The 204,474-nt window shown below is 47.2% G+C and overlaps 6 protein-coding genes and 1 non-coding gene across 14 annotated transcripts; 2 read left to right on the plus strand and 5 right to left on the minus strand.

The window, feature by feature from the left end:
- Window positions 1–5,016: 5,016 nt before the first annotated feature.
- On the minus strand, window positions 5,017–13,234 carry C5ar1 (complement C5a receptor 1). Its single transcript, XM_076838567.1, has 2 exons — window positions 13,200–13,234; window positions 5,017–7,118 (listed from the first exon to the last, which is right to left on the minus strand). Exons 1-2 carry the CDS (start codon window positions 13,200–13,202, stop codon window positions 6,066–6,068), a joined length of 1,056 nt encoding a protein of 351 aa, XP_076694682.1. The 5' UTR covers window positions 13,203–13,234; the 3' UTR covers window positions 5,017–6,065.
- Window positions 13,235–39,117: 25,883 nt separating this feature from the next.
- Inafm1 (InaF motif containing 1) lies at window positions 39,118–39,898 on the minus strand. Its single transcript, XM_076838128.1, has one exon. The coding sequence runs from the start codon at window positions 39,866–39,868 to the stop codon at window positions 39,449–39,451; it is 420 nt and encodes a 139-aa protein (XP_076694243.1). The 5' UTR covers window positions 39,869–39,898; the 3' UTR covers window positions 39,118–39,448.
- A 1,193-nt stretch (window positions 39,899–41,091) lies between these two features.
- Window positions 41,092–53,888, minus strand: Ccdc9 (coiled-coil domain containing 9). Of its 3 annotated transcripts, none has more exons than XM_076838127.2 (14): window positions 53,345–53,408; window positions 52,018–52,083; window positions 51,756–51,860; window positions 50,123–50,224; window positions 49,693–49,941; window positions 48,063–48,146; window positions 47,814–47,987; window positions 46,001–46,182; window positions 43,835–43,881; window positions 43,587–43,722; window positions 43,152–43,245; window positions 42,726–43,083; window positions 42,241–42,333; window positions 41,092–41,234 (listed from the first exon to the last, which is right to left on the minus strand). In XM_076838127.2, exons 2-14 carry the CDS (start codon window positions 52,018–52,020, stop codon window positions 41,131–41,133), a joined length of 1,731 nt encoding a protein of 576 aa, XP_076694242.2. In that variant the 5' UTR covers window positions 52,021–52,083; window positions 53,345–53,408; the 3' UTR covers window positions 41,092–41,130. The 3 variants fall into 3 exon arrangements, with proteins under 3 accessions (XP_076694242.2, XP_076694241.2, XP_076694240.2); XM_076838126.2 differs by lacking the exon at window positions 53,345–53,408 and adding an exon at window positions 53,800–53,888 and having other exon boundaries at window positions 41,099–41,234; XM_076838125.2 differs by lacking the exon at window positions 53,345–53,408 and adding an exon at window positions 52,303–52,609 and having other exon boundaries at window positions 41,104–41,234.
- Window positions 53,889–69,281: 15,393 nt separating this feature from the next.
- On the plus strand, window positions 69,282–76,098 carry Bbc3 (BCL2 binding component 3). The gene is made up of 4 exons (XM_076838702.1): window positions 69,282–69,528; window positions 71,890–72,178; window positions 73,535–73,725; window positions 75,882–76,098. Exons 2-4 carry the CDS (start codon window positions 71,905–71,907, stop codon window positions 75,996–75,998), a joined length of 582 nt encoding a protein of 193 aa, XP_076694817.1. The 5' UTR covers window positions 69,282–69,528; window positions 71,890–71,904; the 3' UTR covers window positions 75,999–76,098.
- Window positions 76,099–86,161: 10,063 nt separating this feature from the next.
- Window positions 86,162–148,536, minus strand: Sae1 (SUMO1 activating enzyme subunit 1). The gene is made up of 9 exons (XM_076837826.1): window positions 148,353–148,536; window positions 141,409–141,520; window positions 134,739–134,912; window positions 132,011–132,153; window positions 130,256–130,355; window positions 119,690–119,795; window positions 98,079–98,223; window positions 92,289–92,358; window positions 86,162–87,342 (listed from the first exon to the last, which is right to left on the minus strand). The coding sequence occupies exons 1-9, from the start codon at window positions 148,448–148,450 to the stop codon at window positions 87,250–87,252; spliced, it is 1,041 nt and encodes a 346-aa protein (XP_076693941.1). The 5' UTR covers window positions 148,451–148,536; the 3' UTR covers window positions 86,162–87,249.
- On the minus strand, window positions 135,116–135,225 carry LOC143384596 (small nucleolar RNA U6-53/MBII-28). Its single transcript, XR_013089389.1, has one exon. It is a non-coding gene; the product is annotated as a small nucleolar RNA U6-53/MBII-28 (small nucleolar RNA).
- A 14,320-nt stretch (window positions 148,537–162,856) lies between the features above and the next one.
- On the plus strand, window positions 162,857–204,188 carry Zc3h4 (zinc finger CCCH-type containing 4). 6 transcript variants are annotated; one of them, XM_077105781.1, is made up of 15 exons: window positions 162,857–162,910; window positions 164,054–164,219; window positions 180,975–181,194; window positions 181,454–181,564; window positions 183,801–184,023; window positions 185,242–185,393; window positions 186,066–186,162; window positions 186,265–186,404; window positions 187,288–187,398; window positions 189,532–189,643; window positions 190,141–190,250; window positions 195,824–196,188; window positions 196,348–196,691; window positions 199,136–199,387; window positions 200,535–204,188. In XM_077105781.1, the coding sequence occupies exons 2-15, from the start codon at window positions 164,059–164,061 to the stop codon at window positions 202,049–202,051; spliced, it is 3,915 nt and encodes a 1,304-aa protein (XP_076961896.1). In that variant the 5' UTR covers window positions 162,857–162,910; window positions 164,054–164,058; the 3' UTR covers window positions 202,052–204,188. The 6 variants fall into 6 exon arrangements, with proteins under 6 accessions (XP_076961896.1, XP_076961901.1, XP_076961897.1 ...); XM_077105782.1 differs by lacking the exon at window positions 162,857–162,910 and adding an exon at window positions 163,525–163,929; XM_077105786.1 differs by lacking the exon at window positions 199,136–199,387.
- The last annotated feature ends 286 nt before the right edge of the window (window positions 204,189–204,474 follow it).

Raw genomic sequence — 204,474 nt, forward strand, 5'->3', positions numbered from 1 at the left:
GGCAAGAGGCCCAGAGTTCCAGGTGTTAGACGTTAGGAATTCGTGGATGCTGCCAGGTACACAGTGGTGCACGCCTGTAATCCCAGAGGCTCAGGAGGCTGAGGCAGGAGGATCACAGATTCGAAGCCAGCCTCAGCAACTTAGCAAGGCCCAAGCAACTCAGTGAGACCCTGTCTCAAGACAAAAATTAAAACAACAGGCTGGGGGTGTGGCTCAGCTGGGTTCAATCCCTGGTAAAGAAAGAAAGAAAACGGGGGGGGGGGGGGGGGGGGGCAGAAAGGAGGGAGGGAGGGAAGGAGGGGAGGGAAAAGGAAAAGAAGAAAGAGAGGGAGGGAGGGAGAGATGTGTAGATGTCCTGAATGTTAGCCAAGAAAATCTCTCCCCGAGGGTCTCAGACTGTAGCCACTGGCCGCAGGAGACTGCTGAGCACTTCAATGAGGCAGATCCGTGGTAGGAGGTACTTTGAGTATAAAATTCACATCAGATTTCAGAGATTTAGTACATTAAAAAGAGAGAGAGAGAGACCATTGAGTTGTCTGTGTGCCGCACTAGACCCCAGGGCAGACCCCAGGGCGTGGCACAGGCTAGGGACGCCACGTGCAGCCCCAGGATGTGTTTCTGTCCACATGTTATCTCACGTGTGGAAATGACATTATCTTAAATATATCGAGTTCAATAAAATGTACTCCCCAAGTTAACTTTACCGGATCATTTGGTTCTTTGGACGTGCCCCTGCCTGACTGCAGGAAGTGAGGGTCTCCTCCTGACTCACATTACCTTGCTGGTGGGTGGTTCTGGTCCAGAGGGACAAGCTCCCGGCCCCTAGTCATGCGAGGTGCAGACGTCAGTCACATGGCACTGATGGGGGTGGCTCTGGCCCCTGGCCTGGGGGACCCAGGTTCAAAGAGCAGCCCAGTGAGTGAGAACCAAGGGTCCTAGAGGCTGGGGCTCGGGGAGTGTGGCAGGGAGGACAAGCCCATTGTCCACTTCCTTTCCCCGCCACTTCCCCTTTCCAAACCTGTTGACCCAGCAGATTCCCCAGGCCGCACATTGAGCAATCCTCTGGCCTTCCAGCCCACTTCCCTCTCAGGCTGGGCTGGTCAACCCCAGGCAGATCCCACTTCCAGCCTCCGACTGTTGCAGAAAACCATGGCAAGCCTGGATTTGGGGATGGATCTGCTTCCTGAATGGGGGAGGGAGCCTCGCTGGGTCCCACTATTCCTCAGGTCAGGAGAGCTAGAAGGTGGCCAGGGCAGAGAAGGAATGAAGAGGAGTATGAACAGGTACACAGGAAGTGAGGGAGCAGGGGGTGCAGGGTGGCACTCCGAAGGAAGGCAGAGAGGGGGCAGGATGGCCTCAGAGAGACAGGCTGAGCATTCCGGAGAAAGGGGCAGGGGCCAAGCAGGGACCAGGTGGCAGAGGGTGGGAGGCTCGGACCAGACAGGCAGGACGTGGGAAGAAGAGGAGGGTCAGGATGGGTCCCAGGCTCAGGCCCAGTGGCCAAGTGAACAACAGGGTTGTCTCCAAGATGAGGAAGCAAGAGAAGAAGAGGTTTGGAGGATGCTGAGGTCAGTTTTGGTGTGGGGAGTGGGAGGGGAGGTCAGATGTAGAAAGAGAGATGTCAATGATAGGAGGTGAAGTCACAAGAACTAGTGAGAGGAGAAGTCATGAAGAGTGAGCTCAGCTGGGTGTGGTGGTGCACACCTGTGGCCCCAGCTACTTGGGAGGCTGAGGCAAGAGGAGTGCAAGTTCGAGGCCAGCCTCCACAACCTAGTAAGACCCTGTCTCAAAATAAAACATATAAAGGGCTGAGGGCAGGGGTGGGTGCTCAGTGGTAGAGTGCTTGCCTCGCATGGGTGAGACCCTGAGTTCCATCCTCAATGCAACATACACAAAGTATAAATAAATAAAAACAAAGAGAGTGAGGTCCAGAGAGCTGGTGTTGAAGAGCAGATCTGCAAGTCAGCTTTTGTCATATAACCATACCAAACACTCCCTCACTGTGACAGAATACCCAAGAAAATCAACTTACAAGGAGGAAACGCAGAGGTTTTGATTCATGTTTACTTGGCCTCATTGCTTTGGGCCTGTATTGAAGCAGCATGTCACACCCAGGAACATGAGGTACAGCAGAATCTCCTGCCTATGGTGGTGAGTAAGCAAGGAGATAAGGGGGTTTAGGGTTCCCACAGCCTGTTCAAAGTCACACTCCCATGACCCAATTTTTTCCCCCAGGCCTCACTTCCTGAAGGTTCCACCACCTCCCAAGAGCATCATGCTCTGTCTGGCTCACAGTTTTGGGGGTTCTGATTGGTTGGCCCCAGTCCTCTGTGGTGAGGCAGCCCATCATGGCGGAGCACACCATGAAGCAAAGCCGCTCACCTCAGGCCAGGAGGCAAGAGAGTGCAGAGGGGGCTAGGTCCCATGATTCCCTCCAAGGCCACGCCCCCAATGACCTAAAGGCCTCCCACTAGGCCCCACCTCCTAAAGCTCTCAACACTGCACCCAGTGCCACCCTGGCCAAAGCCTTTAAGGGCCTCTGGGGAGCATTAGCAACCAAACCACAGGAGCAGAGAGAGAGACAGGGGAAATGAAGCTGGGAGGTAGAGGACACCAGCCAGATCAGCAGCCATCCAGTGAGGAGGAGGTAGAAGGGCCATTCAGGATTAGGAGGGACTTGGGGAGAAGGATCTGCACCCCCTCCCTAAAAACTAGGGGTGCCTGGAGCTCAGGTATCCTCCAGCGGCCTGGTCCCAAGAGGTGGGCATAAGTGAACACAAGTCTCAGAGCACATCTTGTCCCAGGTACACCAACATTCACTATCAAGCAGGCACAAACATCACACGCAGTACTTGGAAGCCTGAGGTAGGAGGATCGCAAGTTTGAGGCCAGCCTCAGAAATTTAGTGAGGCCCTAAGCAACTTAGTGTGACCCTGTCTCAAAATTTAAAAATCCAAAGGGCTGGGGATGTGGCTCAGTGGTTAAGTACCCTTGGGTTCAATCCCCAGTAACAACAATAACTAATAATAATAATAATAATAATTGCACAAAGCCTTTTCTGGAAGCTCGACACAAATGCTCCCTGTTGCACCAAGATGCTCAGACAGTGTCTTTAAGAGTCGTCCCCAAGGCAGCCACGAGGATGCTATTGCAAGAGCATGCTACCCTGTCTGTCAGGATCAGGCCCCGCTCAGCCAGCTCTGGCAGAGAGGGAGGGGACTCCGCACATGTGCCCGTTGCTGGAGCAGCCACCAGCCCTGCAAGGCGACTGAGCACTTGAAAAGGGTGAGGCCCATTCAGACAGGCTCTGGGTGCCAGTACACAGACGGGTTCAAAGACTGAGTACCAAAGGAAAGAAAGACAAAGAGAAAGAAAGAACGAAGGAAGGGGAAGGAGGGAGGAACAGGTTCCTTCAATAATATTTTTACATTGATTACAATGACGTTGAAATACTAATACTTTGGATGAGTTGGATTAAGTAAGATATATGATTGCTTAGATTGCTGTCATTTTACATATTAGGTTTCATAGAGAGTAACACAGTTTAAATGTATTGTAAATATATTAATACATACAGATCTCTGTACTTACAATAAGGTTCCATCTGTATGTAAGTTAAAAATATCTTACATTGGAAATGCATTTAACACACCTCACCTAGCCTAGTCTACCTAAGAGCACTCAGACCACTGTGTAGGCCTGTGACTGGGCCATCATCTGACACAACCTACTGAACACTAAAGTGTTGAATATAGCATGCAATTTACTGAATATTGTGCTGAACCTGGAAAAACAGAATGATAGTATGAAAAATCATAAGCCAAACCATTATAAGATGGAGACCACCTGTATATATTATACATATTAACATATTATGTGATCTATATTTCATCTTTTATGTATCTATATTTTTTTAAAGAGAGAGAGAGGGAGAGAAATTTTAATATTTTTTTTTAGTTTTCGGCGGACACAACATCTTTGTTTGTATGTGGTGCTGAGGATCGAACCCAGGCTGCAGGCATGCCAGGCAAGCGCACTACCGCTTGAGCCACATCCCCAGCCCTATGTATCTATACTTTTTTGGTATATACATATATATATATATACACACATACATATACATACATATATATATATACACTATTCACAAAGTACAAATATATCACCAATATCATTGTTTATATGACATACAATTATAGTAGATTATTAAATATGTATTAGTCATTACCATAATGAAATACCTGAAACAGGCTACCTATGGAGAAAAGAAGTTTATTTATTTTACTTTGTGTGTGTGTGTGTGTGTGTGTGAGAGAGAGAGAGAGAGAGAGAGAGAGAGAGAAAGGGGGAGAGAGAGAGAGAGGGAGGGAGGGAGGAGGCGGGAGACGCTGGGGATTGAACCCAGGGGTGCTATACCACTGAGCCATATTCCCAGCCCTTTGTGCTTTTTATTTTGAGACAAGAGTCCCACTAAGTTGCCGAGGCTGACCTCAAACTTGTGATCCTCCTGCCTCAGCCTCCTGAGATGCTTGGATTACAGACGTGCACCACCATGCCCAGGCTGAAAAAGAGATTTATTTAGGCCACCATTTAGGAGGTTCAAGGGCATGACCTGCATTGGTTCTGGTGAGGGCTGGATTTTAATAATGGTGATGGAGACTGGCCATGGCAGGAACCTGAGTCAGAGCAAGTGTTCATATCTCCCGTAGGAAACAGGACTGCGTGAGCCAACCCTCCCGTGAGACCCACCCAGGAGTCTCCAAGAGCTTCCTTCAGAAGACCCCCCCCCCCCCGCCCCACCACCTAAGGACCTCCCGCTGAGCCCCACCTCCCAAGGATTCCCCAGGCTCCCAAGAGCACCACGCTGCAGATCAAGCCTTCAATCACAACAGACCCTTGGGGACATCCAACCACCCAAACCATGGCACATCTATGACAATGACCATTGCATCACTTTTTAATGTGCCCCTGCTTTACACAATCACACTTCTCATGTTGCCTGTACTTCTTTTCTAGCTAATCCACGCCCACACACTATTTCCATATCCATTCTTTATTTGATCACACAAGTCATGCAGGCTGCTTTCAACAAGCTTGCAGGGTTAGACAGAGTAGGATTCTATTGAAAAGGGTTCTTGAAATGACAAGATGGCAGGCATGGAGGGTGGACTGGCTGTTGTCTGGGGTTAGGACAAGGCTGGGGATGGGGAAGTGGGTGGGCACGACCATTGAAGGGTTCCCAGTGGTGATGGGGATGTCCCTGGACCCTTGGCTGTGTCAAGCTCGACATTCCGATGTGAAGAACCACAGGCTCCCTCCCTCCTATTTCTTATAACATTGAATCTGCAATAAAAAGTCCACAGAAGGGGCTGGGGTTGTGGGTCAGGAGTAGAGCACTTGCCTAGCATGTGTGAGGCACTGGGTTCGAATCTCAGCACCACATATAAATATATGAGTAAAATAAAGGTCCATCAACACCTAAAAAACAGAAGTCAACAGAAAAAGAAAGTGTAGGGCTGGAGGTGTGGCTCAGTGGAGAACACCTGCCTAGTATACACAAGGCCTTGGGTTCCATGCCCAACACCCGCCCCCCACCAAAAAAAAAAAAAAAAAAAAACAGCAGGTTTTAAAGCAAAAAAGTCACATTCTTCTATTACCCCACTTCCGGGAGATAACCACTGGAGGTGTGTTTGCCCATCTCAGTCTTCCTCCTCCATTTCCCCATAACCACATGACATCTTTTCACTTACTACTTTTTAAAAGTGCTCCAATTATATAGCAGGTTAACTTAAAGCTTTTATTTAAGTGAACTTGCAAATTTCCAGCAGCTCAGGAGGCTGAGGCACGAGGGTCTCAAGTTCCAGGCCAGCCTCAGCAACTCAGGGAGGCCCTAAGCCACTTAGCGAGATCCTGTGTCAAAATAAAAAAATAAAAAGGACTGGGGGTGGGGCTCAGTGGTAGAGTGTCCCTGGGTTCAATCCCTGGTACCAAAAGAAAAGCAGAAAAATAATGGCTGTCAAGGAAGAGGGACCCTGGGGGTGCGTAGTGGCCGAGGAAGCCCCCCCTTACACCGCTTGGGTCTTCTGGGACGGGGTGTCCATGGTGGAGCGCGTGAAAGACTTGCTCTCCCGGCACTGGGATTCCTCGGCCAAGGCGTTGCGGAGAATGCTGGGGAGGGACCTGCGCAGGCGGCCCTGGAAGCCCCTGCCGGCCACCACATAAATGATGGGGTTGATACAGCAGTTAAGGTAGGCGACAGACACGCACAGGGAGTCCAGCTTGCGCACCCGCAGGAAGACAGACGAGGAACTGGGGTACAAAGCCATTATCATCCCTGTCACCTGGTAGGGCAGCCAGAAGATGAAGAAGCTGGTCACCACAGCCACCACCACCTTGAGCGTCTTGGTGGAGCGCGTGGCCCTGCGTCTCCACGTGCGGATCAGGAGGAAGGTGTAGCAGATATTGAGGGTGAAGAGCGGCCACAGAAAGCCCACCACCAGGCGCACGATGGCCACGGCCCTCTCCTTGCGCCGGCCGTCGTTCCCGTAGTCCACGCCACATATGATCTTGCGTGGGAAATACTCCTCGTGCACCTTGCGGTACAGAAAGGAGGGAATGGTCAGGAGCAGGGCCAAGCCCCAGGCCACGCCACAGGCGATCCAGGCCAAGCCCGCCCCGCGGAAGTTCTGGCACCAGATGGGATTGAACACCAGCAAGAAGCGATCTGCGCTGATGGTGGCCAGGAGCAGGATGCTGGCGTACATGTTGAGCAGGATAAGGGAGGGCAGGATCCGGCAGGCCGCCTCCCCAAAGTACCAGTTGCTTTGCAATACGACAGATGCAAACAAGACGGGCAGTGCCAGGCAGGAGAGGAGGTCAGCCACTGCCAAGTTCAGAAACCAGATGGCGTTGATGGTTCGCTTGGCCTCGAATGCTGTCACCCAGACCACCAGGGCATTGCCCGGCACACCCACTAGGAAGACCATCAAAAAGATGACCAAAGCTATGATGTCCGTGGCTCGCAGGTTATAGGAAGTGTTGTCCACAGGTGTGTCAGGGTCCAGGGTTCCATGCGGGTAGTCGTAGGGGTAATCAAAGGTGCTGTTATCCATGAAGGCCTGTGTGGAATCGGGGAGGCAGAGAGGGTCTGAGTTGGCAGACCTGGGTTGGGAGGGGGTTGGCACAGTCCTGAGTTTCTGCCGACTTCCCACCTCTCCCAGCCTCCCTCCTCTTGGGCAGTGGGAATGCTGAGGCCTGAGAGGGAGCTGGGACCTGTGCCACTTATGCTTCCATCCTGACAGGTCTGCCTGCTCCCCTGCCACCTCCCCCTGGAGCCTGTGGACCGGGATTTCCTCATGACCCAGAAACCAGTTAAACCCTAGCCTGGCTGCTAAGCTAGAGCCACTGGCCATCCTGCTCAGTCAATGCTCCTGACAAGCGGCTTGTTGGAGAATTTTAATATCCCTAAATACTCAGATGTTGTTATCGGATAGCTTTCCCCACACATGTCACCACCAAAAGCCCTTTTCCTGGCTTCTGTCCACGGAGGTCCATGACTGGTTCAATGGTTCAATGCCCTTGGAGGGGCTTCCAGGAGAAGGCAGTGGTTTGGCAGTGCCTCACTTACCGTGGGCACAAAATTTAGGCAGTACCCAAAAGATCCAGTCATCAAGATAAATGTTTTTTACTTATTATTATTATCATTATTATTAATTTTGTGGTTCTGAAGATCAAACCCAGGACCTTGTGTATGCCAGGCAAATACTTTACCACTGAGCCACATCCCCAGCCCAAGATAAATCATCTTTTAATGCAATATTTTATTCATTTATTTACTGTACTGGAGATTTAACCCAGAAGTGCTTTACCACTGAACCACATCCCCAGCCCCACCCCTTTTTTTAAACTTTTATTTATTTATTTATTTATTTTTTAATTTAATTTTTTTTTTTTTTTTTTTTTTTTTTGAGACAGGGTCTCACCAAGTTGCTTAGGATCTCGCTTAGTTGCTGAGGCTGGTTTTGAACTTGCGATCCTCCTGCCTCAGCCTCCAAAGACAGTGGTATTACAGTTGTACCCACTGCTCCCGGCCAAACATTGAATTTCTGACATTAGTTACTGCCATGCTCATGGAGGTGAATGTCCTCCATCATGAGAAATGACACTGAAATTTTGTAGCATAAAAGGGCAGGATGCCTGCACCTTACTCGAAAAAATAAAAATAAGAAAGACACCAGATGAGAGAAAGAGAGAAAGGATGTCTGGATGGTTGGATGATGAACAGATAGAAAGACGGATGGAAAGACCAATGGAAGATAGAAGATGAAATGGGTGACGGATGCATAAATAGATAATGGGTAGGTAAGTTTGGAAAATCCGGATAAAAATTACGAGACTTCTTGCACTGTTCTTGTAATTTTTCTATAACTTTGAAAATATTTCTAAAGAGAAAGTTAAAATGTTTAAAATATTTCCTTTGGTAAATATCCCCTGCCCTGGGCCTACACGGCGCCCCGCTTCCAATTCGCTACTGTGAGACACGCCCCCTCCTGGGGGGCGTGCCCAGGTTTCCACAGGGTCCCACATGGCTCAGCTGCAGCCCACCCCCACGCTCTCTCCCAGGAGGTTCTGCATGGTAGCAGGTTGTCAGACATTTTGCATGTCCCCTTTGGATGTGACATATGAAGCTAACCCTGCTTCTGCTGACTTCACAAGCTCTCAGCAAACCTTGGCTGCGGAATGAGTCAGACCCCGTGGCTGCGGAATGACTCAGACCCCGAAAGTAAGGCTTCCCGATCCTGGCTCCCCAGTTGCGCCATCATCCCCTCCTCAGCCCACAAAACTCCTTTCCTGCATGATGTCACTCTGTCCTTTCTTCTTGCTGACCTCATGAGGACAGAACACTCTGATTTCCAGAATCTTCTCCATGCCAACAGCTCACAAAGTTTTGGTCATGGCAGTATCCCTTACAAAGTTTGGAAATAACTGAAGTGCTCAGCAAGGGGGGATTGGCTGAGTTAATTGGGCAGCAAGAAGGGACTGGTTAAATAAATGGTGGCGTATCTGGGCAAAAGAACTCGCAAAAAGAATGAGGAAGTTGTTGAGGTAAAGATGTAAAAATATTTCCAAGATAAAGCAGAAAAGATGCTCAGTGGGCAAAACATATTGCCTACAAAACTGGAAATGCGCTCGTGTATGTGTGTGTGTACTTATGTGTACGCAGGCTAGCTCTGGAAACTTGCCACAGTGTTTACCCCCTGGGGAGGGAGGGGGGCTGGGGGAACAGAAATTAGAAGGCACTTATTCACTATATATACTTTTGTTCTTGGATATAGAACTATGCAGTGCATTGCTGATTCCAAAACCTGAATATCATAAAAGATACATTTGACCTTTCACATGCATAGGCATGGTTCTGCACCCGTGGATCCAACCAAACACAGATCGAAAATATTTGAAAAGAATAATTGTGTCGGTACTGAAAATTACAGAGCCATAGTTGTACAATTAAATAACTATGTACACGGAATTTAGATGGTATAGGTATCATAAGTCATCTAGAAATGATTTAAAGTATAAGGAGCCTGGTGGGCAGCACACATCTGTAATCCCAGCGGATCAGGAGTCCAAAGCAGGAAGACTGCAAGTTCAAAGCCAGCCTCAGCAACTTAGTGAGGCCCTGTCTCAAAATAACAAAAAGGGTTGGGGTGTGGTTTAGTGGCTAAGCATCCCTGGGTTCAATCTCTAATATAAATAAATAGCATATAGGGAAGAACGTGCACAGGTTAAATGTGCAAAAATGGAGCCATTGAATACAAAGGACTTGTGCATCTTGGACTTGGGTACTTCTGGAGTCCCGGAACCAATTCTCTGTGGATGCCGAAGGAGTGGGTATCCCAGAACCCATGATTCTACAATTCAAGGAGTCTAAGATAAAGATCCTGGGTGCATTCCTTCTTTAGGTAAATATTCACTGGCCGGAGGACATACCAGACATACTGTATTCACTGGCCAGGGGACATAGCAGGCATACCTGGCCTCTGCCCTTCAAGAGGTCTACAGGGAGGGAGCGTCAAGTGCTGCCATTAGAATTGTGGCTGTCCCCGAGCCCAGGCTGGTGTAGGGCTTGGAAAAAGACTGCCGCTGTCCAGTAGAACTCTCCCTGGTGACAGAGGTCGGCCTGCCATCTGGGAGGCTCAAGATGGCAGTGCCCGAGCACATGTGGCCACTGAGAACGTGAAATGAGGCCATTTCTCTGGGGAATTAAACTTTTAATTGTATGTCATTTTAATTAACTTTAGATGGCCCCATGGGGCTAGTCGCTACCACAGGGGACAGTGCCAGGCACTGTGGAGGTGCTTCCCAGGCATCGGCTCCTTAATTACCTAATCACAGTGTCTAAGGGCCGGGATGGAGCTCAGTGGTAGAGCAGCAGCCCTGGGCTCCTCCCCAGCAGTAAAACAGTATCTAGCCGGGCGCGGTGGTGCATGCCTATAATCCCAGCAACTCGGGAGGCTGAGGCAGGAGGATGGTGAGTTCAAAGCCAGCCTCAGCAATTTAGCAAGGCCCTACGCAACTCAGTGAGACCCTTCTCTAAATAAAATACAGAAAAGGGCTGGGGATGTGGCTCAGTTGTTAGCACCCCCAGGTTAATCCCCAGTACCAAAAAAAAAAAACAACCCAAACCAGTATCTATGTTGCAGCAACACAGAGGACAAGGTACTGTTATTGCTTCTGAGCTCATGCGCTCATTTTGACAAGAGCTCTTCTCTGTTGCATGGAGAAAGATTGAGAGCAGACACTGGGAAGAATAGAAGAGTGGAACGATCCAGGTGAGGCAGGGGACAGTGGTGGCTTAGATCACAGGGTTGGTAGTAAGGAGCCGTGAGTTCTCAGAGGAGAACAGGGCGAAGGAGAAGACACTGTACTTACAAGAACAGCAGAAATATTGCTATCTCTGTTCTAAGCCCTTTTCACATATCATCTCATTTAATCCACATGACAACTCTTGTTGTTCGCTGTTGTAAAACCTACTTTACAGATGAGAAAAGTGAGCTTCAGAGAGGTTAGGGGAAAGCTTTCTAACTGCTCAGTCAGCAAGAACAGAGACGGGAGGTGACTCCCTGGAGTCAAACTCTAGAACCCTCTCTTTGAGTGGACACCAAAGAAAGAACTGCATTCTAGGTAGAGGGACCCAGGGCAAGAAGGAGGGCATGTGCTACCCTCCAGGAAATGAAAGAAGGTCCGTGGCTGACAGGGTCTAAGACGAGGTTGGAAAGGCCCAGGTGCCATGTTAATGAACTTGGATTTTATCCTGGGGTAATGGGGAGCCATGGGTGGTCTAGGAGCTGGGGTACTACATTAGAGTTTAGGGTTAGAACAATCCCTCCAGCCACTCTGAGGAAGTTAAGCCAGAGGCAGGGGGATCAGAGAGGAGCAGGGGCAGGGATTCAGGCCAGTGAGGCTAGGGGCCTGCAGGAGGCTGATGGCGGAAGCAAGGACAAAACGTGGGATCACAGAGAAGAGACTTGTCCACAGCTGAGCAGCTGACTCTTGGGACCAGCAGCTGGTCCTCGCCTCCCCTCCCCCTTCCTCACTGCACTTGGGTTTCCCTGTGCTTCCAACAGGGAAAGTCCTACCGCCTGTCCCCCTGTGAAAGCAAGACAGCAGACCCAGGGATTTGAACCCAGATATAGATAGATAGATAGATAGATAGATAGATAGAAAGAGATAAATGGCAGGGGATGTGGTTCAGCAGTTAAGTACCTCTGGTTTAAACCCCTGATATCAAAAAACAAACAAATACCAGAAACGACCTAAATCTTCATTGACAGGGAATGAAATTTCCTGCTGGAATATTATTTGACTGATAAAAAGGGAGTCTCAGCTGGGAATCTGGTACCTTCTTTATAGGTTAAAATGAAATGTGGGATGTAAAGTGCTTAGCATGATCCCTGGCATGCAGTTAGCGCTCAATTAAAGCTGGTTAATAATATATGTTAGCTGGATATGATGGCACGTGCTTGTGATACCAGCGACTCAGGAGGCTGAGGCAGGAGGATCACAAATACAGCCATCAGTGAGACTCTCAGCAATTTAGCAAGACCCTGTCTCAAAATAAAAATAAAATAAAATAAAAAGAACAGGGGATAGACCTCAGCGATAAAGCACCACTAGGTTCAATCCCCAGTGCCATAAATAAATAATAAATAAATACCAGATTCTATTCATGAAAAAACAAGATATGAAATAACGTATAAAACACACGGCTATTTGCAAGGGGAGGGAGGGGAGGCACATTGTCTGGGGCCAGGGGAGCCGCGGCCGCGGGTTGGTGGCGTTCTGAGGTCCTGTCTGCTCAAGTGGCCCCCGAAGGGTGGGATGAGGTGAGGCAACGTGGAGCCCCTTCCTGTCCCAGCAGCAGCCTTCCGTTTCCTCCCGCGCGGGTGAGGCAAGGCCTGGCGCAGTGCCCGGATGCAGGTAGAGCAGGGGGACCCCAGGTCAGCTGGAGGACGGGCTCCTCCTGAGACTCACAGAGTCCGTCGGGCAACCTGGGTCAGCCGCCCACCACGGAGGGACCCAGGAATGCTGGTCCTGCCTGGGCGCCCGCCCTCCCATTCTCCCATCTCTATAATTCACAGCATCTGCGACACCTGCGACACCTGCGTGAATCTTGACCACTCTTCCAAACCGGCTCTTTCCAGCCGGCCAACCTTGACCTTGCCTGATCCTGGCCTATGGGACCTTTCCTGGATTTCTCCACCTGTGGAACCTTTCCCCCCTTCGCTGGGGATTGAACCCAGGCCTCACTCATGCCCTGCAGGTGCTCCACCGCTGAGCCACATCCCAGCCCTTTTTATTGGTTCATGGAGAGACAGGGCCTCCCTAAATTGTCGAGGCTGGCTTTGAACTCACGATCCTCCTGCCTCAGCCTCCCAGGCAGCTGGGATCCCATGCGCTGTGCCACCACACCTGGCTGCTCTGTGGAATTCTTAATCATCTTATGAGACCCAACTTGAGGTTTTCCTGCCCTGGGCAAACTTTTATCTGTGAAGTGGTGGCTACCCACGGCATACCATGACAATCTTATTCCTTAGCCACATCCCATTCCTAGAGCGTGAGAGCCTGGGAGGGGGAGAAGAGGGGACTTTGAGGACACGGGGAGGTTGTGGCAAGAGGAGAGCAAGGGGCCCACTCACCATGTCCTGTGCTCCAGGGCGCTGTGGTGGCTGAGCTCCCTCCTGCCCGTCTGGGCTGCGGTTTTTAAAGCCCCAAGGGACCCAGCAGCTAGCAAGGAGGAAATGACCGTCCTTCCTCCCGGGGGCTCCTATTGGCCTGTGCCCTGGGCACCCTGCCTGGGCTCCCTCCATGGGCACACTACCCAGCGCACCCTACACCTTCTCCCTGGTAGGGGAGAGAGAGCCCGGGGCTTGGAAAACTGAGGGAGTTCCTGGCCCCAAGAAGAGAGAAAGCCAGCTGAAATGACTGCTCCTGTCGCGGCTCAGGCCTCGGTTTCCCCATTTGAAGACTTTGAGAGCACCTGCCCGCGTGTGCTTGCGCCCACCCATGCCCCCCTCACCCCAGGTTTCTGGGGAAAAGCTCTGGGGTCCGGTTGGCTTAACAAGCCCCTGGAAGTCAGGGATTGTGATTCCCCCCCGCCTCGCACAGGTTGCTTTGAGGTCTAGAAAGGACATACGGGTAGGTAGAGGTGGCCCAGCACTGGGGACATTGTGCCAACAGGGTTTTGAAGTTGGGTGAAGTAGCCCACAAGCTGCAGCCGCAGTAGCTCCACATCTCGTCACTCCTCCCCTCCCTCCTCCCCTCCCTCCCTCCCTCTTTCTTTCTCCCTTTTTCTCTTTTATTCTGGGTTCCCTGAGAGATGCTAGAACCCGGGAAGGACCCTCTTTTACCGATCCCTGACTTCAGAGGCTCCACTTAGGATTTTTTAACGTTAAGCTAATGGGGAAGTGACACTCATTTGAATTTTGAATCGGATCTCTTCCCAAACTAGAGACATATGGTTCTCTACTCTCGGGATGGCAGGCACCCGCAGCTCTCACAGGCCCCACGATCACAGGGGCCACAACCAACTCTCTCCATTGTCCCTGGTGTCCCGTGTTGTTCAGCTCTGATGTTCGGCAGGTTGAGTGGATTCAATGCATTTGGGACTCAGGAGATTTTCAGTTAACGATGGGCTTGTGTTAGGGGGCATCCATGTTACATTTCTGTGGCTACTATAACAAACTGCCACGAAACAGGTAGCTTAAAGCAACAGAAATCTATCCTCCCACAATTCGCAGGGCCAGATGTCACTAGGGCCAGGTGTAGGGGTGCACACCTTGTAATCCCAGGAACTCAGGAGGCTGAGGCAGGAGGATCTCAAGTTTGAGGCCAGTCTGAGCAACTTAGCAAAACTGTCTCAAAATAAAATAAAAAGGTCTGGGATGTGGCTCTGTGGCACAGTGCTCCTGGGTTCACTCCCCCGACCCCCATACTGCCATCAGGACCATGTTCACTCCAGTCTCCAGGGAGAAGTGCTCCTGGCCTCTTCTAACTCCTGACAGGTACCTGGCCTGTGGCCGCCTCTCTCCTATCCTACCTCTGTGTCCTCTTCACCTCCTCCTCTACAGGGTGCCTGACATATCCCTCCGAGGAGGACTCCTGTGACCACACAAAGCCCACCTAGATAAAGCAGGACAGTATCCCCATCTCAAGATCCTCAACTTAACCCCGATGGCAAAGCGCCTTTTACCACATCAGAGCCACTGTTCCCGGATGCTGGGGTTAGGATGTGGGCCTGGCTGGGAGCCTTTTTCAAACTCCCAAGTGAGTGTGGTTTTGCTGATACAGAAACAGGCTCAATCCCCCGGACTGTTCCGCAACTCTACAGTATATCACCCACATCTTTCCCTACGGTATTTTTCCTACAGAAACCTTCAATCTTTAAAAATCAAGTTTTCTGAGCTGGGCACAGTGTCACCTGATTGTAATCCCAGCTGCTCAGGAGGCTGAGGCAGGAGGATCACTTGATCCCAAAATTTTGAGGCCTGTGCAGTATAGTAAGACCCTGTCTCAAAAAAAAAAAAAGAAAGAAAGACAGAAATCAAGATTTCTTTCCATTGCAAAGGTAATGTCTTTGCATTTGCACATTCTCAAACAATCTTTTTTTTAATATTTATTTTTTAGTTTTTGGCAGACACAACAACATCTTTATTTGTATGTGGTGCTGAGGATCGAACCCGGGCCGCACGCATGCCAGGCGAGCGCACTACCGCTTGAGCCACATCCCCAGGCCTCAAACAATCTTTTGTTTTTTTTCCTTCTGCTATCACTGAGCCCCCAGTTTCCCTGCTGCATTTCTGAATTCACAGTTTGGAGGGGAGGCACCTACACTTTCTCAAGTGTGGCTTTTGTGCTTGATGTTCAGCTACATTACCTGGCAAGGATTTTGAAGAGGGATTTGTGGGGATTCTGGGTTTTGTAGTAATGCAGTGTTATTCTGACCCAGACCTGGAGGGGGCGGCAGAGAGGAGAGACTTAGGCAGCCAGGACATATCCACTTGACCTACATTTTCTGGGCCCTGGACCTTTGATAAGGCTTTTGTTTTGCTATCAGGGATTGAACCCAGGGTTGCTTAACCACTGAGCCTCATCATCAGCCCATTTTGTTTTTTTTTAACTTAGAGACAGGGTCTCACTGAGTTGCTCAGGGCCTCACTAAGTTGCTGAGGCTGGCTTTGAACTTGTGATCCTCCTGCCTCAGCCTGCCGAGCCACTGGAATTACAGGCTTGTACCACTGTGCCCAGCTGGAGTCATGGTTTTTATAAATACATTTTTAGAACACCGTGTTTGTCTTGCCAGCCTCAGTCCTTTGTTAGTGAAAACTTTTTGTTCAATCACTTCCCTATTGGTAGAATTTTAGGTGGTTTCCATGTTTTGTATATACCAGGCCCTCCAGTATCAGCATTCATACTTATTGCGGATGATTCTCTAGAACTGAAATTGCAGTGTGTGTGCACCATTCTCTGTGTGTCCGCTTCATAAGAATCCCCTGGATTCTTCAAAATCCATACCTGCACTGCCCAATACAGCAGGCATCGGCCTGGTGGCCCCTGAGCCCTTAGCCCTTGAAAACAACAGTCTGAATTGTGATGGCTGTGACTATAACACACACGGGGTTTCAAGAGACAGGATTGTAAAAGATTCAATAATTTTATACTGATTACATGTTAATATTTTGGATAAACTGAATTAAGCAAAATCATTATTAATTCATATATGATGGCATAATATAAATAATATCATTACAGTGCCTATAACATATTGTTTCACTACTATCATTGCTATAAATATAACATCAGCCAGGCTCAGTAGCTTGGGAGGCTGAGGCAGGAAGTTCACAAGTTCAAAGACAGCCTCAGCAAATTATTTATTTATTATTATTATTTTTTTTTTTTTAAAGAGAGAGTGAGAGAGGAGAGAGAGAGAGAGAGAGAGAGAGAGAGAGAGAGAGAGAGAATTTTTTAATATTTATTTTTTAGTTCTCGGCGGACACAACATCTTTGTTTGTACGTGGTGCTGAGAATCCAACCCGGGCCGCACGCATGCCAGGCAAGCGGGCTACCACTTGAGCCACATCCCCAGCCCCTTATTATTTTTTTAATATTTATTATTTTTAGGTTTTTTTTAAGAGAGAGAGAGAATTTTAATATTTATTTTTTTTAGTTTTCGGCAGACACAACATCTTTGTTTGTATGTGGTGCTGAGGATCGAACCTGGGCTGCACGCATGCCAGGTGAGCATGCTACCGCTTGAGCCACATCCCCAGCCCAGCCTCAGCAATTTAGAGAGGTCCTTAGCAACACAGTGAGACCCAATCTCTAAATAAAATATCAAAAGGGCTGGGGATGTTGCTCAGTGGTAAAGCACCCCTGACTTCTATTTATATAAATGTCACTGTTGTCACTTCATCTGTTCCTTTGTATATTTTTTAACATGGCCACTAAAAATTTTTAAATAACACAGGAAAGGGCTGGGGTTGTGGCTCAGAGATAGAGCGCTTGCCTACCCTGCGTGAGGCACTGGGTTTGATCTTTAGCACCATATAAAAATAAAATAAAGACATTGTGTCCACCTATAAGTAAAAAATAAATATTAAAAAAAAAACACAGGAAGCTAGCATTTAGGACTTTAACTTTTTTTTTTTTTTTTTTTTTTTTTTTTGGTACTGGGCATTGAACTTGGGGCACTCCACCACTGAGTTACAGCCCAAGCCCATTTTTGTATTTTATTTAGAGACAGAGTCTCACTGAGTTGCTTAGTGCCTCCCTTTCCGGGTTTCTGTTCTCGTGACTAAAAGGCTCAGGGGTCACTCCAGTTGAACTGGAGCCCGCGCTGACCCCTTTTATTGAGGAGAAGACATTCAAATGAGGCCAGGGGTCAGGTTTCAGGGGGCTGAGTATCTTCATGATGTCCACTGTCAGCAGATTGACTGACACCTGGGTGGGCCACACCCAAGGGCACAGTAAGAGAAGGGGACACACACAAGGCACTTCCATGGAAGATTCTACCTAAACAGGGCAAGGGGTTATATTACAAAGGAACAGGTGAGCATAGCTCCACCCACGGGGCTGTAGGAAGACTCACCCTCGAGCCCAAGAAGGGTGGGGAAAGCTCTGTCACATTTCTTCGACTGAGCACCTCAGCACCCAGCCGGGGAGTGTGACTCAGTCACGTGCAAGGTTGGTCTCCCACACTCCCTAAGTTGCTGAGGCTGGCTTTGAACTTGCAATCCTCCTGCCTCAGCTTTCTTACAGGCGTGCACCACCGGGCCCGGCACTTACACCATATTTTATAGGGCAGCCCTGCTGGAGATCCAGCGTCAGCCCACCAGGAGCCTCTGCATGGAATAGGAAGAGGTGGCCTTTCCAGTCACTCAGACACACACCAGGACTCACACGTGATTTCACGGACAGCCACTCCCTTAAGTTCAATTCTCCCTCACAGACCATCCCATGTACAACCTGTGGCTGTCCTTTGGGGTCAAAGATAACTGGGTTCTCCCCAATTCCCAACAGGAAGGGAAAGGATTGTGGGGAGCGGTGGCCAATCCATTCAAGAGTGAGCCTCAGAGTGGCGCACATGACTTTCTGCTTGAAGCCCACTGGCTGGGACATAGTCACTTGGCCACACCTAGCTGCAAGGGAGGCTGGGAAATCCAATCTGGGTAGCCACTGGGTGTGGTTTGCACACCTGTAATCTCAGCTATTCGGGAGGCTGAGACATGAGGATCACAAGTTCAAAGCCAGCCTCAGCAGTGGCAAGGTACTGAACAACTCAGTGAGACCCTATCTCTAAATAAAATACAAAATAGGGCTGGGGATGTGGCTCAGTGTTGAGTGCCCCTGAGTTCAAGCCCAAGTACCCCCCCCCAAAAAAAAAAAGACTAAAAACACAAAACAAAAGCTCAGTTTCAGGCAGGATGGAGATGTAGCTCAGGGTTAGAGCACTTGTCTAATGTGCATGAGGAATTGGGTTCCATCCAGCTCTGCCAAAGAAGAAATAACTATTCTGGTAGACAGATGATAGCGTATATACTGAGAACAATTAAAATTCTGTTGCAAACAGCAACAGAAAGGTCACTGCTCATTTAAATAACACAATTGTGTTTATTAAGACTTAAGAAATCCAGCAAAGGAAAACGCATGACAGCTAGATATGGGTGCATGCCCATGATCCTAGCAACTCAAGAGGCCAAGGTAGGAGGATGGCAAGTTTAAGGCCGGGACTATGACTGTAACTCAGTAGTAGAGCATTTGCCTCCTATGTGAGAAGCTCCGAGTTCGACCCTCGTACTGCAAAAACAAACAAGGTTGAGGCCAGTCTCAGCAAATTAGGGAGACTCTGTCTCAATTTTAAAAACTGAAAGTGGCTATGCCTGTAATCCCAGCTGCTCCGGAGGCTGAGGCAGGAGGATCTGGAGTTCAAAGCCAGCTTCACCAAAAAGTGAGGCCCTAAGCAACTTCCAGGGTATGGAAACTTTTTCCCTCTCTCTGAGTGTTGGTTACACGGGATGAAAATTAACCAAGTGCGTCCTTCTGGTCCCTGAACCCTTCAGTCTGGGTTTAGAGCGTGTGTGATTTTTAAAGCTGAAGAGTTCAAAATGGACAGAACGGAAGAGGACGAGGAGCTCGCATTGCGATCCCTGGCCCCGGGCACCCGCGCCCCCTTGGAAGGGAAGAAGCTGGGCGCCGGCCGCGGACGAGAAGCCTCCGCGCGTTGCCACAGCGGCCGCCGAGCGCCACCCTCCGTGGCGCCTGGACCCCGCCAGCTGTGGCCGCGACGGCCCCAGGGGCAGGATGTGGTGGCCGAGGCCAGCGCTGCTCGGTCCTGGGCCACCTTCCCACCCGCCTGAGCCGCCCACCAGGAATCCCAGCAGGTCCAGGGCTGAGGGTCAGTGGAGCTGGAACCAACCCAGCGGGGACACGGGAGGGACACGGGCGCCCAGGCCAGCCCTGCATCACCCCAGGGCGCAGAGCAGGCACTTATGTTGTCGTTACTCTGACATTTCTAGAAGGTTCTCATTCTAAAGTGCATGAGTGTGATTGAAAGATGTCAATTCCTAGATCGTCTGATTTTCTTTTTCTTTTCTTTTTTTTTTTTTTTTTTTTGGTACCGCGGATTGAACCCAGAGGTGCTCGACCACTCAGCCCGTCCCCAGCCCTGTGTTATATTTTATTTAGAGACAGGGCCTCACTGAGTTGCTTAGGGCCTCACTAAGTTGCTGAGGCTGGCTTTGCACTGGCAATCCTCCTGCCTCAGCCTCCCCAGTCCCTGGGATGACAGGTGTATGCTACCTTACCAGCTTACCAGGCTAAGATCGTCTGATTTTATACATATATATATTTGTAGATGAACAGCATGCCTTTATTTTATGTATTTATTTATTTATATGTGGTGCTGAGAATCAAACCCATGCCTCACCCATGCCAGGAAAGCGCTGCACCCCTGAGCCCCAGCCCCAGCCCCAACTCTTTTGATTTTTGCTGGTGAGTAGATCTAGGCATTTCAACAAAGGAGCAGTCAGTCGTTCAAGCACCACTGCAAATAAGACACAGAACAGACGTCACCCGGGAAATTCTCTCAGGCCACTCCTTTTAGTTGACCTCTCTCCCACCTCCTCAACCGCCCCCCACAGCTTCTGGCAACCAGTTCTTCTCTGTATCACTGCAGCTTTGCCTTTTCCAGAGCATCATTTAGTGGAATTATATAATATGTAGTTTTTTTTTTTCCAGTACTGAGGCTTAAATACAGGGGTGATCTACCACTGAGGTACATCCCCAGCCCCTTTTTAAATTTTATTTTGGGACAGGGTCTCCCTAGGTGGCTGAGGCTGGCCTTGAACCTGAGATCCTTGTGCCTCAGCCTCCTGAGCCGCTGGGATTGCACTACTCACCACCACACCCAGCTGGAGCCTTTTGATTTAGCCTCTTTCACTCAGCATGACACCCTTAAAATCCCCCCCTGTTGCCAGGAGAGGTGGTGCCTACCTGTGGCCCCAGCTTCCTAGAGTTTGGACCTGGAGTGAACCCCAAGGCCATGCAAGTCTGCAACCTCAGTGCTCTCAGAAAGGGGTGGAGAGTTTAAGGGTAGGGCCTCCTTGGAGAAGTTAGGTCACCGGGAAGAAGCCCTTCAAGGGGGTATGGAGACCCTAACTCCTTCCTCCGTCTCTTGCTTCCCAGCCACTGTGAGGTGAAAGGCATCCCGCACCATGCACCCCACCACGATGCCACAGGCCCAAGCAGCAGGGCCAAGCGACCTTGGACAGAAACCAAAAGCCGAAACAAACCTTCCCTTCTTATGAGTTGGTTATCTTGGGTATTTGTCACAGTAACAGAAAACTGACTGACACACAGCTACTGGGGGTCTGAGGCAGGAGGATCAGTGAGCACAGAGGCTCAAGGTCAGCCAGGGCAACACAGCAATGCCCCATCGCAAAAATCCTACCTAAAGTACTGTTCCCTTGTTCAGAGATATCATAGTTTATTTACTCATTCACCATTGAAGGACATTTGAGTTGTTTCCACATTTGGGGAAGTTATGAAAAAACCCTCCGTAAACATTCTTAAAGCTGGGCTCAGTGGTGCATGCCTGTAATTCCAGCAACTTGGGAGCCTGAGGCAGGAGGATCTCATGTCTGAGGCCAGCCTCAGCAACTTAGCAAGACGCTGTCTCAAAATAAAAGCCCAAAAATGTTAGGGATGTAGTTCAGAGATAGAGCACTGAGTCCAATTCCCAGTACTGCAGAAAGAAAGAAATGAGGGCAGGGAGAGAGGAAGGGGGAGAGAGGGAGAGGGGGCGGGGGGAGAGAGAGAGAGAGAGAGAGAGAGAGAGGAAAGAGAGAGAAATATTCTTGTATGGGGTTTTCTATGACACTGTGTTTATTCTTATTGGCCAAGCAATCTATAAAAAGCATGTTTAACTCTAAAGAATGGGTTGCAGTTGGGCGTGGTGGCACATACCTGTAATCCCCACTACTCAGGAACCTGAGGCAGGAGGCTCACAGGCTCGGGGCTGGGGCAACAGGGCAAAACCCCTATCTCAATCAATCAATCAATAAACAAACAGAGTACATTAGTTTCCTGTGGCAGCTGGAACAAATGACCACAAACTGGGTGGCTTGTGACAACTCAAAACTATGCTCTCCCAGTTCTGGAGGACAGGAGTCTAAACCAGGTGGAGAGCTGAGCTCCCTCCAGATGCTGCAGGCCAGGGCCTTCCTTTGCCCCCCCTGGGGGCCTGTGGCTGGAGAGAGAGTCTCTCCAGTCTCTGCCTCCGTCTCCACACGGACCGTGTGTCGCTCTGTCTCTTACACAAACACTTGTCACTGGGTTTAGGGTCCACCACCAGGATAATTTAGGATGTCATCTTAAAATTCATACCTTAATTATATCCACCAAGACCCATCCCCTGCTTCTTCGCTCTCTGGTCTAGGGATTAAACCCAGAGGTGTTTTACCACTGAGGCACGTCCCTAGTCCTTTTTATTTTTATTATTATTATTATTATTTTTTTTTTTTAGATAGGGCCTCACTAAGTTGTTTAGGGCCTCACTCAGTTGCTGGGACTGACCTCCAACTTGCAATCCTCCTGTCTCAGCCTCCCAAGTTGCTGGGATGACAGGGTGCGTCACTGTGTCCGGTCCCGATTTTTCAAAGAAGTTATTTTTATAGATTCCAGGTGGCCATGTATGTGGGGGCCACCATTCCACCTACTACACTGACAAACTAGTCTACAAAGTGGCTGTACTGTTTCATGGTGTGCCATTGCATTCGACCGGAAGAGCCTCTGTTTTGAAGATCCTAACCAGAGCTGGGGGTCGGGGGGGGGGGGGGGACCAAGGGAAACAGGCTCGGGTGGGCACTGTGACATCTTCTTAAACCTATGTCCAAGTTTAAGGACACAACCCCTCACTACCCTGTGGTTCCCAGGTCTAAGCATCTGCATCTCCTGAGCACGACAGAAACTCAGCAGCTCAGGCCCCGTGCAGCCTGCTGAATAAGACCCTGAATCTGCCAGGCATGGTGGTGCACGCCTGTAATCCCAGTGGCTCAGGAGGCTGGAGCAGGAGGATCACAAGTTCAAGGCCAGCCTTAGCTACTTAGTGGGGCCCTAAGCAACTTAGTGAGACCCTGTCTCTAAATAAGGGCTGGGGGTGTGACTCAGTGGTTAAGCACCCCCTGGGTTCAATCACTAATGCAAAAAAAAAAAAAGAATGTGAATCTTAGCAAGGATGATCAGATGATCCTGGTCGCCTTAAAAGCAAAGTAAGCTGAACTGTCTCAGGGAGAAGTCTCCTCACCTGTTCTCACCAAGCAGATGGCGCCCCCCTGTGGAGCCAAAATAGGCAGAGAGTTTTCCTTAGAACTAACCCATTTATATGATTCTCTCACCTTGAAACTGCTTAACATTCCTCCAAAAAGAAAATGAGATGAGGGCTTGGGGGTGGGGGCAAGCAAACAAATGTGAAAAATCAAAATAGAACAAGATCTATAAAGACCAGCAGCTTCACTTGGCTCTGCCCAAAAGCAGACTATGAGACAATGAGCTGGGAGTGGCAATTTATTTGGGAGGTGATCCCAGGAAGCAAGAGTGAAGTAGGGAACAGAGAGAAAGAAGAAAAACCAGTAAAGGGCATGGCAATCGGTGAGTGACAGCTGGGGCAATTGAGGCTCCGTCCTGAAGGATGGGTGACCGAGAAGAATACACCTCAGAATCTTCCCATTGAAGGATGGGGAGGCCAGGGTGTTGATGCAATGACTTCCACCTTCCTCTGGACCATGGTTGCCCCTAGGGGATGTGTATTAGTCTGTTTCTATTGCTATGACAAAATACCTGAGGCTTGGAACTTTATAAAGTAAATAGGTTTAATCTGAGTGTGGTAGTGCACGCCTGTAATCCTAGCTGCTCAGGAGGCATGAAGCAGGAAGATCACAAGTTCAAGGTCAACCTGTGCAACTTAGCGAGCCTCTGTCTCAAAATAAAAGGGCTGGGGGTGTAGCTCAGTGGGTTTAATCTCCAGTACTGCAAACTAAATAAAGAAAACAAATAAATAAAGACCTCAGTAGTCCACGATGGGTTGGTCCCACATTCAGCTTCTGGTGAGGGCTCCTGTGGTCGCATCTCAAAACGGCAGCAATGTCACGGTGGGAACACACTTGAGAAAAAGATGTCACCTGACAAGACAGGAAGCCAGAGCGATTCAAGGGCCACGTTTGCCTGAATAATAGGAACTAATCTTGGTCCCTTGAGAACTATATTAATTCCTTCCAAACACAGCACACCCAATAACCCAACACCTTCCACCCCAGTTCCCTCCTCTTCTTTTTTTTTGGTGGGGGAGAGGGGTACTAGGGATTGAAGACAAGGGCACTTAACCACTGAGCCACATCCGAAGTCCTTTTTATTTTCCACTTTGAGACAGGGGCTCCATAAGTTGTTTAAAGCCTCTGCTAAATTGCTGAGCCTGGCCTTGAACTTTTGATCCTCCTGCCTCAGCCTCCGGAGTCCTGCTTAGGCCCCGCCTCACAAGTTCCCAGCACAAGGACTTCTAGGAGCCACAGTCACACCGTTGCTCGACCACAGCAGGAATGTCCAACCCACCCACGCTTCTGAGGTGGGAGCCAAGGAAGGTCAGCGGTGCCAGAGAAAAGCATCAGGGGGGCCGTGGGTGCTGAGCTGAGGAAACCGCAAACCATGGGGCAGGTGAGCACAAGTAGGCCAAAGGGCAGCGGGGGGTGGGGGGGGCACCAACAGTATCCACTGCAAGGGACGGTTCTGGACAATGTTTTTAGGGGGGAATACTAGGGAATGAACCCAGGGGACTGGACCGCTGAGCCCCACCTTCCCAGCCCTGTTTTGTATTTTAATTAGAGACGGGGTCTCCCTGAGTTGCCTCACACCTCACTTGTGCTGAGGCTGGCTTTGGACTCTCGATCCTCCTGCCTCAGCCTCCCGAGCTGCTAGGATGACAAGTGGTGCCATCAGGCCCAGCCTGGACAATTGTTTTAATCAGAAAATTATCTCTTCTTGGGTCTGGGTCTGGGGCACAGCAGTAGTGCACTTGCTTGGCATGTGTGAGGCACTGGGTTTGATTCTCAGCACCGCCTATAAATAAAGAAAATAAAGGTCGTTCAGCAACTAAAATATGTATATATAAAGAATGAAAGAAAATAACCTCTCCTCTCGTCAGAAGCAGTGGTCCTCCTTCTGCTCACAGGTCGAAGCCAGCATCTCCACTTCACCTCTAAGTCAATGCTCAAAAGAATCATAGAAAACGGTCTGGCTTAAGGAGCCCTGAAATGGTTACTTTTTCTGAAGCACAGAATGATGGGCAGACTCAGGAGGCTCAAATGGGCTGGGGAGAAACTACCGAGAGCTAACAGGGCGTGTAAATCAAGAATAACGAATATCTGCAGAGAATTGAGGGGGACATGGGCTACTTGAAGCAAGAAGAGGAAGTTAAGACGTCGGACCTAATTGGGGCTGAGGGATGTGAAGAACGTAATCATTGAACTAGGGACTCAGTCGGCCTGCCTTATAGACACGGCTAAAGCAGGGATGAGCGCGGAGAAGATCCTAGCCCAGTAGGCATCTGCGAGGGTCAAGAGAGGACTGGAGATTGCCTGCCCTCGACGCACAAGGCCAGGGCTCCATCTCCAGCCCTGGGGAAAAAGGTGGGGGGAGGGGAAAGACAGAGATGGAGACTGTCCAGGAAAAACTGTGATACAGTCATCCCTTGGGATCCACAGGGCACTGGATCCAGGACCACCCTGCATACAAAATCTGAGGATGCTCAGGATCCTGGTATAAAGTGGTGTAATATTTGTATACAACCTCCACACATCCTCCCATTTATTGATGGATTGATTTTTGGTACTAAGGATTTAACCCAGGGGCACTTAACCACTGAGCCACATCCCCAGCCCTTGTTATCTTATTTTTGAGACATGGTCTCACTAAGTAACTTAGGGCCTCACGAAATTGCTGAAGCTGACCTAGAACTTGAGATCCTCCTGCCTCAGCCTCCCAAGTTGCTGGGATTACAGGTGTGCACCACCCCACCCAGCTTCCTCCTGCATTTTCTAAATCTTCTCTAGTTGTATAATGCAAAACAGGTGCCATGTCAATAGTTAAACTGGTTTATGACGAAGAAAAAGTTCTGTACATGTTCAATACGTGAACAGACAGGATTTTCAAAATATGTTCAATCCTCATGTGGTTGAAACGCACAGATGCAGAAATTGCAGATGTACAAGACGACCATCCATGCGAAACAGAGTGAATGTTCATGAGCATCAAAGACACGCACAGAAGGCCCACGGCGCAGTCTTTCCTTCCCAGACTGTTTTGCAATAACCAAGAACTGGAAGTTGAAGCTGGGCTTGTGGCTCAGTGGCCGAGAGCTTGCCTAGTATGTGTGAGGCACTGGGTTCAATCCTCAGCACCACGTAAAAATAAGTAAAGGTATTGTGTCCATCTAAAAAATAAAAATAAATAACTGGAAGTTTCCTGGATGTCCATTAACAATAGAACGAATGAATGAATGCATCGCACAACAGAATGTCACCCTACAGAATGAATGCTCTGCCCTGTGGGCAAGGCCTGGCTAAACCTCACAAATATGTCGAGAAACAGAAACCAGCTACCAGACGGTGCCTTCCTGTGCAACTCTAGGAAGGAACAAAACAGGCCAAAATAATCAATGGTGTTGGAAGCCGGGACGGTGGTCCTCTTTGGTGGGGGAGGCCCAGGAAGAGGGTGAGGGAATTTCAGGGGGGCCTGGTCAAACTCTCTTTCTTTGGTGGGGGTTTGGTCCTGGAAATTGAGCCCAGGGGCATTGAACCACTGAGCCTCAGCCCCAGCCCTTTTCTTCTTTTTTTTTTTTTTTGGGGGGGGGGTGGTACCAGGGATTGAACTCAGGGGCACTTGACCACTGAACCACATCCCCAGCCCTATTTTGTATTTTATTAGAAACAGAGTCTCACTAAGTTGCTTAGGACCTTGCTAAATTGCTGAGGCTGGCTTTGAACTTGTGATCCTCCTGTGTCAACCTCCCGAGCCGCTGGGATGACAGGCCACCATGCCCGGCTGTGTATGCCATCTTATGAAGCTCGCACAACGCCTCTCTGAGGCACGTACTGTATTATGAACTCTATTTCACGGGTGACGTAAGTAAAACCCAGAGACGTTAAGTAACTTACCCACGCCTGGCCACGCCGTTTCTTACTCTGAGCTAGGATTACTCACTTGTGTTCAGCAGGGGAAAGTGCACCAAGTCGTACGTGGGATGTCCATAGCCTTCCATATGCAATTCGGTTAATATTTACACCCAACCACTTGGTAATGAACTTTCCTCACCCTCGGAGGCTCTAAATGGCTTATGGTGAAAATTATTCGGGTTGTGGAACTAGACAGCTCACTTTGCAGGGTGTGAGGGTTCCATCATGCAGGTGAGCTCCTTTAGCATAACTGGTCCAGTTCTGTGCAGCCCAGTGTGGCAGCCATGAGCCACATGTACCTACTGAGCGCTCAAGACGTGGCTCTCCCCAGCCCCCTGAGCTGTGACACACTGGATTTCAAACACTTAGTCCAAAATTTTTTCAAGATACCTCCTTCATGTCTTTGTACTGATGACGTATTTAAACAACACTTTAGCCAGGCCCAGAGACACACACGGGTAGAGACTGGAGACTAAGGCAGGAGGGTCGCAAGTTCAAGGCCAGCCTCAGCAACTTAGCAAGACCCTGCCTCAAAATAAAAACTAAAAGGGCTGGGGATGTGGCTCAGGGGCAGAGCGCCCCTAGGTTCAATTCCCAGTACCACAAAAGAAAAAAAAAATTTTCAATATAGTGGATACATTAAAATTAAATTATTGTTAAAATTAGTTTAACCTCTTATTGGTTTAATATAGCCATGAGAATCTTTAATTACATAGGTAGACTGCATTTTACTTCTGTTGGTGCTGTTCCAGAATGTTCTTCCATGATTAAGAACCACTATTAAGTGGTTGCCAAATTTTTCTGTTTCTGAATTGTAAAGTTGCATTGAGTTTGGGGTAAGGAACAACTTATGTGTATTTTAGTGGAATGAAGCTTCATTTTGTTTCTCGGTGGTGAAGTTTATATGACTTCAACTATAATCATTCAATCCTCTCTGGGGAGAGGCAGTTATAATCAAAGATGTCAGTCATGCCAGACACTAAAATAACTAAGAAGTGTCTCATTAGGAGACATATGAGCATGTGGACATATGTGTGGGCCATTTTCTCTCCAAAGAGAAATGTTTTGTTCTAAAAAAGGAAGTCTTAAAGTACCTACATTGAGTCATCTTATATTTTTTTAAATGTCAAACTTGATCAAATGTTAGATAACAAAAAAGACTGGATTTATCACACTGAGTGCTAATTTTTTTTTTCTTCAGAAACTGAAAAATAGAAGTCAAACGATTTTTTTTTTTTTTAATGTAGAAAAAAAAGTAGAGTTTCTGGGGCGAGAATTCCTGCCTCAGCTCCACCTGGGAGCTGTGCAGCGTCGACCAAATGATCTCACCCCCTCAGACTCGGTGTCGAGCCCTTAAAATGAAGAGGCTGGTGCCGGCCCCATGGCTGGTTCTCAGATTCGATGAGATCTTTAGGTTGAGGCCTGAGGTGTCCCCCAAAAGCTGATGTGTGAGGGAACTCAGGGTGAAGTGACTGGCTGGTGAGAGCTGTGACCGCCTCCGTGGATTAATTCACTGATATGGATCCACTGGTGACAACTGTAGGCAGAGTGTGAAGAGAGGAAAAGGTCCCTGGGGCATGACTTTGGGGACTAGAGGAACCAGGTCCCTGGGGCATGACTTTGGGGACTAGAGGAACCAGGTCGCTGGGGCATGACCTTGGGGTTTGTGTTTTGCCCCTGGTGAGCACAGCTCCCCTCTCTTCCTGGCTGCTGGGTCCTGAGCTCTTCCCTCCACCTGGCCCTTCCCCCATGATGCTCTGCTTCACCTGGGGCCCAGCACAATGGAGTCAGTCAGCCATGAGTGGAAACTCAGAAACCATGAGCCAGAGTACACTTTTCCTCCTCCAAAATTGTTCTTCTCGGGTCTTTTGATCATAGCAACACAAAGTCGATGAAACAGAGCTCATACAGATGAAATGACCAGAAGTGTTGGTGGAGTGTGACACGTTGTTTTGTTCAGTTATTGGAAGCTGGGGATGGGAGGAGATCACAACCCTCTGTTCTCAGGGCATCAGTGGCAATGAAAAGACAAGACCTGAACTGGGCACAGTGGCATGCCAGTCACCCCCCAGGAGGCCGAGGAAGGAGGATTACAAGTTCAAGGCCGGCCTGAGCACCTTAGCAAGACCTTGTCTCAAGATAAAAAATAAAAAGAGCAGGGGATGTAGCTCAGTGTTAGAGTACTCCTGGTTTCAATCCCCAGGGCCACAAAAATTAAATAAAGTAAAATAAAAGATACATAGTCTGGGGCTGGGGCTGGGGCTGGGGCTGGGGCTGGGGCTCATCGGTAAAGTACTCCACTAGCATGTTTCGAGGCCCTGGGTTCAATCCTCAGCACCACATAAAAATAAATAAAAAAAATAAAGGCGTTGTGTCCAACTACAACTAAAAAAAGTAAAATAAAATAAAAAGTTAAAAAAAGAAGATACATAGTCTGTTGTATTTTCTCCTCTATTATTGTTGCTAATTTTCTGAGAATGGGGCAAAGAGATCTTCAGATAATTTACTTAAGAAATCCAGGATTCTGAGCTGGGACTGGAGCTCAGCAGTAATGCACTTGCCTGGCACGTGTGAGGCACTGGGTTCGATTCTCAGCACCACATACAAATAAAAAATAAATAAATAAAGGCCTACCAACAACTAAAAAAATATTAAAAAAGAAAACCAGAATTCTAATACCATCATACTTTAGGCATATAATAAATTTTGTGTGTTCTTTCTCCTATAAAAAAAAGAAAAGAAAACTGGCCCTAGTTTATAAACTCAATCCCACTCCTTGAGTAGGAAAAACTCAATACGTGATGTATCACCTAGCAGGCCACCTGACTGTCGAATCTTTGTCTGTCCCTCCCTCTGGATAGGGTCAACCTCCTAGGTGATAAAACCAGGAGAGGTAAAGCCAGCCCTACCTGATGTTCTCAGGGTATCAAGACAGCAAGTATCCAATCATCAGGCAGAGACCACACCAGGTGTGCTAACAGGAAGAATTTAATATGGGATTTGTTAACTTGGTACTGAACTAAGGCATTGATTCTCCAAGTGTGGTCCCCAGACCAGCAGCATCCGTATGACCTGGAAATTTGTTAGAAATACAAATTATTGGCCCCAACCCCCGACACACTGGATCAGAAACTCCAGAGTTGGATGCCAGCAACCTCGATTTTTTATATATATATATATATATATAATATAAACCCTCTGGATGATTCACACTCAAATTTGAGAACCATTGAACATCAGCAGAGAAATCAAAGAAGGAAAACCAGAATTATTAAAAGTTGTAATCTTGGGCTGGGCTGTGGCTCAGTGGTTGAGCACTCGCCTGGCACGCGTGAGGCACTGAGTTGGACCTTCGGCACCACATAAAAAGAAATAAATAAAATAAAGGTCTTGTGTCCAGCTACAACTAAAAAATTAAAAAAAATAGTTACAATCTTGAGGGCTGGGACTTAGATAACCCCGAACACTTTCTCTCTTACAAATAAAAAGCCAGGACACCCAGTTCAGTGGGAACTTCAGATGGACAGGAAGAGGAAGTCAGAACAGGAGGGGATGTGGCTCAGTGGCAGGGCACTGGCCGAGACTGCTCAAGGCCCTGGGTTTGATCCACAAAAGAAGGAAACAAACCGGACCAGGAAGAGGAGGATGGATGGGTGGCCCAGCACAGATCACTTTTGAATTCATTTGCAGGCACTTATTTTTCTTATTCCACCACTTTTGTTAGGTGCGGGAGGGTGTCCTGTTGCCCAGTGCAGCCTCAACAGGAACACCAGGTGTCAATCATGACTTTAGGACCAGGGCAACACATGACCGTGACAGACGGACAATCAGGACAACAGGCTTCCCTTGGAAGGCCATGTTCACGGGGCCTGGCGACAACCCTACCCTTCAGAGTCCCACCAGACCCTCCGTTCATGGAGCACTTCAAAGACAGATCTCTTTTTGAAAGGAACAGAACAAGCTGGTAGCAGTTATTAATATTCATGCAGCCCCCATATTGCACAGGAAACAAGGTTGATTCTATGAATTTTTAAAATTTTATATCCAATTTATTTTAACTAGTGTCTGATGCAGAATAATATCCCAGTGTATGCAGGGAGTAGGCCACCTTTGTCTCTGCAAGAGGTTCATTTTTTTATTATTTACTTTTTAAAATTGTGGTACAATATATGTGACATAAAGTTGACCACTATGACCATCGTCAAGGGTACAGTTTAATGGCATTAAGCATGTTAGTGATGTGGGACAATCATCACTGCCCTCCATCCACGAACTATTTTGGGGGGTGGGTGGGTACTGGGAATTGAACCCAGGGGCAATTAACTACTGAGTCACGTCCTCAGCACTTTTTATTTTTTTATTTTGAGACAAGGTCTTGCTAAGTCGCTTAGGGCCTCACTAAATTGCCCCAAAATTAGTGTGCAGGAACTAGGTGCAGTAGCACATGCCTGTAATCCTAATGACACCAGAGGCTGAGGCAGAAGGACCAAAAGTTGAGGCCAGCCTCAGCAACTTATTGAGACCTCAACAACTCAGTGAATAACCAATTAAAATTAAAAATTTTAAAATTCACGTGTGAGAAATTAATTCCCAATGCAACAGTATGGGGAGGTGGGGCCTAACAGGCAGCTGTGAGGTCACCCCACCTTCATGAATGGATACTACTGAGTGGACAGAGAAAGGCCTGGCAGCCTGTCTGGGTGTTGCCCAAGAAGGGCAGAACCTCAGTTCCAGAGCCGAGGCAGGTTCCGAAGGCGCCTTGAACGCTGTGTTCTGGAGGGAATGGAGGGAAGGGCTGCTTTGTCACGTGGCGTAAAACAGCACCTGTTCTTTTTCTAAGGGCATTAACCCCACCAGGAGGACAGAGCTCTTATGACCTATCACCTCCGGAAGGCTCACCTCCTAACGCCACCAAGACAGCAACCACGTTTCTACATGACTTTTTGGAGGGGGAAAAAAAGAAAAAGAAAAAGAAAAAGAAAAATTCAAGCCAGAGCAGCCCCCAGGGGAGAGCTTGGCGGCTGGTCTCCCGTTCTCTCACAGGAAGTCTCTCGAAGCTTTAAATAGTGTCCTCTTGGCCAGAGTTTGATTTTCCTGGTGTTATCTTGGCATCTGTTTATTGGAATGAAGAAGAAATGGAACATCTAGCAATTAACATGGCACTTTTCCTTGCACAAATTATTCAAGTGGCTCATAAATACTTATTTTTTTTTTTTTTATTTTTCAGTGGTCAATGGACCTTTATTTGATTTATTTATATGTGGTGCTGAGAATCTGAACCCAGTGCCTCACGCATGCTAGGCAAGCGCTCTACCACTGAGCCCCAGCCCCGGCCTCATAAATAATTCCTTCATACAATTTCAACAATGCAGACATCAAGAGGGTGAGAAAAACTAAATGGGTGCCCTGAGCTTTCTCGTGTAGGCACCTTTGTGTGGCTCTAGGATAGGACAGAAACCTAGACGTGAACCTGATGCCCTTAAGTCTATAGGAGATAGACCAGTTCTTCACCCCTCCCTGTCTCCAAAAACCTTAAAGTGGGGAGGTTCCGGTAGAGACAGCTCTTCACTGCTCCACCTGGTGCCGGGAGGCTGAGACAGGAGGATCTCAAGTTGGAGGCCAGCCTCAGCAACTTAGCAAAACCCAGTCTCAAAATAAAAAGGGTTGGGGATATAGCTCAGTGGTAAAGTGCCCCTGAGTTCAATCCCCAGTATCCAAACACAAAACAAGCACACCCAAAATCCCACCTATGGCCCTGTGGATGTGGAACTCCCCAAAACTCACACTCTACTGACTGAGAACTTTAATGAAGGATGCATTTTGAGGAGGTAACATAGGGGAAGGACCCCAATCCAAACACCTCCACCTGAGAGACCTCTGCTCTCTGGGCAGGTAAAAAACCAGCCCTCCTCCTTTCTCGCTCACCATCCACCACCCACTGAATCTCTGCCTGCACTTTTTATAGACCAGAATCTGTTGAAGGACTTTTTATTTTCAACTGGGAAATATCCAACCATGACAGCACTTTTAATGACCATAGGGGACTCTCAGAGCAATTGAGGATGCAAAACCAAAGCAAGAGATTGAATCATTCTCTTGGGAAATCCATTAAGAGCACAGGAAAGCTTTCCTGGACTGTTTTTACAATGGACGAGGCAAAACTGATGAACTCTAACAGCTCCCACTTCAAAGGAAATACTTCCGTGAAACAAACCGCCACCACAGTCAGTTTAGCAAACTGGGGCTGGGCTGGGGCTCAGCGGTAGAGTGCTCGCCTAGCATGTGCAAGGTCCTGGGTTCGATCCTCAGCACCACATAAAAAGAAATAAGATAAAGGTATTGTGTCCAACTACAACTAAAAAAAAAAAAAAATAGCAAACTTGTCACGACTAGAAAGGAGACTCAAAATCCTCACCACCAACCATACTGCCCATGACCTCACCTCACAGGGGTCTCATGAGCGTCAGGGAGCACATCCAAACCAGCAGTTCCCAAAGCAGGACCTGCAGACCTCCGAGGGGATCCCTGGGACCCTGTCATGGGGTCTGTGAAGCCCAAACACTTTCCATAATAATACAAAGACTTTGCCTTTTTCATTTTTCTCAAATATCAGTGGATTTTTCCAGAGTTTGGATGACTTGTGGCACTGGAACAGACCAAACCCCCAAACAGTTACAAGAATCCAGCTGTTGGTCTGGGGCTGGTGGCACACACCTGTAATCCCAACAATTTTGAAAGCTGATGCAGGAGGATCTCAAGTTCAAGGCCAGCCTTCAGCAACTTAGCAAAACTCTGTCTCAAAGTTAAAAAATAAAAGGGCTGGGGAGGTTTCTCAGTGGTTAAGCGCCCCTGAGTTCAATCTCTAGTACCAAAAAAAAAAAAAAAAAAAGGCAAATGTCATTACAACTAACAAATCATGAAAAACTCAGTGGGTTTATTATAGCTCTTTTTTTTTTTTTAACTACTATGCTTTATTTTTATTTTTTACTTTTTTTGGTAACCGGGGATTGAACTCAGGGCCACTCGACCACTGAGCCGCCTCCCCAGCCCTAGTTTATATTCTGTTTAGAAACAGGGTCTCACTGAGTTGCTTAGCGCCTCGTTTTTGTTGAGGCTGGTTTTGAACTCGCAATCCTCCTGCCTCAGCCTCCCAAGCCACTGGGATTACAGGCTGTGCCATCATGCCCAGCTTATAGCTCCTCTTTAATGAAATAATAAGTATTATGAAATGCCTCCATCTTAACTTAATACCTAAATATTGATAGTCACAACCCACAGAAACAAAACACAGTTGAGTCATTTTTAAAACCATGAAAGAATCTTGAGACCAGTCTTTCATCCCGAGAAGCGCTGGTCTATGTGCAGCTGGGGTGATCTGAAGGCAGCGGCTACCAGCCCGCTCCCTGCACGCCCCTCCACACCCCTCCCACAGCCATCCTCCCCTCATCTCTGCAAGGATCCAAACTCCCCGCTATTCCGTGGCAAAAATGGAGATTCCTTTCTTTCTGGCGAAGTGGGCAGGCGCCCCCTAGTGGAATGAAGGGGATGGCCTGAAAGCACACAATTTTCCTGAAATTCTAAAGCAGAAGCTCAAATGGTTGCCTGAAATTAGGACATTGTTTCATCTTATGAATTTCAAGCACTCCCCAAATTTATTTTTTTCTAATCTTTTTAGACATTGATGGACCTTTATTTTATTCATTTATTTGTATGTGGTGCTGAGAATCGAACCCAGTGCCTCACACATGCTAGGCATGTGCTCTACCACTGAGCCACAACCCCAACCCCAACCCCCCCAATTTAAACACTGCGCCCCGCCTCCTCTAGTGAACACTCACACACACGCTCTCGCACCATAAACACGATCAAATACATACATGCACACACACAAACTCAAACCCACATAACATGCACACACACAGCAATACTGCCATACACAAGCACCCTCTCCAACACGGACACACTCATACAGACACAAACACACCACACACACACACACACACACACACCACTAAAAATGGCATATCATTAACAGAAGGAACTTGGTGAAATGACGTTTCATTTTCTATTTTTAAAAAATTGTAATGGAAAATTAGTTTCTCTCCAAAGCCATTAAATAAATGTTGAAACAATAATTAAAGTAAATCTAGGTTTGGCAGAGTGCCAAATCACAGGTCCTTGCTCCCTTAGCTGAGGTCTTCGGGGACAGATGGATTTCAGAACTCAGAATTGCTCCAATTTTAGAAAGGCAATTCTGAGCGAGTGCCACACATTATGTAACGCTCCGAGGGGCCTGAGGCGGCCGGCCCACATCCTGCCTCCAGCAGATGTTAATATATTTGCAGCAAAATGTGTGAATATTCACACTAAAATGGGATAAATAAACAGTATACTTAGTTCATATCATATTTGTTGATTTGCCACCATATGAGACTGAGACAAAATTATCCCCCAAAAAACGTTTAATTTTATCAGAGCTTTCAAGAATTCGGGATTCTGTTACCAGGACCTTTGGCGGCTCTGAGAGTAAGTCACCTCGGGTTTACCAGGTGCCCGGATCCACAAAAGCCAGGACCCTTGCGCGCCCCCTCCTGGCAGCCCCGGCCCTTGCAGTTCGGCTTCCGATAGGCCAGATACAGAACTGGATCCTGATTGGTCTAAAACTTCATAATTATCCCGCCTGCACTTGTGAATGGTTCGGGAACTCAAACCTTAACCAACCAGCCCTTGATAGACACTGAGTCAAAGGTTGTCATGTGACTCGGGTTCATCCAATCAGATGGAAGGAACGGCCCTGGTTCACCAATAGGGTCCAGGCCTGCTTATGCCCAGGGAATGGTAATGCCTCCCCTCTGGGCACCTGGCCTTCAGTCTTGAGGAGAAGCGGCCTGTGGATGTGGCCAACCCTGTGCATGAAAATAACTGGAAACAGCTGTGGTCAGGCGGTCTGGCTCCAGAACAAGTCATAGAATATGACTAAGGAGCCTCTTCCAGGAGATGCTTCAGACGCCCAGACTGAATCACAGCTCCTTCAAGATTCCTTCAGCACCCTGAGCCCCCATCAGGTCTTTCCTCCATGGCAGGGCCAGGGCTTTCCTGGTCACCCCTTGTCCCCAGCACTGCCCCCTCCGCACAGGGCATCACCACCATCTTCAGGGGTCTGTCTCCAGCTCTGTCCTAACGCTTGGCACAGGCCTTGTTGACTGTTATGATCCCCGAGAGACTGAGTCAGGGGGGCAAACTTACAGGAGGGTTTTTGGAATCCTTTGGAGATCCTAAAGCCTATGAAGGGCAGGAGTTGACCCCTTTGCGGTTCCACTGGACAGCGAAAGGTGGGAAGTCAGTGGCAGGTTGCAGAAGGCGCATCGCTTTTTAATCAATACAATTTAGGGTTATTGGAGGAGGGAGAGAAAAGAGAGAGGAGAGACATGGGCAAGAGGACTGAGGGTCTGGAGGGGAGATGAGAAGGAGGTCAGCACTGTACACCCTAACCCCGAGAGTCCCCCGGTCCCCAGCCCCAGACTGGGCTCCCTACTTCACCCCCAGGCGCTTGGGCCCAGCCTTGACCTTCTCTTGGACATCCCATAACCAGTTCAAGTTGGTTGTATCTTCAAAATATATACAGACTTTGATGGTTCCTCCATGATAATTAAAAGCTTACCACAAGACACAGCAGTTCCACTCTTGAGTACATCCATGAGAGTTAAAAATGTGTTTGAACAAAAACTCCCACATGAGCGCTCAGAGCAGCGCGATTCACAATGAACAGACAGAGGTTACGCACGCCTGTAATCCCAGTGGCTCAGGAGGCTGAGGCAGGAGGATGGTGAGCTCAAAGCCAACCTCAGCAACAGTGAGGAACTAAGCAATTCAGTGCCGGAAAATAGTGCCGGAATGTGGCTCAGTGGTGGAGTGTCCCTGAGTTCAATCCCCCATTAAAAAAAAAAAAAAAAAAAGGACAGAAAGAAAAAGCCCCAAAAGTCCAGCTGATGGATGGATGCACAATATCTGGTCTGCATGTATGGTGGCATGTTGCTCAGCCATGGAGACTAGTGGTGAGCAGATACACAGGGTCACAGGTTGGATCTCAAAGCCACAGTGCTGCAGGGTGGAAGCAGGACACCAGAGATGGCCTGGTGTAGGATTCCAAGGATGTGGGATGTGTGCAGCGGAGCAACTCAGAGTGACAGGCAGTAGATTGGCGTGGCCAGGGAGGCAGGGACCAGGGGTTGCAGCGTGGGAAGACAGCAGTGTGCAAGACCCTGGGAATGTATTCAATGCCCTTGAACTTGGACTTTAAAGTGGTAATTTATGTATATTTTACCACCATCCAGAGAGGTTTGAAAGAACCTCTTCTCTCCCTCTCCCGTCAGCATCCCCTCACTGGGCTCCCAGCTTCGGCTGTGGTGCCGAGGGTCCCCAATGCATGGCAGCCAGAGGCGGTGGCCAATATCCAAGTCAGCACCATCCCTCCTCAGCTCAGAAGCTGCCTACGGCTCCTGCCTCATTCCAAGTAAAAACCAAAGTCCTTACCATGGCCCACAAGGCCATGAGCATTCTGCCCTCCATCACCTCCTGCCTCTTGCTCTGGCCATACTTGCCTGTTGCTGGTCAGTAATCAGCCAAGCCCCTCCAGCCGCAGGGCCTTTGCACTTGCCTTGGCCTGGAGCAATCTTTCCCCAGAGATCTGCCTTCCCAAGTCCAGTAACCAGCTCCCCTATCTCCCCTGCCACCTTTGCTGTTTCATTTTTTCCTCTGTGCTGTGGCTACCTGGCGTAACACACATGAGTTACTGATGATATGCATCATGGGCTTCTGAGAGCCTGCTCTGTTCCGTGCTGTGCTCCAGTGTTTGTAAGTCCTTGCACAGGGTACCTGCTTAAAAAAAAACTGTTGTTGTTTTGTAAAATGAAAGATTAAGGGAGGGACTGAAAGAGAAGTTGAGAAGAGGGAGAAGGGAAGAGAAGCAAAGAAAGGGAAGGAGCCAGAGGTGTGGAGGCTGAGACCAAGGGAGAAATGAGCAGGGGGCGGGAAGGAGGGGGAAGAGCGGTGACAGAGACAACATGGAGAGACACCAGAGAGACAGACGGTGCAGACAGACAGCACGGGGGCGAGGAGATGCAGACAGAGCAGGAGACTGGTGACAACTGGAGCCAAGAAAGTTAGAAACTAGAAAGAGGGGACCAGCCTGGAGCAGAGCCTCCCCTGAACTCACTACTTGCTGGGTCCAGGCCTGGATATCCCGTGGGAGCCTAGCTGTGGTTTTTAAAGCCCCGAGGGACAGAGGTGGTGGAGAGAGAGAACATGTGGCTTTGCTCTGAGGGCTTTAGGTCACTAGCTTATGGAGTCCTCACAGGAGCTCTGTAAGTGCTGTCCTCTTCATTTTACAGGACCAGAGAGGTTGAGTAACCTGCCTGAAGTCACATAGGCAACAAGAGGAAGACCTGGGATTTGAATCTGGGCAACTCAGCCCCAAATCTGTGCCCCTGGACACCGTCTAGCCTGGCTAGTGTAGAGCGCTGGCTTCCTGCATTCCACTTCTGACCAAGTCGCCCTCTGGGGAATGCTGGGGCCCGATGAGTAACTGACACTCCTCTCCTCCACGTCCTCGGACCAAATCATCCATCTGGGAGAGAGGCGCAGCCTCACTCTCCTGGGAGAGTCTCCAGTTTGAGGGGGGAGCCCGGACAGGAAAACCACTTCCTGCATGCAGGATCCCAGGCCCTGCCCAGGGCCAGGTCTCAACTACCCCGACTCCTTCCCCAGAAGCTTGTCCTGAGTTTCTCAACCATAGCTCAGCAGCAGCAATCCCAATCAGAGGCTGTACTCACGGTCAGTGGCAGGTTTCCAGAGAAGCAGAAAGTCCCCACAGCCACCTCTGTCCACCCTCCACTCCTGGAAGAAGGCAAGCACCCTTTCTTCCCAGCTGCCTTCTGCGTCAGGGTGATTTAGTCTCTGTTCCTAACATGTGATTAAAATACAGCAATTCTCAGAACCCAGTTTGTCTCCCATACTGTTGGGGAATACCCTCTTTGTTTACTTATTTTTAATTTCTTTCTTCAGAAAGGCACTTTTCTCTGTCCCAAGCACATTAAAAACTGGAAAGTCCTTCATGCTGTCTGACCTTCAGTGGCCCTGGTAGTGATAAGCCTCTTCTCCCCACCCTAACCTAAAATTTACACAAAGGCAATGAAAAAAGAAAGAGAGCCCCCTGGAGAAGGGAGAAAGCCCACAAAACCCACCCATGGCAAGAGACAAATGCCAAACCCCAGAAAGACTTCTCAGATTTGGAAGAGGAGGCATCTCCGTTAACACCACAGACACAGCACGAGGCAGCTAGGGCTAGAGTTTATTGAAGCCGGGCACGAGGATCCGGGGAGAAGCGGGGTGGGCTGTGGGCTCTGTGCTCAGAATCCCACAGGGGAGGCCAGGAGGGGAGGTCGGAGGGGGCCTGCCTGCTGGAGGAGGACCGGCCTGGCGGCAGGAGAGCTGCACAGGGCGAGGCCCGAGCCCGCACCCGCTGCCCCCCATTCTTCAGGATGACAGCTCCGAAGGCGCTAGTCGATGTCACCGAGAGCCCGGGACCCTCGGGGGACGGCATCCATCCATGGCGAGCTGCACGGGGCTCTCGAGGGCTGACGACGATCGGGTCCGGGTGGAAGGGGCGGCTACCCGGGCCCTCGCCCCCCCATGGCCTCGGGCGTCTCTGCCGGCGTCAGGCTGCGGCGGTGGTCGCTGTGGCGGCGGCGGCGGCTCCGCGGCAATTCGTGCTGGGGTCGCGGCCCGCCCGGGGCGCCCGGGAGGCAGGACACTGAGGCGGCGGCAGGCACCGGGACAGGCGGCGCGCCCGAGCGGGCAGCACACGGCGGGGACGGCGCGCTGGGCGGCGGGCCGGCGGGGGCCGCGGGGGGCCGCGTGGGGACCCAGATGAGCCCGTAGTACACGGCGAGCAGCACCGCGGCCAGCGAGACGCAGAGAAAGTAGGCGCAGACGGGGGCCAGGCGCAGCCAGCGGCCTCGCGGGCCCTCACTCAGCCCCGCGCCGCCGGGGCTCTCGCCGCCGCCGCCCACGCAGCTCGTGCCCCGCATCGCCGCGGCCCGCCCGCCCCACGCCACGGCCCGCGAGGCCCCGCCCCCGCGAGGCCCCGCCCCCGCGCACCGCCCCGCGTCAGCGACCGCCCGCCCCCGCGCGGCGGGCCTCCACCGCCTCCGCCCTCACGCTAGCCGGTCCCAAGTCCTCCGCTGCTCCCGAGTCCTAACCCGGTCACCTGTCCCCGCAAGCTCCGGACTCCCGCGCGCGCCTTCCACCCGCCTGTCAGGCTCAAGCCTCGCCTCGTGCTCTCGTCCGGGCCCACCCTCGCCTCGGCCCTCCTTCAGACTGTCCCGGCTACGACTCGGGGTCCCCCGCCTACGAGCCAGCCGGGGCCCTCCAACCCAGGCCCTCCGCCCGACTCCAGAACTGCACCCCGACCACGCCCCCGCGCTCCGCCCCCACATGCTCACCCCGCACACACCCGAACTCCTCCAGACGCGGGGCCCTGCCTGGCACCCCCACCTGCCCCTAGACTGCGGCCACCTGTCAGGCTGCCCTTTCAGGTGTTCTGAGGCTAACCTCACCCCCGAGGTTCCGACCTCGCCCTCACCCGATCTCTCCCTCCCCCAGCAACTCCGCCACCACTCTCAGTTCCTTTCTCGCCCTACAGCCGTGGGGTCCCAGGGGCTCCGAGGAGAGAACCCAGCCCGGAGATCCAGATAGAACCCCTCCTGCCGCCCCCTCCCCATCAAGGCGGGGAAGCTTCAGTCCCCTCCCAGCAGCGTCTTCAGGAATTCAGGGAGGCCTGCGGGAGGGGAGGGAAGACGAATCAGGGGGGAGAAGGAAGACCCCTTTATCCCGTCTCTTTCTCCAGAGAAAAGCCCGCCAAGCAGAGCAACCCAGCCCGTCCCGGCCACAAATGCAGTTCAAAGGTCAGCGGAAGCACTGCGTTTAATAGTGACGGGCCGGTGCCCTAGAGATTGAAGTCCTGCGGAGGAGTCACCGGCGACTTGCCAAGCCCCAGATGTAGGCTCCTGGAGACGGGAAATTCGGCCAGGAGGCTGGCACCTAGCCCGCACGGCCTCCTGGGGGCGCTAACTCGGAGGCGTCTCAGCCTTCCCACGGTGTCCCCCAAGAGCAGGGCCTGGACAGAATCCTCACCAAATTTACACTACTGCCCTGGCCCCGCCCTCTACAGTGACCCTGGCTCCTCCCCCCTTACATTTAACCCTCTCCTGGCGGGAGTGTGGCAGAAGCAGAGGAGCAGAGGCGGTGGGAGGTTAGTGCAGAGGACTGATGCCAGGTACAGCGGATGCGCTCAGCGGGCGGCCCCTGGGGGTGGAGCAGCCGCTACCACCTTGCAGAAACGCACCCTCTGGAAGTCCGTGATCTCCGCCGTCTCCTGGCCCTCGGGGCCCACCTCTGGGGAGAGAAGGGGCTGTCAACAGGGGGAAAGAGACTCCCTGCCTTCCCCTAGTTCCGGGGCCACCCTCCCCCATCTGGCCATGCCCCTCATCCCAATCCAGCCTGGCTGCAGCCGGCTGGGCACTAAGCGGTTTAGGGGCCAAGGAAGTCTTAATCTTCAGTGGACCCACGAGGCAGCATATACCCTGTCTACAAGAGAGAAATGCTGGCATGAGATCAGGGTGATCCAGACAACACGTGACCAAAGATAGCTCAGCTCAGCCCCATCCCCATCCCTAAGCATCCTCCATCAAGCAAGCCCCAGGGGACCAGCCCTCCATTCCCTTACATCCCCACCATCCAGCATTCTAAACGGTCCCTCCTTGGCTCTGGCCCAAATCCTAATCCAACTCCACTGGGGAGAGGGACACTATCACTGGTTCAAAATGGCTCCCACTAAATGATGGAGAGAAGGGGTTCAGCCTCTTGCTCCCACTCTGCAGGGGTCAAAATCGAATTGGGCCCTATTCTAATTTCCACCACAGGGTTGCACCCCCAAACTCTATATCCCACTCACAGATAAATCCCATACTCTGTCCCACTGTCGTTTTTACTTCCTGCAAGTAAAATAAGCCCAGAACCACTGAGCTACACTCCCACCCCCAACTCTTATTTCAATATTTAGGGCCAAGTTTAAATTCTGAATCCTGCCCTTTAGGTCCTCCCTTAGAGAGTAAATCCACCTCATTACTTTTCCACTGCTTTCCTTAAGTCTGGGGTTGACCTCTAACTCCTAAATTCTTATGAATCCTAATCCCCTGCTGCTGTCTCCCCTGCTGGACCATCCCTGTGGCCCTAAAGCCCCTCCTCAACGCCAGCCGTGTTCAGGCTCACCCCAGAGGTGGCATTCTAACCTCACACCCAGGCCCCACTGCTGCCACACAGCTCCACCGCAAGCCCTTCCCTGGCCACCCAGAGGGGAAGGCAGGCCACGCCACCTCCCCCACTGCATGCACACCCCCACCTGGTGTTGCCTCAGACCCCTCCTCTTCAGCTTTCTGGGCTCCGGGGAGATTGTGCCCACTCTCCAGGGAGGCAGAGGCCGGCTGGTCACCTCCTGGGGAAGGGGAGGCCCAGTCAAGCCCCCTCTCCCTCCAAACATCTCCCCACCCAGAGAGAAGAGGCCCAAGGGGAGTTAGAGGGGCCTTAAGGACACACTTAGGGGAATGTCATTTGAGGATGTGAGTTCTTTATTGAGGAGGGGCTCTGGAGGACCCGGGGAAGTCTGGGAGTGGGTACTCTAGAGACAGGGGCATGACAGCACAGAGGGGACACGGACTGCCCTCCCCAGCAGCCAGCACCGTGGGCATGGGGTCCCCAGGCCCATCATACCCCTGTGCGCACACACAGGCAGCTGGCTTCATGCATTCCCAAAAGGCCAGGCCTCACCCGGAGAGAGGGCACCAGCCGGGTGGGTGGTCCGGGGAGAATTCTGCTCCATCTCCTCACCCCAATCTGACACAGGCTGGTGGCCACCAGGTGGTGAGAAGGGGGTGGAAGGCGTGGCAGGCGTCTGGGGAAATGGATCCTCAGCCCTGGAAGGCGCTGCCTCCTCCGCCTGCTCGGCCTGCTCGCTGGGGGCACCGCCGGAGGGCTGGGCCTCTTGGGGTTGATGCTCATGGGCTGGCTCTTCCTCCTGCTCCTCAGTGCCCTCGTCCTCAATTTCCTCCTCCTCAATTTCCTCCTCCTCGTCCTCCTCCTCCTCGTCCTCAGTCACATCCTCACTCACATCCTCCCATTCTTCATCTTCCTCGTCCTCCCCCTCATCCTCAGGAGGCCGGTGGGCAGGAGCAGGTGGCTCTGGAGGCTGCAGGGAACACAGTAGGTCAGGGAAAGGACATGGCCCTGAGCCCCACACCCCCTGCCCTGCCTTACCTGCATGGGTGTCTCCTCCTGGGACGGGGGCTGTGGGGCCTCAGGGGCTGGGGACACTGCCTCCTCTTTTGTCTCCCAGCGGTCATCATGGTCACTAGAAGGAAAGGGGTGAGGCCTCAAGTGGACAAGAGGAAGGGACTTCCAACTGCCCACTCCTCCCCAGAGCAGAGGTGTCCAGAGAGCACTGAAAAAGGAATGGTGGATGTGTGTCCCCAACCATCAGGGAACAGGAGAAATGAAGGGGAACCAGGTGGCAGCAGAGATGAATGCAAAGCGAGGAGAGGACAGATGAATGATGAAGCCAAGATTCAGACCCCAGACGCCAAACCAAGCACCTTAGAGATAGATGAGGCCAAGACACACAGCCCCACCCAAGTCTAAGGAAAAAACGACCCCCCAGAGATGTGCACATGCTGCGGGAAGGGGTGTCCCCACCTGTAGGCTCGGGGCACTGCCTTGGCCTGGGGTCGGCTGCTCTTTCTCCTTCTGCGGCTGCTGACCTCAGCTTTACGCTGTGATAGGAACTCCCCAAAAGTGGGAGGTTTGGGAGGCCGGGCCCAGGCCTGTTCATCTGCAACAGAAACAGAACCTGAAGAAGGCAGGGGAGGGGAGACAGCGCAAACTACTTCCCACCCAACCCCCAGTCCAGCCACTGTCGTGGCCGGTCCAAGAACACCACTCACCATAGCGGTGGGACAGTTCATGGGCAGGGGTTGGGCCATCCTTGAACCTGGGAAAGAGAGCAGGGATGAGCAGAGAGCGCAGGAATGAGGAAGCAGGGGGAGTGCTGGAGGCCAGGGTCAGAAACCAGATGAGAGGCAGAGGGGCAACCAGAAAGGGTCACTAGGAAGAGGACAGGATCAGATGATGCCTGAGGCAACCTGACATCCTACTGATAACCACAGAAAGAAAAAAAATTGAGAATTTGGCCCCCCAGATAAAAATACCAATGGGTCTCAACAGACCCCCACAAAATAATGATCGCCAGCTACCTGTCTGAACCTCACTTCCTGTCACACTCTCTCTTTCTCACCTGGCCAACGAAGCAAGTTCTCCAAGCACTCCTGGCTCCTGCCTCAGGCCTTTACACCTGTTGCTCACTCTCTGGCCTCCTTCAGGCCTTAGCTCTAGAGACAGAGATTTTCCTGAACCCCACCTACAGGAACGTATTATTACGTGTTATCTAAACTAAAATAAAAACTCCCGTTCATGTTCTCCTTCCTCTGCTTCATTATTCTTTATGACCCGAAATCAGATTTACCCCCCTCCCATCTTGCCCACAGGACTCCAAGTCTAGTGGCAGAAACATTTTATTCATTGCTAGATCCCTGTCACCTAGAACCTTCCATGTCACACAGGGGGGCCTTGATAAGCATCTGATAAAATCACTGCAAGTGTGTTCATTACACCTGTTGTAGACTGCTTTGGGGACACACACAAAAATAATTATTTTTCCTTTCTTAAACCTGAGACTGTCTCCCTAAAAGTCCAGTTACCTATCCCTTAGAAGGATAAGCTAAAATATCTAAATAATTCTCACACTTGCAAAAGCTTGACTCATGATCCAATAAAATTAATAATAATGATGTTCCTAACCACTAAGCAAACAGACAAAGTCCTCTTTTTCTTTAACCAAAGACAACAAAACAACATTATAGGTGAATGAAAACTTCCAATGCAGCAAAGGACAGAGCATCAGACTGTCATTCGTGGGCTTTTCCGGAACATTCTGCCTGGCTATGGAAGTTGGTCCTCATGACAATGACAATGCTGCTTTAAGGTGGATATTTTCTGAGCCCAGAGGAGGACAGGGTCAGGCCTGATGCAAGGATGTGTGCTGCTTGGGGACAAGTCAGTGGGACAGAGGGAAGCTGCAAGATGAGAGGACAGAGGGGCGACCAGAAAGGTCTTTCATGCCCAGGTGACCTTAGAATTTACATTCCTAGGGTCAGGAGGTAGCTCAGGCCACAGCACCTCAAAAATAAAATTTACATCCACACCCTAAGCCACAAAGCCATTGCGCAACACTGGAGGGGCAGAGCTTGCTTCCTTGCTGACTAACAATGAGGAAGGGTCTCTGTCACCTGTCTGTCCGCCAACACCAGGACATCTGTCTCCCCAGGCAGCTGCTGCCCTCTGCCCACACCCCAGAATGAACACATATGGAGTGTGTTCAAACTTAAAGCCAGAGCATCACTATGTCACTATCATGTGGACCAACTTCCAGAGCCAAGCAGAAAATTCTTGAAGAGGTGAGGAATGGTATTCTTTAAAGATCAGCAACCTCCAGTTTTATCCCATGCTCTGTGCCTTGCTCTACTGGACTATACCAGAAGTTTCCATAGATCTATATCTTCTTTTTTTTTTTTTTGGGGGGGGGGGGTTTCTGAGGATGGAACCCACAGCTCATGTGTCCTAGACAAGCACTCTACCACTAACCTATGTTCCCAGCCTTTTATTTTTTGAGACAGGGTCTCACTAGGTGGCCCAGGCTGGCCTCCAACTCAGGCTCCTCCTGCCTGAGCTTCCCGAATAATGGAAATTACAGGTTTGTGCAACCACACCTTTAATGCTGGCTCTCACTTAAAGAAAAAAAAAAAAGGATTTTGTCTCAGCACACCTGAGCTACACCTGATCTGGAGCTGAGCCCCAGGGCACCCACAGGCTCACATCCAGCCTGGACCAGTTGAGCAGGGTGGCCCGTGAAGGCCCGTGTGTGCCATGGAGACCTGACAAACTACAGCATTCATCACCAACAGCCCAGGTGAGGAAACAGAGAAGCAACGGAGGCAGAGGTCAGGGCAAGGAGGGGCAACAGCCCAGGGCGGGCAAACAGGGCGCAGACTCACATGCCATCAGTCTTCTCAGCATCCCACTCCCGCCGCCACTGGCCCGTGGGCTTGCGGTGTCGCTGTAGTCGCTCCTGGTCAATCTTCTCCCTCTCCTGTTTCCAGCGCAGGTACTCTGACCGCTCCCGGCCCGTCATGGACAGCGTCATGTCGCCAGCACAGCCTGGGCCAGCCCGGCGGCCCTGCCCCAGCCACAGGCAGTCAGGGTCTATTCCTCTCCCTTTCCCTCCCCACTGAACTCAGAGGTGGGGTCACTGGTTCAAGGTGACAAAGCAGCAGTACAACAGCTCAGGTAGACTCAAAGAGGCTCTCCCATCTCTTCTTTAAACAGCATCCCCAATCGTCACCTTGCTGGGCTCCTCTGGTGGCAACATTTGTTGCCTCCTGGCCTCTAACCAAATTTCCATCTGGCTGGTTCCCATCGCTGTCAACTTATCAGGGCCTATATGTTTGCATTAAAACTCATCCCAGCATCTAAAGTGGTGCCTGGGGGCTAGGAGAGAGGCTCAGTCACACAGCACCTGCCTAGCTGGTGTGAGGCCCCAGATTCATCCCCAGCACCTTGAAGACAAATGAAATAGAGCAGTGCTTCTACCCAGTAGGTGCCCAGTAAACAACACTGATGTCGGAATCAAAGAAAACCCCAAAACACACATGAACCCTATAACCTAACTCTATAAGCTGAGCCGTGTGGGACTGCCAAAACCACCAATACTGTCGAGGTGTAAGTACAAGGAATTGACTCTCCCCTCTCTGGTTACATCCCCACCCTTCACCCTTCTCCTAGCACAATGTGTCGATAGAGCCTTATAAATGCCACATCATCAAGAATAAGGGGATCCAGCCGCTCAGAAGGCTGAGGCAGGAGGATGGTGAGTTCAAAGCCAGCTTCAGCAAAAGTGAGGCACTAAGCAACTCAGTGAGACCCTGTCTCTAAATAAAATACAAATAGGGCTGGAGATGGGGCTCACTGCTCGAGTGCCCCTGAGTTCAATCCTTGGTAACCACCACCCGCCCCCCGCAAAAAAAAAAAAAAAAAAAAGAATAAGGGGAAACTGGCCCTAACAAGAAAAACATTCTGGGTACAGTGGTGCAGGCCTGTAATCCCAACAGCTGGGGAGGCTGAGGCAGCAGAGGCACAAGTTCAAGACCAGCCTCAACAAATTAGCAAGGCCCTCAGCAACTTAGTAAGATCCTGTTTCAAAATAAGAAATAAAAGGGTTGGGGCTGGGACTCAGTGGGAGAGCGCTTGCCTAGCATATGTGAGGCACTGGGTTCAATTCTCAGCACCACATATAAATAAATAAATAAATAAAATAAAGATCCATCAACAACTAATAAAAATATTTTTAAAAAGTAATAATAAACAAATAAAAAAAGAGAGCTGGGGGTAGGTGGGGATATAGCTCAGTTGGTAGAGTGCTTGCCTTAAGAACCGGCACAGTGGTGCACGCCTATAATCCCAGCCCCTCAGGAGGTTGAGGCAGGAGGATCTCAAGTTCCAGGACAGTCTCAGCAATTTAGCGACGTCCTAAGCAACTCAGCAAGACCCTGTCTCTAAATAAAATACAGAAAAGGGCTGGGGATGTGGCTCAGTGGTTTAGTGTCCCTGGGTTCAATGCCCAGTACCAAAAAAAAAAAAAAAAAAGAAAAAGAAAAAGGAAAAGAAAGAAAGCATGACACAAATCCTTAAAAACAAACAATGATCCCAGTCCAAAAAGAGAGTCTTGACCTATCCTGGTCCCCAACATGCCTGGTGCACATGTGTACTCAGCCCAGAGAGCAGTGCAAGGACTCAGCTACCAGCACTCACCTGCCGCTCGTGCTCCAAGCCACAGCGCACCCTCTCAAAGTCAGGGCCCCCCCAGTTGCGCCCATGTCGACGGCTACCCTCCCGGCGGTCCCGCTCTGGCTCCTCCAGGGGCCCGCTGCGTCGCCGGGGGTCATCCAGGAAGTTCCGCACTGGGTTGGGCTCCAGCACCCCTTCCTACAGGCAGAGGCAGGGTTGGCTGGCTCCCAGGAATCAGGCAGCAGTGCTCGCCTGGCACCCTGTGGTACTGACCCGCTGGTTGCGCTCGTACTCGGCAATCTTCTCCATCTCCTCGTTCATCTTCTCAATGTTCTGTCTCCGCCGCTCCTCCCACTCCTGGGGATACGGGGTCAAGACACCCAGCATCAGGAAGAACTGCTATAGCTGTACAGAAAAGTGTGGCACAGCACCTGGCCCGCTCTCCTGGCACAGGCAGGTGGCATAGCACCTGGCTGGCATCTGGGAATCATTCTAGGTGTGTTCCCAGTCAACTGTAACCAGGGAGGGTGACTCGATGCGTCTGGACTCTGCCAACAGTATGGGAGATGCTGCAGCCCCTGCCCCATCTCCTGTGAGTCTGGGATTCTGGAAGATACAGTATGCAGGGAGCCCCAGCCTCCAAGAGGCCAGGGCACTGAGTGTCTCCTGAGCATCCTTGGTAGACAGACGTAGTCACAATTCAACGCACCCTAACTCCACAGGGAACATGGCTGCCTCCAGACCTCACCCACGCACCTCCTCCCCTGGCTTTTGCTTTGTGTCAAAACAGCAACAGCCAGGTGCAGAGGTGCACACCTGTAACCCCAGTGGCTCTGAAGACGGAAGCAGGAGGATCGCGAGTTCAAAGCCAGCCTCAGCAAAAAGCAAGGCACTCGGTGAGTGGCACGCAGGTAAGACTCTGTCTCTAAATAAAATACAAAATAGGGCTGGGGATGTGCTCAGTGGTGTAGTTGAGTGCCCCTAAGTTCAATCCCCAGTACCAAAAAAAAAAAAAAACAGCAATAAATCTGAGCCTGAGTCCAATTATACTCTGAGGCTTTTGAGTCTTTCCAGCAAATCACTGAAACTGGCAGTTTGGTGTCAAGAGTGCTGGGGATCCCCACACCCTAACTGCCATAGTAATAATGATGGTCATGACAATAGTAACTAGTAACCTCCCAGCCCATTCTCTTCTTCCACAGTACCAAAATTTTAGGTAAGAACAAAACAGCTGGAGATGACCTTTTCATTTCCCGGTCTTTGTAGCGACATGCGGCTAAGTGTGTAAGTACTAACAGGATATGAAAAAAAGTGCTTAGGACAGCTCGATAGGTTGCTTAAGCTGACTCTGAACATGTGATCCTCTGACCTCAGCCTCCAAGCCACTGGGATTACAGGTATGTACCAGTGCACCCAGCAACTTATAGTAACCTTTAAATCTAAACACGATTCCTACATGAGAGAGAATCAAGTTCACAGAAGGAAGTAAGCAGCCAAAGACAAGTAACTAACAGAACCAGGTTGTACCACATCCAGGCAAGCTGTGAGCTAGACACGTCCCACCAGCCCACCTGCGTGCCAGGAAGACCACACCCCACGCTCGCATCCCACCACTGGAACAGACACAGAAAACCCGGAACAGCCTGGGCACATCAGCCACCAGACAAGAGCAGCCACCAGACAGCACCAGAAAGAGGAAAAAGAGATGGGGAGAAACAAGCAGCGTGAGGGCGAGGGGAGGCAGGGAGAGGCGGATGACCGCCCTGCAGAGCGCCCAGGTGCAGGGGCTGAGGGTGGAGCATGGAGAACGGGAAACAGCCCTGAGAGAAGGAATGGAGAGAAACAAGACGACAAAGAAAACAGAATGAGGACGGCAAAAGCTTCCGACCTGCCTGGTTCCTACCTTGGATTTGCGGTCCGAGGTGGAGGTGTCTCCGGCTCCTGAGAGATGAGGAGACCCCCGGCCCCGGCCCCTTCGGCCACGGCCCCCAGCTCCTCCTCGAGGCGGCTCCCCAGGACTGTCCTCCCAGTTGCGGGATGCCCGGCCCAAGCCTGCCCGGCCTCCCTGCTGGGGAGGGGGCCGCCCGCCCCTGCTGACCCCTGGGGGCCGAGGGGTCCCAGGAGACCTCCGTGAGGGACCCATGTTCTTCTCCTGGAAGAGGGAGGAGGGGAAAGTACAGTCACTGGACAGGGAGACTGGGACACACCAGGCCCAGAGGGGACAATAGGTACAAGCCATCCGTGGGTCTGGAGCAGCTGGGGAGTTTCTCATCCCAGGCCCCAACCCTCTCCCCGCCATCCTCAGGAGTCCTCCACGCTGGTGACAAGCTCACCACCTCAACCGCCACATTCTCCTTCTCCACTGAGCGGCCCTTCCGAGGGGCTGTCACTGCTACACCCTCGAGTTCAGCTTTTTTACGGTCCTCCTCAATCTCCTGGGCACAAACATGCAGGGCAGAAGAAATGTCAGGGGCCCTGTCCACCTGCTGGACTCCCATAGCCTCTTGAATTCCTCTGCATCTTAGTCCCAGCCCTCCCTCCAAAGCTCTAAACAAGAAAGCTGGTCCCTTTCAACATCATCTCTCAGACCCCGTCGTGTTCCCCTCTAGGATCTCTCAAGATGCCCACCTCTGAGCAAGGAACAGAGGCTTCCTCAGTCTGTGGGCCCCAGTATCCCCTCCCATGCTTGGCCTTGTCTCTCTCCATCCCCTTTGGCCCTACCATTCTGTTTCTAGAATATACGAGGTCAAGATCTGCCTCACAGCCTTTGCACCAGCTGGCTCCCCTGCCAGCTTTCCCAGAGTCCCTCACTCCCCCAACTCCTCAGTCTCTACTCAAATGCCTCCTCTCAGAAAGGCAGCCCCGGAACCCCTGCAGAAATCAGTTCCCCACCATTATTCCTCTTCTCATCCCCTGTTTACCAGGGAACAGGATATCTGTTCACAGATGCATATCCCAAGTCTAGAACACTGCCTGACACATGCCAAAACTTAGTATTTTTTAACAAATGGACACATGAAAAATGAATAAATGAGGTCCACTGCTCCTCCTAGGTCCCACATCCAGGAAAACCTCACTGCCTACTCTTGGGCTTTGTTCTGGATCCTCCCTTTCTCCCCCAACCTTCTACTGTCCTCAGTCACAAAGTCCCTCAACCACAGTTCTGCGCCAGGCACCTCCTCTCCCACCAGAGCTCCTGCCCCACCTTCCTTCTCAATCTCTGGCTTCTCTCACCTCTGCCCCTCCACTAACTCACAGCAGCCAGAGAAGCTTCTCTAAAAAGCCAGAGTCCCACTCCTGCTCAAAGCTCTCTATGGTCCCCCAGTGCCCTCAGGAGAAAGTTCAAACTCTCAGCTTGGTGACATTTAGGGCCTTACATGACCTGGCTCCTGTGGACCTCTCTAGATCAATACTCCCTAACTGACCATGCAGCTTTAAGCTCCAAGCTCTCTCAAGTCCAAATATTTGCCCAAACTGTTCCCTCTGCCTGAAACACAAGCCCTTCTCCTTTTCAACTGGCTAATGTCTAATAACCCTTCAGGCCTCTGCAGCCCCCTCTTCCAGGAAACCCTCCCTAATGTCCCCCAGGCTGAATCAGAAGCCCTCCCCAGAGTCCTACAAACCTCTGAATTCCCTCATCACCTTGCCCAGCCTGTATCATCACCAACTGGGGACAGGGCTTTCTCCATGACTGAACTATGAGCCCTGAAAGGACAGGCCTGAAGCTGTCTTGGTGTCAGCCCCAGCACCACTCAACAAAAGGTTTGGAGCTGTAAAGACCTGGGTGAGTATTTGCAAATGAATGAATGAATGACAGAAATGAAAGAAGGAATGCCTAACTAAGGCCTTTGGCTTTCATCCTGAGAGTGATGGGAAGCCATGAAAAGTTTCAAAGAAGGGAGAGGTGAGAAAAACTCACTGCGGGGAGGAGAGGGGATGGGGTCTCCCAGGGCAGGGCTAGGGCACCTGGTAGCGCCGGATGAGGGCCTCATTCTTCCTCCGAAGAGCCTCAATCCTCTTGTCCAGCTCAGCATCTTTCTCCTCCTTTGATTTCAGATCCAGGGTGGCTGCCTGAAACAGGAAGGCAGTTGATGGGTGGAAAGGAAAACCTCTAGGTACCCCAGGGCCTGAAAATTCAGTCTGGGGTCTGCCGGTCTGACCCTGGATCCCATTCTCCCAAGCCCCTTCCCCAAAGCTCAGATTCCGGAGTACCCACTTCTGGTCTCACCATTTCACCAGCTGTGGCTAGGATCCCAGCAACCACCACAGAATCTGGAAGCAGCACTAGGGGTTCCTGAGCACAGAGGAAACAGCATGACTAAGACGAAAGGCACTCCCAATCTACTTTGTTCTCTCCCATATAGGGGACTCCTCACACAGACATGCACACAAAATAATACCCATACCCCAAGAGAATTATGGACTTCATTTCCATTTTGCTCAAGTCTTAGCTGCACCCCTTACTTGGAAAAAATAAAGACCACGCCCCTTCGGTCTTCGGTTTTAGACCTACCGATTTTTCATGAAAACTTCTTTAATCAGACCCTCCTTGGGAAGTTCTGGCTTAGCCCTCTAGCTTCCTTCCAAACTGAAGATTCTAGCCCAGCCTCCACAACCTGTAGTGGGAGTTTTAGCCCAGACAAAACTCAAAAGTTTGAGTTTTAACTACATCCCTTTTCCAACCTGCACAAGAAATTTCTAGGGCCACTTCCCTGTGTTCATTCTGGTGCCACTCACATCCCAGTGTACATTCTAGCTTCGCAGGTAAGTTTCAAAAACATGCCCTAACCGCAAGCGGTTCCAACTCTTCAGAGAATATAATCCCATACCTCCCAAGGAAAGCCCTAGGCCCGCTCCCAGCATCCAGAAAAAACGTAAGATGATCGACTCATTATCTAACCAGAAACTATTCTGATAACGGGTTCCGGTGCCCACTGGGGAGGCTTCCGGATTGGGCTTCACCTCTCCGGTGCATGCTCGCTCCAGCCAGGACAGAACTTCCCACGCCCACCCGCGGCTTCCCAGAGAAAAGTTCTGGCCTCCACCGGGCAGTGAACGCCACGGCCCCGCCCCTGACAGCCCTCTGGCCCAGCCCCGGGGCAGGGCAAAACTTTCCGGCCCCGCCTTTCCCGCCAGACTTCTGGCCCGGCCCACATTCTCGCGCCCTTAATCTGGCCCTGCTTCCGACTTCCCAGCCAACTCTTCGGCCCCGCCCCCTACCTCCTCTGGCAACAGCCTGAACCCGCCCCCACCTCTCGCGTTATTTTCCCGGCTCGGCCCCCAGTTTCCCCAGCCAATGCTATGGCCCCGCCTCCGTCCTGCCCGGTCAACCTTCTGGCCCCGCCCCTGACTCCCGGCCCCGCCCCTGACTCCCGCCCCCGCCGCGCGCGTCAGGCTTGGCCCCGCCCCCGGCTTCCCCAACCAAGGTTCGAGCTCCGCTCAGGGCTTCCCCCGCCAGTGCTCTGGCCGCGCCCCTGGCTCAGGCAAAACTTTCTGGTTCCTACCCCAAGCATTCTCCGCCCGCCCTCCGGCCCCGCCCCCCGGGCACCCGCCACCTTAGAACCCCGCCCTGGAACTGGCGTCAGCCTCCGGGTCCGCCCCTGACTTCCCGGCCAACGTTCCGGACCCACTCCAAATCAGGGAAAACTTCCTGGCCCCGCCCACAGGACTTTCGACCCGCGTCCCGGTCCCGCCCCTCAGCTCTCCGGGCAACACCTGGCTCCGCCCCCAGCCCGGCACAACTCTTCGGGTTCGCCGCCAGCTGCCCACCCTAGCTGCAGGTCGGCCCGCAGCCCGGCCCGCCCCGGCCCTGCCCACACACTAACGTCCCGCCCCGCCAGCGCCCCTCGGACTCCCCATGTGGGCGTCCTGTCCCCGCCCCCCGCAGAGTACTCTGACCCCGCCCCCGCCGAGTGCTCGCTACCCCGCCCGCGCGTGCTCCGACTCCCCTCACGTGGGGCTCCAGGCCCCGCCCTCTCCGGGCGCGCTCCCGGCCCCCTCCCCCGGTCACCTGTCCCGGAGACCCCGCGGCGTCCGCGACTCCGGCTCGGTCGGCCTCCGCGTCCGCAGCTCCCGGGCCGCGCTCGTCACTTCCCGCTCCCACCACGTGAAGAGGGGAAATAAAGAGGGTCACTTCCGGTACTATCAGCCCGTTTCCGGGAGCCTTAAAGAAGCCGCGCCCCCGCGGGTGGAGGTGGGAGCCAGTGGCTGTGGTCCCAGGGGTGTTTGGGAAGCTAGTTCCTTCTGCCTGGAATAGCTCGTTAGAGAGAAGGAGATGCCAGCCGCGTTCTCCGGCCTCTCCTGCTCACGATGTTTCCTCCCGCGCCCTCTGGTTCCGGATTGCAGTAAGCAGGTGCCTGACACTAGGCTAGGACTCCCGGAAGGCTAACCGGGTTTGGCCCACCCCACCCCCGCGGAAGAAACCCTGGAATTAGTGTAACCGGTGGCCCGACGTGGTGGCCCGTTTCTGTCATCCCAGCGAAGCGGGAGACTGAGGCATTACAAATTCAAGGCCAGCTTCAGCAATTTATCGAGACCCTATCTCAAAGAGGTCTGGGGATAAAGCGCCCCTGGGTTCAATCCCTAGTGTATACACACACACACACACACACACACACACACACTAAGTGTATCCATTATAATTGCTCATTCATTCTCTAAATCAGCAATGAGTGCTAGACTCTGCTGGGGGAAATGTGGACGGGAAGTCCAGATGAGGAACAAGGCCCTCATGGGTAAATGTGAATTTCACAGCAAGGATCGGTGTCTTAGAAGAAGTCAGGAGGACAGGTCTGAGGGAGAAAGAGGCCGGCTGCCCAGGCAGAGGACATAGCCTGCGTGAGGTTGGTGCATTCCAAAGACAGGAAGACAGTCAAAGAAGCCCCATCTGGAATTGACTAGACTTAAGGGATTACTTGCATAAACCAAAATTTAGACATAATAAGCGGCTTAAGACAAATGGTGGTAAGTGCTGTGGTATGCCTTCGCAGGAGTTGATGACAGTTACAGGTATGCAGACCAGATTCCCTGAGGTGCCAGTCATTTTATTTTGTGATTTGAATCACGGAAAGTGGATATATGGTAATCCCTTGCCCTTTATATGGCTACTGTTAACAAGCTTCGGAAACCTTCTGTACACATGCACTTTAATCCTCTTATAATTGCCCAAATACCTGCAAGGCTCACTACATCACTTGTTTCAGCTCTTTAGTCAAATGTCAACTTCTCATATTTCTTCTGTGAAACCACTCGTTCAAAAAATCTGGAAACTAACTGGGGGTGTGGTTCAGCGACAAAGCACTTCCCTGGCACCTGAGAGGTCCTGGGTTCCATCCCAGCATCACAAAAAATTAGAAAGAAAATGATGAATGAATGAGTGTGTCTTTATCATTAGTTCCTTCCCTTTTTATGAAATAAAAAGTAAATACAAGAGCCAAGTGTCGTGGCACACGCCTGTAATCCCAGCAGCTCGGAGGCTGAGGAAGTAGGATCTCCAGTTCAAAGCCACCCTCAGCAAAAGGGGGAAAAAAAGAAGAAAAACGCAAAGCACTAAGCAACTCAGTGAAACCCTGTCTCTAAATAAAATACAAAATAGGGCTGGGTACATGTATCGTGGGTCAAGTGTCCCTGAATTCAATCCCCAGTATCCCCTCCAAAAAAAAAAAAAAAAAATGTAAATACAATCAGCTCTTCGTATCTGCAGGTTCCACATCTGTGGATACAACCAACCACAGATAGGAAACATTTTTCTAAAATTATGTTTGTACTGAACATGCAGACTTCTTCATTACTTCCTAGGCAATACAAATTAGCAACTACTTCCTTAGCATTTGCATTGCATTATAAGTTATCTGGAGAAGACCAAAAGTATATAAAGGACAAAGAATGGTGGTACATACCTGTAATCCAGTGACTCAAGAGGCTGAGGCAGGAAAATGGCAAGTTCGAGGTCAGCCACAGTAATTTAGCAAGGCCCTAAGCAACTTAGCAAGACCTGTCTCAAAATTAAAAACAGATCAGGTGTGGTGGCACATGCCTGTAATCCCAGCAGCTTAGGAGGCTGAGACAGGAGGACACTGAGTTCAAAGCCAGGCTCAGCAACTAGAAGGCGCTAAGCAACTCAGTGAGACCCTGTCTCTAAAGAAAATAGAAAACAGGGCTGGGGATGTGGTGCAGCAGCCTAGTACCCTACTCAATCCCCCCCCAAAAAAAAAAAAAGATTAGAAACCGGTCTGGAGATGTAGCTCAATGGTGAAGTGCCTCTCAGTTAAATCTCCAGAATGACCCCCCAAAAATAAATAAAATAAAAAACAGAAAATAGACTGGGTCTGATGCCACATGGCTGTAATCCCATTTAACAGATAGAAAATCAAGCTCATTGAGGTTCCCTTCTTGTGTCATTGAGGCAACTGAGGGGTTCTACTAACTTCTACTACTACTTTCTGTAACAAATGACCACAGCCTGGTGATTTAAACTTACTCTCTCCAGTTTGAGAGGCTAGATGTCTGAAATTCAGATGTCCCCAGGGTGGTCCCTTCTGGAGGCACTGAAGGAGAGTCTTGCATGCCTCTCTCTGGCTTTTGGCAATTCTTGGTATTCCTTGGCTTGGGGATGTAAGCCCCTTACCTCTGCCTGCCTTCGATGGTCATCTTCTCTGTGTTTCTTTTTTTTATGAAAGCACCAGACATTGATTCCGGGCAGTCCTAATCCAGCATGATCTCATCTTGAGATCCATGCCTCCATTACATCTGCCAAGACCCTTCCTCCAAATGAGGTCACATTCCGAGGTCCCTATATTGATGTATATAAGCCTCAAAATGTGACTTTATTTGGAGACAGAGTCTTTACAGAGGTGATTAAGTTAGAATGAGGCTATGAGGATGGGCCCCAATCCTTATAAAAAGACTCCTTGAACCAGGCATGGTGGTGCACACCTGTAAATCCCAGCAACTCCGAAGGCTGAGATGACTGGATCACAAGTTCGAGGCCAGCCTCAGCAGTTTAGACCCTCACCAACTTAGCAAGACCTGTCTCAAAATAAAAACAAACAGGTCTGCAGATATAGCTCAGTGGTAAAGGGCACCTGAGGTCAGTCCCCAGTACCAAATAAATAAGGCTGGGCATATAGATCAGTTAAAGAGCACTTACCCAGAGTCCCGTCCCCAGGAGACACAAGGGCCTGGGTCCAACTCCCAGTACTGCAAATAATAATCATCATAATAAAATGCTTTTGTGTTTACACACGGAGCGGAGTAAAAAAGTTTTAGTTTCCTGTTGTAAACAGGCACATGTAGGTCTCGCAAGCGGGCGGAGACGTTTTTCCCACTGGCCACCAGAGGGCGGTGCGCGCACTCCCCTGTTGATCTGCCCGCCTCTGCTAGAAACCCGTCCCTGCGACCGTGGAACTCACTTTCTCCAAGAGACAGACAACGTAATATCTAAACAAACATGTAATAGGAACGCTGAAGGACAAGATAAGGCAGGGCGAGGGGACAGAGGGTCCAGGAAGGCCTCTCTGAGGAGGTGACATTTGGGCACAGAGCTAGCGAAAGCCAGGTGAATATCGGGACATCTCAGTTGGAGGAAATGTGTGATGCCAGCCTGGCCTTGGGACAAGAAAGGAAGGAGAGAGCGCACAGAACACTTTAGGGCTCACCTGAAGGGAGACGGAGGGCCTGCAGGGCTGGATCACTTCTGTATCTTAATCCCTTAAAGAAAATCTTTGCTATCTTTTAGTGAGTAGCTTCCACACCCTGGACTCACTCTTCTTTCAGGCATTATCTCATCAAGTCATCCTAAAATCCCCATTTTTTTTTTAACTGTATTTAACTTATTTTGATGTGCTAGCGATGGAATCCAGGTACTCACACTTGCTCCTGTGTGCCCTATCACTGAGCCACACCCCCAGTCCCTCTAATCCCCATTTAACAGAGCAGGAGCCTGGCTGGAGGGTCTCACACCCCTGTAATCCAAGCGACTCGGGAGGCTGACACAGGAGGATCACAAGTTCGAAATCAGCCTCATCAATTTAGCCAGGCCCTAAACAACTTAGTGAGACCCTGTCTCTAAATAAATAAATAAATAAATAAATAAATAAATAAAATAAAATTAAAATGGCTGGGGTTGTGCCTCAGTGGTTGAGCCCTCCTGAGTTTCATCTACAGTACAAAAAATAATAACAATAAAAGGACAGGAAATCACCACCGACAGATGCTAAATGAACTAGCTGCCCAAGGCCACCAGCCATGTGGGAATTGAACCCAAGTGGATCTTTCCGACTCCCAGAGCCCACTGCGCTGCTTCTGTAATAAAATATTATAGTTGTTAGTAGCACAGTGACTGGACAAGGTACTTACCCTTTCTGTGTCTTGGTTTCCCCATGTTCAAAACAGCACTAATAAAAGCGTGATGTGAGGATTAAATGAGATAATGTGCTGAGAACAGCACCAGCCACACACTAAATGTATCTGCAAGTATTGCTATTATCTATCCTCCATCTAATCCACAAATAGCTGCTGAGAGAATCATGTAGACTCTACTTTTAAAATAAATCTATGTCAGGCATGGTGATGTATGCCTGTAATCTCAACTCAAGAGGCTGAGGCAGGAGAACATAAGTTCAAGACCTTTCTCAAAAGAAAAGTATAAAGGCTGGGGATGTACTCAGTGGTAGAGCACTTGCCCAGCATGCACAAGGCCTTGGGTTCAAAGCCTGGTGCTGCAAATATTTCTAAATAAATCCAGACTCCTACTGCGCGTGTTCCACCTTTCCCTCCTGATTTACATACATGATTTCATCGTAAGGACTTAATGAAATCATGTATGTAAGTCACTTAATTGGCCAAGACCTTGGCACACAGTAGGTGTGTGACCATCACGAGTCTCTCAAACATCTTGCTAGATGCTGGGACTGAAAGTTGGAGATCTGGAAACTCCTCTTTTTCCTTCCACCTCCGAAATAAGTCCCAAATCTAATCCCATGTGTGGGCTCCCAGTCCCCACTTCCAGTGTGAGTTTTGACCGTCTTCCTCCCTGGCTCCTGTTCCCCATCCTCAGGCTGTTCCCCACGTGGCCGCCAGAGGGCGCCTGTTGGAATGCAGTCAGCTCGAGTCCCTGGGCTCAGAAGTCTCCCCTAGGTTCCTGCACTCAGAGGCCAGCTCTGACCGGACTTCCCACCCCATCCCCGCTCGCGTCCCCCTGGCCTCAATGCAGCTCTTCACTCCTGAACACACCCACTCTGGCCCCAGGGCCTTTGCGCCTGTTATTCACACTGCACAGGGCACTCTGTTCTCATCCCCCAACACTCCCCGTGCCCTTCCCTGCTCCCCTATCTACTTGAAGACTCTCCTCGTTTTGATACTTAAGTTCATGTCATTGTGTCTTCCCCAGAGTGTCAGTCCCAGGAAGACAGGTGGCACAGGGAGGTTGTAAAAACTGAAGGAATAAGAACAAATGCCCTGCCGGGCGCCATGGCGCACACCTTGTCTCCAAATAAAACAAAAAGGGCTGGGGGTGTAACCAGTGGTAAAGTGCCCTGGGTTCAACCCCCAGGATCAAAAGAAAAAAAGAAAAGAAAGAAACAAGTGACCGCAGACTCTTGGAGAGCACAAGCACCCTTTCTTCCCCGCTTCAGCCCAGGAGGCTTGGTCGGCCAGCTGGGTGACCTTAGGAGGCCGGCTTCGCTGACCCCAAATTCCCAATTTTAAATGGGATTTAAAACAGTCTATTTCTGCACTGGGGGCGGAGTTCAGTGGCAGATCACAGCGCTTAGCACTCTCGAGGCCCGGGTTCGCTCCCCAGCATCACACACACGCAAAGGCCGCCCCTTCGGGAAGATTACACGGGTCCCCATTTGCGGATTCCGTAACTTGGCCGAATCCTCCGGAGCCCAGGAGCGCTTTTTGAGAGGCGCCTGCGCTTCCATCTTTCGCCGCTCGGGGGCAGCAGGCGCCCAGCGGATTTCGCCCGCGCGGCCGGAGCCAGGAGAGGAGCGGGGGCAGCTCCAGCAGAGGAAGCTGATGAAATCCTAGCCAACTCGCAGTGAGCTCATCCCGCCCGGGCGCCTCCGGAAGCCACGGGGCCGCCCTGCCTCCTCCTGGGCCCAGAGATAAAGCTCCAGTGCTGAACCAGGGCGGGAAGTCCCTTCAGAAGTCTGCCCTGCATGAGACTTGCTGCCAGAAGCCTGGCCCTGCCAGGAGGGACGAGGAAACAAATAACCCCCTGGCTGTCTCCGTAGAATAAAAAGTGAATTCTGGGCATGTGGGATGTCCAGTGAGAGAGAGGATGGAAGGAGGGAGAGAGGGAGAGAAAGAGATGGGGGAGAGAGCGAGGAAGGGGCACCAGGAGGAGGAGGCTGAGGCAGAGACCTTGGAGAAGAGCCAGCCCAGGAAAGTCAGATGGAGAGGAAGAGTTGGAGACGGGGACAGGAGGAGACCGAGGTGGGGGGGACAGAGACAGACGATGGGGGGTGGGAGACAGAGACAAAGAGACCCGCACAGAGAGACGTGGAGAAAACAGGCGAGACCCAGCAAGTGGCGGAGCTGCGGGAAGCAGGGAGAGACTCGGAGGTGCGGGAAGATGGAGTCCAAGTAGGGGACAGAGGGACAGAGGATGAGGCGGGGAGACCGCGGAGGGCAGGGGCCTGCCGGGGCTCGGGACCGGGGTCGCCGGCGGGGACCCGCCCTGCGGGCCTGGGGCGGGCGGGGCAGGGCGGAGCCCCGCCCAGCCCCCAGCCCGCGGCGCGGGCCAGTTACCAAGTTACCAAGTTACCGCAGCGCTCGGGAGCTCCTCACTGGCGAGGCCGCAGCCAATCAGAGAGCAGCGCCGCTGTTCTCGGGCAGGAGGCCTGGAGACACGCGCACCTTCCCCCGACACCCAGCGAAGCACGCTGACACACAATCACAGTGGCGCGCACGGTCCCAGGGACACGCAGGGTCGTCGTCCGCACACACTCAATCACAGTGATACACACTGTGACCCACACAGACAGCCCCAGCAACATGCATCACACCACACACACAGCTCACACCAACACAAATCCCAGTGACACAGACACAGTCCCCGCACACACAGCACTACCCAGACCCACAATCACAGTGACACAGCCTTGCCTAGGCACTTGCGATCTCAATGACATAATTCACTGTCCCTCCAATACACAATATCACTCTGACACACAATATCACTGATACACACAAGCACATTGACACCCTTATGATCTCACACCCAACCAGTTCTGATAAACACACTACCATAGTGACACACAGTCACAACAAGGACACAATTAGAGTGAGATGCAACGTTACACACACACACACACAACATGTACACGTTCATACAATGACATAGCTGTGTAGAGATGCACATATATTTGGTGACACAAAATCCCACAGACACACATTTCAGATACAATCAGAATGTCACACACACAGTCCCATCTCACACAACACAGCACAATTCCATTGGCACACACACAATCCCATGTACACCTAGCTTTGGAAGCACACACACTGTCACAGGGTCATATACACACACCACCCCACTGATACACAGCATTGCAGACACAACCATAGTGACACAAACACAAGCACACCAACACACAGCATGACACAGACACAACCACATTAACACAACAGTATGGTGACAACACCTTCACAAATCTTCACACCACCACACAACGTTGCTGTGACACATATATAACCCCACACAAACATAATCATAGTGACATACCAGCACACTGCACAGAACAACACACTTGTTACACCATCAGGCTCATATGACAACCAGAACATCACGCAACAGCACACTGACACACAATTGCATCATCACAGCAGTTGAATACACATATAGCACTGTAACAAATGTCACACATCATCATACACAACCAAGTGACAGACAACAGTACACTGACACAGCCACCACTCTAATATACCAACTTCCTGACACTCAACATACTGACCACAGACCTACAGAAAACTCTCCAGCCACAAACAGGGTCACAGTCACACAAACACCCCCGCCCCCATCTCTGCCCTTGCCAGGGGAAGCTGGGTACAGCGTGGGGTGCTAAGGGAGGGATGCTGGATTGGCTTGGGTGTGTGTTTGTGTGTGTTTGTGCATATTGTGTGTGTGTGCAATACCTCCCCTTTCCAGCCCTTCCTGGGGGCGGGGCTGAGCGACAGCCGCTGTTACCGGGTAAACTTCCCCGCCCCCCCCAACGCGGCCATTAGTCAACCCCCCCCAGGATGATGTCATTGCCTCATTCTGGAGGCTGAGTAATCCTCGGCTCCGCCCCCACCAGGTACCAGGGTAGGGGCAGGCCGCACCTGGGCTCACCACAGTCCGGAGCTGAGGTCTGAAGCAGCGGGCTCTGCAGCCTTGGGCCTCCCTGGGGTGAGGACTGAGAAATGTGGGCCTCCCTCGAGTGACTTAGGGATGCACATCGGAGTCCCTGGAGGCTGGGGCCTCCCAGCGCCAGATCCTTAGCGGCCAACTAATGGTGCTGGAAGGCTGGATCTTCCAGGCACGGGGGACAGCCCCCCACACTACCACTGTCCCGGAATGGGTCACGTTGCCAGGTGTCTGGGGGAGTAGAGATTCAGGGCTTGGGCTCCAAGGTCCTTGACACTGAGACCCAGGACCCTAGCAGAGTTGAAGCAAGTAGAGAAAGTGGCTATGAGGTCAGATGTCCTGGTCCTGAAAGATCAACAAGCTGGACCCTGGGGTAGAGATCTCAGAAGGGAGGGAAGGAGCTAGGTGGACACCTGAGGGCAGCATAGATGGTCATCTGGATGAACTGGACCCCCGAGGGTCCCGTGACCTTTGAGGACAGTATATCTCCCAGCATTGATATCGCGAGGACCAGGATGCCCAGGATCTCTGTGGCATCTTGGGACCTGGAGTCCAGAGGCTGGGGTCCCTATCTCCTGTGGGAATAGGAGGCTCAGTTCTGGGGTCAGATATTCCCCGGGTTCCATTTTGGAGGGAGCCCTCAGTCTTGTCTCCTGGGACTAGGACACCAACATCCCCTGGGAGAAGGGCGCTTATATCCTTCTTTCAATGAGTACAGAGATGCTGGGGTCTTCATTGTGAGGACAGGGCACCCTGTTTTTATGGGGCCAGGACCCTTGCGTTCTCTTCTGAGATGAATCCTCAGATCCTGTTTTCAAAAGCTATGGTGCCTGAATCCTCTCGGGGGTGGGGTCACAACCAGTCTGTCTTCACCGGGTCGGATGCGCCGGTCTCCTTCTGGGCAGGGGACACTTGGTGGCTGTTTTCATAAGATCAAGCCCATGGTGCCCTCCCGCGGGGGAGGGGACGAGATGCGCAACCCTGTCTCCAGCCCATCCCAAATGCCCATCCTCGCCTGAAGGTGTGGGGCAGGGGGATAGGGAGGTGGACGGGGGCCAGCTGGGGTCTCACCCCGCCGGCCCGCAGGCTTGCAGGCCGAGCGCCCAGCAGCTCCCCGGGGCCCGGCTCCCCGCCCCCAGCGCCGAGGGCTCCCCCAGATCCGGGCGGGCGCGGCGGCGGCCAATGAGCTCGCTCGCCGTCTCCGGGAGCCGGGCCGGCTCTGCCCGCCTGGCATTGGGCACGCGGTGGGCAGCGGCGGGCGGGGCCTGGGGGTCCTCGCGCCTGGTTGGGCCAGGTTTGTTGCTGGGTAACGGGGCGGCGAGTTTCCCCTGGCAACGGCGGCGGGTACCGCTCACTGGCTGGCCGGGAAGGAGGGGGGTTGCGGGCGCAGGCAGGCCCCGCAGACCCCAGCAACAGCGCGCGGCCCCCGCCCCGGCGGGAAGCGGTAACCTTCACACGCGCGCCGGCCGCTCGGACCCTGCGGACGCCCGCGCCCCCGCCCAGCCCCCACCCGGCTTGGGTCCAGCCTCCAGCCCTGCGGGGCAGCCGCTTGGAAGGGACCCAGGGGCCCCCTCCCCGCCGCGGACAGCCAGGATTCGGGCCCTGCAGTGAAAAGTTAAGTCCTTCCCAACTCCCTCTCTCCGTGGTCCAAAATCCACTTCCCCACTTCCCCGATGGCACAGGAGATCCTGGGGAAGGTTGTGGGTCCGCCGTCACTAGCTGGGACATCTGCTTTCTGTAACCAGCACTTCACACGGGGCCTCCTACTGCTGGGCACTCTTTCTTAAATACCTTACAAATACCAACACGCTGGATCCTCACAATAGTTTTGGCCCTGCGGTGATCCCCTTTATACAGATGGGGGAACTGAGGCACGGAGAGGGAAGCTACTTGCTCAAGGTCATCCTTTGTACCCAGGGAGGATGAATGAGGAGCCTGCTGCTGAGAGTCCCTTGGAGAGGCTTTAAAGTTCAAATGAGAAACTGCAAGTCAACAAAACACAGCGGCAGGCATGGCAGGCCACCTCTTTGAGATCCCTGCCCTAGCCTGAGGACCTTGTTCTCATGCACTGGTATCAAGTATTAAGCACTCACACACCCCAGGACTTTGTTGACTTTCTCACTGTGCTCTTAAGAGATAGGAACCATTGTCCTCCCAACTCACAGATGAGGAAACTGAGCCAGAGATCTGACACATAACCAGTAGGTGGTAGAGCTGGGGATTTGACTCAAGCCGTCTAGACTGAGCAGTGCCCTGCCCAACACAGGGTACTGGGGGCTTCCCAGGGGGTTCAACAGGCTCCGCAAGAGCTCTACCTTTTAGCTACATCCTTGGCCTTTTTTGGATTTTTGCTTTGGAACAGTTGCCCAGGCCAGCCTTAAACTTGTTGTCCTCTTGCCTCAAGATCCCGAGTAGTTGGGGCTGGGGATGTGGTTCAAGTGGTAGCACGCTTGCCTGGCATGCGTGCGGCCCGGGTTTGATCCTCAGCACCACATACAAAACAAAGATGTTGTGTCCGCCGATGACTAAAAAATTAAATATTAAAATTCTCTCTCTCTCTCTCCCCTCTCTCACTCTCTCTTAAAAAAAAAAAAAAAAAAAAATCCCAAGTAGCTAGGACTATAGGCATGTGCCACCACTCTGGGGTGACCCAAGCTCTTTAGCAAGGTCTACATGCAGGCCTTAGTAGGAGGGGCCCCAGCTATGGGGTCCCTGTTTGATTTCCTTTTTCTTTTTTAATTTAGATGTTGATGAACCTTTATTTGTATTCATTTATCTGTATGTGGTGCTGAGACTCGAACCCAGTGCCTCTCACATGCTAGGCAAGCGCTCTGCCACTGAGGTACAGCACCAGCCCCGTCTGATTGGCTTCGACTGGGAGTGATCTTGCCTCCCTCAGGGAATATTTGCTTCATGTTATTTAGTTTTTCAATTCACTAATGTAGATAGGCTCAGTTCTTTTTTATTTTCTTCTTTTTTTGTGGTACTCGGAATCAAACCCAGGGTGTGAGGCCAGTGCTCTGCTCCTGAGCTAAGTCCAGGCCCTCCTCCAGGGACTCTTTGCCATTGTTTCCAGAAGTTTTTTTGTTGTCACAAAGAGAAGGGGTGTTCCAGGCACCTCAGTGGGCAGAGGTCAGGGATGCTACTCACCAACCTACAAAGCCCAAGACAGCCCCCACGACAAAGAATCTTTCAACCCAAAATGTCAACGGAGCTGAGGTTGAGAAACCCAGGTCCCAGCAAAGCCAGACCCTCCCCCTCAGCCACCCCACCCCCACCCATCTTGTTCTCTCACCCTTTGGTCTCTCTTGGGCTCTTCCCAAGGCCTCCGCTCCCCTGGTCTGAATCTTCCTGTCTCCTTCTGTTTACCTTTGTCTCTCACCTTCTCTCACAGGCCTCCCTGACCCTTTATTTTATTTATTTTTTTAAACTTGGTTTTAGTTGTAGATGGACACAATACCTTTACTGTATTTACTTTTATGTGGTGCGGAGGATGGAACCCAGGGCCTCACACAGGCTAGGCGAGCCTCTACCGCTGAGCCCCAGTCCCAGCCCACCCTGACCCCTTTAAAGCCTCAGAGCCCCTCACCCCCTCTCCAGGGGGCCTGAGAGGCCAAATTGGAGGGAGGCCTAGAATGCCGCTCCAGGAACTTAGGTAGCAAGTGCCTCAGCCCCCAGCACTGCTGTGACTGAAACGTGGAGGTGGGGCCTGTTCCCTCCCTGTGGCCCTGGGGCTTCTCACAAAGACTGCCCTTTGACTTCCTAAGGGACATTTTTTTTTTTTGTCCACATATCTTTAAATTTTGAATTTGTCTCCAAAAGAGCACACTCTTTCCAATTAGCCACAGTCCCCATTGTTCCTCATTGTCTCACATTGCACTCTTTTCTCTCATTTATTTATGATGGCTCTGGACTTTGAATTGCCTGCTCTGGAGGACAGGATGCCAGACTTTGGAACAGGATCTGGACTAGATGGTGGGGGGATCTAGACTGGTGACAGTGTGGATGGCCTGGTGGACTGCCCAGCCTCTCTCCTTCTCTCCCAACTCAGCCACTAAGCAAAATTCCCACTGCCCTTCTCATTCATTTTCTTCTCAGAAGAACATTCCAGAATAGCTGGGCTGGTCTCTGGCCCTGCATTGGGCAGCCTTAGGGCACTGATTAGTGGGGGAGAGGTACAGGTGGACCAGAACCAGCAGAGGGCAAGAGTCCCTCCTGCTCCTGGCTTCATCAGTGCCAGTCACAGAACAAACCCTGACACCAATTAGTTATGCTAATCATAATAGCAAACATTTATTAGGCACTTACTATGTGTGAGACACTGCACTAACTGACTTCCATGTATGATCTCATTTAATAAGCCCAAAGCAGGGGCTGGGGTGATGGCTCAGTGGTAGAGTGCTCACCTAGCATGCAGGAGGCACTGGGTTCTATCCTCGGCACTACATTAAAATAAATAAATAAATAACCTAAAGATACATAAATAAATAAATATTAAAAAAATAAAAATAAGCCCAAAGCAATGTTTCTTAAAAGTCTTGGAACCTGATCCACAGCCAAAAATATACTTTCTTTGCAACCCATTATTGACTCATAGATTGATAAATTTTTCATCAAATTATACTTTAACTTCATGAATTAATTGTATACGTGTGTGTTGCTGGAGATTGAACCCAGGGCCACATACACAGTAGATAAGTCATCTAACACTGAGATACAATATCCCATATATATTATATTATAAAAATGTATTGTTTTTTTTGCTGGGGAAGCTGGGTAAGGTGGTAAATGTCTATAATTCTAGCAACTCGGGAGGCTGAGTCAGCAGTATCCTAAATTTGAGATTAGCCTGTCTCAAAATTAAAAATATAAAGGGCTGGAGATATAGCTCAGTTGTTAAGTGGCCCTGGGTTCAATCCTCAGTGCCATAAATAAATAAATATGTATGTTTGTAAGCCCAGCTATTAGGGAGATTGAAGCAGGAGGATTGCAAGTTCTAGGCCATCCTTGGCAATTTAGGCAGACTCCTGTCTCAAAATAAAAATAAAAAGGGCTGGAGATGTAGCTCAGTGGTACAGCACTTGCCTAGCATGTGTGAGACCCTGGGTTCAATCCCCAACACCAAAAAAGAGGAAAAAATATATATATTTATGTATATTTATACTCTCTCTCTCTCTCTCTCTCTCTCTCTCTCTCTCTCTCTCTGTTGTATTTGACTCTGGTCAAGAGCCATTGGAATTTCAGGTAGGAGGGACTGACTGCAAAGAGTCACAAGAAAAGGATTTGGAGGCGGGGTGGGGTGCTGGGGTTGTGGCTCAGTGGCCTAGCATGTGTGAGGCACTGGGTTCAATCCTCAGCAGGACATATAAATAAATGAATAAACAAAATAAAGGTTTATGTCCATCTACAACTAAAAAAAAAAAAAAAGAATATTTTAAAAAAGGAAAAGTATTTGGGGTGATGGGAAAAGTGTATCTTGATTGTGGTAGTAAATAATTGTGTACTTTTATCAACTCATCCAACTGCATACCCCCAAAATGTTAGTTTTATTGTGTACAAATATATCTCAATAAAGTTGAATTAAAGCAATAAGATTGGGCATGGGAAGTAGCTTGTAGTAGAGGGCTTGCCTAGCTTGCCAGAGCCCTGGTTTCATCCTCAGCACCCAGAACAAAAAAACGCTGGGAGAATGGAGGTGGATGGATGAATGAGGGGAGGGGCAAGGAGGGAGGAAGGCTGAGTTAGTCCCTGATGTTTAAAACAGTGATTGCAGGTGGCTGTGGAATTCCTGACTCTCCAGAGAAATCTAAGGATCCGGCCCCAAAGAAGGCCACGTCTGAGCCCCTGGACAATCTTGTTTTGCTCAGGTTGGTCTGACATCCTTTCTCAGCCAGCCCAGTGCTGGGTACTCAGAGGTGACTCACTTACCAGCAAGGTGATTTGGTTTAAGTGAAACCAGAGGGAATGGAAAGTGCAGACCGGACAGAAGTCCAGAAGCCTGGGGGAGGGAAGGTCACCCAGTCCGAGCAGGGGAGGGAAGTTATGCTGAGAAACTGAAAAGGAAAAGGGAACTGAGAGCCACCAGAGGCAGCAGGAGGGAATGGGGTGCAGGGTCTGCCCGGGCATGTCCAGGTGCCCAGGCTTCCTCCTCCCCACAGATCCACTGCCAGATTCACAGGGAGTGTGCCCAGGTGTGCATGCTCTGGAGAGTGTCCTGTCAGTGGGTCAGGTAGCAGGAACCTGTCACAGGTGTGTGACTTTGTGACTGCCTGTTGGGCGTGAGTTTTTTCTGTGCCTGATTTTTGACTCTGAGGATCAATTTCTGATACCTTCAGTGTCTGGCCTGTGTGCTGGCGTGGATGTGCTTGTGTGTGTCCTTGTGGGGGTGCTATGTGTCCAGGTGTCTGTGTGACAGGTGTGTTTTGGGGGGAGAAGTGTGTCCAGCTGTGCCTGTCAGGAAGTTACTTCCTGACACTCCTTCAGCTTGGCTCCTGTCTGTTGGAACTACTCTGTGGCTGTGTGGCTGCAGGTGTGCTCAGCGGGGTGTTTGTGAACACAGGAGTTAGTGGTTCTGCGCCTGCATGCCAGTGTGAGTGCCTAGACAGGGCAGCTACCTGTGCCCTGTCATTCTGCCAGGCTGTGTGTCCAGGTGACCCTGTTGGGGTGAGTCAGTCTGTGTGTGTCCCCTCTGTGTCTGCGCACCCATGCCCTGTCCAGTGTGTGCATTTGAGACTATAGCTGTGTGTCCCAGTGCCTGTCCCCGTGGCCTATTAGCACGTGACTTTGAGTACCCCGGAGTCCAGGCGGTCAGTTTGCGTGTGCGTCCCGGGGAGTGCTTCTGCGGGTCCCAGTCAGTGTGTCAGTGTGTCAGTGTGTGTGTCCAGCTGTCCCGTGTCTGGGCGTCCCCCACCGGCGCGCCTCCTCGCCCCAGGGCCGGGCCGTGCCCCTCCCCTGGCTGCAGGGAAACCCCCCGCGCGCGGAGGTAGGGGGCGCGGCGCGCGCCTGCAAGTCCCGACTTGTCCGCGGCGGCGGGCGGGCCCGTGGCGTCACGCGGGGGCGGGGCGTGGGACCCGCCGGGCGGGGGCGGGGCGGGGCGGGGCGGCCGCGGATCCGCCGGGCGGCCAGAGACTCCGCGCGAACCACATGCGAACGGGCGCCTAGTGGCGGCGGCGGCGGCAACACGATCGAGATCAGCAGCGGCGGCCACAACGCGGACGCGCCTGCGGCCCGAGCAGCAGCAGCAACAGCAGCCGCCACTGCAGTTAGAGCGGCGGCAGCAGGAATAACAGCAGCAGCCGCCGCAGCGAGCGGCGCTCGGCGGGCGCGCCCTCCTCAAGGAAGCCGCCCGTCCCACATCACCGCCCCCTCCGGCGTGTTCATGCCCCCGGGGTGAGTGTGCGCACCCCGAATCCCGCCGGGGGCCATCGGCAGGCCGGGTGGGCTCCCTGGAGGAGGTGACGGGAGTGCACTGAGGGAGCAGTGCGGGCTCCCAGCATCCGCGCACCGTGCCTGCCCGACCCTCACCGGGCATCTGGGCGGGGGTGGCGGGGCGGGAAGCCCTTCTGCGGACGGGCGCCGGGTCTGGGCGCACAGGTGCCTCAGCGGTCTGGCGGGTTTGTTTACAAACAATGGGGTGCGGGCTCGGCAGCGCCCCCTGGTGGCCATGCGGCCCGGGGACGAGAGGCGACCCCAGGTTGCCCCAGCCCCCGGGGCCCGGGGGGGCGGGGGGCGGCACCGAGGGGCGGCCACACCCAGGGCGCGCGCCCGCTGGGGGCGGCGACAGGGGGCGGCTTGCGGGCCGCGGAGTCTGCGGCTCCTGCGGGCGGGGGCTGCGCCCCAGCAACAGCCGGTTATTGGCCCCGCGCTCGCCTGGCGGGCGGGGCGGCGCACGTGGCGGCGGTGGGGGGCCGTGACAGCGAGGGGCGTCTGGGACTGCCGCGGCTCGCGCGTGCGGGGCTGTGGATCTGCAGGTGTCTCGCCTGGTGTGTGCGCGTGTCTGGCTCCGAGTTGGAGCGGGGGGCCGCAGGGAGTGGTTGTGTCAATCCAGAGGAATGTTGGCGTTTGCGACCCGTCGGGGTGTCTGTGTGAGTCCCCGCGCACCGTTGTGTGGGCTCCCGCGTGTGGGTGGGGTGTGCCTGTGTGTTGTGGAGAGTTGTCTGCCTGTGCCCTTTGAGTGGCTCCGCTGCCCGCGCTGCTAGGTGTGTAGTTGTGCTTGTTCGTGTGCTGCTTGAATGGGCTGTTTGTGTTTAGAGTGTGTGCTGTGTGTCCTGCCCGAGTGTGGGCTGTGTGTCCTGTCCGAGTGTGGGCTGTGTGTCCTGCCCGAGGGTGGGCTGTGTGTTTGGTCTGTGGCTGTCTCTGTGTCTCCAGGGCATGTGTGATGGTCTGCCTGCCGAGTGCCACTGTCTGTTTTCTGTCCAGGTGTCTGAGTTCTGCAGGTCGTGTCAGGGGGTGGGGGGAGGGGGGGTGGTCCCCGTCTGTGTTTGGCTTGTGTGTCTGGCGTCAGTGTCTGGGAATTGAAGACCGAGGCTCTGTGGGGTCTGTGCGGTGCAGGCGGTGGGTGTTGCTGGCAGCCTGTCTCAGCCCTGTGTGTGTGTGTGTGTGTGTGTATGCGCACGCCTGTTGGGTCTGAGGGGCTTGTCACTGATCGGCTGGCTCATGTGTGTCATGTGGCTGCGTGTGTGTAGTGTTTATGTCAGTCACGTGAGACCAGTGTTTTCGGTGGGTGCTGGAGGTGTGTGCGCTGGGGCTGTGCGGCTGAGTTGTGTGCTCGCAGTTGGTGCTGATGCTCCAGGGCTGGGGAGGAGGGCAGCTGATGTCTGCTGCCCTGCTGGTGGCCTGCGTGTTGTTGCCGGGATGTGTGGTGATGCTGCTGGGTCTGATGACATGTGTGTTTGATTTACATGTGTCCTGGGGACCCAGAGATGGTGACATTCTGATGTGTTTTGGTGGCAAGGCTGTGTGAGTCCTAAGGTGTGCAGGTCCTGGGGGTGTGTCTGTGTGTGGAGAGGGACATGCTGGAGACTTTGAAGTAGCATGCTGTTTTGTGTGTTTGTGCCTGTGCTTGTGATGCTGCATTGTGTGTGTCCCTGGGCAGGTCTACAGTGGGTCAGTGTGTGATGTTGTTGTGTGTCCATAGGGATGCAGTGTGTGCATAATGCTTGTGATGGGCTGCTTGCGTATGCATGCCAGTGTTTGGGTCAGTGTGTGTGTGTGTGTGTGTCCTGAGTGGGATGGTCTCTGATATGGGGGGGGGGAGGCTGACCAGTTCTGTGGGGGCCCTGTGTGTATCAGTGTTGTGTGCCCTTCATACACACAACCCCATCCACCCTCCCAACACTCCTCTCCACTTGGGACCTGTGTGACCCTTGTGTGTGTCTCCGGACCCTTGCTGCCCTGCTTGTGTGCCAGTCACTGTGTTGGGAAAGTTGTCCCCACCAGCCCGTGCCCTGTGTGAAGCCCAGCTAGAGTGACTTTGGGTTGTGGGGCCATCGCAGCCCTTGAAGCACACACAGGCCCACACTCCTTCCACCTGGTCCGTGCCTCCCTGTCCCTCCTGTGTGCCCAACATCGTGTTCCTGGGGGGCTGTCCTGCACGGGTCATCCCCTAGTTGGGTGTGTCTTGTGGGGCCATCACTCCCTCCTGTCACACACACCTCCCTTCCTTCACTGCCTGGTGTGACCCCTGGGTGGGGTGTAGGATCCTGGGGCCCTAACCCCCTGCATTCCCGCTGATCTCCCGGTGTCCTGCAGGCCCCAGGGAGCGCCATGGCCCGTGCACGCCAGGAGGGCAGCTCTCCGGAGCCCGTAGAGGGCCTGGCCCGCGACGGCCCGCGCCCCTTCCCGCTTGGTCGCCTGGTGCCCTCGGCTGTGTCCTGTGGCCTCTGCGAGCCGGGTCTGCCTGCCGCCCCTGCCGCCCCTGCCCTGCTGCCCGCTGCCTACCTCTGCGCCCCCACCGCCCCGCCCGCCGTCACCGCCGCCCTGGGGGTCCCCCGCTGGCCTGGGGGTCCCCGCAGCCGGCCCCGAGGCCCGCGCCCAGACGGTGAGTGCCCACCCACATCCGGGATGATGGGAGCCAGGGAAAGAGGGTCGTGGAGACTCCGAGGAACTAGAGTGGGAGCGAGGGGGGTGGTGGTGAGAGGAGCAGGGCCACTGGGAGGGTGTGGCCAGTGTGGTCTTTTGTGTTGTAAGAAGCAGGAAGACGGAGTGGGAGGCCGAGGATGGAGGGGGAGGTCGAGTGGGAAGTCCCTCCTGGAATCTGACTGCAGTCCCTGTCTCGCAGCCCACGGTCTCTTCTCTTTTCCGGGCCTCGGGCAACAGCTGTTTCGTAGCTCCCCTCCTCCAGCCTGGGTCCCCGGGACCCCCCCGAGGTTTACAGTAGGAAGAAGTGTGGGCTGAGCAGGAGAGCTGACACCTCTGGACTTTGGGGAGGGGGCGCGGGGCCTTTTGCCTTTATTTGCATCTCTTTGGCCCGATCAGGCCCTCTCCCGGTCTCCCAGGGGGAAGGGCCATTGTGCTGGGAAAGTCCCGGTGGGGAGAGGGTGAGTCTTGGGGAGGGAAGGGTTAAAGGTCCCCTGCCTGATGGGCTGTTAACCCTGTGACGCCCGGCAGGGGAAAAGACTGTCCTGGTTCCCGTCCCTCCCCCATCCCGTCCCCGGAGCCCCGGCAGCGAGGAGAGAAACTTCCCCAGCTCAGTTCCTGGCGGCGGGGCGGGGACCCCCGATTTCAAGAAGAGTCACAGACGCGAACCTGAGGCCCTGGTTTTAAGCTTTAGGAAACCCTCAGGCCAGGACCCGGTGTGACAGGAGGGACTCCGAGGAGCTCAGAAGGGGGTGGGGCAGGAAGGCATCTCCCGTGTCCCAACCCCCCCAGGCCGTGCTCTCTGGCAGCCACAGTCTGGCCTTCTGGTCTCCAGGCCTCTGCCACATCCGGGGGTGTGGCCTCACTGTGGTTGGACACGAGAGGGCAGGAGACCTGAGGCTTGTGACTCTGGGTGGGGTCAGTCGCTGTATCCCTGTGTGACCTTGGGCTGCTTCGAAGGGTGGGCCTCAGTTTCCCTATCAAATACCGCAGGCAAGACTTGGCCCTGTTTTGGAAAAGGCCCTGTTTTGGTACTTAGGTCGGATGAGAGGAAGGACTTCCAGGCTGACATGGGCATTGGGCCAGGCAGGTGACCCCAGGAGAGCCGCCTCCTTAGGTCTTCTTCTGGCTTTCTAGTGCCTGGGAAGGAGCAGGGGAGAAATCTGGCTCGCAGGGAGGAAAAAGAAATCTCTAGAAATCAGGCGGGGAGCAGAGAGGAAACCAGGGAGAGGGAGCAGGCCCTGGCGACCCGGGTTCCTCTGGACCCCTGGGCCACGAGGGGTGGTAGGTGATGACCACGCCCCTCTGCCTCTCCCAGGTCCTCAGCCATCCCTCTCACCCGCCGAGCAGCACCTAGAGTCGCCGGTTCCCAGCGCCCCGGAGGCCCTGGCGGGCGGTCCTACCCAGGCGGCCCCCGGGGTCCGGGGGGAGGAGGAGCAGTGGGCCCGCGAGATCGGGGCCCAGCTGCGGCGGATGGCGGACGACCTCAACGCGCAGTACGAGCGGCGGGTGAGTGCGGGGGAGGGGCGGACGGCAGGTGGGACTTCCCGCCGCGGGAGGGGGCCGCGGGCGCCCCCGCCAGATGTGCGGCAGCTGCTGCCCCGCGCTGCGGGGTCGCGCCGGGGACAGGCAGGTGGGGGGCGGGGCGCTGTGCCCGCGGAGCCGCCGCGGGCCGAGGCCTCCGCGAGAGCCGCGACGCGCCGGTGGCCCGCGGCCGCGGGGACTGAGGGCGGCGCTGGGCGCAGCGGCTCCTATATCCCGGGCTATTTATAGCTGGTGAGTCAGCAGCGGCGCGGCGGCCGCGCCCGCCCCTCCCTCCGCTCCTCCTCCCTCCGCGCTCCGCGCTCCCGCGGCCGCGCGCCCTCCCCGCCCCTTTCCTCCGTTCCTACGCCCCGCCCCTTCCCTCACGCCCCGCCCCTTTCCTACGCCCCGCCCCGCCCCGCCGGCCCGCAGCGCGGCCTCCAGGAGGAAATGCGGGCGGCCCGCAGCCCTGCAGCCGGCCAGCTGGGTTCGGTGTGAACATCACACCTGCGGTGTTGGCTGGCCCAAAACACGAGCAAAACAAAAAATGCCCGCGATGTTTTGCCTCCCCCATCCCTTCCCTGCCCGCCTGGCAGAGGCGACCTCAAGGCTGTGGCTCAGGAGTAGAGCCCTTGCCTAGCATGCTAGGCCCTGGGTTCCTTCCCAGCGCAGGACTAAACCCCAGCAACAGCAACAACCACCAAAAACAAAGAAGACCCCAGGTTGGTGTGTCTCCCCTGCAGGTGCGGATTCTTTTCCCACATACAAGGCCAGCATCAGTTACTTAGGATAGTGGGGCCTTTCACCCTAACAGGCGTGATCTAGTCTGGGTTCCTCTCCAAACTGCTGCGCCCGCCCCCCACCCCACGTTATCCTTGAGAGTCATCCTCATTGGCAAAGGTGACTCTCAAGAATCAACAGTGTCCTGATTCATTTTCTCATGGTGGATATTTAGGATCCATGATTAAATATATTTAAAATTTCACTTATTTTCTATCCCCAAAGATGCACACCTCCAGGTGCACCTATGTGCAGGTACCTGGGCGCCCTGTGCTCCTCCCCATAGCAGCAGTGTGTCAGTGGCAGGCTTTATAACCTGCCCCCTTTGCACCTTCTCTTGGCTGCAGCAGTTGGAAGGGGGGGTGTAACTCAGGCAGGAGGTGCTCCCAGGATCTGCTGCAGGGTGCCTTGGGGATCATTAGGATCACCTAACTGACTGTCCTTAAAATGTATCCTTTCCTCTGCTTCAGAGGGGGTGAGGTCAGGCGGGTCCTGCTTAGCCATGAACTTGGCAGAGGGGACAGAGGACACTAGAGCTATTCAGACATTGTTTAGTACTGCCTTTCATTTTTACCAGGAGCAAGAGGAGAGTCCAGTATTTGGGAGTCAGAGGGTCTTAGGGGCCATCCCACATCTTCATTCTGTCATGAGGGAGAAGGCAAGGGTTTCTCCGAGTTCACAGTGGACCTGGCTTTGCCTAAAAGTACTTCGCACTGCCCCAGTGTGTCCCCTGTTTCCCTGCTTCCATTTGTTGTAGAATGGCTGAAGCTGTGGTTCCCTGTTCTCTTTACTCGCCAACCTTCATTTTCCTCCCGTCATATTGGGAATTGAACCCAGGGCCTCCCACATATATGCTAGGCAAACACTCTGCCTCGGAGCCACACCCCAGCCCAATTTTAAATTTTGAGACAGGGTCTGCCTGAGTCATTAAGGCTGGCCTTGACCTTGCAATTCCCTGCCTCAGCTTCCCCAAGTCACTGGGATCACAGGTGTGGCCACCATGCCTGCTTCGTCCTGCCAAGGGGAAGGCAGGATGAGTTGCAACCTAGCCCAGTCCCTCAGCCCCTGGGTGACATTCCCACCTAAAAAACAGGGAGGGGACCATCACAACTAACATGCTGAGCACTTGTTTAGTGCCAGGCTGGTTCTGTGCTGTGGGAATTCTGTCCTCGTCTCTCCCTCCTGTTCCCATGTCCTACCAGAGGATGTAACATCCTGTCCCTGGGAAGGGATGACATTCATGGGTGGAGGAGCTGGAAAGGGCTGGTGAGGGGTAGCCTCCATCCTGCTTGCCCTTCGCCTGGATCACCCCCTCCCTGTCACCACACAGTCCACGCTAACTTTCCTTCTCTCTCTTTCCCTAGAGACAAGAGGAACAGCAGCGACACCGCCCCTCACCCTGGAGGGTCTTGTACAATCTCATCATGGGACTCCTGCCCTTACCCAGGGGCCATGGAGCCCCAGAAATGGAGCCCAATTAGGTGCCTGCACCCGCCCGGTGGACGTCGGGGACTTGGGGGGCAGGACCCTCCCACCTCCTGATGCCCTGGCCAGCGCGGGGGACTTTTTCTGCACCATGTAGCATACTGGACTACCAGCCCTGCCTGTCCCAGGGGCGGGCCGGGCAGCCACTCCAGCCCTGGCCCAGCCTGGGCGCAGTGATGGAGAAGTGGACTCCTGGGCCCCTGGCACAGCCGCCAGGGGAAGGAGGGCTGAAGGACTCAGCATCGGAAGGCGGCGGTGACTGAGGGGGTGGGGACTGAGCCACCTGCCTCTGCCGCCCATCACCATCTCAGGAAAGGCTGCTGGTGCTGGCTGCCCGTTCCAGCTGCAGGGGGGACGCTGGGGGCCTCCCCAGTGCTCCTTCACTTTGGGCCTGGCCTCAGGCCCCTGGTGCTTCCCCCCCTCCTCTTGGGGAGGGGGCCCATGAAGAGCAAATGAGCCAAACGTGACCACTAGCCTCCTGGAGCCAGAGAATGGGGTGTGTCTGATGGCCTCCCCAGCCTAGCGCCCAGCCATCTTCCCTGAGCCGGCCGGCGGGTGGCGGGCTCGCCTGCCTCACCTTCATCTGGGGGTGGCCAGGAGGGGCCCAGACTGTGAATCCTGTGCTCTGCCCATGACCACCCCCGTCCCCATCAATCCCATTGCATAGGTTTAGAAAGAGCACGTGTGACCACTGGCGTTCATTTGGGGGGTGGGAGACTTTGGCAGAAGCCGCCCCAGCCTTAGTCCCCAGGGCCAAGCGCTGGGGGGAAGACGGGGAGTCAGGGAGGGGGGGAGTCTCAGAAGAGGGAGGAGTCTGGGAGCGGGGAGGGGTGGCCCAGCCTGTAAAATACTGTATATGCGCTGCTGTAGATACCGGAATGAATTTTCTGTACATGTTTGGTTAATTTTTTTTGTACATGATTTTTGTATGTTTCCTTTTCAATAAAATCAGATTGGAACAGTGGATACTCTTTCTGCTCGCCTTCCCCACAGCCTAGCCTTAGACCTCTGCCACCACCTCTGAGAGGTGGGACAGAAGCAGTGTCCCTGGCACTCACCCAGGTCAGGGCAGCTGTAACCCTAGCAGATGACGAAGAATGTGGCCTAGTGCAACCTGCCCAGCCTCCACAGTCCTGACCATTTATTCCCACAGGATAGAGGGTCTGTAGGGGCTCCAAATTTATTGAATGGATGAATGACCCATGATTTATTCAGAAGCACCACTGTCCTAAGTGCTGGGACACACTGGTCATGAGACAGACCTTCTTCTGGCCCCCAAGGAGGTAGAAGGTGACATCCAGTCAGGCACTGTGATCAGCCTTAAGCTGCCTCTCTGACTGGAGGTGCAGGACCAGCTAAGATCAGCAGAAGCCAGTGTAGCATTGAAGTTAGAAAGGACAGTTCTTAGCCCAGACTTGGTGACACATGACTGTAACCCAGTGACTTGGAAGGCTAAGGCAGGAAGATCACAAGTTCAAAGCTAGCCTCAGCAACTTAGTGAGAACTTGTCTCTAAATATGCAAAAAGGACTGGGGAATAGCTCAGTAGTTATGCACCCCTGAGTTCAATCCCTGGTCCCAAATAAAATAAAAATAAATTAAAAGGGTTGGGGATGAGGCCAAGTGGTAATGCATCCCTGGGTTCAATTCCCACTACCAAAAAAATTTTTTAAATATAATAAACTGCAGACAGTCAGGCACAGTAGTGCACACCTATAATCCCAGCAGATGGGGAGGTTGAGGCAGAAGGATCATGAGTTTAAAGTCAGCCTCAGCAATTTAGCAACCCTGTCTCAAAAATAAAAAGGGATAGGCTGGGGTTGTGGGTCAGCGGTAGAAGGTTCGATCCTCAGCACCACATAAAAAATAAATAAAACAAGGTATTGTGTCTAACTAAACTAAAAACTAAACATTAAAAAAAAAAGTGGGGGGAGGGCTGGGGATGTGGCTGAAGCGGTAATGTGCTCGCCTGTCATGCGTGGAGCTCTGGGTTCGATCCTCAGCACCACATAAAATAAAAAATAAAGATGTTGTGTCCACCGAAAACTGAAAAATAAATATTAAAAAACTCTCTCTCTTAAAAAAAAGAAGGGAGGGTGGGGGACATGGGGATGTGGCTCAGTGGTTTAGTGCCCCTGTGTTCAATCCCCAGTACAAAAAAACTAAGAGATATAATTAAAAACCATATGCTAAATTTTATTTGTTTATTTTGTGATACTGGGGATACAAACATAATTGAAATTCTAGAAATTATTCAAGTAATCCCAGAAGGCAGGGTAGGGTAGGGTAAACAGGAACAAAAATGGGAAAGTTGAATGAATTTGGGGTTTGCCAAGTTCAACCATGCCAATGCTTCACGAAACAGCCCTAAGAAGGGCAAGCAGCTGGGGGAGAGGCATCCTCTGCCAGATCAGGAGCCTGTGCCATGGCGAGGGCTGACCAGGGCTCTGGTGCTAGACAGGCTGGGTGTGAGTGGTCACTATGCGGTCCGGGTCCTGGCATTAAGTATGAAGCAAGAAGACAGATCTCAGGAATGATAAATACCCGGAGCCTGCCGTCATATCTTCTTGCCTTTCTTTCTCACTATTACCTGTTGCTTTTTCCTGTTCACTGCAGTTCCCACTGCACAGTAGCCCGCGCTTACCATGGGGACACACTCCAAGACCCCCAGCGGATGCCTAAAACCACGGGCAGCAGCCTTTACATACACACCTAAGATAAAGTGTAAATTGTGAATTAGACACAATAATAGATTCAGAAAATACCTAATAAAATAGAACAATCATAACAATAAACTGTAATAAAGTTGCCAGCATCACTACTCTTATACTTCGAGGTTATTATTAAGTAAAATCAGACTTACTTGAACATAAGTACAAGATTCTAAGACAGTGGATCTGATAACTGAGATGGCTACTGAGGGCAATTCGAGGCACATTTAATTGAATATGCAGTGACCTTTTTTTTTTTTTTTTAAAGAAAGAGATAACTTTTAATATTTATTTTTTAGTTTTCGGCGGACGCAACATCTTTGTTTGTATGTGGTGCTGAGGGTCGAACCCGGGCCACACGCATGCCAGGCGAGTGCGCTACCGCTTGAGCCACATCCCCAGCCCCATATGCAGTGACTTTTGCTTTAAACAGTCATATAAAAACCAGGAAAGGTGCTGGGTGTGGTGGTACATGCCTGTAGGATTCTAAATTCAAAGCCAGCCTCAGCAATTTAGCAAGGCACTAAGCAACTCAGTGAGACCCTGTCTCTAAATAAAATACCAAAATCAAAATCGGGGCTGGGGTTGTGGCTCAGTGGTAGAGCGCTTGCCTAGCATGCGTGAGGCACTGGGTTTAATACCCGGAACCATATAAAATTAAACAAATAAAATAAAGGTATTGTGTCCATCTACAACTAAAAAAAAAAAAAAAAAAAAAAAAATGGGCTGGAAATGTGGCTCAGTGGTTTGAGTGTCCTGAGTTCAATCCCAAGTAGCAAACAAACAAAACAACAACAAAAAAACAACAACAACAACAAAAAAAAACAGGAATGTTAGTGCTCATCTGTAATCCCAGCAACTCAGGAAACTGAGGCAGAAGGATCATCACACATTTGAGGCCAGCCTCAATCTCTCTCTCTCTCTCTCTCTCTCTCTCTTTTTTTTTTTTTTTTGCTTGAAACAGTACAAATTTATTACCTTATAGTTGTAGACCTTACAATTTTAACAGGGGTCTCACTGAGCTAAAATCAAGACTTTTGTTTTTTAAATTGATTTTAGAGTAGAATGCATTTTGACATATAGTATAGTCTCAGTATCTTAACAAGACCCTGTCTAAAAAAATTAAAAAGGGCTGGGGACATGGCTCAGTGGCTGAGCACCTCTGGGTTCAACTCCTAGTATTAAAAAAAAAAAAAAAAAGAAGTATATTTCTGGGGCTGGGGCTGGAGCTCAGTGGTAGAGCACTTGCCTAGTACTCGTGAGGCACTGGGTTCAATCCCTGGCACCACATACAATAAACAAATAAAATAAAGATATATATATATAAAAATATATATATGAATATATATAATATATATGATATATATGATATAATATATATAATATATATGAATATATATGATATAATATATATGAATATATATAATATATATATGAAGTATATATTTCCAAGAAATGTTAAGAGAAAAAAGGGATTTAAAAAAAAATTCTAGAGGATTGTCTTAAATCTATAATATTTTATCTGAAACAAAGAAACAAAACCTTTCTCCATTTATCTACCATTTCCAGTGATCTTTTACTCATCTTTTTTTTTTTTTTTTTTTTTCCAGTTTGAGTCTTTATTCTAGTTAAAAGTAGTGGTATTTTCTTAGTATATTGTCATTTTATGCTTGAAAATTATTCAAATATTCATTCATATATTGAATAATTGTAACATATTTTTAGAAATGTTTTCTCCCCACATATATATTTTAAACTTTTAATGGAAAAATTTAAACACAGACAAAAAATGGTAAAATACCCTAGTTTCTGCTCAAGCCAATCTTGTTCTATCTTCCCAACTACCTTCTTTTCAAGATTACTTGATTCAAGTCACACGTATCATCTCATTTTATTTGTAAATATTAGTATCTATAGATATTCATTCCATTTATAAGTATGTATTTCTAAAAGGTGAAAAATTAAAAAAATATAACTATAACACCACTGCCACAGTAAGAAATAATTAAAAGTAATTCTTTCAAAAACCTGGTCAATGTTTAAATTTCTCTGCCAACTTGGTTTTGTTTTTGTTTTTTAACAGTTTGAATCATGACCCAATAAAGACTGTGCATTACAATTATTTGCTGTTTCATAGGAACTATAGGTTTCCTCTCCCTCTCCTAGTTTTCTCCCTTCTTTTACCCATCTTGAAGTTTCTAGTTTTTCCAGATATTATTTCCCTTCAGTCTGAAAAACTTCCATGTAGTATTTTTTGTAGTGTCTTTCTGCTGGCAACCAATTTTCTTAAGTTTTTCTTTTCTTTTTTTTTAATCTCAAATTATCTATTTCAACACCTTGCTGGATATTTTTACTGATTATGAAATTTCTGGTTGTGGCGCTCCCCATAATCCCAGCTACTCTGGGGGCTGAGAAAAGAGGATCACAAACTTAAGGCTAGCCTCAGCAACTTAATTGGGCTTTTTTGTTTGTTTGTTTGTTACTTGGGATTGAACTCAGGGGCACTTGACCACTGAGCCACATTCCCAAATGCTGATGCACTGTCTCAAAATAAAAAGGACTGGGGATGTATGTAGTTCAGTGGTACAGTGCCCTGGGTTCAATTCCCATTATTAGAAGGGGAAAGAAAAAAAAAAAAAAACGAAAAAGACTTGGGTGGAATTTGTGCATCAAAGATTGGTACCCTCCTTGGAGATCTCCTTTCCAGAATTTCCTCTTTGCTTTCCAGCAACTAAGACCACTCCAGCCTCCACCTTTGGTTCTGCAGACCAGTAAGGCAACTGAGTTTCCACCTGAGTTTTACTCGGGGGCTGGACTGCATGGGTCCTCAGGTTAAAGTTGCTGAAAAATTAACCAGAAACCAAAATACTAACAACAACAAACCCACCAAAGCCAAGCAGTGGTGCACATGTGTAATCCCAGAGGCTTGGGAGGCTGAGTAAGGAGGATCGCCAGTTCCAGCTTCAGCAATGGTGAGGCCCTAAGCAACTCAGTGAGACCCTGTCTCTAAATAATATACAAAATAATGGGCTGGAATTGTGGTTCAGCGGCAGAGTGCTTGGCTCGCATGTATGAGGCACTGGGTTTGATCCTCAGCACCACATAAAAATTAATAAATAAAGGTGTCATCTACAACTAAAAAACTAAAAAAATATTAATAAGAAAATACAAAACAGGGCTGGGAATGTGGCTCAGTGGTTGAGTGCCTCCAAACCCCAGTACCAAAAAACAAAACAAACAAACAAAAAAACCCCCCCACACACACACAAAAAAAACCCCACAAGATACTCACATAGTGTTGATCTCTTCTTGCAAGTAGCTGGGTTTTGGTTTTGGTGTTAGTTTTGTTTAGAATGTCTAGTTATCTGCAGGAGGGTTCTCTGTTAGGAGTTCACGCCACTATAGCAGACACATAACTACTCCCTCCTCTTCCTTTTTTTTTTTGGTGGCACTGAGGATGGAACCCAGAGCCCAGCACATGCCAAGAACACGCTCTATTGCTGAACCACACCCTCAGCCCTGCCTCTTCGTTTTCATAGAACCAAACCTATCATTTCCTAGGACTAAAAGTGGAAAATTCTCAGCACCACCACCACCAAAAAGAGGCAGATTCAGTTAGAGAAGGCCATGTTTTTGTCTGCTAAGTCCAAAGGGCTCCTAGAAAACAAAAATGAGGGACTTCAAACAAAAGAGGGAATATCTAAAGTCATCTATGTCTTCTCCTTTGGAACCAGGATGAGGCTCAAGGATCTCAGCCAAGCCACCACTACATGCGAACTCAACCTCTGGCAAGCTAATACCAAATTTGTTCTGCCTCCAAATGCTCCCATCCTGCCGTGGTTGCTTCTGGAAAAGGAAGACTTTCTCTTTACCCTTTATGTACTTTTCCTTCCTTAAAAAATATGACTTTTGGGGCTGGGGTTGTAGCTCAACGGCAGAGCGCTCGACTAGCACATGTGAGGCCCTAGGTTTGATCCTCAGCACCACATAAAAATAAGTAAATGTACTGTGTCCACCTACAACTGAAAGAACCCCAGGGCCTTGCTCATGTGTATGAATTTGTATGCTGTTTTTTGACTGTTTTTTCAGGACTGGGATTGAACCCAGGGCCTCACTCATGTTACCCAAGTGCTCTACCACTGGGCTGTTCCCAGCCCCGTTTTTCTTTTGAGACAGGGTATTGCTAAATTGCTGAGGTTGATCTAGAACTTGGCATCATCTTTCCTCAGCCTCTCATCACTGAGAGTGCCAGTGTACATGGCTACATTGAGCAATTTCTTTTTCTTTTTAGCATTTTTACTTAAAGAATTAACTCAATTCCTACATATCTGAAGAATACATGATGTGTTTTCCTCTGGTGCTGGTGATTGGATCCAGGGCCTGGAGAAAGCTTAGCATGCACTCTACCACTGAGCTACACCCCAGACCCAGAATATTATACTGACTTCACAGTGGGAGAAATTGAGGCACCAAAAAACACTTACCCAAGGTCACCCCGATCAGATAGGTGGTAACTCCAGGATTGAACCTGGCCATCTGGAAGCATTCCTGCTCTACAGTTATCAGAGTGACCTTCTTGGGAGATGTGAAAGTGGATAAAGCTAACTTCAGAAAGCATCTCTTGATTTTCTCCAAAATCCCGAGTTTAGTTGTAAGGTCAGCTGCTCCCGTTATGTGGCCGATATTGCGCTAACAGGCTGAATAATACAGTGGAGAGAAACCTCACTTCCTGGGTTTGTATATTGCTTAATGTTTTATAAGCTTAAGAACAAAACCCACCTGACCTTCTGGACCTGGCTGAAGGCTTCCCACAGCACTTGGGACGAAGTGATGTTTGGCAGGGACGTCTAGATCTCGGGATCTTGTAAAGGTGACACCCTAGTCTGCCATTCTCATTGAGCTAACATGACTGCTGGGACACTGAGGACTTCCTCGTGCATCCTACATAAAAGGCTTCCCACTCTGCCCTTCTCCCATCCCTTATTTGTGAGATGAGGTGTGGTTTTCTTCTTTGCTATTTGAGTATGATAACAGCTGTGGAAGTTTATTATTTTTTTGTACCAGGGATTGAACCCTGTGGGAGTGGGGGTTAACCATCCAGCCACATCCCCAGCCCCCCCCCCACTTTAAAAATTTTTAGTTGTTGATAAACCTTTATTTTTTATTAATATATGGTGCTGAGAATTGAACCCAGTGCCTCACACATGCCAGGCAAGCACTCTACTACTGAGGCACAACACCAGCCCCCCAGCCCTTTTTAAATATTTTGTTAGAGACAGGTTCTTGCTGAATTGCTTAGGGCCTCATTAAAATGCTGAGGCTGGATTTGAACTCGTGATCCTGCCTCAGCTTCAGGAGCTGCTGGGATTACAGGCATGTACCACCGTGCCAGGCTACAGTGCAAGTATTTTAAGATAGCAGGCAGGTAAGCATGGAATTAAATAAAGAACACCTGGACTCACAAACACCCCCCACTACCACCACCAAAATGTAGGACGGGACTGAAGGGACTGAGAACTTGGGGACTGAACCTAGGAGCACTCTACTACTTACTGAACTACATCCCCAAACAGCTGGGAATACAGGCTGGTGCCATCATACAGGGCCCAAGACTAAGAAATCTTTATCATGTTTTAGTTTTGTACATTTGCAGGCAGTTTCCTCCCTGACCTTAACAGTTTGAACCCAAGGACACTATCACCAAGCATCATCCCCAGTCTTTTTTCTTTTAGTACCAGGATTGAACCACAGGGGCACTAGGCCACTGAGCCACATCCCCAAGCCCTATTTTGTATTTTCTCTAGAGAAAGGGTCTGAGTTGCTTATGGCCTCGATAAATTGCTGAGGCTGGCTTTGAACTCAGGATCCTCCTGCCTCAGTCTCCCAAGCTGCTGGGATTACAGATGTGTGCCACCACACCCCAATCCGGCCCTTTTTATTGCCCCAACCTCCCAGGTAGCTGGGATTAACTTGTACCACCCCTCCCAGCTGCCCATGGTTTTTGGGTAGCAACTGTCCCCTAACACACTTTGAGGCTTTAATAGCCTTAACACTTTGAGCACTTGAGAGCTGGCTGCTATACACACCAGAAACATCAGTGTGGTGTAAGTAGGAACCTGGCAGCCCCAAAGACAGCTCATTTTTTCTTTCATTTGGATTCTAGCACCTCTGCAGATCAGACCCTCCTTCCCAAGTTGGCGATATACCTTCTGGAGGTACTAGAAACCACAGGTTGTGCTCAGTGTTCTGGAAAGATAGTGAATGTATTTTTATGATATTTCCATTTTAAGAAAGCAGAATATTTCTTGCCCAGGGCTGGCAACTTCAAGCACTGCCCCTCCTGCGCCCCAATTCCCAATTCTCTCTGGGTGACTCAATCTCTGCCATTAAGAGGTACAGGGAAGAAAAGTTTGAAAAGCCTCAAAGATTGCAGTTTTGTTTTTAATCTGCTCAGGCCCACCTCCGCCCCCTTGTGACCAAGGCCATGCATTGCAAAGCCTTAACACTTTAAGGGTATAATTAGCTAAATACGTGAAAGATCCTGGGAGATTGCCGCAGCAGTGAAATTGCTGACCCAGCCCCATGAATAGTGTTAATGGTGCCCAGAACAGAAGCCCGCCCGAAGTGTGGCCTCTGCTTCACCCAGCACAGGAGCAGGGTACAGAGGGCTGGGGAATCTAGTTCCTCTTCCCAGTGGAGACCAGATCTCTCTCCCACTGACCCAGCAAGACAATAACAGAACTGACTTGTTCAATTTGCAGACTATTTTACCTCGAGGAGGCAGGCAGGAGCTGGATCAAGATCAAATGGAACACTGGGGTAGACGGGCAGCTGGTGTTCAAGGCGCTGCTGCCCCTTCCCACCTATGGTGTTTGCAGTGCAGTACCTAGGGGCTCTTTTTGGCCCTACAGAGGATGGACATGCCTGCTAGGCAAGTCCTCTACCAGAAAGCTACACCCTAGAGTTCCTTGATTTTGAGACAGAGTTTCACTAAGTTGGCCAAGGCTGGCCTTGAACTTTTCATCCTTCTCCACTTCTGCCTTCTGCGTCACTGGGGTTACAGTTGAACCAGGCTGCTGCTTACCTTTCAACTGGAGGTCACCCATTCTTGCTCAGCACAAAGTTGCACAGAGAATTCAACAGAAGCATTGGCATCATCTGTTTGACTTCATTTTCATTATCATTACTAATCTTTGCCACTAAATACAGCCACTATTTAGCTGAATTATTCAACAGAAATCTGGGATCAGAAGCATGTACACGTTCTAGAATTCGAGCAAGTCAACTCTTGTTCCATTAACCAGGATAAGTGGGTACGAACAGTGACAGAGGGAGGAATCTGAGACACTGAAAGTGCATTAAGTGCTATTTCTTAAAACAGGCAATTGGCACAATCAGCCTGTCAGAAGTTTCTGAAGTGAAAGAAAACCACACGAATCCTAAGGCAAATAACTTTATTATCTTTCCTTATTAAAGAACCAAGGAACATGTAAAAAATATGTAAAACAGCAATAGATACAATTCCAGGGGTAAATGAAGGACTGATACAGCCCTTAAATACAAGGGTCTGTGCACACCAGTGATGGGGTCTGCCAATGGCAGAATCCTCCTCCCCAGACTAGGAGTTCTGCCGGGACCCAGGTAGGTATCTGCCTTTTTATTTTTTAATTTTTGATTTTTTAAAAAACAGTACTGGGTACTAAACCCAGGGACACTCTACCACAGAATTATAACTGGAACCCTTTTTATTTATTTTTTACTTTAACATGGGGCCTTGTGAAATTGCTGAGGCTAACCTTGAACTTAGATTCTCCTGCCTCAGCCTCCTGAGCTGCTGGGATTACAGGCCTGTGCCATCATGCCCAGCTTAAATCTACCTTTTTAAAACAAGCTCTCCCACTAATATTTAACTTAAAAAGAGAACTTGGCAATATTTCTTCCCTTCCACAATCCAGGCTGGAACTTGACTAATCCCAAACTAAAACTAAAGAACTGCACACCAGACGCCACCTGTTGTTTTCATGATCTCAAACTCTGGAGGAAGTACATTCCGCCTGTCGTGTTTTTTCTAAGGGCACCTGTCTGAATTTGGTACTGTGGTTCCACTTGAGTGTCATCACTGGGCCTGGGCCTCATTCCCCACCTGAAGGGGTGTGCCTCTCATATGACACCAGGTGGGGAACAAGCCTAAGAAGGAGGCAGGAGGCTCTAGAGGATGGGCTGCGCTTTAACAGGATGAGTATACAGATGTTAGAGGGGTGGTTTGAGGTGATCGCCCTGTGGGCAGCGAGCAGGCCTGTGGTGGCCAAAGGTTCTAAATAGTACTGAATGAACATGCCCAGTCCCTGTGCCCCTGCCTAGCAACTGCTGGCAATGGAAGCAGCATATCTGCACACCTCCCTGCCTGCAGGAGATGCTCTATAGGAGTCCATGACTCCACTCTTCCCTGCTCTGGAGATGCCTTTGTGGAGGGAGGGGGAGGGAAATACATGTGAGCATGCTTCGGTCAATGTCTCTGGGGCTGCCAAGTCTTGGACTCACTTGGGACCCAGACACTCCACAATCCCATTTCCCTTCATGCCATCAAAAAAGAAGAAGTTGTTGTGAGGAGGGTCCCTCTGAGACAGAGCCTGGGGAGAAAAACAAAGAAGGTTCAGCTCAAGTGTTTTACCTACCTGCTACACATGCAGCACTGGGGACTGTACTTGAGGACTTTTTTTTTTTTTTTTTTTTAGTTATAGGTGGACACAGTGCCTTTATTTTATATTTATGTGGTGTTGAGGATCGAACCCAGTGCCTCACACATGCTAGGCGAGCACTCTACCTCTGAGACACAATCCCAGACCCTCGAGGACTTTAAAAGTGATAAATGGACGGGAAAAAAAATACTTCTAAAAAATGAAATAAATGCAGTGTAGGGTAATTGTTCTCAATCTGGATTGACTGTACTCCTCAGGGGGTATTCTGGCAATGTCAGGAGACAATTTTGATTGTCATTTCTCTTTGCTTTGTCTCTAGCCAGCTGTGTCCTTGGGTGGATCATTTAACCTCTGAACCTTACTTTCTTCATATATAATAACAAGTTTATTAAGCTGGAGATCAAAACAGATGATGTACCTCAAATACTTAGAATGATGCCTGGCTCAGAGTAATGCCACGAGGCATGACAGAAATAATTATGACCATTCAACTAAGAAAGGCAGCACTGCATTCCAACTTTCCTTGGGCTACAGGCTTTACAACTTGAAGGGACACATTTAACTGAAGGACACAAAGATGCAGAAGGAGGCTCCTTCATGAGGACACAATGTAGCTGCTCTCCCATAGGCCAGGCCAGGGCTGGAATCCAGAAGGCCCAGGTGATGTCAGCCAGCCACAGAGACCATCATCTTGTGGGTGAGACAATGCACATTTTTAAAATGGGGTCACTCCTTGAAGTCATATGCGGAGTCACACATGTACATACATTTTTCTAAGAAAAGGGTTCATAGGTGATAGCAAAGCTTTACAGAGGTGACCTCCTTGAGGAAGTTAGAACATCCTGAAAGGCTCTCCCTTCTTTACCAGGGATTGAACCCAGGGGCACTTAACCACTGAGCCACATCACTAGCCTTTCCTAATTTTCTTTTTTGAGACAGGGTCTCAATAAGCTCCTCAGGGCCTTGCTAAATTGTTGAGGCTGGCTTTGAACTTGAGATCCTCCTGCCTCAGCCTCCAGAGCTGCTGGAATTATAGGCCTGTGCCATGGTGGCTGGCTCGAATGGCTCTTCTTTGAACTATGCTCTACCCTGCACTGAGAACCATTCCCATTCTGTTTCTTCAAACTATATAAAATGGGGGCAAGCAGATATTTGATTATTCAGCCAAGCAAAATTTCCAGGTACTGCCCTAGACAGACATTACAGACACTGAGAAGGTGTCTGTTGGCACCTGAGAAGGTGTCTGTTGGTATATCACCACTGAGCTTTGATCAAGAAGAGGTCTGCTTCTCTAGGTATGCACATAAATGAGCAGATAGACAGCATCTGCCTGCTAGTTTCTGGTAAGGATGAAATGTAACCAGGCTTGTAGCATGCCTGGCAACTAGGAAATTCTCAACTGTGAGCTGTTCTTACTAAGGGGGCCGGGGGTCCTCTGTCAATGCGTATGTGGCAGGTGGAAAGGCCAAACACACCACACTTGGAATTCCTAGACCCCTGAACGAATTTATAGGTTATCAATGCTGGCCTTGAACTCCAGAGCTCAAGCAATCCTCCTGCTCTAGCCTCCTGAGCAGCTGGGACTACAGGCATGTGCCACCACGTCCAGCTTAATTGACTTTTTTATGTGTGTGTGTGTGTGTGTGTGTGTGTGTGGTACTGGGATTGAACTCTGAGCCTGTGTATTCTATTAAGTGGTCTACCACTGAGCTCCATCCCGAGACCTTTTTAATATTTTGAGACAGGGTCTTATTAAGTTGCCAAGGATCGGGACTGGGGTTGTGGCTCAGCAGTAGAGTGCTCGCCTAACACATGTGAGGTGTCCCTGGGATCAATTCTGAGCACCACATAAAAATAAATAAAGGTATTGTGTATAACTACAAATAAAAAATATTTAAAAAAAAAAGTTGCCCAAGATGGTCTCAAATTTGTAATATTCCTCCAATGAGCTTCTGTAGTAGCTGGGATAGCAGGAGAGTGACACTGTGCCTCGCCTGATCCATTTTAACATGGAGCCTGGGATAGTGGCTAGGCTTTCACTACCACCTCTACCATTGTGGGGATGGAGACCTGCTATGGGGACAAAGGAAAAGCAAAAATAATTAAAAAAAATTTTTTGTAGGTGCTGCAGTCAAACCCAGGGCCTCAAGCATGCTAAGCAAGCACTTTGCCATTGAGCTACTTCTCCAACGCTCCAAGAATGATTTGGAAGCATGACATGACACCTGTATCTGGAAGCATATGACAAAGGAAGAAGTGAAAGACAAACCCAAGGGGATTGACATCTACCTTTGCCCTCCCATTCCTAATGCTTACTCATCAGGTGCTGAGATGATGGCCTCAAGTTGCAGGACCCTCTCCAGATGGCTGAGGGCAGGAAGGATGGTAAGTGAAAGGGAGCAGTGGGGACAAGAGACTGGGGGGCCTGGGATGAACCCAGGGCAAAAGGTAAAGTGCTTCCCAGCAGGACAGGGTAGGAGGAGATTCCAAACACACCCAGCAACCAAGAATGCAGAGTACTCTGGCTATCTGGGATAAACAGAAACAAGATGCTGGGCAACAGCTGTCCCCAGCAGGCAGGAAGGAGGGGGCAGCATTAGGACTAAGATGCACAGAAGTCACTGCAAACAATGAGGTCAAAGCCACCTGCCCTCACATCCATTCTCCACCCCACAGGAAAAAAATCAGAGAGCAGCTTCCCAACAGACTGGACAGAAGCAAGGCTGAGGACCAGGGCAGGGCTCGGGTGGGGTGCCGTGGAGGGCAACACCTGAAGCCTGACTTGAGTGCTCAGAAGCAATCACAGAAGCCAGATTGCCTGGCTCCACCACTTCTATTTTCTTTCTTTTTTTTTTTTTGTTTTTTTAGTTGTAGATAAATAAAATGAAAGTAGATAGAAATGTAGATAGATAAAATGAAAGAGATGTGTGTCTGTCTATTTTTCTGTGGTGCTGAGGATTAAACCCTGTGCCTCACACGTGCAAGGAAAGCACTCTACCACTGAGCCAAAACCCTAGCCCGTCCTCCACCTCTTACCTTGGGCAAGAACCCCACCTGTTGTACCTCAGTTCTTCCTTTACGAATCATGGATCAGTAAGGCATAATTGTTTTTGTTTTTTTGTTTGTTTTTAAAGAGAAAGAATTTCAATATCCACCCTTTAGTTTAGCGGACCCAATATCTTTGTCTGTATGTGGTGCTGAGGATCAAACCCAGGCATGCGCATGCATGCCAGGCGAGCGCGCTACTGCTTGAGCCACATCCCCAGCCCAGTAAGGCATAATTGTAATCCTGACTTCTCAGAAGGTTGAGGCACGAGGATTCAAGTTTGAGGCCAGTTTGGGCAACACAGTGAGATCTTGACTCAAAATAAAAAGTGAAAAGGGCTATGGGTGTAGCTCAGTGGTAGAGAACCCTGGGTCTAATCATCAATATCACCTCTCCTAAGTAAATAAACAAATGCAGTACTACAACTGGCTCCTGCCTTGTAGTACTTTGCAAGTGGGGAAGTGGGTGTGGCCATAGCACACTTCTCTTTTCCCCCCTTCGAATCTTCTCAGCCCAGGACATAGAATTCGATTGGATTTGGGCAAAAGATGAATCTAGTCCAAAGAGAACAGGAAAGACAGGGGGGAAAAAAGAAAAACACCATAGGAAGATATGTGAGATTGTCCAACTGAAGCCAATGTCTGCAGAGCAAATTTACAGACTCCAAGACACAGTGGTGAGAGCTGGGTCTCCAACTGTCCTTCTAAGCTCAAATCTGACATATATATGAACGGGGGGGGGGGGGGGGATCATTTAGCCAGGTGTAACTTTGCCCCATAAAAGAAAAGGACAAGTCGAGTGTGGTGACACACACCTATAATCCCAGGCACTCAGGTGGCTAAGGCAGGAAAACCACAAGTTCAAGGCCAGCCCAGGGTGAAACCCTGTTAAATAAAGAGGAGTTGGGTGAGCTCAGAGGTAGGGCACTTGCCTAGCATGTGTTCAATCACTTGTATGAGGAGAGGGGAGGAAAGGGATGATATGGAAAAATCATTATTGCAAGTCCACTAACACAGGCAAGAAGCTGTGGGAGGCAAAAGAAAGAAGAAAATAGTAGTGATGCGGATCAAACCCAGGGACTTTTGCACATTAAGTATGCATTTTGCTATTGAGCTATATACGCCAAGCCCCACAAAAGGCAAATTTAACATTGCCAAATAGCAAGACCCCAATGGAAATGAAATATATTCTGAAAAATGCTATGGTTTTGGCAATTCAAATATTCCAGAAGAGCTAAAAAGGCTGTACTAGTTATTGGCTATGTGACCCCTCAGGAGACATACCCTTATGGTGTGTGTAGGTTAAAAAGGAGGAGTGGGTTTGGAATGGTGGTGTGGCTCAGTGGTAGAGCCCGTGCCTTGCATGTGAATGCCTGGGCTCCTTCTCCAGAATCACAAACTCGAGAAAAAAAGAGGCGGGGGGCTTCGATTCATGGTGATGTATGGAGCTTAGAGTGAAAGTTTTGGAGTCCCTTTTTCTGAGCTTCAGTGTCCACCTCTTAAATAAGGACCACAATGATACACATTGCACACAGCTGTGAGAAGAACTGGCAACTACACTAAGCAGAAGATACCAGCAGACAGCTCCTTGGTTCTCTCTGAGGTCACATATACAAAGTCATCATGCCCCTTCTTCTGCTCCATTGTGACTTTTTTTTGGTACTAGAGATTAACTCCAAGGGCACTTAACCACTGAGCCAATACATCCCCAGCCCTATGTGGAGACAAGGTCTCGCTAATCTTCCAATTTGCAATCTTCCTGCCTCAGCCTCCCAAGTCACTGTGATTATAGGCATGTGCCACCCATGCCTGGCTCTATTGTGGCTTTTTACCTTCACAATTTCCTGTGCCAAGATCCCTCCAACCACTGCACACACTGGGGCCATCTCGGAGAAGCAGTACCTAAAAAGAGAGGACAAGTGAAACGCAGCACTGGGGAACAGAAGTGCTGATGTGACATCTGGAAGAATTCAGAAGTGGGTCCACTGGAACAAACACATCCCACCAGGAAGAACCCATTCAGACAGTGGTTATCAATGCTGGCATCTAGGCGTGGAAGTTAAATCTGGCCCAGGGGTTGTAAATGGCTGGGAAAGACCTCCGTACTTTGGGAGGCAGGAATTCTTTCATACACAATTTTTTTTTAAGTTAAAGGAAAGACTATATCTGTGCTTCCTAAAAATAAGGTCTTACAAATATGTTTCAGTACCCTGGTCACATTCTCACAATTCTCCTCTGACTATAATGGGCAGTGGGTTCTATATGCTATTCCCAAACAAATGCCAGGGAGGAGGCCTGTGTTAACATGTAGGAAGCATGGGAAATTTGGGGCCTGAAATTAAAGCACATGGTAAAATAACATTTTACAACCCACGCAGAAATCACCACTTCTGGAACAGGATGGGGCATCCACAGGACAATTTTTTGCTATTACTGTCACCTGGTACTTCAAATCACTCATCCTGGAAATTAGAACGTACTCACCACCTCTACCTCCCCAAAGGGAGCATGATTTGCCAGCTCCACCCCTCAACACAAAGGTATTTATTAACTCAGAAAACTGGGACACGACAAGTTACAGGAATCAGCCTACCACCAAGGAGACCTTTGCCCTTTCTACTTAGTTGCATAATTCTTCAAGACATTTAAATAATTACACATGTCCAAACATATAATTTTAAACCCAAATATCAACATTTGTTCTGCAACGTATTAATATATATTTAAACTGTTCAACACTACAATCATGCATTTTGACAAGGCTATACAAATAACTCCTAAAAAGGCAAAGATTGGCGTAATCTCAGCAACTTGGGAAGGCTGAGGCAGGAAGATCATAAATTGGAGGCCAACCTCAGCAATACAGTGAGATCCTGTCTCAACTTTTTTTTTTTTTTGGTTACAGGTGGATACAATGTCTTTATTTTATATTAATGTGGTGCTGTGGATCAACCTAGTGCCTCACACATGCTATGGGAGCGTACCTCTATGCCACAATCCCAGCTCTCAACATAAAATTTTAAAAAGGCTAGGGGTGTGGATAGTGGTAGAGCTGCTTACCTACCACAGGCAAGGACCTGGGTTCAATCCACACTTAAAAACAAAAATCTCTCAATGAGACAAAACAAACATTGCTACAAGAAAAGAGAAATCTAAAATGTGGAATAAGGCAACCAGCCTCAATACCTTAAAAAAAAGAAAAAGTACCAGATAATAAATATTTTTGGGCTTACAGACATATAGTCTCTTTTATATAACTTTTTTCAAGTCCACTAACAGTATCACAACTACTATATAGATGATATGCAAATAAGTGTGTTAATAAAACTTTATTTATAAAAACAGGTGGCTACCCAGTTTTTAATCTGTATTCTGGATTAACAGTAAAAGAAGCAAATGCAACAGATGAACTTTTATGAGATTTTTTTTTTTGGTACTGTGGATTGAACCCAGGAGTAATTAACCACTGAACCACATCCCTGGTCCTTTTTGAGACAGAGTCAGCTGCTAAGTTGCTTGGGGCCTTGCTAAATTACTGATGCTAGCTTTGAAATTGTGATCCTCCTGCCTCAACCTCATGAGGCTGGGATTGTATGCATGAGCTACCATGCCCAGTCCAAGGAAACATTTTAAAGACCCTTATATTTATTTTTTTGGTTGTTTTGTTTTGGGTATGGGTGTTGAACACAGGAGAGCTCCACCACTGCGCTATATTCCTAGCCCTTTTTAATGTTTTATTTTCAGATGGGGTCTCTAAATTATTAATGATGGCTTTGAATTTGTAATCCTCCAGCCTCCAAAATTGTTGAGATTATAGGCATGTGCCACCATGCCCAGCTCCTTCATACATATTTTTTAAAGTGTTTCCTGAGTAGCTCATACTTTTTTCAATTCTTCTTGCCAAAAATGAATATTACAAGTAATTTTTTTTTCAATCCACAAAGGATTTTGTTCATCTGACACATGATACGATATAATGGCATCAAATGGTCAATGCTTTTCTTTAGGTAATGGAATTATGAGTGACTTCAATTTTCATCTTTATGAATATGCTATAAAATCTGATTTTCCTATAATGAACTGGCAAGTTATTTATGTAATTTTGGGGAGGGGGAGGTTTGGCTTATTGTTTATGGTGTCAGGGACTGAACCTGGGGTTTTTTGCATGCTAGGAAAGCATCTACCACTGATCTATAGTCCCAGGTCTACTAACATAATTAAAAAAAATAAAATAAAAATTTTTAAGTTATCAATGGACCTTAATTTTATTTATTCACACGCAGTGCTGAGAATTGAACCCAGTGCCTCACATATGCCAGGTAAGTGCTCTACAATTGAGCTACAACCCCAGCCCAATAATCTTAAAACCAGTAAGTCGGGGTGGGAGTATAGCTCAGTTGTAGAGTATATGCTTAGCATGTGTGGGGCCTTAGATTCCATCCTTAGCACCAAAACACCCCAAAACCAACCAAATAAAATACTAAACAAATCATTAAATTCACAAATATTTTGTGATTTCACTTATATGAAATATTTAGAATAGTAAAAATAATGGTGGGGAGGAGGGAAGAATCCTCAGCACCACATACAAACAAAGATATTGTGTCCACCAAAAAGTAAAAATAAATAAATAAATAAATATTTTAAAATAAATAAATAAATAAGTAACTACCAATAAAATATTGATTAAGTTAATGATCATATATCTAGAACACTGAAACTTTATGAAATACAAGTGTCAGGCTTCTGTGTTTGTTAACATAAACAGCTCTGTGATATGCTGGGAAAGGCTATCAAGGAGCACAGATAGTAATGATCCATATTGATATTAAAAAAGAGAAAATATAGCCAGGCATGGTGGTACACACCTGTAATCCCAGCAGCTCAGGAGGCTAAGACAGGAGGATTGCAAGTTCAAAGCCAGCCTCAGCAATGGCGAGGCACTAAGCAATTCAGTGAGACCTTTTCTCTAAATAAAATACAAGATAGGGCTGGAGATGTGGCTCAGTGGTTGAGCGCCCCTGATTTCAATCCCCAGTATGAAAAAAAAAAGGAGAGAGAGAATATATATGAATAAACAAAGAAAATCTGTGAGCGTAGACCCTGAAATCTTAACGGTGGCTAGATTTATAAATGGTCCTTATCTTCCATGTTATACTTTCTAGAAACGGGCATCTGTTACTTTCATAATCAGAAAAGCAATAAAGCTCTCTGAAAAGAGAATAAATAACGTAACATGAAGGAGACTGCCAGCAACTCACAGATGAAGGAAACAGAGACTTGTGCACAGTCCTCCCTGCACGGAAGCAGCGCTGGGCAATTTGTAAGGGTGGCTCAGCTGTGAAGCAGCAGCTCATTTCCTTGCCAGAACCCCCATCACATCTCAGGTCATTTCACCTCGTGCCCAGAGACAGGCTTCAAAGGCCACCAAAAACCTCTTACTTAGAAAGCAATAGAGTGGGAGCTCTCAACATGTGACACCTAGATATAGCTTTTTTTTTTGGTAGCATGGATTGAACCCCGGGGCTTTACCTCTGAGCTATATCCACAATACTTTCAAGACAGGGACTTATCTTGATAAGTTGCCAAGACTGGCCTTGAATTTGTGATCCTTCTGCCTCAGCCTCTGGGACTACAAGTGTGTACCACCATTCTCATAGAAACCTAGACGGGGGGAAGCAACTTCCACGAAGAAGATAGGCAAGGAAAGACAACACTGGGGCAGAAATTCCCAGCCAGCAGCTCCCTAGGCTGTGTCTAGTCTTTTCTAGAAAGCAGGGCCTTTGAAGAACTATGCTGGCTGGCACCACAGAGTCAGACAGCTCACCACTCTAGACACCCAAAGTAGTCCCTCAGCTGTGTACACCTCACAGCCCAGCACGAGACACCAGGTGTGCTGGGCTGGCTTTAGCCTGCCTGCCACTGACTTCCTGGGTGCATCTGTTTGAAGTGAAGCCTGTCTGACTCAGTTCCCTCCTTCTGTGAAGAACAGAGTAAGCTTCTCTCTGTGCTTTTTTTTTTCCTTCCTCTTTTTAAAAAATATTTTGTTTTTAGTTGTAGATGGACACAATACTTTTATTTTACTTATTTATTTTTATGTAGTGTTGAGGATTGAACCCAGGGCCCTTGCATGTGTACTGCTGAGCCCCAGCCCCTCTCTGTGCTTCTTATACAGCATTTTTTCCTCCACTAAGAAATGAGTGCCTGGCTGAGTTGGTGAGAGACAGAGACCCCATCCAAGTCTGCAGTGCCATCAGCCCTGACTCCATGGTGCCAACACTGCAGAAGCACCTTATGTAGACTGCTGTCCAGTTTTATACAATGGCCTTTTTTTTTTTCAGAACTCTATAGGTAGTTTAGAAAGGAGGACACACTAACTGACTTTACTGTTAACCTTGTGAAAAGACTATCTTTTCCAGATGATTTCATCATTTAAATAAAGAGGAAATAATAACATACAATTTTAAGAGACTGATGAGATAATTCAATGCAGTAACACAATAGGTAAAGCATTTAGTCTTCAATATCAGATGCTACTGGTAATAGGTACAGAAATTTGGACTAGTCACTTAACAGAGTTCTCTTGAGGTTGATTTCCATACCTACAGAACGCATTGTTGAGAAGACTGAGAGACAGTGTATAAAAGCAACTACTAATGCCTGGAGTGTGGCAGCTGCTAGATAAATTGTAATGGACGACAGCTACCATTACCAGTGCTACAATCCAGGGGCGCAGCAAAGCTGCTGAAGCTCCTAGAGACAAAGAAAGGGAACTAGAATGGGATGATCCCAGAATTGCTTTTAAGGAGTTCATAATTTAGCCACCACGTGACCTTCTCTAACCAAATCCCAAGCCTGACTGTATGTGAGCAAAAGACTGGGGGACCTAAGGTGAAAACGCCTCAGTGCCAAAGATTAGGGTGCTGAGAACATGGACATCTTGGGTGGTGGATACACAAATTGACAGGCTAGAATGGAGGTCAAAGTGGCAATGTCTACCAAACAATGAACTGCAACTTTGGACCCATAAGTTCCCCTTCCACTCACTCATCCTGCAGCTGTACAAGGTCCCACACTGAAGCATCATGTGAGAACAAAACCCTGAACAAAATTCCATCAAGGAAGTGATTGGTTCACTAACACTATATTGGAAAAAAAGGAGTAAATTATGCACTGATATGAAAATGTCTCCCAAGAGATAAATGTATAGTGAAAATCAAGAGATATAATACTGTTACTAAAGCTGCCTTGAATTTCAAATCATATAAATAGATCTTTACATACTGTCAAAAACAGAACCCGCAGGGCCAGGAATGCGGTGCAGTAGGAGAGCATTTGCCTAGCATGCATAAAAACGGAGTTCAACCCCCAAGAGCATTAAAAAAAAAAAAAAAGAAAAGAAAAAAGAAAAAAAAAGATAAAAACAGAACATGTGCCTCTTACTTTTTATCTACTATTACACCAGTGGAAAGGCAGAGGCTTATAGGAGTTAGCAGAATGTGGCATAGGGAGTTTTCTTCAGGGCTTTGGAGGTCTCTATAAAGAATCTCCCCAAACTAAGGTAAACACGGAAACCAGGTATTTCTCCATCTGAGCCAAACTTGACAAACACTGAGACAAACCTGACAAAGTCGTCGGGAAGCAAATCAGGACTAACACCCAATGAGTCAAGCACATCGCTTCGTATCTGGAGCAGCAACTCAGAATCTTCCCCGTAGGTGTCAGAACTAGGATCTCTTCCTTTATCCGTGCGGAATTTCAGAAGCACTGACAAAGGGGAAAACAAGAGTTTATACACACAGTCTTCTCATAAGGAACATTCACGGATCTCAACTATCAAAACAAGTATTTTTTTCTATAGGAAGCAGTGTGTTAATTAAAATGTGGACCACGTGAGCTGATGGGAAGGGGCTGAGCATTCTCTTCTTGGCAGCCCCCAGTCTGCCCCTCCCCATCCCAGCTCCACCATCACCCCCAACACATTAAAAAAATACCCATAGCTCCACCTCAGCAGATGGCTGCAGAGATGGACAACAGGGAGGTATTTTGAGACACCTGGAAGAGGGGCACCCAGAAAAACAACAGAGGAAGTAGAAATTAGTTGGTCTTATTGCTCATTATGTATTCAAAGCCCAAGCAATCCTCATTGGTCTCTTGTACCTGCTTTATGATACACTGTAGTGACTAGTAACTGCACTTTTGGTGTGTTTTGGGGGAGGATGCTGGGGATTAAATCCAGGGGTGCTTCACCTCTGACCACATCCCCAGCCCCTTGCTTTTTATTTTGAGACAGGATATTGATAGGTTGCTTAAGGCATCATTAAATTACTGAGGCTGACCTTGAACTTGTGATCCTCCTGTCTCAGCTTCCCATGTCACTGGGATTACAGGTGTGTGCCACTATGCCCAGGTCCCTTTTTTTAATGAAGTGTGCTGGATGTCTCTACAATTTTGTTCAGATGATTAAAGAACTTGGAAAAGTTGTTACTGCTATTGATGCATAACATACTGCTGTTATTGGTCTTTTACATTAACATATTACAAATATATCCACATACGGAATATAAAATATTAATAAAAACATATTTATGTGTAATTATACTATATTTGAATATATTATAATTATATATAATTTGAATTTTTGAAAACTTCAGCTGTGCTGTCAACTTTGGAGAAAGTATCCTGGTTAACAGACATACTGGTCTACAAATGTTACATTTAGTATTTTTTTTTTTCACTTACACAATAGAACAATACGGTGCAAAAAAATAAGGGGGTCTGACACCATCTGTAGGGCGGTGTCAAGTTGAGGCTTCCCTGAGGATGCAACAAGTGAGCTCCATGTGTGCAGAGGTCAAAGGTCCTATTATGACCAGAGGAGGATCAGGAGGGAGGCACGCATTCTAGGCATTAGTTCAAACTGCTGCCTTCAGCCAGAAAGGCCAAATACTCAGACTGACTCATCGGACAGACAAGTCTCTACAAACAGAACCTCCCTTAATACAAAAACTATGTCAACCTCTAGAAATGGATGTTTAAAGGTTGTGAATAAGATGAAAGTTTCCAATGATGGTGTTGAATAAGAGCTACTGTGTGTGGAGACACCAACAAGGCAAGAACTTTCAGTCTAAGCAAAAAGACAGAGACAGGAGCAGGATACTGATGATCTCAATGCAGGCATCTGCTACCACTGCACCGTGTCCTGTGTCCCCTGCATGCCAAATGCAGAGACATTCTTGCTTTCTGTGTACTCCCAAGGCAGAAGGTCAGCTGGCTGTGAACCTTATCCCCAAGTAACACTTTCTCCTATAATCATGAGGTTATTTCAGACGGGATGTGTAAGCATGGGAGCGAGTTTCTTTTTTCTTTTTTTGGCACTGGGGATTGAACTCAGGGGCACTTGACCACTGAGTCACATTCCCAGCCCGATTTTGTGTTTTATTTATGGACAGGGTGTCACTGAGTTGCTGAGTGCCTTGATTTTGCTGAGGCTGCCTTTGAATTTGGGATCCTCCTGTCTCAGCCTCCTGACCCGCTGGGATTATAGGAGTGCACCTCCATGCCCAGCTTGGGGGTGAGTTTCTAGGTGCAAGACCTGGGCGTACTTCATACTTCTTGTTCTCTTCTACAAGGATACAACTTCCAGAACCCTTACTACTTCCTGAATATACTTGGCAGTCAACTCAAATCCAATATGGATCCTGGCCAATACTGTTCCACCATTATCTAAGTCTACCTTCTGACTCTGCAGATGAGTTGGTTATATCCCAATCTGCAGTATACAAATACATGGAAATAAGCATTTGGGGTCTGGGTAGAGAAAAGACTGCAGTGGTGTCAGTTACTCAATTTGCAGCAAGACTTTTCTAGCATTGTCCCATTATACAAAGACCTCCGGAAATCTGCTAGTTCAGCCAAACCAGAATACTCCAGTTGAGTATGAGAATGCCAGCTACTATTTCTGTCAATGACTCCTAAGACAGGGCAACAAGATACAGCATTGTTATTAGTGCTGCCCCAACAGATGATAGAGGCAAAGACCATCCCAGTCTGATTGTACCACACAATCCTAGGCAAAGTGTCTTAGTGGAAACCAAGTGAGGATGCTTGCTTTCAAGTGTCTGGAATTATAGCAATAGGAGCCCCAGGCTGGTGGCCTCCCATACAAATTCTCTCATTTCTGGGTCACTGGGACAGAAGCACTGTCATAAGGGACCAGGAAATGTAATTTTTTTCAGCCTTCACCACAAGACTTTTTAGTTAGAAAGTATAGCTCCAGGAACCAGGTATGGTAGTGCACGCCTGTAATTCCAGGAATCTAGGAGGCTGAGGCAAGAGGACTACAAGCTTGAGGCCAGCCGTAGCAACTTAACAAGGGCTTAAGCAACTTAGAAAGATATTCTCAAAATACAATAAAAGCCCAGACTGTTACAATACTTGTTTTGTACCATACGTTACGTTGAACACATTTCAAATATGAACACTCAGTCATAATCCATGAGATCAGTAAGTATCATCACCAACCTTATAAATAAGGAAATTCAAGTTCAGAGACATCAAGAGACTGCTTACTATAATTACTAAGTAGTAGTAAAGCAGAAATGTAAATGTGGACCTGCCTTCTTCCATTAGGGAACATAGCACCAAGGGTTTCAGTGGTCTAGCTCTTTGTCCTCCACTTCAGAAGAACCCTCATTTGAGCACATTTTCGTGAGATCCATTTTCCAGATTGACCTGAACTCTCACAAATGGGTGCATTCATTGAGACTATTAGTTCAGTGGGTATACAGTGGAGGTGACAGTGACATAAAATCTTGCCCGTCAATCTTCAGAGAATAAAACCAGCTTCATCTCAAAGATGGCACTAAGAGAAAGGGTGAAGGGAGCCAGCAGCTGGCCATGCTGGTTCTCTAGGCCCCTGGCCTGTTCCTGATGCAGTTTGTCTGGATGAGGGCCAGCAGGCTGGTACCAACCACATACCTCACTAACCACATCTGAAGTGCTCTCAAGGGCCACTGGGAAGGGGTCCAGTCGGTCAGGTCACTTACTTGCAGTAAAGCAAACAGAAGCCGTCTTTTTCACTCTTTTTCTAATGCCGGCCCTCCCGTTAACAGGGGTGGAGGGGGCAGGAAGAAACCCATGTTTTAGAAGTGTCGCAGTCCCAGGACTGACCCTAGCCCCTGGTAAGATCTTGCTTATTAAATTCTCCTTCGTTTGCTTTCTGCAGCTCCCTGACAGACAGACACATACACATCACTGTTGACTCTGTATTTCTGAAAGCACTTCCCCACTAGTTTACACATTATAAACCCATTCTGTTAAGATCAAACACTGTCAGGGATGGAAAGCGGCTCTGCCAAAAGATGACTCATCAAATCGTATCCAAACACCACACAGAATTAGAGTTCCAAACTTGATTAACTTCATCTGAACCTTTTAATTAACTCAGGGTTGGAAGTGCGGGGGGGGGGGGGGGTAACATCATTGCTGGAGATCATGGGTATGTCTCTGCTTAAGTTCAGGACTTGCCCATGTAGTGGAGAAGACAAAATGTTGAAAATGAGAAAACAAGTACCTTTTCACGTATGGTTGTGTACATGAATATATTGCCACCTTTGCAAAACTGAACACTCGCATTGATATCTGATCCAAATGCAGAACACCAAATTAGTGCTATTTTGGATGGCAATATTAATAATAACTATTTCTTTCTAAAAAATTCAAATATGTGATTATAGGGACTGGGGCTGCAGCTCAAGTGGTAAAACTCGTGTGTAGCATGCATCAACCCCTAGGTGCCACAAAGCACCACAAAAAACAATTATATTATATTCAATGTAATAAAAAACTAAGTGCAAAATAACTAAACTTTTTAACAGGGGGAAAAAAAAGGGAAAATGAAGTAACAGTGTCATGAAGTAGCCCCAAATACAACTGCTGCCCTTCAAAATGGCTCAGTTTAGGTGGGGACAAGGCGGAACCTCCACTACAACCTCATTTACCTGACAGATGCCTAGTGCTTTTCTGGTTACAAAAAACCCTTGCTTGGATCTTTCCCTCTGCCCAATTAGTTCAATTCATCGGGACTCATTATTTTTAGAACCAATCTGGAAATGTGTTCCACTCTAACTCAGGCTCAGTGGAGCACACCTGTAATCCAAATAATGCGAGAGGGTGACCCAGGAGGTTCATAAAGTTTGAGGTCAGTCAAGCACCACCTGAAGAAATCACTCATCTGACTGTGTTACCAACGATTCAGCTGTGAGCTCTGGACAGGACACTCAACTCTCGCTGCCCCATGCACCTGAGGGTGAGGCACCATAGGTCCAGATGGCTGGCTGTCACGTACCCCTACTATAGGCCTTCCTTGGAGGAGGCTCTTAAAAAGTATCTGCTGTACAAGAAGCCTCAATATTTGGTGATGAAGGAAAAGCAGGAAAGAGGGTGCATAGTAAAGTGACACAAGAAGATCTTCACAAATCAACACCAGGCTGCTCCTTTACTAATTTGACTGCTTAAGATATCAGAATGGTTCTGTTTCTTATCAAGTATTAATGTGTTAGTCATGGAAAACAGCAAGAAGAAAAAGACATACATATCTACCCACAAGAGGAAAACAAGAAAGAAATTCAACCCAGAAACGTTAAAGTACATGTGCACATCACAGCACAAACACATCCTGAGCACCAGGGCCACTCAGTACCTTGATCTCTTTTCCCAGGAAATTTTACCTCCCTGGCCTCCCCCAAGACTTACTGTATAATGCCCCCTTTTAAGCAGTAAGCCCTCCCCACCTGCTATAGTTTTAGGTAAGTGTCCCTACAGGGCTCATGTAATAAAGGGTTGGTCCACAGGTTGGCACTACTGAGAGGTCAACAAGTCACTGAGGGCATACCCTTGAAGGGGATGACATAACCCCAATTCCTCCCATTCGATCTCTTTTGGTTCCTGGCCATGAGGTGGGAAGTGGTTCTGCTGCATCATGTACTCCCCCCATTATGTGTGGCCTTATAACAGGCCCAGAAACACTGAGGTCAACCTATCATGGATTGGAATATCCAAAACTGTGAATCAAACTAAGCCTTTTCTAGTTATAAGCTGACTATCTTAGGCATTTGTATCAGTTACAGAAAGCTAACATCCTACCCTTTTACCTGCACAGTGAACTTAGTTGATGACATCATCACTTACCAGAGGAAGACAGGGAAATACACTGATTCTCTTAGTTCCATCTCATTCTCAAATTTCTGAAAAAATGTTGAGGTACCCAGATGAAAGTTGTTTATGTGGAAAAAGGGGAGTATTAATTCTCAGAAATGACATCAAAACAAGATGCCATTTTCTGTCGAACATAATTAAAGACCAAGATCACTCAGGCAGAGGTAACTGCACCATCACACAGAGTTGAGGGGAATAAGAATGAACCATGTGGAAACACAGTATTAAGGATTTTTGCAAAAGGTCATGGAACTTGACAAGTGATTGAATTATACACAAATGTTCACAGCCATGCTATTTATCACAGAAAATATAGAAATAATCTCATGTTCAATAGTAGGATAATAATATAGACTATCCTGACAGAATATATTATTATTCAGCTACTAAAATTATGGTTAATAAATTTTAGTCACCTTTTCCCCCAACACTTAGGTTAGATTACATCACACACACGCCCTATATTCAGAATAAGCTCTACTATGTAAAATATGAAAGAACGAAGTAGGTACACTATTACCTCATTTTGAAGACGTGAAAATGAAGTGTAGGAGAGGTTCATGGCACAATGAACTCTCAACTTACTACACAGCCAAGAATACTGGCACATGCCTGAATCCCAGAGACTCAGTAGGCTGAGACAGGAGGATCACAAGTTCAAGGCCAGCCTCAGAAACTTAGGGAGACTGTGTCTCAAAGTGGGAGAGGAGCTGGAGATGTAGCTCAGTGTTAAGACTGGCCCTGCACTGGGCACAGTGGTGCATGCCTGTAATCCCAGCAGCTAAGGAGGCTAAGACAGGAGGATCATAAGCTCAAAACCAGCTTCAGCAACAGCAAGGCGCTAAGCAACTCAGTGAGACATTGTCTTTAAATAAAATACAAAATAGGGCTGGGGATGTAGCTCAGTGGTTGAGTGGCCCTGAGTTCAATCCTCAGTCCCCCCTCAATCCCCACCAAAAAGACTGGCCCTAGATTCAATTCACAGCACCCACACACACATAAAGGAAAACAAAAGGAAAAAAAAAATGAGTTGGCTTTCTCACCTCCGAGTACACCAATTTAAAAAATAACAAACCCCAAATTCAGGCTCTAGTATAGCCAAGTATTTTATTCTTCCCCTTAAAAATATCAAAGGATTCCTGAGTTTCACTTTTTAGACAGGGTCTCATCAAGCTGCTGAGGCTGACTTGCTATACTCTTGCCTCAGCCTCCTAAGCAACTGGGATTACAGATGTGCACCACACTACACTGCTTGACTCTCACCTTTAATGCATACACTAGAAGCAATTAAAAAAGATCACAATTTAGAAGACCTCAAAAATATAGAAGCAAGTATAAAATACCATGGACCCCCCTTTTGCATGGCCTTTATCTAAGCTTTTCTAACCGCACCCTCTAGTCACAGAGCTGTTCTGACAGAGCCCTCTACATTCAGACCCACCCTGCCTGGTCACAAGCATCAGGGAAAGAGGGTCTTTTCTCCAGTCCAGCACTTGAGTGGCACATGACCTTGACTCTGGGCATCTGCTGCTCTCTGCCAACTGCTCTTGTGGAGGGAAGATGGCACAGGACATCCCCGTGACTGTTGTCTGACAGTCACAGAAAAGATGTGAGGCTTTCAACAAGACTTGCAGCTGGGCCCTAGGGCCTATGAGCAGCTCAAACATAAGCAGATGCTGGGGGTCGGGGCCTGCAAAGAAGGCAATAACAAAACAAGGCAGGTTGCTGACAATGTGCCCTATTATTTTACTCTGATCTCCATGGGTCTCAGTTTCCCTTTTGCACAAGTAGAATAAGAAAATGTCCCAGGGTCCTTGTGAAGTTCAGATGAAATAATGGTCATAACGTAGTATTAGTAACACTTATAATTAAAGTCACACTGAGCACTTTGTTGGGTCATGTTTATAAACATAAGCTCTGGGGATGATCACTTTGGCTCAGGTTTTGATTCTAATGCTTCCTGGGCAATGTGACCCTGGACAAATGACTTAGCTTCTTCAAGTCTCAATTTCTTCACTTGAATATAGGACACAATCTGTTTCTTAAAAAAAAAAAAAAAAAAAAAAAAAATATATATATATATATATATATATATATATATTTTAGTTATAGTTGGACACAATACCTTTATTTCACTTATTTATTTTTATGAGGTGCTGAGGATTGAACTCAGGCCTTCGCATGTGCAAGGCAAGCACTCTACCGCTGAGCCACAACCCCAGCCCACAACCTGATCTTATGTAGATGTACTTAAAGCTGTACTTAAATTACATAACCAGTAATTAACACACTGTATATATCCCTGGCTGCCATCAATTCTTAGAATACTGCCTAGTCCGTCCTCTTACCATGTTGCACTTGCTGACATCTGTAAAATATCAAAGTGTGTTTATGGCTCACCTCTGCCCTTACCCTCACCTCTCTTCTCTGTTCATAGCAGTGCCTTCTTCCTTTCTGAATGACTGTGGTCTCTGCACTGTCTACCACTGATAACGCAGTGGTGTGTGTACACACACACACACACACACACACACACAGCACACACACTGCTTTCTTTTGTTGTTCTCCCTACAAATTATTTTTCAATATTGTGGTCATGACAACAGCAAAGCAGCAAGCAATAAGCCTCTGTTCTAGCACTGGAAACTATTTCCCTGTGGCTGTCTTGTCCTCAGCAGTTCTTTCATTGGTTGACACCAAAACCCCACGAGGGAACATTACGCGCAAAAAGCAATGGCTGTCTATTGCCTGGCTGGTGAAGTTTACAAGTTTATTTATTTTGCAGTGCTGGGGATAAACCCAGGACTTCACACATGCTAGGCAAGCACCTCTACTACTGAACTACAACCCAAGCCCTTACAATTCTTTTCTCCCTCCTTCAATTTTTTTTTTAGTTGTTACAAAGGCACTGAGCCCTCACAAGTTCTAAAATAAGAAATTTCTTGTGCAGAGGACTGATTCTCAAATCAAGCTGGCAGAATCAAGAGACAAAGTTATTTAAAAATCAGAGAGCAGCCAGGCAGGATGGCACACACCTATAATCTCAGCTACTCAGGAGGCTAGAGCAGGAGGATTGCAAGTTCAAGGCCAGCCTGAGAAACTTAATAAGATGGCTCTCAAAATAGGAAGCGCTGGAGACGCACCTCATTGGTAGCGGGTCCTTGTGCTTAATCCCTAGAACTACAAAAATAAAGAAATAAAAACCAGAGCCGTTGATGGTATAATTGAGAGGGAACTGAGAAATGAAGAATAACAGAAACAAAATTCTCTATTTCTAAAACGTTGTAAGTTAAAAAGGAAGAGAAAATAAATCCTATAAGTGCCCATTAATAATGAATGATGTAAAAGAACTCATGCAATAATGAGGTGTAAAAACCAGGAAGCTGAAGAAGCATACACAAGAAATGGTAGTTTCCCCTGAGGTATCCAAATATTTTGCCAGGCGCAGTAGAGCATGCCAGTAATCCCAGCTAATCAGGAGGCTGAGGTAGGAGGATCCCAAGATCAAGGCTAGCCTCAGCAACTTAGCATGACCCTGTCTCAAAAAATAAAAGGGATGAAGATGTGGGTCAGTGGAAAAAGGTCCCTGGGTTCAACTCCCCAGTTAAAACACACACACACACACACACACACACACACACACACACACACACTTATTTTACTAAGGAGATGCCTTATTTTTACAAGTCAAGAAAAGGAGAAAATAAAACTATTGCTAAGTCTGTCATATATGTGATTAATGGGAGTGAGAGAACCGGAAGTCAGTCAGCTAGGATCTGAATTTCTTCTTTCCAAATACGGAGAACCATGATTTTGAGCTGAGGTAACCGAGAGGTTTCTGACATTATAAGAAAGCAGTTATGGCTGGGGATATAGCTCAGTTGATAAAGTGCTTGCCTCACATGCACTAGGCCCTGGGTTCAATTCCCAGCACCTAAAAAAAAAAAGTTCAAGGAGTTATGAATGCCACTGTCTAGCTAGAAGATACACTAATTCCCCCATGGAGGGTCTTAGGTCTGACCGTCCTATCAAGAGAGAGAAGTTTCTTGTTATTCGTGAGTCCCCGGGTATGGACAGCTAGGACAGTGGTAATGTTTCCCAATCTCTTCGATGGGTAAAGCATGTCCTGCAGCCATGTCTCAGGTTTAGAGCCTTTTCTCTCTTATGGCACAGTAGGAATAAGGACAAGGTTTATTTATTCAAATTATACCATTTAGATGATTCACACATCCTTAAAATAAATAAATGAAGTCACAGGTTAAAAAACCAGCCAGATACCCCTTACTTGAGACAGGTGGCCAGAGCCATCAATCAACCCATTTGCCAAACTCCTGCTCTGAATCAGGTCTGTGCAGGACAGACAAGAGGTTAAGGAACCATGGCCAGGTCTGTGGTGCAGAGGGTAGTATAGGATTATAGAGGAAGGAAACCTAATGTAGACATGAGGAGTTCCATTCGTGAAAGCAGCACTGGACCTGAGCAGTGAGGACAAGTGAGAAGAGCTACAGATACAAGCAGAATAGAAATGTATTTAGAAACATAGGGGCCCAGAGCATAGGGTTATGCGGGACAGGAAACCAGTTCAGTTATGACACAAGTGTAGGAAATGTGGAGAGCATAAGGAAGTACAAAGGAGAAAAGGAGGTCAGTGTGCTGTAGTTCCGGGACACCAGTCCAGGAAGCCTGAACTGTACCCTGAAGGCAAAAAGAAATTATGGAAGAGTTTTGTTTTTTTTAGAGGGATCGATCTGATGAATAGTAAATAATATAGATTAGAAGGAGATTTAAAGCCAGAGACTAGCTAGGAGGCTAACCAATGGGAAAATTATCTAAATATGAGGGGCAGAAGCCTGGGGTGAGTTCCTGTCTCAGGGTTCTGTGTCAATGGGGCTACTTATCACAATCTTGAACTCAACACTCTCCAAAAGAGAAAATGGCAAATAGATCACAATAATGATTTTTAACACTTCCTCATCCTGACTCTAAGAGTATCAGGTACATTTCATACCTGATTTTTTTTTTCCTTTTCTTTTTGTATTTTGAGGCAAGGTTTCACTGAATTGCTTAGGGCTGTGCTTAGCTGCTGAGGTTGGCCTTGAACTCTTGCCTCAGCTGCCAGAGTTGCTTGGATTATAGTCATGGATCACGGTACCTGGCTCCTTACCTATTTTCATCACTGATTTTAAGCTATACCCATAGCCTAATTTGGACTTAAAGATGCAAAAAGTGCACTCAGAAGCCCAGTGTGACTGCACCCGTGCCCCACAGCAACACTCCACCACATCTGCCATCACTCTTCTCGTTTTCTTTTTCTGAATAATCTAAAGTAACTTGCCGCAAAATATTTTAGTGAATATTTCCTAAAACCATGGGATTTGCCACTATAAAACAATTATCAAAATCATAAAAATAATGATATGTAACTATTATTTGATGTATAGACCTTTTCAACTTTTTAAAACATTTCTTTTGATTTTTTTTTTTTTTAAGTTGTAGATGGACACAATATCTTCATTTTATTTGCTGGGGACTGAACCCAGTGCCTCACATGCTAGGCAAGTGCTCCATCACTGAGCCACAACCTCGGTCCCTAGACCTTTTCAAATTTTACCAGTTGTCTCACATTGTCCTTTACAGCAAAAGGGGGGAACAAATCTTCCTGTTCAGGGATCCAACCCAGGGTTACATATGCCAATTTTACTTTTTTTTGGTGCTGGGGAGTCAACCAGGGCCTTGTGCATGCAAGGCAAGCACTCTACCAACTGAGCTATATTCCCAGCCCCCAATCTCCTTTTATCTGAAATAATTCCTCAGTCCTGCATGACACTTTCAAAAAGTACACCATTTATTTTCTAGAATATTGCTCAATATTGCTTGGTTTGACTCTATCTGACGTATCCAGGTTAAGAATTCCAAAGCAATATTATGTCCTTTATCTCAGGAGGCAGGAGGTCTGTCCATCCTGTGTTGGGGATGTTAACCTTGATCACATCTACGAGGTACAATCTGTCAGAGTTCTCTCCTGTCTGTCTCTTGGAATGAAACCCACGGCCTCGAGTAAGCTAAGCAAGCAATCTACTCCTGAGAAGCATCCCAGTAAGCCCTCCATCTCTCTCTTCATCCCATGAGGAGACAGCTTATCCTGCTTCACAGAAAATAACTTTCTCCCATTCGTTTTAGCAATTCACCAAGGACTCCTTTTTCAACTTTGAGAGGGACTCTTCCATTTCCAGGCTCAAGTGATCCTCTTGCTGCAACAAAACCTCAAGTGCTACGATTACAAGAAATGTACTACTGGGGCTGGGGTTGTGGCTCAGTGGTAGAGTGCATGCCTAGCACACGTGAGGCACTGGGTTCAATCCTCAGCACCACATAAAAGTAAAATAAAGGTATTGTGTCCACTTACAACTAAAAAATAAATACTACCAAAAAAAAAAAAAAAGAAAGAAAGAAAAGAAATGTACTACTAAATCCAGCTTCATTGATGATTTTTTTTTTTTTTTTTGGTGGTGGTGGTACTAGGGATTTAACCCATAGGCATTTTATCACTAAGACTAAAGCTCAAACCCAGTCCTTTTTTTTTTTTTTTTAAATCTATCTATCTAAGGATACTAAGGATTTAACTTAGGGGCACTCAAACCCTGAAACACATCTCCAGCCCTTTCTATTTTTTGAGACAGGGAGGGTCTTGCTAAGTTGCTGAGGCTGGCTTTAAACTTGTGATCTTCCTGTCTTGGCCTCCAGATCCTCTGGGATTACAGGTGTGTGCTACCATGCCCAGCCCAAATGATTCTTTTTTTTTTTTTTTAAAGGGGAGAGAGAGAGAGAGAGAGAGAGAGAGAGAGAATTTTTTAATATTTATTTTTTCAGTTCTCGGCGGACACAACATCTTTGTATGTGGTGCTGAGGATCGAACCCGGGCCGCACGCATGCCAGGCGAGCGCGCTACCGCTTGAGCCACACCCCCAGCCCCCCAAATGATTCTTGATAGAAATAATATATAGAATGCTAGTGATGGGTCACAAATATGTAGACTTTTAAAATTCTGATTGTGGGCTGGGGATATAGCTCAGTTAGTAGAGTGCTTGCCTCACATGCACAAGATCCCGGCTTCAATCCTGATCATCTGTTCTACTTTTATTGGGCATCACCTTTTTTTTAAATATATCTCCCCCCCTTCTTTTTTTCTTTCTACGCCTTCTGGGGATGGAACCTAGGCCTCACACAACATGCTGGACAAGCCCTCTAGCACTGAGTTCAACTATAGCCCATCATTCAACATTCATAAAGCTATTCCACATTTTGGGGCACACCAGGATAGTCCAAGTTCACTTATTATTATCCTACCCCAGATCAAATAGCAGTCATTTTGTTGGGCATGGTGACATAATCCTAGAGACTTGAGAAGCCAAGGCAGGATGATCTCATATTGGAGGCTAGCCTCAACAATTCAGCAAGGCCCTGACTCAAAATAAAAAGCAAAAAGGGCTGGGTATGTAGCTCAGTGGTAAAGTACCCCTGGGTTCAATCCCCAGGGGGGAAAAAAAAAAAGCAGTCATCTGTCCAAAGAGCCTGGTTCCACCAATGGATTGCCTCGGGGATGTCTGCATCTGTGCCCCCTGAACAAATAGATCTAGGAAATTTATTTATGTGTACCACATACATCTGTTTCTATATCTACATATTAAAAAAAAAAACATGAGTTCATCCTAGCAACTCTAGTTCCAATTCAGTATCACAGCATTCCTTCTTGCCTTTCCCTTCTTCCATATTTACAAAAAACACCCTATCTAACCTGGGGACTAACCCTTTATCCACATTATGTTTACCTATTTGCTCAACCCTAGATACATATTTAGTGGTTTTAAAACTGCTAATTCATACCACTGTGAAACACAAGCTACGGTTCAGTAGTAATTGGCTGATTTCTTTAGTCTGAGGGATCCAGTCAAAACACTGCATTCAAGAGCTACTTGGGTTACTACTTCCTTTTATGCCTGCTTCACAGTAATGTCTTTAAAGTACAGCACTTCAGGACTAGGGATGTAGATCACTGGTAGAGTGCTTGCCTAATATGTGCAAAGCCCTAGGTTCGATCCCCAGCATTAAAACAAAAACAAACAAAAAAATCTCAATACTTCATACAAACACCAACGAGTAAACCAAAGTTTCAAGGGTTTGTCCCAGAATATAAATTCCCCCTGCTATAGTTATGGCTTCCCCCCGTAATTTAACAATCCTTCAGAAAACTGGAAGCTTTACAAAAACAGAGATGTTAAGTCACCTTAAGAAATTTTGATTCAGTAAAGCTAAGCTAGATGGAATCAAGCAATCTGTATTTTTCAAATGTCTTCTGGTTAATTCTGATATCCTGACAAATGAGAAGTCACTGGCCAGTTCCCAAGTAAGCTTCAAGGGTCTCTCTAGTGGGGTCTTTGTCCTGGGGTCCACTGCATATGCTATTCCTTTGCCTGCAATAGTCTCACCTTTACCACCTAGCCTGTACCTGCTCAAGACTACCACTCCCCAGGGATGGCCAGACTCTCAGTTCTCTGAGCTCCCATAACAGTTTGCTTTTGACTATTACGGAGTAATTCAGACATACTGAAAAAAAGAAAACAATAGCTTTTTCTTTTTTCGGCATTGGGGAGATTAAACCCAGGGCTTCATGTACGCAAGGCAAGCACTCTACCACTGAGCCACACCCCCAGCCTTACCATAGCTTTTTCCATAGCCCTCTGGTATAGTTCTCTTCACAAGGTACAGCATTATTTATTTGACTTTTCCATTGGTGAGAAGACTTAGTCTTCCTCTGATGATGATTCCCAGCCACGAGATCTGGCAAATAGGAAACGTTCACAAATGTTTGGTCTAAGATTATTTTCAGCTGCAGTTCTGTGGCCCAAAATCGGCCTTAAGTATTTTTCCACAACTCATCAGAACAATCTGAGAAAATTAAGATTGCCCAGGATTCTCTGGTAAGTACCTCTCATCTTGGAATGAGTCCACTTCTTCCTGCTCTGGGCTCCACCTCCATTAACATTATTGTTCACACTGGTGAGTGAACGCTGTTTCCATACTAGACCCGATATTTTTAGCACTTCTGTTATGATAAACTCATAGTAACCTCAAAAAGAACAAATCAAAGTCAACTTTTTGCCACAGGAAACCAGCTCATGCTTAATGTTTTGCAACATGCCATGGAAGAATAATAAAAAGATGAGACTTTTTGCTCATAGATGGTGAGGCTGACTCTCAAGAGATAGTGGAAAAATGCAGCAGGAAGCATTCAGTCTAGCCACTATCTTATTAAGTAAACTGGAAAAACACACAATATCCAAATGCGTCAACACTAACATACAAAGGGAGGTGTGTGTCTGCTTTACCAGAGGCTTAATTGTGAATGGGGTAACAAGAAACGTTCACATGTAAGTAAAGGCCAGGGCAAGGAAGACTAGATTTAAAAAGATTGGTGAGTAGTAAGAAGCAGGGCAGCAAGAACCACCTGTGGGGATACCAGTAGGTGAGCAGCTTTCCCTCTAAGGTGCAGTAAGTGCCATACAGCAATAATGAGCCGCTTAAACACAAATATTCATTTATGGAGCACCAGCTGTGTGCCCTACTAGGCAATGGTGAAACAAAGTCAGATTCTTTATTTTCAAATGTGCATCATAACCAAGCATAATGTACTCACTAGAAATCATCAGGTTATTTTTAATTTATCACTAAGGCATCAAAGTCACATCTATTCATTCCTAAAAAGAATTCTAAGGAATCCAAAGCCTGGGAAAACTGAAAACAACCTACATGATCATAGATGCGGGTACAGCCAAAGGATTACTACATTAGGCAGCCAACAATTTAAACAAGGTCACTCTAAGATACACTCCAAGACTTTTCCAGTATTATTTATGCCATCAAGTTTAAGAAAAAACAACTTACTAATGAGAGTCATACAGTTAACTGCATACACACAATTATAACAATCTCTCTTCAAGTATATATTTAAATATTGTTTGGCTAGGTGCAGTGGCCCATGCATGCACTTGGGAAGCAAATGCAGGAGGATCACAAGATCAAGCCAGCCCCAGCAAATTTAGTTAAGATCCTGACTCAAACAACAAAAAGGGATAGGAGCTGGTGAGGATTGGGGGGGCTGGGGATGTAGCTCAGTGGCAGAGTGCTTGCCTAGCATATGCAAGGCCCTGGATTCAACCTTAAAGAGAAAAAGAAAAAAGAGAACTTCCTGCTGGGCATGGTGGCACATAACTGTAATCTCTGAGTCAAGAGGCTGAAGCTGGAGGATCATTAACTTTGAGGCCCTCATTGGCAACTCAGCAAGACCCTGTCTCAAAATAAAAACTTACATGTTTTATGGGGAAACAAAACAATTAACTAGGTCATAATTCATATAATTTTTTTTGGTTGGGGGTGTTGGGGATTAAACCCAAGGAATGCTGAGCATGCACTCAGCCAATGAACTACAGTTTTCAGAGAATCTCTTTTTTTTCCCCCAATTTTTTTTTTTGTAGTTCTAGATGGACACAATATATTTTATTTGTTCATTTTTAATGTGGTGCTGAGGATCAAACCCAGTGCCTCACGCATGCTAGGCAAGCACTCTGCTGCTGAGGTACAGCCCCAGCTCAGCATTCAGAGAATCTCTGAACCAGAGTTTTCTGTAGTATAGTGGTGATCCAGTTTCCCTAACATGCAGATCCTGATATGACATTTAATAAAATCCTGAATTTAGAGATTTATAGTATAGAGGTCAGGAGCACAGTCCACAGGTAAAACAAACTTCATGTTTCTAAATTCTGGATTTGTCTATAAACCAAGTATATGACTCCGAGCAGCCCAAAACAAGCTCAACTTTGGTCACCTTATAGGAAAATGAAAAAACAACTACACTTCAAAAGTTGTCTCAAGGGCTGGGGATGTGGCTCAAGCAGTAGTGTGCTCTCCTGGAATGCAAGCAGCGCTGGGTTCGATCCTCAGCACCACATAAAAATAAAATAAAGATTTTGTGTCCACCGAAAACTAAAAAATAAATATTAAAAACTCTCTCTCTCTCTCTTAAAAAAAAAAGTTGTCTCAAGAATATGTTAACGTCAGCAGGGTGTGATGGCACAGGCCTGTAATCCAGCAGCTTGGGAGGCTGAGATAGGAGGATTCCAAGTTCTATGCCAACCCCAGCAGCTTAAAGGCACTAATCAACTTAGCAAGACCCTGACTCAAAACAGGCTGGGGCTGTAGCCACTGGATAAGCATCCCTGGGTTCAACCCCCAGAATCCCCCATGCTCCAAAAAAAACAAACACAAACAAACAAATAAATAATAATAATAATAATAATAATATGTTGTCAACCTCAGTACCTCAGTTCCAAGTAATGGAGCAAGTCGTGTTCAATACACAGTAAATATCTGTAGGTACCAAAAACATGAAAATAGCACTGCCTGCAAAGTTAACCACTATACCAGACATTCCCTAAGACTACCCCTATCTTGATGTGGGAATGTTACCAAGGTTTGACTTTATAATAAGCAAAACTACGGCCCCATTTTAATTAATCAATTTCTGATGTGTTCACCCTGATTTTAAAGTTATCACTCAGTATGTGATTATAAAATATGCTGAACACCAGAGATGAACACTCAGGTGGTATAAATTCTGTGTCCCTGATATGGACACCTTTCATACCACCATCTCCTTACCTGTCTTGGAACTAAGGGAAAGGAGATTACTCCTCATCTCCCTTATCAGGTCAGAAGCCAGGATCTGAAGTTTACACACCAAAGGTTATCCCCACTAAGACAAGAGTGCAGCAGAGAACTCAGAACAGGTCTGTTGGTCTCCAAAGTCTGTGCTTTTCCCATGACATAGGACTGTCTCCCACTCCACTTGGACCATAGTTGGTGATCAAAACAGGACAGGCAAAAATACGATTCTAACTATAATGGGATTCTAGGACTGACTGAAAGATTTTCTGTTTGACTCAGGAGACCGAGGCCCTAAGCAGGTTATCAAAATGAAAAATAATTAATTGGCTCAGTGGTTACCCCTGGGATCAATCCCTGGTATTAAAAAAATAAATAAAAAGAAAAAAACAGAAAGCAGAAAATGAGGCATACAAAAAAACTTACAAATTATTAGATTGATTGATTACTTAGGAGGCAGAGACTGTAGAAACTGATCAGTTAATTTAGTGCTATCATTTTGGAGTTGAGAAAACAATATCCAAAACAAGGTAAATTGATTTGTTTGGGATTCCCAAGGTCACAAAGGCAGTTAACAGCAAGTGTATCTGGCAGAAGTTAACTTCACATGTGAAAGCTGCTATGTTCTAATGAGGTCATGTTACATGAGAATCTATTATATAAACAGCCAAGCAGAAAATCAAAAGTTGTATTTATGTGAATATAAAAATAAGGTTGATATTCTCAGTCAGTTTAATACCTACAAACTGAGACTTCTAGTCTGCTGGCAGTACTATCCAGGAAAGAGATCATGAGAATCATTTCCCTCTACTTCTAGAACTTTATGATCCAACTGGTGGCCTAAGGAATTAACCAAATATGCCCGGACTGAAGGAAACCTGGCCCCAGAGCTCACTGCATTTGGGACATGCTCTGCAGTTCCAGGTGCAGCATCGTGCAAAGACTGCAAGGCATAGAAAGATCAGGAGGGGAAAACAACAATCATGAAAAATATGCATGTGGGGCTGGAGATGTGGCTCAAGGGGTAGCACGCTCACCTGGCATGCATGCGGCCCGGGTTCGATCCTCAACACCACATAAAAATAAAGATTTTGTGTCCAACGAAAACTAAAAAATAAATATTAAAAATTCTCTCTCTTAAAAAAAAAAAAAAATTGCATGTGAAAACAGAGAGGTTAGGACCTGTCATCTGCTGCTGAGAGAGAAGCCCAGGAAAGGTGATGTTGGGTATGCAAAAAAGGTGTTATGTGGCATTAAAGAACCAGCACCTAGAAGAGTCAGGAGATAGGGGTTGGAGGTGTGGCTCAAGTGGTAGCGCACTCGCCTGACATGCATGAGGCACTGGGTTCGATCCTCAGCACCACATAAAAATAAAGATATTGTGTCCACCCAAAAAAACTAAAACTAAAAAAAAAAAAAAAAAAAAAAAGTCAGGAGATGAATTTTTAAAAACCAAGGAACCACTAACCTATATGACCAGGAGAGTCAGTTCCCTTCTAGGCTTGTCAGTGTGGGTTCACTGTACATGACAAGTCAGAAAGGGACCACGAAGCACTATTTACAGTGCTCTAAGGCCCTGCGCAAAGTGGTGGGATGGTTTAGAGGTGCAGGCCAATGAGAAGGACTCCTTTAGCTATGCCTGTCCCAGGTGAGGGACAGAGGGAATAATGAGAAGAACACAGCTGGGCACAGCGCGAGGCACACCTATAATCCCAGTGAAGCTGAGGCAAAGTACTGCAAGTTTGAGGCCAGTCTGGATCATATATCAAGACCCTGTCTCAAAATAAAAAGTTGATAAAGGGATTCAGGATGCAGCTCAGTAGCAGCAAAACACACACACACACACACACACATTCTATGACTATTCCTGACTTGAAAAGTTAAAAATGGCTAAAATGCTAAATTTTATGTCTTACCACAACAAAAACATTTTCTACTAACAAATAATAGTTTTTTTGTTTTTTGTTTTTTTTTTAAATATCTTTATTTAGGGGCTGGGGTTCAGTGGTAGAGCACTTGTCTCGAATGTGTGAGGCCCTGGGTTTGATCCTCATCACCATAAAAATAAAATAAAAAGGTATTGTGTTCACCTACAAATTAAAAAAACATTTTTAAAAATATCTATTTATTTTTACGTGGTGCTGAGGATCGAACCCAGTGCTTCACATGTGTGAGGCAGGAGCTCTACCTGTGAGCTACAGCCCCAACCCCCTCCCCAAATAATATAGTTTTAATCACGATTATCTAACACCTTGGAACTTGAAATAACAAAGACTGATAACTAGGACCATCTGGAAGAGAGAAATAAACAAATGGGTTATATTTTCCATTTGCCACCATCCTAAGCAAGATCCTAAGCAACTCAGTGAGACCCTATCTCAAAACAAAACAAAAAAAGGAGTCGTAGCTTAGTGGTAAAACAACTCTGGGTTAAATCCCCAGTACCAAAAAAACAAAACAAAACAAAACAAAACAAAACCAAAAAAAAACAGGCAGGGTCAGGAGGAGTGTAGGGGTCAGAGGTAGACTGCTCATATAATGTGTGAAGCCCTGGGTTCTCCCCAGCATCGTAAATAACAATAAATAAAGAATTTTTAAAATGACAGAGCTGAGTCTATTTTAATTCCAAAACTCCTGTTCTTCTTATTACTTTTTTAATATTTATCCTTTAGTTGTAATTGGACACAATTATTTTATTTTTTATGTGATGCTGAGGATTGAACCCAGAGACCCACGTGTGCTAGGCAAATGCTCCACCACTGAGCCACAACCCCAGCCCCTCCAAAGTTCCTGTTCTAAACAACCACACGACACTGCCTGCAGTATGGGTCCTAATCCTACTTCCTCCTCAACCCTGTCTACCTCTCTAGGTCCTTGGAACATCAGCACGGACAGGATACCTTCACTTGTCTCCTACTATTCCAGGATATTTCTTTTGTCTCCTTAATTGAACACTGGCTTCTCCCAAAGCAGGGATAGCCACAACATTTGGTTCCTCCTCAGCCTATTGCCTTTTAAAACAGGGTATATCAGCTGTGTCATATGGACGCTACAAAGATTCAAGGAGCTAGTATGTGTACAGCGCTGAGAATGGCACTTAAATACTCTCATTACTTTGTATATCACACAGTACTTAATCAGACTTCTAAGATATGGATTGTTTTGGTCCAATCTCCTTTGTTATTTATAACCTGTATTCTCTTGGGCAAAATACTTAACCTCTCCATCTCTGTTTCTTCATCCCAAGAAGCCTAATCTGGAATCATTTCTATCCTGTCTACTTTGAAGGTGCCCTGATATGGAGATGTATGAGAAAACACTCTGGAAATTGCAGAGAGTTGAATCAGGGGTTCTTACCTCAGCAATACCAACATTTAAGCTGAACAGCTCTATCTCAAGTGCTGTCCTATCCACTGTAGATATTTAGCAGTACCCCAGGACTTTTTCTAACCACTAGATGCCGATAATATCTCCCTACCTAATTGTAACATCCAAAAATGTCTCATGACATTAACAAAATGGTCCCTATTGAGGCTCACCAGATTATGCTAACTCACTACCAGGGACTCCTTTCATCAACAGCAGTAAAAGATGCTTATGCTTTTACAAACTAGTGGCTGTTTCCTGAAGGTTTTCAATGTGCCACGGACTAAGGGATTAGCTTCCCCCAAATGGCACCGGCTGGCACTTCCTCCACACCAGGTCCCACAGTCCTTAAAGAAAGCACTTTCTGAAGGCTGCTCTTCTGACATGCCTGAGACTCATTCCTGCTTAACTCACATTTGTCTAGACAAATGGATATATTTCACCCTCCAAATTATCCCTACCCTACCATCTCCTGTCTTGCTGTCACTTTTATTTAGTTACTGGAAAAGTTTTACTCACAGATAAGAATAAACTTATACTCTAATTTGATCTTCTTGCTAGTTACTAAGTAAGTTTTACATATTTTTTATAGATCTTTCTTTTTTTTTTTTCCTTTTTGAGATGCTGGGGATTAAACCTAGGACCGCACATATGTTAGGTAAGTGTTCTATGTTGAGCTATGGCCTCAGCCCCTTCTTGTTTATTTTTTCAGTGCTAGGAATGGAACCCAAAGCCTCTTATGTTCGAGGCAAACACCCTACCACTGAGTTAAACCCCCACTCCTCCTGGACCCTTTTTGAATCAATATAGTGCTTGGGTAAGGAGGAAATTTGACTTGGCAAATGTCACAAAACCATGTGTACACTGAGCCATATCTGCAGAAATTAAAACCAAAAGCCCAGTAGAAGGATGCTCTGCCTTCAGGACTCACCTTGCAAGAGAAAGTAATCAGAGGTCGTGCGCTTCAGAGCAGCCTTAGCTTTCTCAGTGCTCCAGTCCACCTCCAGCGCCTCTTTCACAGGACAGAAGACCACCTTCTGTTGGAAAAAGGCAGAAGTACTTAGGGATAAAATATGCTCGCTTCAAATTATAAAGCAGAAACCATTTCCATCTCAAAGAAATTACTTAAAGTTTACTGATCATTAAGAAGTTGGGAGTGGGGGTTGTGTCTCAGTGGTAGAGCATCCGCCTAGCATGGATGAGGCCCTGGATACGATCCTCAGCATCACATAAAGGTAAATAAATAAAACAAAGGTGTTGTGTGCAACTACAACTAAAAAAATATTTAAAAAAAAAAAAAGGAAGCAGCAGCAGCAGCTGGGGTTGTGGCTCAGTGGTAGAGCGCTTGCCTTGAATGTGTGAGGCCCTGAGTTTCTTAGAGCCACATAATAAATAAATAAAATAAAGGTATTGTTTGTACATCTACAACTAGAAATTAAAAAAAGAAAAAGAAGTTAAGGCCCACTTAAAACTAAGAAATGCTTGTTGAATACAGGAGACAGTGATGGTCATGTACCTGCAAAGACAGAAGAGAGAACCAAGTTCCTCAAGACCTAGTTCCATCTGGCTCTAACTTTGGCTGTATTCACACTACAGAAATACATCACCACTGAGAACAAGTATGTCTAAAGATAGTCAATAAAACTATCCTTGAAATAGCAAACAAAAACAACTGAAAAATTAAATGTTTCTCAGTAGAATGGTTTAATGATGATAAAGGATGACAATAAAAACAGTTAGAAAATGAATAAGGGGGTGTGACAAAAGCTCAAGGCCACAGAAACAGAACTAGAATTGCAAAAGCCCTGTGAAAGGAGGAAGTGAGGCTGAAACCTATTAAGATAATCATATTATCCTTTTGGTACTGGGGATTGAACCAAGGGCTTATCACATACTATAATAATGAACCCCCAAACCAGCCCCAAATTAACTATCCTGAAAAATACAACAACATAGATTTAATTTTAAAATACACAACTTATTTATTTTCTAATTTTAAATAGTAAATAGATATTATTTATCCTTCCTAAAAATTTAGAAAATAACAAATTATTCTTCCTAAACAACTGAGTCCAAAAGTCATGCACCACAAAACACAAAAACACCCCACCGTCTCATCTCCTAGATGGATGAGAAAAATCAAAACCAAAAAGAAGTGGGCTGGGGACTAGAGTTGTGGCTCAGTGGTAGAGCGCTTGCCTAGCATTTGCGAGGCACTGGGTTCGATTCTCAGCACCACATAAAAATAAAGATACAACAACAACTAATAAAATATTAAAAAAAAAAAAAGGAAGGAAGAAGTAGAAGAAATGGGCTGGAGATATATAGCCCAACTGGTAGAGTGCTTGCCTCACATACACAAGGCCATGGGTTCAATCCCCAGCACCACAATTAAAAAAAAAAAAAAAAAAAAGAATTAGCCAGCTACGATGGTGCATTCCTATAATCCCAGTGGTTTGGGAGACTGAAGCAGAAGAATCGTTAAGTTCAAAGCCAGTCTCAGCAACTTACTGAGGCCCTAAGTAATTCAGTGAGACCCTGTCTCTTAAAAAAAAAAAAAAAAATATATATATATATATATATATATATATATATATATATATATATATATATATATATATATGCTTGCCTTGCATGCACAAAACCCTGGGTTCAATCCCAAGCATCAAAAAAATAAAAAATATAAAAAAAGGGCTGGGGATGTGGGACTCAGGGTTAAGCACCCGTGGGTTTAATCCCCCACCCCACAAAAAAAGAATTTGAGGGGCCAAGTTTGTCAAAGAACAGAATTAGCAATACAGAAAGAGGAAACTAGAATGAATTCTGTGGTGGGAGAGAGACATCACTATGAATTTAATTTCAATATACACAAATCAAGAAAAAAAAAAGATACAAATGTGGGTATGGGAATGTGTTTGTATATATACACATATAAAAATACTAAATATGGGCTGGGGATGTGGCTCAAGCGGTAGCGCGCTCGTCTGCTGTGCGTGCGGCCCGGGTTTGATCCTCAGCACCACATACAAAGATGTTGTGTTCGCCGAGAACTAAAAAATATAATATATTTAAAAAATAAATAAATAAATAAAAAATAAAAATACTAAATATATCTGCGGAGGTCTAATAGCAATGTCACTCTGGTAGTGGCAAGCACACTTAACATTCATATCTTTTTTTTTTTTTTTTTTTGAGGTGGTACTGGGGATTGAACCCAGGGCCTTGTGCATGTGAGGCAAGCACTCTAACAACTGAGCTTTATCCCCAGCCCCTCAGATGTAGGTTTCTAATCACCACTCCACTCCCCACTTGAATAAACATTTTTCCTAAAAAAAAATGGCTGATTTCAAAACTGGGGCAGAGCCTGGCACTCAGGCCCACATCTATAATCCCAGTGACTTGGGAGGCTAAGGTAGGAAGATTGCAGGTTCAAGGCCAGCCTCAGCAACTTAACAAGATCTGTCTCAAAATGATGGGTATGCAGCTCAGTCGTAGTTGAGTACCCCTGGTTACAATCCCCAGTATGAAGGGTGGGAATCAATGATGAGGCCAAGAGAATATGAGGAGTCTAGAATACCTTACTGCACTAGAAAGTAAAGAAATGCTCAGAAAAGGAAGGGGACATGTCAAAAGGAAAGCAGAGACAGCTTTAGGGAGCTCCTACTTGTCAAATCTGGGGAAAATCAAGATAAAAATAAATGATAGCAATCCAACACTTCAAATAAACTGGAACCCATTAGGCCACATACCCAAAATTAACTGAATTAGTTAAGTGGTTGATAAGAAATGAGATATTAACATATTTTAAAATGACTCTCCAAAAAATACATACACAAAACATAAAGACTAACTTCTAAGGAGAAAAAAAATCCCGTAGACAACATTTTACTTGAAGAACCAAAGTTAACATTACTAGCAAATCACACAACCAGATTTACAGGATGCAATGGGAAACATCCATTCTATAACATTCTTTCCAAAGATACGAAATTGAAGTCTAATCAAAAGAAAACATCAGATGAACCCAAACTAAGGGATGTTTTTCAAAATAACTAGCTTACAATTTTTAAAAGTGTCATGAAAATCCATACATAATGCTGAACTGAATCCTTGTGCCATTAAGGACATTACTGGAATAACTAGCAAACCTAAATAACATCTAAGGATCAGAGAGCAATGTTGTATAAATGTAAATTCCCTGGTCGTGATGGTTGGCTTATGTTTATAGAAAACACTTGCTTGAGCAAACACAGACTGAAATATCTGGGGGTAGTGGGGGGGGGGCATCATGTTAGAACCTTACCCCAAAATGATTCAAATTGAACAGTTGTTAATACTAGCTCCATTTTGTCAATTTAAAATATCATTTGCAGGGGCAGGGATATAGTTCAGTTATCAGACTGCTTGCCTCACATGAACAAGGCCCTAGGTTCAGTCCCCAGCACCACACACACACAAAAAAAAAAAAAACTACATTTTGAGTATAAAAATAATTTCAAATTTAGACAGGTATCTACCTTTCCTCCTCTCTTCTCTCTCCTTTATTCCCTAGCTATCTAAAAAACCAAGTGAGCCTGGCTTGATGGCATATCCTGTAATCCCAGCTACTCAGAAGGCTGAAACAGGAGGATCACAAGTTTGAGGCCAGTATGGGCAACTTAGTGAGACCCTGTCTCAAAATAGAAATTAAAAAGGCTGGGTATCTCAATGATCCACAGTTCTGCAACAAACAAATAAAATAAAAAGGTGTGGCTCAGTGATAGTGTGCTTGCCTAGCATGTGCCAGGATTTAATCCCCCATATCACCTCACCCACCCCGCACCACAAACACAAAAAGACTACAAATTTCTAGGTCCAATCCCCAGACCTACTTATTCAAAATCTCCAAGGCAGGCATGGAGGGATCCAGGAGTCTCCAGCTTTAAAAAGCATTCTAACAAACGACAACTATAATTGATCTGCCAGTAGAATAGCAAAAAAGCATGAAGTCACTAAAGGTTACTGTTACATACTGTTGGCTGTAGAATGTAAATGGATAAAAACTTTTTGATTCTACTTAGCAGAATCTGCCAAACCCTATGATGCTCTAATTTAACCTAGAGAAAGTAACAGGATTGTCCTAGAGACTATCTACACACACTCACAGACTTACTGTAGCAGTTTTTAATGGCAAAAATGTACATGCCTAAATGCCCATGGACAGAAGAATAGATATATAAACAATAATGTATTTACACAATAAATACTTTACAGCAAAAGAATGCCCTGCAGTGCTGCCCAAGACAATTTGCTGTGATGATGGAAATGGTGAACCTGGGCTGCACAATACCAAGAGGTATGTGTGGTTACTAAGCACTTGAAATGTGGCTAGTGAGACTTAGGGACTCAACTTTTTATGGTATGTAATTTTAATTATTTTAATTTAAATAATCATGTAGCTAATGGCTACCATAATGGACAGAAAAGCCCTAACTCCATACAGATGTCCTCACAAACAAAAAGCTGCTATTAAAAAGCAGGTGCAGCACACATGCAATATGAAACCAATTCTGAAGTTAAAAGGCATGCAAAAGCAATTCCAGATAGTGCTTGGACATGCATACATATATATACACAATAAAAAGAAATACAAGGGCTGGGATTTTGGCTCAGTGGCAGAGGGTTTGCCTTGTGCCATGTGAGGCACTGGGTTTGATCCTCAGCACCACAACAAAATAAATAAATAAAATAAAGGCATTGTGTTCATCTACAACTTAAAAAAAAAAAAGAAATATATAGGGCTGCAGTTGTGGCTCAGTGGTAGAGCACTTGCCTTGCACATGTGAGGCACTGGGTTCGAACCTTAGCACCATATAAAAATAAATAAATAAGCAAAATAAAGTTACCATGTCCTTCTACAACTAAAAAGAAAGAAAGAAAGAAAGAAAGAAAATACACATGAACGAGAAAAAATTGAGGATGATAACTCACGTTGGGAGGACAACCATGGGTTCTCAACCACTCGGGCAATGTTAATGCTTTAGATCGCAGATGGGTTTCCTATATCCTTCTTATGTCTAAATTATTGCATAATAAGTCCTAAAGTGTCACTTAGACACATGTGATACAACAAAGCCAAGTCAGGCACAGAGGCATAGGTATGTAATCCCAGGTAATCAGGAGGCCAAGGGAGAAGGATCATAAGTTTCTAGGCCAGCTTGCAAAACATCTCAAAATAAAATTTAAAAAGGGGTTAGGGGCATTACTCAATGTTATAGTGCTTGCTGACCATGCACAAGGCATGGGGTTCAATCCACAGAACGGTGGGGTGGGGGGGTAGGGGCCACCGCACCAACAGGGTTGTGGGCTTTATCTGCCCTTCCAAGTATTTTTCTAATTCAAACAAATGAACTAGCAGCCCTAGAGTTACCTGGTTAGGAGCAAAGGCCAGAGAAACCCGGGAGAAGATAATAAGAATCATATAGAATAGTTCAATGATATTAAAACCATTTGGGTGGGGTTGGAGATGTGGGGACATAGTCCATCATACCTGAGACCCTAGGTTCCATCCCCAGAACTGCATAAAAATAGAGGAGCCAACTGGGCGATGTGGCACACACCTGCAATCCCAGCAGCTTTGGAGGCTAAGATAGGAGGATTCAAAGTTCAAGGCCATAGATGAACTGGAGACTATCAGGCTAAGTGAAATAACCAATCTCAAAAAAAACCCAAAGGCTGACCATTCTGATATGCTATGATAACACACAATAAGGGGAGTGGATAGAAGTTCATTGGATTAGACAAAGGGGAATGAAGAGAGGGAGGATGGGAATAGGAAAGACATTAGAATGAATCAGACATAACTTTTCTATGTTCGAATACAAATACACAATCATTGTAACTCCAGATTATGTACAACCACAAGAATGGGAAGTCATACTCCATGTATATATAAAATGTCAAAATACATTCTACTGTTACACATAACTAAAAAGAACAAATAAAAAAAATTTAAAAAGAAAAAAAAAGTTCAAGGTCAGCCTCAGCAACTTAGTGAGACCCTGTCTCAAAATAAAAAATAAAAAGAATGTGGGTCAGTGGTTAGGTGCTCCTAGGTTCAATCCCTGGTACCAATAAATAGATAAATAAATATGGCTCATAGATAAATAAATAAATAGTAGCTCATTGGTAAAGTGTCCCTGGACTATATCCCCAGTACCCTCTCTTTACCTCCCAAAACAAAAGGAAGATACAGAAATGCTTAGTTTTTTGCTGGTTACAGCTACTCTGAAAGCTGAGACAAGGATTGCAAATTCAAGGCTAATCTGCATAACTTAGCAAGACCCTATCTCAAGATAAAATTTAAGAAAAAAAGGTAGGGATATAGCTCATTATTAGTAATCTCCTGGCCTCATTCCTAAATACTGCTCTAAATAAATAAACAAATAAATTAGAGGGCTGGGATTGTGGCTCAGGCGTAATGCTTAGCCTAGCACGGGGCGGGATGCGGGGGAGGGGGACCGCCAGACCGGTGATCCTCAGCACCACATAAAAAAATAAAGGCATTGTGTTGTGTCCATCTACACCTAAAAATAAATAAATAAATAAATATTTAAAAAATAAATTAGAATCAATCCTCAACTGTGAAATTTCTCAACTAATTCATCAGGAGTATTAACAGTGCCCAAATTAGTCACCTACTATTTTAAGAGCAGACAACTCATCTCCAGAAGCCCCGAACAATTCAAAAAACAAAACGTGAACAACACAGGTGGGACAGTGGCCTTTTAATCTGAATTTTTTTTTTCAGAATGTTGTCAATTTTTACATATTTTATCCTATCTCTTCATAAAACTTCAGTTTTCCTAAAAATTGTCAGCCTGTGCCCTCAGATCACTGTCTATGCTCTCTACCATCTCTTCCTCCCTCTGCAGCTGAGGTATCAGGTCAGGCCATTTCTGGCTTCTCCATCAGCTGTAGGCTGATAGAACAGGACTGTGCTTCTGCACCCATACAGTGCCTTACATGCAACAGACATTGTTTAACTCACAGAAAGAACTGGCTGGCTTGGAGTGGGGAAAGCCAGTGTGACTCTGCCCCTACATCTGTCATTTTGTTTATCTCATTTCCTTTGACTGCATAGTCCAGGCTCTGATGCTTGGCAAACTTGTCCTTCACAAGCTGACTCAAACACTCCCCTGGGAAACCTTTTCAGACACTTCCTCACCATCACATCTTTACTCTCTCCTTAATCTCCTGCACATCACTGTCTGTATCAGGCCTGTGACAACGACCTAATTCTGATGAAATCTGTCTCGTGACTTCGGCACCCTAAAGGAAGCAAACAAACTGATCACCTCAACAGGCCAGGCATTTTCCTACTGCCTTATTTATCATGATGGCACAGGTGCTAGAAAGGCCCAGTATCTTCCTAGGTGGTGTGAAAACCACAAACTGTTTTTCCTCTTTGTTTTTTAAGTTTCTAATTTAGGAGCACAACGTGTACCTTGAAGCAAAAGTGGCTTTACAACATTTGGTTGAACTTAGGAAAAGGGGTGAGGGGAAGGGAACTCTAACCAGAAACCTTTCACAGGAAACAGGAAGTGGTGGCTTCCCCACCCCCATCCTGCATTCTCAGAGCATAACCCAACTAGTTAGTTATTCTGTACAATTTAGGCAAAAGGGTAGAATCTCAATCAAGGAATTTTTTACTACTAAGAGTACTTCAAAATCACAAATGTATCTCTGTCAAAATAAAGGAGGCATGTTATTATAAGGTGGAAAGGTCAAAACCCAATTCAACCCAGCCCTTGAAGGGCACTCTTGGTGAAGCCTCACCAAGACAAGATTTGGAATCCCAGGGATTGTCATCAGGAATGCACTGAATGCCCTGCAACCTTAAGGGGCTCTTGGTTGGAATTTAAGCCTGAATTGTCCAAGTGTAACAGCTGACTAACAATGTCAGCTGGGGAATATTTTCATACCTTCAAATTTGACCCCACATAGGAAGAGGCTTCACAAAAAGCTCTGACCATGGAGTGCTAAGGAATGGTGCGCCAAGGCCCCCAGTGAAAGCACAGGCTGCCCACATTCTCCTCATAGTGAGATAAAGTGGCTCCCAAAAGGGGTTTCCAGATCCACACCAGTGGGCACCATCAGAACTGACTCCAGGGAAACTTCCAGCTGTGAATGACTAACAAAGCAAAGGCTCTCTCCATCTGAATGTAAAAGACACGCCTCAATCAGAAAAGGCCCTTAAGCCATTAAACCTTTCACACCAAGGCCAAGTGTCTCACTTGTAAGAGGGTGTGATTTATAAACTGACAGCACCCACAAAGCTGCTTTTGTAGTCCTCAGTGTGTTAACAATTTATCTCCCCCACCAAACTCTCAGAGCTATGCAGATAAAGCTTGACTGGGTCTTTAAAAAAAAAAAAAAAAAAGAAAGAAAGAAAGAAAAGGACTCAAGCTTTGGCCAAAACACCAATGTTCACTTTGGATAATTATGGTCCTGTGAATAGACACTAAAATTAGGACTTAATAATTCCTCTGTATCACAAGCACAGCATCAAGCTATTCCAATACAAACACAAAAAGCAAAAGAAAGAAAATCTCCAGCGCTGCCTTGCTGAAGCCTCTAAGAGTTCCACTTCTGCGGTTTTCTGCAGTCTCTTTTGTGGTTTCTGCACTCTTTAGAATCCCCCCCCCCCCCCCCCCCCCCCCCCCCCGTTTAGAGCAATTTTAACTTGACATTCTGACCAGCTGTTTTTTCTTTCTCAACATTTAAATCTACAAAGCAGAGTAAATATGGGCTTGTTCATATCTTTCCTCTCACTCCAACAAAACCAATTCTGGCCACTTCCAATCACTCTCCCCATTCCATGATACCCTTTTTCTTAAATTCCAGCACAACTTACGGAAACCATTGACTTCTGATCTCTTTCCTATTCCTTTCAATAAAAGGAATCTAATTATTGCATCAAATCCAGACATAGGCTATGCTCCTAACATAAACCACATAAAAGTATCCTCCTAAATGGGAGATGTAGATCAGTGATGAAGCATTGGCCTTGCATGCGCACAGGCCCCAGGTTCTATCCCCAGCATGTCCATCCCCACATACAACATACATGATAAATGCACGTGTGTATGCATATTTGCACATATACATATCTATACAACTAATAACATCTGTCAACACTAAATGTTTTTCTTATTAAAGGTTTTTGGCGAAAGAAGAGAGAAAAAAAAAACTTTAAAAAAAAAAAAAAGGAAAGGAAAAAAACAGCCAAGGGGTTAGGATTGTGGCTCAGCAGTAGAGTACTTGCCTAGCACATGTGAGGCATCTTCAGCACCATATAAAAATAAATAAATAAAATAAAGATTGGGGCCGGGTTGTGGCTTAGTAGTAGAGGGCTTGCCTTGCACATGCGGGACCCTAGGTTCTATCCTCAGCACTACATAAAAATAAATAAGTGAAATAAAGGTATTGTGTCCAACTACAATTAAGAATAAATAAATAAGATACTGTGTCCAACTACAACTAAAAAAAATACTTAAAAAAAAAAAAAAAAAAAAAAAAGCCAGCCAAGCATGGTGGTGGCACACCTTTGATCCTAGCTATTGGAATGATTTGAGACAGCCTGGGCAACTTAGGGAGGCTTTGCCTCAAAATTTAGGGGGGAAAAAATGGAGCTATAGAGCTCACTAGAAAAGAAAATTTTCTTGTATAAAAGTAATGGCTTCTGCTCAAAACCATATATCAGAGGTTAAAATCTATGGCCTATGTACTAAATAAGCCACACAGACATGTTGTTTGACCTCCATGGTATTTACTAGAATAGCATTCAAAGCAGATTGAGTATGTACCCTATACAAAAATCTGTATTTCTGACTTTTTTTTTAAGTACCAGGTACTGAACCCAGGAGTTTTTTGTTTTGTTTTGTTTTGTTTTAACATTTATATTTTAGGTGTAGATGGACACAACACAATGCCTTTATTTTTATGTGGTTGAGGACTGAACCCGGGTCCCGCCTGTGCTCTACCCCTGAGCCACAATCCCAGCCCCGAACCCAGGAGTTCTTAATCACACAGTCACATCCCTAGATCTTTTTATTTTTCATGGTTTTTCATGGTAGTGAACACCTGTAATCCCAGTTACTAGGAGGCTGTGACAAAAGGTTCACAAGCTCAGGCTAAACCAGCACCCTGGTGAATCACTGTGTTAAAAGGGCTGGGGACAGAGCTCAAGTGCTATACCACCCTTGAGTTCAATGCCCAGTACTGAGGGGAAAACATTCACCTCTGGAACTGGACCCACATTTCCTCATGGCAACAGCCATCTGGCACTAAGCAGCAGCATATCCCATTACATGGTGTAAGGGTAAGTAAGCATGGGCTTTCCCCTCAAGACTGCTCAACCAAGCTTATTTCTCTCATTTACAAATATAAAAAGGCCCATCGGATCCTCTAGAAGTACCCATGGCCTCTAACCTCTGCTTCCCCACATTATAAGTACCTTTTTGACCATAGTTGTCTCAGATGAATCAAGTTTTGCTCTCTTGGTATCAGGTCCATCTTCTACTCCTTGGCTAACTTTGGCAACTTTGGTTTTCTCCCTAGAGGGTGACAAAGGGAGTCTACCCTGTGAATCATGCCAGTAAAATAAAAAATGTTACCAGTTCACAGAGTATGTAACAGCAAAAGCTTTGGGGTCAGACAGGCCAGGGTTCAAATCCCAGTTCTGCCACTTATTTATCTGATAAGTCAGTTAACCCACTCTGTAGGAATAGCAATCCCTGACACCACAACTGTGAGAAGAGAAATAGCATAAATTGTTCAGCACACTGCCCAAAACATACAAGCTCCTAATAAGTCAAAGTGATTCGTGACCTGCTTTTCACTACTATGACATTATCTACTTATTACATACCTACCCAAGGAACTAGATAGTATTTTTTGCTCCTAACATAAACCACATAAAAGTATCCTCCTGGACTGGAGATGTAGCTCAAGCTATGAAGCATTGGCCTTGCATGGACAGGCCTAGGATTCTATCCCCAGCATGTCCACTCCCACATAAAACATACATGATAGATACACGTGTGTATGCATATTTGCACATATACGTATCTAGTGACTGGGGTTTGAACTCAGGGGCACTCAACCACTGAGCCACTGAGTTGCTTAGTGCCTTGATTTGCTGAGCCTGGCTTTGAACTCGCAATCCTCCTGCCTCAGCCTCCCAAGATGCTGGGATTATAGCCATGCACCACTGCACCTGGCTCTTTTTTCTATTCTTCTTTCCTTTTTTCCCCCCAGTGGAGATTGAACCCAAAACCTTGAAAATGTAGGTAGGTTCTACCACTGAGCACCATCCCCAGCCAAAGTATATTCCTAAAATCATATAATGCTAGAGATATCTTGAGTGTTGGTCTTTCCCCTACGTGGATTTTATAGGCCAGAAATCTGCGTACCAGAGAAGGTTTAGCAACCTGCCTGACAGGCTGAACAAAAGACAGCAGTTCTTGGGCTCTTGCTAGGAAGCTCCACCCCACCGGGCCTCTCTTTAGGGAGTTGGTGAGGGAGGAAGGGAAAGTGGTTAAAAATTTGTGGCCTATGTACCAAATAAGCCACACAGATGTACGTGTGTGTGTGTGTGTGTGTGTGTGTGTGTAACTAGTCCAAAAAACCCCAACTCAGTTTTTTATAATTCTGTATATCATCTGCCATCTTTCATCCAGGAGCTACAAACTCAAAATGTTACAGATCCTACCATGTGAGAATTACCAAAATATGCAGCCTCAATGTTCAAAATAAGGGATAAGGTCTGTTTTTTCCACCAGAGTTGTCTCTGGACCTTGGAGCTTTTCCAAGGTAGACTTTGGCTGAATGTGCCTCCAAGAGAACCCATCTAACTATGTGTACTCAGTTTAGGGTACAAATGTTTACAATCCAAGCAAGCCTTCCCTATGCAGAAAATGTGGGTTCAACACATAAAGTCTGGACTAATCAAATACCCAGTGGTGTACTTTATCACAGAACTCTGCTTGCTTTAGGCTTTAAAATTAGACCATTTTGGAGTGCAGAGGCTGTATCTCCTATAATTCTGAACTCACAATCCACTGTGTTAAGTAATAATTGTTAATGGCTTGATTTCAGACTATTTTGAGTGGTAACAGTAAAACACTTCCCTTACATTCCTTTTTTCCTACCAGTATATAAAATTAAATTTTGAAAATACCTTTTTTTCTCTTTCTGTTCCAACACTTACTCTACAAATTCATGCTCTCCAAGATTGGCAAATGTATATCCATGGTAGCCAAAAACATCTCCTGTGAAGAACTTGATGCTGTTTTTGTGGCAGATCTGATCAACTTTAACTATGACATCCCTAGAGCAGCAAGTTAAGCATACCTGCAAAAAGAAAGTCTGGGTGTGAGTTTTGCAAACTGTGACTCATTGCCCTGATGTCTTCATAAATCTTAATGAACAGTCTTATGGGTCATGTCTGAAGCCAGTTTCAAACTGGTACAACAGGTTCTTTGAGTGCTACAGTTACAATACAAAAGAGAAGCTGCAGGTTTTAGTGCACAGAAAATGTAAGTTATGTAGGCTGAGGCTCAGCATCTAGCACACTTGCCTGGCATGTGTGAGGCACTGGGTTCGATTCTCAGCAACACGTGAAATAAATAAAGGACTATCAACAACTAAAAAAAAAAAGAAAATGTAAGGTATGTGATGGTCACTTTATATGACCAAAAAGAAATGTGTTTAGCTAGAAAGGAAAAACCATTTAGGAAACACTTGCCCTGGACTGGGGGATATAGCTCAGTTGGTAGAGTGCTTGCCTCGATGCACAGGGATGCTGGGTTCAATCCCCAGCACTGCCAAAAAAAAAAAAAAAAAAAAGAAACACTTCCCCTAATCCACAAACATATAAAAACCACATTTCATTGTTTACATGAAAAAGACAGTGATAACTTACCAAGTTATTTCTAAACCATTAGCTAAATCTATTAAAATCTAAAATAAGTGATAAAAGAAAAACTGGGCTGGGGTTGTGGCTCAGTGGTAGAGCACTCATCTAGCATATTTCGAGGCCCTGGGTTTGATCCTCAGTACCATAAAAAAATAAATAAATAAAATAAAGGCATTGTGTCCAACTACAACTATAAATAAATAAATAGATAAACATTTAAAGAAATAAAACTAATTTTTTCATAGCTGTAAATGGACGGTGTGCCTTTATTTTTATGTGGTGCTAGGGTTCAAACCCAGTGCCTCACACATGCTACAGAACCATGGGAGTTACAATCCCAGACCCAAAACTAATTTTTTAAATTGATCCAGAGGTTATTTTCAAATACGTGGGTTTTTGTCTCTTTTCTTTTTTTACTTTTCCCCCACACTGGGGATAGAACCCAGGGCACTCGTCTCTGAACTACCTTCCCAAACCTTTTTTTTTATTTTGAGACAAGATCTTGCTAAAGTTGACTCCTCCAGCTTCCTTTTTTGATTGATATTTTAAGACAAAGATAAACATGTCCCATTGGAATTATTTGTCCATAGTTTGCTGGGAGAAACTTTATCAGAAAGTAAGGACAAAAGAAAAAGGTTACAGACCAAGTAACCTTCTCTGACTTAAGGCAGTAAACTGGTGCTCTGCATCCTCTGGGTTGTTTTCCAATAAATAGGTATTGGAAATGGCCAAGTTCTACTGCACAAAACTCTATCTTTTCAGGAGAAGCTCTGTGATCACCATCAAAAGACAACTTCCAAATCGCACATGCTTTCTCCTGAACACAAGGTCATTTTCAGTTGACAGACACGCTTCGCCTGGAAACTGAAATAATGCTCAGAAAAATGTGTTCCTTTGGTGTTTCAAAAGATGTAGTTATCCAAGGAAAAAAAATCACATCTGAAAGGTAAGAAAACCACAGAGGACACACACAAGCAATTGATTAAACGGAACCCTGCAGAGTCAAAAGTGACTACAACCCCTGCCAGGAGCAGTCAAACAGGGCCCAAAGAGACAATCACTCTCCCTGTGCAGGTACACAGCACTGGCCTCATGCATCTGTTCTAAAAAAAAAAATCTCTCTACATCTACAAGTTTATGGGATAACTGAAATAAACCGAATCTGAACTATGGATGAGAAAATTTTAAAAAGACTTAGGTCCAAATGGAAGATATCATATTACCTACAACTACAAAATAGAAGGAATTGGTAAAAAAGGAAAAAAGACAAATACACAGATGATCCAACATTCTGAGCCCATGTTTGAACAGATACATGCAAGCTATAAAATATAGCAGTGTGAAAAACAAACTACCCAGGCCAAATTCTAACCTTTTACGTAAGGTAATCATTTCGGTTGCCTGGAATTGTTAAGTTTTCCCAAGTTACACGGAATTATGTCTGAAAGGTCACAGATACCAACATAGATTTTAACTTATCCTCTTGCATCTGCATAGATAGATTCAGCAGTGAAAGCAGATGAGGCTGGATAGGATTCATTTGGCTTATAACTATGGTGATTTTGTCTAGTTATCCATGAGCAAAAAAAAAAAGACAGACATAAACCAAGATCAAGATCAGGTGTATTCTTTCCTAAGACAAAACACAAGCTACAGTATGGTATTTCTAACAATAAAATGCCACAGAAATTAATCAACAACTTGTTAAGTTTTCAGGGGCAAATATTTGCGACACACACAGATTCTAGAAAGAAGACAGAACACCAATCCTGAAATCTGGTCTAGGGAAACACATGCCCAGAAAAGCCAGCAGACGGCAACGTCACAAACAGCCACAGCAGGTCCAACAGATTGGACCTACTGGCAACACACTCATGAAAGGTACTAAGCTTAAACAACAGAATAGCTTATAAATTTACTTGGGAAAAAGCTCAGAATTTGAGATTCAAACCCTCTAGAATACCTGTAAATAGTGCTTAAATTTGCTTAATTCCCACAGGCTTTATACTAAGAAACTTACAGCATCAAACTGAGTGAAAAATGACTCAGGTTTCTTCTCTATATCCTCAGTGTCCACCTTCACATCCACCATGGGGTTGAGATTCTGGGCTCGCTCCAAAGAGGCTTCAGCCCTATTTCTGCCAACAGACCCAGTACGAATCAGGAATTGACCTCTGGGATCTTCTGGAGATACCTGAGAATAAATACTTTTTCTTAATGCTTGAATTTTCCTTGAAAACAAATCTCAAAGACAGTGAATTGATTTAAGACAACAGCTAAAATACTTACCATCAAATTGTACGGCTCCTATAATAAACAGCATAATGCAGAGTCCCTACTCTTAATTCCTTCTGAGATTATTTTTTCTTTTTATATTTTTTAATATTTTTTTAACATGTCCCTCAGGTCTCCATTTGAGAAGTTTTGTTAAACTCACTGGCACCCAGACCAGGGCAATACTGCCCTACCTGATGGCTCAGTATTAGCATGGCAACTCATCACTGGGACTCCTTTTGAGATTTAAATACGACATTTTAATGGTTTTTAATTGGTCATTGATGGTTAAATAGCACCCCCTTGTGTTCATAAGGGACATTCACTCAGGAACAGAAAAGTCCATGCTTTTTTCCACTTAAATCTGCTTAAATTTATAACCACTGTAACAATTACCAATGGTAAGAATTGACTAAGTACCTATCATGTGCCCAACCTTAAGCATTCATGGAAACATTAGGTAGTTTAAAGGATGCAGTCCCTGTCTACAAAGGATTTAAAAACAATGCAAAAACCAGACACAATTAAGAATACTTAAAATGAACTTTTAAATTCAATTCAAACTCAGGAGGAAAGATGAGTGGGGACTAGAGCAGAGGAATTTTACCATACAGCTGGATGTCAGCACAGTAGAGCCTCAAATATAGAATACTGTAACTCCCTGATAGCCAGAGGGATTACAGATTCCATACAGCTCACAAAGCATTTCTTCACACACCACAAACATCTAATTGAACTCTTAATCTCTGCAAATGACTTCGCCACCTTCATTGAGACTAGGTTCAACAAAAGTAATCTCCCTTCATCTCCTCCTACTAAGTATCCAGGAACACACACTTCCTTACTGTCTTTCCTCCAAGAAAATGAACTGGCCCTCCTCCCACTCCAGATCAACCCTCTAACAGTATCTTGACCCATCCCCTCCTTTCTTCAGAGATCTCTATACTGAGAGGCTAGATAACACAGTGGTTAAGAGCAAAGACTCTGGAATAATTCAGGTTGCGTTAAAACCTTTAATTCAAATCCTGGTTCAACAACTTACTGTATGACCTTGAGAAAAGTATGTGAGATTCACAAGTAAAATGAAGATGTTAATAAAAAAACATAAAACTCATTAATTCCTCCATCAGTGCCAGTCATTATTACTGTCAGTCCAAAGAGCACAACTTGCTTGCAACTTTCTACTTGTCCCCTGTCCTCTCAGACCCTCCTCTTCCTTCTCTTTTTTCCTGTCCCTATTTGCCCCTAAGTTTTCATCTCAAAACCATTCATCTTTTCACTTTGTATATAGTTCCATAAACCATCTCTATTATCTCTATTATCAAGGTCTTTACTCAAATCCCTTGTGCCTCTCACCTACACTACTAAAAAAGCCTTGTAAGTTATCTTCCCTGTACCCTGTGCTAATCATAGTTCTACCCAGATTGTTCTAGATCTAAATTAGTGATCTACCTGAATAATGTCTATTTTGCCAAGTGTGATGGCGCATGCCTGTAATTCCAAAGGCTTGGGAGGCTGAGGCAGGAGGATTGCCAGTTCAAAGCCAGAAACTCGGGCTGGGGTTGTAGCTCAGTGGTAGAGCACTTGCCTAGCATGTGTGAGGCACTGGGTTCAATTCTCAGCACTACTTAAAAACAATTAAATAAAATAAAGGTATTGTGTTTATTTAAAAAAAAAAAAAAAAGCCAGCAACTCGGTGAGATCCTCTCTCTAAATAAAATACAAAACAGGGCTGGGGATGTGGCTCAGTGGTCTAATAATGCCCCCATGTTCAATCCCCAGTACCCTCCCCCCAAAAAAAGTATTTGTATTTTTATTAGTGATGAAGCCCAAAGCCAACCAGGTTAAGTTCTCTTTACATCTGAAGCTAATGAATCCACAGCACCTGGGGAACTGAGTAAAAGTTGAGTTGGGCTTCCCAGCAGGACTTTCTGACATGAACTTTACATGTGATCTGCCCCTGCTTGCTACCACTTTGGATCTTGTACTCTAAAAACACCAAATGCTTGTTATATTCCATTTCTAAGATGCTGTCAGACACTTCTATGCCACTTTAATGTTCTCTGACTAAAAACCCATCAACTTGATAACCCCCTTCCTTGTTCTTTAAAACTTAGCTCAGATTGGAACTCCAGGAGACCTTTCATGTCCTACTACTACCATCTAAGTCCAGGTTTCTTTGAAAAAATTTGAGAATGGGAATTAAACTGTGAGCATTGTTCTCTTGCCAGCACCTAACAGACTTCATGGTACTGAGCAGATACTCTCATCAGATGCTTATCAATCTTATAAACTAAATAAAAAGTTCTGTCAACCCCTTGAACTAACCAATAATTCTTTTCAGATTCTTTTTTTTTTTTTTAAAGAGAGAGAGAGAATTTTAATATTTATTTTTCAGTTTTTGGCGGACACAACATCTTTGTATGTGGTGCTGAGGATCAAACCCAGGCCGCACGCATGCCAGGCGAGCGCGCTACCGCTTGAGCCACATCCCCAGCCCTCTTTCCAGATTCTTTCCCGCCACATGATACACTAATCATGTTTTAGAGTTGTTATTTTATTTTCCTGCGGTGTGTGATGATTTGCTGAGAGATCCTATGATATATGCGGGAGTCCCTGCCTTCTCCAAAGAATGTATAAAACTGCTGTAAACCCTGGGCTCCGGGCCTCTCAGCATCACCTGTTGCTGTGTGGGCGTGGAGGACGGAGCTAGCTCGCAATAAACACCTCTTTGCTGCTTACATCGGGGAAAAAAAAAAAAGTTCTAAGGGCATTTTAGAGATGAGCAAACTGAGTCTGAGATGTTGACTTGAACCTTTCTACATGATTCCAAAGTCTTTGCATTTTGCAGTACTGCCTCCCTGGGGTGTTCTTGGTGATAACAGAGACAGCAAGAAGCACATGGATGTGATAAATATACTTTGGTATTAGAAGTATATGCATAGATGGGCTGGGAATGTGGCTCAAGTGGTAGCGCACTCGCCTGGCATGCATGCGGCCCAGGTTCGATCCTCAGCACCACATACAAACAAAGATGTTGGGTCCGCCGAATAACTAAAAAATAAATATTAAAAAAAAAAAGTAGTAATAGTATTTGCATGGAGCTTAAATAATGAAAACAAGGAAGAGGTACGCAGCAGAAGGGTAAACAACCATGATGTGTTCATGAATTTATAAATTTATCTGATTAAGAAAGACACAGTGCCTACTCCTTCCAGAAGGCTGAGGCAGGAGTACAGTAAGTCTGAGGCCAGCTTTGGCAAGTCAGTGGACCTTTTTTCAAAATGAAAACTGAAATAAAAAGAGCTAGGGATGTAGCTCAATGGCAGAGCATCCCTGGGTTAATTCCTAATACTAGAAGAAAAAAAAATTTTATCTGATGGGAGTCTGGCTTGGTAAGTTAAGAACAAGATATATGAAGTCAGTGGCTGTTAACCCACCATGACTATTAGATTCACCTAAAGAACTTTATTTTTATTTTTTTAATTATTTTTTAAATGTTTACTTTTGAGTTGTAGTTGGGCACAATACCTTTATTTCACTTATTTATTTTTACGTGGTGCTGAGGATTGAACCCAGGTCCTGCACATGCGAGGCGAGTGCTCTACCGCTGAGCCACAATCCCAACCCCAAGAACTTTATTTTTAAATAACTCCTCGGGTACTCTCAAGTACATATGGATGAGACCACCAGGTGGTTAGGCAGGTGGAAGGCCCCACAACACTCCAAGCAAAGAGGTAAAGGATGTCAATAAGTCTGTACATTTCAACACTGTCCTGATATGGTATCAGAACCACACCCCACACCTCTCAATATATCATTACTCGCCCCATTCTAAATCCGTAAACGAGATGAGGAAGTTACTGTGTCCAAGTGGTTTCATTTTCCCATGCCCAGAAGTGCTACTGTTTAGGTAGTATCCTTCCTTAGGTCTCAGCTTTTATCCTCTCCATACACAGCAGTATTCCTCAGGACAAGGTACTTCAACCTCTAGAGGGCAGCATAGTTGGGGAAATAATTCTGTTTCTTGTCCCCTGCCCACTCCTGGCACCTTCCTTGCAGGAATTTTTTTCCTGAGGATTTTTAAATTAAATTCAAAAATGCTGGGCACCATGCCAGTAATCCCATCAGTTTGGGAGGCTGAGGCAGGAAGATGGTGAATTCAAAACCAACCCCAGCAATTTAGCAAGTAACTCAGCAAGACCTTTTCTCTAAATAAAATTTTAAAAAGACTGGAGAGGGGTGCTGGGGCTGGGACTCACTGTAAGTGCACTTGCCTGGCATGTGTGAGGCACTGGGTTAGATTCTCAGCACCACATATGAATGAATGAATGAATGAATGAATGAATGGTCTATCAGTAAGTAAAAAAATATTTTAAAAAAAGGGCTGGGAATGTGGTTCAGTGGTTGAGCGTCCGTGCCAAAATAAATAAATTAATACAGGCAGATAAATTTAATTCAAAAACCAATCTGTGGCTGTAATATTAAGTGAGCCAACCTATGTTTCTCTTCACTTTATAGTACAATATTAAAAAAATAATTCCAGGTATTCCTGAATACTCACGTAACATCGCTTTTAAATTTTTCACTGTTTTTCTCTTAGTCTAGTGGCTAGGAAAATAAATAAATAAAAATTCTCATTAAAATTTACTTTTGTTGGGCTGGGGATGTGGCTCAAGCGGTAGAACGCTCGCCTAGCATGCGTGCGGCCCGGGTTCGATCCTCAGCACCACATACAAAACAAAGATGTTGTGTCCGCCAATAACTAAAAAATAAATAATAAACTTCTCTCTCTCTCTCTCTCTCCCTCTCTCACTCTCTCTTTAAAAAAAAAAAAAATTTACTCTCGTCTAGGGCTGGGGTTACGGCTCAGAAGTACAGCACTCGCTTAGCATGTACAGGGTCCTGGGTTCAATCCTCAGCACCACATAAAAATAAATAGATAAAATGAAGATATCATGTCCAATTACAACTAAATAAATATTTTTTTTAATTTACTTTTGTCTAAAGAGCCTAGACTTCATGCTAGTTACCTAGTGTGAGACAGGATTCTGTTCATTGCCCAAAAGAAAAGAAAATCACAAATAATACAGTGTAATAATACAGTCTCCCAAGTATTTTGCTCCCAGGTGCAGTGGTGCACGCCTGTAATCCCAGAGCTGAGCTGGAGGATTCCAAGTTCGAGGCCAGCCTCAGCAACTTAGTGAGACCCTGGCCTTAAAATAAAAAATAAAAAGGACTGGGGATGTAGCTCAGTAGTTAGATACCTCCGAGTTTAATCCCTAGTACCCAAAAAAAAAAAAAAAAAGAAAGAAAGAAAAAAAAGACAGGTCAGAACAAACTACACTAGAGTTGGGTGCACTACTATTATATTATTCAACAGCACTGTCATATTATTTATTAGATGCTTACTGTGTATCTCTGCTAAACAACCCACATATATTTGCTCTGATTCGATATTTTTCTTTTTTGCTTTTTTCCCCTTTGGTACTGAAAATTGAACCCGGGGTGGTTTACCTCTGAGCTACATTTCCAGTTCCTTCTATTTTGAGACAGGGTAATCACTAAGTTGCTAAGGTTGGCCTTGACCTGTGATCCTCCCGCCTTAGATTACAGGCATGCACCACCTCACCCAACTAGTATGTTTTTCAAAGTAATATTTGTGGAGATTCTACAACAAAATCTCCTGACCCATCTGTCTTTTATTTATTTATTTCCTTTTTTTGGGGGGGGTGGAAGGGTGGAATGGGGATCGAACTCCGGGACACTCTACACTGAGCTACATCCACGGCTCTCCCTATTTCTTTCTTTTCTTTTTTTTTTTTTTTCCCAGTCCTGGGGATTGAACCCAGGGCCTTACTCATGTTGGGCAAGCACTCTACCTCTTAAGCTACATCCCCAAGCCCCCACTTTCTATTTTTTATTTCCAGACAGCTGAAACTGGCCTCAAACTTGCAATCTTTCTGCCTCAGCTTCCCAAACACTAGGGTTACAGGTGTGCACCAAAACTCCCAGCTCTCAGACATCTATCTTTTAAATATATATGTTCCTGAGCCTTATCCAAGACCTTCTAAACCAGAATCACTGAGGGTAAAAGCTTTATACTACGACAAAGGCTCCAGGCAACTGCATTTTCATTTAGTTATCCAGGTGATTTTTAGGCATAGATTGGAAAACTACTTCTCTATTCCTCCAAGGGAAATGCTATTAACTCCATTTTACAGATGGCAGGCTCACTGGGTAATCTATCTCCTCTGGGTGGATCTAGAATTCAAACCCAGCACTAGTACCTTCAGTTTCCAAAGACTAGAGTTCCACTAACACTACCCATTTCACAACATATATAGGCATTCATAAAATCTTCATACTGAAGAGGATAGATACAAAAGGGCAGTTATAAGGTGATAACAGCGTACCTGTTCATGATCCAGCATGGTCAGTCCTTTAACTCCTGCCAGAATGAGATTCTTGGCAATTTCAGCCCCGAGTCCTTTCATGCCAACAAGAAGCACCCGGGAGGCCCGCAGCCTATAAAGCAGAAACTGTTAACCTCCTGATATAGAAGAGAGGAGCTTACGAATCATAGAACAAAATACAGGGAAGTAATTTTGATTCTAATTAAATACACCATAGTTCCACAGCCTCAAATATAGAAAACACACAGGTTCCAACCCATCCTGCATAGAAAAATTCATTCAAAAGAATTACTAATTACTCTATTGGTGATAGAATAAAAAGTTTAAAAAAAAAAAGAAAGAAAGAAATATTTATTGAGCACTTACTATGCCAGGCATGGAGAATTTGGAAACATAGCATGAATAAGAAAATTCTTGCCTCCTGGAGGAAAGGTTAGATAAACAAATACATAATATATCAAAAAGTGACAAAAACTGGGCTGGGGTTGTGGCTCAGTGTTAAGAGTGCTTACCGAGGATGCATGAGGCATCACATTAAAAAAAAAAAGATATTGTGTCTACCTAAAACTAAAAAATAAATATGAAAAAAAGTGACAAAAATCAAGCATGATGGAGAATTAAAAAAAAAAAAAAAAAAAAAAAAACTCTTTCTAGCCGCTGGGCACAATGGTGTATAACTACAATCCCAGTAACTCAGGAAGCTGAAGCAGGAGTATCACAAATTTGAGGCCAGCCTTGACCACTAAGCAAGACTCTGTCTCAAAAATAAAAATGGATGGGGATATAGGTCAGCACTAGAGAGCCACTGGATCCAATCCCAAGAATGAGGGTTGAGGGTTGGAAAGAAGAATTTAGAATAGTCTCAAATAAACTCAACTTCTTGTCATATACCTGTATTCCCGCAACTCAATAGGCTGAAGCAAGAGGACCACAAGTTCAAGGCTAGCCTCAGCAACTTAGGGAGGCTACAAGCAAATTAACAAGACTCTAATTTTAAAAAATTAAACAATTTTTAAAAAGATGGGTCAGGGGCTGGGATTGTGGCTCAGCTGTAGAGCGCTCGCCTAGCACCCGAGAGCACCACATAAAAATAAAGATATTGTGACCAACTACAACTAAAAAATAAATATTAAAAAAAAAAAAGGAGGGTGGGCTGGAGATGGGGATGTAATTCAGTGGTCAAGTGACCCTGGGTTCCATCCCCAATAACAAAATTAAACTTGACTGCTATTGGCCAATGAGTTTACTACTGATTTATATAAAAAGTCAATTCTCTCAAAGTACCAGTATTTGGGAAAACATGTGAAAGCTTTTTTGCGAAAATGACTCCAATAATTTTAGACACCTGCATGCAATTAACTAGGAGTCTAATAAAAGCAGTAGCTGAAGCCTGATGAGTGCAGCACACCTGTAATCCCAGCAACTCCAGAGACTGATGCAGAAGGATCACAAGTTTAAGGCCAGCCTCAGCAATTTAGTAAGATCTTGTTTCAAAATCAAAAGTGTGGGGCTGGGGTTGTAGTACAGTGGAAGAGCGGTTGCCTAGCACATGTGAGACACTGGGTTCAATCCTCAGCACTACATATAAATAAATAAAATTACTGTGTCCACGACAACTAAAAATTTTTTTAAAAATCAAAAGTGCTAGAGATGTAGCTCAGTAGTAGAGTACCCCTGGTTCCATCCCCAGTATAAGGAAAAAAAATTGACATCAGAAAGATTAATTACAACCTCTAGATTTAGTTGAACCCTCCAGATCACAGATAAGACATACTAGCTCAGCTGACCCTGCCACTGCGCACCTTAGGTTGTAGCTTCCAAGTTCCCTTTCAGGCTGAGTGACTGGATCTTGTCCTATTTGGCGCTTTGGTATCTCAAAAACAGGTAGCGTGGGCGGGGGTTGTGGCTCAGTGGTAGAGCACTTGCAAAGCATGCATGAAGCACTGGGTTCAATCCCTGGCACCACATAAAAATAAATAAACGTATTGTGCCCATCTACAACTAAAATAATATATTTTAAAAAATAGTTACCAATGATCCACCTTTCCAGTGGGAATCTGCAGTTACAAACTTTACCTATGGCTTCCTAATCTCCAAATCCACTAATTTTTTTCCCTCAGTCTCGTTTCCCCTAGTGTTTTTCCAGCAATGGGCACTTCCAATCATTAATGTCCTCTGAGTGTGAAAACAGGAGTTTGAATTCTGGATTTGCCACTACCTAACTGGGTGACCCAGAAAACTATACAATCAGTAAAATGGGGTTACTAATTCTCAATTCATGTCATTTAATTCCATTGACAACCTGTTAAATGTGAGTGCCAAAGCATCCTTACCTTAACACATGCACAAGTTACGTGAATATAATAACCTCTTCTCAAGATCCATTGCCTTATTTACATAAAAGGGTCCAGATTTTTAAAAATTTGACAGGAAAAAAGAAAAAAAAAAAAAAACACTAAAAACTAAAGCTGGCATTTAAAGCCACTTAGTATTGGCTCTATCCTACTTTACCACCCTTATTTCCTACTATTTCTACATTACTCACTCCCAGGCATGTCTCCAGTTTTCCACCTTCAGGCTCTATGTTCTTTCCTTTTTTTGAGACAGGGTTTCACCATGTTGCCCAGCCTGGCCTTGAACTTACAATCCCCCCATCTCAGCCTTCCAAGCAGCTGGGATTAGAGGTGTGTGCCACCTGGCCCATGTTCAGACTTTAAATCACATTCCACACTCCTGAAATGCATGCTGTCTTCCTCTAACTAGTCCAGCTTTTCCCCAAGACTTCAAAACCCAACTTGAATGTCATTTTCTCCAAAAGTCCTTTCTAATTATGGCTGAGTGGGGTGAGCATCCTCTCCTGAACTTTTCTAGCAAAGAATGTTTTTAAATGCCTCTGACAACACATCTCATGTAGCCACATAGCATTTCCAAAGCCTACATTCCTATATGGCTCCACAAACCAACTTCTCTGGAGTTGTTTTGCTTTTTAATTCAACTGCTGTCAACAATAAAACTCATATTTATGTGTTTAATCTTTAACCATGCTAGGGCCCCTGTGACTACAGCTTATTTATGGCTCGATTATATGAAAAGTGCTTAAAACAATACCTGGCACATAGTCACCACTTAATGAATATCAGTTATTATGATTCATGCTCTCTCATGTAGCAATTCCCCTTCTGGGAATCAATCCTACAAAAATTATACACAAAATATGTAAAAAGCCAGGCATGGTGGCATATACCTATAATACAAGCAATTTAGGAAGCTCAAGACGGGAGGATCACAGATTCAAGGACAGCCTTGGCCAGAAAGAGGAAAAAAAAGAAAAAAAAGATTTAGTAACACACTCTTTCCTCCATTTTGCAGATGTGGAACCTAAGACCAAAAGCTGAAGGTCAAAGAGCTTGTTATAAGAGAGGACTTGAACCCAGGTTTTCTGATCTAAGCCTCTACAGTATGCTACCATCTCACCCACTCAACAACTATCCAAGTATCGACATACTTGTAAGCATTAGAAATTTAAAGCAGAACAAAACTCCTATCTTAATTATTAAACATTTATAAAGATCTTGTCCTCTTGATGCATATTATCTACTTCTCTTTCCAGTCACCTTCCATTCCTCACTCTTAAATATGCTGACTCAGACATGTCTTATTGTGACCGCCAGTTCAAAAATTGTGAGAACATATATTCTGAGAAGATACACAACTCTTTGCTTGCCACTATTATAGAAAATGAATTGTCATGATAATAGCAGTGAACTTAGAGACAAACTCACGTTAATAGTTCTTCCACTTACTTGGTATGTGACCTTGGGCAAGTTGGCTCCCTTCCTTAAACCATCAGTGAAATGGGCTATGCACCTAGGCAACACTTGCAAACTCACATGTTTACAACAGCCAGGCTAACACTTCCAATGATGTTGAACTGATGGAGTCGCTGACAAACTAGCAAACACATGCCCTGTGTAAAAAGGTGCCTCTACCTAACTCCAACTGTAGAGATGAATGACATTTCTATTTTCCAGGGGAACACTGAATTCAGAAACCTCCAATTTTTTTTAAGTTGTATTTGGACACAATACCTTTATTTTTTTTATTTAATTTTATGTGGTGCTGAGGATCGAACCCAGAGCCTTGCATGTGCTAGGCAAGCACTCTACTGCTGAGTCACAACCCCAGTCTCCAGAAACCTCCAAATTTTGAGAGGATATTTTTTTCCCCTAACTTCTCCTAAAAATTTAAAATATCTCTTAATGCCACCTACTTGGGAGGCTGAGGCCAGAGATTGCCAAATTCAAGGTCAGCCTTGACAACTTAGGGAAATATATATCAAAAATATAATAGGTGCATGCAGTACATGCCTATAATCCCAACAATTCAAGAGGTTGAAACAGGAGGACTGCAACTTCAAGGCCAGCCTCAGCAACTTAATGAGGACCTAAGCAACTTAATGAGACCCTGTCTCAAAAAAAAAAAAAGAAAAAAAGAAAAAAAAAGTTCTATAATATAAGCAAACCATATTTTACAATAAATTTCTTTAATATGAAGTAAAAATGGGGGGACTGGGATAGATCAGGGCAAAATTGCCCCTGGTAGAATCCCCAGTACCCCAAATTCAATCAACCCATCGACTGATCTGGGTATTGCAGCACACACCTGTAAACCTGATGATCAGGGAGGCTGAGTCAGAAGAATTACAAGTTTGAGGCCAGCCTGGATAACTTAGCAAGACAGTCTCAAAATAAAAAATAAAAAGGGCCGGGGATGTACTTCAGGGGTAAAGCGTCTCTGGTTCAAACCCAGATAGATTTAATGGGTTATGTCCTCAAAGCTTCTTCCAGGGGCTAGGGTTGTGGCTCAGTGGTAAAGTGCTCGCCTAGTACTCGTGAGGCACTGTGTTCTGTCCTCAGCACCACATAAATATAAAATAAAGATATTATATCAACCTAAAAACTAAAAATTAAAAAAAAAGTTTCCTCCAACTCAAAGTTCTGCTTCCACCCCTTTTAGAGACTAGCATTCCTTAAAATCAAGACCACCTATGTTTAAGGCACTTTCTTCTCAGTTAATTCCCAACCTTCTATTTCAGGTGCCTTTAATCCTCTGACCAGTGACACTAATGTTTTACAATGATTATGTTCTCATCCATCACAGAAGACCCCACACATCTAAAATAAGTCTGAGGTAATTCCCACTCCACTCCCAACCCCCCACATTACACTTTTTAACCAAACACTTCTGAAAGGTGCACCCTCCTCAAACTAAATTCTACTGACCTATGTGCTTCCCCAATCCCTCACCTCAATTCTATACTCTCTGTACTCACATCACATAACCTATCACTTCTACCTCACCTCTGAACTCAACCACTCATGTACTGCTACAGTATAACAAACACCCAAACATAAATTCAAAAGAGAAATGGTGCTTCCCTGACCCCAAGAAACCTAGTTTCCCCCACAATTCCATCATTCCAGTTCTCAGAACAAAACCACTAGAGTCATCCTTGACTTTTGCCTCTCCTTCTCCCCTCCATTAATCCTTCAAACACTATTCCCTTACCTTCAAAATATATCCAGAACATATACCTGACCCCTTCAAGAGTTTCAGGCATCAATATTTTTTTCTTAACTGGATTATTGCCACAGTCTAACAGGAATCTTTTAATTCCACTTCTGCCTTCCTTAACCTTTTCTCCATAAAGAGTACTCCTTTTAAAATACACAACAGATCATATTACTCCCACTCACAAACGCTCCAACAGGTTTCCCAGCAAACTCAGAATAAAAACTACCTAACACTTTTGGCTCCAGTCACCCTATTTCTCTAATCTGCCAAGCAATGTTCAAGCCTGAGGACTGCTGTTTTCCATGCTAGCAAGGCTCTTCCCACCATCACCCCTTCCAGGGGCAAATATGGCTCTTTCCTGTCACCCAAGTCTGAGGCTTACATCCTGCCTCTTCATAGGCCTTCCCTGGCCACCCTATCAAAACACTTCTTCCAACCAGGCACGGTGGCACACCCTGCAATCCCAACAACTTGAACTTGAGGCTGAGGCAGGAGAGTCTCAAATTCTAGGCCAGCCTCAGCAATGTAGTTAAGACCTAAGCACCTCAGCGAAACCCTGCTTCAAAATAAGTAATAAGGGCTGGGGACGGGGCTCAGTGGTTAAGAGCCCCTGAGTTCGAGCCCGCGTACCAAATAGATAAATAAGTAAAAGCTCCATGTAGGAAGGAGCCCGTTTAGTTCACTGAGATGTGCTCAGGGAACAGAATAGTGCCTACGTCGAGCGCTCAGCAAATATCTGATTGAATCGATGACATTCTGCAGAGTTCCCACCCCAACCAGCCAACCCCCTTCTGCTCTGGACTACGTCACACCTAGACACCAGTAACCACCTCTGGCACCTGCAAGCCCTCTCTAGGCTCCCATTTGAGAGAAACTGCCTCAAAACGGGCACTCTTTTAGACCGGCCCGCTCCCGAGGAGCCCCGGGAACCTAAGCTCCCCTCAGCTCCGCTTGCCAAGGTGAGCAAAGGTACAGGTTCCCTCCCATGAATGAATGAACTACGCCCCCTTCACCCAGTCCGCACACCCCCGACCCCTCTGGTCCCTAAGCCCCCGCTGCCAGCCAAGCCCCACCGTACCCCTTCCGGACGCCCGATTCCCGGAGTGCCAATCCAGCTCCCTGAAGACCCCCCACGCCCCCCGCAGAGGTCTCCGATTCCTCCGAACAGCCACTCGGGGACCTCCCGGCCACACACCTTCCAGAAACACGACCAAACGACGCCCGCAGGGGTCTCGGGAGCGCTCCCCTGCCCACGCACGTAAACCCCGCCCTCCCTCTTCAAAGCGGCACCCGCTCCCTCCCGGCCGGGAACACGTCCCACCGGACGCCGCCTTCAGACCCTCGGCGCCTCCAACCACAGCGACCCTGACCGTTTCTGAGCCTCTAATCCCCACAGGCGGATCTGCCGATCATACTGCGCCGCCTCCTCCTCACTGATGCCGCCGCCAGCCTCCTCCTTCTCCACCATGGCGCCGGTTCTAGCAGCTGCAGCTCAGGTCCGGCTCTCGCCAACCGCCCGCCGACCCGCCAGGAGCCAACCGCTGCTGGCCGCGCGCCTGAGCCGAGTCTGCGCCTGCGCCGTGGGATCGCGCCTGCGTAGTACCTCCTCCGCCGAGGCTGGGACCACGTGGACCTCCAAAGCCTCCGAGGCCGACCGGCGAGTGGCAGTCACGTGACGGAGACTCCTACCCCTCCTGGCCAAAAAAATGGCGGGTCTCAGGGTCCCACGGAGAGGTCCACGTGGTTATTTATGAAACTATCCAATTGTGCAAATACTTATGGATCAAGGAGGCCAATTTTGAGCCAGTTCTGGAACGTCTACAGAAACCCCAGTGTTGTAGTTATTGTGAAATAAAGTGGTGAATAAAATAAACAAAATGTAGAACTTTGCGCTCTATTAGAACAACCTAAAGAAAAATACAGTCTTCCCTGGGTATGGGTGGGAGATTACTTACCCCACTTAATGCACATACCAAAATCTGCAGATACTCAAATCTATATAAAATGAGCTAGTGTTTGCGTATAATCTACCCACATCCTCCAGTGTATTTTAAATAACTCCAGATTACTTATTACACATAATGCAATATAAATGCTGTGTAAGTGGTTTTACAGATAGGATGTATTTTCCTTAGGCAGGATGCCCTTTTATTATTTAGGTAGATACTTATTCAGGACCTGTTATGGGGTCAATCACTAATCTCTGTCCAACATATACAGCAGTGAACGAGGCAGTAAAACACCCCCCTCATCAAGTTAGAATGTTTTTATTTATTTATTTATTTATTTAGATGTAGATGGACAGAATGCCTTTATTTTATTTGTTTATTTTTATGCAGTGCTAAGGATGGAAGCCAGTAACTCACACATGCTAGGCAAGCACTCTGCCACTGAGCTACATCCCCAGCCCTAGAATGGTTTTTAGTAATCTATGTAATCTTTATAAATATTGGAATTTGGGGGAGGGTGGGTACAAGGGATTGAACTCAGGGGCACTCAACCACTGAACCACACCCCCAGCCCTATTTTGTATTTTATTTAGAGATAGGGTCTCACTGAGTTGCTTAGCACCTCACTGTGGCTGAGGCCGACTTTGAATTGCTGAGGCTGGCTTTGAACTGGCAATTCTCCTGCCTCAGCCTCTCAAATCACTAGGATTACGGGCATGTGCCACTGCACCAGGAAGAATTTTTGTTTAACTAGAGACTGAACAGGAGTACTTCACCACGAAGCTACATCCTCAACCCTTTTTGCTTTTTATTTTGAGATAGGGTCTCATTAAGTTGCTCAAGACCTTACTAAATTGCTGAGGCTAGCCTCCAATTTGTGATCCTCCTGCCTCAGGCTCACAAATTGCTGGGATTACAGGCATGTGCCACCTCACTCAGTATAGATTACATAGAATTTTATTCCAATTTCATAGCTGAGTAGTCTGAAGTCCAGAAAAGGTAAGTAGCCAAAACAAATCCTCATAACTGGGATTCAAGCCCAGGCTTCAAAGCATTTAACCCATGTGCTTCTTGTGGAATTTACACTGCTGTGTGGTATATTAAGCTCCTACTGTGTCCTGATTTTGCCCACTGAGGCACATACTCTGTGAACCTCAAAGGTGGAGGAATGAGGGACGAGAGATGAGAAATGAAAGACGGAGACCAGGCAGAGATACACACGAGGATTTATTTGTCAAAGCTGACAAATAAAGGCTATTTCTCTATAGGAGATAGAGGCCAAACAGGCTTGGGTTCTGGGATTTTTATGGGGCAGGCTCAGGAATCAGAGCCAAGTGGGTCCTAATGGGGGCGGTTAAGGTTGGGTTGGTATGAGGGAGTGGTGAGCCTTTCTCAGAAATGTCCGTAGGTGGGAAAGGGAAACTTTTTCCTTAAAATGGCAGCTGTCACTTAAGATGGCCATCCAGATGCTACAAGGACTTTTTTTTTTGGGGGGGGGGGGGGGTTGCTGGGGATCAAACCCAGGGCCTTGTGCATACAAGGCAAGCACTCTACCAACTGAACTTTATCCCCAGCCCCACTAAACAAGGAACTTATAGTGGATATTTCTTCCCCTTGTACAGACGAGAACTTGGAAACTCAAGATGGCAGTGGCAATCCATCCAAGGCCATATTTTGTTTTTAAAAAATTGGGGGGCTGAAGCCGGGTATGGTGGTGCACGCCTATAATTCCAGCATTTTAGGAAGCTGAGGCAGGAGGATGGCAAGTCCAAAGCCACCCTCAGCAAAAGCAAGGCACTGAGCAACTCAGTGAGACCCTGTCTCTAAATAAAATACAAAATAGGGCTGGGGATGTGGCTCAGTGTTGAGTGCCCCTGAGTTCAATCCCCAGTAACCCCCTAAAAAAATAGTTGGAGCTGAATTTACAACTCCATGGTAGAGCACTTGCCTAATATACATGAAATACTAAGTTCAGTCCCCAGCACTAGAAAAAAAAAATTGGCAAGAACATTCATGCAAAAATCTGTTAAATGACTGCATTATTGATTATTGCCCTGGAACAAATTTTGTGGAAATGTAGGGACTTGAACCAGGCATAGTGGCACAGGAAGATCAAAAATTAAGGTCAGCCTCAGCAATTTAGCAAGACCCTGTCTCAAAACAAAAAAACACAAAGGGCTGGGGAAGTAACACAATGGTAGAGTGCCCCCAGGGCTCAATCCCCAGCACCAAAAACAAACAAACAAGACCAAAGTAGGGACTTTAAAAAATAAACATTTATTGGGGCCCTTTGGTGGCACAGGCCTTTAATCCCCGCAGCTAGGGAGGCTGAGATGGGAGGATCAGGATCACTAGTTTAAAGCCAGCCTCAACAAGGGTGAGGCACTAGGAGCCACTCAGTGAGACCCTATCTCTAAATAAAATGTAAAATTGAGCTGGGGATGTGGCTCGGTGGTAGAGCACCTCTGTCATTTGAGGACACCCTAAGCAATTTAGTGAGATCCTGTCTCAAAATAAAAATAAAAAGGGTTGGGGATGTGACTTAGTGATCAAGACTCCTGGGTTCCATCCCTGGTACCCAAACAAATAAAATAAATAAACATTTTTCTGTAGATCAGGAGTTCAGGAGCAACCTGGCTGGGCAGTTCTGGTTTAGGGTCTCTTGTGAGGATTTAGTCACGTGTCATCTGGGGCTGAGTTTATCCTTTGACTTGGGCTGACTGATCCCCTTCCTAGATGGCTCACACATGTCTGGCAAGTATTCATTGGCTTATTCTTTTTTTTTTCCTTGGTAGTGGGGATTCAACCTAGGGCACTTTACCATTGAACCACATCCTTAGCCCTTTTTTTTTTATTTTGAGAAAGGGTCTTGCTAAATTGCTGAGGCTGACCTCAGACTTGCAATCCTCCTGCATTGGCCTCTCTAGTGGATGGGATTACAGGCCTTTGATGACAATTTTGACCATAAGAACATGACAGAGAGACATTACTTAAATTCTGAGCTCAGTCATCAAAGTGGAAATTCACTTCCACCTGCTGTGGAAACACTTGAGTTTGACCCTGAGTTGCCAGAGAAGCAGTCCAACTGCCCCATAGCCATGGTGAAGGGAGAAGCCAGCCTGAACACAGATAGATGCCTACCCAGCCCCCAAGTTCTTCAACCATCCACAATTTATTTTCTAGACATGTGTTCTGCAACCCCATGAGATGTCCTATGCCAGAACCAGCCAGCTGAGCCCTTTCTGAATTTCTGGCCCACAGGTACTGTGAGGGATAATAAAATAATCGTTGCTATTCCAAGCCACTAAGTTTCAGGGTAGTTTTCTTTTGAACACACATAAAATGTAACATCTTAACCATTTCTAAGTGCACAGTTGAGTACTGTTAAGGTTTTTCACATCCATCATTGTGCAACTAATCTCCAGAATCTTTTTTTTTTCTCCAGAATCTTTTCATCTTGCTAAAAATGAATTTTTTTGAATTGCCAAAAGACAGAATAACAACAAATTTAGTTTAAAGATCTAGCTAGGTGCAGTGATACACACCTATAATATCAGCAAATCAGAGAAGTGAGAGGAGGATTGCGAGTTCAAGGCTAGCTCAGCAACTTAGGGAGAACCTGTGTCGAAATAAAACATAAAAATACATCCCTGGTAGTACCCCCCCCAACACAAATAAATAAATAAATGAAACATAAAAAGGGCTGGGGCTTGGGCTGGGGTCCTAGCTCATTGGTAGAGCACTTGCCTAGCATGTGTGAGGTACTGGGTTCAATTCTCTGCACCACACATAAATGAATAAAAATAGAGTTCTTTTTTTTTTTTTAAATATTTTATTTACATTTTAGTTTTTGGCAGACACAACATCTTTGTTTGTATGTGGTGCTGAGGATCGAACCCGGGCCGCACCCATGCCAGGCGAGTGCGCTACCGCTTGAGCCACATCCCCAGCCCCTAGAGTTCTTTTTTAATATTTATTTTTTAGGTTTAGATGGACACAACACAATGCTTTTTATTTTTTATGTGGTGCTGAGGATCAAACCCCAGTCCTGCCCGTGCTAGGCGAACGCTCCACCACTGAGCCACAATCCCAGCCCTAGAGTTGTTTCAACAACTTAAAAAAAAAAAAAAAAAAAAAAAAAAAGGCTGGGGATATGGCTCAAGTGGTAGCGCGCTCGCCTGGCATGCGTGCGGCCCAGGTTCGATCCTCAGCACCACATACAAACAAAGATGTTGTGTCCTCCGAAAACTAAAAAATAAATATTAAAAAATCTCTCTCTCTCTCTCTCTCACATTCTCTCTTTAAAAAAAAAAAAGGGGGGGGGATGGGGATGTGGCTCAGTGGTTAAATTTCCCTGGGTTCAATCACCAGTAACACACACACAAATTGGTTACCATTAGGTTATTCAGATTCCTATCCTTGTAAATGGTAAAGCAGAAGGATGTCTTTTATTTTATTTTATTGGTACCAGGGATTGAACCCAGGGCTCTTAACCACAGAGTCTGGGATTACAGGACTGCACCATAATGCCCAGCGCAGAGGATGTCTTTACCATGCCAGCCAAACTGCACTGGGAATTAAACACTTAGTTTCCATCTGGTGACATGAAACTTTAGCATGAGTAACTCCATTCTGGTTTGTTCTTTTAGGGTCTTAAGCAGGAACTTAGCTCAGATCAATGGACTCCTATACATTTTATTTAATACCCAACAAGTCCACATCTGTCCCTGCTCCCTGTCCAGGCTCTGGTGACCACAAATTTATTTTCTATTTTGATTTCAATTATTCTAAATACTTCATCTGAGTTAAGTCAAACAGTATTTATCTTTGTGGGGGGAGTGGGTACTGGGATTGTGCCCAAGGGTCCTTTATCACAGAGCTACATACCCAGCCCTTTTTATTTATTATTTTAAGACAGACTCACCAAGTTTACTGAGGGTCTCACTATGTTGTTGAGGCTGGCTTTACATTTGCCACCCTCCTGCCTCAGGCTCCCATCCTCTTGGTATTACAGGCATGTGTCACCATGCCCAGTGTCTTTCTTTTTTGTTGTTCTTGTTCTTGGTGATGCCAAAGGATTGAACCCAGGGCCTAGTGTTTGCAAGTATATACTGTACCACTGAACTATTCCCAGTCTTTTTCTGTTTCCTTCATTTAGCATAATGTCCAGAAAATTCATCCCTATCTAGATGCAGACACCACATACTGTTATCCTAGCTACTCAGGAAGCTGAGGTTAGAGGATTGCAAGTTGGAGCCCAGCCTAGCTTTTTTTTTTTTTTTAAATAGTGTTGGTAATGAAACTCAGAGTGGACCTTGGGCATGTGTTGCACACCAACCCTTCCTTTTGAAGGCTAAATAACTAAATAATAACCCATTGTATTTACATAACATTTTGTATGTCCGTTCACCCACTGATGGTGATTTAGGTTACTTCAATTTTTTTTTTTAATTGGGAATTTAACTCAGGGGTATGTCAGCACTGAGCATATCCCCAGCCCTTTTTTTTCATTTTGAGACTAGGTCTCCCTAAGTTGCTAAGGCTGGCTTTAAACTTGTGATCCTCCTGCCTCAGCCTTCCTAGACACTGGGATCACAGGCATGTACCACCGTGCCTGGCCCATCTTTTGACTATTGTGAATAAATAGTTATGAATTTGGTGCGCAGATGTTTTTTAAATATTTTTGTAGTTGTAGATGGACAGAATGCCTTTATTTTATTTGTTTATTTTTATGTGATTTTGAGGATTGAACCCACGGCCTCACACATGCTAGGCAAGCGCTCTGCCATTGAGCTACAGCCTCAGCCCTGCGCAGATATTTTTGAGACCCCTTTTTCAGTTCTTTTGGATCCACACCCATGGGACGGCTTGTTTTTTAGCAACAACTAATCAGAATGGTTGTCAAGGGGTGGGGGTATAGCTCAGTTGGTAAAGTGCTTGCCTCACATGCACAAGGATCTGGGTTCAATCCCCAGCACCAAAAAAAAAAAAAAAAAACGGAAGAAGAAGAAGAAGAACTGTTGTCAACTTAAGGTTCCAAAACTTGCAAAGGGTAGACAGCAGTTATCCAGTAGTTTGAGTTCCTGGGTTTGAGGAGTACGTAATTACCTCCACCCAGGTGACTGTTCACCACTAACCAAGGCAGGGACTCTCAGTCCCACCTGCACATTAGCATCACCTAGGGAGCTTTGCAGCAAATGCAGTGCCCAGACCCTTCCTGCAGAGAGTCGCTAACTGGTCTGGGGTGGAGCTGAGACATTGGGATTTTTATAAAACGCTCCCCAGATGATTCTAAAATGCATTCAGGGTGAACCACGGAACAAGTCCCACATACTGCTTCATTCTGGTCTAGATTCTTTTCTTCTTGTGAGAACCAAATTACACTTTGGGCTGGTAGAGTGCTTGCCCAAGCAAGGCCCTAGGTTAGGTCCCCAGCACCACAAAGTGAAAAACAAGAGAGCAGTAGGTTATTTACGTGCGGGTGAAACTGTTTTCTGCCTCCTGTCTTTTTTTGTTGTTGTTGCTGTTAACTACATTGGCCAGACTGGTCCTGAATTCCTAGACTCAAAGAGACTCTCCTGACTCAGCCTCCCTGGTTATTTGGACTACATGTGTGCAGCATCATGTGCAACCACTTTTTCTTTTTAAAAAAATTTTCTCGTGCTGGGGACCAAACCAATGGAATTGCACATGCTACTGACGTGCTCTATGACTGAGTTACACCCCCAACCCCAACTCTAACTAAATAAGTTCAAGTTCTGAGGTTCCAGTAGAGATGTGAGTTTGGGAAAAAATGCTAATCTAGTACAGGTATAAATGCATATTTTCAAACACATAATGGCATATGTAGAAATAACTGTAGCTGCATATATGTGGATATATATATATACACAGAGAGAGAGATATACATATTCATATATATATATATATATATATATATATATATGAACATACATATATGATATTAAGTCTGGGATTTGATTAAATAATTCAGCAGGTTTGGAGGTGTTCTGAGGATGGGAGTAAAGAAAAAAATGAGGGCTGGGGTGTAGCTCAGTGGCAGTCCCAGTTACATGTTCAGCACCACAAACAAACAAACCCCCAAAACAAAGTGCCTTGGTGAGCACCTGTAATCCTCAGGAGACTGAGGGAGGAGGATCTTAAGACCAGGCCAGTCTCAGCCATTTAGTGAGACTCTGACTCAAAAAAAAAAAAAAATGTGGTAGAGCATCCCTGGTTCATTCCTCAGTACCAAAGGGGAAAGAAGAGCTGGAGATATACCTCAGTTGGTGGAGTGCTTACCTCACATGCACAAGGCTATGGATTCAATCCCCAGCACCATAAAAAGGGGGGAAAAAAAGCAAAGGCAAAAGAAAAAGTTGAGGGAAAGAAAAGGACCGTGGCTGTTTTGAGTTGAAGATTATTGAACTTGGGTAGTGCGTACATGATTTTATTTATTCTTAATTTTATTCATTTTATTTTATTCCTCCTACAATTTTTGTATCTGTTTGAATTTTTCAATAAGAATAATCTCTTTTCTATCCTGCTCTTAAGCTTCTGACTCTAAAGCTCTTGCCTTTTGGTTTGTTTTTCCTTGAGATTGAAAAATTGCCAATTCCAAGATCAAATAACCTCTTCCTGCAGGAAAAGACATTTAGAAGTCACAGAATCACCAAACAGCAGAGGGTTGTATCATGTGTCTATTGGATAAGCCTCTGGAAATAAACATTTCCACTCATTACATTATTAAAGTGAAATGCACATGTATCCTGAAAAGAAAAATAAAGGAAGTTAGAGCTATTTCAAGGAACAACAACAACAAAAACCCTTAGTTTTAAATGGTTTAGGAGTTAATGTATCAACTTTGAAAATGATCCCAAAGATCCATGGCCTGTAGTTATTTGTAATTGGTCAGGGAGTGACTGACCTGAGCCATTCCATTGTGTATGCAGCAATTCTTATAAAATGATTACTCTGTGAAAAATAGTGCTGAAAATACAGCTAATTGCACTCTATATTATTTTTTCTTGTATGTATAGACCTACTAAAGATTTTAAAGGATTCGCCTTTTTGCCTTTGCTCTCCTCCCTTATATTTTTTGAGTTTATGGGGAAAATGAAATAAAATGGTATAGCTTTTACTTTTTTTCCCCTTTTTTTAATGTGGTTTTGAGGATCAAACCCAGGGCCTTGTACATTCATGGCAAGCATTCTACCAGCCAAGCTATATCCCTAGCCCTGAGGTAGAATGCTTGCCTAGCATGCATGAGGCACTGAATTCGATCCTCAGCACCACATAAAAATAAAATATATTGTGTCCATCTACAACAAAAAAAATTTAAAAATGATATAAAAATTTGTATTGATTAAAAGAGAAATAATAAATAAAAATTTAAAAACTTTCATGTTAAGGTGATCTGATCATGGCCTATAATCCCAGCAACTAAGGAGCCTGAGGCAGAAGGATCTGAAGTTCAAAGACAGCCTGGGCAAGTTAGCCAGATTCTGTGTCAAAATAAAATATTTTTAAAAAGGGCTGATCACAGTGGTACATGCCTGTAATATTAGCAGCTGGAGAGGATAAGGCAGGAGGATTATGAGTTCAAAGCCAGCTTCAGCAATTTAGCAAGACCCTGTCTCTAAATAAAATATAAAAAAGGGCTGGGGATGTGTCTTGGGGTTAAGCGCCCCTTCGTTCCCCATACCAAATAAAATAAAATTAAAAGGGATGGGGATGATGTAGTTCAGGGGTAGAGCGCTTGCCTAGCATACTTAAGTCCCTGGGTTTGATTTTTTTTAAAGAGGGGCAGTAGTGGCTGAGAATATAGTTTAGTGGTAGAACATCAGTGGGTACAATCTTCAGTACACAGGAAAAAAAATTTTGAGATGAAATTTGCATGATTTAAAATTAGCCCAAAGTGCACAATCCGATATTTCATTTCCCAAAAGTGATGATATGTATATCTCATAAACTGCCAAGAATCTATCATGACTTTATTAGGAACAGGTGGTGTGAGGCCCTGGGATTCCCAGCACTTCAAAAAACAAAAAAGATTTCAATGTAACATATTAATTTATTATTATTATTATTATTATTAGTAGTAGTAGTAGTAGTAGTACCAGGGATTGAATTCAGGGGTGCTCAAATCCTGAGCCACATCCCCAGCCCTTTTTAGTTTTTTTTTTTTTTTTTTTTTTAATTTTGAGACAGGGTCTTGCCTAGTTGCTTAGGGCCTCTCTAAATTGCTGAGGCTGGCTTTGAACTTGTTATCCTCCTATCTCAGCCTCCTGATTTGCTGGGATCTCAGGCATGCCCCACTTTGACAAGCACCAGTCCTATTATTTTACAGGCTTTGTTCACTAGGTGAACATTCATTGTTAGACTGCAGAACTCTAACCATCCCTGGAAACAAATCCTTATCATTATCACTAATGCCCCCCAAAAGGGCAAATTTCCAAAATGCTCCCAAGGGAGCAATACTTTCCCTTGACAATCAGTTGACTACCTAAAACGACTCATTAATTTCCCTCAATAATTCCCAATATGTCCTCGAGGGGGCGACATCATCCCCTTGAGAACCAGGTAGACCAATAATTTCTCTCCCAGACTAGACACCTCCCCCAATAAATCCAGGGTTGGATTGGAAGAAAGGGAAATAACTATTGGTTGGTTGTCATTAGGGTCCAAAAGGATATAATGCCTCTCTTTTGACCAGTGGTTTCCCTTCTTCTGCAAGTGACTCCTGAGTTGATGGTGGTGTTTCTTCTACACTATGTTGGATATCTTCTCTGTAAAGAGCTTCGTTCCTTTATTTTGCACTGAGGATTGAACCCAAGCCTCAAGCCTTCTAGTAAGTGCTATACCACTGAACTACTTACCCAGCCCTTTCCCCCCAACTCTTGCCTCCCTTTCCTCACACTTTTTAATTATATTTTGAGACAGGTTCTCACTAAGTGGCTCAGGCTGATCTCCAATTTGCCATTCTCCTGCCTCAGGCTCCCACGTCTGTAGGATCACAGGCCCTTGCTCTATACCCAGCTGGCTAAAGATCTTTTTATCTACAGTGCAAAGAACCCACCCTAAGGCTATTCCTGGAACTAGAAAGAAAAGTCATTCATCAGAATAATGTACCAAGAGTAGGAAGACATATATCATAGAAATATTAGTTAGACTTACAGGAATTTGAGAAAATTCTATCATAAAATTTTAAAAATATATGCAGAGAAGTGTGCCTCAGAGACATTTTGGAAGTATAGGGGAATAGGTATATTGGAATTTTTGTTTTTCCTAAATGGAAAGTTGCTGAAATTTGATACCCCCTTCTCGTCTACACACACACACACACACACACACACACACACACACACACACGCATGCAGGAAGAGGGAGAGGGAGAGGGAGAGGGAGAGGGAGGAGATATCTACCTTTGGCTCTTGGAGTTTTGGAGGCAACTTGGATCATGGTTGGGAGACCTTACTTATCAGCAAAGAGCTGTAAAGCTGGTGGGTCCCTGGGCAGAAGGAGGTTCTCTAGTTGTTCTGGGATATTGTGCAAATGATTTTGCCTTTGGGGTCTCATACCCAGCAGATCCAGTTCTCAAAAAATATATATCAAATGAAGATAGTAAATCACTACAACACATTCATCTATTCTATGGATGGACACTTGGAAGTTTTCTGGGATTCTTTCATTTAGTGTGGTCACAAACCTTCTTGTTCATGCCTTTTGGTTGATTTTGTTTTGTATCTATTTCTATTGCCATGTATTTTTTTTTTTGACCCAGGGGCACATTAATCACCATGCCACATCCCTAGCCCTTTTAAAATTATTTTTATTTTGAGACAGGGTCTCCCTAAGTTGCTTAGGTCCTTGCTAAGTTGCTGAGGCTGGCTTTGAACTTGCAATCCTCCTCAGCCTCTTGTGCTGTATTCTTTTGGGTGGAACTATTGAAGTATAGTATGGCAATACCTACTAACCCAATTTCCAAAGTGGTATAGTCCCACAAGCAATGTAGGAGTGTTTCAGTTGATTTGCATCATCACTAATATCTGATTTACTCTCATTGGGTTTTGTTCAGTTTTGGTGCTGAGGATTGAATTCAAAGCCTCACACATGCTAAGCACATGCTCTAACACAGAGATCCATCCTAGCCCTCCACTGAGGAATATTAGACAGAAATGAGCATGAGCTGATTATTACTGTATGCCACAAATATTCTGAAGCACGGGCTGGGGTTGTGGCTCAGTGGTAGAGCGCTTGCCTCACATGCATGGGGCACTGGATTTGATTCTTAGCCCACATAAATAAGTAAAATAAAGGTGTTGTGTTCATCTACAACTAAACATTAAAAAAAGGAAAAAAACCTTGCATTAAAAAAAAATATGTTGCCACATGCTAAGCAAGTGCTCCACCATTGAGCTACATCCCCAGTCCTTTTCAAATTTTATTTTGAGACAGGTTCTTATTGTGTTACCCAGGCTGAACTAGAACTTGCAATCCTCCTACCTGAGTTTCCCCAGTAGCTGGGATTATAGGAATAGTTGGGATTACAGGTGTGTACTTCTGGACCCAGCTGGCTCCATAGTCAATATAAATTCAATATAAACAATTGATGAGGGGCTTGGGATGTGGCTCAGTGATAGAAGTACTTGCCTAGCATGTGTGAGGCTTTATGTTCAATTCCAAGCACTGTTGAAAAAAAGAATTATGATTTCTTCTTCTTTTTGGTATTTGGGATTGAGCCCAGGGGCGCTTAATCACTGAGCCACATTCCTAGACCTTTTTATTTCTTTTTTTCAATATTTTTTTAGTTGTAGGTGGACATAATACCTTTATTTTATTTGTTTATATGTGGTGCTAAGGATCGAACCCAGGACCTCTCATGGCTACAACCCCAGCCCACCTTTTAATTTCTTATTTTGAGACAGGATCTTGCTAAGTTGCTTAGGGCCTCACTAAGTTGCTGAGGCTAGCTTTGAACTCAAGATCTTCCTGCCTCAGACTCTTAATCTGCTGGGATTACAGGAGTGCACCACTGTGCCCTGGAACAGCTATGGTTTCTTTCTCCAAATTGTCATTATAAAAGTGTTATGGGGCTAGGGCTGGGGCTCAGTGGCAGAGCACCCGCCTCGCACATGTGAGGCACTGGGTTCAATCCTCAGCACCACACAAAAATAAATAAACAAAATAAAGATATTGCGTCCATCTATAACAAAAAAAAATATTTAAAAAAAAGTGTTATGGGCACTTAACTCTGGCAGAAATTTTCAGCAGCTCTCTAGCCTTGATGCTGGCAGGTGCAGAACATAGAATTTGTCCCAGGAAATGGTCTTTTTTAAAATATTTTTTTAGTTTTAGATGGACACAATATCTTTATTTTATTTTTATGTGGTGCTAAGGATCGAACCCAGTTCCCCACACATGCCAGGCGAGCACGCTACCATTTGAGCCACATCTCCAGCCCCAGGAAATGGTCTTTTTGGGCTCAAGCATTTTGGTCAATCATGAGATTTGCTGACCTATTCGCATTTCCCATTACCTAAAAGAAGATAGCCCTGGAAAGGTGTGGAATGGTCTGTTGAACTTCCATGATGACCTAGCTGGGTACCATACCTTGAAATACAGGTGTTGTCCTCTCAGATATGGTGTATGTTTTCAACTGGTGTTGTATTATCCATAAGTAGAATACAGGGCATCTATAAATCGAGGCACCTAGAGGGAAGAATGGCACCTTTCCCAATAATACATAATGACCCATTGCAGTATCCTCCTCCTCCTTTTTTTTTTTTTTTTTCCTCTCTCTCTGTACTGGGCATTGAACCCAAGGCCTCTCATGTGCCAGGCAAGCACGCTAATAATGAGCTACATCCCTGGCCCTGAATTCTTTCTTTTCACTCCCACAACCCTGCACTATTAGTTCTTGGCATTTTAACAGACTTTTTGGGAGAACTTAGTTATGAGCAGGTGGCAAATTTCATTACAATCTTGCATTCAAGGAAAAGGTTCCCCTGTACCTTGTACTTCAATTAAAAGATTTGCTCTTGTGAGGACATTTTATAGGAGTAGGGAATAAAGATAATCATCATTACATTAGGGACTGGATGCAGAAAAAACACTGTGGTTAGAGGTCAGAAGACTGGCTAGCTGTCAGCCATCGGGTGGTGGGCCATCAATTTCTTAGAACAAGTATCATCCCTTACAAGTTTAAGCATTTTATCAAGAATGCTACTTTTATCCCTGAAGGAGGTTGTAAATTACGGCTCCCAAAAGCTTGAGACCCAGAACAGATTTGGGAATTTTCTTTCTTTTATATCAGGATCTATATACCAGGGAATCACATGGCGCCTCTGTCTTCATACTTATCAATCATGCCACAAAGGTTTTCTCTCTGTTCCTGGAAGTTGATCCTTGCCTCCTCAAGGCCTGGAATAAGCAGTTTTTTTTGGCCTGAAACCTTCTCCACTCTTTCATGTTCCAGCGTAAACAGTCATCCTAAGGGTTCCCTGACACCACTCCCTTTATTATTTGGTGACCAGTTCCTTCCCCTGGGACATTATCGGTTAGTTACTAAGTTCCATAAAGAAACCATTGCCCAGCACAGCGGCTGGCACTGTAGAAAGAGCTGATAGATACTGAACGAAAATCCCTGTATGGAAATAGGACTGAACACTTGTGCAGGAGGCAACGGAATCTAGCCCTGGCTTGCTGTGTTCTTATGATATTGAGCCAATTTAGCCTTCATCTACAAAATGGGGACAATAGCAGTTCTCCTTACGATAGTTGGGAAGATCAAAAGATTGTGTTTATACATGGCTTATCTACTAGTTCAAGGTTTCAATTTTGAAGGCACTTCCAAGCATCGTACCCACCCACGGATGACGTCATCGATCGAGTTAGCCAGTGATGTCATCTCCGGGCCAGCTTCGCACCCGCCCTTTCTCCGGAAACCTCCGACTCCAGGGACAGGCCTCCAGCTTTCGGTTATTTTTTTTTCCTTCAATTTTCTCACCTAAAAGCTTTCGACTCTTCATGCCTTCCTTTAATCTAACAATTTTCGATTCTTCCCGCTTGCTCCGGGGCGAGTTCCTCAAAATCATTTACTCTCAATTAATCTCCTCTCCAGTCCTACTCCTGTCAATTCTCTTAACCCCATTACCCGGCTCGGTCTCTTTCGGCTATTTCCGTCTCCCATCGCCTATCCTTACAGTGTCTTCGTCCCTTTCCGGATTCTCTCAGTTCCTGGCACTTCCCGAGTCTCGATCCTGTTCGGCAATTTCCGGTTCCCCGTTTTCTCTCAAGTCCCACCGCCATCCTCACATTCGGCTCTTTCCGTCTCGCCTCGATTTCACGTGCTTTGGTAGCAGAGACTACTTTCGGCTTTTTCTGGCTCATCACAACCCCCTGTTTCTTTCTCATATGCTTTCGGCTTTTTCCGCCTCCCCTCGGCCTCGCCCTTTCCCTTCGACTCTTTCCGGTGGCCTTCGGGCAAGCAGTCTCTGCCCCCTACTCCGCGTGACGCGGCCTGGGCCTCCGCCTCTCAGTTCCCCCTCCCTCCTCGCCCTTCCTCCCGCCTCAGTCTCTGGGCTCGTCCCGGCCGTATCGCCATTTTGTGTGAATTCCTGACTGCGGCGGGGGCCGGGAAGCCGGGGAACCTAGGGCGGGCAGGCAGACAGTCGGCCGGTCTCCGCGGCCCGTTCCCTCTCTCCCTAAAATCCCCCCCCTTTTTTTAACCTCACCTCGCTCGCTCTCCTCTTCTCCCCTTCCCCCTCGCTTGCTCCATTGCGCGCGGCCTGCGCTAATTACACCCAACACCCACCAGTGTCCGTGTCTCCCGGGTTTCCCGCCCCCGGGCCCGCAGGCGTGTGTGTGTGGGGGCTCTCGCCCCGATGAGGGCCCCGCGCCCGTGAGCGAGTTACCGCAGGGCGGGCTGCAGAGAAAGCAGGCGGCGGGCGGACGCCCGGGCCTAGGCCGCGCGGCCTACGCGGAGGTCGGCGCAGAGGTGATTCCGAAACCGAAAAAATATATACCTAATTCCCATCAGGAGCCCAGAGAGCTGAAGTGTGCCCCTCCCGCCACGCCCAAGCAGTCCTTTTTCGTGCATTAACATCCCCTCCCCCCCAAAGGAACTATGGAGGCCGCGCCCGGGACCCCCCCGCCGCCGCCATCAGAGTCGCCGCCGCCGCCATCGCCACCGCCGCCATCAACGCCTTCGTCTCCTCCGTGTTCCCCCGATGCCCGCCCGGCCACCCCGCACCTCCTCCACCACCGCCTCCCGCTCCCTGACGACAGGTCAGGCCCCCGGCCGGGCCGGGGCAGCGTCCCCGGGGGGAGGAAGAGGAGGAGGAGGAAGGGGGGCGGCCGCCATGTTGGGCCGGGCCGCGGAGGAGGAGGAGGAGGAGGAGGAGGAAGGGCGGGGTCGGTGGGTGTCTCTCGCTCGCTAGCTCTTTCTCGCTTGCTTTCTCTCCCGGCCTCATGCGTTTCCCCCCCCTCGCGGCGCTCGCCCGCTCTCCCTCGCTCTCGCTCTGTCTTTTTTGGGCGCCATGCTGAGGGGAAGGTGAGGAGGCGCCCCCCGGGCCCCCCGCGCCCGCCCTGGGGAGGGGGCGCCGGGGGGCGCTGCGGAGGCCCACCGGGGTCTTGGCTGCCCCAGCGCCGGGAGCTGGCAGCCAGCGGCCCGCCTGCCCGTCGCCTGGCTTCGGGAAAGGGGATGGGGGAGGGGCTCCCGTCCCTTTTTGGGGGGCTCTTGAGCAACAGCCCCCCTTTAGGTGTTTGGAGTTGGGGGTCTCCCAGCCCCTGGCAGTATCCTTTCTCCTGAGGGAGGTGTGCCTTGCTGTACTTGGATAGGTACCCGAGCTTTCTTAGGAGGCAGAAAGTGGGGGTTCGTGCAGTCTTGTCTCCATCCTAATGGGGGGTCATTTGGACGGGGCCTGTTTTGCACCTTGTATTATTATTATTTTTTTTTGGCGGGAGGTGTTTTTTAGCTACTCCCCAGAAGACAGATTAGGGGGTGCATCCAGCCTTTTGACAAAAGTCCCTCTTGGGAAAAGCAACTTCCCCATATTTCTCCTTGGGGGGGTGATCCTCGCTCTTCGTAGGTAGGTGACCTGGGGGAGGATTCTCAGTCTTATTTTGGGGGGTGAAGTTTGTTTTTTTGCCAGGGAGGGGAGAGGAAGTTGTTCCCCCAGTTTCTTCTCACCTCTCTTTCGGAGTAAAACGGGGCGCCATCTCTTCCGGGAGAGAAATATAGGTTTCTTAGTGCTTTGGCAGGGGGTGGAAGGGGATGCCCCCTGCCCTTCATTGAGTGCGAAATGGGACCCCCCACGCCCTTTTCTAGCGATGATAATGGGGCCAGCCCCGCGCCTTTCTGGGCGAGGTGGGGGCCCGTTTCCCCCGCTCGAGCTGGAGGCTTTGGGGTGCAGGGTTCGCTCTCACCCATTCCTGGTGGGGAAGGGGAGAAGTGGCTGGATAGTGGGTTTGAAAATGGAAGGTGGGTTTCAGCCGGCAGGAAAACGAGTCTTGGAGGGAGTGGGGGTGGGGAGGAAAAGAGAATGCGCTGGACAGATGGCTGCCCGGACGCAGCTCGGTCTCGGAGCCGCGCAGACCCTCTCTTAGACCGGTGTCTCAGCCAGGGCTTCCTTGCCAGGCTCCACGGCCCCTTCTCCCCACTCCCACCTCCCCTTTTTCCCTTTCTCCTTCACAGACCATACTTTGCCTTTTAAAAGAAATGCCACCCACATTCAGAGACACAAGTGCAGCAGTTTGGTGAGCTTTTACAAAAAAAATTTTTTTCTGTTTTGTTCTAATTAAATGTATCGTCCTGGGAATCGCAGCCCTTCGCAGCCCGACTCCAGTTCAAGGAAATAAACAGATTAGCAAAGGTCTGTTGGCTAAGCCCATGTTGGGCTTCCGGGGCCCCCTCTCCAGGGGCAGGTGCATTACTCAAAGGTGCTTACACGCTTTATTCGACCTCTAAGGAGTTCTCTTATGTCAGAAGTGTATGTCTTACAATGGGTTGGGATGGTAAGTAGCCTCTTTTATTGAGTAATTCAATTATCTCCCTCTTTTTGTCCCTTTCCTGCCTGCCTTCTCCTCACCTTTAGACCAAAGTGATGCTTGAGAGAATGAATTTATATGTTCAAATCAGGATTCTAACCCTGTTGAGCCCTTTTAGACTTGCACATCCTTTCAATGTTTAATTTTTAAAAATTGATGTACACAGTTTTCTCAAAAAAAAAAAAAAAGTATTACTGTAACATGACAAAAACCTATGTTAAGTTTTCAGACCCTTGGCATCTCTCTTTCCATATCAGCCCATTGTTTTGTCTCCAGCCTTCATCCTTGAGGAAAGTGGATACTTCAAGTCCATGTGTAGGAGACAAGCTTACTGAATTTGGTTTATGATATTTGAATTCAAGTTAAAGTCTTCCCCCCCTCAAAAAAAAAAAAAAAAAAAAGATTGTGGTTCAAGTAGATCCAATTTCCTTGTTTTACTCCAATGTCTCTTATGGTGATGGACATTTAAATTGAGCAAGTCATTTGTAAAGTACTGTTTAAGCACAAAATCTGTAAACTGTGTCAAGCCCCAGTCTCTGCCTGTCTCCACTGCTCTTTGTTCAGAAAGCACATGTCTGACCGTGAAAAGTTGATGCAAACGTGTTACACGCCCAGTCATGTTGGAGAGAACACCTCCAGCCCCCAGTTCCCCATCCTACACTTACAAGGAAAAAAACAACAAAAATGACTTGCAGGACCAAACACTGTACTTCTGATGTGTTTTACAAGCATAAGTTTTTCTGTTAAAAGACAAAACACGTTGAAGTTCCATCTTGGCCCACTTTTGGTCCCTGACATTTTGCTAGAGAAATCTTTCTAACACACAGCCTATCACCTAATCCCCTCCAAGAGACTCAGTTTCCTTTTTTCCATTCTTAGGAGAAGCAGTGTTCACTCATGTTTGGTTGAGAAAACACGTAAACTGCATTTTGCAGGCCACTTGTTTTGTTCTTCCTGGTAATATGTTGCCAACTTAACCCCCATGCAGTGGTGGTCTTAGGTGTATAAAGTCAGTTATGGGAGGAAGAAGACTCTAAAATGTACAGTGTCCTGAAAAAACGTCTGAAGCACGAATCGAACACACTATCCAGTGCACTGTGTCAGCCAAAAGGAAATTGCTCGACGTTTCCCATGCTTTGTAAAGTTCCTCCTGTAGGGGCTAAGAAAAGAAACTGGTATTAACTGAGGACCCAAGTTTTAGAATTACTAAATTATGGAAGAATGCTTACTTAGATTTACTTTTATAAGGAAATAAGAATTTCATTTGTAAGTGAAAGTTTTAGCACTCATTAGCTGAATTTGAAAAACATTTAGAAAAGCTCTCAGACATATCACAATGATTTATTGTTTTGTTTTTTTCCCCCCTCAAAGGAATCTCATTCATCCAGTCCAAGAAGCCCCAGTTATTAAGTCAAACTGCATTTTGGTAATCCTTGTTTTTGAAATGTCACAGTACTACCTTTTTTTTTTTTTTTTTTTTAACTCCCCCAAACTGATGTACCAGTATTAGTGAAAATGATGAAATTAATGGATGTTGCAAAAGAAAAAGAAGGGTGCCACTCAGAATCCCTGATTTAACAGCAATTCTTAAACATTTGTAACTTTGAATTCTTTTGTTTTCTCTGGGTGAGAGATTTAATTTGAAAGCAAATCAAAATCCCAGTGGAAACAAACTAATTTGTGATCATGAAAATATGGAGATTCTGTACCTCAAACCCCTTTTTTATTCCTTTCCAGTTTGCTTTTCCAAAGAAAAGGATTCCCCAGAAGGGCTTTCCAATTCCCAGTCTGTCCTCTCTTCCTGGAGGGTTTCGATTTGCTCTGAAGGTTTAAATTTTTGATTCTTGACAAGCCAGAATTTTCTTTACATAGAGCTAGTTATTTTAGAAAGCCACTATTGTGGTTTTGCCTTAGTCAGAAAGGCTGATCCCAAAGGAAAGTTGTTTTGCACCTGTGGCTTTCCTGGAGTGTGTCACATGTCAGAGGTGAACATTTGACTCTTGAGTCTGTTTATTTTCTTGCAGTTGAACATATAACAATTTCATGTTGGCCCTCTTTACAATTCTTCACTTGATAATGCCTCTACCTCTGCTCCTTAGGATCTAAGATCTCTTACCTACCCTGATGGGAAAGAATGGCTGTCTCAGGGTTGCTTGAAGTTGTTCACTTTTGTTATATTTTTTGGCTATTGAGTCCTTAGAAACATATCTCCATGTAGGCCAGATCCAGTTACAATAATACTTCTATGGCTAAAATTGCTTAATGATACTGTTTCCAAGTCTCTGGATAGCTTTAAGTCAAACCTTATTCAGACAACCTAATTTTGGTCCCTTTGGATGCTATCTTCTAGTGCCATAGCAACTGGTTCTGACCTGCTTTTGGGAGTTTGAGTGACAGCAAGAGAGAATTGAAATAGTCTGGTTGAGCAAGGCATTTAACCTGTAGCTTGGCAGCATAGCTGTTGATACAATAGGAGAAAAAGGGAAGGTTCCAGAGCTTTCTGGCAATTAGTATTTATTAAGCCAACCTAAGGACCTGTAGCAGCAGTCTGCTCATTGGTGGAGTGAATTCTGTCTGAATGAATGGTTTGAGGCCAGTTTCATAATTAAAACCTAATAGAATAGAAAAACTGCCAGTTTGAGTGGCACATAAAGTTCACTGGGATGAGTTAAGATAAAAATGAGATTGTTGGGTCTGGGGTTATAGCTCGGTGGCAGAACACTTGCCTCGCAGTGTGGGGCACTGGGTTCCATCCTCAGCACCACATAAAAATAAATAAAATAAAGATAATGTGCCGCCCCCCACCCCCACCCCAATGAGATTGTTCCAGGGGAATCAGACTTTGTGAATTTGGCTTTCCAAATTTCTTGGCCTAGTCTTTGCTATGGAGTCTTTTTGCTTTTGGTAGTAATGTAGATGAAGTCTTGATGACATTGTGCAGAGCTTATTTTGTTTTTAGTAGTGATGTGGGATGAGGTGGGCAGTTTTAAAATAGGTTACTGGTACATCACCATCTGGGGTGATTTTTTTTTTTTAATATCTTTAATTAATTAATTTTTTTATGTGGTGCTGAAGATCAAACCCAGGGCCTCGCACATGCTAGGCGAACACTCTACCACTGAGCCACAAAGCAGCCACATGGGGGTGATTCTTAATCAATTGGCAAAAATGAAGACCTGGCTTATTGGTGCTAGAATTTTTTTTTTTTTTTTTTTTTTAAGCAGAAACAGGATATTTATTAGGAGTGTGATTTATTTCTCTGGCCGAAAAGGCTCTAAATAGAGGGTCTGTCTTGTAATTTTTTGCCATGTTGCATCTGGGTGAATTGGTGACTCAGCGCCCTGTTTTCAAGCAAGTGGTGACATCTTTTTGAACATTGGAGGTGGTGACAGGATGTGAAGGAAGAATGTGGGCTTTGGAGTCAGATAAAACCATTCAGGCCTGGTCCCTCCCCGGCAGTGTGCCATGGGCCCTGAGCATAATGCTCACTTCTCAGGGTCATTGTGGTCAAATGGATACTGCTAGACACCCACACAATACCCACATTCAGTGACTCCCTCCTAGGGAGAAATTCTAAATAGAACTTTTACAGTCTGGTGTGTAAACAGAAGTAAGACTAACATCTGTGTTTCTGAAGAAAGTCAGTTTATCTTTCACCTTGCAGGGTTCCTGTCACTTATTTAATTGCAAGTTGCTGATTGGGGTTGAAAGAAAGTGGAAGCCATTTTAAGGCATTTCTTCTTAGGTGTGTCTTGAGCCAGTGCTCACCGTATCATTAGTGTTCATGTTTTGCGACTGGAATCTGAGTCAGTGTTGTACCCTGGTAGGCCTCCGAGATCTGGTAAGCCAGGGACCTAGAACCTGGCACCACTGGTAACTAGTCCTATCGCCTTAGGCCAAGCCTTTACCCTTACAGAGTCTCTGAGAGCAGGGTCTGTCCTAAATCCAGGATCCTGCAATCCCTGTGGAATTTGGCCAAATCAGCTAAGGTTTTGTTCTTTTAGCATCCAGCTTGTCCTGTGCTTTTCTTAAATGTTTTGGAGTGTGCCAAGGATCCCTTTCCTGAGAATTTCATGGAGAGCTGGGCTAAGATTGTTCCTCCCTTTGCCAGGCCTCCAGTTTCTTTCTTCTCTGTCATACTTTCTGCAGTTTCTGGCATTCATGAAGGGTACTGTAGCTCCTGCTGCTGCAGCTCCTGCAGCCTGCTAATCCCCAACTGCAAAGTAGGTGTCTTGAAAATTAATAAGGTTAGGCTCAGTGGCCAGCTCACAGCCAGATTCCTCAGGAGACCCCTTGGCTTAACAGTTAGCTAAGTACCTGGCTTCCTTGTTCCAGTCGTGCCAGATTGGATAGCGTTTCCTCCTCAACCATCAAGCTTGATGCAGCAGGGCCCCTTCCACATGGGGTTGACCCTCTGCTGGTGGAGAGTGATGGGCAGCTGGCAAATGGGCTTTGACTCCTACATTATTAAGCTCCTAAGTCAATTTCCTTTGTCTTCCCAAAGGGGCAACAGTAGCACTTCCACCTGTGCTTTGTTGATGGGAAGGTCAAAGGCTGTCCTCTAGAGTCCTGCTGACTGCTTCTTGTATTAGCTCATTTAACCTCAGCATTAATTGAAAAGTTAATGTCCCTTGTTCTGGGTTCACGGAGTTCGTATGCTAGAGGCACCACTGGAATCTGGCTGCCTGTACCCTGACTCCACCTCTGTACTCACTTTGCTGTCCTAGACCTGCAGGGTAAGTCATCATTGGGATATGAAGTCCATTTATTGATTCGTCTCTGTATTTGAAAAACAAAGCAACTGAAGAGGATGGAAAAAGCAGAATGTAGTTAGTAGTTTTCTGAAACTTGAGAGGAATGTAGAGGAGGAGACTTGAGTCAGGGTCAGAAAGTTTGAAGCCACTGCATTTAGGATACCGGTAGGTCTTACCCACAGCCGTTTTTGTAGGTGAAGTTTGTGGTCACACAACTATACTCATTTGTGTCTTCAGTGGCAGATGGCAGAGCTGAGTAGTTGGGACAAAGACCACCCTATAGCTTGCAACGCTAACCGTTTACTTGTCAGTCCTTGAAAGTTTTCAGGCCCCTGCCCTTGTGTGGTGGGCATGGTGGCTGGTGTTCTACACAGCAGCTGGCATCATTATTCTTTGGTGGGAGGGAATGGAAGGGATGAATACAGGTATTCCATTTAGAGTGGGCCCCAGAGGATGGGGGTGTGCTACACTCTCCTGTGCCCCAGTCTGCAGCAGCTCTATCATCCCTGTCTCCTGCTCATTCTGGTGAATGTAGAGGCACAAGCCCTGGCTTTGAACTCCTAAATGAAAGGGATTTTCATTCATTAGAAGTAACTGGAGACTTCTTGAGGCCCAGAGTGGATGGAGATCACTGCTAACACATCCCTGTTATGGCCTGACCCAAGGGAGCTGGGCCCAGACATTAGTGTCACTTGGCTAAATGACCATTGCAGGTGGCTTGGATTATTGCACTCCTCATTTTCCTAACAGACACCAGGGCTTAGGTTTCCTTGGGATTCCAGGCAGGCCCTGCTGCAGCACGGGACAGGAGCAGTCACAGTAACCGAAGCCAATATGCAACACAGGAGGGCTGTGTTCTTGGGAGCGCCACACACCATCATGCTCGGGCCAATTTGGAAGCCCTTGAAACACAGGGAGAATGAGTTTGTGACTAAAGACATAATGACTCCATCAGAGTTTTAAGTGGTTAGGTTGCTGAAGGAGGTTCCTGGGAAATTTTTTCCTTTGTGTTAAAGAAATTGACAAAAAGGGTGTGAATGGCCGCCACGGAGGCCTCATGCGCCTGGACTACTGTGAGTGCCAGCCCAGGCTAGGTACCCCCGCCCCGGCTGAGTCCTTGGAAACCCAGGTACTGAGATGTTGCCCACAAGGAACCCACAGGTGACTGGTAGTTAATAATTGTATTTTGCAGCTCTTAATGAGAAATTCTTTTTTTGTAATATTTAGTTTTTAGTTGTAGTTGGACCCAATACCTTTGTTTTATTTTATTTTTTTAATGTGGTGCTGAGGATCGAACCCAGAGCCTCGCATGTGCTAGGTGAGTGCTCTACTGCTCAGCTACCGCCCCAGCCCTCATGAGAAGTGGTGTCTAAATAAGAAATTTCATGATTCCTTGGCCAAGAACTCTTTTTAGAGGAAGATAGCAAAACTTTGTCTTGGTTGAATGTATGTCGAATGGAACCAGATGAATTCCCCTAAAAAGTTATAAACAAGGTCAAGCCTTCGTCCCCAAGTTAAATAATTTGACTTTACTCTCCAGAGTATAAAAAGTGTGCTGCTTGCATGTGATCCAGCGCCTGTGCCACTTTAAGCCATCTAAAACTGGGTTGGTGTGAAAGGTGGTTAGAAAACTTTCCTTTACTACTAAGAAGCAAATTCTGGAAGTTCATCTACCAGGAGGAACTTGGATCTGAGAGTCACACTGGTGAACAAGAGCATTTTCAGAGGTTGGGCCAGTGAAGAACGGCTAGTTGGGGAAGGAAATGGCAACTGTGTTTTGGCAGACAAGGCTGCTCTAGCAGGCTGGGTTTCTTGGTTGGACTGTTTGAGTTCTACATGGACTGTTCGCTTGCCAGGATTGTGTGCTTGGTTGACCTCAGTGTGGCTGCTGTACATTTGAGGGTGAGGTGTTCCATTTCCCATTATAGGACTTCGGAACCTCCCTCCCTTGGATTTGCATTGCTTTCTGTCTTGGGATGAGTGCTATTTGTTTTTTCGCTAAGATTGTTTAGATCTTCCTGTCCTCTTAGCTCCTGAACTATTCAAGTGTTCTCAGATTTTTGAATGCCACATTCCCTTCGTTCAATATTGGAGGGACTGTATTGGCCTCATGTATTTGTATTTCTAAACATTTAACAAAAGCTAGGGTTATACCCATTGCTTTATTTATGTGGGCTCATGGGATTCTCCCCAGACCCCATCCTGGAGGCTCCGTTGTTGCCTTGGGATGCAGAGTGATTAAGAAGGGCTGGGGTTCTGACTCAGTGGTAGAGCACTTGCCTAGCATTGTGAGGCACTGGGTTCCATTCTCAGCACCACATATAAAGAAGTAAAATAAAGGTCCATCAACAACTAATAAAAATATTAAAAGAGAAAAAAAAGAAAGAAACTTGCACCCCAAGCATGGTAGCATACTCCTGGTTGCTACTCCTATAATCCCAGCAACTGAGGAGGCTGAGATAGGAGGATTTCAGATTCCAGGCCAGCCTCAGCAATTTAGCAAGGCCCTAAGCAACTTAGTGAGACTCTGTTTTACAAGATTAGGAAGGAAAAAAAAAAAAAAAAAGGACTGGGGTTGTAGCTCAGTGGTAGAGCAACCCTGGGCTCAATCCCCAGTACCAGGGAGGGAAAAAAAGAAACTTGCTCCTTTGGGCACAGTAGTGCACACCTGTAATCCCAGTAGCTCAGGAGGCTAAGACAGGAGGATTGCAAGTTCAAATCTAGCCTCAGCAAAAAGTGAGGCGTAAACAACTCAGTGAGACCCTGTCTCTAATAAAATACAAAAAATGGACTGGGGATGTGGCTTAGTGGTTGAGTGCCCCTGAATTCAATCCTTGGTCCCCCTCCAGAAAAAAAAAAAACAAAAAACTTGTTCCATAATGTCTTAGTGCCTCATTCTGCCTTTCTTGGAATATGGATTTAGTCTGTTTTCTGTTCATATGTCTTATTTTCTGTTATAAATTTTAGAGTGAGTTTTGTCAGTTGGCCTTTTTAAAATAAATGATTCTTTTACAGATAATTTCTGTTTAGAGCTGGGCATTGTTACCGGTGATGGTGTTGCACGCCTGTAATCCCAGTGACTTGGGGGCCAACCTCAGCCAAAGCAAGGCACCAAGCAACTTAGTGAAACTCTGTCTCTAAATAAAATACAAAAAATAGGGCTAGGGAATAAGGCTCAGTTGTTTAGTGACCCTGAGTTCAATCCCTGGTACAGGATTGAAAAAAGACAGCACTGGGGTCAAATCCTTGTTCTAATCCTGCTGCTTCCTGCTGTGATCCTATGGGCAGATTTTTTTCCACCTGAGTCTTTTTTGCTGGTCCTTTAAATGGGATGAAGTACTGCCTCGTGGGTTTGCTGATTTTTGCAGTCGGAGGAATACAAGCATGGTGCTGTAGAATATTAGCATTGACTTCTACCTGCTGCTTTGGGACTTCACAGCTCCCCTCAGTTACTCAGGCAGGCTTGGGAGTTCAGGAAAGCTGGGCAGATGGGGTGTGGTCTTGGTGAGTGACATGGAGATCCCACACCCTACACTTTGGTTCTTTGCTGGGAAATTAACATTGTCTTTCCCTCACAGTCTTCTCACATTGCTGAGGTGGTCCCACTCTAAGCTTAAAAATATATTATTTTAGTTGTAGGTAGACACAATGCCTTTATTTAAAATAACTTATCTATTTTTATGTGGTCCTGAGGATTGAAACCCTGCCTCATAAATGCTAGGCAAGTGCTCTGCCACTGAACCACAACCCCAGCCCCTAAGCTTTATTTTTTTATTATGTATTTTCTGGTACCAGGGACTAAACACAGGGGTGCTATACCACTGAGCTGTATCCCCAACCCTTTCAGGGTCTCACTAAGTTGCTGAGGGTCTCACTGAATTGCTGAGGCTGGCTTCAAACTTGAGATTCTCTTACCTCAGCTCCTCAAGTCACTGGGATTACAGGTGTATGCCACTGTACCTGGCCTACTCTGAGCTTTAACTTTTTTGGTACCAGGGCTTGTACCCAGGGGTGCTTAACCACTGAGCACATCCCCAGCCCTTTTTAAATATTTTATTTAGAGACAGGGTGAGTTACTTAGGGTCTTATTAAATTGCTGAGGCTGGCTTTGAACTTGCAGTCCTCCTGCCTCAGCCTCCTGAGCCATTGGGATTACAGGCATGAGCCATTGGGATTACAGGCATGAGCCACTGCACCTAGCTTTGTTTTAACTTTTTATCATGAAAATTTTTACCACACAAGAAAAAGAAAAAATGGTATAATAAGCCACCATATACTCACCACCCAGTTTCAATAATTATCTGTATTTTGCCAATTTTGGCTTATTCCATTCTTTCTTTTTTTTTTTTTTTTTTTTAAAGAAAGAGAGAGAGAGAGAGTGAGAGATTGGGAGAGAGAGAGAGAATTTTAATATTTATTTTTTAGTATTTGGTGGACAAAACATCTTTGTCTGTATGTGGTGCTGAGGATCGAACCCGGGCCGCACGCATGCCAGGCGAGCGCGCTACCACTTGAGCCACATCCCCAGCCCTTATTCCATTATCTTGTCCCCCCATATCTGCCTGTTTTTTTTTTTTTCTTTTTTATATATCTGCCTGTTTTAAAGTAACATTTCACCCATAAATTCTTCAGTATAAATCTGTTTTTTTTTTTTTAAGAGATAGAATTTTTAATATTTATTTTTTAGTTTTCGGCAGACACAACATCTTTTGTATGTGGTGCTGCATGCCAGGCGAGCGCGCTACCGCTTGAGCCACATCCCCAGTCCTGTTTTTCTTTTCTTTGGTACTGGGGATTGAACCCCAGGGGTATTCTACCATCATCACCACCACTCCCGCCCCTTTAAATTGTAAGGCAAGTTGGCCAGGGCCTCCCTAAGTTGCCAAGACTGGTCTCAAATTTTCGGTCCTCCTGCCTCCGCCTTTGTGTGATCAGGATTACAGATGTGCTCCATTGCACCTGCCTAAGTTTTTTTTTTTTTTTTTTTTTTAATATAGGCCAGAAATCCAACTTCACTCCTAACAAAATTAATAATAAGCAGTTATATCTCAAATACTCAATCAGGTTCAAAATGCTTGAGGTGATTTGCATTGGATGCCTGTGTCAGGCTGCAGTCTTGCTCACGCTGAAGGGAGGGGTATGGAGGGGTGGCTGCCTTCTCTTTTTCCCAGGTGGCATTGTGCCTGCCACTCGGCTGGTGCCATATTATGGGCAGGTTTCCATGGAAATGTTGTGACATCACAGAGCAGGTTATGACTACACTTAAGAATTCTGAAGAGGGGAAGGGAAAGCGCCCATTTGCTCTTGGTTTCTGATTGATGAACTAGGTAGTAAGGACACTGAAAAACACGTGCAAGACCCAGAGGTTTATTTCAAGAATTTCTTGGTTCTGAAACGCCCTCAGTTTCCCCGCGGGGCTGCTCTACCACTTCCTAAATCAGGGAAGGTCGTGGGCGCAGCCCCTGAGCCAGTCTTCTCATGGAAAGGCCTGTGCCTTCGCTCTAGTGAGCGGGCGTCTGCAGGGTCAGGTTGCGATCCTCGGCTCCTGCACTTAGACTGGTCGTTAAACATTTGAAGAGGTGGAGCCTTCTTGTAATTTTTGTGATTTTTGTCCCTAGTTAATGGGTCATTCAGAGCCTACCCAGGCAATTTGTTGAGAATCTGGGCAGTTAATGGTCATAACCCTGACCTTCACATTAACCTAGCCGCCTCATGATCTTCAGGTAACAGCCACTGTTCCCATGAGCTTCCATCTTTCTGTGTTTGCCTCTTTTCTCCCTCGTAAACCAGGTAGAGCCGCAGGCCCCTGGCCCCTCCCAGCTTCTTCCAACCCTGTTGTCTAGAGAGTTGCCATGTTGCAAGCTTTCTTCTCACAGGGGCCTTTGTCCCTTCTTCCTGGGTCCCAGCTCTCCCGTGTCTTTTCTTCTTGGGTAGTCACTGGGTTGCCTTCCAGTACTACATAGATTAGAGCTAAGGAAGGGGAGATGTTGATTTTTTTCAGTTTGACCAGCAGGATTGGTTGTGAGAGAATGGTTGGGCACAGTTGGGCCAAGTGAGTGGGAGCTTGTTGGCTAGCAGGTAGCAGTGTCTCCTCAGGAAGGTGATGTGTGCTTCCTGGGCAGCATTCCAGCCATTGTAGGGTTGTCCACATGAGGCATGCTGATTGTAACTGGGTTGCTTTTTTTTTTTTTTTTTTTTTTTTTTTGATGCTGAGGATTGAACCCAGAAATGCTTAACCACTGGCCATATCTCCAGCCCCTTTTATTTTTTATTTTGAGACAGGGTCTCTCTAAGTTGCTTGGGGCCTTGCTAAGTTGCTGAGGCTGACTTTGAACTTGAGATCCTCAGCCTCCTGGGCCGCTGGGATTATAGGTGTACACCATCTCGCCTGGTTCTGACTGGTTCTTAAAACCAGTAAGTAAGTAATATTTAACTTGTTTGTCTGCCCCATGACCAGGGCTTTATCCATATTATCTCATTTAGCCTTCACAGCCCTTGAGGTAGGTACTGCTGTTATCCCATTCTTCAGACTAGAAAACCAAGGGTTGGGTCACATAGCAGGAGCACATGTTAGGGTAGAGGCCAAGCTGGTGGAGCTTCTTGGGTCTGTAGGAAGAAGCATGTTGTCCCTTCCACCAGCTTGCTGTGGAAATGAGATCTCATTTCCAAGTACTGTTTTTGCCAAGTCCGTGGTATGTGATGAACCCTGCATGCTTCCGGGCCCTGTGGAGTTGGCTCAGTTGGTATTGGCCAGGCCAGGCATCTAGATCTATTTTTTGACCCAAGAGGAGGAGCAGCCAGCTCTCAAAATGGAAACTTGGATGCCATGGAAGCTTTGTCCAGGAAGTTGGAGGCAGAGCTACCTCTTGGCCTCTTTTTATTTCTTCCTGGGGGCCAGTTCCAAGAGTTTCCCAGTGCAACTAATTTCTTGTCCCTGATGACTCTGGTAGTAGAGCCAGCTGTGGCCGTGTAGGGGCATTGCCAGTCTGGGCTGTGGGAATGAAGCGGTCTCTGTGCAGGCCGCCACTGCAGGCTTTCTCCCGCGTACTTGTCTCAAGAGGGTTTGGCAGGTCTAGATTGAAATGATTAGCGCAGTGGGGCTTCCCCCACTTTTCTTGGGGGATTATGTCACAGTCTATTAAGCGTGCTCCCTTGGTATTTAATCCCACTCTGACATGGATTTTGCTGGCAGCCTGTTAAGTGGCACTGCTTAAACCTGGTTGCTGTTTTGTGAAGGCTGCCTTTGTGCAGTGGTGTGGATGGCCCTTAGGATTTCCCCAGCTCTCCCAGTGGGCTTGATTTCTTTTCTTTCTTTTTTTTTTTTTTTTTTGTTTTGTTTCTGTTGAACGGAGTCTGAAGGAAATAACCAGACCTAATATTCATGCAGGGAGGGTGTCTCCTATGTCACTACCTGCAGAGGTTATCCTGGGACTCTGGGGGCCGAAGGCATGACAAGACTAGATGGCACTGGGAATGCCCAGCAACCCATCCAATGTCACCATCCCAATGCCCCTTTATAAATCAGCAGTGATTTTTTTTTTCTTTAATTCCTGTTTCTTTTTCAGCTTTTCTCAATTCTAGAAAAAAAAGTTCCAGGTTCTCCCTGCCTGCTTTGTGCAGAATGTGGTTGATTCGTGCCAAGCCTGGATGTGCCCATGACTGTTAGTTTAGGTGGGGCAAGGACTCTCTCCTTGGCTGAATGCTCCGTAGGCTGGAGCTGTGTGCTGTCCTCCCAGTCTTGATGAGGCCTTCGTAATGGACAGGCTTTCTTCTAGAATCATTCTGGATAGTGGTTAGGGCTTTCGAGTTCCACAGATGGTCTTTTATCACGTCCCTCACCCTCCTATTCCTGTGTGCTAGATGTCGAGCAGCTGGCCCCTGCGCCCTGGCATGTGGGCCTAGAGTGCAGGCCTCAGCGAACCCTAGGTAGGATCTTCCGCCTGTATCATGGAGACTGCTTTGTGGACGTCCCTCTCAGGCTGTCCCTTTCCACACTACATTGAGGAGGGCCGTCCTCTCTTCAACATTTTTGCATGGACTTGCAGCCTATGCAGTCTGTCCCCTATTTCTCCAAGGTGTGGCTCTGGCCCGCCCACAGTATTCCCATCAGGGACACGCCAGTCAGTTGCTCTGCTCCAGGCGCCATCTCGCAGTGATCGCAGAGCAGGAAGTTTGCTGTGTCACTGAGTTTCTCGCTTAGGACCCAACCAGTTTCCCCAGTCAAGTGGGGTGTGTGTGGTGCTGGGGATGGAACCCAGGGTCTTGCACATGCAGACACACGCTGTGCTCTGGCATGTGCTCATCCTCAGGTGGTGCTTTCAACGTGGGCGGGGCCACCCTGGCTAGTATTATGGGAAGGTGCCTCACTTGTCAGGAATGCTGTCCTCTGCCCCACCCTGATCCCACCTTTGATCAGCATCTTCCTGTAGGGGCAGCTGGGGACAACATGGTGGTTTAGGAGGGAACAACATGAGCTGCACATGGTCACTTCTCTTTGTTGTTTACTTTGAAATAGAAGAGCTTTGTGTCCTATAATCTGTTTCAGAAGTGACCCTTGACCTCTGCCTCTGGGTATGTGCAGGGCTGGGCCACTTGGCATTGAAACGAGACCTGTCCACTTTAAAATGGCATGAGATTAACACAGAAGCCCCTCTTGAGGGCCTCCTTGGTGTTTGGGAGCATCCCTGAGGTGGGCCAAGGGAGCAGTGCTGGTGAAAGGGCTGTGGAGAGTCCTCAGGAAGTGGCAGTTTGTTGCTTTTCCAGAGCTCACCTTAGAGCCTTTGGGGCTCCTGACTGGCTGTTCTTCCTAAGCTACAGCCTCCCTACCGAGGTCCATTCCCCTTGGGTTATTGCTTTGGATCCTTGGCCCATTCCATTACTCTTCTTTTTTTTTAATTGTAAATGAATCTTTATTTTTATTTATTTAGTATGTGGTGCTGAATATCTAACCTAGGGCCTCATGCTGTGAGGCAAGCTCGCTCTGTCACTGAGCTATAATCCCAGCCCCCATTCCGTTACTCTTGACCTCACCTTCGTCTCTATTTGTGCCCTAATCAATTGAGATGGAAGAGATTTTCATGCTCACAGTGGACCTTGCGGTGGTCATTCATGAGGAATTTGGGGAGCTTTAAAAATTTTACTTTTTTTTTTTTTTTTCCTTTACCAACTTCTGTAGTTGTGAGAACTGTCTGTGGGTTTGGCTTGAACATTGGACTGCTTTTCTTCCTGCTCCCTCCTTAACCCTATTTCTCCCTCCCTCACCCCACCCATACATCCAGTGTCCTGCCGGTGGTGTCTTCATGTTTGGAGACCACTTTTACTTTTTAAAGTAGTGGGCCATGGGGGGATTGACAAAGCCAGGAACACTGTAGGAGGGGTCCAGAAGGGAAACGTGGAGGCCAGGCATGTCAGGAGGGAAAAGGCAGGGTTACCTACCAAGTGAGGACCTCATTAGGGGCTGAGACATTTCCCCTCTGTGGTGTCCCTGTCCATCTGTGACCCCCAACCCCAGACCAGTAGTGGAGGCCAGAGCCTCTTCAGTGGTGATTGTGGGCCTTCTGTAGGGTGCATTGGTGTTCTGAGGCCTGTTTGTGGGCAACCAGAAAGCTGAGGGATAGTCTTGGTTGAGAATTTCATGGCCCTCTCACCCTTGTTCAGAGGTAGAGCAGATGCTCAGCTGGCTGGGCGGCTCCAGGGGCCAAGGCCCTGGGCTAGCAGGTCATTTTGCTGTGGGAGGATACAGTCGGAGTTTCCTGTGATCTGGAACTTCTGTGATCAGGGGAATTTTGTAAATGCTCCAGAGCAGAGCTGAGTGGGTGCTGCACGGCAGGGCTTCTGGGAACCCTCTGACAGTACCCAGGGTGAGACTTTGAATTCACATGACCACAGAACCTGCCACTTTTCTTGTTTAAAACCTCAACCTGTGGAAAATCCCGGTGTGGGTTTGTCCCTGTTAGTGGCATAGCTTTCTCTTTGTGACTCTCTCTGCTGGGAATGGAGCACCCACAAGGTCTCTGAGCTACGCCCCTAGTCTGCTAGTTGTGGGGCCTTTAAATTCTAGGAGTTCTCTATGTGCACCCCTCCCAGCCAAGTTAGAATCCTAAGCACAGCCCTTCTAGAGAGGAAGGGTCTGTCTGGGGCTTGCAGCTCTTGCCCCATGGCTTTTGGGCCTCCTCCAGCCCAGAGTCCTTGGGTTCTGTCCCACCCACGGGTTCATACTGACTTTGGGGTTGGTTTGTAGGGAAGATGGTGAGTTGGAGGAAGGTGAACTGGAAGATGATGGGGCTGAGGAGACCCAAGATACCCCCGGAGGGCCTGAGAGGAGTCGGAAAGAAAAGGGGGAAAAGCACCATAGTGACTCAGATGAGGAGAAGTCTCACCGGAGACTGAAGCGGAAACGGAAGAAAGAGAGGGAGAAGGAGAAGCGAAGGTCGAAGAAGAGGAGGAAATCCAAGCACAAAGTAGGTCCAGGAAGGCTCCTGCTCCTGCATTGGCCTGCCTGAGGGCACTCTCAATAATGATGTTTTTTTCCTGCCCTGAAGTGGGTAAAGACTTTTCTTTTAATGAGTGTATGCTTCATTGCCACTGAGTGCCCCAGGTGAGGTCTTTTGGTTGGAGCACAGGGCCCTCTGGCACATTCCAGTCTTCCCTGTCCTGGGGCTGGCTGTGCCAGTGGCAGCCTGTAGCACATTGCTAACTCCACTTCCCTTGTCCTTGCAGCGCCATGCTTCTTCCAGTGATGATTTCTCTGACTTCTCAGATGACTCGGATTTCAGCCCCAGCGAGAAGGGGCACCGCAAGTACCGGGAATACAGCCCCCCATATGCACCTGTGAGTGGCACTGCTCAGGGCCCTGCTGAGCTACCTCTGAGCTGCACCCCTAGTCCGCCTTTAAATTCTAGCAGTTCTGCCTATACTCCTCCCAGCCAAGATAGAGTCCCCAGCACTGTCTTTTCTAAGAGAGGAAGAGGGGTAGCCTCCAGCCTCCCAGGGGTTATCCTGGGGCTCACAGCTCCAGTAGTCTACAGTTACCCACATTTATATGGATTTTAATTCTATGATGTTAGGTATTGTTTCATCCTATGTTATAGATGAGGAAACTGAGTCTTTAGAAAATTTTAGGAAGGCTACCAAGTTGTCAGTGGAGGAGCTAGGATTTGAACCCAGGCAGTGGTTGATTTCCATAAGGCTCGCTCATGAGCCTTCTCGGCACATGACTCCCAGGGCTTCAGCAGGATTCAGTGTGTTTCACTGCCTCAGGTCACAGCTGACTGCTTTCTGACATTCATAAGTGATCTTTTGTGGGAAATTGGCAAGAGAATGAAATGGCCAGGAGAGTAAATTATCTCAAGGTTTGCGTAGTGGGAAGTTAAATACCCCATTACATCTCTGAGCTTAAGAACAAATTTGTGTTATTTGTTCAGAGTGTGTACATTTTTTCCACCAGAAAAACCCGTAAGAAAGAAATCTATGTGAATTTTCAGGTTCTGATAAGAAATGTTGAAAAGTTAGTAGCACTTTTTAAAGCTGGAGAGACAGTATCATCCTATGACTCAGCGTCATCCATCATAGTGGAAGATTGGCCAATGGCATAGCTGAGAAGATTCAGATCTGAGAGAGGCCAGGAATGGAGGGCGTGGGCTTGAATTGTGAATGAGAGTTTTGAGGCCTTTTGAGATATGCTCAAGAATTTCTGAGCATGTCTATATATTTGTATTTTGAGTTTTACTATGACTATTGTAGATATTTTAAATCAATAGACTTTATTTTGTAGAATAGTTTCAGGTTTACAGAAAACTGAGCAGGCAGTGCAGGGTTCCCTTTGCTTGTCTTTCTCTTCAGTTTCCTGTTATTAACATATTGCATTGGTGTGATAAGTTGTTGTAATTCATGAGCCTGCATGGATACATTTGTATCCATCAGGGTCCATCTGTTAGGGTCCTGTAGCAATTTGGATTTTGTTACAGTTTCACAATAGTTTCACTGCCCAAAAAACTTTGCTGCAGACCACTGATCTTTTTACTGTCTCTACAGTTTTGGCTCTTTCAGAATGTCATAGCTGGAATCATCTGTAGCATTTTTGGACTACCTTCTTTCCCTTAGCAATATGTTTGGGTTTTTGTTGTTGTTTTTGAAATGGGGTCTGCCTGTATTACCCAGGCTGGCCTCCAACCATCCTCTTGCCTCAACCTCCCAAGCAGCTGGAACTCTGCGTGTGCACCCTGTGCCTGGCCTTAGCACTATGCACTTGCGGTTCCTGTGTTACTTCTCATTGCTCTGTAGCTCATTTCTTTTCATTGCTAAATGATGCACCATTGTCTGGGTAAACCACACTTTCTTTGTATAACTATTGAAGGACTTTTTTTTTTTTTTTTTTTAAGGATTTCTTGGATGCTTCCATTTGTATGTTTGTTTGTTTGTTCTTCATCCAGCACTTTTTGGCACTAGGACACCTTTGTAAAACATCAATTGAAACAGCTGTCTAGTTTGACTAAAAAAGGCAGATCATTAAATTGAATTCCCAGGCCATACAGGAAAAAACAAATTTTTTTTTTTGTACTAGGTATTGAACCTAGGGGCACTTTTAACACTGAGCTAGACCCCCAGCCCTTTTGACTTTTGTTTTGAGAGTGGGTCTCACTAGGTTGCTTCAGTTCTCACTGAGTTACACAGGTAGGCCTCAAACTTGAGGTCCTCCTGAATTGCTGGGATTGTAGGCTGTGTGCCATGGGCCCTAAAAAAATTTTGACCGAGGAGCACTCTTCCTACCTAAAGGCCCCTCCCCAAATGTTCTTGCTCTGCATTCTTGGAAAATACTGCCTCTTGCCCTTGGCTTTTCAGGGATCATGGGGTCTGAATCTCAGTTTTCTTTCAAGCGTTAACTCTTTCTGAAAGATAGAAATATGTGGGCCCCCTGCTAGATTGGTCTCCAGAGTGGTTGAGGCCCAGCAGTGGTCTCTACCCAGGGACAGTAGAGACTCTCAGATAAGTCAGTTCAGGAATCCTTGGGAACCCCAGTTCATGAAGGCTGACTAACCCTCTCTTCCTGATTCTCTCCTGGGCCCAGTCCCACCAGCAATACCCCCCATCGCACAACACGCCCCTGCCCAAAAAGGCCTACTCCAAGATGGACAGCAAAGGCTACGGCATGTATGAAGACTATGAGAATGAGCAGTATGGGGAGTATGAGGGGGATGAGGAGGAGGACATGGGCAAGGAGGACTACGACGACTTCACCAAAGAGCTGAACCAGTACCGGCGTGCCAAGGAGGGCAGCAGCCGGGGCCGAGGTGAGCCCTTCCAGCAGATTCTTCTCTAGGGCTAAGTGGTTGCTGGGCAGAGGCCACGCAGAGCCAGGCTGACCACAGGCCCTGCTCATGGAGCTCCTCATGTCCAGGAGGAGACGCAGGCAGCTGTTTAGGGGTGAGAGAAATAGATAAAGAAGTTCTGGGAACTACGCAGGACACAGGAGCCAAGGTTAGCCACAGAGGAGTGTGGGAAGAGGATCCCCAGCTAGGCAGTGGCAGGGAGGAGGCGGGGAGGAGGCCAGCGTGGCTGAGGGTGTTTTCTTTTTAAATTCACTTTCTGGTCAGCTCTGAGGAAAGTGAGAAGGGACAGCTTAATGTCTGTGTCACCTGGACTATGGTAATAACAACAGGCTGCTGAAACCCTCAGTGGCACTGCCCATCCCCAGCCCTCCCTGCTCCCATTACCTGACAGTGCAGCTGCAGTCTGTGCAGCTGCCACCACCTCTGAACCTTGAACCTGTGGCCAGGAAGATAGGGGAGGGCTGAGCACTGAGAAAGCAGCCCAGCCTAATCTCTTAGAACTGTCTCCTGCCAGAAGGGCAACCAGCCCAAGGGGCTTCCAGAATCTTACAGCTCAGAGGTTCTTAGCCTTGTGACCCTGCCTGAGGCCCAGCTTTTTGTTAGAGTGGCTTTCATTTGTTTCCCTGGGGCAGGCTCTGTGATTTGGGGAAACCCTCCGCCGGTGCTGTCCAGTGGCATTGGAATGTGAGCCACTCATCAGTTCTCATATTCTAGTGTCCACGTTGACAAAGTGACAGGAAACAGGTTAACAACCAGTTTGATCAACCTGTGTATTCAGAGTGTATTTCAGTATGAACTCAAAGCAGACACGTGGGATATTATACACTCTATCTCTTTTTCTCCCCACTAAGTCTTTGGAAACCAGTGTTTGGTTTGTGCTCTGTGCCTCTCTTAGCTTGGATTAGCCTGTTCCAGGTGCTTGTTGGACACGTGTGGCTGGTGGCTGCTGTGTTGAACAGCTAAGTGGCTGGTACCCATGAAGCAGGGTTGTCAGTGCTGTAGTAGCTGTATGTCAGGAGTGCTGAGGAACTAGGGGACTTTTAATCTTCCCAGGGAATCTGGAAGGATTCCTGAAGAAGCAGGAAGATGCAGTGATTGAGCAGCAGGAGATGAGTTATCTTCTTTCTTGCTGATGGGATCTGCTCTGATATCAGGCTCTCTATTCCAATCCCTGTGCAGGCAGCCGAGGCCGGGGCAGAGGCTACAGGGGCCGAGGAAGCCGTGGAGGATCCCGAGGCCGAGGCATGGGCAGGGGCAGCCGAGGCCGGGGCAGAGGCTCTGTGGGAGACCACCCCGAGGACGAAGAGGACTTCTACGAGGAGGAGATGGAAGTAAGGTTTTCTGTAACCCTGGAGTGACAAGAGTGTGGCTGGTGGGCTCTCTGGCCACCAGTAAGACTAAGGTGGAAGGACACAGGAACATTCTGAAGGAAAGGAAGGCCTTGAGTAGCTGGTTAATGTCCTTTAAAATGTTCATTTTGCATTAGATAAAACCTTCATATGGATTGAAATGGCAAAAGTATCTAATGGTTAGTTATGAAGCAACCTTGTCCTTGGAGACAAGTTTCATTTATTCTTCCCTCTTTCTTTGTTTTTCTTTCTTTCCTGGGGCTTGAACCCAGGGTCTCACACACCTAGGCAAATGCTATATCATTGAGCTACATCCCCAGGCCCAGGAATATGTGTTTAGGCTCCTTGCCCCTACAGAAGACATGCAGTGTTCTGTTACTGCCTTGCAAGGTCACCATTCTGTGGCCTTTCTGAGCCAGGACACAATGAGCCGCCACTTCTTTTATAGCCAGATAGCTGTCCATAGTATGCCTTACTGGTTCTGCCCAGTGGCTGGGAGGCAGGAGTCTCCCCGATGAGGGCTGCACAGGAAGGACCAGGACCACTCATTGTTGAGGCAGCCACACTCCAGTGCCTAGGAGGCAGGGTGTGTAGGGAATGTTCCTTGTTCCTCTGTGACACTCTCTTGCCATTTCTGTCTTTCTGGAATTCCAGTATGGAGAAAGTGAGGAGCCAATGGGTGATGATGACTATGATGAGTACTCCAAGGAGCTGAACCAGTACCGCAGGTCCAAGGACGGCCGAGGCCGAGGTGGGCAGGGGCCTCAGGTGCCCTGTGCTGCTGGGGGCTGGTAGCAGCTGCTGGACTCAGGCCCTGGGAAGGGGAGCAGGCTAACCCACTCTCATTCTGCAGGGTTGAGTCGAGGCCGGGGCCGGGGTTCCCGAGGCCGAGGGAAAGGCATGGGCCGGGGTCGTGGTCGAGGTGGAAGTCGTGGAGGGATGAATAAGAGCGGAATGAACGATGACGAGGACTTCTATGACGATGACATGGGCGTGAGTTGATCCTTGTTCTGAGCTGATGGTTTTGGCCAGAGCCCCTTCTGGGATTTCCCCGCTCCCTTTGATAGGGGTAATTGAACTCAGAGATATTTTACCATCAAACCACATCCCCAGCCCCATTTATTTATTTTTTTATTTTGATATAGAGACTCACTAAATTGTTGAGGTGAGTCTGGCTTTGAATTTGTGATCCTCCTGTTCTAGCCTCTGGAGGTGCTGGGATTATAGGCATGCATCACCACGCTCAGCCTTTTTTTTTTTTTTTTTTTTTAAACCCCCTTTAATGAGTCATTCCTTGAGGCTGATCCTGCCCTCCTACTCCCATTGGCTCTCACCCCTGGGACTGATGATGTCTGTCCTGGGGACTCAGTGCTGGCAGACCCCTTGTATTTAAAACCATGTCTTCAGCTGGGAAAGTGGTACTGGCACAGATCCCAGCAGTTTGTGAGGCCGAGTTCAAAACCAGCCTCAGCAATTTAGCAGTTGCCCTCTAAGCAACTTAGCAAGACCTTGTCTCTAAATAAAACACAGAAAGGGGTAGGGATGTGCAGCATCTCAGTGAGTCTGTGACGTTGGCGACCTATTCAGCTAGTCCACCAGGGTCTTAGAGCCTGGCCCATGCCTCCTCCTCTAGGAGGTGACATGTTCCCACACAGCTGTACAGAACTCAAGATCCCAGCTGCCTGCAGCTCTGAATGCCAGAGCTTTCTCCTGTGTGCACCAGTACTTCACACATGGGTTCAAACTCTGCACTCCCTTCAGGGTGGGTCAGAAGTGCTTGTCTGTGCTCTTGTGAACACCCTTCCCTTTGCGTGCTCTTCCCATCTGCCCAGAGCTGCTCTTTTTACCCCCTTCACTCATTCCGCATTCTTCACAGGATGGTGGTGGGGGAAGCTACCGCAGAGGTGACCATGACAAGCCCCACCAGCAGTCTGACAAGAAAGGCAAAGTCATCTGCAAATACTTTGTGGAAGGGCGGTGTACATGGGTAAGAAGCAGGCTATGTTGCCTCTGTGAATAACCTGGAGGTCATACTAACTGTTGTGGTGGGTGGATGAGATCGTGTGATGCTCTTTGTTCTTGGTGTTGATACCCAGAGACACCTGGGCAGGCCTGGAAGATTCGACTGACTTCTCAGAATGAGGAGGACATAGAGCAGGGGAACATATTTTCAGTTTTAGGGATATTTTTTGGCCAAAGCTTTGATCCATCTGTATGGCTTCAGATGCATTTGTAAGGGTCAGTGCTAATGTAAAGACGTGACGGGTCCTGATGGGTATTCAGGGATGCTGCTCCCATGCACGTGTCTTGGGAAGAAATAGGTACCTCAGAATAATGTGTGGCATATAAAACATTCTGTATTACAGTCACGGTTCATATTCTTTTTAGAAACTTGAATATAAATATACATTATATACATATATATATATATATATATATATATATACACACACACACACACACACACACACACACACACACACAAAGAAAATGGAGTAGCTATTCCTAAGTATAGAGGAAGCAGGTACAGAACAGCTTCTTTCTTTATTTTTTTATTTTTATTTTTTTCATGGACACAATATCTTTATTTATTTTTATGTGGTGCTGAGGATTGAACCCAGTGCCTCACGTGTGCGAGGCAAGCACTTTACCACTGAGCCACAACCCCAGCCCCTCTTTATTTTTTTTTATTGGTGCATTATAGTTGTACATATGGTGGGATCTGTTGTTCCATGTTTGTACATTCATACAGTATAACAACATAGGGGCTGGGGTTGTGGCTCAGTGGCAGAGCACTTGCCTAGCACAGGTAAGGCCCTTGGTTCAAGGCTTAGCACCACATAAAAATAAATAAGGTTAAATTCTTAAAAAAAACCAACAACAACATAACAATATAATTTGGCCAATGTCCCTCCCTAGCACCTCCCTACTCCCTGCTTTCATCTCAAACTCCTTGTCCCCTTCCTCTGTTCTACTGCTGTCCCTTTGTTTTTCATACAGTCACCTCTTTTTCCTCTGTAGTTTCCACATATGAGAGAAAACATACTACTCTTGACCTCCTGGGTTTGGCTTATTTTGCTTTACATAATGGTCTCAATTCCATCTATTTTCCTGCAAATGACATGATTTCATTCTTCTTTATGTCTGAATAAAGCTTCATTATGTATACATACCACATTTTCTTTATCCATTCATCTGTTGATGGACACCTAGGCTGGTTCCATAGTTTGGCTATAAACCTGGGTATGCATTTGTCACTGTAGTATGATGACTTTGATTGTTTAGAATAATATTGAGGAATGGTATAGCTGGGTCACAGTGGTTCCATGCCTAATCTTTTGGGGACCCTCCATACTGGTGTCCATATTGGTTGTAGGAACAGTGCTTTCTTTATCTCAGTGATAGTAAGTGATTCCTGTAAGGGACTGAAGGCTGAGGAACAGAGAACAAGAACCTTGATTCCTTTTGTTTGAATTATGTTCAACGCCAAGTAAAGGAAAACCTAACTCTACTGGCTTCGACACAGTAGACATTTGTCTCTCAGAACAAGGAGTCTTGGGGGGATGGGCAGTAGAAGATGCTGTAGTGGTCATAGGTATCCTGGGGACCTAGGTTCCTTCCTACTTTCTATTCTACCTTTTTAAAGTATGTGGCATTTATTCTCATGTTTGCATAATGGCTGCTGTGCCTCTGGACATCGCATCCAAGGTCTAGGAGGAAGAAAGATGAGCGAAAGAAAAAAATTTTTTTTTTTATTTAGGAAGTATTCTTTCTGGGAACTTTTGCCTATATTTTATTGTAAAGGAGGCTGGGAAGTGAAGTATTTTTAGCTAGGCACATTCGTCCCCAAACAAAATTAGGGTTCTGTTAGGAAGGAAGAAGTGTGGTACTGGGTTGCAGGTAGGTGACTAGCCCTCATTGCCACGCGGCCAACAGTGAAAAATAGATGAAAACTGGGGGAAGACGGAGAAAAAGAAGAGAATTGGAGAGAAGCAGCAGAGACAGTGGCATGGGGATGGGGCAAGGGCAGGTTTTAGCCTGCTGTTCCTTGGCTGTCCTTTCCAAGGGGCAAGTAAGGCCTTGCTGCCGCCACCTTACCTTTTTAGTGCTTTTCTTCCAGGGAGACCACTGTAATTTCAGCCACGACATTGAACTGCCAAAGAAGCGAGAACTGTGCAAGTTCTACATCACTGGATTCTGTGCCAGAGCCGAGAACTGTCCCTACATGCACGATATCCTTTGCCATCTGCGTCTGTTGTGTAGAGCAGCCGTGGCGCCCTTCATCATGCTTGGCCTTGTGCTGAGAGCTTTCTGGGGTCTTCATCTCACCTAACCCCACTTCTACCCACGCTGGGTCTGCCGTGTGAGCCAGGACACACCTGCCGTGTCCTCTCACATAAACTCGCAAGACCAGCCTGTGCCCGGTGCCCGTCTTTCTGAAAATTTTCCAACTGGCTTTGTAAACTTGAGCAAGTCATTTTACTTCCCCACTCCCATTGAAGATCTGAGGACACAACTCCAAGGCCACCTTGGAGGGGCAGAAATTGCTCTGCAACAGGAATCTATAGAACCATGTCTTGTTTTGAGTAGCTGCCAACCACTGTGCAACCCTGAGCAAGTCACTTGACCTCTCTGGGTTTCTATTTACTCATCTCCAAAACAAAGGGCATGGATTCTGTCTTTGGGTGGGTTCCATGAGTTGAAGTATTTACCTTAATTTGTCATGAACGTGATTTTCCATGTAAGTTATACCACACCACTGGGAACTGCATCAATGGTGATGACTGCATGTTCTCCCATGACCCCCTCACTGAAGAGACGAGAGAGCTCCTGGATAAGGTAATGTCTGGGGGCCCAAAGCTAACAGGAACCAGGAAGCACCCCTTCCATTGCCTTGGCGCTGCAGCTTGCCCATCTGACCTATGCAGGTCCAGAATTCCCAGTTGCATTGATGAGCTGCTGGGTCATTTTCAGAAGGCAACAGCGACTGCTTTCCTTTCGGCAGGGGAGTTGGCTTGGCCGTGTGTGGATATCTTGTTTCTGGCCACAGCAGGCTGTTGTTATATTCACTGGGGATAGCTGTGTAAAAGGAGTACCGCCTGGTGTATCTCCAGATACGTGTTGTGATGTCAGGATCACCTAGAGAGCAAGCCTACGATGTGAAGTAGTGCACACCTGGGTTCCGGCAACGGGAGAGACTCAGGCAGGAGAATCACAAGTTTGAGGCAGCGTAGTAAGGCCCTCAGCAACTTACACCCTGATGCAAAATGAAAAGAAAATTGAAAGGACTAGAGATGTGGCTCAGTGGTAAAGCACCTCTGCTTCAATCTCAGATACTGGCAAGAAAAAAAGGAAAACAGCCCACGACACAAAGGAGGCAGTGGAAATGTCAGTGTTGCTTGCAGCTTGTAGGGAGCCTCATGCAGAGAGGGAGGGGGCAATGGGAGGTCTCTGGAGGAGAAAACTCCTCAGTCAGATGTCAGGATCCACAAGCCAAGTGACATCTGAAGCTGCTGGTGTCTGTAGTTTTCTGCCCGAGGAGTCAGTACTAGGGCCTGGGTACTATGAACTCTTCTCTGACACACAGCATGTCCAGAGGGTGGAGGGAGATGGACCAGGATCCCTCCTCGCCTCCTAGTACACAACAGTCTTAGGAGATTGGCTGTTTTTGAAAAAGGGAAGGACCTAGACCATCAGTTTATAAGCCAGCTCAGGGAGCCCCTCCTTCTGCAGCTGCCTGACAAGCAGCACTCGGGCTGGTGGTCCTGTGTCCTGGGAACGCACGCACACACTCTTACATTTGCCTTCAGAGAGCCCCTTACCCTCGGGTTATGTGACAAATAATTACCTTAAGTCCAGTCATTTCACCACAGGAGGAATGGGACCAGAAATGGTGGCTCCATTTCCCCTTTGAAGGGCTAAATGATGCCTGACTGAAGACTGCCCCCTGCAGGAGGCTCCAAGTTTGTACTCCAGCAGAAACAACCAAGCGCAGTATCTTGTTTTATTTTTTTTTCTAGTAGTACATTTTTATTTGTAATTTTTATCCCCCAACGTTCCCCCCCCCCCCGCGCCATACACAAAAGCCAGGCACCATGGCACAGGCCTGTAATCCCAGTACTTCAAGAGGCTGAGGCAGGAGGATTGCGAGTTCAAGGCTAGCCTCGGCAACTTAGCAAGATTCTGTTTGAAAATAAAAAGGGCTGGGTTGTGGCTCACAAGTGGAGCACTCCTGGGTTCAAGCCCAATTCCAAAATAAAGAAAAAAATAAGCAAATGAGATTCATTTTAATAATATATCTTATTTAACCCCAGTACTGTTTGGCAAGTAACAAATTATAAGGAGAAAGTTGAGACTTTTGTGTTCTACTTACAGTCCTCTTGATTTGGAACAGCCCTGTTTCCTGCACTTGTTGGTCACGTATGGCCAGTGGTCACCTTATTGGACAGCTCTGTGCTAGACACTCTAGTCAGAAACCAAAGGGGCATGTTTTAGCTTTTCTGTCCACAAACCTTCTAAAGCATCAGTATCAGTCCCTATTTCAAGTCAAGTATGTAGATTAAAAATGAGTGGCAACCCAGGAAAAACAATACTAGAGATGAGGTGGGATGGTTAGAAATTAAAATGTAAATTGGGTGCAGTGGCACAGGCCTATAATCCCAGTGACTCAGGAGGCTGAGGTAAGAGGATCATGCAAGTTCAAGGCTGGCCTCAGCAACTTAATAAGTCCCTAAGCGACTTAGACTCTGTCTCAAAAAATACAAAGGGCTGCGAACTTGGTAAAGCACCCCTTGGTTCAATCCCTCATACCAAAAAGAGAAAAAACGTGCACAGGCCAGAGCAATGCCGGAGTAAGATTGCAAGTTTGAGGCCAACCTGGGCAACTTAGACCCAGTCACCAAATAAAATGTAAAAAGGGCTGGGATGTAGCTCAGTGGCAGAGCTCTTCCCCAGCATGTTGGAGGCCTTGGGTTCCAGCCCCATTCTGGGGGCAGGGGGCCTGTATAATAATTTTCAGAATTAGAGAAACAATCCATGTGAAGCCTGTGCAGACTCCGTGGACTGTGGGGACGGTAGCTGTTCTGCGCTCTCCTTCTCACTCCTGTGGAGGCATGTTGGGGTCTCTTGCTGTTGGTGCTAACTCCCACTCCGTTGCGTGGATGGCTGAGTGGGTCTCGTCATTAGCTGAAGGATGGTTTTGTTTCCAGTTTGAGGAAGAAGCTTAGAGGTTTTTTTTTTTTTTTTTATTTATTTTATTGGTTGTTCAAAACCCTACAAAGCTCTTGACATATCATATTTCATACATTAGCATACATTAGCTTCAAGTGAGTTATGAACTCCCTTTTTTACCCCAAGTACAGATTGCAGAATCACATGGGTTACACATCCACATTTTTACATAATACCATACTAGTAACTGTTGTATTCTGCTACCTTTCCTATCCTCTACTATCCCCCCTCCCCTCCCCTCCCATCTTCTCTCTCTACCCCTTCTACTGTAATTCATTTCTCACCTTGTTTATTTTCCCATTCCACTTACAACCTCTTATATGTAATTTAGTATAACAATGAGGGTCTCCCTCCGTTTCCATGCAATTCCCCTTTTCTCTCCCTTTCCCTCCCAGAAGCTTAGAGTTTTTGACTGACTGCCTTTAGCTCAATTTACTTGGCCCAGTGAACTTGGTCCACATATCTTTTTTGTGGGGGTGGTGGTACTGGATTGAACTTAGGGGAACTTGACCTCTGAGCCATATCCCCAGCCCTATTTTGTATTTTATTTAGCGTCAGGATCTCACTAAGTTGCTTGGCACCTCACTTTTGCTGAGGCTGGCTTTGAACTGGCGATCCTTCTGCTTTAGCCTCCCAAGCTGCTGGAACTACAGGTGTCCGCAACAGCACCCGACTTGGTCCATATATCTTTGCATTGTGCAGATATGACTCCCATTTTTGTGCTGAAAAGGTGACTTTGACTTTTGGAATCCCTTTGGTTCACTGAACATCAGTCTTGGTGTGAAGGGCTTTTCTGAGAGCAGGGTGTTTGGTGGTTGTGTCTGCTGAGGTGTGCCTATGAGCACTGGTCCTGCTACTGTGAGTGTTCAAGGTTAGATGTACCCCAGCTCAGTGTCTGTGCTAGAAGGACCAGTGGTTAGTTTGGGTCTGACCCTTCTGGTTGTGTTCTCTTGTGTCTTTTATAGTCTGTGTCTAGGCTTAAATGCAGAACCTGTCTGTATCTTTTTTAATATTTTTAGTTGTTAATGTATAGAAAATTCTATTTATTTATTTTTATCTGGTGGTGAGGATTGAACCCAGTGACTTACACGTGCTAGGCCAGCGCTCCACCACTGAGCCACAGCCACAGCCCCTTACGTCTGTATCTTGAGCTGGCCTCTTTTCCCGATGTTAGGGGCCTGTGCGAGGCGAGGGAGGCCTTGTCTGGGGCTGAGTCCTGGAAGGCTGAATGTCAGCAGCCTAGAGAGGAGGCAGAGGCCCTGAGTACTGGGCCCAGTCGAGACTCTTCTGTGTAGAGTGCAGCCGGGTCCTAAGGAGCAGGAGGCCTTTCTCTCTGGACACTGGGGACCCTCTCACAGAGGAAGTTGTTAGAGCCTCTGTCCGATTAGCCATCCAGGAGTGACACAGGTGCCTGCTGCGTGTGAGCATTGTGCTCACCCTTCCCAGAGGCTCTTGTCCCTGGAGCTGGCAACTTGTGGGGAAGGGGATGTCGCCCTGTTTTCACGCCTGCTCAGTGGTACAGAGATTGGCAGCATGTTCTGCAGATTCAGAAGAGCGAGCCTATTTTGTGGGTGTTGGGAGGCCTCTGGGAGAGCTGATGTCTGAAGGAACCTGGAAATGAGAGCAGGTGCCAGGTGTTGCCAGGGAAAATGGTGTTAGCCAAGAGGGGATGAGCCAAGTGTGGTGGTGCACGGCTGTAATCCTGGTGGCTTGGGAGGCTGAAGAAGGAGGATCGCAAGTTCAAAGCCAGCCTCAGCAACTTAGGGAGGCCCTAAGAAACTTAGTGAGATCCTGTCTTAAAATAAAAAAGTAAAGGGGCCGAGGTTGTGGCTCAGTGGCAAATACTTGCCTAACGCATGTAAGGCGCTGGGTTCGTCCCTCAGCATCACATAAAAATAAATGAATAAGAGAATAATGTCCATCTACAGCTAAAAGGAATACTTTAAGAAATAAATTAAAAACCGGCTGGGGCTGGGGCTCAGTGGTTCGGCATCCCTGGGTTCAATCCTTAGTACAAAAAGAAAAGCCTAAGAGGGAACAAGGCATCATGGTGGGAGCCAGGGAGGCAGACCAGCCAGGGAAGGCCTGTGGGGGCGGGGAGCGGAAGCAGAGGTCAGGTTTGTTCCTGTTTAATGAGGTAAAACCTTTACTTTATCTTTTTCCTGAAGGCATTGTGCCCATGTTAGTAGACCTGAAGTTTGTTCTGCCGGTACACAGAGGATGGTATAGGGTTGGTGGGTGGTGTTTTGAGGGTGTTCAGGCTACCATGTTTATTCTTCTGCACATAGTTGCTGAGACATTCAGGCCCAGTCCAGATGTCTATAATTTTTTATTTTTTTTGGTTCTAGGGATTGAACTCAGGGGCAACTCGACCACTGAGCCCCATCCCCAGCCCTTTTTATATTTTATTTAGAGACAGGGTCTTGCTGAGTTACTTAGCGCCTTGCTAAATTGCTGAAACTGGCTTGAAACTCTCGATCCTCTTGCCTCAGCCTCCTAAGCGCCTGAGATTACAGGCGAGCGCCACCACGCTTGGCCAGATGTCCACATGTTTTGACACCTCACCTGCATCTCTCCTATATCAGGGCCATTGGCATGCGTGGGTGGTACAGCAGGGCAGGAGACGGTCTTGCCTTCATGGGGTTGGCAGGATGGGCACACCAGGAGTCAGCACAGGAATAGCTTGGCACCAGACCTTGTTGGGAGGGCACTGAGGGAACTCATGGTGCTGCAGTAGTAAACAGAGGAGCCCCGGGTGTTGAGGGTTAATAAGGCTCCTCCAGGGCTGGGTGGATACCTCTTCCTACTACATATGAGGTCCTGGATTCAGTCCCAGCACTGCAAAAAAATAAAGAAGAAGAAAGAGAGAAAGAAAGAACGCACTGATGTTTGGTATCCATCCATCATAAGAATTAGGGCCTCAGCAGATTAGCAAGGCCCTGACAACTTAGTGAGACCTTGTCTCTAAACAAAAAATAAAAGGGGCTGTGCCTCAGTGGTAGAGTGTCCCTGGGTTGAAAAGAAAGGAACCATGGTCACGGAACCCATTCTGTGAGGGCCTCTGCATACTCTGCTTTATAGATTTTCCTTTCAAAATTGAGCTCTTAAGGTGGGGAGGTCTTATCCGCCTGAGTGCCCTATCCTTCTCTGACCGTTACTCCTTGGTTCCCTCTCACCTACAGATGCTGGCTGACGACGCAGAAGCTGGTGCCGAGGATGAGAAAGAAGTGGAGGAGCTGAAGAAGCAGGGCATCAACCCGCTGCCCAAACCGCCCCCTGGGGTGGGCCTCCTGCCCACCCCGCCCCGGCCCCCTGGTCCCCAGGCCCCAACCTCTCCCAATGGCAGGCCCATGCAGGGTGGACCCCCTCCCCCTCCCCCACCTCCTCCCCCCCCTCCCGGGCCCCCTCAGATGCCCATGCCAGTGCACGAGCCGCTGTCCCCGCAGCAGCTACAGCAGCAGCAGGACATGTACAACAAGAAGATCCCTTCCTTATTTGAGATTGTGGTGCGGCCCACAGGACAGCTGGCTGAGAAGCTGGGTGTGAGGTGAGTGCCCGCCCACATAAGCCCACAGGAACCGGGTGCATGGACAGGGTCTTGCCCTGGAACCTGTTGGGGTCCCCTGAGCCCTCCACATCTTTTGGGGGTAGGGTGCCACCTCCTTTCCTCAGCAGCTGCTTTCATAGTAACTGTTTTCTCTCCTAGGTTTCCTGGACCTGGAGGACCCCCAGGGCCAATGGGTCCTGGTCCCAACATGGGGCCCTCAGGGCCAATGGGGGGCCCCATGCATCCTGACATGCACCCCGACATGCACCCGGACATGCACCCCGACATGCACCCGGACATGCACCCGGACATGCCGATGGGCCCTGGCATGAACCCTGGCCCACCCATGGGTCCTGGAGGTCCCCCAATGATGCCATATGGTCCTGGAGACTCCCCTCATTCTGGAATGATGCCCCCCATCCCACCAGCCCAGAACTTCTATGAAAACTTCTACCAGCAGCAGGAAGGCATGGAGATGGAGCCCGGGCTGCTCGGAGACACAGGTAGGCACACTCCTGCAGGGATCCCTGGGGTGCTGGGCTGGCTGAATGGAGTCGGAAGGTGTGACTTTTTTCTTCCTTGGTCTGCATCTTTTTGAAATCAGCACTCCAACTCTTACCTCTGTTCCATTGATGGTTGAATATTTTCAGTGACAAGGGACTTATTATCTTATTGAGACCAAAAGGAATATTATATTTATTATCAATGTGTCAGAAATAAGTCAGGTACCCTGGGTGGAGCTCCTCTCTCAGGTAGTTCTGGGCTTGGAGTTGTCAGTGTCGACCCTGTGACTCCGTTTGTCCTGTCTCCATGACTGGCCATTTTCCTTCTTTCTGTCTTCTCTTTGTGTTGGTAACAACCCCAGTGTCTGACAGCCATTCGGGACAAGATGATGTACTCTGCTGGCCGGGAGATGTGTGCTCAGCCCCCAGAAATGGGAAGGAGATTGGCTCGGAGCCCCGAGCCGGTAGCTGCAGTCTTTGCCTAGCGCATTTCTCTGGAGGGAAGGAGATAGCTTGTAAATAAGTGATTCAGCTCATTTCAGCCTTAGCCACTCTTAGAAGATAATATGGGCAGTGTTGGGGCAGGGCAAGGTGGGGACAGACATTAAAGGCCAATTCTCAGTCACTGAGAATTGAAGTGGCTGAGACAGGAGTAAGGTCTGCATCGAAACACAGCAGGTGCTGTGGCCACAGTGCACCTGCAGAGGAAGGGTGAAAGAGGCCTCCCAACATGTGGGACTGAGCCCTGGCAGGAGTGGACTTGCTGTGAAGGGTGGGGGCTAAACAAAGATGATGGGTGGGAACGGGAAACCTGCCACACCACTGTGGAACAGGTGGTGGTGAGAGTTGGCCAAGAGCTGCAGGGTCAGGCTTCAGGGTTTGGACATGGTGCTTTAGGGCCAGGGTGACCCCTGTAAGCATGGAGCAGGAGCAGTAGACGATGGGGAGCTGGGTCAGGGCCACCACCTGATGCGGCCAGGCCTCCTGGAGCTGAGGCAGGTGGCAGCAGCACCTTGTCTTGGCGGCAGAAAACAGGAGATGCCTGTTCATCAGCCACACAGTAGTTTTGAGGGAGTGGCTGGAGGGGCATCATGGCTGTTTCCAGTCTGGAGATGGAAATGTGAGCCTCGAGTGTGGGTGTTGGGCAAGGAGCAGGGCCTTCAGAAAGATGAGTGGGAAGCAGGCTTTGAAGTCATGGGGCTCGTGGTCCCTGAGAGCTTCGGTGCCCTGCTGGGAACTCTAAAGGCCTGTTGGCAGCAGGCCTCTTGAGCAGCATGCCTTTCTCCTACGCAGTCCAGGCCACAGACCACTTTGGCGAGCACACAGTGGGTGCTTTCTGCTGCACTCAGAGTTGCGCAGCCATCATTCACTCCCAGCTCTGGTCTGTGGCGGGGCCTCGACTATCTTGTTCCCTTGAGTGTCCCCAGCTCCTGGTGGGTGTGCACTAGAGCAGGCTCCCGTCATTCACACAGCCACGCTCAGGTCCCAGCAGCAGGCATGGCCTGTCATTTTTTGCTTCATATACTTTTGTGTATGAAATACTTACCAATTTTATAATCTGTAATCCTGTTAATTTAAGATAAATTATAGTTCCACTTTCTGGGTAGCACCGGCCATGTTTCCAATGCTCACTAGACCCATGAAGGTAGAGGTGGTCCTGTCCCATGTGGAGGGACAAGGTAGACGGTCCTGGGTCTTTGGTGCCTTCCTGCACCCCCACTGCTCTTGTGGACTGCCCACTCCCTCCCTGGGAGTGGCGAGTGGGCTGCAGCCTGCCCCTCTCTGCAGCTCTGGGCTCCACATGGTGAGGGAGGGAAGGCTGACACCCCAGCCTTGAGAGAAACCGCCCACCCTGCCCTTGTTGCAAGGCCAGGGGCCTGTGAGGAGAAGTGGGAGGAAGAAGCATCCCTAGACTTCCGGGCTGGCAGGTGGCACACTGGTGCAGTTCATTCTCTTCCTTTCCTGATTTCTCTGTTGGTGAATGTGATTGGGCTCATGCTGTGAGCTGTTTTCTTTATTATCACAAAGAACCAGAGACCAGTGCTCATTGCAGATAACTAGGACTAGCCAGAGCACGTGGGAGGGCGCCCCGTCTCTCCTGGGGACTGCTGCTGTCTCTCTTTTCAAACCCCACCCACGTCTCACCAGCACACCTGCAGTGTCCATCCTGTTGTCATCCACCAGCATTTCCGTGCATGACCAGACCCCTTTTGTGAGCTTCATCCTTCCCAGCTGCCCTTGTGGATGGGATGCCCCGCCAGGCTGCCCCGTAATCCACTGTTTGGCTCCCCGTGAGCACCAGGCCTGGGCCAGGCAGGAAAGGGATGGGCTGGACATCCTCACCCATCACCATCAGGAATTGGCTTTTCCAGTGAAGGGCAGGGGGTGGAGTTGGCACCTCCAGGACCTTCCCGACACGAACCCTCGGTTCTTCCCTGCCACAGAGGACTACGGGCACTACGAAGAGCTGCCGGGGCAGCCTGGGGAGCCCCTCTTCCCCGAGCACCCTCTGGAGCCTGACAGCTTCTCTGAGGGAGGGCCCCCAGGTCGGCCGAAGCCGGGCGCCGGTGTCCCCGACTTCCTGCCCTCGGCCCAGCGGGCCCTGTACCTGAGGATCCAGCAGAAGCAGCAGGAGGAGGAGGAGAGAGCAAGGAGGCTGGCTGAGAGCAGCAAGCAGGACCGGGAGAATGAGGAAGGCAGGTGTCCCCAGGGCAGGGGCTTGGCCCCCGGGCCACTGTGCAGGGGAGAGGTGGGGACCTCTAGGTCGGGTTTCCTGCCAGGAAGGAGACTGCAGCCAGGGAGGACCCTTGCCGAGGCTAAGAAGCCAGGCCGGGCTGCTGCATGTGCCTGAGCCAGCTGGAGGTCAGGGCGGCCCTGCTGTGTCTTGGGGTTCCTGAGAGACTTGATCCCCAGGATGGGGGAGGTGGGCTGGTCCCTGGCGAGGCAGTGGCGGCAGGGCTGACCACCTGCGCCTCTCCAGATCAGGCTTTAGGAGAGCTCTCGCCTGTCCCCAGAGCAGGCTTCTGGGGAGCCTGTGGGACAGCAAGTTGTTGCAGTAAACTGATAACAATTACAGTCATGGGCGCCACGTGGGTGCCAGGTTGTATCCACCTCGGGGTGAGTGGACGAGTGGTGTCTGGGACCTGAAGCCAGAGGCCACAAGCCCCCAAGATAGGAGCCTGGGAACCACAGGGACCGCAGGAGGAGGGGAAGGGAGTGGCAGCTCCTGCCCTGGGGTGCAGGTGTCCCTGCCTAGGTTTTGCTTGCGCCAGTTTCAGTGGTTGGTTAGATCGCCCTCCCCTGGGTCAGGTAAGGTGTGAAGGGCCCGAGGGCAAGTGCCAGTGCCTTGGCCCAGAGTCAGTGATGGCCGCTGCCAGGGCCTCCAGAGATAGGTGCCCAGAGCCCGGTGACCGCAATGCCAAACCAGCCTGGAGGATGGGGAGGAGGCAGCAGAGCCCTGGGCCAGGAGTCCCAGCTCAATCCCGTCCCTGACCCCAATTAAATGGCACCGAGCCTCCATGTTCTCGTCTGTCCAGTGGGCATGTCAGTTGACCTCCTGGGTGGTTGGTGAGTCATCTAAATGAGACAGGTCACTTAGAACGTGGTGGACGGGAGGACAGCTGCCCAGACGTGAGCACCAACCTGCAGGCCTCTCGCTCTGCACCAGGCTCCCTAGGCTCCCTGGGTCTCCTTGGCAGCCGCGCACGAGGTCTCGGGAGATGCTGAGGCATTCCTGAGAGCCAAGAGCAAAGCGCCATTCGCCCAGGCGGGTGTCGGGGTCCATAGAGCTGGTGGTGGATGTGTTGGTCACTCACACCTCCCTGCTCCTCTGTTCTTTCTCAGGTGACACTGGAAACTGGTACTCAAGTGATGAGGACGAGGGTGGGAGCAGTGTCACCTCCATCCTCAAGACCCTGAGGCAGCAGACGTCCAGCCGACCCCAGGCTTCAGTTGGGGAACTGAGCAGCAGTGGGCTGGGGGACCCCCGCCTCCAGAAGGGACACTCCTCAGGAGGCCGGTTGGCTGACCCCCGCCTTAGCCGGGACCCCAGACTCTCTCGCCATGCCGAGGCTTCTGGTGGGTCAGGCACAGGGGACTCGGGGCCCTCTGATCCTCGTCTGGCTCGCTCCCTGCCCACCTCCAAGCCCGAAGGCAGCCTTCATTCCAGCCCAGCCGGCCCCAGTAGCTCCAAGGGGTCCGGGCCAACTCCTACCGAAGAAGAGGAAGGGGAGCGAGCCCTGCGGGAGAAGGCTGTGAACATTCCCCTGGACCCCCTCCCCGGGCACCCACTGCGGGACCCACGATCGCAGCTGCAGCAGTTCAGCCACATCAAGAAGGACGTGACCCTGAGCAAGCCCAGCTTTGCCCGCACTGTGCTTTGGAACCCTGAGGACCTGATCCCTCTGCCCATCCCCAAGCAGGACGTGGTGCCCCCTGTGCCCGCTGCCCTGCAGTCCATGCCTGCCCTGGACCCCAGGCTGCACCGTTCTACCCCTGCAGGGCCCCCCAATGCCCGGCAGCGCTCAGGCACCTCCACGGACCCCAGCACGTCTGGCTCTAACCTGCCTGACTTTGAACTCCTCTCTCGAATTCTCAAGACTGTCAATGCTACTGGCCCTTCGACAGCCCCCAGCCCAAGTGACAAGCCCAGTGACCCCAGGGTGCGGAAGGCTCCCAGTGACCCCCGACTGCAGAAAACAGCAGATTCTGCAGCCCCCTCCCGTGCTGCCAAGCTCAGCCCCGCAGAAGCATCCTCTCCAGCCGGCAGTCCCAGTGGGGAGTCCTCCCCACCTGCCACAGCTCCCTATGACCCCCGCGTACTGGCAGCTGGCGGGCTGGGCCAGGGCAGCGGCAGCGGCCAGAGCAGTGTGCTGAGTGGCATCAGCCTCTATGACCCGAGGACTCCCAACGCGGGTGGCAAAGCCGCAGAGCCGGCCACTGACGCAGGTGCCCAGCCCAAGGGCCCCGAGGGCAACGGCAAGAGTGCAGCCTCCAAGGCCAAGGAGCCCCCATTTGTCCGCAAATCTGCCCTGGAGCAGCCGGAAACCGGGAAAGCCGGTGCAGATGGGGCTGCCGCAGCCACGGACAGATACAACAGCTACAACCGGCCCCGGCCCAAGGCCGCCTCGGCCACCACCACCTCCACGGTCACCCCGCCACCAGAGGGCACCCCACCTCAGCCTGGGGTGCACAACCTACCCGTGCCTACCCTCTTTGGGACTGTGAAGCCGGCCCCCAAGACAGGCTCAGGAAGCCCATTTGCTGGTAACAGCCCAGCCCGTGAGGGTGAGCAGGACGCAGGGTCCCTGAAAGATGTTTTTAAAGGCTTCGACCCCACTGCCTCCCCCTTCTGCCAGTAGTGTTAAGCCGGAGCCAGTGTTCCCTCCACTCCACCCTCCTTGGGGTGATATTTAAGGGCAGCAGCCGGAGTTGGGATGGGGGTGGGATCTGGGCGTTTTTTATTTTTTCTTTTTCCTTTTTTTTCTAATGTAGTACCTTCTTTGAGACATAAATTGTATATAACCATCTTCAGTTCTGGTCAGTGCTGCAGGGCTCCTGGGCTCCCCTAAGGACACTGGCTCACAAGGGGAGCAGCTGGCAGTGTGCCGGGCCTGCGCCCCACGGGGCTGGGTCTCAGAGGCAGGGGCTGTCTGCTGTGGGGGGCCAGTGGGTCTCCTGGGGAAAGCTTGATGCTCCCCAGGACAGAGGGCACAGGAGGTGTCCAGAAGGCACTGAAAGCCACACACACCACACTCCTGGGCAAGAAGAGTGGAACCGGGCCTGTGAGCAGACAGGTCGGGGTGCCTCCAAAGTCCCAGCACTGGCTGCCGTGTCCCTCCAGCCTGCATCCTGAGACAGCCCGCCTCAGGAGAGGATGAAAAGCACCAAGGAGAGAAGGGGTCTCGGTGGCACCCTGAGTGGGCTGTGGCCCACTCCTGTCTCTCTGAATTCATACTCGGGGTCCCCTCTTCACTCTCCGTCCAGAATTCTGAAAATCTATACCCTCCAGTCTGTGCAGGAAACTCCAGGGGAAGAGATGGACCTGGAGGCAGCAGGGGCTGGTGGGGGGCAGTACCCACCGAAGAGCTGCCCCCAGGAGGAAGCCCCCCCTGGAGTGTCTTTTCAGTCAGTATTACCTGCCTGTCCCCCTAACCAGGGTCTGCCCTGATCCTCAGAAGCCACAGCACCCAGTGTGCCTGCACTGCCAGCCCTGCCCCTTGGAGACAGCTCAAGGATCCGTGGTATGGCCACTCTGCCAGGCTCCCAGGGAGGGAGTCCTGGGGTGGCTCTTTGGCCAAGTGTTTGTGTGTCTGCTCTCTTCGCTCCTCCTCAAGCTGTGTTACCTGTAGGATGAGGTGCTGGTGTATTTGATTTTCTTCTCCCAAGCTGACAGTAGTGCTCATTCAGAGGCTGTCTTACAGTGTTGGATTTAAGGGCACTTCCCAAAGAGGGCCTGAGGGAAGGGCAGGAGGCTATAGCTGGGGTGGAGAGGGGTGCCCTGGGCCCTGTCCATGAGAGGGACCAGGACCCCACTGTGGGGGGACCAAGGCATCCGGCTGAGCCGGGACAGCAAAGACGTCTGCACTGGCCTCTTCCCCCAGCTGCCCTGCCCTGGCCTGTCCTGTCCTGTCCTGTCCTCAGAACCCAGGGTGCCCACCCTGAGCACGGCTGGGGAGGCTGGCTCAGGGAATGGCAGACCTGCAGGTCATACCTGTCAGGCTTACTCCGAGGCTGCAGGAGGTCTGGTGGCTGTGGCCCCCGCTCATCTTTACTCCTGGTGCCACCACCACAGCTGCCCTGCTGTTAATGAGGCCCAGTCACCCAGCCCTAGAGCGGGAGGCAGGCAGGTCCCACCACCCCAAAGGTGAAAAATGAATTGCTAATTTGGGGCCATTAGCCAGCGTGGGAGAGACCGGCCCTGTGGTCAGGTTGGTTGGTTCCATCCTTTTGTCTTTCTGTTTTGTTTTTTAAAACAATCATTAATGAGATTTGTCTTCAGCTACCAGTGTTGGCCACGAAGACAAGGCTGTGGCCAGGTGTGTGTGGGAGAAGGATGCAGACAGTGTGGCAGTGTTTTTTGGTTTTTATGTTTTTTTTTTTTTTTTTTTTTTTTTTGAGAATTTTCTTTTGTAAAGAAAAAGTAAATGCTTTTTAAAACCGAAATCTGTGGATGAAATAGAAGCTGGAACCCTCCTCTTGGAATATGCAGCCTAAGACCCTCCTGGGCTGTAAATTCACCCGGAACTTCCACTGGCCGACAGGCCGAGCTTTTAAAGAAAGATTGTTCTCTAACCAGGATTGTAACAAAAGTGTAAATACTATTTCAGAGTTGAAAGTCGATGGTGCAAATATGTATATAATGTACTGTATTTTTACAATGATCATCGCATGACTTTATCCTGCCCCCTTTTGTACTCCGTATCTGTCTTCCAGAAACCTCACCTGCCTTTTCTCCTGTGGTCTCTTAATCCAATAATTGTATTACTGCCATTAAAGGATGCAGTTATTTTAAAAAGCCTGTAGGTCTTGTCTCTGTGCTGCCCAGACCTTCCCTTGTCCTGGAAATGAAAAGAGGTGGGTGGAGGCTGCAGTGGAGCCTGCCTTTGGTTTACAATGTTGGGATCACACCCAGGACCTCAGGCTGTGCTCTGCCACTGAGCCACACCTAGCCCTGTTGTGTTGGTTTTGTTTGTTTGGGTGCTGGAGAGGGGACCCAGGCCTCCTGCGTGCCAGGCAAGCATTCCTACATATCCACTGAATCAGTGAGGGTCTCCAGTGAGCC

Source organism: Callospermophilus lateralis, chromosome 18 (assembly GCF_048772815.1).
Source record: "Callospermophilus lateralis isolate mCalLat2 chromosome 18, mCalLat2.hap1, whole genome shotgun sequence".
Classification (NCBI taxonomy): domain Eukaryota; kingdom Metazoa; phylum Chordata; class Mammalia; order Rodentia; family Sciuridae; genus Callospermophilus; species Callospermophilus lateralis.

Bases quoted from the DNA above. Each gene is read 5' to 3' on its own strand.
- Ccdc9 (XM_076838127.2), bottom strand. The intron at 43,882-46,000 runs GTGAGTCTGCGC...TCTCTTTCCCAG, and splicing joins GCTGAGAAGACTGATGGCAT to GTTCAAGGATGGCCCAACCC. The intron at 43,084-43,151 runs GTAAGGCAGGGC...TGTTCCCTGCAG, and splicing joins AGGAGGAGACACCCATGCAG to CCTCCAGAGCCACCTGCTCC.
- Bbc3 (XM_076838702.1), top strand. From the start codon at position 71,905: ATGGCCCGTGCACGCCAGGAGGGCAGCTCTCCGGAGCCCGTAGAGGGC. The intron at 72,179-73,534 runs GTGAGTGCCCAC...TGCCTCTCCCAG, and splicing joins CCGAGGCCCGCGCCCAGACG to GTCCTCAGCCATCCCTCTCA. The intron at 73,726-75,881 runs GTGAGTGCGGGG...CTCTTTCCCTAG, and splicing joins ACGCGCAGTACGAGCGGCGG to AGACAAGAGGAACAGCAGCG.
- Sae1 (XM_076837826.1), bottom strand. From the start codon at position 148,450: ATGGTGGAGAAGGAGGAGGCTGGCGGCGGCATCAGTGAGGAGGAGGCG. The intron at 134,913-141,408 runs GTACGCTGTTAT...ATTTATTCTCAG, and splicing joins CCATGCTGGATCATGAACAG to GTATCTCCAGAAGATCCCAG. The intron at 130,356-132,010 runs GTAAGTGTTGGA...GTCACCCTCTAG, and splicing joins GGAGAGCATGAATTTGTAGA to GGAGAAAACCAAAGTTGCCA.
- Zc3h4 (XM_077105781.1), top strand. From the start codon at position 164,059: ATGGAGGCCGCGCCCGGGACCCCCCCGCCGCCGCCATCAGAGTCGCCG. The intron at 185,394-186,065 runs GTAAGGTTTTCT...CTGGAATTCCAG, and splicing joins TCTACGAGGAGGAGATGGAA to TATGGAGAAAGTGAGGAGCC. The intron at 187,399-189,531 runs GTAAGAAGCAGG...CTTTTCTTCCAG, and splicing joins TGGAAGGGCGGTGTACATGG to GGAGACCACTGTAATTTCAG.
- Inafm1 (XM_076838128.1), bottom strand. From the start codon at position 39,868: ATGCGGGGCACGAGCTGCGTGGGCGGCGGCGGCGAGAGCCCCGGCGGC.